General features: G+C 32.9%; 2 protein-coding genes across 16 annotated transcripts; both read right to left on the bottom strand.

Moving 5' to 3' along the window:
* Positions 1 to 33,228: 33,228 nt before the first annotated feature.
* LOC143243916 (beta-1,3-glucosyltransferase) lies at positions 33,229 to 120,372 on the bottom strand. 7 transcript variants are annotated; one of them, XM_076487700.1, is made up of 13 exons: positions 120,073 to 120,372; positions 113,316 to 113,402; positions 98,229 to 98,341; positions 94,545 to 94,624; positions 92,084 to 92,195; positions 91,103 to 91,239; positions 83,935 to 83,995; positions 71,360 to 71,473; positions 67,762 to 67,834; positions 51,279 to 51,495; positions 45,284 to 45,406; positions 38,324 to 38,471; positions 33,229 to 33,571 (listed from the first exon to the last, which is right to left on the bottom strand). In XM_076487700.1, exons 2-13 carry the CDS (start codon positions 113,389 to 113,391, stop codon positions 33,425 to 33,427), a joined length of 1,401 nt encoding a protein of 466 aa, XP_076343815.1. In that variant the 5' UTR covers positions 113,392 to 113,402; positions 120,073 to 120,372; the 3' UTR covers positions 33,229 to 33,424. The 7 variants fall into 7 exon arrangements, with proteins under 7 accessions (XP_076343815.1, XP_076343819.1, XP_076343816.1 ...); XM_076487704.1 differs by having other exon boundaries at positions 120,040 to 120,229; XM_076487701.1 differs by lacking the exon at positions 120,073 to 120,372 and adding an exon at positions 119,767 to 119,829.
* Positions 120,373 to 144,684: 24,312 nt separating this feature from the next.
* On the bottom strand, positions 144,685 to 288,008 carry LOC143243914 (sodium-dependent serotonin transporter-like). Of its 9 annotated transcripts, none has more exons than XM_076487692.1 (16): positions 287,932 to 287,983; positions 285,270 to 285,359; positions 281,213 to 281,370; positions 265,101 to 265,235; positions 247,930 to 248,073; positions 239,309 to 239,426; positions 222,632 to 222,752; positions 221,125 to 221,268; positions 213,887 to 213,993; positions 208,460 to 208,578; positions 187,876 to 187,991; positions 184,610 to 184,747; positions 178,782 to 178,881; positions 171,745 to 171,827; positions 160,819 to 160,998; positions 144,685 to 153,218 (listed from the first exon to the last, which is right to left on the bottom strand). In XM_076487692.1, the coding sequence occupies exons 3-16, from the start codon at positions 281,322 to 281,324 to the stop codon at positions 153,051 to 153,053; spliced, it is 1,785 nt and encodes a 594-aa protein (XP_076343807.1). In that variant the 5' UTR covers positions 281,325 to 281,370; positions 285,270 to 285,359; positions 287,932 to 287,983; the 3' UTR covers positions 144,685 to 153,050. The 9 variants fall into 9 exon arrangements, 8 of the variants coding, with proteins under 8 accessions (XP_076343807.1, XP_076343808.1, XP_076343809.1 ...); XM_076487693.1 differs by lacking the exon at positions 287,932 to 287,983 and adding an exon at positions 287,714 to 287,925; XR_013024812.1 differs by lacking the exon at positions 144,685 to 153,218 and adding an exon at positions 165,947 to 166,018 and having other exon boundaries at positions 160,881 to 160,998.
* Positions 288,009 to 288,358: the final 350 nt, after the last annotated feature.

Below are 288,358 nucleotides of genomic sequence, written 5' to 3'. Positions count from 1 at the left end.
TGCCTTCGGATATTGTAAAGGTAGTACATTTAAGAGGTTCAATAGAAGCAGAGATGCCAACCATTACGATTTGAGCGTAATAATTAAGATTTTGGTGTATATATTATGACTATACGCTTATACAGACAAATATTACGACTTGTTACAACTCCCAAATTATTATATATTATATAGGCCTATACAATAAAGTGATAATTTGTTACCCCAGGGCTTGAAATGGGTGAAAAGAAAATTTCTAGCGAGATACAAATAAATTTTGATAATCATGTTTGTGCTTGAAATAATAAAAGTATTTGTATCTCCAACGTCTACCAATAGTTTGAGTGCGTGCTTTTCCATACTGGGTACGTGGAGGAATCCACAGTTACGTCATCAATGCTTGTCAGCTAATCAGCGCTCGCGTAGATGGGAATTTCTCGTTTTCTAAGCGGCAAAGAAACACCAATGCGATCGTTCACAAGTTGGAAAAAAAAGCCTCGTTCACCAGATTGTCTTGTTTCTGGCAAATCTAAAAGGACTAAAACTGTGAATCAAAAATATCTGGTCATTGCATCAAAAGTGAGTGATAGTCATGCGTTTTGTACAGTTTCTCATATCGATTTTTCCGTGGCGCATGGCGGGATAAACGATTGTTCCAGACCCACAAAATCGCCATCTCACCAACAAAAGGCTGAGACGAAGACGAAAACGATGCAGATAACGACATTTATGAGTAAGAATTCAAAATATGAGAAAGAATTTCAAAATATATTTTTTAATTTATTTATTAAATACACAAAACACAGTCATAAATGAGCAATCTATAGCAGTAATAAATAATTATAGTTATAATATTAATATAATAAACAGCTTAGAGACATTGGTCAGGCCTAGTAGCCGCAAATGATAAAGGGCTCTGCCTACATTCATTACGCTCAGTCACTTGAAATAGTTGGCATCTCTGGAGAAGGCTTAATAAGTATATGAATGATAAGGGCTGGCTTTAAGGTTATGTTTTGTTTTTTAAGTTAGTGTATTTTAATGTGAATCACCCAAGACAGATCAAGAGGTCCCAAATTGCCCCAAAACGTTATGATTGTGAAATTCAGTAAGTAGGTCAAATGACGAATCTGAAATTAATAATGACAGGGCGTCTGATAACAAGTTAAAACAATAAAATATCCAATACTAGTAATACAATACATATTAAAGTATATAAAAATAGTGCCTAGCTTCTTAATAATAAATTATTAGCATATATTTACTAGTCACTTCAACGTTCCGTTTCAAAATATTCACATACAACTTATTTTAGCGTTTTACTCGCGCAAACTCACATAGAGCATTAGGCTATTTATTTCTCCCTAAGTTTTCAATATACCTCACGCTGTTTCCGTGAATTATGCTAATAAAACTAAATGTTTAGTAGTTTCCATAGATTTTTAAGAGTCAGATATTTGACACTTATTATTTTGGACTTATTTAAGCTTAACACATTGTTCACCATCAATGTCATTATTGTATTTAAATTGTAAAAATAACTCTATTGCCATAAACAGTAAATTACCAGACCGAACTATGATGTATAAATTGTATTTTTGACTAATTTAAGAAGTAATATTTATAGGTGTGTGTGTGTTTTCTTATAACAAAGCCACATCAGGCTAACTGCTGAGCCTACCGAGGGGAATCGAACCCTTATTTTAGCATTCTCAATCCGTAGACTTACTGCTGTACTAGCGTGAAGCGTTACTTATAGGCTTACCATAATTTCCAATCCTCAAACCGGGACAAATTTCAATTTTTATTATAGGTACTGGCATTGGTATAATTGTTTGTTTGTTTTTGAATTTCGCGCAAAACTACACGAGGGCTATTTGCGCTGACCGTCCTAAATTTAACAGTTTAAGACTAGAGGGAAGGCAGCTAGTCATCACCACCCACCACCAACTCTTGGGCTACTCTTTTACTAACGAATAATGGGATTGACAGTCACACTATAATGCCCCCACTGCTGAAAGGACGAGCGAGCATGCTTGGTACGATGGGAATTCGCACTGGCATAATAAAGAAGTGCTTTTATAACATAATTCACCTTAAGCTTTAATGCTGCCACAAAAAAAGGAATACTGGTAGTTTATATCTCTAACATTTATTTAAATTCAACTATACAAGGAACATTAACATTTCATTACTTTTACACTGAACGCTTTTTTATGACCTTTCATATTTTTCCCTTGAATGAACTTTTTTCAAAAACCTTTATTAGTTTTTTATATTTTCAAAGAACTCACTGCACCTCAAGTCAATATTGAGTTTACAATGCAACAGTCCTTTTACTGTTGATTCATTCATTAGACCTCTTTCTTGAGACTAAATGCTATTCATCACTGAAAGTACTCTTTCAACAGAGGCAGAAGTACCTGGTAAAGAAAAAATGTACTCCATCACTTGCCTGAGATTAGGTACAGAAATACTTTGATCTTTGAAGTGGTTGAAAAGTTATACCCATTTTTCTTCACAACCTATTTCTTTTGCTTTCCACATTTTGATAACCAGAAGAATTTAGCAAGAGCAACTTCATCAAACTGCTCATCAACATTTATTGCAGCATTTCCAAGCGTTTTGTTAATTTTTTCAGCAGCTGCTTCCATGTCAGGCCACACGAAAACACTGTTTTATCTAAACAAAATATTACCCACCATCAAAACTGTTTTCTCATAGCTCAATATAAGACAGGCATCAATCATAAAAACTGGTAATTTCCTTCCTAATCAAGTCTGTCTGGCATCCTCCCTCTTCCTCTAGCATACTGAACAATTTTTTGCACCAAGGGGAATAAAGTTATTATCTCGTCTTTCTTTCAGGTTCGTTTTCAACTTATTAAGTTCTGCAACAATATCACTTGCAGTTGCTTTTGCTTTCTCCATGGCTAAAATCACTTTGTTGAAAAAGCCTAGTTGTCCACGAACAAACCATAGATACATTTCTCCACGTTTACTCTCAAAAGTCTTTTAATTAACAATGGACATTGTTCCTGTGAACAAAAATATGACTTCAGTCCTTCATAAGTCTGGAGAATTCTCTCAACAACTGGTAACAAAGACAGAAATCGCGTATTTCTATATTGGAGAACCTTCTTGTACTCAATTTCTACAAACTCACAGAATTCTTTTAGGTGTGTAACACATACAGTGTAAATATAAAAATATTTGTAAATTTTGATCACAAGGCTTTCCACTTCAATAGGAAGGACATCAACTGCAGTTTGGAGACAGATATGTACAATATGAGCACCACGACCAACACCTATAATATTTGTGCCAAGTTCCTTCTTCAATCGACTATATACATTGTTTTTTACCTTTCTCTTTACACCTCCAAAATTTGTATTGCAGTTGTCACCACAATAAGCAACTTTTTTTTGGTAAATCATACTTTTTTAAAGTTGACACCAAGTAATTCGTCAAAATTTCTGAGGTCACTTCAGGAATCGACTTAAAGTCTAAAAGTTTTACTTTCACTTCTTCTTCTGGCCAAAAATATCGCACCATGACAAGTATAATTTTGGCATATTTTCGGTTTGAAGAATCTGTTATAAGTGAAATGAATTGAATCTCCATTACGTCTCTCTTCAATTAGTCTGCTGCTAAAGGAACAGTTGTATTCAAAATAATAGCCTCTTTCTTCGTTCTGGCAGAACTGAACTTTGGTTCAAATAACTTTGCTATCAGTTTGGAAGCGCAATCAGCTGTTTTAAAGCTTACGTTATGAGTTTTATATTTCTTTACACCTTTTTTTTCTGCCACTCTTTCACTCACGTAATTTCTTTACAACAATTGGTTCACCAGTATTTTGACGTCACTCTTCGAACCATGCCTCATGCTTTCTCCTGTTGTTATATTTTACTGATATTCGAATGTGTTGTGAATATTCAACAGAATTATCTTGAAGATGGGGTTTATGCTCGAAATATTGTCTGAAAATAAAGGTTTCTAGATTTTGTTATCATTATATCTAACGGTATTTTTTGTATCTCAAAACTAATTTGCAATGCAGTAGAAACAATTATTACCTAATTTTAAACAACGTTGATTTGAAGCAATAACCAATAGAAACGATACTGATACGTAATAATGTAAAAGTATCGTAATGTAAATAATGTAAGCAACAAGTTTTTTTTTTAAAAAAAAAAGAATCATAACAGGGAATTTCTGCAGTTTCGAAAGTAAAGCTTTTGGGTCGGTATGGCCAGGTGGGTTAAGGCGTTCGACTCGTAATCCGAAGGTCGCGGGTTTAAATCCCCGTGATCAATCCCACTATTCGTTGTTAAAAGAGTAGCTCAAGAGTTGGCAGTGGGTAGTGATGACTATCTGCCTTCCCTCTAGTCTTACACTGCTAATTTAGGGACGGCTAGCGAAGAATGCCCTCGTGTAGCTTTGTGCGAAATTCGAAACAAAACAAACAAATCTAATAGTGTTAGTTCCCAGACACACTGCTGTGCCTCTTGGGGGCAAATTGTTTGCATACTAATCATACATTAAAAACAACAACAAGAAAAATACTTTTGCATTTCATGAAACTGGCAAAACTCACGTTTAAATCGGTATTGTGATTAATTAGCCCTCATTTGGTGGCTTTACTAAACTGCTGAGATCTGACAAATGTCCAGCTTCAACACAATGGTTCACAATGTTTATCTCACACAAGATCAACACCAGCAACTCCACATTTTGGTTGTTAACGCGACTAATATTTTGTTTGTTTTGAATTTCACGCAAAGTTACACGAGTGCTATCTGCGCTATTCGTTCCTAATTTAGCAGTGTAAGACTAAAGGAAAGGCAGTTATTCATCTCCACCTACCGCCAACTCTTAGGTTACTCTTTTATCAAGGAATAATGGGATTGACCGTCACATTATAATGGGGATTTGAACCCGCGACTTTCGGATGATGAGTCGAGTGCCTTAATCACCTGGCTATGTCGGGCCTGAGAGGAAAGTGTCATTTACAATTCGCATAATATTTATTATAAATGTTAGGTACTAATTTTATTTCAACATTACAACAAAGCTATGATAGTATTTTACCTGGCAACCAAGAACAGCGTAATGAACATATTACCGTTATTAGTACGAAAGATCTATTGAAATCTTAATAGTTTTGAAAAACAAACTGTTTGATACAGCTAATTGTAGTCATTAATCTCTATATGACACCATAGAATGCAGTATTTGTCACGTAAGTTACATATTTGAATAACCTTTAACTCATGCGCCCCCCCAGTGGTTTAGCGGTATGTCTGCGGATTTACAACACTAGAAACCGGGTTTCGATACCTGTGGTGAGCAGAGTACAGTTAGCCCAATGTGTAGCTTTATGCATAATTCAAAACAATAACTTTAACTGATATTTTAATTTAAATATTGTTACAATGTTTATACATTTATAACGACTCAATTATAATTTATATGTATCATGAAACATCTGTTAGCGGTCTTATTATGGTTGATATCATAGAACTTACTAAGACTTGTGTTGTCAAAAGAAATTGCAAAACTTCGTATAAATTTTATTTGCTTTTACCTAAATTTTAAGTTGAAATCTCAGGAAAGTGTTTTTTTCGCTTATTAAATCTAAATTACTTGAGTTGGTACTGCATAACATAAACATGATTATACTTTCTCAGTTCAGGCGTCTTTCGCATTACAGAAAACAATAAACTTCGTAATCATTATCGTTAGTAAAACTTTTTCTACCTAAAAATGTGACTTCAGTTTATTACGTCATTTAAACAAGAATACTTTGTGCGCATAGTAACACTGATATTTCACTTAGAAACAATACAGAAAGTAACTTACAAAGAGTACAGTGCAGAGAGATTTCAATGGATAATTACACTCAATTATTTTATATTTTAGGTAGTTTCCTGCTTGTTTCAGGTTTTAAATTACTCTACGAAACTGAATGTGGTTCTACTCTTACATTGATATGTTCAAAGCAAGGTTATAAAAGAGAAGAACCAGTTATTTGGTACTCAAATCTCAATGAACCAGTTATTAATAGTGAGAGAACGCAAATAAAATACGGTGGCGAATTAGTGCTAACTTACGTGCAATTTGAAGACGCGGGAATTTACACATGCAAAAATCGTGAAGGTGATTACAAACATGATGTCAGAGGTGAATTCAAAGTATTTTTTTAGACCATATTTTCATTTATTAAACGATACTAATTTAACAGAAATAACATTTAAATGGAAATCGCCCATCTTGCTTTTAAATTTCTTTCGGCCATAACCTTTTCGTTTGATATTTCACTCACAATGTGTATTGATTAGAAAAATAATTGCTTGTATACGAAAGATTCCACTATGTAACAAAATGTTTACCTTTTCTTGTTCCTGGGCACAAGATGTTATTTCTTAATTGCTTATGCTTAAAGTAAATGGGAAAAGCCTATTTTTCTCTTGAAACTTTGCTTTTGTGACCTGTGAGCGTATAACGAAAACATGAGAGACTGTATTTGGGAACTGATACGTGAAAGTGATTTACATTACAGTCGCAACTCTCGAAAAAGTACTCATTTCTAAACATTTTTGCATAACTTTAGAATGTAAATCTTGATTCATGTGTTGTTTTATTCAGACGTTATGTAAGTGAAAATGTGCAAATTTGCCCGTTTCTACATGTGTATCGACTACAAAATTATTTATATTGCCCATGTATACGTAAGATTATGATAACAATAGTATCACTTTTTACTTAATTATTTCACAATAAAAACTTTATATCAATGTGTTATGTTTTAGTAAACAAACAAGCCGGATGTTCATACAAAGAAAAAAGAAAATTAATTCTGTCATTAATTATCGTTTGTTAAACATTTGAAATATAGTTTAACTGCCACTAAATATTCGATAACCAATATTTTATCAATGTTTGTGATATTTATTTGTTTTCATTGGTTAGAGCTATGGAATTCCTCATTTTTCTCTTACAGAGCTTAGTAGTTAACGAGGCTAAAAGTAAACAAGATACTCTCTGACAAATCAGCCTTAGGAATTTAAAGATTTGGTTAAAAATTTGAAACTCTAAAGATATCTTACTGATACACTACACTTTCAATCTATTTAAAGTTTCTATATAGTAGTTTTAAACTGTTAATACCACTGCCGTTCGACTCTCTTTTTTTTTCCTAGCTTAGCTCCCCCCCCGCTAATACAGAGGTAAGTCTACGGATTTACAACGTTAAAATCAGAGGTTCGAATCCTCTCGGAGAGCTTAGTAGATAGGCAGGCTGGCTTTGCTAAAAGAAAACACACAAACATAAACAACTTAGTTCTACATTTATTTTTACATATACAAATTAGATATTTTTATTCTAAACTTCGTTCTTACCATAAACGGATGCTTCTTTAATAGTATAAAGTTTTGATGGAGAGTACAGATACTAGTGAAGCCTAATAATTATGTTTAACGTCACATTTGCTCGCAAATATTTCTGCCTTATTTTTCTCAGTTTGCTCATTACAGATTTTAAGTCAGTGTTGTGCGAAAATCTCGTTTTAGGAGATTTCTTTAATGTTAGAATACGTTAGTCGGTCTCATCTATAGCGATCAAAAATATTTTTTTTCTTTATTCGTTGTAAAATATGTATAGGATGGGTACAAAATGTTTAAATTGGCGAAGCAATGATATTACACGATGATTTAATGTTTAAACTGGAATAAATGTGACTGAATAATTTATTTGGTTAAAAGGAATTTTAATTAAAACTTCATTTATTAAAACTGGTGTTTTCTTTGTAACTGATTCTCTTATTCTTATAGTTCAGTATTTTCAAATGACTTGCAAATGCGTTGTTTTTTCACATTCTTTATGAATAGGTTTAAATCCAAGTCGTATAAGTATGTGTTTAGTTTAAGTATAGTGCATATTTACAAAGAAAAATAGAAACAAAAACTCACAGCTTAAAAACGTGTAGTATAATCTACTGTACCATTTAATCATTCGTTAAAATACGTTACGATTATAGTCTTATAATCGAACTGATAAGCAACCAGTTTCAGACTGACAACAGATAAAGTCAGTTAACACTTAACATTAAATAACTATGTTCATGGAGTTATTGTTTTAATGAAATAGTCTGCCCATGGGACAGCGGTAAGTCTATGGATTTACAACGCTGAGATCAGGAGTTCGATTGCTCTCGATGGACACAGGAAATAGCCCCATGTGGTTTTGTTATAAGAAAAACTATGTGTGCTTGATCATTGAAAAAGCTTTTCATTCTCTACAGTTAATTAGAAAGTTAAGTTCTTGCTTTCTACCCTAAGTAAGTTATCAAATCTATTAGACAAAAGTGAAGGAAGATTACCTCATACTTACAGTTTGTGGCCCCTACATATAGTTGTCAGATTTTCATGTATTACACTATGTGTATGGACCACAAACTGTAAGTGTGAGGTAATCTTTTGCTTTTGTTTAATAGATTTGATAGCTTACTTAGAGTAAAAAGCAAGAACTTAACTTTCTATTTGCGGTCACATACAGCGCTTGTACTAACTTAGCTAACTCCGATCTACTGTTCTCCACTGTAAAAGCTAACTACTGTCAATCATTCTGAATTTTGTCATTGAAAACTAACATCTCAGCTCTTGTTTTATATATTTTATTTTGTTTTTCTGTGATATGTATTGATATATTAGTGATACTTACCAATGATCTGTATGCTTTTCTAATCATGGTTTTCAGTTGGTTGAGTCAAGTAATTCATATTATTCGTTTGTTCACCTACAAAGTAAATAATTTATTGTGGAATTGTCTCTGCTGATCAAACTGTTGTTACTGCACCAGATAAGAATTTTAAAAAACTCCCATCTACGTTAATTAAACTGTGTTTTAATCGATTTCGTTCATAAAACGATACGTTACCTTTTATATCATTTAATTGTAATGAAAATTGAACTGTCTTATTTTCATATAGTAGTTTTTAACAACCTTCGTGCAATTTCCTATTAATACTAGCTGCGTTACTCTTAGTACTCTCAGAATATTTTATAAATTATAAAATCTTATAAACTATAAGTATCATCTTCAAATTATAATACATCAAACAAGATTTATTGAAGTTTATTAATATAGATATAAAAGTGTTTTTTATATTGGTTTAACGTGTGTTTGCTCTTGTATTACAAGGAATTATTTAGTTTATCGTCTAATGATGTTGGATTCTGTTTGGAATTTAAATGTTACCTGGAGTATATTTATTTGAGTTATAGTGTTAAATTTAAAAACGTGAGATTCTATTGTTTGTGTTACATGAATGTTGTTTTGAATTTTGGGCTTGTTTTTCCGACGTAAAATACGTGGAAGTTGCCATAAAGTATTTCATAAATGACATTAGTATTGTATTTGCTTTATTTTTAAAAGAATTTAGGTATTTTGTTTATTGTATTTGGGGATATTGACTGGGTGAGTATCGCGTTATTGACTGAGGTTTCTCTATATCACCGTTATTTCAAACCTCCTTCCTCATTGCTTTATAACCTAAAAACGTTGAATTGTATATAAATTTTGTAATAAAAAGTTTTAAATTGCCCATTGTAGAATGTCTGCAAAATTTATTAGCTTCAAGTGGGTTCCTCAGAAATATAAATGCATAAACGAGATTATTATAATAATGTTAAAAGTACTTACAATGAATTATTACTTTAGAGATAACATGACATCAGTTTCTCTTAATCTTCATGAGAGGAAATGTCGATGTTGAAGTGTGGTATGAATAAGTATTGGTAAACATATCGACATATAATTACTGTAAATGTTACACTTTCTAAAGATAAACCCTACGACCCTTAGTTCGTCCATATATTGGTCCAACTAATCAAGACTCCAGTAATGGGTGATATTGCCCAACTCCAAGATGAAGATGCTAATATTGACAGCTATAATACACTCTTGAAAGATGCATCACATTCCATCAGTTGATACTAAAGATGCCCTGAAAAGAGCTATTTCAGGGCAGTGATGAAGACGAACTCGTAGTCTTATCGGTACTCGTGTAATAAACATACAGTATTAGTCAGAGGCTGCCACTGATGTTCATAGCGATAATAGTTTACAGTTTATAGGGATTAGTAAACCATACCAAAACAGTTTTGAATAAGCAACCTGGCAAATAATGTGAATCAATATAATATAAAGTTACGGTAGAACATAATTTATCAGAACTACTTTATGACATAGCTTAACATTTCGTAAATGGTGTAATGTAACCGAAAATTGGTTGCTTTTGGGAAAGGTATGTAACAGACCTTTTCAATGTAAATTTTTATGCCCACATAATGAAAATATATTCAAATGAGAATTTTAATTTTTTAATTTAACTTGAAAACTATGTCGATCACAGATATAAAACATTAAATGTGTAATCGTAACATCTTTTTTTTTTAAAGATTCAATGGTTCTGAAAAATATCTTTAATTGTAACTTAGTAACTAGGAAAAATTATTATAACCTTGTACAGATCCTGTTGAACCTGTAAAACAGAAAAATAACATTTTATATTTGAACGCTTTCAACCCACAAGTCCCATATAACTTTTAAAAGATGCTGTCATACAGTAATCATAGGGTAGAGTGTTATAGACTTGAAGGATGTAACGTTTGATGTAAATTAGACAACAGATACAGTTTTATTCTCAAATGATTATCAAGAGTGTCTTATAGTTTCAATATATTCTATTTAACCCTTAGACAGCGGGAATGTTCTAGGAAGCAGCATCACTTGATGATGGCTACTGTTTAACAGGTAAATTTGTAACTATTATAGATTGTTGTTCAATGTTAAACATATTCAAAACCATATACTTTACTAATTTAAGTTTCTCGATTTAATACATTGATATGCGTAGTTTTCCAGTCTACCATCGACCCACGATGAGATTCGATCTCCATCAAGTTCATCCGTAAAATCTACGAGAAACTATCCTAGAGATGGATCGTTAGTTCCAACTGATAGATAAACGATATTATACCACAATACTGGTAGACCTAACTTTCAAATGTTTTGTGCAATTTTAGTCAAGAGTGAGAAGTAGTGAGTCAACTGTAAAGATGTTCGTTTAGTCACTCTGAGGAAAATATTCATGTTTGCGCTTCCAGTGGGGAGAAATAACTCCATCATTGATAAGGGTAACATCTGTAATAATCTTGGCTGGAACACGCACTAATGTACAATATTCTTTAACAAATGCTACATACATCAACTGGGTGGCATCCATGATATTAACACTCACTAAACTTATAGACAAGGTTTCGTTCCGTACAGAATACGTCTACCCTTTAATTAAGAATTTGTTTTTCTGAACCATTCACGGTATATCTATTGTTAATCCCTTTTGATTCCCCAATAAAATCTATCCACCGTATACTAACTGATCTGTATGTGTTATATCCATGGTTGAGGATAAGAGTGGTGTACAATGAAGAGCCAGAGTTACTCATTTATTTATATAACCGTACACGTGAAAACAACGTTGGTGTATATAAGGGAGAATTATCATACGTTGAAAAACCTTGAATTAGATAAAGTACTATCGGAATATGTTGTTATCAGAACGGATATGTGAATAAAAACTTTAGATAAAGTACTATCGGAATATGTTGTTATCAGAACGGATATGTGAATAAAAACTTTAGATAAAGTACTATCAGAATATGTTGATATCAGAACGGATATGTGAATAAAAACTTTAGATAAAGTACTATCAGAATATGTTGATATCAGAACGGATATGTGAATAAAAACTTTAGATAAAGTACTATCGGAATATGTTGATATCAGAACGGATATGTGAATAAAAACTTTAGATAAAGTACTATCAGAATATGTTGATATCAGAACGGATATGTGAATAAAAACTTTAGATAAAGTACTATCAGAATATGTTGATATCAGAACGGATATGTGAATAAAAACTTTAGATAAAGTACTATCAGAATATGTTGATATCAGAACGGATATGTGAATAAAAACTTTAGATAAAGTACTATCAGAATATGTTGATATCAGAACGGATATGTGAATAAAAACTTTAGATAAAGTACTATCAGAATATGTTGATATCAGAACGGATATGTGAATAAAAACTTTAGATAAAGTACTATCGGAATATATTGTTATCAGAACGGATATGTGAATAAAAACTTTAGATAAAGTACTATCGGAATATGTTGTTATCAGAACGGATATGTGAATAAAAACTTTAGATAAAGTACTATCGGAATATGTTGTTATCAGAACGGATATGTGAATAAAAACTTTAGATAAAGTACTATCGGAATATGTTGTTATCAGAACGGATATGTGAATAAAACTTTAGATAAAGTACTATCGGAATATGTTGTTATCAGAACGGATATGTGAATAAAAACTTTCAGTTATCGGTTGGTTATGTACATATGTTTTAAAAATGTATAAACATTCAGTGACAAAATATCTTAATATTTGATGTTAGATATCACCTGTACATCTGTTTCTGTAAAACAAAGATGTAACTTTCCTCCCGTTACTATCGATGCCATTCCAGGAATTTCGAAGTACTGTTGGCAATGTGTCTTATGAATAAAGTCTGATGTTTGGTATGAGTCCCTGGCAATTGTCTTTGGTTCTTCTGTGTAACAAATATAGAAAATATTCCTTTTATAATTTTAGTAGGTCAGAACACAGCTAAAGTTACAGGAATAAAACTGAGACTGTTAATGATTCTGATCTTGAGGTATTTTATCTACATCAACAATGATACTTGGCTTAGTGTAGTTTTGTGCTTAACGTCAAATAAACAAGCTTTACACCCTTCATGTTTTTTCCTTACCGTCAACTTCATGGACCACTTAGTAATAAGTTTCATATCTTCCTTTATATGTATCAAAATAATATTTTTGTGAAATATCTGTAACATCTCTGAACTGAAGAAAATACAAATGATTTGGTTCTATGAACGTAAATTTTACAGCCTTCATACTTAATTTTTCCTCACAAATAATTCTCTGAAAAACATTGTTTTATTGTTTTTTTTTCAAAATTTTGAAATAATATCTGTATTGGTAAAACCTGAGATGATAGCGTTTGAGTTTTATCTATAATTTGTACCTGTTATAACAGCCTACCGATTTGAAAAATCAGCTGGAATCTGCAGATATTGACCTTTTGTAGAAATGTTAGAGTAATATACAATACAATAGATACAGTAATGATGATCATTTATTTATGCAAATCCTTTATCACAATTTGAACAATACAAACTTAGACCAAATGAACCCTTCAACGTACTTTTGATCGCACCTATAAGAAGAACAAATAACAGAAAAACGGCCAGACTGATCTTCATTAGAACGAGAACACTTGACCCCTGATATATACCTCAAAAATGTCTATTATAAACTAATCAGCAAACATGTAAAAAGAATTTAATTACATGAAAAGACTTTCCTTTTCTTCACCCTACATAATCAAATAACTAGTTATTGTCTCTTTTCTTAACTTGTAAGTTTTCTTATATGTTAATAGCTGATGGTGAATGTAGTGAAATCTAAACTATAAACAAGCTTGTCTCTCTGGCTCCTACATTTCACTAGAACTAGTGGATAGTGAGTTTAATTCCAACACAAAAATAACAAATATACATATTAATTCAAGCTTCATAAAACATAAAAATATTAATAAAGGGTAAATATGCTTACAAACACAAAATCACTTTTTGTATCCCATTGCAGAAGTAGATAATGTTTGTTACATAACCTTCCTAAACATTGTAAAATTAACTGACCAATATGTGCAACATGCTGACTTTATATAAATAAACTTGACCTTCAATCTCTAGTTATATATTTATACCATATAAATCTGAGAACATTAAATGTATGAAGAGGTACTTTAATATACGGTCGTCTAGAAACAGGTAAATACAACTGTACTACATTACTTGGCTCAGCGATAAGACAAAGGGCTAATAACGCTATAAATCGGGTTTCATTACTTTCAGTGAGAAGAGTGTAGATATCTGTTTAGGTAGTTTTCACCAACAACAACACAACACTTTAATACATTACAATTAGTGACACATTTGCTGAGTTTGGACATTTTATGTTTAGGGCGACACGATACATTCCTTTCAGGAAGACGTAGATAACACTTTATAGAACTATACGTTATCTATCCTCTGGTGCTACTTTATAGAACTATACGTTATCTATCCTCTGGTGCCGCTTTATAGAACTATATTATCTACCCTATGGTATCACTTTATAGAACTATACGTTATCTATCCTCTGGTGCCGCTTTATAGAACTATATTATCTATCCTCTGGTGCCACTTTATAGAACTATACGTTTCCTACCAAATCCTTCTTCTTTATCTGGATTTAGTCCATGTTTCGGACCAGAAAGGGACAGGTTTACTGTATACCTATTCCTCCCTCTCTGGAACTGTTATTTTATCTGCACTGCTACTAAATCCTGGGTAATTAATTAGCATTGTTACTTTGTTGCTGTATTACTTACAGTATATTAAATTTTGCCAATTGTCTGCAGTTTTAATTAACATAACCTTTTCATGGGGTAATATTAATTCATATATTTTTATATCTTCTCTTTTTTTATTTTTGCACTATTAGTCTGTGTTCACAATACAGTTTCACTTAGCAGTCATATACGCACAAACGCATAATCCTACTTTTACATACAAAACTTTTAAAATAGAGCTACGTTTGTATCTATGTCTCAGTTTGGACTTTTTTATTTATGACGTTTAGAATGAATAGGTACTTACGTCTTGGCTCATCATGTATTATGTAGCTGTCTAGTTTGCTCACCAGTTCATTTGTATTAATATTTTTCTTAGAATATTAAAAAGAGTTATCCAGAAGTTTGTTTAATAGAAATGGCATGTTTGAATAGTTGTATAGAAATATTGAGTTTGTTGATCGTGGAACTGTATATGCTTTCGTTAAAATACAATGTTGTATTTTCTGTAGTTCGTTGATGTGCGCTTTTGATACATTTATCCATGTTATACAAACATATTCTCTGACAGGTCTTATGTATGTTCTGTAAAGTTTTAATATGTTTTCTGTTTAAAATTCTTGTTTTTATCATCCAAATTCCTAAGGTAACTCGCTATTTTCCAAATTCTGGTTTTGATGCTATTAATGTGTGGTATCCAGTTTAATTTTGAGTCAAAGTAATCCTTAAGAATTTTGCTGATATTATTACCTGTAAGAATCACGTCTAGATATAACTGTAATATTAATTTGATTTCCTTTCTTACGATTTTGTAAATAATATGGCTTGTATTTTGTACGTATTTATTGTAATTTTCCACTACTGAAGTGAAAATTCTATATTGTTTAGTAGTGGTTGTTTGTTGCTGTTATTGGTTTGTCGGCACTCTTCTAGATTGCAACATCACTTGTCAACTGTGAGAGAAAAGTGTGGTGTGGGTCTTTCAGAGGCTTATCGCTGACGCGCCTTCTATCAAAACGCTCCTTGTCATACAACTCCTACTGAAACTGTATCTTTGTTAACCTGAAGATAACCAAAGAAGGTCGAAACGTTGTTCTTTGCTTTATTAGTAAAAGTGTTAATACCCACACCAGCGGTCCTGAGACACATTTTTACTTCAAGTGGGTTTCTCGTTATCAGAATTACTCCCACTGATACTGCCTTCCGATAACAGTTTGTGAAACTATGACTCACGTGACCTGCCAGACTCCCTGATGTGTGAGTTTCGACAAGTTAACGACTTAGGTGGTTTGAGAAAAGTTTTTTTACTTCTTTACGTAATAAACAAGGATATGTTTGACTTGATATGGACGTCAGGCAGATTGGTATAAAAGGATAAAATGAAAAGTTACTTCATAAGAGCAAAACACTAGTAAACAGAATTTCATACCAGTCTATGTTTATAAATACATATATTTGAACATTACATGAAGTTTGACACAGGAAGTTTATATCTACTTCTTAACTTTCAAAATTTATGGAGAGTAAATGTAAAACTAAATTTCAATATTAATAAATCTGTAGCAGACGAAGACAGAAATAAATTGATTTTTTACATCCGTAAATAAACTGAATGTTAATGAAGTTCAGAATTGGGATTATTTTGGTGAAATTAAAATATAATATTAATTAAACTTTAACCATTGAGATGACCTCATGAGTATTAATGGAGTTGTTTATTGGTTTGTAGTTAAACACAAAGCTATAGAGTAGGATATCTGTATTGTGTCCATCTACCTGATATTAAGTTTTATAAGTCCGAAAATATGCTGTGAGTTACTGGGTGGCTTATTGGAGTTGAAGATACAGTTAAAGGAAATCAATAAGAAATCAAATAAAAAATAGAAAACGAGGCAGAAAATTAAAATATTATAAAAAAGTAAAATAGAAATAGTAAATTATATTAATGAGCAAGAAAAGTCAAATATCAGGAAGAAAAGAGCGTCTTAAAATGTAACAGGTTTAATACCAATATTGTATTACAAGTGTAATTGTAATCATTCTTTGACAGCTTCTGGGAGGCGAACACGACACAAAAATATTAATTCACTATCTTATTGTTTATAATAATTGATGACGTATTGACTACCGACAATAAGTTGTTAAACACAGATATATATAAAATACTCTATTCTGCAGATACAACATTTCAGACAACATAACTGCCATAGAAAATACTTCATTGCTTCTAATTTGTAAAATGTTCATCACGTATGTATACATAAATGCCAGGCAATATAGATCTTACATAAAACAATAATAAAATAACAAGTTAAAGATCGTGAAGCCTGACTGTTTCAGCTCTGTCAAATAAAATTATAGTTACTGCTAGAACTAAATAGATAGCGGGTCTGTTGAAGAAATAGGAATGTGAAAAAATATTAGAAACCTCGGTTTTGGTTATCCGTTGGTTTCGTATTTGAGACACTGGGTAACTGAAAAGCGACACATGCACCGGATTTAGAGCGAATATGCCAGGTAGGTCTTGTTATCTAACGTCTAATGACCTGTAAATAATATAATCCAAATTAATTTTGTGCTACTTTAATAAAGACTTAAAATCGTTGCATAGAGAGTGTTAGCTCTACTATCACCCTCCAACTTCCCAACAATTGATTCACCAATATTGTCAAACCACACTAGTGATATTTGAATGTGTTCTGTATATACGTCTTAGAAGTACATCACCAAGAGAAGATTTAGGCCCGAGACGCTGTGTTAGATTAAAGTATTTCCTATATTTTAGTACCTTGTATTTCATGTTTTGTTGTTTTCTTAAATTTTATCTTGTATCTTATGTGCGGTATGTATGGACATATTTTTGGGTCTGGTTCAATTGGAACAATTATTCTGCAACCATATTTAATAGTAACGAAGCTTTAGTATAGCTATAACTACAGAACATTAAAACATTAATTCTAGCAATAAAAATCTGAGGACCGTCATATCTACTATATATATAGTATATAGTATAACTACTATATCTACTAGTAAAATAAGATAAAAAAAAGGAGAATACTTTAAGAGAAACGTTCAGAAATGGTTCCAGTATTTCATTCCATCTTGGTATGTATTGATTATCTTTCAGTTATTTTACCTTTTATATGACTTAAACTAAAAGACTTTTACTGATACTAACTGCACTTATAGATGCTTTCAAGTATGGACAAGGCTGATATTTATTATTGCAACAAAAATATATAACTAAGAAATAAACAATTGAAATAAACAAATACGACACGAGAAAATGAAAACTGAGGCACAAGTTAACTAGTTGAAAAAGGTTTAAATCCAGTGAAGACTGTGTGTTATTCAGTTACAGAAGAGGAGTTTTTTATGTATAACATTTACGTTGTTAGAAGTTCAGTATCTTGTTCGGTTATTGAAAAAATTTTAAAGTGAGAAATCGGATGTCCAGCTTCTATATTGTGTTGATAGATGGGGGAGTTGGGAGGGTTTGTTATCTTTCTTACAGTTTATCTAGATATATTCGTAAACAATATAAATACCCCAATGAGTATACGCTTGTTCATCAGAGACGCTCAGTTACTGCTCTTGTGAGGAAGGCATATCATCTATACTTCAACTGTACAATTGGTGATCAAGACCAGGAATGGGCGCCTCACATTTGTTGTGCGACATGTGCTGTCTGTCTGAGAGCTTGGCACGGAGACACTCGAAAGACAACGCCGTTTGCTGTCCCGATGATATGGCGAGAACAGAAAGACCATGTGATAGACTGTTACTTCTTGTTTTTGGCAGATAAACCAGACACGTTAGTAAAACAGAAGTAACAGTCTATCACATGGACCTTAAACAAACCAGATGAAGAAAGTGCAATGCAGATAACTGGCAGTGACATTGATCTGGATTTTGAACCGTGCTCCTCAGGCGATCCACATCTCATAACACAGTCAGAATTAAACGATTTGGTCAGAGATTTAGGTATGTCAAAAGCAAAAGCCGAATTACTGGGTTCGAGACTGCAGGAATGGTGTTTGCTGTCACCAGGTACGAAAATTTCTGTTTTTCGAAGCCGCCAAGATGATATAACCAAATTCTTTGCACAAGTTGACAGTCTCTGCTTGAGACTCGTAACTGAACTGAGAATCATAGTGAGGGGCTGTCAAATATAATACTTGTCTTCTCTTTCTTTTCCTTCTTATATCTCCTTCCAGTTTAGTTTTTCTCTAACTTCTGGATACAGCTGTCTCCTTCAGGTCTTTAATTTCTTATTTCGCCAGTTTTTTCTTGTATTATTTTAGTTCCTAGTCTTACTTGTATTTTCCTGACATCGAAGGATTGTTCTCTGCTTTGAGTTGTGACCATGACCCGCAAGAGTGGCTTCTCTTTATTGATTCATCAATGTTAAGCCTCAAAGCTGTTCTGTTACACAATGACAACGTTCACTCTTCAATACCTGTTGGCTATGCAGCACACATGAAAGAAACCTACGAGAACATGAAATGTTGCTGAAGCACATCCAGTACAACAAGTACAACTGGAATGTCTGTGAAGATCTGAAAGTCGTTGCTCTGTTACTGGGACTGCAGCTCGACTATACAAAGTACTGTTGTTTCATCTGTGAATGGGACCGTCGCGCTAAAGAGTTACATTATTCTAGACAGAGCTGGCCACTCCGTAAAAAGTTAGTTCCAGGACAGAAAAATGTGACACATGAACCGCTTTTCGACCCGGCAAAGATTTTTTTGCCTTCTCTTCACATAAAATTGAGACTTATGAAGAATTTCGTGAAAACAATGAACAAAGAAGGCGAAGGTTTTCGTTATTTAAGACAGATGTTCCCAAGAATAATTGAGGCCAAGATCAAAGAGGGCATTTTTGTTGGCCCTCGGATCAGACATGTTATGAGTGACAAGCGATTCGAAGATCTGTTAATTGGGCCGGAAAAGATTGCCTGGAAAGCCTTCAAAGACGTTTTTAACAATTTTCTTGGCAATTACAGAGCTCCACATTGCATTCAGCTGGTAGACAAGCTTCTCAAAGCATACAAAACAATGAAGTGCAACATGTCACTCACGATTCATTTCCTCCACTCCCACTTGGACTTCTTCCCCGCAAATATCGGTGCTGTCAGTGGCGAACACGGTGAAAGGTTTTACCAGGACATTTCTACAATGGAAAAACGATACCAGGGCAACTGGAATCCGTCAATGCTTGCTGACTGCTGTTGGACACTGCAACGTGATGCACTGGACATTGAATACAAACGAAAATCAGGAGCAAAACACTTTTAATTATGTTGAACTTAATAGCATATTAGAAACATAAACGCAATTAAATACGTTATTGCCGGTAAACAGTTAACTGTCTATTTCTCAGAGTTCCTACGTGATGAAGCAAAATCAAAACTATATTTGTGCATAATTTAAAATTATTGAAAAATGTGAAAAGCATAATTGGAACTGTTTGTGTAGTGTGGACTTCAAAACAATAAAATAAATTGAAAGTATATTTAACACAACAATATTAACACAATTACCTACATGGAGATGACCCTGAAATGGCTCAGAGTAAAAGTGTGTACTGGCTAAACTCTGTCCTGCTAGTAGTAAATAAATATTGAAGAGATATTAGTGCAGGACGCAGGGCGAAAGAGGGCCTTCGAGACTAATCATCCCAGGTCTACAAAACTTAAATACTGATACCTTAAACACAAGAACCTGACATTCCATGGTCTTTTTAATGACAGAATGAGCTGAACGATTTTGGTTTTGTTTTTTTATCTATAATAGTTGTTAGTTGACTGACCTGTCTATGTTTGGTTTGAACATATTTTTATAGAAAGATTTTCTGAGAATATAAATATAGCAAGGAAAAAAAAAGATTAGCGAGTTTAAGTTGTTTAGTTTAGTTTTAGCGGTCCTTTGAAAGAGAGACTGAAATAGTTTGTGAACCTACGTAGTAGTCTTAGATTTTTTTTGTTATAAGCTGTCATTGGCTTTTTTTTCAACACTGAAAAATTTATAAACTTACGAGTCAGTGTTAAGTGTTTATAACATTTGTAAGCCTTGTTGCTATTTAAAATTTTGTAACCGTTTGAAATATTGACAGGTTTTGGTGTAGACGAATTTTGAACAGTGGACTTCTGTAACCACACATCTAACGTGAAATGGAAGGTCTTAATTTACAACCTGCAGCTGATTATACGTACGATTATACGGAATCTTATACTGTAGTACAACATTTATCATTTATATACTGGTACAAATATTTATGTAGGTATTCTGTTCTGCTTTTATTAAAACCATTTGTGTGTTTGCTGACGAGTCCTAAGATTTTTAATTTGTTGTGACTGATTTAATCTATATTTAAGTTGTTCTTATCACCGTTGGTTTACTCAAAGCTACAGAATGGGCTTTATACTTTCTGACTATGGAATCAAAACCCACATTTTATGGTTATAACTATGTCAACTTACTGTTGATCCACTTGACGAACCTATATCAACAACAAGTTATCGAATATGTTTACTTCAAATTTACCTGACTGCAGTAAACTTCCATATTATGGGTAAATACGTTATATAAAAACAAATTTCATATGCAAGTCAGAATTTGACAATAACAGCTGAAATAAAATCACCATGAAAGTTGATCTATCAAGAATAGATTTTGACATTTATTGGGGATTCCTAGGTAATTTTATGTTACCAAAAGGTTGTTACTTGTTGGAAGGATATTTGGCATCCTTGTTTGACGACAACTATTCGTACACTCAAAACATAAAGATATATACAGATAGCAAATTGTGAATTTCCCTTGTATTTAGTGGTATTGGAAAACAAAGGAACGCGGATCAACTTTAGCAATCAGAGATATCCAGAAAGAGATCTGAAATATATCATACCTCAGTGATGGAAAATGAAGTGCATTGTCTTATAACAAGATATCCATGTATACCAGTTCAATATTCACTCCAGAACGATAACAACTTAGCATGGCGTCGCTAAGACACATCTTTCAATCATACCTCTCGTTCAACCGTCGAATACGTCAAGCAACCGACAAGAGAAAATTTTCAAACGAGATGCCCATAGATTTCTGTACAATCAGACTATTAAAATGAAAGCTGAGAAACCATCATCGTCGTATATTACATAGGTTATGGAAAGTATGCAAGTAGAGTGAGGTGAATTAAAAATGTCTTACGATAGCTGTCTGAAGTGGAAACCAGGTCTACTATCAAAAATCAAGTTTTTTAGATAGATCATAAACAGACATGGTGAGAGTCCGAAATAGATTTTTAACATGAAGTAGCACTGCACAACAATGTGTTTGAAAAGTTTTGCTTCCTGAAAAGTTTTTGCTGACTGTGACAGGTACCTGGTGGGTTACCAGTTACTTTGTCGTTGCATTATTCGTAGTATGTTAAATTTTGTTCATTGTCCTTATTTTTTTAGTTGGCATACCTTTTTCGTGCCATATCCAATTTAATTTGTTTTGTTCGCTGTTTCTTATTATCAGTATTTTGATATATTTTATATATATCAGTATATATTATAATTTAAAAGACTCACAACACTTTCCTTCTACTACGTTCTTTATCAAAAGCATAATTTATTCTAGATTTATTACTAAATTGTAATCGAAGTGGTAATTATGGCCCACATATTTCAATACCATTTTATTAAATTACGAAAGTTTATTATGGAAATTCTTTCATTATACCTACAGGTATATAAATTCATTAATATATATTTTCAATTTTATATTTTTTCATAAATCGGTACTTTTAACCTCCATCCCCTCTGGGCAGCGGTAAGCCTACAGATTTACAACTTTAAAATCAGGGATTCGATTTCCCATGATGAACATATAGCATGTGGTTTTGCTATAAAACAGTTGTCAAAAAATTTGTGGAAAATTAGTGATATTGAACAATGTCTTCTCAGTATAAATGTGTATTTAAAGTACATCCTTGGACTTTCTTTTATTAACAAGTCAGATCATTTTGGAAACCGAACTTCACTAACGTACGAGTGAACCATGAACAACTAAAATATAGAAAGCTTATGTCTCAAGTGATCTGTATACGTTTAACGGGAATTTTTCTAAGTTTTTGTGGTAGAGGAAACGTCTGATGCTTCCCGGTATAACTTAAAGGACATTTTGAATGTTTTATCTACGACAGTGTGGGGAATGATGCACCTCGTTAAAGAAAGGTTGAAAGGTCAAATATATTGAATTTAAGAATATTTGTAATTCAATTTTCTTCACAAACTAAACAGATAGATGTATCGTGAAGTCTTGCATCTGTTTCATAAAATTCGGATTCTTTTATTGTATTATTACTTTTAGAATATGTAGGTTGGTTTTATTTGTTGACACATATTTATCAAAGGATAAGTTTCACTATATAAATTTGAATGTTAAGATAGAGAAGGTTTTCACTTTAACGGCGACTAATAGAAAATAATTAATAAGGTCTACACAATGAAGAAACCTAAAACCCTAAAGATAAAGATAAATTAAAATTAAACTACAGATAAAAGGAAAGGTTGAACGTGTTTAAAGCTCAACTGCTGATGTAATTTAAAGGTAAATCTACGTCACTCGAATACAAGACATGTCAACACAACGATGTCTCCAGACTGTGCAGATATAAGACTTAGAGACAATATTGAGAGTAACGAGTGTATTCCATCTGGCCACAGTTTTCAACGAACCAGTTAAGGTTGTATGTGACACAGAAGGTGGTGGGCGGACGTTAGGAGTGCATGCTATGTTTGTAAACTTCTTGTTACATTTTGAAGAGGTTTGTAGTATTAATAACGTATGAACTTAATTTAACACTTTTGTGATTTCTACGTTTATTTGAACCACTATTAAGAAAATTATTAAATAAGATAAGTCATCAACATGTCTTTAGACAATTTATGTTTGGGTTATTATCTTTATCTCAAATTATATTCACGGTTGATTAAAAAGCAAAATTTTGATAAATTTTCTTTTCTGAACATAATCCAACATCGTGAATATTACAACGATGAACCTCAGTTAATCTTGATATCAGTACAGTGTAGAACTTGAAACACTGAAAGAAGATTTTTGGTTTGGTTTGTATTTCTTACAAAAACAATGTTTACACGTGGAGACAGCATGCACGTCATGGCTTCTAACAACAGAGTTCTTATGTTTGTTTTTTTCTTATAGCAAAGCCACAAAGGGTTATCTGCTCAGCCCACCGAGATTATTTTTACATTTTAAGGTATGGGTTCGTTATTATAGTTACAGTCAACCCTTTAACGTGTTTGGTGAGTTGTAAAACTGCATTTGAATGGCATATTCCCCTCTGGTAAAAATTTAAGAAAGACGATGGTAGATTGGCTTTACTATTGAGTACAAACACAACTATTGTGTTGTTCAGTTAACATAATTTTATGAATGATTACCTTCTGAAACAACATATTTTTTTTACATTACAGTGCTTTGATATATTCTATGTAAAAAAAAAAGTCTTATTTCAGTTTCTAAGTTCTTGATCTACTCTTTTTCCAATGACTAGTGGGCCCGACATGGCCAGATGGTTAAGGCACTCGACTCGTAATCTGAGTGTCGCGGGCTCGAATCCCCGTCACACCAAACATGCTCGTCCTTTTAGCCGTGGGGGCGTTATAATGTTACGGTCAATCCCACTATTTGTTGGTAAAAGAGTAGCCCAATGGTTGGGGTTGGTTGTTAAGACTAGCTGCCTTCCCTCTAGTCTTACACTGCTAAATTGGGGACGGCTAGCGCAGATAACACTCGTGTAGCTTTGTACGAAATTCAAAACAAACCAAGCCAATGACTAGTGGGATTGACCATAACATTTTAATGCCTCCTACAGCTGAAAGGATGAGAATGTTAGGTGGGATGGTGATTTGAACTTGAAACCGTCAGATTGCAAGTCGTGCACCGTAATCACCTGTCCATGCCAGGCCTTGTCAAATGGATTCTAAGGTTACTGAACTAGCGCGTGTGAATGTTTTAGAAGAAAAAAGAATTATTTGAAGCCTTATAAACAATTGTGATACCCAATGTTGTACAAGTTTTTGTCATTTGTCTGTGTTTACATTCATTTGACTTGTTTGGAATATGTTATTCTTAAAACGACTGGATTTGGTGATGCTCATTTATTGTTCCAATTCATCACCAACTGCAGAGTATTTAATTCCACAAACCTGACAACCCATAATAGTACAGAAAAGCGAGGAAGGATGATTAATCATTTAAGAAAACAGGTTACTATTTACAAAATAAAAAAAAAACAAAAAAACTAGGAAAATATCTTTTGAAGTTTGTATTCAAGCCCAATAATAATCACATACTGTGTAACCAATAAATATAAAAACAGATAACTAAATCAGTTATTACTAATATATGAAGAAAGATGACAACTGAATTAATTAATACTTTGACTACTTTTAATACTCAAATTGTGAGGCTATGCTTCTTCAGGAAGTACATGAGAATGTTTTTGCAATACGTGATGAGCTATTTGTTCTCTTATTCTAATATACATTTTAACAACATTAAATACACACTAAAATACAGCATACAAAATGTACATTAATAATTCAAGGTTGTTTGTTTAGAATTGAGCACAAAGCTACACTATGGCCACCACGGGTATCTAAAACATTGAAAACGCAGTTTCTATAGAAGTGAATCCAGAGACATACCACTGTGCTACTGGTGGCAATTCAAGAAAGAGAAATTGCAGTTTTATATTAGAAACCTAATCTCAAAAAAGACCTAAGTAATTTGTTCGAGAGTATGTAAGTGTGTTGTCAAATGTTATCCTCCACACCAACTAATTCTGAATAAACCGAGAAAGTTCTCTCTTTATATATCAAATAATATGCTAACTAAATAGTAAAGGAAGAATTTTTAGAGAAAAACGATGTTAAAAATTGTGCAGTAAATTTCTGATCTGTTGTGATTTTTTATGTAGAAACAAGCATTGAGCTTCGAAAGAGTATGAGACTTGGCCAATTGAGGGGTTTTACCACTATGTTATTCCTCACACCAACTATTTCTGAATAAACCGTGAGAGTTCTCTATATATATAAAATAATGTAATAACTAAATGATAGTCAAACATAGTTACTATTGAAAACGTTTCTGTTGTAATTCAGCTATGTAAAGAATACACCACTATTGCTTTCCTTAATCAATGTAAGTGTACGAGGATGATGATTCTCCAGCCTGATTTGACTGGTATGTCTTTCTTTGAAAAAGCATGATACCCGTTTCTTTCTCCAGATGTTTTAGTAATGCAATGGTTGATTGTATGTATTGTGTAAATAGCATATGTACATGTGACTTTTGTCGATTTTCACATGGACATACTTTGATTACTTTACCTACTGTTGTCTGAGACACCAAGATAAGATGATTTTACTACTGACACTGATGTTTCCTCACCTGTTGCAAGATGCTGCACTTTTTATACAATGGGTGAGAGGTGTGACATGTTTCAGGTCTCGTTTTGGATTATTTTGATGTTCCACACATGTATTCTTTTGTTTTCCAATGTCAACATTTTGTGTAGAAAAGGGTTGTTAAATAACCTTTATCAAAGTGGTCATTTTTCGTTAGCATTGTACTACCTATGAGACCAAACAGCTTATAAAAGTCTTTCAAATACATGCCTTTCAATGACTACTTGTATCAGCTATGGTTTTGACAACATTTCTTGAATTATTCAAAATTATCTTGGTAGAATGCACTCAACCCTCTTTATACTCTAAAACCTGGTTTATAATGTACTCAATTCTCAGTTTACTCAAATGTTTGGCTTATAATGTACTCAACTCTTTGTAAGTAATAGATTTGATGACCCTCATTGGTAACTCTTAGATTAACTGTATAATCTCTGCATTTTAATTTTATGCAAACAGTTTTTTTTCTCGGTTTGGTTGCATGCAGAAATGACCAAACAATTAATTTCACCTGAAATGATGTTCAGAGAAATTTTAAAACAAAAATAACACTTGTCTTAATTCAAGGCTTTTTTCTCATGTAGATAAGTTTGTTTCTAAATGCATCTGAAAATGTTACAATAAAAAAATAATTACCATAGCTTGGTGACAATGAGAAAAGTAAATGCCCTGAATAAAAACAAAGGTGCTTTTCTGCTATAACATTACACACACAAAAGCTGATCTTCACACACATGCAGTTATATCGAATATTTTATTTTTCACCCACAATATTAAGATTATAATAAGGTTCATAATTTGTGGAATCAACTGGTGTATCACAATAGTTAAGAAAAATAGCAGTATACTTTGCTAAACTTTTGCAATTTAATTTTTATAACTTGGATTGACTTTGTGTGTTAACTCACTGAGATCGTATAAATTATTTTTATTAATGTGACTTGGTCACTAAATTTCATATAAACATATATGAATGATTAAGTTGCAAAATGCATTATATCACAACAGCAATGAATCAATTAGTGGAGAATAAGTTATTTTAAATTACATTATCCTGTATATATTTTCATTGTTGCAGAAATGCATATATGCCTAAAACTTGGGAATTACTTAATAAACCACATACATACAAACAGAAGTTATATGAAAACAAACAAACCTATTATTTTAGTGGTGCATAAATGCACTAGTTGTACTATGATTAGCACTATACTGCAGAAACAAATGAATAATGGGGTTTTTCAATTTCATATTTATTAGTAGAGATACTATTACATCCCAGGTAACTGCACTATAAGAAGTAAAAGCTTACAGTGATAATTGTTCATTCTGTTTAGGTACACTGGATACAGTGTATCACAGTCACCATAACTGATTTTTATGAGCTTGTTCACAAATTATTTGAAAAATCTTCAAAACATTTTTATGTGTTTTTAATTGATCTACAAGAGCTGATGTTATCTTTCTTTGTCAGTTTGTATAAAGATAATAAAAACTACTATATATGTCATTGACAGTTTATTACTAGTTTCATTTATAACATACACAAACGAAAAAATTATTTAGAAAAAACTGTATGATGCTCTCACAACTCTGTAAATAACATTTTTCCACAAGTAAAATAAGGATTTAATAATAAAAAGAACACTGATCAGGGGATACGTGTATACGATGTTAAGGTAACAGGAATAGCAAAGTGATATACAAGGAAGCTAATAATCACTTAAAAAAAAATATTTATTATTTCTGTGGTGCAAGAATTTAGTTAAATATAAGTTTATGTTCTTGGATTTTGCAATCATACTTTTTGTGGGGTGATGGTCATATCATAATACCAGTACACTCATGTCGCCAATTCCATCATGGTTCAGGAATTGTGATGTGATATGAATAATGAACAAAATTAAAGAACAAAACTATGAAACAGAGTCAGTTTAACATTTTAACTAACACTTTATATTTGTGAGAACTGTAATCAGAGGTTTTCAGATGAGCAGGATTTATTCTCTATAGGTATTAAAGAAAGACAAATTTATATGTCTGTTAATCAAACACTTAGTGTAAAATAAACTGATTAGGTCATAAATAATTTTAAAAAATAACTTTATTAAACAATACATTTTAGATTTACCAATTCAACACACTTATTACTTATTTTTAGCTAACACTGATTAGATAGTTTTATGTAGAAGAAAAGTTGAAAGAAATGGATAGCACCAGTTAGTATAGTGAAATTAGAACATAATATTATCATAAATCACTGTGACTGCCTCAGAGACAAATATATCACAGCCATACTGTTTAGTCATGTTCACGTGTTAGGTTAGTTGGTTCAGTATCTTATTGAGAATAATGTAAAACAAGGTTAATCATACAAAACACAATAATGTAATAGCAGAAATAAACTGAATACATCATAAACTATATTTAAAAAATAACTATTAAATTCATTCAACAATACATTTTGAATTTGTCAGTTAAGCACACTTGTTACTTATTTTTAGCTGACACTACTTATATAAATTTGTATACAGGAAAAGTTATAAAAGAAAAGATAGTACCAATACTTTATTAGCAGGATCCACAAAATAACCTAATGAATAAAATAACAATATGCAAGTGTTACGTAGCTGCAGTAGTAATACTTCTTTGAAGTTTTCTTTCACAAAAGGCTGATTGTTGGATCTAGTTGTGTTAATTCTTTGTTCAGGTGATACACACACAATTCATTAAAATAAAGAAATAGATTCTTACAGTCCTATATCTGGTTATTATCATTTATTTGTTGAATCTAGGTGTGGTAATTCTTTGTTCAAATGATATGAACAAATGTCACCAAAGAGATGTTTACAGTTCTACTTATTACTGTGGTCATCTGATGGTTGAGTCAAGGAGTGTTAATTCTTTGTTCAGATAATATACACACAGTTAATTAAAGAGAAACAACTGATACTTAGTTCTACATATTAATGTGGTTTTAAGATAAATGTGGATAGACTATAACAATTTTAGCAGAATACTGAACAACAATTAAAACCATTATTACAGAACTTTGAGTCATAAAAACACACACTCAAGAAGTCTTGATAAAAAATGATACTAATTTTGATTGCCAATTTGCTCCTGAAGAAGGAAGTTCCATATTTTGAAAGTGCTTGGGTTATAGGGTTTTTATCACTTTATAAAGCTTTGAGTTTATTATTTAAATTACTGTTCTGTATATTGAGAATCATCAGTTAAGAGTATCACAGTTATAAACTTTTATAATAAATAATACCTCTTAAACTTAAAAATCCTTGTGACCAATTCCACATTCATAAATATTCTTTCACGATAGTTCATAAAGTCTCAAGAAAAATAACTATTTCTATGGATATGACTTGTGTATTTGACATTGAATCAGTCTGTACAGTTGCAGCCTTCACCTTATATCAAGACAGCTATCATGGGTATTAAAACTTTTATAAAATAAATTATAAAGAACAGTTTTTGCCTTTTTAAGTCATCTTCAGGTTAACAACAATTTAACTTTACATAGATACATGCTACTAAAGATATTTGAATAAAATACATGTGAAAATCCTCTTGTAGGCAGTTATTTGTTGTATTTGAAATCAGTTTTTAAAATTGCAATAAATGTGCCTTGGGCTGATACTGCAATAAATACTAAATACTTCATACTCGTAGACCTAAAATAGTTAATTAATTTAAATATGAATATTAAAAGAAATTTCTAAATACTGGTTTTTCTGTGTCATGTGATATATTGTATGCTTCTTTGGTTTAAATTGTTTGTTTTTATTTCTGTCACTTTAACAATTCTTTATCCATGTTCTCAGCTATGAATGGTGACTTGAGTGATTACACAAGATTATACAATTATATAAGACTCAACCAATCAGAAGGAAGTAACAGTAGTTATCAGGTTGCACGGTAGGTTTTGTAAACAACAACAAAAACGTAGCTGTTGGTTATGATAATATCAAACATTAGTGCAGATAAAAACGTGTACTAAATCACTCTGAAAACAACTTAATAGTGGGATACCAACTTATATCCCAACCAAGTGGGATAGAAATTTATCTTTTCTCTCATTGTTTTTGTGACAAACAACGTTTTGTACAATTATGTAACATTTATGTATATGAAATTATATACCACTTCTGCATTACTGTCAGTTTGGTTAGAAAAAATGTGCTAAAATTATTTCATATTCATGAAAGAGTGGAAGCACTGAGCCCTTGGCTGCAAGATGTTTGTGGTGAACAAGAAAGTCATGTAGATAATGTAGCAAGCTCACTGAAACTTTTAATGACTTGTTGTCTGTTTCAAAATCAATTTTTAAAGGAAGAAAACTATAATACTTTGATGGCACAATTTAGCAAATATTTCACTATTTGTACATGATTCATGCATAAAGCATTAAGAAAAATTAATGTGCAAAGAATACTGCCCAAAAAATTCAATATTTTAAAGTAATGCACATAAATCTACACCAACACCATTTTAGTACCTTCTTTGGGACAATTCATCCAATGGAATTAATATGTTTTGCAATATTGAATTGCTGTTTGGAGAGAGAGTTTTGTTTTGTGGTTTAAAGTACTTTAACAGCTTAATTAAATGTATACTTCTTTGTTATGTTTGAAATTTGCAAAAATGAAAACTGCTAAATTTGGATAACTAGTAGATATACAATACCTTATAATGCTGATTATTCATTTAATAAAGAAGAATTTTTGTCTTAAAAATTTATGTAAAGCTATGCTGTTTCTACTGTAGAACAATCTTTGGTATTTTCATTGTTGTTTCTCTCTGTTTACAAAAACAACAACTATTTTTCTTTTATTTTCTGTCTTTACTAACCTGTATTTCATGCAACCTTGTTGTTTCGAATTTTGAACCAATAGACTAGTGAGAAGGCTAATTACTATATTTTCAGCTACTCTTCAAATGATACCCATGGCCCCATAGGGTGGAGTGTAATTTCATGGCAACTGAATGCAAAACATGAACCTTAAATTCACAGGCATGAATGCTAACTTGAGATATGCTTCACATAGAATTTTTGAGATCTTGTATGACACTGAATATTTGTATCAGGTTACTTTTAGTTGCTACTTTAGACACTCTTATTTTATGTCAGAGCTGATACAGAATCTTTGTGAGTACCCTATAAAGGAGTAACTACTCTAACCAATACATAGTTTTTGAACTACAATAACAAGCCATTTTCTCAGATAGTTAGAACCACTTAAACATGTTATTTAATAAAGAACACACAACATTTTGGATTATTACCATCAACTGATTACATTTCATTAGCTATTTACTACTTTCACAAACCTACTATTTTGTTAAGTCATTTATCTCATTTACACAAAAGCTTATAAACATCTCAGTGTTACAATAAATGACATAGGCTTACTCAATGCAAAAACGTGAACATCAAGTCATTCCCAAAAAAAAGTACACTCTCAGTGTAATGTACATGATTGTGGGCAATCAATTACTTCAAATAGCTAATAATACAGATTTAATAGCTAATAATACAGATTTAATAGCTAATAATACAGATTTATTGCAAAATTGATTACTAAACAATAAATAATTTCATGTAGACATAAAGTGTCTTTCTAACTTATAAGAGACATTATCATGTAACAACAAATAGTTAACATGCAACATGAAGTTATATGTTACAATGTTTTGGATCACTTTTATATTTGTTGGTCATGTGACTGGGGCATGGTATAGTATATTAACTGCAATATTACAATGCTACACTGACATGGAAAATATAAGTGATATAAAATACTGTTAAACTTAAATTACCAGACTAGTTGTCTATGTAACTTCAGACATTTTTAGTAAATTCTACTTGTCAATAATGTCATGAAACAACAGTTACCTAATGCAAGAATCAATAATGTATTACAAAAGACTATCAGTTCATTTATATAAATATATCGAATCAAAGGGATATTATCACTACATGCACAATATTATGTATCAGTGTATTACAACAAATAGAAGACAACAACTTCATATCAACAAGTACAGTCAGTTGTTCTTATTAAAAATAAAAAATAATAGGTTTATAAGAAACTGTTCAAGTAAAGAATGTTTTCCAGGAATGAGCAATGTGTTTCTAAGTACAAAGTAACATTAATAATAAGAGTAATGTGATAAGTGTATTCATTTCGTTTGGTCTCTATTCTTGAAACAGTTTTTTTAATGAACAAGTAATGCAGTTTAACACCTTAAAAAGAGGTATATAGATGAACATTGTAGGCAGAAGTGGCATTAATAGTTTTAGGAATTACTTTTATTTAATTTCTAGTAACAGCAGTTTGAACTTGCACATCCTGTTTAACTGAATGATATCCATCTGTGTGTTTATATAAAAGTTCACTGAATTTTATTGCAATTACTTTCAAAGTTCTGACTGATTTCAGCAACATGACCATACTTCAAAATATTCTGTTCCATTTTTTGCTTAGAGAAGGTACTGTTACAAAAGAGAAAATGATTTTCTATGGGTCATTACAGGCTATTGACTTCAGTGTTTCATCAAGTGTCATCCTTTTTGGTTAATTCTAGAAGACTGGTCCAAAAATTAAGTTACCCTAGTTTAAATAGCAATATTTCATCTGTCAACAGTATGGTTTATAACATGTAATTCATAAGCTCTCAATAAAGTACCCTTTATTTGTTGAAAATTAAGGCAGACAAGAAACAAAAGTATAATTAATTGTTTAACTAAATACTGAAAACTATTATATAATAATTACAGCAGTTCATAGTTGTGATTTATAATCCTCGTACACTCTTTGATTTTGAGAATTTGTTTATTTGCATACAAAATAGGTGCACAGTGCTAACTAACCTGAATATAAAATTAAAATTAAATCAAAATGAGCTAAACATTTCATTATCAATTAACATATTCATAAATGGCACAAATGATTCACTGTTTTAAGGTTTAGCTCAATTTTTATTGATTTATTATCCAATGTGCTTAAAATTAAAACTGAAAGTGATGTTTGCCAGAATTTTTGGATTTTATGCAAGTATAAAATGAAACTTTTGAATCTGAAATATAAAAAAAACCACTAGAAATGAATCAGTTATAAAATGAAAAAGAACATTTCAAATACAGTGGTATAAAAACTGTTATACAAAAATATTACTGTTTATACTTTAAACTTAGCAGAACAAAACAAAACTGTACATGTCATAAGAAAGTTTATTGGTGAGAAAACAATTTTTAAAAGTGAATAATTAAAACAAAAAGTAATAGAAAAGTATAATTATGGAAAAACAAAAGACAAATGAGAAATAAAATTTTTCTTTTAAAGAATAACCTAACAACAAATATCAAATAATGAAGTACACAAATATTAATTCATGATTTTTCCCTGGTTTTAATTAAAGCTCATCATGTGACTTTGAATGTTGGTTCTCATCATGAAGCCACTGATAATAAACAGCCCTGGGGTCTATCATCCAGTGTTTGTGAAAAGATACTGGAGGAAGAAAGCTAAGGTATTCAACAGAATAATCACTTGGTCGAGCCTAGTAAAATTGAACATTAAAAATTAATTTCAGCATAAAATTTAATAACTATTGATGAAAGATTCAAAATTTAACCTGTTTTGAAATAACTTCAATTACTTGGTCTTTAAAAGGTGAGAAAATTAAAAACAAGTAGTACTTGATATTATACTCAAATGATAAGTAATAATTAATCTCTGAACTCATTTCAAACTTTTCTTTTATCATAAATATCTTTATGATTAAATATGTTTCTTTTATACACTTATATCTATGAATTACTAAATGAAAAATCATTTTCATCATTTAACAAAATTATTTCAAAAGTTACTAATTACGATCAACCCACTTTACGTTCAAGAAGCAATTACAAAATTATGACAGGTTTTTAGTAAGTTTCTTTATCTTCACAAACTGCATCCAACTAGACCACATATCTTAATGTAAACACTCCACAAGCCTTGAAACTCCCATCAGTCTCAAATAGTTTACTTCCAGTGCATCTTTGCATGCAAATCATCATGCAATAACCCTCAAGCATTAAGAGTGCAACATACTCTCTTCACATGTGACTGCCTCTATTCAATTCTAGAATTCTACATTGAATAGGTGATGGAACTGGTACAAGAGAAAGATGCATTCTTCAAATGTGTCTGAAGGACACTCCCTAAGATCATACATGGGAAACAGCACCACTTTGCTCATTGTGGAAAGACGTTGCACATATGAAAGAAAGATGGAGGAGCACATCCAAGTCAAAGAGAACCATGGCAGGAGATAGATCCAAAAAAATATCTATTAAACTCATTACTAGAAAGCATAAAAGTGGGTAAGATTAAAAGGACATTCCCTAAGGCCTAAGTGTAGAGTGGTTAGGGTGCAATGGACCATACACAACAAGTCAACTACATCCAAAACCCATGCTGATGGAAACTAGCATCCATGAGTAGGAAAGAGGATCATGCTATCTTTATCTCTAGTTCATGAGACTGGAGGGAATCTCATAGCCTCCAACCCATGAATGGGGCACATGACAACAATATGATTGATCTGGGAACCTGACATCTGGTATTGAAAAAAATGTCTGTGTAAAGTAAACCATCTCACTCAACTTTAAAATGGATGTGCTCCAAGTGAAATAATATCCTGGAATAAAAAAGAACATTGAGGGACAGCAGATAGGGCAGAACCATAGTTATCTGCAAGTACCTCAATCATTACCCAGACTGCAGATGGCTTAACAAAAGTATGTTAGGGAATGGAGATATCTATAATATATGTGTGAGGACTGATGTTGATTGGTTCAGCTCTAAATCCAAAATCCAGCCACTAGGAACTGACAGGCTAAGAGGAGAAGAAAATAAGTCTTATGGAAGAGATGAAACAATGAGCACATAGACAGTGGTAAAAACAGAGGCAGTGAAGGACTACATTAATATTCCAATCCTGAAGGAAAGCATCAATATGGAAGTAGTAGAAGATGTAAACACAGCCTAATAACTTGAAATCAAGGGGACAAAAGACATCCGATCTAAAAGCCAAGTGGAGAAATTCATAATATGAGGAACAGCAAGTGGAGTGGGTAAAAACTCCTGACTGAATGATTAGCAACAGAAAACGTCCAATTTATATAGATAAACTTCCCTTAAGAAAGGGAAATGGAACTACCTAGAAAAGAAGCTTCTCATCAGGACAAACTGTATCTCCTCACCAAGGGCCAGAAAAAACCAGGCATGAAGACAGGATGAAAAACCAAAGACCAAGGAAAAAGTAAGAGGAAGAGGTAATGAAGGGGCACTCTGGGGGTGAAGTAGCCATTGGAAAAACAGTTGAGCCAGCCAGTAAGTAACTATCAGAAAGACCTGACATGGAGTGCCATGGATGATCAAAATCACCCTGTGAAGAAAGCAGATGGAGGATGGATATACAAGTATTTGTTGGTCCAATCATGACTGTAGGTATCTATAGCTAGAGGAAGAGGATGAGGAACCAGATACTAAAACAGAATCAAATTGGTGTTGAGGGATGTAGCAAACACATCTGGGAAGGGCAACACAAGTACTAAGAGGGGGAGGTATCAAGTAACAAAGAAGGATAAGGATCATATGAAAGCATGAAAATAGATAAAATATAATACAGAAATTGTCTAAAATACCATATCAGGCTGAGCAGATTGCACAAGAGGGGCATTGGTCGATACGTAAAAATCCAGTGGTGAAAAGAAGCTATCAAAATATATTTTGCTTGTTCATGAAGATGAAACTGACCCATATGATGATCTGATGGTGGATGATGTAAATAAATTCACAGCCTGTTTGATAATGCTAGTAGGAGGTATGATACTTGAAGTGGTAATGTGAACCTCAGAATTCATAGTTGAAATATAAAATAAAATGCATTTGAAGGAAAAAAATAAAACTGGGAAATTAATTTAACTGAAACATTCATCAACTATGTAAAGGTAAACAAAATGAAGATATTCCAGTTTGGAAAGGTGAACTGTTCACATTCATGAATTCATACAATAAAAAGAGCAGACACACAAAGAAAACCACATGGTTTAACATGAGTACTGCCAAATAAGAAGTGATAGTTATAAAAAAGGAAGTGTCAAAGGAGTATGTCACAAACTTAGGGGTGGAGGTTAAGTCAGGTGTGTCAAAGGAGTATGTCACAAACTTTGGGGTGGAGGTTAAGTCAGGTGTGTCAAAGGAGTATGTCACAAACTTAGGGGTGGAGGTTAAGTCAGGTGTGTCAAAGGAGTATGTCACAAACTTAGGGGTAGAGGTTAAGTCAGGTGTGTCAAAGGAGTACGTCACAAACTTAGGGGTGGAGGTTAAGTCAGGTGTGTCAAAGGAGTATGTCACAAACTTAGGGGTGGAGGTTAAGTCAGGTGTGTCAAAGGAGTACGTCACAAACTTAGGGGTGGAGGTTAAGTCAGGTGTGTCAAAGGAGTATGTCACAAACTTAGGGGTGGAGGTTAAGTCAGGTGTGTCAAAGGAGTATGTCACAAACTTAGGGGTGGAGGTTAAGTCAGGTGTGTCAAAGGAGTATGTCACAAACTTAGGGGTGGAGGTTAAGTCAGGTGTGTCAAAGGAGTGCGTCACAAACTTAGGGGTGGAGGTTAAGTCAGGTGTGTCAAAGGAGTCACGTCACAAACTTAGGGGTGGAGGTTAAGTCAGGTGTGTCAAGGAGAGCGTCACAAACTTAGGGGTGGAGGTTAAGTCAGGTGTGTCAAAGGAGTATGTCACAAACTTAGGGGTAGAGGTTAAGTCAGGTGTGTCAAAGGAGTATGTCACAAACTTAGGGGTGGAGGTTAAGTCAGGTGTGTCAAAGGAGTATGTCACAAACTTAGGGGTGGAGGTTAAGTCAGGTGTGTCAAAGGAGTATGTCACAAACTTAGGGGTGGAGGTTGTCAGGTGTGTCAAAGGAGTACGTCACAAACTTAGGGGTGGAGGTTAAGTCAGGTGTGTCAAAGGAGTATGTCACAAACTTAGGGGTGGAGGTTAAGTCAGGTGTGTCAAAGGAGTATGTCACAAACTTAGGGGTGGAGGTTAAGTCAGGTGTGTCAAAGGAGTATGTCACAAACTTAGGGGTGGAGGTTAAGTCAGGTGTGTCAAAGGAGTATGTCACAAACTTAGGGGTGGAGGTTAAGTCAGGTGTGTCAAAGGAGTATGTCACAAACTTAGGGGTAGAGGTTGTCAGGTGTGTCAAAGGAGTATGTCACAAACTTAGGGGTGGAGGTTAAGTCAGGTGTGTCAAAGGAGTATGTCACAAACTTAGGGGTGGAGGTTAAGTCAGGTGTGTCAAAGGAGTATGTCACAAACTTAGGGGTGGAGGTTAAGTCAGGTGTGTCAAAGGAGTATGTCACAAACTTAGGGGTGGAGGTTAAGTCAGGTGTGTCAAAGGAGTATGTCACAAACTTAGGGGTGGAGGTTAAGTCAGGTGTGTCAAAGGAGTATGTCACAAACTTAGGGGTGGAGGTTAAGTCAGGTGTGTCAAAGGAGTATGTCACAAACTTAGGGGTGGAGGTTTGTTGCATAATAATGTACCTGCAAGATACTATGGAATTCGTCAATTCCAGATAGATGGAAGCTTCAAGGCTTGCAGTATGTGAAAAAATGTTTTTGCATATATGGAGCATCACTGAACAAGCATAGCTATTTTATTTGAATGGAAAATGTGATTTACTGCCACTTTTATAATACTCTCACAGCTGAAAGGGCAAAATGCATTCAGTAATGTCACATCTTGAACCTCAGAACTTCAATTTCAATCCACAGCCCAATAAGTAACCACTGTATTACACCCAGCCCTTCACCTGTTGATAATTAATAAACACAGCACACAAAATTAATCCTTCTGTCACACAAAAACATTAATGTGCTAGCACACATTTTAAAGAAGTAAATGTGCATTCAGTATTAAAAATTTTGCCTTTGTTTAAAAATGATTAGAAATGTTACAAGCATCCCTCACATTGTATAAAATTTTAGAATTCAGAGGAAGACAATTAAAAAATTATTTGCAAATCCATATAATGACAATATATATATACACACACATATACTACCATATATACTGATTAACTACAATGATATACAGTGATTAATCTTTTCATTACAACCTCTACCTCTATCAGTTAAATTTTTTCTTCCAGTTGGAGTCAAACATAAATCAATGTGATTGTTTTGTCAACTGGATTCTTTAGATGACTTTCAATAAAATCATCTTTAGGATATTCAAAATAAAATCAAACAATACAAAACTGACCTGATGAAATTGTGAAGTGTGTGTTACAGGAATATTTAGGAACTGTAAACATTGACCAAGAATCATATCATCTGGAGCATCATCTGTTGGACAGTCACACACTGGACTATTTACAATCTTCTTTACTGCAGGCAAGCTGAATACCATTCTATACAATGAGGAAAGAGAAAGTTGTAACAAACTTGTGTGGCTTGCGTTAACTGTGTATCCATCAATAGTGTTGCTGTTATTCGCTAACAGAGCATCCCAAGCAAGAAACAATTGTGACTTTCACTATTTAACAGAGCATGCTCAGCAACAAATGTGGCTTTCACTATTTAACAGAGTATGTCAAGCAATAAATGTGACCATCACTAAATAAAGAAGCATGCCCAACAATAAGTGTTTTTCATATATTAAGAATATCACAATGAAGTGTTTTTCTACCAATATTCTACTTTCTACTTTTGGTCAACTTGTTTTAGGTAGTTTTTGTTGGTTGTTTTTTCTATTAAGCAAAATTAATACTTTATGAAAATTTATTTCATTCATAAATTTCAGTTGAATAAAGTAATTACTTTCTTGTTTCAATGCTCTCATACAGACAGGCATTAGGGGAAAACAATTATTGTACTTATAACAAACATGGATATGCACAAATAGGAAATATTACTGCAAAACACAGTATTTAGTTACATCTATTGAAATAATGTAAATATGTTCAACTGCAGTAGTTTGTATTTCCAAACATGCTTCTGAATAACAATGTACAGACTTCTACAATTACATACTCACCATGGTATTTTGAATTATGTTTTTCAACAAAAACTTTATAGATCTTGAACTAATTTACTATTTGTAAATGACAAACAATATATATATGACCAAAGCATGCTCATCAATTCATAGACCTTAGAAAAAAATCAATAACTTTTGATCAATATTTAACCCTTTTGTGATGGGCTCTATATAAAATATGAGTTAAGTCTTTATACTATAACTTTTGATGCAGTACCTGTACCTTCAAAAATTTGGTAGACTTTTAGTAAAGGTTGAACATTTTTTTGTGCACAAAAGATCAGAATTTTTAACGAGATATTTTCACAAAAAAACCTGTTTGTGAAAAACTCAAGTCTGTTTCATTACTAGTCCAAGAGTAAAGTGATTTTCATGTTATGATTAAAAAACTATCCATCATTAAAATCTTAAGTACTATTTGTGTAATCTCTAAAACCTCCTAAATATATTTTGAACATTAGGTTTCATTAAGACTTTATATTTTGTTTATTTTCTCTAAACCAGTGGTTCCCAACCTTTTTTATGCTCCACACCTCTAAAAATTTTTAATATGTTCTCGCACCCCTCACAGTAATTATTTATTTAAGAATAAAGGTGAAGGTGGCCAAAACACATTTTTATAATTACTTTTTAATGATATATAAACAAAAACAAGACATTTGGAAAAGAAAAAATATTACAACAGACTAAAATCTGCATAAACTGAAATGTTATCTCGCACCCCTGAAAAGCTATCTCACACCCCTAAGGGATGCAAGCACACCTGGTTGGGAACCACTGCTCTAAACTAACTATATAATGTCTTTTAATTTGATTCACCTTGTGGCCATCATAAAAATTAGAAATTTAATATGAATTATGCTTCTTTTTAAGTGCCTACAATTTATAACACAAATATACAAATGTTCAGTCTAAATAGCTTAAATCTTATAACATGATATACGAGGGCTGTTCAAAAAAATACGCGGACTGTTTGAATTGCGCGGCTCCAGTTGGTTCCAGGGAAATCCGCTTGGTGTCGCTAGGTTCGCACATATCAGCTGATTACGACGCCATTTCCCGATTGCAGATATCTTCAATTGTGTATTAGCTACGCGGTTTTAAGTGAAGTGTGATTTTTTCGTTTGGCGGATTTCAGAATGAATGACCTGAAGGAGCAACGACTTGCTGTGAAATTTTGTGTTAAACTTGGAAAATCTGCGACTGAAACTTTTGCTATGCTTAACACGGCTTACGGTGATGTTGCTATGAATTGTACGGCATGTTTCAAGTAACATGAACATTTTAAGGATGGTCGACAGTCCATTGAAGATGATGAGCGTCCTGGACGTCCTTCCACGTCAACTGACGACCCACACGTCGACAAAATCAACACCCTGGTGTGGGCAAATCGACGTCTGACTGTCAGGGAGCTTGCTGAAGAGTGTGGGATATCAGTTGGATCTTGTTACGAGATTTTGACCGAAAAATTGAAGATGCACTGCGTTGCTGCGAAATTCAGCCCTCAGAACTCATGAGTTTTTGGCCAAACACTCGATCACTGTTCTTCCCCACCCCCCCTACTCACCTGACCTTGCTCCTTACGATTTTTTCTTGTTCCCCAAACTCAAAAGACCCTTGAAAGGAAGAAGATTTGAGACGATTCCCGAGATTAAGGCAAATGCGACGAAGGAGCTGGAGGACATTACAAAAGAAGCGTACCAGGACTGTTTCAACAAGTGGAAACACCGTTGCGATAAGTGTGTGCGTTGGGGAGGAGAGTACTTTGAAGGAGTCCCAGACTTGTAACTTCTAAATAAAGTACATTTTGTTTTATGACGTCAGTCCGCGTATTTTTTGAACAGCCCTCGTATTTATATGTATTTATTATTTTTATTATACTGACATTCCAGTTGTGCCTGGCTAACTTTACAGAAGTATTCAACAATATAAAACTGACCTTTAATCTTTGCAAAGTGACCTGTCTTGGCTGAGCTTTAGTGGACTAGTATTTGGTAAAATACAGTCATACATCAGTTATTATACACACATACATAGATTATTCCTATTTACATATTAGTTCTTAAACTTATTTTTCTTAAAACATAAAACAGTAAATAAATAAGTGTTTGTTTTTTTTTACAACCCTACGTGTTGTAAACTGCTTGCATTTTTAGATTTTGCATGTGGATAACGTGAAATAAACTTTTTCTCTTTTTTAAGGTTTTTTTATACATTTGAACTAACCAAAAAAATCATAAATAACTATTTTGGCACACAGAATTCCACTAATTTATTAACCTTAATAATAAAGCTATACTTTTTTTAAATAAAATATGCAATTTTGAGCAGACTAAAGGCACAACTTGAAATACTGATCTGAAAGAAAAAAATGGCTTCTAAGCACTCTTAAATGGCTGAGACATATTGAGCTTTTGATTGGTTATTCACGTCATATATTAAAGCAAGTGTATATAAGGGACTTCTTAAAATAGAAAAAGGTGAGCAAGTCTACTGTGTTTGATTCAGCACATAAGCAATATCTCAGCATACAGGAAAAATGTTGACACACTGTAGATGGATCAAGAGTTTACTTGCGCTTTGTACTGAGAATCTTTGTGTGACATTTATTAAAAGGAGTCAGACACTTTTCTTTAGTTCATAACTTAACTACATTTTTTTTATTAGAAACTTACAGAGCATGAACATAAAGACACCTAGTAAATTTTCAAAGTGTAGTATCTTGTAAAACATTTTCCTATATGTAGTGGAACCACACAAAACTTGCATATGTATTACATCTCATTTCATTTGGGTAGTACAAACTCTGCAGGTTCTGGTAGAAAATTTATCTTTTGCATGTAGATGAAACGAACACAGAAATACACTACTTCATGCCACCAGACAGTCTTTCTGAGGGACCCTTGGGTGGGGTTGTCCTTGTACCTTCAGATGATGGAGTGGGTTTGTACCTCTAGTTCCAGTGAACCTTTTTTTCTCTTTGTCAGTAATCTGTTATCTTGCTACAGAGAGGAGGAACTGTTTATATATATATATTTTCTTTTTCTGTTGATAAAGGGGATTTTGGATTACACAAGAATTATAAATATAAATTATGTAAAATACTACATTTTTATTCATTTAATTGTTTTTCTGAAAATGGTGTAGAATGCATGATCAACACCCTTCATGTGGGCACTGTATTCGAGAGCACACACAGGTTTTATTATTTCTTATCCAGTTATTCTAATTTACTTCCCTGTGGTAGAAATAGATGAATTATGGATAGTTGAAACCATTCTCACTTGTCTCTTGTCTTTCCATATGAAAACAAGGACATCACCTAACAAAGCTGTTTTCCCTTTCTTTCACTGTTGAAACTTCAACCTTCAGGCTTGACAGCAACTCTCTATTCACTCAGTTTGTTTCAAAGACTCTTGTTTTATGTTATAGGAACAGGTTTACACTAGAAGTACTTTCTAATAACTGTCTTGGTATACATGATGCCACAATCCAAGATCAGGAGCAAGAACTAAAAGAATAGTTGCCTCCAATCTTTTTCCCTCACCAGTATAAATCTCCGTGTTGTAAATATGACGTGTATCACTCTCATACACCATTCACACCATCAGGCCATGTTTCTTAATTTTTGCAGGGCTATTTGTTTTCGAAACCTTAAAACATCCTCTCCATGGAATCATACCTCATCCAATGACAACTGCTGCTTTGGTTTGTATAGTATCCTTAATTTATTGAAGAAACAATCCAGTACTAGTTGAATTTTGAAGAGCATGTCTAAAGACTCATCCATTTTTTGATTATCACTAAAATGCCAAAACATCCAATTTGTTTTGGCTCATTTTCTGCAAAAATATTGGGCTAATTAAAAGAGAGTCTACTGACCAATAATCTTTCCAGTTAAATTTCTTGTCTGTCCCATGAGTAGAATAAAGTCTAAAAATTTCCTCATGTCTGTTGAAGTCCCTTAGATGACATTTTCTACTTCTCTGAAGTTTGATTGTAGCAGGTATCCATTTCTTGACAAAACGTTTCAAAAAAGCACCAAACATTAGAACTGTCATAGCAGCAATACTTAAGGGTTCAGATAGAGTTATAATGACCCCTGAATTTCCTTGGGATATCTATTTCTCACCAGGAACATCTGTAGAATCATCATCCTCTTCTGATTCAGAATCAGTTGTGAGTGCAACAACTTTACATATCTTGTAGGTCTAATAACATCATTGTAGCTACAATCACTATCAGAACAATCCACAAACACATTCACATCAGAGTATTCATCTTCACAGGAAAGTTATGACAAATTATTATTAAATAGTTCAGTAGTTACCTCATCTTTACTCAGCACTTTATATTTTCTACAAAAAGCCACTTATAAAATTATGGGTATTGTAAGCAAAATTCAGAAAAATAATAACCATGAAGAAAAATTAAATGCATCCAATTCCTCTCAAATTCAACCTTTTAACATTATGCATGAAACATGAATAAACTCATGACCTATCCAAAGAGTATTAAGTTTTTATTTTATATTTTAACCTGTCACTATCAGTAAATTTGAGTTCCTAATTTGTACTAAACTGTAATTGTGTTTTGAAATGATAGACATCTAATTTGAACTTATGCTGCATTCAACACACCACAACTCACAAAAACTGACATTTAGGTGTGTTATTTTAATATTTACTTTTAAATTAAGAAATTAGCTAATATATAATACTGATATCTGAATTATAATCTACAATTTGATACCAAACTTATTGATATAAATTCATAAATTAGTATTTCAATAAAATTTTGAATGCAAGTCAACAAATGTAATGATATGGCATTTGACTCGTGACCCATCACAATAGTGTTAAAAACACTGATGTGCAAATTTGAAACTTGATTTTTAGTGGCTGAAAGAAAAGCATTATTGTAAATTTGTCAGAATAATATAGTATTACTGTCTGGTTCATTTCAAGCCCACTTTATTCTTCTTGTTTCAGAAACTAAATTATATTTATATCAATTTTTGTCACCATGGATAAAATTGATATTTGTGTAATTTTCTTGCATGAGTTCAAGCTTGGTCACAATGAGGCAACAGCAACTCGTAACATCAAACCATGCATTTGGTGATGGCACAGCAAACGAGGACACAATGCAGTGTTTCTTTAGGAGATTTCATTTTGGTAACACAAGCCTTGAAAATGTAGCTTGGGGCTACCCTCAAAAAGGAAGAACTTCTTCAGAAACTTAATATTTATTATTCAACAATTTCCCAACATCTTGAAGCAACTGATAAGGTGAAAAGCTCAATAAATGGGTACCTCATAACCTGATTGAAAATCATCAAACAAGAACAGTTGAAATTTGTTCTTCATGACCTATTTCTCCATAGAATTGTCACCTGTGATGTAAAATAGATTCTTTACAACAATCAATAACAATGTGGGCAGTAGCTTAATTATAAATAAGCACCAAAACTAGCTTTTCACCCTAAGAAGCTTATGGTCAGTGTTTGGTGGTTGTCAGCAAGTGTGATCAATTATTCATTCTTAAACTCAAGAGAAATGATCACAACAGAGAAATACTGTTGTGAGCTTGAAACTATGCATCAAAGTTGTCAAGAAACCATCCAGCAATAGTCAATCACAGTGGATCTGTACTGTTTTATGACAATGCTTGACCTCACATCTCACATGTTACTGTCCAAAAACTAAATTAACTCTGTATCAAATTTTACCTCATCCACCATATTCATCATATCTTTCCCAGACAGATTATCACTTTCTTAAACATTTGGGCATTTTTTAAAGAAACAAAAACGTTTGCAAACCAAAGGTAAATTAAAAGTGTCTTCAAAGATATGAAAGGAAGTCCAATTCTTTAAAAATGGCATTTATAAACTTACAACTCATTGGCAGAAGTGTATTGTGTCTAAAGAAGCTTATTTTGATTAAAAAAATCAAATAACAAAAAGATGTTATTGTTTCACATTTTTCTTTAAAAATACAACATTTCATACAGTAAAATGAAAAAGTTTGATTTTACTGAATTAAAAAAATTAACAAAGACTGAAAACCTTTTGAAAATGTATACAACTAGAAAAATGTATTATTACATGATAGTACCAAATACAATTTAATTTTAATTTAGTGAGTTGAAGTAATGACTAAAATTTAAAAACATTCTTACCCTCCTCCTCCTGTAATGTAATCATAGCCATCACCAGATGCTACATTGTAGCCATATCTTTCTCCGACAGCTACTGGTTCTGTATGATCATAGCATCTCAGGAGTTGAAGTAATCTTGACACACTGAAATGTACATATATCTTCTAATAAACATTGTCTTGTAAAAATATGCTATTGGCACAATTTTTGTTAAACTGTTAATCAAAACAAATGATATTTATAAAATGATAACAACAAAACATTGATAACAATTGCTGCAACTTGTGTTAATGTGATATAAAAGTATAAAGTTAAACATTTTAAACCCTAACTAATTTTAAGTAAATTTCAAAGCATAATTTATCCTTGCAGTTTACCTAACTTTAACATGCCACTTACTTGGTTAATGGACTATGACCCAAAGGAAACATATAAAAATCAATGATGTATCACAATCAATTCCTTAGAAAACCATAAATGCACTATTTATTATAAGATATGGGTATTGTTTGTTTATAGCTAAGCACATAAGAATTGGAAACTGGGTGTGGTAAGGACTCCCTAGTTCTCCTAGTAGAATCTAATGGAGAGGTCACTTGTACTGGGGAGTCCTAAAAAAACAGTAAAATGGGTGAACCAAGTATCCTAAATTTTTGAAAGCAAACAAACCCTAATTTATTCAATTTGATAAGTAGCAGGGATGGGCAGATCCTCTTTCACTTCATACATGATAATCCATGAGTGGTGATCCATGAAAGTACCATCTGGCAGGTGCCTTGATTGTCTTATGAAACACCTCACTTCTACAGAACCTGATGTAACTTGTATTAGTTACATTGAAAGTGGTTGCTGGTGAAGAATTGAAATGATAAAGCATACCTGCCTGGACAACACTCACCACATAAATAAGATCAGATAATTATGAATGTAGTAGGACATGACTTGCAAAAGATTGTAATGATAATTCATTATAGGCAGCATGAATCAATTTGTGGAGTACTTCATTAATATAATTGGGGATAAATCACAGTAAATCAAAGGACCCAGTGAATAAACAATCAATTCCTAGTATCCATAAATGAGTTAGTATGAGCCACATAATATCTGAGAGCCCCACATAACAAATGATCAAGGTCTGCGTAATCATAAAGGAGAGAAATGGCTAAAAAATGGATATTAGAGAGAAGGATTTTTTTCCATTCTCTGGCTGATAGTGTCTTTGGAATAAAAGACATATTAGGGTAAAGTAGGACAAAGGTTGAATGATAAAGAGTCCTATGCACATGAATTGCAAACAAGTCTAATGACAACAACACCCACATGTCAACAACAATAAAAAATATAATTTATGTGAAAGGCTCGAAGGGCTGACAAGGTAATACAGATAAAACAACCTTAAAATCCCAAATCAATAACTGTAAAGGCCATTTAAGCCAAAGAAAATGAAATGATTTTTTGGGAGTAGGGAGTAAAAACTTTCTTATATTTGAAATGCCAAATATAACACCACAGTACATTTGAAACTAGACCTCTTTCAAAGCTCCAAGTCAAAAAACGGGATAGGATAGATAATTTAGGATAAAAAGGCTTCCTTTTGGTATACCACTGATGATAATTAAGCCATTTCCACTGATAAATGGCCATAGGTGGTCTACAAAGAAATTTAGTTAAATACAGAGAAACCTTAGAAGTTAAACACTTATTTCAGACAAAGGAGTGCATAATTTTCAATCATGAAAATTGAGTTTCTTAGCATCTAAATGTAGAATGTCTGATCAAGGTTGTCTCAGCAATGATGGGTAAAAAGGGAGTGGTAGAGATGGACATTCCTGTAGATAACAAAGAGGAGGAAACCACATTTGAGCTGGCAAATATGGTGGTACCATGAGAATTCAACAGGGAGTGTAATGAATAACAAACTCTGGGAAAAGCATACAGATGTAAATCTGCACTGCCTCTGACTAAATGCATCTACTGCCAATGTTTGAGGATGAGATATGGAGAACCAACACAACTGCAACTGAGAATTCCAAAGCATTACAAACCATAGATCACTGAAACCAGAAATGAGAGATACTCCAATGAAAAACCTTGTGATGTAGCATCCATTCTATTGGAAGAATCCTGTTGGGCTTAGACAAATGATCTGCAATTAAATTCATCACTCTTGGAACTGGGCATGCTAATGGGTGTGATCTCAGTAGAGAAGATCTAAAGTGCAAAATCAAAAGTCTTGAGAATGTATGACCCCTTGATGAAAAATGGGAAATACAACTGTGGAATTATTGGAATGAATCATGATAATGTTTCCCTCCAAGAGAGAGACCTCCAACCATTACTCAGTGTAGAGCAAAGAGTTTATAAATGACAAGGAAGGTAGACTGATCTTCTGTCATGATACCCTAAGACTTCTGACTTTGAAGATGTACCCTCCATTCCCAAAGAGATGAATCTGTGAACAGATGGATTTCATGACAAGGTAGTGGAACTGGTAACCCAATAGTAGTGTTGTTCCAATCCAACCACCACTTCCAATGTACACTGTTTCTCCTGAACAAGGAGACTGGGTGATCCAAAGGATCAAAGTGATTGATCCATTTGTTTTGTAGTGACTACTGAAGGGACTTCATATGTGCTCATTCTAAAGGAATGAGAGATTCAGTGAATACCCACTTTCCCTAAAAAGAGAGAATCATCTGTGTAGTAAAAGGAGACAAGTAAAAGTCTGAGTGCTCTTTCCACAACTTGAAAATTGATAGGAATCAGTCGAATGCAGTTTAAGATATATGTTTAAAAACACAACCAGATGGACAAGTTACTGAGTTGGTGATAAAATGGATTCTCCACTCTGACATGGAAGCCTGTCTCTGTGGCTTCAGTAAGAAGAACTGGATGTGCTGTTCTGCCAACTGGTGAGATGGTGTCAAAAGAAGCCAGTTGACCATATAATAATGTGTGCACAGACCCAAGGAATGTAGGTGATAAAGAAAAGATCAAACAACTCTGCAGAATACATAAAGCGATGATGCAAGGCCAAAAGGTAAAACCCAAAACTGTGTCCTGCACCTGGTCCTCACGCACAAATCATAGAAATCTCCAGGATAATTCTGCTATGGCAATATATAGATAAGCATCAGTAATATGGAACATGGTCCTCCAAAGCCCTGGTGCAGAGTATCATCACTGATTGAAAAAAAGTTCTATTCTAAAATGAGAAGGATCTAAAAATTTATTGAGCTGAGAAAGATCAATGACAAGATGCCAATCACCTATATTCTTGGGTACAACAAATAAATAGGAATAAAATCCCAAAAGAACAGGATCAACCATTTCTTCTGCCCTTTTGGTTAACATCTCTCTTAAGGCCTAAGAAAGAATCTCTACTCACTGTGGATCTGTTGGAGGTGAAAAAGTAATATATTGTGAAGATAATGGAGGAGATGTACTCCAGAACATGGAGTACCCATGGATCCATGCTGAATGATGTCCAGAAAATGATTTGTGTTCACACTTCACAGCTTCTTCAGGAGAACTCTACTAGAAAACACATTGTAACAGATAGTACAAAGCTTCAAATGGTTTAAATAATAAATTCTAATTGAATCAATAGCATGAATTTCTACAATGTGCATTTGACATATTAAACAAAGTGCTTATTGTGAAACAATTAACTGTCACTTGTGATAAACAAAATATATATCAAAGTTACACATTGAAATAACAAAAATATACAACAAAAAAGTAAAATAATTAGAATTATAGGTGTCATCCTTTGTCCCTAATCATCTGTAGTCACAGTTGTTTGAGTCTGAATTTGATGTGAATTTCATGCAAAGAAGTATCTGCACTAGCTGTCCCTAATCTAGCAGTGAAAGGCTAGAAGGAAGACAAGTAATCATTACTATTTGTTGCTAACACTTGGGCTACTCTTTTACCAGTGAATAGTGGGTTTGATCGTTACTTTATAATGACTTCATTGCTCAAAGGTTGAACATGGTTGGTAAGAAAGGAATTCAAACCTACAATCCTTAAATTACAAGTCCAGACTCCTAACGACTTGGCCATGCCAGGCCTATAGTTGTTTGATAAGAAGAGCTACTTCAAATTTTCTGTCAGCATACTTGGTGGTTTTAAAACATCTATAATTCTTCAATCTTATGTTATTGGTTCATTTTACACCTATGTATAGCATAACAGTTGTCTATACAATAACATTTAAAACAATTAGATATACTTACATTTCTGGCAAAAATAAGTAATAATTTTGATAATTAAAATACATGTTATATATAAGCATATTATAATGCTTATGATCTAATTATAATTGTTTGTTTTTTTGAATTTCGCACAAAGCTACTCGAGGGCTATCTGTGCTTCTAATTATAATAACTAATCTGATATGCTCATTAAACCTATTGTTATACTGTGTGTCTTATATTCGAAATTTTATAAAACAATTTTTAGTTTATGTTATACAAATTAGTATAGCATAAAATCTTAGCTAATAATTTATATTTTAATGGAAAATAAGCTTTAAGTTCTTAACTCTTAAAAGCAATATTTAAAAAAATCCTGAATTTCTCATAGTGTGACATATTTTCTCCAGGTATCTTCTCTATTTTATCCATTACCACTCCAGTAACTACAAAATTAAATGTAAATTTCTCATAATAAAATCATTATTACTCAGACAAACTATAAATTATAGCCTTCAATTCTGTTGGTTACAGAACTATCAAACAGAAAATTAGACCCCTTCTGCCACCTCATCAATTTCAGGATTTGTTAGTAGTTCTCTCTCACATTTAATTACATATTACCTATAACCATAGAGAGCCAAGGTTTCATTTATCAAATGACATTTTCTATTATGTATTCTGAACACAGGCTAGTCAGTTTCATTTGTAATACAACTTTGGTTCTCACAGTTATTACAAATGTTAGCTTGGATGAATTTGTAACAGCTCTTGTTGCATAGTTAAAATTGTGAAAAATAGTGATTGTTAGAGAAAATTCTCTGCTTTTTGCATGTGCATGTTACTAGTATATGTTTTTTTGGTTCATTATTTAATTAAATAAAAATTATTTAATACACTACTACTATTACTACTACTAGTACACAAAGTAGGATTAAATATCATCGAAAAAGAATACTTTATTTCTTGTTTATCATGTTTATTCTTTAACTATTATTATAAAAGCAACTAAAATATAAAAATTGTGATATCTTAGGTTAGATAAGGTGAGACTAGGTAAACAACAGTAATAATATAATAAAAATATTTCATAAGGAATGCATGTGAGCAGCTGATAGTAGCTAATGGGTAATGCATTTTGATAGCATAATGTGAGCTGCATGTTCCCCAAATGATTCACAACTTATGATAGAGCAAATAGTAGTTAGAAAGTACAAAGGGCAATTGAAGGGGACAATATGTAATTATAAATAGATGTATAATGTTAAAAGTTTTACACTACATTCTAGAAAGAAAAGGTAATTTAGATTTTTTTTTTGTGGAGACAAGGTCACTTAATTTAACTAACCTTGTATAAAGATAGAGAAAATTATAGATAAAATACAAAGTTTTACTGAAAACAAACATGAAATGTATTTAAAAGGTTTTAGAGATTAGAGAAATAAAATTTGAGATGAGTAGAAGAATTCTTAAACTTAACACGAAAATCACTTTATACACAGACTATTCAAAACAAATAATATATTCTAGGACAAATCTATTTTAGTTTATAAAAATACTTCATTAAAAAATATGATTTATGCATGTGAAAGTTTTATAACATTAACTGAAAGACTGACAAATTTTGTAAAGATGCACAATATATTAAAAGTCAGTAATATCAAATCTAAAAAGACTTCTAACAAGTACAAAGCTGTCACATTTTTAGTCAAACTGACCGAGCCAGAATCAAGAGAGTTAACAGTTTATGGCACATACTAGACTGTGTTTTAATAATTTAATGTTACTAAAATACCTGTGTGTCTCATGTATGACAGTACCTTAATAGAGTATCATCATCAGCTATGACAATCCACTTGTAGTTGCTAGTCAAACCATCATTGAACAAGTAGGATAATATTGCCATGGTCTTAGCACAGTGCCCATGTGGTGTGTTAGGAACTCCTAAGTCATAGGTGGGAATTGCAGGGTCATTTTTATTGCTGAAAAACTTCATGTGAACAACACCCTTGGCCCAAGTGTCTCGTACTACTTGTACTAGTAAAGAAATGATATATGTTAGTAAACAAATTTAAGTTGAATATTTAGTAAAGAACCATATTTAACAAGTATATTTCATATGCCTTTCATTTTTGAAGCACAGTGTAATATTTAATTTATTAATAGCATTGTGAAAATGAGTATTCACAAAACTGCAAAACATTAAGAACAGAAGATTACAATTAATCTTCCAAAAAACTGGATTTTAATTTGTCACAGTAAGAAGTAATACCTTTTCCATACACAAGGTGAGATAAAGAAAAATAAATATTCGTTTTAGAAATTAACAATCCCTTACCCTATTGCTAATCAGAATAATAACTTATTTCAGTCAAGTGACATATAGTGAAGGATCTGGTGTAATACTATGTTTATAACATGTTTTTTTCTCCCATAGACACTTGAATTTCCACACAATTTTCTACTTCTGTAATATATGTAAAACACCACTAATCACTGAAGGTTGAAATTGATATTCACCAAAACCAAGTTTCCGTTTAGGCTGTTTTTACATTAGAAACTGCTACACTTTACCAAACTTAATACATTTATAACTATGTTGACAGAAAAGCATTTGTACTTATTATGTATTTGCTGAAAGAAAGTACTGATATTGTAAAAGCTCAAAGATAAATGGAATTGCCATTATAACTCACTCAATGATAATAAGGTTAATTTAAAAAAACAAGATAACCTTTGGTAAACTAATAATTTTAAGTAGTACAGTACCAACCATGCATTTTATCAAACCTAAAATTACGTATTGTAAATTAACAAAATAAGTTTTGATTTTCTTTGATAGATTGTTTAGACAGCATATTCGTGATGAAACTTTGTAGAATGGACAACAACTGAAGACGAAAGGTGGAAGACTTTCAAAACATCGTCCTTTACACTTGTGTCTCCACAACAGGCAGTTGCCATCCATTCTACAAAGTTTCATCAAGTTTGATTTTAAATTTAAGAGTAACCAAACATGTCTAAAAAAATAATAAAAAGTATAATGAATCTCCTTGTGGATAAACCATTAAACCCTTGTATGTAATTACAAAGCAGTCCCTCCAAGATAACATGCTTACACAACACTATTAAAAACTTCAAAACACATTTCATAATTTCTTACATAATATGCTGCCCTGTACATCTTTTTCAAAAATGAGGCAAATCCTAAGTTTTATTTATAAGGTAAGGCTGATGCATTCACAAAATGTTCATTCTACAGAACTTTGATTCTTATAGGCATCAGTAAATCCAAAGTTTAATTTACATAATAATTTTGGTTCATTCAAAAAATGCACAAACTAAAATACTGTGATCTTTCACAGTTAAATTGTTTGAGACTCAAAACAAAAGTTAAACCACATCTAGAAGACAAATCACCATGTTAAAAACAAATTGCTTTTTATTGCAAGTCTTCAGCCCTTTAACCATTTACCACCAGCATAAACAATATCCAATTTGAATATTAAAGAAATGTAGATCCTTCTCATGCCTACCAGACACCATTGGCTAGATGAGACTGGGATATTCCTGGTTTAGAAGAAATCCTGAAATTGGGATATCACTGGCTGAGAGAAACAGATTACAATGAAGCATTCCCACTCTAACACTTTTGCAACAGTCTTAGTTTAATATATTTGTGTTCGTATACACATCTGTACATGTTAAGTATTTATACTATAACTTTTGATGCAGTTTGTGTATCATTGCAAAATTTGGTGAACTTTTAATAAAGATTATAAGTTTTTTGTAAACAAAAACCAGATTTTTTTAATCAAATATTTTAAATGAAGATTTGTTTGTGAAAATATCAAGCCTGTTTCATTACTAGTCTGAGTGTAAGGTGATTTCATGCTACAATTAAAAACAACTATTCTAGTCTCAGAAATCTCAAATATTATTTGTGTAATCTCTGAAACCACCTAAGTACAATTCAAAAATTTGTTTTCAGTAATACTTTATTATTTTCCTTTCTCTAGCCATTTGAAACCTGCTAATTTGACACACCTCATATCTATTTAACAAAAATTAAGAAATAAATGTTATATTCTTTTTACATGCCAAAATGGCTTCAAATTATAACAAGAAGATACAAATGTTTAGTCTAAGTAGCTTAGTCTCATAACATATATTTATTATTTTTTATTAAACATTCCAGTCGTGCTTGTCTAACATTATATAACTTGTATTGATGTTACTGTATCCAATACTGTATTTTAGTGAACTCAATTTGTAATATATTGTCACATTTCAATTATTATGCATTATACATGTATACAGAATACTACTATTTGGAAATAAGTTATTAAATGTTTTTTAAATGTAGAACAATAAATAAATATACGAAGCAAACAATTACCTCTTTTTAGCTACAACCTTTGAACTTGGTTGTTGGACACAGGTTATTAAGCCTTTCCAAATTTTGTACATGAAGAATACGAAACAAAATATGTTTCTTATGTTTTATATATCCAGTTGAATAACTGAGAATTTCCAATATTTGGCTGGATAAAAGTTTAACATGAGAAAACAATATGGAAAAAATGAAAGAAAAGTTTCATAAACACAAGAAAATGCTCTTTACCTTGCATTCCTCAACTGTTTTCTGTGTTGATAAATGGGAAAAGCAAAGTCAAATAAAATAAATTAAAACTGAAAGTAAAACATGGTAATTCATGGTAAGCAAACACAATAAACAGTCAACACAGAAACACTGCACTTCACAGCAGGTCTTTGCCTTTTAAAAACAGAAGCCAACTTTTCTGATGACATTAAAACTGCTTTCAAAATCCACAATTTCAGTGCTGAAAATTTACTAACAGCAGAATTTAAAATAAAAAAAAAAATTTATATCAATGCCCAAGGGCATCAGAAGACAATGTAAAATGACAAGATAGATATACACACCACCTTAAATGCCAAAATGTCTACAAAATTATACACATAATCTTAAGTTTCATATATCTATAAAATGACACAAAAATATGCAAATAATCCTGAATACCAAAATATCTTAAAAATGGCAGAAAACTATACATATAATCTTCAATGCCATATATCTATAAATTGACAGAAAATTATGCAAGTCATCTTGAACAACAAAACATCTTTAAAATGATAAAGCTATACAAACAACCTTGAAAGCCAAAATGTCAACCAAATGACAGAAATTAGATACATAATCTTAAATGTCACATACCTACAAAATGACACAAAATCATGCATATCATTTTGAAAACCAAAACATTCACAAAACGACAGAAAACTATACACATCATTTTGAATATCAAACGATTTCAAAATGAAAGAATACTATACACATCATTTTGAATATCAAACGATTTCAAAACAAAAGAATACTATACACATCATTTTGAATACCACACGATTTCAAAATCATCATTTTGAATAACAAACGATTTCAAAACGACAGAATACTATACACATCAGTTTGAATATCAAACGATTACATAATCATCATTTTGAATATGAAACGATTTCAAACCATCCATAGAATAAAAGAATGATTTGAGAGATGTTTGGTAAAGAGAAGATGACACTTCAGATAACTTGAGAAGAGGTCATATCTGGAGATGATAACAAGCCATAGTACAGGCTAATCACTAGGGGTAGTAATGTCCTCCAATGCCAGACACAATTCATCCAGTTGTGCCTGGATTTGAAGGTTAAAAAAAGGAACTGCAGACTGTCTACTCTGAAAAAAGTATAGCCCACTGAGGAAGGAAGACACAACACACAATCCCAGGTAGGATGTTGTGATAAGGATCGAATTTTAATGGCATACTACAAAGAAAGTTGCAAATAGAAGAACTAAAGAGGAGGTTTGTGGGACACAGCATACAAACTCTGGCCTGGAGAAGTGAGGAAAGCCTCACATGGTGAATGATGTTCAGAACTGCAGACCAATAGTCCAGTTTGTAGCAAACAAGGGCTCAAAAGATCCTAAGCATAGAACATCGATCAGCTCCCTAAGAAGTAGAGACTGAGAATGTTCCACTTGTGCTCTTGTACACTCGTCATGTACCTGCTTGATGTAAGGAATGAAAGTCAGCTAATGTCAAAGACAAGCACCCAGAACTTTACATCAAGGAGCACAGGCTGAACATTGAGAAGATGGGGGTCGAAATCAGGGTGTAACCTCAGCAGATGGCAAAAATGCAAGCAAGCAGTTTTGGAGAAAGAAAAGGTTTACTTCACCAAGCAATTGAAGGCAGTCTGAAGCTGCCTTTAAACAAACCTCATGAATGACATGAGATGCAGAAGTCATTGACATAGAGCCATTTGCAATAGCAGAAGAAAGTTCTGTGGTGATAACATTATTCTTGATTCTGATAAGTTTGACACTCAAGAAACAGCCCTGAGGGACTTCAAGGTAATATGGAAAAAAAATGGGAAAGCATTGGACCCACACGGACTTGGAATCTCCTGTCCAGTAAAAAGTTTCAAACAAAATGAGTATTAACTCTAAGACCTGACAGAGACAGCTAACGAAATCAACTGGAGGATAATTAGAAAAAATCTTGGGATACTTCCTACATTTTAGGCAATAGCCTGGTGTCAGGCATCAGACAAAATATTATCTTGCCAGATACAGTTAAAACAACCAGAAGAACAGCAAGAGTGGTAGGAGAGAGATGGCACAGCATCTCATAGTGAACATAATCAAGTCTGACCAATGTACTTGAAGTTTGTTGGAAAATGGGAAGAACAGAGGTGGGTGTAGAAGTCGATTCATCAACATTTTTAACCATGGAGGTCAAAAGACTTTTCATTTGTTTTGAAAACAATTCTCTTGGAGGCACAGAGAGACCTGTCTGCACTGTCACTGTAGTTGTGGAACGAAGTGCAGCAGCATATGTCTGAGATGGAGTGGTGGACAGCAATTTCCAAGCCTCAGGATAACTAATGTTATGAGTCATTTTCAAACACTGTACCTCTTTTTCCTCCAACCATTTTGGGCAAGAACGAAAGTAGGAAGGGTGAGAACCATTGCAGTTGACACAATGTGGGTCCGTGTCACACTCATAGGCATCATGGTCCTTGCCACCACAACATGATGTCTTTGAGTGGCCGAACCTCTGACATTGGAAACATCGGAGAGCGTTTGGAATTTACAGCCATACCCTGCAAATTAGATAACCTGCCTTGATGGCGGCAGGTGGACGTGGTGATGTAAATGTCAAAACAAGGTTATTTGTCAGCAGTGTAACTCCATCTTTGCAAGTGGAGATGCACCTCACTGCAGAAACTCCTTGAGTGGAGAGACCAGTGAGAATCTCCGACTCATGGATGTTCTTCAAATCCCTCTCAACAATAACTCCTTGTGATGAATTCAAGGTAGCATGAGGAGTAACCTCAATAGGTATATCCCCAATTGCCTTTGAATTCAAGAGGAGTTCAATGTGTTGGGATGTGGATGTTTCAACCAATATATCTCCATTTCGAAGCTTCTGTACTGACTTTGGAGAGGCAGTAAGACCCTCTAGTCCATTCTGAATAAAAAAGGGGGACATTTGCACTAAAGGTTTTTCTGAAAGAAAATGTAATATAAGAAAATTAGCTACGTGTGTTACAGATGTTGAAGATTGCTGCTCAGAGTCTTCAAGACGTGGTCGTTTACCTATTGACTGTTTTTTCACTATTTTATTTAATTTTTTTGAAGGAGGATCCATAGGAAAAAAGGAAAATTTTGGTACCCACTGACCCCACCCACCATGGAGCCCTATGAGTGGCTGTACTACAATGTCATGCAAGGACATTGCAGCAATGCCAGGGTTTCGTGAGCACTATACCCAAACATCAGCATCAGACATAATATCCAAAACACCTGTTGAGAACTTCCAACACTGGTACTTGGTTGACTCTAATCCAAGTGGACCAGCCAACTGACCCAAGGGGTGACCAAAGGCTGCCCGTCTACAGGAATTCAAGGCCAAAGTAGTGTGTTAGGGTTGGACCCCTCAACCACCAGGATCATCTCCTCCCCTTCACGGGTCATCATGCACGGCAAACACGTGGGTGAATGTTTAGATCCCAGAGGAGGTGAACTGAAAGAACAGAACCTTCCCTGGGAGGTCCCCTCATCACGTACAGGAATCCACACTGAGGGGTTTGAGGAAAGAAATGTTCAGGGTTTTTTTAAGTGCTGCACTTCTTTCTCTTTTGCCCACCTAGAGCAAGAATGAAGGTAAGAGGGGTGGAAACCACTACAATTAACAGTGTACATCTGGTGGGTGGTAGGATAGTAAGGGTAATCTGCCCTACATATGTGATAAGTAAGGTGTGTCATCCACCTACAACCAAAACCAGATCCACTACAAACCAATATCCAAAAGACAGTAAAAAGAGGGACCATAAATTTGGGAGTGCATCACCAGTCAAAAACCTAGTAGCAATTGAAATTTATTGTCCAGTCTGCATTAATAGGAGGGTAGCCATCCAAACAAATTTTAGGATATATGTGGATTGTCTAGCTCCAACCAACATTTGATCCCTGGGATCTGATATCTGGCAAAAGGTAGGAATGGGGGTGGCTCAGCAGGTGTGGCAAACTACAATATGTAGTGAAGTGCTACAGGTAGCACCAGGAATAGTACATCAAGTTCACTGGAGGAAGTGCATCATGCTACTGAAACTGGCAATATGCCACCACCCTACTCTTAACTAAAGGGTATTGTGATAGGTCTCCAAGGTCCACCATCAGAGAGGCTAGAAACTGGTAAGTGAAAAGAACTCCTATACACCACTAGGAGGAGGAGGAAAAAGTGCATTATAGAGTCAAAATGAATGCAGCACAGGAGACAGCAAAATGAGTGACTGTGATACTCTATTTAGAAAAGCAGAGCAATCTTGTTGACAAAGTCAATCAATCTACTTCTGGCAGCATCTAGAATTGTACATCAGGTCTGCAGTAGCAATAGCCTCAAATGCCACAAATCCTTAGTGATGAGCAGTAAACTCAGTTTGCTTTACTTACAGGGAGTGGACAAAAAAGTGGCATCCCTTGAAAATGTTATCTAATAAAAGACATAACAAATTAAAAACAAAAAAATATGTTTTTAGAATGGACTAAATAAGATATGAAATCCTAATTTTAACACTGGCCTTCTTAAAAAACTGAACTTTTTATATTTGTAGCCATATTTTCTCATGAAAAGTGTTGTGCACTTACTGTAGTTTCCTAGATCTTAGTCCAATTAGCCTACAAAATAATCAAAGTTTCTCTGCAATAATCAAATGTAAAAATTAAACTAAAACTAACACAAGCCTATTTCATAAGTGAATATATAGTCCATATTCCCTTGGATTTCAGTACTGCTTCACATTTATGTGACATGCTTTCAACGAATTTATGCAGATATTGGGTGATTGGCTTCCATCCTTCTTTGACTACTTCAAAAAATTCATTTTCTATGTTTTGCTTGCAATTTGTCATTAATTGGTTTAACTCAGTTCAAATTTTCTATCAGACTGATATCAGGTGATTGATTTGGCTTTTCCGTAACATCACTTCTCTTATTTCTAAGACATCTTTTAACAACTCAACAATTGCAGAGAAACTTGTTTGATCACTTTGTAAATTAACTGGAACAAGAAATTCTATGAAGCTACAGCAGATGCAAAACACTTTTCATGAGAAAGTGTGACTAAATTCACAAAATGTTCAGATATTTTAAAAAAAGCCAGGATTTGATATCACATTTAAACAAATCTTGTCCAGTAAATTTTAAAATGCATACAGTTCTACATATTTTTCTGTTATTTAATGAAAAATATAACAAATTAACAATATTTTCAAAGCATTCACTTTTTTTTGTCCACACCCTGTATGTTACGAGCCTATGAGTCTGGAAAACATATTTATGAATCAAAAGACTGTGAAGTATACCTACAAGCATTCCTGCTGAATACCCCATGCCAATAAAATTGATCAACTGACACCTAAGTTGTACATCAGGTTTGAGGTAGGAACAGTCTCAATATTTCAGTTATCCAGAATGCCAGGTTGATTGATTGATTTAGTGTTTTATGGCACAAAGCAGCTGGGCTATCTGCATCAAACATCTGGTAAAAAGGTAAAAATAAATTAAATGTAGTAAAATACATAAAAGGAAATGAAGGTAAAAACAAAACATCATTGAAAAGCATAAAACTAATGTTGACACCTAGTCTAGAGAGAGAGAAAGCAGAATAAGAGAAGTTGTAAAGGACTTTCTCTAGCAAAATGGTAATGATCATAAACTGCCAGGGAGACTAACAGGTAAGTGCAAGAACCACCATCAGTCACCTGAAGTTGGTCTTTCCAGTCCTGGTTCCGGGTTGTGTGTCATAACAGCCATTATCAAACGGTAAAATAATAAAAGTTTTAAAAGACATATAGCAAAAATGTAATAATAATTAGCCGAATGTCCAGTAAAAAGTAAAGTAAATGTAGTAAAATTCGTAAAAGGAAACAAAGGTAAAAACAAAACTGCAATTAAAAACAGAAATTAGCATAAAACTAATGTTGACATCCAGTCTACAAAGTTGTAAAGGACTTCCTGTAGCAGAATGGTAATGATCATAACCCGCCAGGAAGACTAACAGGTAAGTACAAGAACCACCGTCAGTCACCTGAAGTTGGTCTTTCCAGTCCTGGTTCTGGGTTGTGTGTCATTATGACCAAAAGGTAAAGTAATATAAGTGTTAAAAGACATGCAGCAAAATTGCAATAACAACTCGCCAGGACAACTAACGGGTAGTTCAAACAGCAGCGTTAGTCACCTGAAGTTGGCCTTTCCAGTCCTGGTGTCGAGTTATTTAATGTTCTGGCCATTTTCCAGTTTCAAATTGAACAAGAGAGATTGAGACTCTGAAAAGGGAACCACAATTAAAAAGATGTAATGAATAAATATCCAACACTTAAATGAGATTAAAAAGATTAATGGCCATTAAAAAACTAAAAACTTTATCAAGGTGGACAGTGTCACCATCACCAATAACACTGTCCAATGTTAAGGACAAACCCTGGAACAGAACATGTTTAAAATAGTGCCGTCGTTGAGAGTCGTAACAATGGCAAGAAAGTAAAATGTGGCTTACAGTGATTTAAGTGTTACACAAACTACACACTGGTGCAACAGTTCCAGATAAAAGAAAACGATGAGTTAAAAAACTGTGACCAATGCATAGTCTAGTTAGAACAACTTCCTCCTTCCAAACCTTACAGAAGCTAGACGGCCAAAGCCCAATATAGGGTTTTATTTGAAAAAGCTTGTTGTCTTGTTGCTCACTCCAAGTGGACTGCCAGCTGGCACGGAGCCGAGCCTTGAATACAGGACCATAGTCCATGTACAGAATAGGCACAGTGGTGATAGTACCAGAGTAGATACATTTATCTGCCGTATCTGCAAGCTCATTCCCGCAAATACCAACGTGGCCTGGTATCCAAAAAAACTGGATAGAAGTAGATGTTAATGAGAAATGGGCCAATCAGTTTTGAATATCAGCGAGAACAGGGTGTGAGCCAACGTGTAGCAATTCCAGGGCCAGTAGAGAACTAAGCGAGTCAGTATAAATAGTGCAGTTGGAGTACTGCTCAGCTTCAATATGATCCAGGGCAAAAGATATGGTGTACAGTTCAGCAGTGAACACAGAAGCTGTAAAGGGGATTCTGCACCCAACCACTGAACTGCAACAATCTATGGCAGAGCCCACAAAATTACTTAATTTGGAACCATTCGTATAAGTTGGAATGGAATGATTGTTCAAAATATGTTCAGTAAATAAAAGACAGTACTTCAAATCGGGAGTATCTGCCTTTTTCAGATGACTGAAAGAAAGGTCACATTTGGTGGCTGTAATAAGTCATGGTGGGATAGGCTGACCAGTGGATACTGCAATGTTATCCAATGACAGACCCAATTTATCCAATTGTGCCTGGATGCGAAGGCCAAAAGGAGTAATGGCAGAGTGTCTGTTCTTAAAAAGTATGGCCCACTGAGGAAGGAAAAACATCCCCAGGTGGGATGCTTTGGTAAGGAACAAAGTTTTGAAGAATATAATAAAGACAGTTGCAAACAGCAAAGGTGCAGAGAAGGTTCATAAGATTCTACGTATAAGCTTTAAACTGAGGAGGTGCGGAAAGCCCCAGTACAAAGTCAAAGTCCTTGATGATGAATGGGGTCCAGCATCTTTAAGGCCGAGGGTCTGGCAGAGCCAGAGACCATTTATCCATAGTCGAGTTTTGATCAAATAAAAGCATGATATATCTTTAACATAGAACATCGATCCACTCCCCAACTGGCGGTAGAGAGGACATGGAGGATGTTCAGTGCTCTTGTGCATTTGACCCGTAGCTGCTTTAAGTGTGGTATAAAGGTCAGCTTATGGTCAAAGATAAGCCCCAAGAACTTGGTCTCAGTGACCACTGGCAGTGAAACTTAACCGAGATGGAGTTCAGAATCAGGGTGAAAAGCCCGTTGGCAGCAAAAGTGCATGCAAACAGTTTTAGAGAGAGAAAAATTAAAGCCGTTTGCTGTAGTCCATTTTAGTACATGATTGAGGACAGTTTGTAGTTGCCGCTCAATATATTTCATTTTGACGATTGACATGAGATGTGAAAGTCGTGGACATAGAGCCCATTCGCAACAGTGAGAAGGAGTTGTTCCGTGATGGCATTTATCTTTATACTGAAAAGTGTGACACTCAAAACATAGGAGATTCTATGTATAAGCTTTGAACTGTGGAGGTTCAGAAAGGAATCCACACCAAGGGACCAGAGTGCCAGGTCTTACTGCATAGAGTTAAAACTAAGTATACCTAGTCAAGCACTACCTTCCACATAGCAGGATCTAAACATGTGAGAAAAGCACCTGAAAAAAAGAGAATGGAGTACTTACTAATCACAGAGAAACAGAGGAATGTCAAATGGTGACAAGAGGTAAAATGAGACCCAAAGAGCAGAAAACGGTAACATGATGGAAGTAGTAAAATGTAAAGGCATACGGAGTAGTCCATATACCAACATTTATGATGTCCTCCAAGCAAAGGTGAAAATGTGGAGCTAGAGACATGGTCAAATAGGAAGAAACATGAGAAAGGCAACAGTCATCTAGACAAAGGGAAGAATATACCATCTGAATTAAATGGCAAATTCAACCCATAAAAGTAATGGAAGAAAAGTCACAGAAACAGGATTGCATGAAATAAACAGATACAGGAACCACAAAAAGGGAGCAGTGTGTGCCACAAACCATCAAAGAGCCCTAACCTGGCAAAGGGGGTGGTTGGGATCCAAAGTTACAAAGGTTGTATAAGGAGAGAAAGGAAATTGGTGTGAAGGTAGAACTACCCTCTTGAGCAGCTGAAGTCTTGATAGAAAGGAACAACCAGGAAAGAGGAGAACCAAGAAATTATGAAACAAAATACAGCATATAACAACCACATATACATCTGAACGACAATAGCTGTATGCCAACATTAGCAGGAACAGGGAATTCAAGAAAAGGTGATATAATAAACATGAAAGACAGATGCTCAAATGAAGGACAAGTAAGTGTATGGAAGAGAGAAAAGTAGAGAGAATAAAATAACGTGGACAGGACAGATGACTGGAAAAAAGAAGTACGTTCAAAAAACTGAAAGGTGACAGATAATGCCACACAATAGCCCACAACAGAGGGAAGTGATAGACCTTCTTACAAATATCATTATGAAGGACAGAATAATCTCTTTGAACAAACCAACAATAGTATATATACAATTTATATTGGTACATAGCCCAGAATGAAGAACAAACTAGATGGGAAGCACAGGAAACTGTATGCTGGGGGATTATTGGAATGGACCATTATCAACTGGCCCCAAGGAACCTGTAGGAAGTGAAGCTCTACAAACAGCAAGAAGTTCCAAGTTACTCATAGGTAGAGAAGACTCGTAGGGGTTCCATTGCCCTGAAACCTCTCGAGTATTGAGATATGCACCACAACAAGAAAGAGACATATCTGTAAGAGGAGGAACAACCACAGTAGGCTTGTTCCAATTCAACCACCAGTTGAAGATGTTTTTTAAGGGAGAAGGGAAGATGAAAAGTGCACCTTTTGTCAAACAAAACCCACTGAAGATGATGCATGTAGGTACAACCAAGAGGAATGAGGGATTTGAGAGAAGTCCACTTCCCCAAAACAGAAAGAACCTTTTGCATAGTGGGATGACAAGATGCATTCAAGACATTCTATAATTCTCAACCAAAGTTTAGTGGATTGGTCCTGAATGAGGTGGGAATTGAAAAACACTTCAAGATGAACCAAATATTGTGTAAGTGTGAAGAAATACTTCTCAACCTCAACAAGCCAATTTAGCCTGATAGCCTTCTTGAGAATAAATTGGGATTTATGAGGCACAAAGCAGCAAATCATCCATATAATGGTGGAAAAGAAGGCCCCAGAAATGAAGCAGGTGGGCAAAAAATCCACTATTTAACTTGGTTGTAGTTCCTGCTTATGAATGAAAACTAATCCTAAAACACTTCCAGTTCCATCAACAAGAAGAATGTCTGTCCCTAAGAATTATGAGAATTTTCAGCACAAAGTTTCCATGTAAGTAGTTATTGCTACCTCTCTTAATCAAATAATAAAGATGAATAACAACAATTATTCATATGGTATGTTTGAGCACATTTCATGTAATGTTTTACTTGATAATTTGTTTGATATAGTAAGTAATTTAATGAATATTGTAGAAGGTTTAATTAGTGAAACAATAAGTTCTCAGAACAAAATATTTGATTCCTTTGGTGTGAATGCTTATCAAGATACTTTTGTTGATGTTAATGTTGATGAATATTTGAACATTTTGTACTGAAGATTTGATGCAATTTTTAATACCAACTTCAAAGTCAATTCTCTATTCCAACTGGAAATCTCAAGTTAGTGGCTCGTGTACTCCACTCACAACTGTACATCTTGATTTTAAATAAATCTATTTGTAACTAGATTTAAAATCGAACTACAAATGGCTAGCCTACATGGCATTCCACTACAAATTCCTGTTCTGTTTGTCTGGAAATGGTCTGATGTGAGATAGTATGTTGTTTGGTTTACATTATGATTAAATCTTCTACAAAATTACAAAGATTATAAATTACTGATGTGGAGAAAGCAACAGAACTTACAACCCAATTTTGAAGGCCAGAAAAAAATACTAAAAGTTTTTGCCTTCCTCTTTTATAGTCACAGGGTGTCCTGTAGCATTCTAGATGACAAAACTGAAGATGACTCTCATGATGATAATTATTACAACTCAACATAATATGAAACAGTTTTTCATATGGATCACAACATTCTTAATTCCAATGAAAAGCCTTATCTGTACTTTACTTGATACTGAGCAATTAAAGTTGCACACACTTTTTTTTTATTGAAAAAAGGTTGCAGTAGTGGATTTAGCAGTTTGCTACTTTTGCAACAATTAGTTTTCTACCCTTATCCAAGTATAATGTCCATTTAGAATTTTCTATTACACTAATAATATTATTTGCTTAAATACTGTAGATGCAATTATATTTTAATAATTACTTGTATTACAAATATAAGATAAACTCTCCCCTTTTTCAGGACTTCCAATAATTCAAAACTTCATGATTCACTTTGTGCATTACATTTAAAACAAATGGCAAAACATGTAGCATATCTGTAAACTTTTAAAATGATTCTGACTTGGTTCCACCCTCATTTTAAGTTGCAATAAACAGAATGAAAGTATAAACTATCAACTTGTGTTTTTTAATATTTTTCAACTCTTGAGCATGTCATCAAAGGTAATGCTTTTTTTTTTAATGTGTACAGTCAGTACACAGACATTTTTTAACTTTAAATCTGAACAGCACTATATGTAACACATGGAATAAATGGTCAAATAAAAGATTCCAGAGTTTAGCCATACCTGTTGACCAGAGGAAAACTACAGCACCTGATACCTACAAGGCTACTCTTATTAAATAAATATTGATAGCCATTTTTCTGATGCACCCACAGTTGAAATTTAAAGCACATTCAGTGGCTTTAAGCTATGGATTTTCTGAATAGTAGCTCTACATGCCAATCACCAAGCCATGCCAGGCCCAGTGAAATAGGACCTGATGCAGGTAAAAGCCTATGTGATCACTTTTGTGTGCAAGAAATATTATTGTTCAGCACATGAATTCAAAGCTGATCATTTTTTCAGAAATGTTCATTAGTTGTTCTATGTATTTGGCTGTTCAAACTGGTACAATAAGCAAACAGTTGAGTGTCATGCTTCATAATGAAATAAACACAATAACAGTACTCATTACATCACAATAATGATATACTCATTACAAAAATAAATCATAGGTAAGTAAAAAAATAATGTTTTATACAGCAACTTATTACCACCATTATATCAATTATTAAAATAAAAGTTATATTCAGTATTTGGAGTATTAGTATGACCAAACGGAAGCCAAGATAATGACAAATATGTATAATACTGTTTATTACATACACTATAATTAAATTTGTTAAGAAACTTGGGTCATCAATAAGATATATATGCAAAGAGAAGTTGACAAATAAGCATAACAAACACACCTGTCATCAGGCTACCTTAGTGCAAGAAATTTAATCTCTGTTTAAATAGAGAGTTACAATATTTTGTATTCATAACTTACCTGGTTATAAAAGTCAATAAGGCAAGGAGAAAGATAAATATCTATGCTATGCATATGAAAAATGGTGATAAAAATAAGAAATATGGGTTCTTAAATGAAGGACTTGATTGCTTTATCATAAAGAAAGTTTCAATCAGTCTTAAATTTAAAAAAAATTGTTAGAAAATGCAAATAAATTAAATCACACACAAAAGTCTATTATTTTTAAAGAAGGTGGTAGTTTGTAAATATTTTGAATAACACTGCATTACTTTGAATTTAAGATGCACCTTTTTCAAATTTTTCCAAACTGAAATTAGGGTGCATCTTAAATGCAAGGTATTATTTTTCACTCTTTGAAAGTCTGAAAACATAATTTTCCTCAAACAACAAAGATTTTCGAAAAATCCTACATTGAGAAACAGATTGAATTATATTTTTAAAAAGAACTTAGCTTAGAAAGAGTAAAATTACATACAAAACATCAAATTTGCTCATGTCAGTGCCTGTAGCAATGTAATTTTTGATTACAAGAAACCCACTTGAAATAAAAATGTATCTTGGAACGGCTGGTATGGGTATTAACACTTTCATTGATATGCAGAGAAACACATTTTGACCTTCCTAGGTCATCTTGAGGTTAACAAGGAAAATGTTGAAACACTGTTCTCTGCTTATCGATAAAAGTGTTAATACCCATACCAGCCATTCTGAGATACATCTGTAGCATTGCAGTTGGATATCACAATTTTTAGTCTTTGTCTGACTTTAATGTTGTTCAAATGTTATTTTATTGCTGTTGTCTTTTATTACACTTTTTATCCATGGAAAAGTATTTTGTGTATGATGCCAAATTTAAAGAAAAGTTATTTTGTGCACTGAACAGATTAGGAATCGTGCAGCTGGTAAAAAAATATACAGTGAGTGAGGCAAATGTAACATCATTGGTGTAATGTGAAAACCAAGTTGTTTTTTGTAAGAAAAGTACAAAGTCACTTTCTGGCCCAAAAATAGGAAGACATCCTGAAACTGACGTAGCCATTTTAACATATTTCAGAGAGTTATGTAATTCAGGACTACCTGTATTGAGAGAGGTCTTAATGTTAAAAGCAAATGAATGTGCAGGAAACAGGAAATAATGGTATTTATTTCAAGGCTAGTCATGGCTGGTGTGAGAAATTTATGAAAAGAGAAGGTTTATCATTGTGACGAAGGACAACAACTGATACAAAATTGCTGTCAGATTTTGAAGACACACAAAATGGAACACAAGATGACATTCTTTGGAACAACAGTGAACCAAATGATGAAGATGTTTCAGTGTCAGAACAGTGAGTCAGAAGAAACATCAGAGTAACATTCTGATTTAATAAAGTAGGAAGAAACATTATTGTAATGAAAATTTAAAATTTCCTGTATATTTTATATTTTGTTTATTATATTTTAAATACATTATTAACATCTTTGATCCATTAATAAACTCTTTTAAAACATATTTACTCCTTTCTAATTATCATCCAACTTTTTTCCTGAAAATCCCTTTTTAAAAGTTTCTATTTAATGCTATTCTAAGATAAACATGTTTTATTCACCTCTGTCATCATGAAATTTCTCACATGTTTTCACAGCAAAGAACACATCTGTTACTGACAATGAAGATCTGTTCTGTAAATAAACATGAAAATATTAATTACATCAGAGAAACATAACATACAGTAAAATTATTGTGCATCAATATCTCACACAATTTTAAAATTAGGAATAATATATAACATCCCTTTTCAATGCAAAGTATTGAAACACTCTAATCATAAAGATATTATTAGATACTTATTGTAATAAATGACAATGGAAAACAAAGAATTCCAGTAGCATCCAGAAAGAGAACTGCAACAAGTTGTACCCCAGCTATGGTAAGCAAAATGTAACATTTTGAAATAGGTGAGAATCCATGAGCACAGAGATTATTGAAATTCATAAAAACCATCCATGTTTTCTAGGAACCAGTGTACTTGCAAGTGAAACTATTTTTCAGATCTATTGTCAAGATGAATGCTTCTTTTGTATTTAAGTTACTCTTTCCACTATTTCAACTAAATTTCCGTTTTACTTTAAGCATGTATTATTATTTTATAGTTGAATATTGAAATTATTATTATCAAAATAACCAAAATTTTATAATAGCTACTACTGGTGATTAGGCCATTTCAGTCTATTTGTAAAAATATAATGCAAATTAACAGGGACAAACCTTGAACAAAAAACTAAGTACAGAATTGAGACTGATAAAAAACAGAAGGATGAGAAGGACAGAAGCCATGGTGAAAAGACCAACATATAAAGGTAGATCTGAGTCTTTAATACACAACTGTGGGGTATGAGTAATGAAAATACTGCTTGATGAGTAAATTGCTGAGCTGAGTTGAGTGACCAGACAAATTCCACACACAAAAATGGAGTTTGATATTTGGATGAGATATGTCCGATCACAGATGTCAGAAGAGTGGCCTAGACACAACTAAGGGTAGGTGCTGCTGCTCCAGTAAGTATCAGAACAGAGGGAAGCATGTCTGAACTGGTCAATATGGATCAACTAGTGAAACATGACAAGGATTAGTCTCAATAATGGAAATGACCATGGAGATTAGTCTGAAAGAAGAGTAGACATACGGATGAAGGCTCTCCAATCTTGACTGAGGGGCATGAAACAGAAAACAAACGGTATTACAATGAGTGTAAATGGATCTATATGTGATCTTCCTTGGTAAGAACACATCCACTTAAATACTTGAGAAGGAAGGGAGCAAGCACTCTGTAGGTACAACCTGGTTTGAACGAGACAAAAAGTTGACCACTAGATTTATAACTCTAGGAATATGACATGCTGAGATGATTAAATTGTAATTTTTGACCCAGTACAGGAAGTTGGGTGTCTGAAAACACAAAGACCAACACCTGACTCTCCCTTGTTTGGTGACATAGCTGACAACAGCAGAATTGTCAAAAAAAAACTGGCAATATCTGCTCCTGCAGGAGTGTAAGGAAATGAGACATAGTCCAACAAACAGCCAAAAGTTTGAAGAGATTAGTATGAAATGTGGTTTCCATGACTAAGCACTGTCCTAAAATCTAAGAACATTTTAAGGGAAGCTCCCCAACCAACTAAGGAAACACCTATGAACTGGTAAGCATCAGAACTAGGCTGAAGAATGGGAGCCCCACTGTAGTTATGTCTCTGTTGGGCCATCATGCAAGGTTGGCTCTGATAATAGAAGGAAGAGTGACAGATGATTCAAGAAATTGTGAGAGACATTACATCAGTTAATAATTATCCACTGAAGGGAATGTATGTGTGCCTGACCCAAGAGAGTGAGATCTTCCTAGGAAGCTTAGGTCCCCAAAAGAGATAAAACCTCTTACACATGAAAGAAGGTAAATATGCTGCCTTCATGATGTTTTCTCAATGTCCCCAAGACAAAGTTAAGAAGGCTGGGTGTGACTGAAATAGAAATTAAAGAAAACCCCTAAATGAATAAAAAGGATACTGTGTAGAGGTTAAAGGGACTTCTCAAACTTCATAAAAAACTCAAACAGAGCATATTTTCAAAGAGATAATCAGGATCTAAAAAGAGGTAAGAAGAAGCCAAGTCCTTCATGTAATTATGAATCCAAAGACCTAACGAGGGATGATAATGAGCAAATGAGTGAACCAATCAACAAAACACTAGGAGAAGAAGCCAGACCAAACATAATTCAAGATAGCAGCAGGAAGCCAAAATAAGGGTTTATAGTTTGAGTAGATAATGTCTACAATACCTCCATCCTTCTTTGCTAACTTTTTTTGTTTACAACCCCTATTTGCAGGTTTTGAAACTCTCAACTTTTATTTACCTTGTTTGCTTTCGTTTTTTATACTCAACTATGGGCAAAGGATTACTTGATATGGTATCCATCTGACACAGTTCATGATGATTTACTGTACTTATTGACTGTTTGATCACATTAGTTCGAGATGTAAAATGATAAGCTGCAGTTGGAGATTGTCATGGGGATTTCTCTGAGAATATAGCAAGTATTTACAGTTTCTATGTAATTATCCATACGTAATGCACAGTAACAGGAAAATATATGCCTAGACTAAGATAGAAACCCCATTAAGAGTGAATAAAATTTTACAAGTAGAAAGGCACCCTCTTCAACTAAAACATATACATCTAAAATATCACTTTAAAAAAAATTTTCATATTTTTAAAGAAATTACTCTAAGAATCTGTACAATAAAACTGAATATTATGTGTATTAATTTTTTTTACACCTCGACTTCATATATGATATAGGTGTTGGCTCCTTGAAGACACTGATTGTATATCGTGCACAAAGCATTGGGTACCCACATATTACAGTCAGATAATGTTCAACTATTATTGACTAATAATTTCTGTTTCACTCTGCACTTAAAATTTTAAAAAAACAACATATATTTATGCAAAAGCTAACTTCAAGGGTTAGTGATAGAATTATGATGTTTTTAGCTCATGCAAAATATAGAAAAAATAAATCGACTTTTTAACACCCCTATGACTTTTGTAATACTTTATTTAGTATTCTACAAAAGATTTGGACACAACATACCAAGCTATTTTTGTTATAGGTTGGCAAAAGAATAATAACAAAAAAGAATTACAAATGAGAACTTTTCATCAGATTTTCTTTTACTTGCAAGTCTAACATTTGTGTTTTGTGCATTTTTATTCATGTACAATACTAGAGGTTTTAAAGTGTTGTTTAACTGAATCTTTGCTGTTTAATGTGCTTTTTGCCTGAACATTATATCTGAGTTTTGTGCAGTTCCTTCAGTCCCTATCATGAATCACAGTAGTGGTTCAAGGTATATATATACTTAGTGGCACATTCATGAATTTGAAAAGAGGGTTAAGTTTCAACATTCATATTTGAATATAATTTCTATTTATGATTGTAATACTTAAATTATTATTTCCTGGTAAAAAATAAGAATACAAGTGAAAGGGTGACATGCCCCCTCAGCTATGCCAGTGTATATATACTGCATTTAAGATTTAAGTTATAAAGATAGTGACATGAAGTTACCCTTGCAAATTTAAAGGAAATCTGTTCACACTGTTATTGACATTAGTAATGATAAAAAAGATAAGATTATAAACCACTTACACATGAGGAAGCTGAAATCCATGTAACACAATCCTTGGTAGTCTTTAATAAGCAAAATTCAGGAAGACTTTTTAATCTGTAACCTTTTCCTTCATTCCAAATGAACTTAGCCAACTAAATAAAAAATAAAGAGCCATTAAAAAACTGTCCAATAAAAAAATTAACATCCATTCATTCAAAGTTATTCTTTTCCAATGGGTACTTATCCTTCTCATGTAACAGTTACTCTCATTCAGTGCTGCTCTCTATCAGCAATTTTTGGACATGCCACAAGCCTGAAAACACCCACCTATCTCATTGTTAATATGGTACACTATTCCATTCTACCTAACTACCACTTCAACATTAGAAAGAAATTAAGCACTGGTTTTATGAGGAAAAGAAAAGGTAGAAAGTGTGTGAAGAGGTAACTATTGGAAATATACCATCTCTCACACAATAGCTAGAATCTCACACTAAAAAGGTGGGGGAACTGGTATGATAGATATAGATAAGCATCTTTCAAAAGTGTCTGAAAATGGTCATGGATGGGAGAAGAACACACCACTTCTGTACAAGGTATATTCTTTGTCCAGTAACATGATGCAGAAACTTGGAGAAGCATGGCCAATGAATGAGAAAAAATTTGGGTATTCTGACTCTACAGTAAGTTGAAATCACTGTAATTATAAACCAGGATAAGGATAAGAATGAAAGTAAGGTCCCCAGCAAGAGATTAGAAAGAAGGGAAAGCTAAATTTGTTGTGGCCCTCAGTGTAGAGTGGCTAGGGTGTGACTAATCATACTCAACCAGATCAACTGCAGTCAACAACCAGGCAGCATCAGTCATATATAATCCAATATGTGGTAGGAGGTGCATCCAATCTGTTTTTACCTCAAGTTAAGTAAAAAAGAAGAAAATTTCCATACCATTCTGCTAAACAGAGCATATGCATACAAATCCATGATCAACAGCTGTAATCAGGAAACCCAGCATCCAAAACTACATGGACCCATTCCAATGTATGCAACATCCACCTCAGGTAGTAAACCTCCCTGAGAATGCTCACCAGTGAGATATTATTTGCCCCACACATCATCATCTTCTGAACAGTACTGCACAGAACTTGGAGCTCATGAATGATTGACCAACATCTCAAGCAACCACACAGCTGAGGCAAACACAACCAGAACTATGTGACTAAACCTCTGGGACCCAGTGCAGATGTGCAGTGGAGCACATATGGCAAAAACATGTGACCAAGGAAGGTTGAGGAATCACAACAAACATGTGTAGTGATTTGATGATGATTGGGAAAGGAGGTAATTTGAAGTTGAAAAAGAAGAGGAAATCAAGGTTATGCCAGCCAGAAAGGAACAATCACAAGGATCTGCAAAATGTGAAATAAATGACAGAAAAGCCTAAGGAAGACTGGCTAACAGGCTTGATAATGAGATATAAGAGAAGAGTCAGAATAGCCTTAGATAGATGGTAATTGGAAGGATATTGGGATGAGAAACAAAATATGAGGGGAGAGAAAATGAAGGAAAAATTCAATGACAAAACTCTAATCACCCACAGATCAAGAATAAACTCCCACCACAGGTGAACAAAATTGGACATATGCATCCTTACTGCACTAGGAACCACTTAGTAGTCATTGGAACTGTTGGTGACAATGAGCATGACAGTGAGTCAAACAACAAACCCAATGTACTCCTGAAGGAAGGAACAGATGACTGGTGGAAGAGTGCAGGATGGGAAAGAGGTATAGAATTAGGTACGGGGGTCAACTGAGACTAATGGGCATCCAAAGAAGAAAAGGTTAGTGTTGCCTCACAGATTATATATGTAACTTCAGATATTCAAGAATATCTCCAAAAACAGACCTATGTAGAAAAAGAACCATCTTTAGGTCACAAAGATTAATGGAATGTAGATAAACCTCAGACAAAACAGTATATCTACCAAGGACATCTCAACAATAAAAAAGCCACATGTGAAGAGATAGGGCAATAATAGGGAATAGTTACCTTTCAAAACCCCTGAACAAATTAATGGAAATTCACAAAAAGGTACAAGAAGGAAACGTACCTTAGAGAACATGCAAGGCTAATACAAAGTCAAAATCAGGAAAACTAGATGTGGGATAAATGGATATGATTATTAGGATCTGTCCCACACACACAAACAAAAGTGAGTTCAGTTATTGGGAGTCAAGAAAAGGATGATCAGCCTAATTATAATCTCATACATAATAATAAGAATCAAATAGTAGACAAGGCTTGCTGGCACCAATCTGCAATTGAGAAACGAAATGCTCACCTTGATATTAGGAGAAACAAGGAAGGCAAGGTAATTGAACAACATGGTGTCATGTAACAAGTAAAAAAAAAAAAGCACATCAAACTGGGGTAATAGGTAAAATGTAACAACTCTGAGAAATGATGTCTAAAAATGGTTGATGAAGGCCTGGCTGATTCCTCAGGAGAACCACAGGAGTGCATCTCATAGATAAAAGGTGGGAAAAGACTGTCAAAATCTTCATCACCATGGATAAGTTTTTCAGATGCAAAATAAGTCTGAACATTGTTGGGAGAAGAAAGCCAAGCAACATAAAGATCAACCTTCTGATGACTGATGGTCAAAAAATCTCCAGTAGAGACCACCTGAACAGAAGTCTGTGTAACAATATTTGAAGTAGTAGGGATAAAAGCTGAAGTTATAACATGAAATTCTGAAATCATGATTGAGAGCAAACAAGTCAAAAAATAGGAAGACAAATTAATAAATCCAGGTAAATTGATTTGGCTAAATGTTACAGTGAAGAAACTATATAAAACTTAACAGAAATGGTAAAGCACTACTTCATATACATAAAACAAAACTCTGTGAAATCAGCATGATTTCAAAACATTTGCACTAAACAACTGCCTAAAGAGGAGTAATGGTTAGGTAAAATTGAACAGAAGGAGCCCATGTCCATTATGAAGGTGTGTGGCATTCTTACCAGGGGATGGTTATCATACGATGATTTAGGTTTGAAGATGCAGTGAACCACATTAATCTTTGTACTAAAACAGTATCATAGTAACTTTTATAAACCACCACATGCTGAGATAAACAATGAACAAGTAAATAAAATTTGATAAAATGAATACACTAGCTGGAATTTTTATAAGTACTTTAACCATGAGAATGTTTTTGTAAATACTTATTCCACACCTACTAAGCTATATGAATGTACACATATAGTTATCTATTAAACGTACACACCTTCTAATGTACAACAAAATCAAAAATCATACATAGTTAATACTTAGGTCATAATCAAACATTATACACTGAATTTAATATGTACAACCATTATAAGCAATATTATTCTAACTAGAGCTATAACTATTTAATAATGACTATTATTAATTATGTCTTTGCCATAAGGTGGAAAACATTATATTTCCAACATTTCTAAATGTACTCATAACTAATGATTAATTGAAAATTGCATGTGGCCATCACTAACAGCTGACTGAAAACTAGATGCACTCATAACAAAATTAGCTGTTGGCACTCAGCACATGTACTTTCAAGTTAGATATCAATGACAGGCACATCTAGTTGTAGGTGACTACATTTAGTTTTAAATTTAATGTTTATTTCTTAACCAATCATCTTGGAACTTAGTAGGTCTATGCATTTGTTCAATACATCTTCTAAACTTCTGATTTATATCCCTCACCCTCTATTCTGTTACTATGGGATCAAATATAAAAAACAATAACCAGAAATTAGGGTTTCTGGCCTGCTACTTCTTTGAGACTTTGCCCACAGATACCTTAGGACAGACTTAAAACAGATATTCATGAAATCCTTAAAATTTTATTGGGATCAACAGTAAAAAGATTTTGAAAAATTAGGGCTTTGGCTTGCTATATCTCTACATTTTAATCTATATGGTTGATGGCACAAAGATTTACTGTGACAACCTCCACAGACTAAAGCACACTTATCTGAGACTTACCCTTTTCTTTCAATATTATAGGGGTCAATAATAAAACAATTTGTAATATGCATAATGTACAAAGCAATGAATCTAAAGAGTTTGTCTGTATGTATATATAAATTTTACAAGGTGTTGTATTTAATGTTGTTTTGATTCACACAATTATGAAATTGCATTCAGGATGTCAGAGAACTGGTCTTAGTTTCTCAAAAATTATCTGTAGTTTCTTTCATTTATATATTTATGCAGAAATGGACTCTCCTATATATTATAAGGTCTTTTCTACTACATCTTTCTCTCAAAGCAGTCTCAAGTTGATACCATGTTAAGTATTTATTGTTATTAAACATATGTGTGTTGCAGTACATATATATCCCTTCTCATGCTTTGGTAACCAATCTCTCTTAGATTCCACTATATTCACATGATCTTATCAAATAGGGTGGATGGGAAAGACAAACTGTATTCACATGTGAATGTTGTCCTTTCTAGTTTTGAACACTTTTAAAGGTTTAAAAATGGTCTAAAACAGCTTCTTTAAGTGAAATTTCATCTCAATATTTTCAATGTTCTACATTAACTACAATATTTAAAATTACAGTTTTTTTCCCTCTGAAATACATTAACAAAAGAACAAAAAAAAACAGAAATACTGGTGCCAAAATAAAATAGGCAAAACTAATTCAAAAACAACCTCATTATGCTAATAGGAGTTTAAGAATAAAAGTCCATAAGAAACCCATCCCTAATAACAAATATCTTACAAAGCACTATATTATTTTCAGGAGCAGGTTGAAGCTACACTTCTCGTAACAAGTAGCTTACTTAGTACTACACTGTTCCTAAGAAAATACTGAAGCTAAATCTCTTGGTAATAATTAGCCTATTTAGTTGTTTAGCTGTGTCCAAAGGTTCATTTAATAGCCAGTTTATATAGTTCTAAACATTCTGTAGTTTATCGGGTGTCATTCAAACAATGTCAATTTTGTTTTTCTCTTATTAACATAAATCATTTAAAAATGTTTAAAGAGTAATAATAACACCTTAAGTGCCATTCACATGAAAAACTTGATATTCTGATTTGTATAATACCCACTAGTTGGACTAGAGTTCTGTGTTAAAATACATAGCAACTTATTCCATGCATTGAAACAGACCATTATGGTAGAGTTTATTATTTTATTAATGCTTAGAGAAAGTCATGCTGTCATCAGGTACATTCAAAAAATTGACTTGATAGAATAAAATACAAATTTTTCTGAGAAAGTGGGAATCAAGATCAGATACAATTTGAATCAAATTCTGGTTGCCAGGAAGATTCAACCAAATGTGATATCACATCTCTAATAAAATAAATCTGACTTTTTTACATAAATTTAACTGTCTTACCTTATATCAATAGAAATCTTATCCAAATTGTTCAAAATATGAGAATTACTATAGTGCATTCTACAGACAAATAATGAGAACATGTAACAATTTTTCTACTAACTATTATTAACTGCAGCTCACTGAAATTCCCAAAACTTTATTACTTTGAACTCTAGAAAGCAGCCCTAAAACATTTTTATGAAAACAATATGGATAGACAACACAGGTTGCTGTCCAAAGTGTCAAATACTTAGAAGCTCCTGTGATAATATAGATAGAGCTTTAAATTTTACATAAGATGCCAGTTAACCCTATCTACGAGTATTTTGTACTGAACATAAAACAAAGTTTTAGTCTTATGTTGAAAATTTTATTAAACTACTTTTTTTACATTATTCCAATTAGAATAGCATAAAATCTTAGTTGATAATCCATATTTTAATAGTATACAAGTTTTAAGATCTTAATTCTACAATATTTTAAAAAATCCTGAATTTCCCCTAGTGTGACATTTGCTCTTAGCATGTCATCATCCTTATTTTATCTACCACCCCTCGAAAAAGTGTGGAATTAAATATATATTATTCTCTATAAAGTGACATTGCTCAGGTACACCACATTTATTATAGTCTTTAACTTTGTTTGATTACAGAACTATCAAATAGAAAATCAAGCCCCTCCCTGCTACACCCATCTGTCACGTCCTCTGTTTCATAATTCATTAATAGTTTACTCTCACATTTAATTATACATTACCTATAACCAATAGAAACTCAAGGTTTATATTTGTCAAATCACATGTTGTATAGTGTCATATTCTGAATGGTTAAATGTCAATTTCACTTAGAGTATGAACAGCACTTCCTTCAGAAAGTTAATGAATAGGTTGGATGAATTTGTAATGACTACTGTTGCAGAGATAAAAAAGCTAGAAAAAATTTTGAAAGGTACAGGAATTTATCTGATTTGTGCATGTTATTTGTTTATATTGTTAGGAGCATTATTTACTTAAATAAAAAATTATTACTTGCAATACTATAAGTAGTATAAAAAATTAGAGTTAGTTCTCTTTGACAACCAAAAGCAAGAAAAAATACTATTTGATAAGTATTTTATTTTTTGTGTTTATTTTTATGTATAATTATAAAAAGCAATTAAAATGTAAAACTTTTGTTTGTTTGTTTGTTTGGAATTTCGCACAAAGCTACTCGAGGGCTATCTGTGGTAGCCGTACCTAATTTAGTAGTGTAAGACTAGAGGGAAGGCAGCTAGTCATCACCACCCACTGCCAACTCTTGGGCTACTCTTTTACCAACAAATAGTGGGATTGACCGTCACATTATAACGCCCCCACGGCTGGGAGGGCGAGCATGTTTTGGCGTGACTCGGGCGCGAACCTGCAACCCTCAGATTACGAAGCGCATGCCTTAACGCGCGCTAGGCTATGCCAGCCTAATAATATTTATTACTATTATTAAAATAAATAATAATAACAATAATAAAATAAAATTGTTTCATGATGCACTCATGCAAACTGCTTGTCCCAGCTGTAAGAGCAAGCTTGCAAATAATGTAATTCAGTAATGTAATGTGAGCTGCATGTTCTCTGAGAGATTTACAACTTTATAAGCACATAGACAGTAGTTAATCACTGTTCAAAGGGTAATAAAACAATAATATTTATAAACAGATATATACCTAACTAGAGATAATTAGAATAAACAAATGTGGTGGTTTCGTATTACAATATGAAGTCATTATAGAAAGAAAAAAGGGTAATTTAGATTTAGTTCAGCTTTTTCTTGGTGGTTACAAAAGCAGTCAGATTTACCATTCCCATTTTGAGTTAGGTTAAAGAAAATAATATAATCTATCAAGTTTTACTGAAAAAAAAATGTTTGAAATCTATTTAAGAGATCTTAAGAATTACACAAAGGAAGTTTTAGATTTCTGAGATGAGGAAAAGTATTTTTAATTTTAACATGCAAATTACTTTACTGACTATTCAAAACAAATATTCAATATATTTATGGTCAAATCTTTATTTTATTAGAAATACTTCACTGAAAAATAAGATTTTTTTTTATGTGATAGACAGTGAAATACTGCCAAATTTTGTGAAGACGTACACACTATATTGAAAGTTAGAAGTATTAAATCTAAAAATACTTTAAACAAGTATAAAAAGTTCATATGATTAGTCATGTAGACCAACTCCACATTGAAAGAGTTAAGATCTCAGTATGAGATGAATAAGCAAACAAACTGATGGTAGCAAAGTTTAGACTTTTGTCTAAAAAAGTCTCAAGACTTTTATGACATTTTAAAGTTAATAACTTCATAAGTTCAATACAGTTTCTGGTTGCAAGTTTTCTTACAATATAGGTTTAAAACAACAAAGCTGTAATCAGTAATTTTTTTAGAATTAAGATTTAAACTGCTTTTAGTATAAATTATGTGCTACTTTGACATACTCTACAATCTTTCACACACACACACACACACACACACACAGACATAGCTAATAAATGAGAACTTCTTCCTAAAATTAATTTTACCATAAAGGATTAAAAGTCCAACTTAAATTGAAATTATCTGCATTAAGCCTTGATTTATATGGGTCAGGTAATGGATTCTGTCAACACCAAATATTTAAAAAAAAATTAACAGTGCCAAAGGAAATGAATAAATAACAACATCAGATGCAAAACTGATGAACTATAACACACATTTGAGATCATGTGTTACAAAAATGTAATGCATGAAAGATAACAATGCAATCACTGAATACCCCAAAATCAGTACCCATTTGAATCTTTATAGTTGCATTTACACCAAAATGTGCATCTAAGGATCTTTGTTTTACAGAATTACATACACAATTTATTAAATAACTTACATTATTATCAATGTAAGACAAAAAAACTTGGAATCAACAAAACTGTTTATAATCATAATTGTAACATGAGTTTTAATTTCTTAACTTGAAAACAATTTTTAAAATAAATTATCGCAAACCTTCACTTCTCTGTATCATGTGACACTTTTTGATTCAAACTGCCCATTTAATATTTTCTTTCTACCCCTGTATGATCATAACAGTTGGGAACAAATTACAAACTTTGCTAAATAAAGGGCCCTTTTCAAATACTTTCAAGCCTGTGAATTCCATTCTCAATTTCAACGATTTCCACAGATGTGTATGCACCCTATCAAGCACATGTGCCTGCCTTTCTGTCATATATTTCTTTTAAAAACTTTTAATAGTTTTCCCTGACATTTGCTAATTGTTTAGGTATAATAAATAGAAAGATATTTCAACTTGCTGTATATCCTACTATTCTAGCTTCTTCTCACAACAGGTTTTGAACTATTTAGCCTCAGTTTCATTGCCTGCTATCATGTGGATCATTTCAACTGGCTATTGGAATTTATTTAACCCATTCATAGAGAAAGCCAGTTAAACAACAGTAGTTTTAGGACATCAGTTTTGTACATGTTAATATTCTAAGTTCAAACCTGTACATCTAAAATATATAAAATTATTTTATGTACTATCAACATCCACGTCAGAATGTTGAGTTACATTTTGTTGGAATTTTAAGATCAAACACTACAAAAGCCCATACATAAGTACTAAGTTTTTTGTTATGAGAGTTACTAAGTGTAAATGGGTTTCACTGTACCCTAAGTACAGCTATAAAGCAATAATTTTAAATGACCCAAAATTAGAAAAGTCTATTACTTTTGTCTGTAAGAATAACTAGTGTAATTGTTTGTTATAATTATGCAGCCATTCTAGAAAGAAAGGAAAAAATGGGCACTTCAGGTTTATTTCATCTTTTTATTTTATAATACAATGTTGATTTCTCTACAATATTAGTGCAAGGACAGAAAAAAATAATAGATGAAATATAAAGTTTCACTGAAAAAAGAACTCTGATATTAATTTAGGAGCTTCTAGGAATTATGAAAATGAAATATGAAAATAGGAAGATAAAAAGTATTTTTATTTTAATGTGAAGATCCCCTTGTACTCACTTAGTAAAAGTTTAGTAAATTCATAGACACATTTTTAGTAAAAAATGTACAACAACTTTTTACTCAAAGCTTGTCAGATTCATGAAGATACATTCAAAGTAACAGTATGTATAATTTCATGATCACATGGTGGTTACAAATATGTTCAAAATGACCAAGCCCTTAAATGGAGAATTAATAGATGTAAAAATACATTAACATTAGAAAGTACGCCACTGAGTGCACTAAATGATACCTCTATGCACTCAGACCAAAAAAGGATTCTGATGTTTCTATTACAGTCGCTGTAGCACAGTTTTCAAGGAATAAACTTATTTTCTATTACTAATTCTTACAGTAATACAGAAAAACATAGCTGGCACAATGAAAAACCAAAAGAAAAGATTTATTCAAAAAGTGGCCTCTCTCCCAAGTACATTTTTTTCAGTTTCCAAATGAAAACTGGTCAAGAGAGTTTCTAAAAACTTTACTGTTATGTATTATTAAGTGTATTACAGTAAAAAGATGAATAATTCTGATTTCAGAAATTATGTCCATGGTTAGGGTAATACTGTTTTCTCTAGGCTAATAATTATTATAAAAACATCTTATTTTTTGCAATGCAAGTTTATAACTCAAATCACAAGAATTCTGCATAAGAAAATATTGTATCTCCTTTATTTTTTTATATAAGAAACAATGTACTAACAAACAATTACCATAAAGTTGGCATACAAAGTATTCATGCACTTAGCTATCATTATGAAAATATTATAATAGATTCTAGTAGGGGCAGTTATTAATATTTTGAAGGCTTATCTCAATAACTACATTCAAAAATAAATACAATGATCTCTCATTTATTGATATCCACAACAACAAAATGCACATGCTACCTTGCAGGGCTCAATGATCTTGTGATTCACAGAGGCCCCAATATACCAATAAAGCTCCTCTACCATCCCAGTGGAGGCCCATACATGAATTTGAGAATTATGAGGAGGATCACAAACACAAAACCCAATGTTAGATTGTAATTCATCAATCCTGTAAACCTATTCCAAGATTCTCACACAATATACAATATACAGAACATTATACAACTAATATTAACTCTATTCATAACAAACACTAGAATTAACAGGAGGTAGAATTAATGGTAGTTAATACATTAAAGTGATTCATTACTTTAAACGATTTCCAAAGAAATTAAAGTTTAAATTTAAAAGTTTTTACATTCTGTAAAAGTCATCAACCCATAAGTACCAGCAAAAACATTGTCACGTTTCTCATATAATATTCAGTTTTATGTTTAACATGCAAGATAAAAGCTGCAAGTGAGTTTATGATCTCTGTTCACCAAGTATAGTAATACAGAACAAATTTTGTTGAATTTAATACACTTAGTAGAAAATAATGTATTATATAGTATGGAAATGAAAAGTTGAATGTGTTCATTTCATTGAAAACTTTGAAACTGAATGTATGATTAACAAAGTCTGCTTTATTTTCAGTTAAAGAGCTTTCTTCATAGTTTAAGTTATGGTGATAAAGTTGTTCAGCTGTCAAGAAAATCTTGATAAATCAGTTTAAAAAGTCATAAATATATCTCCAAATGCAAATGCTTTGCAAATATAGTGTAGTTGTTTTTACTAAGATTTGTTATGTACAAAATTTCTGGTCCAAAAAAACAGAAATCTATAACTTGTGGGCTGAAGATACCTCCCATTGGAATTCATCAAAGTTGTTAGAAGACACGTTTGTTAATTTGTACCTCTGTGTTGTCAAGTACAAAATATATGGATTGCAAGAATTTATTTAATGTGAAGCAGCAGTGAAGCAAGAAAAGTAGCAATAATCACAAATATGGTAAATAATGTAAATAGCAAAAATTAAAGCATTTTAACCAAGCATTTTACTGTTCAGTTTGTGACAGCATGCATTTATTTATAATTATATTTTATTGTTTTATTGCCCTTTGAACCATTACACTATCGAGTTACATTTCCCATGAGCCACTACAACTAGTACAAGCAGGTTGTGTGTGTGCCTCATGAAATATGTTTATTATTTACTTTACTTAATATAATCTCAACTGACCTAAATATTTCCTTACATTTACATTTTAGTTGCTTTTATAATTATACATAAAGAATAAACATGAAAAACAAAAAAATAAAACATTTGCTATTTTCTTGAGATCAATATCTTGCTGGAAGATTGGGTTTCATCAAATGAGTCATCTTTTTGATGGAATGGCATGATAGATTCAATCTTTCTGTAACTGTTAGCAGTTATGTTAACATCAATTTAATGTAAATAAGTGACATCACAGGCTGAATTGCAGCACTACACTGATACCTTATAATGTTTCACTGTAGTTATTATGCATTAACATTCACCATTTAACACTGTACCAAGTTGCTTAACAATTTGAGCTTAGATTCATCTGTAGAGAACACAGACCTCCAGCTATTTCTTCTCACAAACATTTACCCCTCCACTAAAACCACTGTGTGAATGTGTATATTACTGTTCTCCATGTAACATTTACACCTGTTTACATCGAGGTTATAAACAAGATCTGTACTTCACCAGCACCTCTCCTGAGATTCTTAACATCACTTTTAGAAAGTTTCAGTTGTCTACTTCAACCAAGTCTATTATTAACAGTACCAATTTCACTTACCCTGTTCACAGTCTTGTATACAACTACTCCTGAACATACAGTCTTGCCACAATTATATGTTTGAAGTACACGAACAAGCCAAACTTTAACTTCTACATGCTTGTCATCCAGTATTTCAGTCCTGAAAGTTATGCCTGAATACATGCTACTGTTATTTAACAAATAATAATTACCATACTTTTAAAGGCTTCTCATAGGTATGTCACTTTCTGATTAATGGACTGAATGGCATGCAATCACATTTTAAGTTATGAACATTGACTATACTTTGGTGCAATTAATTTTCACATGATAAAGGGCTGAAATTCGCATTGTGTTTGCTCTGTATACACTCTTTCTGTACCACTTCTCTAATCATTTCCAGTGCTTTATATTTTGGCTAAGGTTTATATCTTTATGAACTATCATACTTTCATATCCAAAGAGTTAAAATATATCAATATTTTGCACCAGACCATATAAGAACAGATGATTAAAGTGCCACATTAGAAGGTTACTAAAAACACACCCACCTCATGTTTGGCATCTATTGAAAAATCATGGTGTGGAGCTTTCCTCCATCGAACAGCAATTCTGGTAAAAAAAAGTGTCACATTAAAAAAAACTTTAACAGACATTAGACTAATACTTCAATTCTATTCATAATTTTCATTTTTATTGTCACATATTAGGAACAGAAAATTCATCAAACATTAAGTTTCACACCAATTTAGAAGTGCAAATAAACTTAGAACTTGTATGTAAAAATATTTCAGGTTAGATTTAACATTTATTTCTTTACAATATTCATACATTCTGTTGCAAATATTAAACTTACAATTTAGTAGCAAAAAATCTTAAAGTATTATATCTAGATAAAATCAGAAATAATTGTTTTATTTTTTCTTTGTTTTATATTTTAATAGATATTATTTTAGTTAATGTAATAAACCACATCAGTAAATTCCATTTAAATCTATTACCTAACATGATGTGTATGAAAGATTTTATTCTACCATTTACAATCAAAATGCTAATGATACTGACTTACCACATATGCTGAATATATTAACAAAATCTTTCATTATGCAGATCAGTAAGCCATGTGACAACCACTGTCAACAACAGGTCACAATGGAATGGGGTGGGGTGTATTAAAACTACATTTTACTACTGTAAAATTTATTGTTTTGGAAAGGGTAGGTAACATATCTTTTGTACACAAAATATTCATATAATCAGATAAATTACAATAACAATTATTTAAAATAATGTGTACAGAAGATTTTAAGTTCAGATAGGGAACTTACAATTTTGAAAACACGGGATATCCTTCGTACTTAACATCATAGAGAAACAAAGGAATATGGATCAGTTTGAAGCACCATAGCAATACAGGCAGTTTGGTTTGGTTTTCATATTTCACATAAAGCTATTCAAGGGCTAATTGCACTAACTGTCCCTACTTTAACAGTTACAGACTAGAGGAAAGGCAGCTAGTCAATACCATCCACTATCAACTCGTGGGCTACTCTTTTACCAAAGAATAATGGAATTGTCTGTCACATTATTATGCTCCCATGGTTTTGGATTTGATTCCTCTTGCTACTAAATTTATTCACTTTTGTTATTGTAAACTACCAAGGTTACATACCACAGACACTAATTTTGAATTGCTGATTAGAAAAAGGATAACTGGCTGTTAGCATCCATCACCAACTCTTTAGCTACTTATGTATTAAATAAAGTGTAAGTGTTAACATTGTGCTGAAATAAAAATGTATTTTCCATAAATACTTAACTTCATTAACACAAAGTTTTCTTGACTTTTATTGCCCTCTACTGCTGCATATTTTTGCTTGCCAATGACCTTGTTACTCACACTTATTACTGCCAACTAATATGAAAATAATCATATAACAACCCTCCATGTAATTAATGTCCTCTCTAAGTACACACATGTTCATCACTTTAAGGTTGGTCATAACTAATCAAACCCAAAATGGGGAGAATGGGTGAGAAATGAGAGTGGATGCAAGTATCTATTAGAAATACTTATTCAGTTCAGGAACATTTTAACTTCTAATATAATATCCCAAAATAAGCTAGAATCCTACATTAAATTGGTGAAGGGCTCATGAGAAGATGATCTCACTTTAGAAAGTGCCCAAAAAAAGACCATAAGGTGTGATAAGGAATTAAAACAACACATCAATAGAAGACTGCAAAAGTTTTGAGCCAGATACACTCTTTGTCTTTTAGTAATGTGTCCCCAAACCATAAAGGGAGAGAAATGGGAGGTGTCCCCCCCAAAATACAGAAATAATGGGACCCCTGGTGTAGAGTGGCTGGGACATGACAGAGCATAAATGGGAGTTCAACTTCAATCAACATCTGGAAGTGTACATCAGGTCTACAGTAGGAAGAAGATCATCTACCTTTCATCTCAAAAACAGATACCAGCAGGGAAAATAAGCTCTTATATCAAGAACCCATCGCTGCATCCATGGTCCTCCAACACTAGACCTACAGGTACCCAACATCTGACAGACAGTAGGAAGGAAAAAATGTGGGTGTTCATCACCAGTCCTAAACCTGGTGGCATTGGGAATTTATCATTCAGTCAGTTGTAGGTGGAGGGTACCAACCAAACATGTGAGGACTTATGTGACTGGACTGTTTCGAACCAACAACTTATCTTCAGGAACTGACATCCTTATGATGTCTCAGCCAAAGGGACAAACTGTAATATGTTTGTATGACAGAGTGACACATATAACACTTGGCAGCACCTGAAAATCTACATCAGGTTCATGGGAGAAAAGGTGTTGGTGTCATGTAACTGAAACCCACAGAATGTCATCACCATATTCTCAACTAAGTTGTATTGTGCACATTCAGAAGGACGTCCATGGTCTACCACCCAAGTGGCTAGGACTCTCATATTCCACTAGATGAAGAAAGAGAAATAATGTGTTGTTGACTTAGGTTTGCAGCACCCAAAACAGTGCAATAGGTGAACCAAGTTCTCTAAATGTTTAAAAGCAAACTGATTCTGATTTATTAAATCCAATTATTGACAGGGATGGGCAAGATTCCATTATGCTTTACTCATAATCAATGAGTGATAGTCCAGAACAGTATAGTAATACCACCAGGACAGCCTCTAGGTGGTCTTACAGAACAGCTCATTTCTACAGTCTGTTGCAACCTAGATAAAAAGATACTGATTTGGTGGTTGTTAGTGCAGAATTGGTTTGGCACACCTGCCTTGGTAACACTCACTACAGAGTAGGATCCTATAAAAAAAAAAAAAAAAGTAAGGGGGCCTTGTAAAATAGAGACAAGTGGAGCAATAAAAATATTCACCTTGCCTTATAATCTAGCTGTTATGGTCATGATTGCTACAGGGGATAGTTAAAAAATTCCCAGAGAAAGATACTATCAGGTCATGTAAATGATACAAGATAAAAATATTGGAAGAGGGTCACATACTAGCCTGTACATACAGTGTCCACTCCAGTAATTAGTTCAACTGGGCTGCTAAGGGTATAAAAATGTGACAAATTTGATGAGACCTGACATACAGAAGTTCCTTAGCCTTCACAGACAACCCAGAATAAGCAATATGGATCAATTTTCAAACTTACGTTGTCAAGGTAACTGGGAATAACTCACAGGAAACTGAAGGATCCCAATCAATAAAAAGTAATTGTCTATTGGATCTAAAGCATGAACGAGATAATATTTCAGGGCCCTAACTGGACATAACAAGCAATTGGGATCTGGATGGTTACATAGTTGAGAAACAACAGTCAGATGAATCTGCAAGAATTTATTCCTTTCTCTGGCTGACAACATCTCGGGTAGGAAGAGCCAGTTTGAATGTAAAAGGGCATAGGTAGAATGATAAACCCTAGACAGAAAAAAAAACAAAAAGACTACCTGATCTTCATCTGGTCATGACTAGTGAAAGTGGGTTTTCTCAGAACACTCCCATTCTTTGTGGGAATATGTAGAGACTGCAAAAGATACATGGTAGCCTTAGAAGTTAAAGACGAATGCTATGTGAAGGACTGCATAACTTTCATGCATAATGCCTGAGCTTCAGGATATGTGGGTGTATAATATTGGATACTGGCTGTCTTAACAGAGACAACCAAAGAGGAAGTAGCAGAAGTGAGCACTCTTGAAGGTACCGAGGAAACAGAAACCATGTTTAAGTCAGCCAATCTGGTGCAACCAACAGCATACAGCAAGGGGTTGACCAAATCACAGCCAGAACTATGGGTTACAAAGGAATCAGTGGGAAGGCATAGAGGTTCAATCCCACCCAGTCCTGACAGAATGCATTTACTGTTAATACCCAAGGGTGATGTACCATGGATCAAAGTGCCTGTACTTACAGATCAGAATATTCCAACAAGTGGCAAATGCATCGATGTAGCATCCATTCAGTTGAAAGAATCTGGGTGGATCAAGACAATTGATCTGCTATTAAATTCATCATCCTTGAAACATGGAAAGCTTGTAGACTGATGTGATGGATGGATGTAAGCTGAATAAAGAAGATGCAATGTTCAAAAACAAAGATCTTGTGACTAAGTGCCACTTATCAAAAAACATAAGACACCATTGTGGAGTTGTCAAAATGAAGCATGAATAGTTTTCCTTTCAATAATTCTAGAATTTGAGACATTGCCCTTTAAACAGCAAGAAATTCTGAAACAATGATGTGGAAAGAAGTTTCATTATCCATCCATAGTCACTGAGGTGAGGCATCTCTAAAGAGATGGATCTCAGGACAAGGTAGCACTAAAGGAACACCTATCATAGTATTGTTCTGATCTAACCACCACTTAAGATCTAAGGTTAATGCAGACAAGAAACATCATTCCATGATTCCAAAGACTTTAGAACACCCACAAAAGGTAGATAACAACAATAATCCCAACTTGTTATCAAATTAGCGTGATCATTTAGAGACTCCCAATGAAACTTGGAGAGATGATAAATATCTCAAAACTATTGTTAAGGGCAGACAAATCCTAGAAAATTGTGATTTGTTCAAGTTGATCACAGACTCCATTCTAGAACCCCACATTTTCAAAAACAGGTTTAGTCTTTGAGAGTCTAAATATACATCCCCCTGGTGGTAATAAACCAATGCATGTTGTTATGACAAATATGGCAGAAAAGGCATAGCTATCCCTTTATATAAATGAATGGTAAACTTTTCAACATGAACCACAATATCAGGTGATGAAGGAAGAACTACATATTTCATTCAGACCTTTCTGCCATCAAGGAAGGCACAGACTCAAATGCAACTGGAGGAATACACAAAACATCACACACCTAACTGACCTAGTGAAGAAAAGGAACCATAGGTGGCTGATCCAAATGGGCTTCATGAGAAGTTAACCTAGCAAAGAAAGGTGTCAAATATGTGAATATAAAATCTCTCCTCAATGTCCAAGACTATCCACAAATGCAGCCTCTAAGGCCCCTGAAAAAAAAACAACACTGATCTGAATATATGTCTCAGATCACTGAAAACCTCAACAGAAAGTAACCCCTCCTCAACTGTTGAGCAACTCAAGATGTCAGAGTTGGTATAGGGTAGATCTGATTAGCCTAAGCACCTGAAACAGTAATGTGGGAATTCATGCCATATATTAACGAGGTGATGCAAAAAGTGCTCAAAATTTTTGTAACAGTCTCAGTACAAATAAATCCATTCCTGAACATTTTGTAAAGAAAAAAAAATTATAACATTATCTGAATGAGGTGTTTATACACATTAACAGGATAGAGGGTACACTGATGTAGGTGGAGTGTTTCATGAGATAAATATTGCCAAGGGCAATTAAGTGAGAAGTAAAGTGAGTGAAGCAAGTGAGAAAAAATCAGACCAATGCTTAAATGGGCAAAAGAAGAAATCCTAGCAGTCAAGCAATAGCTATAGTGAGAGTAGAGGTAGGTGTGTTTTGAAATAACTTTAATAACATGGTGATATCTCTAGTCTACTCATAGAACACTCCACCTCAACGGTTGGTACTGGTAGAGCACTTTTAATTAGCCCTTGCCCAATGGTAATTTTGGAAATAAATATACTATAGAAGGCAACAACAGACCGATAGAGTACTCTCAGATAAAATGAGCAATAACCCTGACATCAGGAAGTAGAAGAAAGCCAAGAAGTTGAAATTGGAAATGGAGATATGAGTTCAGCAAGCCTTGGAGCAGGAATAGAATAATAAGGTTTAAAAAGATGAAAAATGAGAAACAATGTGAACTGGTGCAAGGCCCCCAGTATTTTAGGAGCAGCCTCAAAGACATTTGGGCAAATAAATGGAGCTTGACAAAGAATACTAAGTTAACCATAAGAAACATGTACATTAGTTAGGAAAGCATCCAGTTCCAACAAGTCTCTACAACAGAGGAATCAAGTAAGGAGGGATAGATTAGAAGTACCAGCAAATGTGGTGAAAATAGAAGAACAAACCTCTTCAGAAAACTCCTTTGGAGCACAATGAATTGACAAGAGATCGTGTAAGAAAGTACTAAAAATGATAAGTATTCAAAAGATGGACATTAGAAAGAGAAATAAAATGTTAATGATCATGGAATAGAAATGAAAAATTACTTTAAGCTGAGGCACTTTTGAACATTTGTTTGAGAAACAAGTCTGTCAAGACCCTAATGTCAGGTGAAGGAAGACAGACAAAGTAACCCTGAGTATGTTCACATGAAAGAATAAAAACAAAGGGAAAAAAAACAACATTATTAAACAGCTGAACCCACAACATATTAAACAGCTGCTGTCATGACCTACACAGACACTTGAGGAGGGGAGGCATCATCTTGGTACTATGCTGCAGTGGCTAGTGTCAAGATGCTTATGCATAGCTGTCAGATACAGCACGATTAAACACGATGAAATGGACTATAAAGATGTTGTAATGGTTCAAAATTATTTTAATATGATGTACTCAACTCCCTGAATATACTCACACAGTAAAGATATTTAATGTTATTTCCCAATTTATTTTGGTCACAACAATAAAATATATATAAATCTTAAATACACAGTTCAACATATAAAAAAACTATTACATAAACAAATTTTTTATTCACACCAGATAATTTTTAGTTGCATACAACAACTAACTTGGACTGTACAAACCATTGCATGATGTTTCACGCATATTTCTTTGCACTCAAAAAAAAAAAAGTGTGGGGGCTTTCATAAAGAAAATCATTTATTAACAAATTCAAAATGCAGTTTTCTATTTATTTCTTGCAAAGATATTACAAACATGTTCTTTGTTCAAAATAAAAACCATTCTTCATACCAAAATAAATAAATTGCTTAGCCAATAAGAATAAGATTAGTTCATCTTAGTTTGTTATTTTTAAATCAGCGAGAAAATCATTATCAAATAATAGTGCTGTATTCAAGTTTTAAATGGATTTTCTAAATAAAATTATTCTTGTGTAATTTTGGATTTAAATTTCAGAACAGGTGTTTACATGTTTATATTCTAACACTTAATTTGTTACTTAATAAGAAAATTAACTCATTCACTTAAAGGTAAATTTTCTAAACATGATTAAAAACAAAAATGTTTAATCATTATAAAAACTACAAAGTAACAATTACTTACTCACATGAATCTCATAAGTTAAACACTTAACTTTTTCAATAATGATGTTGATATAACAAATCCAGTATTAAAAGCCGGATAAAGGAAAGGAGAATTTCTTTCAACTGTATCAAAATGGTGAATAATGGTAGGCTCATTGTCCATCAAACCATGACCTATAAAGTAAGGCTAGAATGAAAAGAAAATCATTCATTTTACTTTTGTTTAATTAGTCAAAGCAATTATATTCAAACAAATCACTAAGCTATTAATCTTTGATGTAAAATATCCTATTCACCTCTACACATAAATTAGAAGTTTCTCAAAAATTTAAAACTTTTTTCTATATTTGAAACTACACAAATTCAGCTTGAACATTTTTCTTCTTCATTTTGATACAAATAATTATAGACAAAAACATTAACTGTTTCCAACCAGAAACACCTTAATATTATTTTACAAGTTGGACATTTATGAAAATTACATTATCAAAACAAAGTATAGTTACTTGTGTATATTATTCAATCTCTAAAAATATAAAAGATACTCAAAAAATAATGTAAATTCAATACATCTTACACGTTATCTCATTTAGTGCTACAGTTTTCCTTGGAGTTTTAGATTTGATGTTCATGTGGTTAACACAGCTGTTTTCATTAAATTGCATTAACACCTATGTATATTTTTCTTCATTTAACAAAGCATTTGTTCACAATTTTTTTTATTTTCCAGATTTTAAAATTTAAAAGAATTCTATCTAACTATTTGAGCCTCACTTTTTAGTTTCTAAAGCACATGTATAAATGAAGCATCACTACTATACATAGATTTACATCTAACATTCTAACTGGTAGCATAAATTAACATTTTTAATGCTTGCATACAAAACATTTCTCAATAACATTAAACAGTAAGGATGTATAATGTTTGGTTAAACTTTAAATTCTTCAAAAGTTTTGTTTCCATGAGCAATCAAAATTTGAAAGTAACTTTGAATTCACACAGTTTAACTTACATAATAATACTAAAATACCTTTGAAGAATTATACTTCTCCAAAAGAGCAACAAGTTTCTCCAAGTCCACTGATGTAATATCTTCACAGAACAATATCCATGAGCTGTTGTGCTTATGTATATTACTAAGTCTTCCAGAATGATATATGAATAACACATAAACCATCAAAATTACAAGCAGCTGGTCATAATTGACAAAAATTACAGCCAACAACAATAAAGATACAAAAAATAATCTTCTGAAAGAACTTAATCAGCAATAACTATCAGGTTGTTCTGTAAATAATAGCAGATATTTAACTTTTAACTTTAATAAGAAATAAAAAAATTCAAAAGCAACTTTATTAATCTAAATAGGAAACTAGTGAATCTATACAATTTTGCCAATGAGAAACAAACTTATTTTTGCCATGATGATAAAACTCTGAAATCTTAAAACTCAAACATTTTTAAAGCCATTCTCTGCTGCTGCTCTGTTGTTGAATCTTTTGTCCTATAAAAAGTTGTCCAAATACTTGAAAAAGTCTAGGGAGTAAGAAGGATGAGGCAATGTTTCATCATCCAATTCAATGGGCTTCTGGAGTATCATTTAAGCAATATGTGGCCAAATATCTTCATGAAGCAAGATTGGTGCTCTTCAACTGACTAGCAATGGCATTTATTCACACAACTTTCTATGCATTTCTTCCAATTCTTGACAGTAAACCTCTGTAGTGAAATTCTGACCATGTTTGAGCAAACCATAATGGATAATACTGGCTGCAGACCACTATACAGTGACCATAATCTAATTTTGGTGCAACTTTGGCTTTCAAAAGTGTTTTCAAGCCTTGTTACGGTCGAGTCGCTGTGCAGATCACTTTCTGTTGTTGTAAAGGATCCACTTTTCATCACAGGTGAAAATTCAATCAAGAAATGTGTCATTTCCATTGCACAAAATCATCAGTTCACAGTTCAAAACAGCAATTTTTTATATTTACACTGAGTTCATGTGGAACCCATTTGTCAAGCTTTTTCACTTTTCCAATTTGCTTGAGATAGTTTGAAATTGCAAAAAATGTCAACACCCAATTCCATGTTATTTCTCAAACAGTTTGACACAGGTTTCTTTCTATTAATGTTATCGGTTGGTTGATTTCAACAGCAGAAGGACATCCTATGCCCTCCTTATCTTCAAGACTCACATCTCCAATATGAAACTTTTGGAACCAACACTGTGCTATACGTTCAGAAGTGGTTCCTTCACCTCATGTGTGGTTGATATTGCAAACTGTTTGCGATGCTTTATGACTAAGTTTGAATTAATGCAAAAATATGATGCTAAACTTTTTTCTCATCATTAATTATAAGGGTCTGAAATATTGGAAATAAAGTTTTAGAAAAGAATAAAAGCACCAATGAACAGAAGAAAACTGGTAAACATAAAGTCATAAAAAAGGCAGGTTTCTTATCCCAATAAATGACTTAAAATTTTAATATAAAAATCTTCCATTACTTTTCAAACAACCTAATATAAAAGCTCCAACATACTTTAAAGTCTAACCCCAATCAATTAAGTTTTCAGTGTATTACAATTATACATTTATATATATATATACCACCAATCACAATTACATCAAGATATTTTTAAACTATCTAATTACAGTTGCTTACTATATCTAGTTTAAAAATAAAGTGCTCTTGCTAACACAAAGAAATAGAACTACAGTGTCATAACAAAAAACATGAATAAGTGCTTAAAACTGCTTAAAGGTTGTTTGTTAATTCTCCCACAAAGTTACTTAAGCATCATCTGTGCTAACCATCCTGAATTTAAAGTGTTAGCTAGACAGAAAGCTGTTAGTTAATACCATTCACAAACAATTCATTGGCTACTTTAATTGAATACCGAGATTTGACCATCTCTTTTATAATAATCCATGGATCCATGGTCAGACATTCCAACCACTAAACCACACACTGACTCTGCTGTAAACAAATAGAATTACATGGTTACCAACAAGTTGCCAATGAAATCTTCAGTCCTGATCATAGCTTCCAATCCAAAATTTACACAAAAAATTCCAACCAGAGTAAAAGCTTTTCTTTTATTTTTGAAACTGAATATACAAGATTACTAAAATACTTCAGTAACAGTGAAGACATTTTCAAAAAAAAAATCAGTTCTTTCCTTTCAAAATGGACACTTTATAATGATCAGTTTAAAGCTTCAAAACAGCTCTTAAGATACATAAAACACATATTTAAAGTAATAGTGTAGAAACACTAAAGGTCAACTTGCAATTAGAAATGTGGCTGAACTAATTGAGCTTGTAGTGAGAGAGTTAACAAGAAACGTTTTTTTTTTTTATTGGCATGTGAACATAATTTTCAATGATTAAATCAAAACCTTTTAACTGTCTGGTTAGACTTAAAACTATACAAGTGACTACAACTGCTAAATGGCTTTTTACTTCATCTTGAGTCACATGTGGGCATACCTTGACAAAAGGGGAAAAACTGTCCAAGAACCCATCACTTCTGGCCAATCGTGAGCAGTCATATGGATTACAGGTGGATGCTATATAATTTAAAAACAAAAGAATAGTATTCAACAAACTTTTTATACAACAACATATTGGGCAGATACTACAGAGTTTTTGTAAATGTTCAACACACACCTCCTAAAAATAATTAGACAACCAAAATTATGATTCAGTCTGGTCACAAGTAATTTTTACATTTAACTAAGTTAAACTTCTTATTTTTATCAATTTGTGCAACTAGCTGTTTCTCAAAAACAAAGGAATTTCCTGGATTATTGCAATTATTCATTTAGCTTATTTAAATATCAAAACCTACTCAAGCTCCAAACAGTTTTAAATATACTTTGTTTTTAACTGCATGTTCAATCATAATTCTTTTGAAACAAATGAAAAATAGGGCTTGGGTACAGAATTTATTTTAAAATGATATTTTCAGTCTCTTTATATTAATTTTAAATATCTGACTACATCAAACCCAGATTAGTGATAAACCTAGAATATGTAACATTCTGAAAATTTTCAAATTTACTAAAAACATACTAGAATGACAGATGTGGATTAGTATTTTCACTCTATGAAGATAAAATGTCATTAACATTTTTCACTGATAAGATCTAGAGCATTTTTGCCCTTCCTTCGACCAATAATGTCCATTTCAAAAAACAAAGGGGCAAAAGTCTACAGATCAAGACAAAATGAGGCACAAATGTGAGGAAGAAGAGGGCATCTAGGCATGAGGAAAAAGCCATTTGATAGAATCTAACAGACAAAATAAAAACATGAATTATGGGTTTGATAGCAAGCAAAGAGAAAAATTATAATGAACACAGGAAAGAAAGAAAGAAAATAACAAATCTGATAAAGAAATCCAGAAAGATTAAAATGTTAAGGTTTTTTCACTAATGGTAAAGTATAAAAAAAGAAAATCAGTTGAAGGTCATAGTCTAATAGGTATGTGAAGAAAGAAATTTGGCTAGCAAGATAAGAGAAGGAGACCTATTTAGCACATGGTAAACCACAGCACATTGAACAATGGTTGCAATGACTCTCACAGTTAAGAGCTGCTAAAGGTCACAAATCAATAAGAAGAAGAAGAAGAAATAAAACCTAAATTAGAACAATGTAGCATTCTCAAGTATAAATATAAATCACTGTTATTTAAAAATTCAACATAACAAAATTATTTGAAACAAAAGCTAAAGAAACAATAACCAAAGTTTTGTTAATGATGAAAGTTTCAATAAATTGAACAATTGAACACAAGTGAAAAATTTAAACAAGTCTGTACAGTAAAATACTGAAAAGACAACTAACAAGTGCAAATGCATAAGGGGAGTTAGTGCACATGGGGGCGTGTCATCTTCCAATGGTAGATGGCTTTGTTGCATAATGACATCATCATACAATGGTGCAGTTCAATTAAAAACATAAAATTAAGAGGGATTGCCTCAGTGTTAGTATCATATAAATCTCTTTTGCAGATGCATAGAGAAAGATTGTTAATCTTAGTGAAGAGGTGGGTTATCATCTCAGAATTCTAAAGAAATTGGAGCTCAGACACATCATGTGACACCAAAAATAAAGACTGAATATTTACTAAATATTTATTTTCTAAAATTAGGACTGATATAATATGCATATACAAAGATAGCTTTGTATATACAAAGAAGTTTTGTAGTAACTCAGACTGACTGACAGCTTTCATCTTTGTTGGTCAACTAGTTTTATAAACAGTATCTGACTGATATTTACCAATCAAAGGAAATGCTGAATTGACTACTTTATTCCATACTATATTTCTGTCAAAATGTATAAATGGAATGCAAAACAGTAAGAAAAATCAGGAGATAACTTTATATTTCCTATTTCTTGCAACTGTAACATGAAAAGGTGATATAAATGTAATAATTATAGTATGTGTCAATTCAAGTTTGACAAGATATCCAATGAAAGAATGTTGTCAAAGAAAAAGAGGGCAAATAGTTTACACAAAAGAATTTAGAAAAAACTAAAAAAGGAAAAACAAAGCTTTTTCAAAAGCAAAAGATGTTGCTGTCTTGGATATTTTATATGATGAAGGTTTAGAAGTTGTATAAATATGAATTTCAAATTGTGTGCTGCTTTATTTTGAACAATAATTGAAAATAACACATTATTACTGCTTCCCTCATCTAGAATTATAGATCAGATCAACTGAAGTTAAAATATACCTCTCACGATACAAAAATTACTTTAATAAAGTCGAGTTAATTTAGAGGGACTAAAAGAGAAATTATTTTCTCTATATTCCTTGGAAGAATTATTTCAAGATATTTTCAGTAATTTTAACCCTCTCACTATGGGTAAGTTAGAGTACAAATATCAATGCTTTAGAGTTACATTTAAAATTAAATTAAATTACTATCTTTGTACATGAATAAAAGAGTCATCAAAACATAGTTAATGATTCACATTTCAGTAGAAGTTTTAAGTTCTTAGTTTTATAAAACAATATTTACAAAAACTTTGAATCTCCCCTAATTTATTTATTAGCCTTCTGAAAAGTATGGAATTTCATGTAAATTACTCATTATAATACAGACAAATTATTAAGGCTAAATTTAAATTTTATCACCTTCAATCTTATTCATTTACAGTCAAAAACTAAAAAAATCAAGCCTAAATGTTACGCCCACTTGTCATCCTCTTTTTCATAAATTGCCAATAATTTTATATTATTTATAACCAACAGAAAGCCAAAGCTTATTCTATCAAACTTCATATTACATTGTTTTTAGTATAAATAACTCTCTATTTTGTATTTATTTTTATAAAAGTAGCTAAAATTAAAAAAATTAGAAAGTTATTTGGTTAAATAAGATTAGATTAGGTAATATAAAGAAACATAATTATAATATACCATTTTCAGAAGGTACACATGCAAGATACTCAGAAATAACTCAAGTGTAAAGTATTTTGATATGGTAATATGAGCTACATGTTTACCAAGTGGTTTGCTGGATTATTAGTTAGACATGGGTCAAAAGGCAATAAAACAATAAAATTAAATATAAACAGATGTTGTTGTTTTGTTTGCTGTTTTTAATTAAGCACAAAGCTACATAATGGGCTATCTGTGCTCTACCCACCACGGGTATCGAAACCCGGATTTTTGCATTGTAAGTCCACAGACATACCACTGAGCCACTGGGGGGCATAAACAGATGTATAACAATATCTTCTAGATTTATAAAGCAAAAGTAAGCTGTCCATTACTGAAAAAATTACTTATAATATTTTATATTTTGTATAACAGTTTGATCAGTTGAAGAATAACCAGTGCAGTTGAAGTTCTTGCACAGCATTATGTTAAAAACTCAGTTAATGTAAAAATATGTGAAGTTTAATTGAAACCTCATTATTCTATACTTAATTGTCAAAATTTTATAGTGTGGTGGGAAACTGAAAAAAAAAAAATTTAAAGTATGTCAATTATGATTTAAAATGCATTTTATTTAATATGAATTACTTTTTACCTGTACATTCTTGTACTGTAATACAGCAAAGAAATTTATAATCCATTAAGTTTTATATTTGAAAAAAAATCATATCTTTTATGACACTCCACACATAAGCAAACAACAGAATGAAAATACCCACCATATTGTTGTCCTTAGCCTGTTTCAGCAGATCTTCATTTCTTTGCTCTGCTAACCTGGCATGGTATTTGTTTGGTTGACTTAGTATGACAAATACAATATGCCCTGAGCTTGCTGGTGATGGAAAAAATTATGATAAAAAATGTTCACCTATACTAACAATTGAACAATAATTTATATAAATAGTACAAAACTAATCTTCAATGCCTTCACAAGAATACAGTTTATATTGAAACAGAAGGGCTTAACTGGAAAAACCTGAGAAGAACAAGAATGACATATTAACTGTATTTAAAAGTTTTAAAAATAATGCAATGTCATTACATGTTCAGTCTAAGTTAAAACTTAGACTGCATGGAGAAAAAAACAAGAGCCTTTAACTAACATTATTGTTTGAACCTATGTTGTTTTTAAAATAAAATATCTTCAACTGTGATAGGCAAAATAATGAATGACTTCTTTAATGGATTATATAAAAATGTATAAATTATACAAGTTTTAAAACTATCACACAATTAGAGACAACCTATTTCCAAAGTATATCTACATGCATCATCCTGAGAAAAGATGTTGAGGAGAATAAGAGATACCTGCTTTTCATTTCCCTGATATTCAACTGCCACCACAGATAGCTTGTTCTATGATTGATGGTGGGAAACAATCTACATGCAGAGGAGATCGTTTACACTTTTTTTTTAAATGATAAAGTTTGACTGGCAAGTATTGAACATTTTAAGTAATAAAATATGTTTCCAAATGACCTGTTATGCCTTCAGATTTCAACCTGGCAAAGAAAATCATCTAGTAATGTCCTACATGTCCATAAAAGTTAAACAGAAATTATGATAAAAGTCACACACCAAAATCCAAGTACAATTCCACGTTGACACAGGCACAGTAGCATAGTGTATGCACAATATTAAATTTATGGGATTTTTAGTCCTATAGTAATCTAAATTAATTAGGTGTGAAAATAATATTGTAGCATTGTCACTAATTTTTTATTCAATACTGTATAGTGGGTGAACTGTTTAATGATCCTAATGTATGTTACAGACTTATTTTCTTTTCATTTTTACCTTTCTGGTGGTTGATTGAAGTAACAACTGTACATTTATCAAAGTGGATCATTACAAGATGAGCAGACAACCACAAACAAAAGAAGAATGGCAAGCTGATGAGCTGCAGGCATATCAAGGAAGTTGATATGCAAGGAACACCCCTTTGAAGACCAGATCCTGAGAAAAGTGGTGGTGTCAAGAACTGTCCCAAACCAAAAGGAGAGGCATCAGTATAAGTATGTCACAGTCAGGCTGGGAAGAGTGGTATACCACAAGTCATGCTGGAACAATCAAGCCACCACAACAAAGAGATGTAGCAAGAAAGATAGAGACATAAGGTGGATAATGGATCACAGTATATCCTCCAATGATTCCCAGAACCAATTCCATGAACGATTGGAATCAGTGGTCAAAGAGAAGCAACAGTAGTCAAATTTGAAATAGAGAGGTCTTGGACATTAAATTCTTCATAAAGGACAAGAAATTGAGTGGGTGACAAAATGGATTGAAAAAATTATAACAACCTGTACAGGTGAGAGGCCCTCCAAAGAAAATAGAGATAGTAATTATCAATTCCCATTGAAATGGGGCAAGAAGAAGCCAGACAACCATATAATAACTAAAATAAAGGCCCAGTAGATGCATTTGCTTAGCCAAAGAATGTATGATTTGGCTCAAAATAGAAGGGGCAGTAGTTACACCACAGGACAGGGCACAAGATTGAAAGACAGCCACTGAAGGCAAACTGGATGAATGACAGGATAGAGGATCAAATGGGAATGTCAAGGAAGGCATATGACATGTCTGCATTGTTTAAACGTAACCTAGGCTTCCACTAGCCATTAGCCACATTGCCATTGGCAAAAAAAACAGCCTGTGCCTAAAAATCTAATGTTGATTTTATGGTTTTTATCACCATCCACGCCATTAATGATGACAAATTGCCAGAGACGCCCCCCCCCCAGCGAGTTGAAGAAACAAGAAATGTCTTTAAAAACTACCACTGACTGTAATCTATATTTTATTTATATATTTTTATGATTTCAAGGATATGATAACTAACAAATTAAATTAAAAAAAAATTACTCAGCTGTGCTAATAATTTCTTTTATTTTCATTTCTTATGCTACATGTTTGATTCTGCCTACAGTACACAAACAGTAATCAGAAAAAGCCTGACTTGTCAAACCAACATATGGTTTGTATCAAAGTGAAAATCCCAAGTTTCATTTTTTTTGTTTGTTTCTGTGTTATTTTGAGAAATGTATCTCTATTTTCCTCTTTATCATGTTTATTTTGTTATTTTGTTTGTTTTGTTTTTTTTGGCAGGGAAGATTGCTGGGGAATAAAAAATAGTACAAAGCTTAATGTCTTGTAGATTTTCACATAATTACAACTATTTCTTACTGGATGGAATTGATGCATATTAAAAGTCATGCACCACACAAATTTTAATGACCTAAACAACTGTCACTGTGACTAAAAGAAAAATACTTTGTTTAGCCACAGTGGCTAAGAGAGTTATTTTTTTAGTGGAAGCCCAGATAACCTTTGTGAAAGGACTCAATACAGACTGAAAAGGTTGTCTATCTGAAATCAAGAAACAACTTGAAAGTGATACAGAAATGACAAGTCAATGACATAGCATCAAACCCCAGACTTAACTGAGATAACAAAACGACTACTATAAAGCCCCAAGTGGGGTGAAGACATTACATACTAAAAATGACAAACATGTGGAAGACTGATGAGAAAAGGAATTAAGAGGTAGAAAAGAGAAATAAGAAATAAGGTGCAGAACCAAATCCCAGGGTCTGTGGAAGAACACAGAAGGGTAAAGTGACAGGAAGAGGCACCAACAGGTAGAATGAAAGATGAGCACCCAAACAGAAAGAAAAGACAAAAGAGAATGGAAATCAAGAAATATAAAAGTTCCACTACATGAGGTCATAGCAAAGAAGTCACAAAGAAATTCCACAACAGTTGTGCATGGAATTATAGCTCTTAGTAGTGCAAAGAGTTGAGCACAATTCCTAAAATTAATACTCCTTTCTTTGAAATGCTTCCTTTGGCTATACATAATTTAAATATCTCTTTAAAAATAGCAATTAAAATCATGAGGCAAAAACCTTTATATATATATTTTGAAACCAAAATGTAGACAGTCTTGATGTTTACACAAAGAATTATCTGAAATACCTATATTAATTCAAGTACATGCCAATTTTAAATAACCATATATATTATGTAAAAAAATAAACAGGCTGTAACTTTCATCAGCAATAGTCATAAAACAAAGATACCAAATTTTCTGGCTACACAAAAAAAAATAAAAGCCACACACATAAAGTGTAATTATTCAAGAAAGGGAATAACAGAAAACCTGTTGATTTGACCAGAAGTAATTCTAAAAGCATGGCATTCTTAGGATAGATTAAACACAGTTATTTGAGATTCAACATAATGAAAAGTTTGCAAAAACACAAGATATAGTGATTTGTTGTAGATAGAATGAAAGAAATGAAAGTTTGAAGATGAACAAACAGTTTATTACTTTAAGGAAGTGAAAATGTCACAAAAACTGGCTTAGTAGGTTAATTAAAAGATGTGAACAGGATCTCCTTAGTAATAAGTGGTAACTGTTTTATATACGAATGAATTTAGCTTAAAAACACCATTACAGCTCTAACATTCCACATTCTTTTTATAGATAATCAATCATAGAACAAAAAATCCACAGCACCACTTCTGAATCAGATATCTTCTCACCATGAACAGGTGGAATGAACATGGCAGAAAATGAAGAGAGCAGATCTGATTGGGAAAGGATAAGTCAAGAAAGTGATCCCAATCAAATAAATAAGTCAGTCAGTCCCACAGAAGGACACTGAGTAAAAGAGAATGTGTTTCATAGTGTAGAACAGCTAGGATGCAACAGACTTTCCTCATTAAGTCTACTTAATGGGTAGAACAAATGTAATACTGTCTTCATCTAAAGTCCTAAAATAATAGATACAAGGAAATGACTGACCTATGAGTACCATAGGAATCTAGAAATGTATCATCCAGTATACACTGGACATCCACTATGTGTATTCAACACCACTGACCACAAGATTTGTCCAAAATATTGCAAGAGAAAATGCCCAATACACAGGTCGAAACAACCCACATGCAGTCTCTGTGACTCATGACAAAAAGGGAAGAAAAAGGGAGAAGGATAGACAAACCCAAACCTGAGTGAGGGCTTATGTTGATTGATTCACTCAATATCCAAAACAGCCTGTGGGTTACCAGCATCCATGATAGGGTAGGATAACAGCACACAATCAAAGGGGTGATCTGCACTGAGACATTTTACTCTGTTCATTAAATCAGGAGGATGATTTTCCTTTGACACTGGCAAAATACCTCTGTTTTACTCTGAACTGAATGGTTATAGCAATCTCTATGGAATACATCCAGCATACCCCAAGATCAACCACCCTAGCAGCATGAAACTGCTAAGTGGTAAGAACTCTAATTCTCTACTAGTAAAACAAGGGAAAAGGAGCATTAGAGTCTGCAAGGACAGCTATACCCAAGATAGAGCAATTGGGGGATCATGAAACCCTACTTTGAAAAGCAAACTATACTGATTAATTCAGTTAAGAAATGATAGGGATGAGCAGTTATCCATTTCTACTTTATCCATGCCATGTATGGGTGGGTATGATTCATGGTCAGGTCAGGCCTATTTATGAAGAATAAATCACAAGGTTATTAACCCTCCAGTGATCTTGTGTTACACCCCACCTCAAAGCCATGAAAAGAGCATGGAATCAATATGACATAAGAGTGCAGATTTGTGTAGAAGAAAAAATATCTAGTCAGGCACTACTTGCCAGAGTGGGATCCAAGAGACAAACTTAGAAGCAAGGGTCCTGAAAGCATTAACAGACTTACCTAGTGCAATAGCCACACCAAAGTCTGAAGTACAGCCACAGGTGATAGGCAATACCCCAAGAATGCAGAAATTGCAACATGATGACTACAATGGAAGATGAACATCATGGAGAGGGAAAGGGCTGCATGTTCGACTGCAAAATCTCCTAAAAAGGCCAACCAAAACAAGAAGCAAGGTAAAGTGTGAGGTGGCAGATCTGATGGGAGGTAACATGAAATACTTTGTGAAAGAGACAAAGAGAAATAAGCCAACTGGACAAAACAACGAACCCAACTGGGTAAGGGTAAATGAAGAAAGAAGGTATCCAGTGAATTACAGATGGGAAGGAAATTATCTAAACCACAATGAACAGCAAAAAATTTTGGGATACTGACATGAAGAGAATGGTTCTCCACAAAAATGGCCTGAAACTACATGGAGGTCAACCCATGCACCACAGCTATGAAGAGATGCATTCATGAAATGATGTAAATCTGGCCTCAGAGGATGATGCAGCATGCCTGCTGAGATATGAACCTTGTCCACTCACCATCAGAAATCATGTATACATAATGTTGGAAGGAAGGATGACAGGAGAATCCAAAGGTTCCATTTATCATGGATGATCAGTTGAAGGGACAACATACGAACCCAACCAAGATGTATCAGAGGAGTCATTGAAGACCATAATCCCAAAAGTAACAGAAACTCATGAGCAGAAATTGAAGGAACAGAGAGTATGTTCCAAATAGCCAAATCCATAGAACAAAGCTGGAGAGGAGAAGGTTGAGCCCAACTGAGATAGTGTTGAAGAAAACAACCAAATGAACAAGATACTGAATAGAATGAAGGAAAGACTTCTCCAAGTTAATCAACCAGTCCACCCATGCTACTTTAAGAAGGTGCTGACAAGTATGACAGGCTGACTCCCATGTGGAATTAATGAAGAGAAATGGATATCTATGTAGAAGTGAAAGAGCAACATCAGAGCATGAAGATTTAGACCAAAGGTTTGCACCACCTAACAAAAGATGTATAGTGCCATACTCAACATGAAGGATTGGGTGCAAAATTAGTTAACGACCCCACGATGGCCAAACCAAAGATGAGGATGAGAACACCCCCAGATAAGCAGTGGAGACATCTATCTTGATCAGCCAAAGACCTAAATAAAAAACCCATCAAAGAGTGAGGTAGAATTCCATGGTGAATCATGGGGCATAAATGTATTGATTGAGACAGGACTTGTTGATGACTGGCATCCAATTCTCACTATTTTGGGGAAAACACAAACAGACAGAATACACTCACAAACAGAGTAGGTTTGACAGCTTGTTGTGTGAGGAAGTGTTGTACTACTTCAGAAAGATGCTGGTGCAGCAAGGAATCCTGAGAAGAAGAAATGGAAAGAGGTATACTAGATAAGGGAGGAGGTAGATAAGAAATTGGATGATGAAACCTTCTGATAACACTCTGTAAACCCATAGATCAGATATGAAAGAGCTCCACTAATGAACAAAGACCATCAGATGAGCTCCCATCTGACCCAAACTTACTGATTAGTCACCAAAACCACTGTTATCATATCATGCATTGTCAAGGAAATGGAAGGACATACTGTGACACCATTAGAAGAAGAAACAAGCATGGGTTGGAAAGGGGAGGTGCCATGCTCAGCTTTGACTGGGAAAAATGGTCCAGCAAATGAGAAAGGGTGGATTGCTGTTGAACAGAAGTGATCCTCCATTCCAATGATTCTGGAATTGTGTCAAATGAGTAATGTAACAAAAACAGAGCTCAGCATGCACCTGAATATCAGGGAAATGAGGAAAAACTAAATAAAGTTGGAAGGCAGAATCATGTAAAAGGGAAGGACTTGAGTCATAACAACTAGAAGCAATAAACAAAACATCACATACCTGAGAACTAAAATCCAAATAAGCCAACAAAGGCTGAACAGAATCCTCAGTCAGGTTGTGGAAAGGCAGAGCAAACTTTGGGGGAAATGACAAATTATCAAAATCCTAATCAGCATGGCCAGGATCAAAAGGCTCATGAAGAAGAAGGACAACAGGAAGAAACAAAAGCTGTCTCATATAATGTTAAATCTTCCAACAAATAAATTAAAACTAATTCCCCAATGGGATACCTGTACCTGTTGAACAACATATGACTTCAGATGAATTAAATGAACCCAAAGTGGTAATGTAAACTTTGGGATGGTTGCTTGGCATCAAACAAACAAGCAGAAGATCTGGCTGCAGAATATGGGTAAATAAATGCTTTCAAAATAAAAGTGAAAATAAACAAAATAAAGCACAAGTTAAACTTGGGACAGAAATGGAACAAAAGAAAGATGTCTGAACTCAAGTTCTGCTCAATCAAGGAGTGATGATTTGATAGTGGCACACAGAGGGAGTCAGCTGTGTTACATGATGGTGGTGTTCCTATATTGGTGGAGAGATGGTCCATGATTATTTGCATAAGAGACACATTGAAATCATTGATTCCAATGGGAGGTTGCAAAAGGCTTATGGTATGCATTGTAAAACAACAATTCACATAAAGAGGGCAGTGCAAAATGGAAAAGCTAATCTGTGAGAGGAGGGAAGTACTGTATGAGAAATACCATTATTCAATGCCATGAGATCACAAATGACAGAATATGAAATCTTTTAACATCTCAATCTTTTCAAAATGGATCTATAACATACATGTCAAGAAAATTTCAATTTACACATTAAATATATCCCAATGCACAGAGAAAATCTATTCAAGAACAATAAGAAAAAGTAAGCTCATGACTAGAACTGAAATTAAACTTAAAAAAACAAAGCTCAGATTTACATACTGAAGTGAGGAATGAAGTAATGACAAATCACCTGTTAGTCAGAAACAAATTTTTAATTAAAGAAAATATTATACATGTAATATTATACTCCTAAAAAGTATACATGAATAAACTTAGAAAGATAAACTTATCCACTTATGAATAACTCATGTTCATAAAAGTTGAAACATGATAAGCATCAAAATACAATAAAGTAAACCTATAAAATTAAGCATTCTGATTACCAAGTCCAATATGAAAACATAAGCAGAATAAAAGCCAACTATAATATTCTCATTATAATGACCTTCCAGTCATGCCTGGCTAATTTTACTGTATCCAATCATATAAAACTGACTTTAATCTTTACAAAATGAACCTGTTTTGGTTGTGATTTAGTGTAGTATTTTGTAACATACAGTCACAGTTCAGTTATTATACATAAGTATACAGATTATTACTATTTAGAAATAAGTTATTAACCTTATTTTTCTTAAAATATAGAAGAGTAAATAAAAAAGTAAAGCAAGTATTTATCTCTTCTAGCTAGGACCTCTGAAATCTGTTGATGCTGGACATAGATTGCTAAGCCTTTTAAAATTTCACCTATGGAGGATATGAAATAAATTTTAAATTACTATATTAATACCACAGCATCTCACAATAATATATCAAACTCAGTAACTAAGCTGTATTTAGGTCTAAAAAAAATATGAAATCTTGATCAAACTAAATACACAACCGACCACCTTGAAATCTTGGTTTGAAAGAATGTGGTGGCCTTTTAACAGGTTAAAATAGCTGAAAACCAGTAGTGGGACATTCTAATAGGTCTGTTGATTATTCATGTCATGTATTGAAATAAGTGTATATAAGGGACCATTTCAAAAATGGAAAGAGGTGACAGAAGCCACTATCTTTAATTCAGATGCATAAACAATATCTGAGAAAAATGAAATCAAGTTCTTATTCTATATTCTTGCTTTTCAATATTGGTAACTTGTACAAAACCACACACTTAGTATTTTGTTATCAGAAGCATCTAATGTGAACCAGTGCTACATTCAACACAACAACATGACTCACAAACATCGATACTTACATGTGTTCTTTTAATATTTACTTTTAAATTAAGAAATTAGCTAATTTATAATATTAAAAATTTGAATTATAATCTACAGTTGTTATTAAACTTATTGAATAATTTCATAAAATAATAGTTCAAAAACATTTTAAATACAAGTCAACAAATTTAATGACACAGAATTTGATCCATGACCCACTGTGATATGGTTAATGAACAGTGGGATTGACTATGGCATTTTAATGCTCCCAAAGGATGTTAACACACATAATGAATCATCTTTATAGTGTGATTACCATTATTATATATAGACTTAAACACACATACACTTTAGTATCCCTCCCAAAAAAAACTAAAAACATATAATATATATGAAGAAAAAGTATGTTAAACCTATATCACTGGCATATATAACTATGAAAACGATGTGAAATAAACACGTCAGTTAATCCAGATGTAAAATTGTGGACAGAACTAGCAAGTAGTGGATGCACAATATTACATGAAACCAATTCTTGAATATATAAAAGTATACAACTTTGAAAATAGAGAAAATAAAAAACTGACAAAAAGAGTTTGATATAAAATAGATATGGTTTATAAAATGCATTACACTGATCAAGTACATGTAATAGATAACATCCTTTCAAATGCATGGGTGTAAAACATAAACTTTCTACAAGAAGCACATTAATCAGTAAAATAGTTCTGTGTGTGTTGCCTTTGCATGATCCTTACAATTGGTGATGGGACAAAATACAGGATTCTGAGATCCTAGAGCAGGCCATAATGTACAGGATTGAAGTCAAGCTCGTCAAAACACACTTAGACATTTACAACAGTTTAAGAAAGGGAATAATACATGGCCAGCTAAAGAGTAGAAATATCAAGAGGTGGCCAACTTAAGTGATTTGAAACAATTTCACACTCACCCTCACTCTTAAGAAGTTCAAGCACAAAACCAGCAGAAATATGGAAATATGATTTGGAATTAAACACTTTGAAGATGAGAAATCTTTAGCAGCAGAGGTGAAGATGAAGGAAGCTACTAATCAACCACTAGACATGTCCAACACATTTCCCTTATTTCTTAGCAACATAATCAGAGGATTAGTGTTAAGTTTACTTTGTTGTAAGTGTGTTCACACTAAAAAAAAAACAAGTGATCCCCATTGATTTTATGGAAAAATAAGTCTATTATCATGCATATTTGAAAGTTTGAAAGACACCATCTCAGTCAACTTTTTATGTTTATTTAGTAATATAAACTTGTAAGAGAAAACTCTTATGTAGAAGTTCCATTATGCTACAAAATGGAAAATTATACACTTACTACTAAGGTTTATTGTATAGCTTCAAAAAAGGCTGAAGCCTAAAATTACAACAGTTCCATAAATGTACTTGTCATAATAGTTTCATAAAAAGTATGTAAATCCCATTGCATGGGATGCAAAGTTTTAAAGTTGGTATTCATTATCTATACAAGATCATTATGCTTTTCCTAGCATATAACCAAATACATAAAATTAAGGGAATAAAATACCCAAACAAAACATTTTACACATAGATATTTTTTTCATGGCATTTTTATACAATGTTAAAGGCTCTGACAGCATTAGATGTAAATATCTACTAAAATTAAATTTTGTGTTGAAAAGAATGTTAACTTCCAATAAAATACCTTACCTTCTTTCATACAATAGCAAGAATCTCATGTTGTAAAGGAGAAGAAAATGGTGCAAAATGTATCTGGATGAGCTCCCTCAGAAGGCAACTGTGGAGCAACATACCCTAAACCATAAATAGACAGTCAAACCCATGAGAGACTGTACCTCACCTGTACCAGAGTATATCCTTTACCTGAAGTGCAAATAAGTGTCTCATAGATGGGTGGAAAAGACATAAGTCCAATAGATGGAAATGGATGTGCCAGATAGTGGGTCAACTTCAGTCCAAAACTAGGCAGATGGCATCAGGTATGTGTCTTCCAATCCATGGTTGGGGTATGATCCCAATAATCCTCACCTTAAGACCAACAAGCAGAAGGACAAATTAACTTTTGCTCTGGCAACCTAGGCAGGACACATATACAACAAATACTTGGTCACACAGGAACTCAACATCTGGGCAACAGTAGTAAGGGGGAATGCAAATATCATGAGTCAACTCCATATCAAAACTTGGCAACATCTGGATTTTTTTTATCTATTTAACAATAAGCCAAGTGTCCTTAACAACCACATATGTGAAAACTTGTGTTAAATAGTTCTGTGTCACTTCAACCCCAGACTACATGGGAACTGACATCCATGTGGCAGTAGCTAGAGAGGTGAACTGCATGTGGCAGATTTATCCAGTCCATAACCAAGCAGAATCAATAATGTATCTTCTAGTCCATCAACACACAAACAGAACACCACCATCATACTCCTCTCAACTGAGTGAAGGTAATCACACTTAAGAGGAATTCTTAATGGTTAACCACAGCAGTTAGAACCTGATATGTGACAAGAATACATGTACACGACTAGAAAATGGGGGAAGCAAAGAAATGCAACACTTAATACTGTACAAAGGTTGAACATGAAAACAGTATCTGGAGAAGCAGGACAGTCCTAGTTTATTGAACTACAACCAGAGATGGGCAACAATCCCAACACTATTTTACTCATGATAGATCATGAGTTAGTATAATTTGGAATGAACCTTCGTTAAGAAGTAATAAACTGCAAGAAACCCTTGAGCAGTCTTGTGAAACACCTCATCTCATCAGTGAGAATCATAGGCCTTTAAGATCACATGGTGTAGATTTAAAGTTATGTACACCTGGATAGACACCACTAGTGACCAAGCAGGATCCAGAGATGTAGAAAAAAGCCACTGTAAAGGTAAGAGACTGAAAAAAAAAAGAGATCTTACCTAATCAGAGCCAGTATGGAGTATGGAAAATGGGAACTGGCAGCAAATGATATCCAGGCAAGAAAAATATGGCCAGATTACATTGGTAATGCGCAAGGATAATGTAAAGCATAAGCCTACATGCCAACCTAGACAATCTCCTCCAATGGATGATAGAAAATTCAGCCATAGAAAGGGAAAGATATCAACTTTAGTAAGAGGAAATGTGGAATACACACTGAGAATCCTCATGCAACTAAGATGGATGGGCTGATGGAAACACCCTTTAAGGGTAACACAGGAGATAAATCTCTGGTAGGGAAGGAGTTCCACATGATAAAGAGCTAGGAATGGGAGCCACAAAAAGGAGCAGTGTGGGCCACATAAAAATAAAGAGCTTACAGAAAAAAAAGACAATGATCAGGATCAAACCTACAATAAAGATGAGCAATGGATAGAAGGAATATAGTTGTTAACATACAGTTTTCCTTATATACCACAGATGTTTTCAGAAAAACACAATCAGAATAAAGGAAAATATATAAAGTGTTAAAAAAATCAGGAAACATCTATAGCATACAAAAAGAAATACAAAGTAGGTCTTAAGGAATAGATAGTACAACAAACAAGAAGCTAAATGTTCAAAGTGAAGTAGGTTAAGGGCATGATGGTATGATAAGGGTTTTAGCTCAAGTGATCAACAACAGGATGCCAAACTGAGGATTATAAAGAGATCGAAATAAAATCCTGGAGAAGAAAGAGACACCAATTCAACAGCACCTTCTGCAAGAAATTTAAAACTTCTTCTGAAAGAATCTGGTACTAAGATGGATCTCAAGGAGGAGGAAAGTAAGTAGGAACTGGATACAATGGAAGAGAAGAGGAAAAATGAAGATTCATACCCTCAGCCAATGTCTGAATAACCCAACAGTCTGCTTTGAAATACTGCTATAGATAAGTACATTGGAACAACAGTGACTCCACTTTGCCTGAACTTAAATGGTAGTCATTGACAATACTAACATTTTAAAAGGCACCTATAGAAAATCTGAAGACTAAGAGCAGAAACACAAGTAGGAGAAGGGGAGAAAAGGAAGCTGGAAGACAAGAAACAGGTATAAGAGCAGAAGAGGCTGGAAAAGCTGGGAAACGAGAAAGAGGAAATAGTGGAATGTTATCATGTTGTCTCCTCATGAGAGGAACAATCAGGAACATCACTAAAAATTGAATGATGAAGAAAAGAGGTCAGACAAAGGTCATGCAGATAAGAAACAGAGAAATGCATATAATTTGAAAGCATTCTGCCTAGGAGGTCCAAACAACAAAATAACCATACTGAATAACAAGGTTGAAGAAGATTAATATGGAGAAAAGAAGGGAATATATATCCATCAAAAAAAAAAACATTTATGAGAATCAAGGACATCTTCAGAAAGATGATAAATAGATGAAAATAGTGTAGAAAAGTATGAAGGATGAGGCAAAGACAAGAAATAAAATAGGGCAAGAAAAAAAAATTAAAAGAGAGGATGAATCAGCAAACCATACCTGAATAAGGGATCCCAGAGCCTAAGAGTCTATAAAAGAAGATTTGGAATTATGGAATGGTAAAGCAAGTGTGTGTACCAAATGTGGAGGACAAGGTGCTGATGCCTTCACAAATGTGAGCAATAAATTGGACAGCATGAGCTTGCATATCTGGAGAAGAGGTAAAAAAAAAAATCAGAAGATGGGACATAATGCTAAAATGAAGGGGAAGAATCATAGGAAAGAGGGAAAAGACACAAAAGATAACAAACCTTAGATATCATGTTGAGGAAGGATAAAGATCCATGAGAGTAGACTGCCAAGAGACAACAAGAGCAAGAGGAGGAAATATCTGTGAAAGTTGACATTCTAAGGAACAGATTCCTCTGAAAAAGAAAGATCTAGTCTTGGTACATTGGGAGTGCCTGTGTCATTTCCTGAACCAGTAATGTTAAGTCTGGTTGGATTAGTATTTTGAAAATCCATACCAGATGCAGTAGGAGGACATTGAATTACAAATCAATCGTGTAGGAAAAATATATCAAAAAATTTACTACAAAATAATTATAACAGAAAAATAAATCAAAACATAAAACAACAAAATTTCCAAAGGAATGAGATGTATACACCTAAATCAATGTCAAGTACTGTTCAGTTCTTTGTAAATAACAACCAAATCCACTAAAATAGTGGGAAAAACAAGGCTGATAATAACAGAGCTGTATCTAGGCTAACACTAGCACAAGAGTACAGTAGCTCATTCAAAGTAGGTTTATGAATCAGCTGTGACAACACAAGTATAATAGATACACACTTAACTGGATTTATTCATCACATCATTTATCATGAATACAGGCCTGTGAATTTAAACTTTATAAAAATTATTTTGGTTTTAATGACAGATTTTCCATAATTCAGCTTTGCTTAATTTGAAGGGTTTTGAACAAATTGGGAAGAAAAAACTATTACTGAAATCAAATTTGCTGTAGATATAACAGAATGTGTTTGGATCATTTACACAACCTTTCATTGCCATAGTGATGAATAAATAATATTGAAAAGGAAGAAATAATGCCACAGTGCATACACAAACAAATACTCTTCAGAAATGACACATCATGTAGCCTGTTAACCATCTGCATACTAGTGATGTATTTCTCATTGGTTCTAGAATGATTTATAAGGCTCTCACATTGCAATTAGTCTGGAGGAATCTATAGCCAGTAGTTTTCAGCACTTTGAGCATAATAAAATGTGATCCAATTTCAATGAAAATGATTCAATTACGTAAAAGTACATATGACATTTTGTGAAAAACTTCTATGTGACGATGAAAAATGAACAACATTTTCAGATTTAATGTACAGGAATTACTATAGAACATTTAAAAATTTATAGACAATAAAACCATCACAGGCCTGTACAATCATATATAAAAATTATCAGGTAGTTTCTGATAGTCCTAAAAAAATGTTAATGTTGTACTAGAAAGAGATGAGCATATGTTACAAAGCAAAATAAAGTCATATTCAATAAAAAATAAAAAGGGGACAAAAAATTAGTTTTTTGATAACAATGTGTAACCAGGCCAATAAGAATTTTTTTTCATGAAAAACAAGTATCCTTATATTTTGAATGCATATCTAGCCAGCATTAATTTTTATAAAATGTACTGGATAAAAAACTAAACATCTTATTAAGAGTGTATTATTGAATTTTATAATTATGTTGCCACAGATTAAATATGAATAAAACTGACTGACCTTTATCACTTTGTGCTTTACTTATTCCCATCAAGAAGCATCTTCCTAACAGAAGTAATATCAACAATACATGCATGTCCACTTAATCTGTAAGAGCAAAAGTGTAACAAATTGTTAATATTTACTAAAACATAGATACAATGATCAACTATAAATGCCTTTACAGTTACTTTAATCATTATGAAAGCTTATTTACTTGTTTTTATAATCAAAACTAAAATTCAAGTCTCTGAGAGAAAGAAGTCTAATGTTTTGAAATAGATTCAATGATTTAATAATTTCACATGGATGTCAGTTCCCAGTGGCTGGGTTTTGGATGCAGTTGAGTTGCTGTGTAAAGACCATCGTGCCCTTGCCACTCTACACCTAAGGGCACATTCTTTTAACTTTCACTCACGTTCCAGTACTTTACATGTTTGATATTTGCTTATTTACTTGTTTTTATAATCAAAACTAAAATTCAAGTCTCTGAGAGAAAGAAGTCTAATGTTTTGAAATAGATTCAATGATTTAATAATTTCACATGGATGTCAGTTCCCAGTGGCTGGGTTTTGGATGCAGTTGAGTTGCTGTGTAAAGACCATCGTGCCCTTGCCACTCTACACCTAAGGGCACATTCTTTTAACTTTCACTCACGTTCCAGTACTTTACATGTTTGATATTTGCTATATGATGATTCAGATGCCAATCACACATTTTCTCTCTCCCATGGAGATGTTCTCTCTCCTTTTTTTTTTTTTCTGTCCTTGTCTGCAACACCTCATTCAACACTGGTTGAAGATTACATCAGTACCTCAGATTGGAAGGAATATAATACACCCCAATCTGTGAATGGAATGCATTATAGCAATGTAATAAATTGCTTGACAGATCTGGGAACTCAACATCTGGGAGACTGGTAAACTATACATGAAAACTATCTCACTTAAAACCAATCCAACAGGAACCACCCTTGGCACAATAACATATTTGGTGTAAGAAAATTGATAGTGAGCATAAGAAGAAGATCCATATTGATCAGAAAGTACCACCACTGTGACCCACAACAAAGGTGATGTAACCAGACCGAATGAGGACTTCTATGTATTGGTTCAGACCAGAATCCAAAACCTAACACTGGGAACTAACATCCATGTGGGGGTACAATGATGGAACCCAATCAAAGGGATGAACTTCAATTTTTACAACTCACTCCAAAATTACCACAACCCTTTGTATAAAATGTATATAAAGATGAAACACCACACTGGAGGGCATCTTGTCATCTATACCAGGAGAACACCATCATCCGACTGTAAACAGAATGGTTTTATCATTACATATATCATCTATCATTATCATGTTTAGGAAAATGCCTCCACCAACCACTTCAGCAGCTTGGAACTGGAAAGTGGTAAGGACTCCCACATTCCACTGGAAGAAGAAAAGTTGCAAAAATTGGTGGATAGTTGGAAGGATGACAACAATGGGGACAGTGACCATGAAAATCCTATTTTGAAAAACACACCACACTTTATTTAATTAACCAAAAATATGAGAGGAATGGGCAGCTATCCCCTTCTGTTTCACCCATAAATTCTGTAAGTGAATATATAATATGGAACAGACATATTAATGAAGCAAAATATATCCTAATGTCAAACCTACATGTGAAATACTGGAACATTCCATCACAACAGTGTGTATTCAGTAGCCATGGAAATTATAATTAAGTCACCCTGAGCTGATAGCACAAAAAAGAAAAAAGGAAAAGCCACAGTAAAGAAAAGATATACTTATAAAAAACAAAAAATAACCTACCCAGTCACAGTCTCACCAAAGTCAGAAGAATAGCTGCAAGTGGAAGATAATTACCCAAAGCTAAAGAGACAGTGATCTGATGCAGGTAATAAGTTATGAATTTATGTAGGGTAGTTCATGAGCCCAACTGAATAATTTCCTCTGAGGGGCAATGAAGATGGGAAACCAGAAAAAAGATAAAATGCCTGATCTGGTGAGAAGACACCTGGAACAAATTACAGGAAGAAGATATGGTAGAATACACCAATCAAATTAAAAGCAGAGCCCAGTTGCTCAGGGTGGTTTTTTAGAAAAGTCACAAACAGTAGATGACTACCAAAAAATAAACAGACAAGAACAGGCACTATGGAAGAAAGTTGTGTTGGCAACATAACAACAAAGAGTATGAAAAGGAAATAATAGTCTATCTACATCAGGATAAAGGTGGAAAATGTAAGGAAGGGAAATCAGCAAGAAGGAGGAATTACCCTTCCAAGTTGCTGAAGTGTTGGGAAGGAAAGATTAATCTGGATAAAGTATATACATGGAATGATAGAGTATGGGAAATGTTGATAGCAAACAAATCCTATAGATGATGTCCATAGGCAAATAGGAGAAGGAATTAATTCTTAAGGGATAAGTGAAAACTTAAGCAGGAGGACAGAGGTTCAAACACAGGCAGAATAAGGCAGTGAAGAACCACATTAACAACCCAATCTGGAAGAACTACACACCAAGGTGGACAGCACATCTAGAGGGAAAGGGTACGAGAGGTAAAAACCCCTTTCAGTACTTGCAAAAATGAAAAGTGTGGGATAAGGCATTCTGAAAATGTACCAGAGAGGGAGGTTGGAGCTGGAGTAGTTATGGGAACCTCATCTGTGCTAGCCATTATGGAGCAATCAGATCTTCATACAGATTTGGTAAATACATTTCTGAATGTACCACACTGAAGGCTTAGCCTCTGGAAAACAATAGGATTGAGAGACCACTCCCTTAGACAAACTTTGTCCAATAAAAAAGATCCAACCACAAAAGAAATGAAAATGTGTGCTTCCTCGGTGACTGAGCTAAGCCCCTGCTATAGAATTACTGGAATAGATCATGACCAGTAAACTAGAGACCACCAACCTGAAGCTTCCTGCTGATCAACCCATGCTCCCCAGTCATGAAGGGATGTATCTGTAAGGATATATAAATACAAATAAGCGGGAGAAATAGAAACATCCACCAACATATAAGCCTTGTCCAAACACCAATGCAGATTGCTCATGAGCAAAGGAGGATTCAAATGAATATTGAAAAAGTCACCTAAATAGACAAGTTATTAAGTAGGAATAAGAAATGACTTCACCAATTTAATTAACCAATCCACACAAGGTACTTCCAGAAGTAGCAGATGAATGTGGTGGTGGTGGGACACTCTTTTTGAATGAGCTAACAGAAACCAGTTGTCTATACAATGATGGAAATGCAACCCCCACACATGGAAATGACAGGCAAAAACCCTGATCATCTGGCAAAAATCATATGGGACCAAAGCAAGCCCAAGTGGCAGGGTGAAAAACTGATAAGCTATACCATGATGAGCAAATGCAAGACAACATCTTGTGGATACCACAAACAGCCTGGAATAAAACCCTGAAAAAGGATGACTGACAGATTTTATAGCCTGCTGGAAAAGAAGATCTTGTACTACCTTGGACAGATGTTGACTGGTGGCAGGATTCCAAAGGAATAGAATGAAAACAGGAATCTAAGATAAGGAAGGAGGAGAGGAAAAAATATTGAGGATTAGTCCCTCAGATAACACCAGAAAACCCATTGGTGACTTTTTGCAAAAGACCTAAGGGGAACAAAGTTGGTCAAGTACTATTAGTAACATGTTTACCAACATCATAAATAAAATGACAATAAGAAAAACCCATGAAGACAGGAACAAAAAAGGGTTGGGAAAGAGCTAAATGGGAAACAGTAGTAGGCACATGTCTAGGCCTAGGATGAAACAACTGATCCACTAAAGAAAATGTACATTGTTGTTGCACTGATTCTACACCAGATTCATATGTTTCAGGAATACTGCTAAAAACATACCATTGTAGAAAAGGGGCTATATGGTACCAGAGATAAGCAAGTGATTAACAAAATTTGGGCAAGGTTGCATACCTCTCTAGAATAACCCAACAATAGAAAATTCATATGTATAAGGCTGGAGCCAAAGAAAGCAAATGTGCCAACATATGGGTATTCCGAAGAGGCAATCCTTCAGGATCTCTGTGGATTATCTAGCAAGAGAGGTGAGTGGAAGACAAGTACAGTAAGAGAGTCATTAAGGTAAAAATGAAGACATCAAAACTGGGTGTGTAATAAACAAACAAGATGATCAGGGTCCAACCTCCACATGGGCAAAATTTTTGTGAGGATCAAAGAAAGATATTCAACATGATGGTAGGCCAAGGCAAATTAAGACAAAGCCTGTAAAGGATGAGGCATGCTTGCACCCTCAGCCATCTGAGGAGCAAAATGGCAGCATGGACCCTAATTTTAAGGAAAGATGGGGGAACCAAATACTAAAAGGAGAATAAGTTTGACTGACCTCAAAACAGCCATAAAAAATTAGGAAATATAAATTATGCTTTTTTTATCCAAGATTATAACATGAAAATACAAATGTTTTGTCTAAAGAGCTGAAATCTCATAACTTTATATAAGTATATATATATTTATTATTTTTTATTATAATGACCTTCCAGTCATACCTGGAATATTATGGTAGCACTGATACACGACATGTGCATTCATGTTACCATATCCAATAATATAAAACTGACCTTTAATCTTTACAAAGTGACCCATCTTGACTATGCTTTAGTGAACTAGTATCTGGTAAAATACAGTCACAATTCAATAATTATTATTATTATTATTTACAAATAAGTTCTTATATTTATTTTCATTAAAACCTAGAAAAGTAAATAGCTAAGTATAGCAGGCAATTATATTTTACACTTATGTCAATCTTTGTACTTGTTAACTGCTGCTTGCCATAGATTGCTAAGGCTTTTCAAATTTCTTACATAGAAGATATGAAACAAATTTTTTTTTCTAGGTTTTACATATAGACATTTGAAACAACCAAAATAGTCATAAATAACTATACTGAAACCATAGAATTCCTCTGTAATTTATCAAGCATAGTAACTAAGCTGTATTTTGTGGGAAAAAAAAAATGCAACTTCTACCAAACTAAAGACATAGCCTACCTGCTTGAAATCTTGGTTTGAAAAAACAATGGCTAAGAAAGCAACTCGAGGTCATTCTGAGATTCCAATTGGCGTAAAGTATATATAAGAGAACATTTCCAAAAATGGAAAGAGAAGGGCAGGGCCACTGTGTTTGTTTCAGTACATAAGCCATATAAAGATGTAAGACGCTTATATTGTATTTTATTATGACAATTTTGGCAAATTCAGTTCCTTATTCATATAAGACTATAGGTTCAATATCACTAACAATATTTTTACTTTTTCTTGTTCTTGGGCAAAAAGTGTTATTTCCCACTTGCTTATGCCTAAAGTAAATGGAAAAGACCTATTTTTCTCTTCAAACTTTGCTTTCGTGACCTGAAAGCATGTAACAAAAACATGATGGGAGACTATATTTGGGGGCTGATGTGGGAAAGTGATTAACATTACAGTGACAAATCTCAAAAAAACTACTCATTTATAAACATTTTTGTATAACTTTAGTATAAATGCATGTAAATTTGGATTCATATGTTGTTTTATTCAGACCTTATGTAAATGAAAATGTGCAAATTTGCCTGGTTTTACATAGAAAATAGGTTAATTTCCAAATTTCATTATCCAGGTCACAAAAGCAAAGTTTGAAGGGAATAATGGCCATTTTCTGTACTTTAACAACATAAGCGATTAAAAACCAACACATACTATCCAGGAACAAAAGTTTTGTTATATAGTGTATTCTGACACCACAAACATCTAATTTGAACCAGTACTGAATTCAACATACCATGTAAAACACAAAAATTGATATTTAGATGTGTTCTTTTAATATTTACTTTTAAATTAAAAAATTAATAAGCATATAATACTAAAATATGAATTATAATCTACAATTTAATACCAAACTCACTGACATTAATTCATAAAATAGTAGTTTAATAAAATTTTGAATGCAAGTTAGCAAATGAGATGACATGATCTTTGACCCATGACCAACAGTAACATGGTTAACACATTTCCAATTTTAAAAAGTCAAACATAAAATGGTGATATTCAAAAATAATAAATCACACATAAGTTGAATGAAAGATTAAGCAGTAACTGAGGTATGTGAAAAACTTCTGTTTGTTGCTAATGAAGAAAGGTCCACCTTTCAAAAGTGCTCAGATTATAGGTTTTACCATTTTATTTCAATGTTTCCTAATTTAAGAAAAATAAACTAAAACTATGAGGATTATTCATTTATATGTCTAACTGTTGAAAAAAACGGTTATAAATGACATATAATAAACATAATTTCTAAGCTATTTACTGCATTCACAGTTTACAAACATTATGCACTTATATTTTAAAACATGTCTATGATGATAAAATATTGACTTGCACCTCAACAACTAATTAATTAAAAAAATTTGCTTATTTCAGACCTTTTGCACAAAACTACACACAGGGAGCTATCTACTAGTACACTGTAACTGTATATCAAAATATAACTGTAACTTGTAAATATAGTACTATTAGTATCACTTGGTATCACTATTACAATTATTAGTATTTATGTTAATTATTTACAGTTTATTTACATTACTGGCATTCTGGTTATTTTAAAATATGACAGTGTTTGAACAAGAAGATGATTTTGGTGCGCGAAACCTCATTTTGAGCATAAAATATACATCTTTTTCAAATATTTCCACTACCATTATTTTCCTAAACTTCGTATTTCAACTCACGTTATCTGATACCACACGGTTGTTAAAATATATCACAAACTTCCGTTAATCTTCCTATGGATAAAATTGTTGAAACGCTTGACGCTAGTAATATTAGAGCGTCTGTTAATAATAAGATACTAGGAAAAATCAGAAGACGTTTTTCATATTTCATCATAATAAATTATTATGTGAAATATGATTTTAAATGGTAATGTCGTATTTTAAATTTTGAATAATTAATTTTGTTTAAAAATGGTTTTGTCTAACCTCGGATATTATTTATGAACAACTTCAATATAAATATTAGTCACGATGTTTCACAAATTTTAATTGTTAATTTTTATTTAAAAAATAAATAAGGAAAATTACGGTCATATTGTTCGTTAAATACAAGTTGAAGTTAAATTGATTAAAAAAATTTAAATTTTTATTTTGGTAAACTATTTTTTACTAAAAAATGTTAAAAAGTAAAATTAATAAATACCTTGAAAATTCACATTTTGCGCTAAACTTTTTTTCCGTTCCCTGCTGGTACTGCTGTAAGTCTACGGATTTACAACACTAAAATCAGGGTTCGATTCCCCTCGGTGGGATCAGCAGATAGCCCGCTGTGACTTTGTTATAAAAAATCACACACACACACTTATTTTCCACTTTCCATAATGAATTTAATTTACTTTTCTATCTTAAATTTTCGAATGCATAAATGTTAGCCTATACCACTACTTAATATATGTATCCATATGAACAATCTCATAGCAATAATAGAGTTATTTTTACGGTTCTTTTAGGTTTTCATGCTTGTTTCTGACCTCTTCTCTCTTTCATTGTTTTAATCTTTGTCAGCAATAGTAGAGGTATTTCCCAAATACTAACCGAATTTCACTCCTTGTTTTGGTATATTTTCTTCTTCAGTGTGGGAATCCATCGCAAATAAAAGCAAAAGTACTTGTCAAACACTGGCAGACCTTCTTGGTTCTTTTTGTTCTTTCCTTTTTTTCAGTATGTGGATTGGGTATCTGTCATATAGTCAACGTAAAAGTAATTTTCATGTACTGAAAGGTCTTTATATGTACTTTTCGTTTGAAATCTTCTTCACAGTTGGTTTTTCTACTGTACTAACATCTATTCATGCTTTATTTTTCCCTCGCCCTATCTGCAGTGTGGGATTCCATCACACAGTACCAGAAAAATAATACATGAGTGCTGATAGATCTTCATGCATTCTTTTGGTGTTGCATCTCATGTTCTTTGGAGTAATAATGTATTTCATAGTTAAGGTATTTCTTTAGGTCTGACAGGTCTTCACGATTCTCTTTGTTCTCGGCTCTCCTTTAGTGTAGGGAGCTAAGAAATAGTAAGAGTAGAGGTATTCCTCAAACACTGACTTATTTTCATGCATTCTCTAAAATTTTGCCTCTAATTTAGTGTTGGTAATCTATGATACAATAATAGTAGAGGTACTTATACAGTACATAAAAGTCATCATGTTTTCTTGTCTTTTCTCTACTGTAGTGTGGGCCCGGCATGGCCAAGCGTGTTAAGGCGTGCGACTCGTAATCTGAGGGTCGCGGGTTCGCATCCCTGTCGCGCCAAACATGCTCGCCCTTCCAGCCGTGGGGGCGTTATAATGTGACAGTCAATCCCACTATTCGTTGGTAAAAGAGTAGTCCAAGAGTTGGCGGTGGATGGTGATGACTAGCTGCCTTCCCTCTAGTCTTACACTGCTAAATTAGGGACGACTAGCACAGATAGCCCTCGAGTAGCTTTGTGCAAAATTCAAAAACAAACAAACAAACTCTTCTGTAGTATGAGAGTCAATGACATACTAACATTAAAGGTATTTCTTACGTATTCAGAGATATTCACGTTTCTCTATGGTTTACCTTGTCCTTCAGTCCAAAGATAGGCCATAAACTGATACTAAAGGTATTTCTAAGGTGCTGAAAAGTCTTTATGCTTTTTTGTGGTCTTATCTCTACTTTAATATAAGGATTCTATCTCTTAGTAACAGTAAAGGCATTTTCTTCAGTACTAACAATTCTTCATTCTTCTCTTTGATTTCACATGTATGTCAGGATCTGTGACACAGAAATATCAGAAGAATTTATCAAGTACTGATCGTTTTCATGCTTTTTATTAGTCTCCCGGCCCGGCATGGCCAAGCGCGTAAGGCGTGCGACTCGTAATCCGAGGGTCCCGGGTTCGCGCCCGCGTCGCGCTAAACATGCTCGCCCTCCCAGCCGTGGGGGCGTATAATGTGACGGTCAATCCCACTATTCGTTGGTAAAAGAGTAGCCCAAGAGTTGGCGGTGGGTGGTGATGACTAGCTGCCTTCCCTCTAGTCTTACACTGCAAAATTAGGGACGGCTAGCACAGATAGCCCTCGAGTAGCTTTGTGCGAAATTCCAAAACAAACAAACAAACAATATTAGTCTCCCATATATTTCATTATAGTAGTGTATCACATAATAATAGTAAACGTATTTTCTCAAAAAATGCTATAAACAGGGAAAGGCTTGGAGGACTTCAAACCCTCCCCCAGATTTTCAATCTTAATATAAAATAAATTTCACCCATTCACTTGTTGATAAAAGTTTTCAAAAAAAAATTAACGTAATTAAGGTATTGATATTAAAAATAATTAAAATATAAAGTGTTATTAAGTTCCCAAATATATGCAATATACCTTTTTCTGCTGACAAACTTATTGGCCACACTTTGCATTAGCACATCATCAGCATTTGTTGCTACCATCACTAAGTTTAATTTAAATACTTTTCCCACCTCAGTAGAATAACCTCTCTCTCTGAGGGTGACAGAGATTTGAGATGCTTATCTATAGACTTTGAATCCTTCAGTTATTGTTCATTTTCAATGTGTAGAAAGGTTAACTATGTTTTAAGATGGTCCAGATATTTGAAGTCAGTACCATGAAATATAATCACTGCTTGAACATTTTTGAATGTTGGTTTTCTTGAAAGTTGGTTGAGACTGTCTCCAATTTTTGAAGCATTTAAAACCCTTTTACTTATATCTAGCCTTAAACATTTCTGTGAAAAGATTAATCCCCTCTATATAAATTCTTCTGTAATAATTCTTTATGAAAACCTTCTTCCTTCCTTGCATTCTCATAACAAGTCAAAGTATCCCCTAATCAGATTGATTTCAATGGTGCAAGGTTTACTTTTACATGCTTTTGCCCCTCATACACTGATAAAGATTGTGCTTATACTAAGCACGATTGATTGACAACCATATTAACAAGTTTTCTTCCAAGTTCTACAACAGAAAGAAAAGAATACTTTTCCATCTGAGATCCAACTCTTTCAGTCCATGCTTTCACTTTTTAATCTCTAATAGCTTCCTTTACAATATTCCAAGTTAATTAAAGTGATAAATAATACTCTGCAATTGATGACAATGCGTCAGCCAGGACAGTCATTCAAGTTGGACATAGATTACAGATTTTAGGACATCCAGTGGTGGCATAATCTTTAACAGTTCTAAAGATGACATCTCGCTTTGGTGATTCTTTGGTAAGTTTTGTGATTTCATGCACTATGTCATGAGCATTCTAATTGCCAGATTCAAAGCATGGCCGTAGCAATATGTATATAATTTCCCGAGTTCTAGAGTAGATGGTTTATTTGCAACACTTGATTATGAACCTGGGGCGTTTTTGCAGCATCATGGCATTGATAATGAGGGTTGTTAATTCTCAAATCTTTACACAACAAGACATGCTCAATAGTTGTCATTTTCATTTTTGCAAAAGTATATTTTAGGGCATACAAATCTATCACTTCTTCATGGGCTTTCAAATCATCAACCAGATAGTATAAGATTATCTGTTCAGTGTCGGACAGATTTAATTTTTTATTGATCGTGATCCTAAACTGTTTTCCTAATATTTAATTGGTAACGTCTCTTAGGATTAGCAATTTCAGGATATTTAGCATTTCTTTCTGAATATCTCGGTTGGTTGTCTTCAAACTGTCTCCTAAACAATTGTAGGACGTTTAAATCGAATTCGCCTCTTTTTTTCTTTATTTTTTTGAGTAATATTCAGTCATTTATCGAATGTGTCTACCTAGGTAGCGAATGCTACTAAAAATAGCTTGCAGCATATTTTCATTTTCTGCCTTTTGATTTGCAAAACCCATTTGTTCCTCACATCCTTTGTAGTACTTAAGATATTCTTACCTAAGTCAATAGCTTCGTGATGTGAGGTTATATTTTAATGTATTCCAAAGTTCTAAAGTGTCTTCTTCAAATTTGTGAAACTAATCTTAGAGAACTTGTCCTAATTCAACATTACTAATAAATTGCACTTCTTCGTGATGACGAGAAACCCACTTGAAGTAAAAATGTATCTCAAGACGACTGGTATGGGTATTACAGCTTTTATTAAAATAGAGAACAACGTTTTGACCTTCTTAGGTTAACCTGAAGATGACCTAGTAAGATCGAAACCTTGTTATCTATTTTATTTTAACAAAAGTTTTAATACCCGTATCAGCCGTCTTAAGGTTGCACTTCTCTGCCACAAGACAGTAGAAACAAAAAACACTGCCATTTCCTTCTTGATAGAGAAGCTATCGATACTGACTCTACCACAATGAGCAAAATGCATGCTGTTGATTGCTAAAAGTTAACAGGGGAAAGAGTAGGAATGGATGATTGGGACTCTCTGTAATCAAAGTTTATGGACACAAAAACTACATTTGTATTGTAGTTTTTATGCAACGCCACTAACTGGGCCACTAGTGATTTCAGATTGGTCTGTTCAGTTTGCTATACTGGCAACAACCAAACAGTCACTCCCACTTGTAGATGTATTTGCCTTTTCAAGTCAGTAGAGTAATGACATCTTTGACATGTTATTAGTTAGCTGTGTTATTAAAGGCTGGCTAAGTAGGTTTTTAAGACAGCTAGCAGTCAATCCAGTAAACCTTAATAGAAATATTTTGAGACAAAGTAAAATTATTAGTTCCTAAAGCAATTTCACAGAAACATCCAAATGACGTTTCCCATAAGCAAGCAGAATGAGAAAATAGATGGATAAAACATTGAAGATAATATCAAAAGCTCAAATGTAGAGCATAAAGCAGAACACAGGTTTCAGTTAAGAAGAGGAACCAATTAAGGGGGACAACTAATAGTAAATGCCCTGAAGAGGTTAATGATAACTGGAAAAAGGGAGATTACGCTTGGTTAAAAAAAAAAGATTGTGTATACAGCCATTCAATAATCTGCAAGTTTCTACATGAATAAACCTTTCTGAAAAAGACAATAGAAGAAACACAAAACAACTAAATGGGACACAGCAAGATATGAACAGTAGGAAATGGTGAATGGACCAGTAGAAGTAAATTTTAAATTTGTGTTGATAAATAGCCAGTGTGAAAGACCAAGAAGAATGAGATAGAAAACAGGCTACTCTGCATGAAAAGCCTGATTTTTACTTAAAAATCCAGAGTATAAAGTCAGATATACAACAAACCAGTGTGAAAGATCTGATGAAATACGAGGATGATGTACAAAGGACATTCAAAGAAAAAAATGAAACAGTTCTTACATGCATGAATACATTTATTTTATAAACCATTGTACCTTATACACGAATTTTCTACCTCATCTCTTAATACTCGTCGAAGATTTGTATAGCTGGAAGAGTAAAAAAGTAATGATTATTTTGAAATCTCAGGGCCATTGTGATAGCTTAGATTTTTTTATTTGCACATTTGTTAAATAATTTAAAATATCTTTATATTTATTACAATTGTCCATTTTAATTTGTGTTTCAAAATACTCTACATACTGACGTACTTCTAGATTATATCCATCAAATGACTGTCAAGTAATGAGACAACTCATTTGGTGTTAGTGACAGACAAAGGTTCTATTATATCAATCTCGAGCATATTCCACATTGCATTAAGGATACAGAACCTGTACTACATTGTGGATGCAGGCATACCATGTTCTCCACCATCTATACTATAGTAATATAATTTTCCAAATATTGATTACGTAGATTTATGCCCTGTCATGACGGTAACACATGTTCAGTATTACTTCATTCTAACCACCTCAGCTCTTTGTTCTTTAGCTAGATGAAGTCTTCTGACAATAGGAATATTTAAGTATTTAGATAATTTATCATGAAAGAATACTTTAAGATTCAATATTGCATAAGTTCGAGTCATAACGGTCTTTGCTGTACATGGGTACATATTTTGTGTTTCTTTTAGCGCGAATAAAAATTTTCATCTTTTTCCAAACTTTTACCTATTTTATTAATTTTACATAAAATGATAACTCAATTAAAATAACTTTAAGTATAAGAAGACTCGTAATGTTTCCTGTTAGAATTTATTATGTTGCTATTGTGGATAGTACTTTTTTTTTTTTGTGAGGACACAAATCAGAAAACATTTGGCATTGATAGTCAAGTTGATTTGCGCCAAACAACCAGAAACTTTATTGCATGTTATTATAGGAAGATGCTCTATGGACCAATATGTAGCTTTTTTTTTTTTGTTTATGAATACAAAATATTAAACGTTTTCTTGCTATAAATTGATAGTTTAGCTCAATGTTATCAATTCTTTGAGTACGTAATTTCATGAAAGCGCTCTACAATGTGTAGGGAGAGCAAAAAAAAATTCTGAACACGAAAATTTGGACTGATATGATACATTAAGCAAATTTTAACATTTTTTTAAATTATTTGATATAATGTACATATATTTAATAATAAAATCTAACTTCTAAAACATTGACAACTGAGCTAAAAAGTATGATTTATTACGAAATATATTAATTGTCAAGAAATGTAATGTTTAGTAGGATATATTAATTATTTGTTTGTTCAGAATTAAGCATAAACCTACATGATGGACTATTTGTGCTCTGCCCACCACGGGTATCAAAACCTGGATTTTAGTGATGTGTGTCCTCAGACATGCCGTTGTGCCATTGGGGGCTGGATATAGTAAGCAAATAAATATATGGATGTGTTGGGCTAAGAATTCTTCTACAGTAGGAGTCTGTGGTTTGCTGATGATAAATTCAAAAATAAAACAAACAGCAATACTCCATTTGTTTTCAAAATAATGTATATATTTGGGACAAGTCAAATATATGTACAAATTTCCTTATACTATGAAGTTCATAGTTACATCTTAAACTCTACAAAGTTCTCTTCTTCTTGTCAAAAGTCTACTCAGGTCTATATTCAATTATCTTAGCATTCAGTCGACAAGTCGAACTACTTTTCTCTATTTGCGTTGTCTGCCAGACTATTTGTGTATTTTTCACTTATGTTGTAATTAAATTACAATGGTTCTATAATGATTTTTAAATATCATCTGCTCCTTTTTCACATTTTCAAAAATCATCTCCCTTTTGTCAAAAGTTCTCGCAATGTGCTTCATTTACTTTAGAACAGCCTTTGACCATATATTGTATTCTCCTTATTCCTTTCGAAATTGTTGATCTCACTCTAATATATCAACTATTAGGCCTTTCACTTCCACAATTGACTTTGCGTTTAACTTATCTCTGACCGAACTCTCCTTTCCGTGATTGACTTACTCTTTTATTGTCTTCTTTTCGGCTTCTTGCTGCTATTTATACGTCTGTCACTTAGTCTACATCTTCGACATCAAATGATTTCACGCGACACTCTATAGCCTTTACATCAATGAATTATAAACACACCACACAATTCTTACCGAGTTACGTTACCAGACTTGTCATAACTATCGCCTTTAAAACAAGTGCTTTTAACCATTTTGTTATGAAAATCTAAACAATCGTGTGAAATATTCACTCGCAAAATATATTATTTAATAATACCTACAATAAACAGTTTTACAGCTGACATTGATAATAAAGTAGTTTCATATTATTTTGAATATATCATTGTAAATCCTTGTGACATGCTGCTTCTGATTTGCCCATAGCAAAAAAAATTAAAGAATGTTAGTGTTCAATTACGTGACATACCTTCAATATAAAACGTAAATCTGGAAGAAACAACAGCAACGATAACATCAACAAACAAAAATCGCTGGCGCTCATACAGACGATACACAGCGCGCAAAAATATTGTGTTAAAATACTGTTACAAAATTATTTGCTGTAGTAGAAGCAAAACGGGCTATCTTGTAATTATTATAAATATAATACCCTCGGTATTATTTTTTTCTCAGTATTTTTCTGTTGTTGTTGTTATGTTTAACGTATTGGGTTCTAACATATAAAATTTTTTTTTAAATATTTTCTGATATGTTTATGTCGTCGTGAGTAATGAAAAAAGCAATACATGGAACGCATTTTGGGACGCGTGCTTCTGAGCACCGAAAGGCATGACGTCACTGGTGATACTAGTTGGGAAATTAGATTTAACTGAAAATTTCAGAGAAGTATCCAAACCATTAGAATTTATCACATGCATTTAATCTACATAATAAAGAATTTTTAGTATAGTGTTTAAATATGACAGGATGATGAAAACCAAGGAAGTAAATGTATTTATATTTTCATAAACTACTAACGCAAAATATAGAAATTATACATGAAAATTATTGATTAAACACTTTTATATGGAGTTATGAAAAGCGGTATTTGAACAATAACACTTTTTATGAAATATAATTAGCACAATATTAAATGTGTAAACATATATAAGAGCAATCGAAAGTAACATAGAAAAAATAACTTCAGTAACTTAAAAAACAGTGAAAACTATGCCTTAGAAAGAAAAATAATAATAATAATGCTCATTGTGCAAGTATACTGGAAGAATTCGAGGGGAATCGGCTGAACCTCATACTTTTGTGACGTAAAACAGTATTATTAGATAGTTACCGTGTATCTGCTTATGGCAGTTAACGTTTTGGATGTTTGTTGATTTTATATGAATAACAATGTCATTGCTCAAGCTATGTTTCATGTAAAATTACTTCCACATTTAATATCATAGTACCTATTCAAAACCAATTCTGAGACGCAATCTCCCAGATCCCTCGTCGTAACATTAGCATGCTTTGCATGCAGATTGTTCTCCGCACAATATATGCCAGCCCTTAGTTTCACAAATTAGAAACCTGGCCCCTACGTATGGGTCTGCTCGTGAAAGACAATTTACTAGTCTCGTCATGATTCCGATCAGAGCTGCTAAGTAGAAAGCTAAATAAGAAAACAAGTGTATACAAAATATAAGACACATGTACAATGATCCATATCCAGTGATTCAAACTATGAAATAATAAAGTATGTTTGTTTACTTGTTTGTTTTTGAATTTTGCACAAAGCTACTCGAGGGCTATCTGCGCTAGCCGTCCCTAATTTAGCAGTGTAAGACTAGAGGGAAGGCAGCTAGTCATCACCACCCACCGCCAACTCTTGGGCTACTCTTTTACCAACGAATAGTGGGATTGATCGTCACATTACAACGCCCCAACGGCTAAAAGGTCGAGCCTGTTCGGTGCGAACGGGATTCAAACCCGCGACCCTCGGATTAGGAGTCAAACGCCTTAACCCACCTGGCCATGCCGAGCCCGACGTCACATTACTCGAAAGTTCTGTATTTTTCTCTCTGAGTATTGTTACATCATACAGTCTCTTAGTTCGTAGAAGGTTTTAGGCATCGGTTGGACAATACATGTCTAATAAACAAAACAAGCTTCATGTTGAATATCAGAGATAATCACTGGGAAAAATATGCGAAAAAAATGAAATTCATACAAACTTGTAGTAAGCCTACACGTAATACAATACAACGCAATTAATTTTGAACAGCGTGTGTTATTATAATTGCAGATTGACGTACGGATAATACGGCGGTTGGTAACGTAAGGAAAAATAATACAATTTAAAAGATGTTTTTCTCGTAAAGTATATTTGATGTTAAACCGCGCTTCATACGTAGGTAGGTCAAAATAGCATTCAAACTTTTAAGATTAGTGATCTTGTTTTTCAAGACTTGTGAAACATCAAAATATAAATGGGCCAAGACTGAGACCTTCCCAAGTGGTGTCTCGAGACCTACAACACTACCATAGTTCTATCCAGAGCTTTAAATATTTGTCGCTGTTGTTTTTTGTTTTGTCAAAGTCCACACAGACTGCTTCAGTTACTTTAGAACACAACTTACAATACCAATTATTCTTCTCTATTCTGTTATTACAATGCAGTCTGTGGTAAGTTCATTTTATGTATGTACTCTTTATTAGTAAACTCGCGATCACGCAATCTAGAAATGGAACGAAGTAATGATTTTTCGACTCATAGTTATACCCCAACAGAAGTCTAGAACATTTCACGCAATACTAGATATTCTGATCCAATAATACTCAAATGATCCAGCGAGAAACTCGAAAATTGTAGCAACATGATGCAATAGTCTCATTATCGTAAATAACTGATAATTCATAAAAATTGAATAATATATGATTTATGAACAGTTACGTAAACAAACTTACCTTAATATATTACTTCTACAAATAACTGAATATAACACTTGCGCTTTTTAAACTATATAAATCATAATTCTCACATTAAACTTAAACAGTCGTGTATGTTAAAAGTAAGCCTCTCTTCAATAAAATAAACATATTTTTACTATATACAAATACTATTTTAGTTCATTCTCACAATATACTAATACAATATGTACCAACATTTATCGTCCCTGTGATAGCCTCAGTGTTGAACTTGTAATTTTGGAGGTACAATACCCACCTCATAATCCTTACACTGTCAATCTTTCATCTCTAAATGTATGCAGGACCAGGAGTTCATCTGGATGATGAACTATTTTCTGTGGAGATAGTTCTAGAATTTTCAAATGATGATCAGACACTTTCCTCCAATCACGCAGTAGTTCTTCTCAGTATTCAATATTTTTACTGACATACACAACATGAAGAAGACTGTCTTTATGTTCTTGCAGTGCTGCTCCAGTTCCAACATCTGATATATAAGCCTGAACAAAGGGTGTTCTAAAGTAATTAAACCCATCTGTGTGGACATGTTACTATTCCCAAAGACTTGCATAATATCCCAACTTGTTCTTCAACTTATAAAATGGCATTTACTTTGGTTGATACCAGTTCACCCTCTTGGGTTAGCCTTTATTACCCAGGTCAGTAAATGATGCAGTAACTGCAAATTAGTTTGTAAGGAGCTTCCTATAGTACCACTAACTCCAGGAAGGATACGACTTGCTGCTTGGTTCTAAGAGCTGGTGCATTTTGCATGCAGGTTAGCTTCTCCTCTTTCATGGCAATCTGTCAGTCACCCACCATATGTCCAATAAAGTATAGCACAGAATAACTGGTATAGCATTCAGATTGCCTGATAGTCAAATATATTGCCTTCACTCACCCAAACTCTCCATGTTTCTTCAGGTGGTCTACCCAACTGAATATGTTGGTGATTTTATGAATCGCCTTTCTCATCATACAGTTGAATGTTACTATTGAGTTGACTAGCTCAAATCGCATCCTGATGAACAGATAGTATCTTTCTGATGTCACTAAAGCTTTCTCCTTAAATTCTGGTTTCATCAGGATCTGCCAATAATGTTTAATGTAGTAAATCTTGGTAAATAAAACTTAGCCACATTTAGTTTGACCACGATAATCTCTATGTTGCTCACAGCTACAAAGTTCAACTTCATTACTAGGTCAGACTTCCAAATATTTATGAAAAAGCAGCTTGAGCTATTCTTCTCCGCAATTACCACTTGAGAACAATCTGATTAATTCAAACACTTAATGATTGTGGCTTCAAATATTGTACTGACTTCTTGCTTGATCGTGTATCTCATCACATAAAGTATCTGATAGGGCTTTGTCTTGACTGGACTCCTAGTCAAGGTCACAAAGGCTGTCTTGCCTGGTCTATCCGAAAAGACAGTAGGTGTTGTAACTCTTTATTCAGATCAGAGAAATTAAACCTGATAATGGAGGAACTATTTGTCTGTGGTACATCTATGGCAATACTTCACAAAATAGAATGTCATAGTGACGTGTGAAGATAGTTCGAAAGCACTGGCAAAGCTATGCTTAGTTCATAATCACATGCTCCAAAGACATGTTACTATTCCCAAAGGAAAGACCAATAAAAGTCAAGATGATTAAGCTGTTGAAACATTACGTGATAGCACATGGAGGGAGTATGTTGGATATACAGGAGTGTTTATGGTATTATTATTTAGTTTATTTTGACTATATATTTAGTGATTGCTTAGTTTTCGCAAAAAGTGTTGTAGATTAATTGTTTTAAAAGTACTGATTGTAACAACTTACATTACTCTGTGCGAGTCATGCTTCTTGTTTGCAATTACATTGTTGTGTTAGGCTTTACTAATATTATTGGCGTCACGTAACTCGAATCTCAGGTGTTTTCTTGTTACTGTAGCAAAGTGTTGTTAAATCATTACGTCACGTAGCTTATAGAAAGTTCCAGACCACAATGGAGAACACATAAATATAGGTAATGAAACGAGCACAAGTCAAGTAAAATTCAGTCAGAAAAACGTTAGAAAACCAAATGAACCAGCGTGTGAGTGGTTTAGCCATAAAAAGTGATATTTTAAAGTAAGTGTCAAAGTTTAATAAAGATATAAATAATTTGCCTTTTCAAAAGATGTTCTAAAGTAATTAAACCTATCTGTGTGGACTTTGATGAAAAAGACACAAGTATTTGAAGTTCAGGATACAACTACGATATCCTACAGTGTAAATAATTTTTATATATACATTAAACTTCTGTTGAATATATATATATTATTTTAAAACAAGTGGATTGTGTGCTGTCCATTTATTGCCAACAAGCCACACACATCTACTGTAGAAGAATCTCAACATACATATACGTATAAAAGTATAACTGGCAAATCCAAGAATAACAATAGTCGAAACCAGCAGTACCCGACCAGAAGTATGATGCCACTGGAGGTAACAAGAAGTCAACAGACAAAAGGGAGAAAAGATACTATGCTTGTTATAAACTTGGGTACATTTAGATGAGCGAAAGACCGTCATAAACAAGCAACAAGAGAAATCTCAACATGAGGTAACTAGAACTACCTATAAAGATGGTGTTGGCAAATAAGAAAAGAGAGAAAGTCAACATGGGTGATGCTGCTAGAAGAAACAGAATAAAGACAAATTGTCATTGTTGTTGTTTCGCGTTTTGTGGTGCAAAGCAACTAGCCTATCTACGCCAAACGATCCTTAAAAAATAACATTAAAATGTTATAAAGTGAAAAATGAAATTAAGTTAAAACAAAAATAGTGGCCCAAGGTCGTATAAATATTTATATAGAATTAAATAGGCCAATGGTCTTTAAAAAATTAAACACATTTATAAAGTGGATAGTGTCATTATCGATAATGACACTATTCAATGTCAGGGGTGAACACATGGTAAAAACATGTCTAATATGGTGTCGTCACTCACGGTCGTAACGATGACATTAGAGTAAAATGGGGCTATTGTGACTTCAGTGTCACACAGACCACACATTGATGCATCAGTTCAGATACAAAAAAACAAAGATTTAATAAACTGTGATCAATGGATAACCTAGTTAGGACAACTTCCTTATTTCGATCCTTGCATAAACGAGACGGCAAAAATCCAGTAGGTTTTATTATCTGGAAAATCTTATTATCACGTTGCTCACTCTAAGTCGACTGGCCAACTTGCTCGGAGTCAAGCCTTGAATACAGGTATGGCTGTGATAACACCAGAGCAGAGAGATTTAGCTGCGACATCAGCGATCTCGTTCCCGCGAATACCGACGTCATCTGGTATCCAAAAAAACTGGATAGAAGTAGATGACAGAGAGAAATGGGCCAGTCGGTTTTGAATAAACACGAGAACAGTGTAATAACTAACGTGAAGCAATTCCAGGATCAGTAGAGCTAAGCAAGTCGTGTACTGCATAGATTCTATATGATCCAGGGCAAGAGAAATGGCGTACAAATCAAACGTGAACACAAAAAATGTAGAATTAATTTTGTGTGAAACCACCAAACCATTGCAGCGTCCACAGAGCCACTTTATTTTGATCCATCTGTATAAAATGGAATGGAAGGATGGTTCAAAAGATGTTTGACAAATAGAACGATTTGTGTGCAATTTGTTGCATTGGTTTGCAACTGTAGAAGGGAGTTGTCCAGTAATGACATTAATCTTTATCATGAAAAGTGTGACACTCAAGACACAGCCCTGAGGGATTCCAGGTTCCTGTGGGAAACAAACGGGAAAGTGTAGAACCTACACGGACTTGGAATTGCTTGTGTATTGAAAATATTTAACAAAAATGGGCAAATAGCCAAACAACCTGTATGTATGGAGCGCTCGCAGGATGCCATACTTCCATGAAGTATTAAAATCTTTCTCAGGGTAACAAAAATAAAGAAACAAAGTGTTTTTGATGAAGAAAGGCTTCCCTAAATGACCTTTCAAGTCGAATCAGGTGGTCCACGGTGGAGCACTGTCGTCGGAACTTACACTGGGTGGGAGAGAGTAAGTTGATTGTTTCGAGGAACGAAAAAAGATGAGCATTAACCATTCTCCCTAAAATCTTACAGAGATAGCTAGTCAAAGTAATTGGATGGTAGTTTGAAGGAACCTTGGAATCGTTCCAAGGCTTAGGAATAACATGATATAAGTATCAGTAAAACATTCTCCTGTCAGATCTGGTTAAAAATAACCAGAATAGCAAGAGAAGCAAGAATCAGATGACGCAACATATCATATCATCAGGTCCAACTGATGTACTGTCAGACTGATGAAGACCAAGCTTCAGTTCCACCAGTGTAAGGGGGCGATTATAGTCATAGAGATTATCAGCCCGAAAGGAAAAAGGAGATTACCCTTCCCGTGTCTTGATAGCTAAAAAGCTGGGGGATGAAGCAGAAGTGCTAGATCCACGAGAAGAGCTTTCACCATGCAGTCGTCCATCATATAACTTGTCATTTCTGTACAAAGAAATCTGCTAAAGGGTGACTGCATTGGCAGGTTTCAGAAAAAGTTTCTTATAAGAAGACGCACATAGGATGGTAAAAATCAAAGAAATCCTTAATGTCATCTATATTTGAACGAAAACCCCGTAGCAAAGTGACCATTTTTATTTATGTGGAGGAGAATGGGGAAAACCCCTCTGGTCTCGATAACATCGTTTTTCTCTATTACATGGGTCCTGCCCTGGATCGAGCAGAAAGGTCTCTGTCTGTGGACCAAGATTCCAGCGATTGAGGACATGAACAAATAATTGTTTACATCTAGGGGCTGGAGAAGAGGATGGAGCTGAGGAAATACCCAAACCAGAAGCCAAAAAAAGTGTACCTGGGCAATCACTGGAAGGAGTGGCAGAAACATGGATAGAAGTAAACATAGATTCATCAGTTTGTTTAATCATGAAGAGCAAAAGACTCTTTAGATGTTTTCCAAATGACTACACTAACACTGGAAACATCTGAGAGGGTTGAAAATGTATGGTCACACCTTACAGTTCAGGCAACCTGCTTTGACTGTAGTATGAGGATGTGGTGCTGTAAATGTCAATATTAGAACACTAGTAGGCATCATTATTCTATCTTTGTGAATAGAGAATCAACACACTGCAGAAACGTCTTGGCTGGAGAAAGCAGCGAGGATCTCTGACTCGGAAACGTTCTTTAAATCCTTCTCAACTATAACTCTTCTTGAAGAATTTAAAGTTGCATGGGGAGTAACCTCGATGGGTATGTTCCCAAAGGCCTTTGATTTCAAGAGGATATTCGTAGGTCATGGTGAAATGTTTCCACCAAAATTTCTCCAGAGCATAACGTCTTTATTGACTTGGGGCAGTCAGCAAGCCTATCTAGGCCTTTTTGAATGAAAAAGGGAGACATTTGCCATAAGAATCTCTTGGATAAGCTGGGTATAATTAAAAACTGAAGTACAGAACCTGACTGTGATAATGACTATACAACAGAATCGTCCATGCATGATCCTTTTCTGATAATTTGTTTTTTCATTTTTATTTATTTTTCATCAATGGGGAATCTATAATAAAGGCAATACATTTCAATGCCCACTGACTCCACCCACCATGAATCCTATGGGAGGATGCACTAGGATCTCAAACAAGAACATGCAGCAATGCTAGGATTGGTTGGATGGTTGATTTAGTGTTTTATTACACAAAGCAGCTAAGCTATCTGCGCCAAACATCCGGTAAAAAGTTAAAATTAAAGTAAATTTAGTAACATTCATAAAAGGATATTATGGTAAAACAAAACAAAGTTTTATAAAACAACATCAATAGCATAAAACCAATGTTTACATCTAGTCTACAATGTTAAGAGAAAAACTACAGTAATACAAGTTGTAAAATACTTTATGTAGCATAACTGTAATTATCATAACTCACCAGGAAGACTGACAGGTAAGTACAAAAACCACCGTCAGTCACTTGAAGTTGGCCTTTCCAGTCCTGGTTTCGAGTTATTCGAAGTTATGGCCATTTTTGAAAAGTAAAGTAATAAGAGTTTTAAAAGACGTGTAGTAAAATTTTAATAATAAAATTTAATAAAATAATAAATTAGTCATCCTCGCCATGACTAATGGGTAGTTCAAACAGCAGCATTAGTCACCTGAAGTTGGCCGTTCTGCTCCTGGTTTTGAGTTACTTAACGTTATGGCCATTTTCTAATTTCAAATTGAACTAAATGGACTTTGATTCTCAAAAGGATATCACATTAACAAAGGTCTAATGTATAAATTAAAAAAACCTAAATAGCGTTAAAAGAGTAATGGCCTTTAAAAACTAAAAACTTTACCAGAGTGGACAATGTCACTATCACCAATAACACTGTCTAACGTTATGGACAAAACTTAGGACAGAACATGTTTAAATTGTGCCGACGTTGAGAGTCGTAATGATGGCAAGAAAGTAAAATGTTGCGTATTGTAATCTGAGTGTTACACGAAATACACACTGGTGCATCAGTTCCAGAGAAAAGAAAACGATGAGTTAAAAACTGTGACCAATGTGTAGTGTAGTTAGAACAACTTCCTCTTTTAGATCCTTATGGAAGTAAGACAGCCAAAATCCAATATAGGGTTTTAGTTGGAAAAGCTTGTTTCTTCATTGCTCACTCCAAGTTAACTGGCAGCGGGCATGGAGCCGTGTCTTGAATACAGGTCCATGTATGGAACAGGAACAGTGATGATAGTGCCAGAGCAAATAGATTTAGCTGCAGTATCGGCGAGCTCGTTCCCACGAATACCGTGGCCCAGTATCCAGAAAAACTAATTAGAAGTAGATGTTAAAGAGAAATGGGCCAGTTGGTTTTGAACATCGGCGAGAACAGGGTGAGAACCAATGTGCAGCGATTCCAGGGCCAGTAGAAAACTAAGTGAGTTAATATAAAAAGTGCAGTTTGAGTATTGCTTAACTTTTATGTGATCCTGGGCAAGAGAAATGGCGTAAAGTTCAGCAGTTAACGCAGAAGCTGTAGAAAGGATTCTGTGTGCAACCACCAAACCACAACAAACCATGACAGAGCCCCCAGAGTCCCCAATTTTGAACTCTCCGTATAAATAGAAATGAAATGATGTTCAAAAGATGTTCAGCAAATAAAAGACAATACCTCCAGTTGGAAGTATCTGCTTTTCTCAGATAACTTAAAGAAAGGCCACATTTGGAGATTGTAATAAGCGGGATGGGTTGACCAGTGGATACAGCAATGTTATCCAAGAACAGACCCAATTCATCCAACAGCACCTGGATACAAAGGCCTAAAGGAGCAATGACAGATCATCTGTTCTGGAAAAGTACGGCTCAACAAAGAAGGAAAATACAAACCCAGGTGGGATGTTTTGGTAAGAAACAAAGTTTCAAAGCATATAGTAACAACAGTTGCAAATGAGAGAGGTGCAAAGAAGGTTCATGAGACTATGTATAAGCTCTGAACTAGGAAAGTGTAGAAAGCTCCAGTGGCGAGCTGAAGTCCATGATGATGAATGGGCCATAAACCAGTGATCCATAGTCGAGTTTCAATTGAATAAGAGCACGATATATCTTTAGCATAGAACATTGATTCATTCCCCAAGTGATGGGAGAGAGGACACAAAGGATGTTCAGTGCTCTTGTACATTTGACCCAAAGCTGTTTGATATGTGGTATAAAGGTCAGCTTATGGTCAGAAAAGCCCCAAGAACTGTGACTCAGGGACCACAGACAGCACAACTTCACCGATACGGAGATCAGGATCAGGAAGAGTATCTTGTTGATGGCAAAAGTGCATGAAAACGGTTTTAGAGAGAGATAGATTAAAGCCATTTGTTATGGTCCACTTCAGTAAACGACTGAGGGAAGTCTGGAGCTGCCCCTTAATATACCTTATGTTCAACGATTGACATGAGATGTGAAAATCGTCACCCGTTTGCAACAGTGAGAGGGAGTTATTCAGTAATGGTATTAATTTTCATACTGAAAAGTGTGACACTCAAGCCCTGAGGGACTCCACGTTCCTGTAGAAAAGAACGGGAAACTGTTGAACCCAAACGAACTTGGAATCTCCTATCTATTAAAAGAAATCAATAAAAATAAGCAAATGGCCACGTAACCCATATATATGGAAGTCTCGCAAAATGCTATACCTCCAGACTGTATCATAAGCCTTCTCAATGTCAAAGAATATTGATACAAGATGTTGTCGTTTGAGAAAAGCTTTTCTGATCGACGTTTCAAATCGAATCAGATGGTCCATGGTGGAGCACTGTCTTTGAAACTCACACTGATTTGGTGAGAGGAGGTTGTTTCTTCGAGGAACCAAATAAGACGAGCATTAACCACCTTCTCTAAGGTCTTACAGAGACAGTTCGTCAAAGCAATTGGACGGTAGTTTGAAGGAATCTTGGGATCTTTCTCAGGCTTAGAGAAAGGTAAGATAACAGCCTGGCACCAGGCATCAGGAAAAACATTCTCCTGCCAGATCTGGTTAAAAACAATAAGAAGAATATCAAGAGAAGCAGGGTAGAGATAGCACAGCATATCATAGTGTACATCATCAGGTCTGACAGATGTACTGCCAGACCAATAAAGGGCCATTTTCAGTTCCACCAGTGTAAATGGACAATTATAGTCAAAGAGACAGTCAGTTCGAAAGAAAAGAGGTGAACACTCTGTCCGAGTCTTGATGGCCAAAAAGGTGGAGGAACAAGCAGAAGTGCTAGATATCTGGCAAAAGCTTTCACCTAGAGTATCAGCGATGCTCCAGACATCAGCTACCTCTTGGCCATCAGAGAGTAAAATCGAAAATTGTAGCACCCACTGACCTTGGAACTGGTGGTAGAATATATGTTAGTTGTGAACTTAATCCAAGATTCTTTCTAGCTGTGATGTCTTACCCACCTAGTATGTGCACGGGCCCATTGGAAAGCGATGCAGTTTGAAAGTGGGATATCTACGGAAAGTATCCCAGGCCTATTTTTGAGTTTTCAATGTCATGTGGCAGGCAGGATTCCACCACGGACGAGGATATCATGGAAAACATGTCGAGGTTTTAAGACTACACTGAGCAGCTGCTCGTATAATACAGTTACCACTGCCACACAGTCGTCTACTGATGGCTGACTGATGATGGCAGGATGAAGTTCTGCAAGAGCAGTGAAAGTGGACCAGGCTGCCTGATCCAGCTTCCACCAGGGTACACGGGTAGGGTGGCATCGACCACGGTCAGTCTCTCTCAAAAGTATAGGAAAATGATCACTGCCTAGTGGATTTTTGTTAATCCTCCATGAAAAATGGGAGAATAATGAAGGGGAGCAACCGAGAGATCAATAGAAGTAAAGGACTGACTACGTGCGTGAAAATAAGCAGAAGAACCAGTACTGAAAAGAAATTTTGTGATCAGAGAGCATACGCTCTACAAAGCGACACCTCCTATTAATAACAGCACTTCCCCATAGGGGATGATGTCCATTAAAGTCCCCCAGGATTAGAAAGAAAGATGACAACTGTTCAACGAGAGCATCAAGGTCTGATTGATCATATGTTTCTCGAGATGACAGGTAGAGACAACAAACAGTGATGGTATGATCCTGCCCTGGGTCGATTGGGCAGGTCTTTGTTGTTCTAAGGGGATTCCAGGGAGTGAGGACGCGAACGAATGATTGTTTTGCATCGTAAGGTAGGAGAAAAAGATGTATTTGAAGAAATATTTGAAACCAAAGGATGTGGATCTTGGGGTTTGTTGGAATGTATGGGAGGAAAAGAGATGGGTGTAGAAGTTGATTCATCAAATTTTTTAACCATGAAGGTTAAAAGGCTTTTCATTTGTTTTGAAAACGATTCTCTTGGAGACACAGAGAGATCTGCACTCCCACTGTGGTTGTGGAATGAAGTGCAGCAGCACATGTCCGAGATGATGTGACGGACATCAATTTCCGAGCCTCAGGATAACTAATGTTATGAGTCGTTTTCAAATGCTACACCTGTTTTTCCTCCAACCATTTAGGGCAAGAATGAAAGTAGGAAGAGTGAGAACCATTGCAATTGACACAATGTGGGTCCGTGGCATACTCTTAGGCATTGTGGTCCTTGCCACTACAACGAGCAATGTCAGGGAACCACGACATGACGTCTTTGAGTGGCTGAACCTCTGGCATTGGAAACATCAGAGGGGTTTGGAATGTACGGCCGTACCCTGCAATTTAGATAACCTACCTTGATGGTGTCAGGTGCACGTGGTGATGTAAATGTCAAAACGAGGATATTTGTCGGCAGTGTAAATCCATCTTTATGAGTGGAGATGTGCCTCACTTCAGAAACTCCTTGAATGGAGAAACCAGCAAGATTCTCTGACTTGGGGACGTTCTTCAAATCCCTCTCAGCAATAACTCCTCGTCATGAATTCAAGGTAGCATGAGGGGTAACCTCAATAGGTACATCCCAAATTACCTTTGAATTCAAGAGTTCACTGTGTTGAGATGTGGATGTATTCTGAAAGAGAATGTAATATAAAAAATTTAGGTACGTGTGCAATGGATCCTCCTACGAAAATTTAAATAAAATTTCGATACCCACTGCCCCACCCACCACGGAGCTCTATGAGGGGGCGTACTACAATGTCATGCAAGGACACTGCAGAAACGCAAAGGTTTGTGAGCACTATACACAAACACAAGCATCAGACAAAATGTCCACAATACCCGTTGAGAACTTCAACACTGGTACTTGATTGACTATAGCTCAAGTAGACCAGCCAATTGACCCAAGGGGCCACCCAAAGGCCGCCCGTCTACAGGAATTCAAGGTCAAAGTGGTGTGTTAGGGTTGGACCTCTTAACCATCAGGATCATCTCCTCCTCTTCACGGGTCGCCACGCACGGCAAACACGTGGGTGGATGTTTTAATCCCAGAGGAGGTAACCAGAAAGAACAGAACCTTCCCTGGGAGGTCCCCTCACCACGTACAGGAATCCACACTGAGGGGGCTTCTTGGTAACCAAATAACGGTGCCTGCAGGTACCTGCCTCAGTCACATTTTTTCTCTTGGTACATATTATTCAGTACACATTTTAAGACTCCACTTACTCTCTCACAAAGTCTATTACATTTGTGGATTATAAAAGAGTTGCCTAGTGTTGATGAGTCTGCACATCTGTTGCATCAGTTTTGAGGTAAATTGGGTCCGTCACTCAAGACTTCTTTAGGAACACCTACTTTGCACAAGAGTTGGAGGAATGATTTTGCTACTCTCTCTGTCTATACTTGGCAATGCTATAGCTCTTTGTAATGAGTCATCTAGTTTACTATACTGTCAGCACATACTGGCTGTTGTTGTCAAATAGGGAGACTATTAGTCTGGCAAAATACACAGCCACTCTTTATGAGAAGCATCTCACCCACTGACATCTTGATTACTTTCCGTCTATGCATTGTATTTTGGCAAATGTCATGTGACCTGTAGAGTCTGGTTACCTCTCCAATGGAAGTTGCTGGTGATTCTGCCATCTTCTTCACTCCTAGGTGTCCTTGTGAGCCAGATTCGTTACTTGAGTCCAGTATATCTGTTGATACTATGATCTGTTTAACGTCCCCAGTAAAACAGTCTTGAGAGACCCAGTATGGCACTTCCTTTTAATCCTTTATTTTGTAGGTTCTCTTTCATTTGGGCCCCACTTTCTCCCTGGCATTGTCCCAAAGTTTCTGCAGTGAAGGATCTTTCTTCTGTACTTTTGAAATTTTTGAAGAACTACTTTTGGGATGTCACTTTTTGAGACTTGAAGGGGCTTGATATTTTGCTTGCTTTTTTTTTTTCTCTCTTTTGTGACCACAAATACCTCATCAATTATCTTTTTGGTCTGGTTACTCCAAACGTCTACTGACTAGTATACTGCCATTCTTCAAGTCGTAGATGAGTGCCTTCATACACATAGCATGGAGTACCTATCTTTATTCTTGCTATGTAGATCTTTCTCACTGTTCCAATACAAACATACACAGATGAAACTTGCCTGTCATCTAGTCATCAGATATTAGTGTGGTTCTCACTGTTGCACTACTGCACCCCCATGTCTTGTAGGGCCTTCACTTTCTTGTCACTCACATAGCCTTCACATACTAGCATGCCAAGGTCTGTTTGCACCTCTCAATGCTTTTCACATGCTCCAATCATTACAGGCACTGCTTATCCATCTGCTAACTTGAATTGACCATCAATATTGCACCGCTTCTTCATGATGATTAAAATATTTAATAGTATAATCCTTTATAGACTGTTGACTGATTTACCAATTTAAAGTAACCTTTGATGGAATCCTACTTGTGGTCAACCACCTCTAGTTTTGACTTTAACTGGTTATTCTTGGACTCACTAGTTATATTCTTTCCCTGGACTTTCATACATTGTTCTGCAAACTTAAGCATGAACTGTTCTTGTATAATTAGATTGGCAAGTCTATCTTGAGAAATACGGCCATAGATGTAACACAAACTAAACTTAAATATTGTTTCTCCTCCAGTGTCAGGTTTGATTTCTCTGAATTTGTCACAGTTCATGGCATTTTCTGACATCATGCCTGCATACATGTGTAGGTTTTTTTTCTTGTGAAGATTGGGAAGAAACAGACTGCTCAGTCACCTTTGTTCGAGTTTTATCTTTGAATTAACCTTTCATATATCTATAGGAAAACATGCATGATGTCTTTCTGCCCATAAATTTTGTTTTTGTTTGTAATTAAGCACAAAGCTACACAATGGGCTATCTGTGCTTTGCCCACCACAGGTATCAATACCTAGTTTCTAGCACTGTAAGTCCACAAGTATACCAGTGTGCCATTGGTGGTGGAGGGCTGTCCATCAAACTTGGGAAGCTTGGATTAACTGGATCTAACCTCATTACCATTTCATACCCTTCTCTCTTCTCTTGCTAATCTCAATTTATGCTCTTATTTTCTCTTTCCTTATTTCCTTCTCTTATTTCAGTCTTTAATCTCTCCTCCTCTGCTGATGCTCTTTTCCTAGTTTTTTTGTTTGACAAATTATAGTAGATCACCATGTTAGAGCCCAAGTCTCTCAACTCTATTTATTTACCAAAGGCAGTTGACATGATTTTAATCTCTGCAATATTTTTGCCACCACTACAGCTGTGCTTGTATAGGCCTATTTTCTTGCTGTTTACATCTATTTATTTTTTACCTCTGTTTACAACTGTACATTTCTGGTTGACTTACAAATGTCAGTTTTTTATGTATATTTGTGAACAGGATTCTTTACAGTAGATGCCTGTGACTTGTTGGTGATTAATTTCGATAATGAACAAACAGCACACAGTTCACTTGTTTAAAGTATATTAATTAAACCAAGTTAAACGAATTTACAAATTACCTTTGCACAGTTAATCACCACAGTTGAATCCAGAGCCTTATATAATTTTCTTCTTCAGAAATCCATACAGAATGGTTCAGTTAGTTTACAATCCAATTGACAAGATGAATTAATCTTCTCTACAATGTTATTACAAAACATGGGTATTACACTAATTTTTTTATTTTCCCTTATTTCCTGTCACATTTTATGCGTGTATTAATAAATAGTCCAAATGAGCCCTAGAAGTTCTACACACTATTAGATATATGATACAACAATACTTACTTAAAGCATTAAAAAAATTCAAATTTTAAGAGTAACATGACGCCAATTCACAACAACTGATTTATAAAACGTTTTGTGAGCAAACCTGCCTATGGCTTATAAAAATAACTAACACTATATAAGTTAAAAACACTCTTGTATTAAACTTAAAATTCATGACTGTATATGTGACAGTTATATTTGGTAATTAAAGTTGTTAATTCAGTTTGAAAATAATTCCCCATTACTGATTAAACACTTTTAAGATTTGTAAATATGAGCAGATTTATTTCAGATTGGATGCACTAGTTAGTAATTTTGACCATAGTCAGTGACCACAAGGATATACATATAAGAAATGCATTGTGAAAAAGGCACTTCAGTTTTTGTGTGTATTGTAAGTAATCATTTAAGATTCAAGTCACATTTCTTTTTCAGTCAGTGTAAATCTCATCACATATTACATTATAAAAGTTACAACCACAATCTAAGTGGGATTTTTATTCTAATCTTTCTTTATATTAGTACAACATTCATTTTGTATTAAAATATAACTACATATTTTATATCCATTAAAAAAGAAAAAAAAAGTTAGGTGTTGACATACTGTATTTCTGATATTCATTTGGTTAAATTAATACATCAAACTTTGGTAAACTCACTTGATATTCGTATAAAAATAAAAATGTTACAAAAAATATCTTAGAAATTACTTCACTCTCAAACAGTGACCGGTATTAATGAAATATAAAAATAAAAAAGACAAAACAAAAACAAACTCCAAATACCTTTTTCTAACCAAGAAAGACTATATCAGTTGGAAACCATTTTGATATATCAATATTCACCTCACCATAATTTGATATTAAAAAGTTATTTTGAACAATTTATTGTTTCAACCTAAGAATGACTCCATCAACCACAATTTGATTTGCAGAATACTTCATTCCAAAAGCAACTGTCTGACAGTTTCTACAAAATGAAATATTTATACAAACCCTAATATTTTAATAATATAAAAATTACTCTTTCATTCTGCTTTATATTTAAATTTATAGAAATAATTCAATAATCCTTATTACTTATATTAATCTTATTCAAAGAAGCTCAATGATGTCTATTTCTAAAAGGTATTTGTGTCTAGGCTCATTTCTCGGATGACATAAAATAAAATCTTTGTTACAATATCTGCTGTCAAAAAGGCCAAACTATCATTATTATACATGCATGTATTGTGTAACTCTTATAGAATGGGCCAAATAAAGTAATATCAACACAGTGACCCAATAAAAAGATATCTAACAGTGCTGGAAGAATTAGCAATAATGAGAAAATAGTCAAATGGAGCATATAATACCATAATACTGCTTTATATGATGAACCTCTGGCATTCGTATTTATATGCCATTACTGTTTGTATGAGATCATTTTACTTTCCATCTTTTATATTATTTCATAACTGCAGTTTTAATTTGGCTTTTAGCCACAAATATTGCACTATAAATCTGTGGTTTATTGATATTCCAAATTTGATAGACATGACACTCTTACAAATAATTTTTTGAATACTAGGTCATTAAAATTACATTTATAAGCATGTTATGGAAGTAAGGGTCATAATTATAAATATACAATGGTAACATGGACAAGACTGTTATTGGGGAATTCATCCTTACAACCTTCTAAAACCTCTTTCTTATGTAATACAAACTACTAGAAATGGCTATAATTCTAAATACATAAACACTGAAGACAAAACAATCAGTCTGGTTTAATTATTATACTGATAATATATAGAAGACGACAACGTTTTAGGTTACTACTCCCTACCCTTTTTCTACCAGTAAGGAATGTTTTTTTGAAGTGCTAAATTTAGAAATAGAAAAATTTTCATATCTACATTTTTATCTTACTGTTGAATGCCAGTTCCTTTAAATAAACTAAAAACATTAAAACTGTTGAATTTGCACTGTTTTTAAATAGTACACATACAAAAGAAAGGACTTAATTCCATATCTTTTTCTTGTTATTAAGATTCGCTATACAAGTGTCAACTGTTGCTTTTCTGAATCTAAGTAGTAATTATATATTTCTATAACTATTCAATTTTCTTAAAAAATAAAAAAACAAAGTTGTAATTTTTTTATTATGGAAATTGATCTTTAGGAATGGATATCTAAACATACTTATAGCTTAGAAATTGTGAATAATCATAGATCATCCATCTTAATCCATTGCTACACAGACTTCTATATGGGAAATTAATAATGCATTTTTATAAATGCAGTTTATTGTTACATTATGTGTATTTCTAGCTGTGTCATGAAATATGTAATAGAGGTAATTTCAAAATACAAATCGTTGAGTACATAATACATCATGTTATTTCTTTAACCAAATTTTAGACACTAATTATTACTTTCCTGGTTCATGTTCACTGCACTTGATTACTACCTTAGTTACAACACAGTTATACAGTTAAAAATACCTTGAATGGTTTTATGAGCATTTAAAAAGCTACTGCGAGTGGCTCAATAAAGGAGTTTAAAATATACATATAAAGTAATGCAAAATTTGTGCACCACCATATTTCAAAGTCATGTTTCTTTCATTATGTTTTATATTTCAGTACCTGTTTTTCTTTCTTTTATTACATTAATTAGTAGGGATGTCATTAATCCTGCAATAATATGTGGATATAATCTATTCATCACATAGTGTCATGATATCAATAGTGTATATTTTGAATACATATATAATGGCAAGAAGTAGAAAAATTATGGTAGAGTATGACTGCCATCACTCTCTCTCACACTTCATTTGTATTTCACTATTGATTAAAAACTGCTCTTTATTTATGTTTCAAATAATGATCTCCTCAAAGAACATCCTTAGAACATCTCAATTCTGTAGACAAAATAATCCACTTCACTATGGAAACAGAGGAACAAAACAGGCTATCATTTCTTGACATACTCATCAGCAAAAAGGCAAGACAAATAACCACAACTGTATACAGAAAACACCCACATGAACAGATATCTACACTACCAGTCCTATCATCCAACCTCAATAAAACATGATATAATCCAATGCCTAAACAAGAGAGCAGAAGACATTTGTAATAAGACATCCATCAAAGCATAATGCTAAAAGATCGTAGAGAGTTTTAAACAGAATGGTTACACCTCCTCCTTCATCAAAAACTCCTTGAAGAAGACCACAACAGAAAGAAAAGATCAGAAAGTTACCACCACTATCACCATTTACCTACCATACCTACAACATTTCAGTGAAAAACTCAAATGCATAGCCAAAAAATTCAACATAGAAGTCCAGTGGAAATTCTACAACACCTCAAGGTCCATTCTTGTAAAAACCAAACAGCAACTTACAAAAGAGAATCTCAAAAATGTCATCTACGAAATTCTGTGTTCCTGCAACAATACATACATTAGAAAAACGGGAAGAAAACTCACAACATGAATAAAAGAACATAAAGATAGTACAAGACTCATTAAAGCACAAAATTCAGCCACTGTAGAGCATGTCACACCAACTGGACACAAAATAAACTGGGAGAAAACTAAAATCACCATCACAGACAAACTCTAGAAGAGAAGAAAAATCAAAGAATCATTTTATATTAACACTATTAAACCTTCACTAAAAAGAGATTAAAGATTCTAGATTAAAGGTGAGTAACCTGTGGTTGCCATTGGTTGAATGTAAAGGAAATCTCTCCTCCAAACAGAAACAATGATAATCCAACCGATCATAACACACTCTCCACAACCCACCAGGACACTAAAAGACTGACAACACCTACACACACACTGACTTGAAGACAAAAGGCAGAAGACTTTCAAAACGTTGTCCTCTACATTTGTGTCTCCATAATAGGCAGTTACCATCCATTCTACAAAGTTTCATCAATATTCTCTTCAGTTTATGAATGGTTTGCTAAAACAGAAGCATCACAATAGTCTACAAAAATATTTAAGTTTTCATATGGCATATCTAATGTGTGAGCTCTTCCTAACTGTCACACTATTTTATGTATAGGTGTAAAAATTGTAAAATATATTGATAAAGATACTCACATATGCAAACACAGATTATATATATATATATAAAATTATAATACATACATTGTGTAATGAAGAATTTAAGTTTTTAGTAATGAAGTAAAATGTGTAAGCAAACACTTTCCAGCTTATTTCTCAAAAAATGTAATGTATTTCTTATTACACTTTGTAGATATTTACTCACATCTGCTGTGAGCTTTACAAGATAAATAACAATGTAATTTATTTCAACATCAAAATTAAATCTTTTAACAATGAAAAGTAAAATTTAAACTTTTTTGCAATAAATCACATGGATAATGTTTATATCAAATAATTAATGATTTATTTACTTAAGTGTAGATTCATCACTTTAAACAGGGCACACTCATTCTTCTATTCAATTTTGTTTGTGGATAAATAATCAACTTATATCCACCAGTTGAGATGGTACATCAAACCTTCAAATTGCAAACTCATTTTATCACCTTACTGTGACCAAATTTCATTAGATAGCTCCTCATGTTTCCAATCTGTTAAACATAAGAAATACTTAATGTCATGTGCAATAAATTGTGTTTGCTTTTCTCTTCAAAATCATGGAAGTCAGAGAAGTACCAACATAATAGAAGAATATGTATATGTTTAATTTATGAAAATATAAACATTAAAATGAACTACATGATAAATATTAACAATGTTTATAAAAAACTGATTTGGCTCAAAAATTATTAAATAAAAACTATGTACAGCACTGACAATAATCATGGAAAAAGAAAATCAAATGGACATAAAATGCAAATATTGTGGGGTTGCAAAATGTATTTTGTTTGAAAATAACTTCATGACATTACACTCAAGAGCTGATATTTTAGAATCTGACTGGCTGTCTTTCAACCAATTTGATGGTACCATGTCATTATAATACCTCTAAAAGTGAATGAAGCCATACTATTCCCTACCAGTGCTATCATGTGCAGAATGTGTATAGAACTAAATTTTGGCTGGTGAAGATTACTTTGTGTGTCACGATGAGGCATAAATATGTTTCATTCATGATATTCTCTATATGTGAAACACAACAAAGCAGTCAAGGTTTTTAGCTGTAATTACATTAAGTAGCCCAAATGGATGTGTAGATACTCAAAAACACAGCTTTAGAAAGATAACTACATTAAATGAACATAAAACTTCAAACAATTTGATAAGCAAAACTGGAAGAGAGTGCACTTTATGAATGAATCCAAATTCAAGTGTTTGATAATAATCAATTAGCAGTAATGAAGGTCTAGACAAAACCAATGTCACTTTCACTGCTGGCAGGTACACAAATTGTACATCATTCCCTCAGAGAAAACAAAAGCAAAAATGACTTGTTGGAAAAGGATTTATCTTCATTCAGCACAGAGAGAAAGAAACAATACTTAAAAGTTAAAAAACAAATATGAGAAACTGATGGAACATTTCCAACCATAGTTTGGCCTGCACAAAGTCCAGATATGAATCTCATTAAGGCTACATGGACACTTAGAACTTCAAATGGTAAACAACTTGGCTGAACTGTGAAAAAACTGTTTCACAATCATAGACTGATAAAAGTATGGTTGCAAAAAAACTAAAGTGTGTTGCTCTGTTTATAGCAAATATAAAATATTAGTGTGTTATACAACTAATTCATTTTTTGTGTGTATTTACAGTAATAATGTGCTATTTTAAAAATAACTTACCATTTAGTTTCAGGTACTAATTGTTTATGACTCCTGTGCATTTCTGTAATAATTTCCAATACTGGAATATATCGTAAGGTTAATACTCAGTCGCTGTAGTTGAAGAATAAATTTAAATTTAAAATATATACTACTTATCAGGGAGACAAACCAGTTCCAAGTATTATTGACCAATTAACATTGTGTCTCTTTATATTAAATATGATCATTTTTCAAATTCTAAATTGTTTTCTAGTTTACATTTTGACATTTCTATCTATTGATAAATATTTTCTAACCAGAAATATTTTTAAGAAGTAGGAAAAGAAAGTTTAGAGACAGTTTTAATGGGTAATGAAGAAACTTTATTAAAACCATATTGTTATTGTGATATTAAACTCATTTACAAGTTTTCTTCCTTACCTAATAAAGCCATCTCCTGACTTTATTAATCTCAAGCAATTAAACTGTTTTGCTTAGTCTTATGCATTCAATAAAACCCTTCACTTGGTTTTATTAGAACAGATTGTCGGAATGCATAACACAAAATAAGGAATTTTTTTGTTAAAAATTAAGCCTATTTTTATAGGATAATTACTGGAATATAAGATTTAAATTATTTAGTGTTTTAAGTAGAATGTTACTTCCTTTTTTATTGTCACAACATTTCAAAGGTATAATAGACAAGCACTGAACTTAAATTCTATTTAAGTAATATCTTAAGATGTCAACACAATTTTTACAAGTTTAAAATGGAATAAGAAAAAGCATTAAAACTCAGTATTTGAAGCATGAGTATCTTCTACACATCTAATCATTCTGAAAACAGTTTTATTTTCACAAGAATTCTTTTTGGCAGGTAATGTATGATCCTGTAATGTTTACACAGTAATTTATTTCTTATAAATAACATAACTAAACTATATTCTTGCAAACAATGAGCAAGACTACAAAGAAAAATTCAGAGAACTCAACTCTGCTGGGTTTCTGCAAATTATTTTCTTTACCATCAGTTTATCTGATACATTCTGCAAAACTATCATGCCTACATCTAAAATAGTAAGTTAGTAATAAAGAAGGGATGACTTCTTTGAATGGTTAGTATTTATTTTACTTTTAATAATCACTGAAAACTCACTTTCAGTAATGATAAAGGTTAATGCACAAACATGTTTTCAAGATTAACGTTATATCACATTACAAAAAAAAAGATTTACTTGGAACGCAATCACCAAAAATGCTAAGTGGAAATGTTTTCACAAATCTGGTTCCTGTGAGGTTATTGACATGCAGTTTAATGTATGTGGACACATTATAATGATGTATGTGTTTTTGATGCAGAATGTTTCTTACTGTCAGAAATATATTAGTTTCAACCAATTGTAATGGGTTTACTGCCTGCATTTATAATGAATACTGCCAAAGCTGTTGAAAGCTATATGCAATGTTCTGGTCAAGTGAAAATGTTTATTGTTTGCCAAATAGAGCCTACAGGTTACGTAACATTTAGTGTTTTTAAAAATTATTACACATTCAACTAACACATTTAAGTAATATTTTTTTTATGCCAGTGCTATTCTCATATGTATTCTTATACAATGAATCTGTGTTGAACAAATTCCATTCCTTATAAATAAGATTTTTTGTTAAGTCATAGTGGTGATTAACAATTTTATTTGGAAAACAGTGCTTTACTATTTAGTTTATGATTCCTGTCAGTAGACTACAGTCAGTATCAACTTCTATTTTGGGTTAAAGTTACTGTCTTATACAGTGTTCCAATCATTTAGTGCAAGTAAAGAGCCACAATTTAAATTAATATTATATAATATTTAAACATAAATATTAATTCTCCCACATTAATTGCTGTAATATCATATATTTTCTTCATTTATATTTGTTACTATTGATTTTAGATACAGTACATATTTTCAATTAGTAGTTGGCATTTTTAAAAATAACTACCAAAATTTTAACTAAAACTGTTTAACATAAAAGCATAATATAATAAAAAAAACATTAGAAACATGTACACCATGAAATAACCTTGGATCATAACTCAAAGGTTTTCAAAAATAAATGATTACAATTCACTTTGAAACTGCTTCAACCACCAAACATTAAAACAATCCATACAGTTCTGAGAGAAAAGATATTTTTCTTTAATATTAAATGTATGATGTTGGAAAAACTTTGGGTAATCCTTAAAATAAAATCATGCACAGAAACTGGAAATATATTTCTTTAAAGCGATCTGAAAAAAAAAAAATCCTCAGATGCTCAATAATAAGCTTCAGAATTTTGGGTTTGATTATTGTGGCAGACACAGCACTTAGTCCAGTTTGTGATGCTTTATACTAAGTTTAATAATAAAAAAAAAAGTCAGAAACATTAAAAAAAAAATTGTAAATTATTTTTTGAGCAACCAAATAATAAAATTATTTACAAAAAAAGAGATTTGTTATGAGAATCCTAAAAGAAAACAATGAAAAAAGCAATAAATTTATCACAAAATTTTAAATTCTTAGTTAAAAAGAGTTTCAGGTTTCAAGCTATACAAGAAACAATTTATCTTTACATATTATAAAAAAAATCTCAAATGAGAAACAACATCAGCACCATTTTTAATACAATTAATCTAGTACCCCTTTCAGATCAACATCTTTCCATAAACGATATGTTACATTTACACAAAAAGTGCATTAAGTTACAATTGTATCAGTTATATGTGACCTGAAAAACAAACAAAATTAGAAATAAAAATAACTTTCAGTTTAGTCAAATAGAATTCATTACACAGCATTTCAGTGTTTGGAAAGCTATTTTATAATGTTGCAACTACTACTTTGGAATAATAATGACTTAGAGTTTTATACACTTTATGCTTTGTTTGAAGCATATATTTTAAGATTATCAAACTAAAGTGATACTGGAATACTTTAATATTATTCTTTCCTCCAATTCAATGAAACAAGGATGTGTTAGGTACATCAGATATAAAGAAGATATTTTAAAAATCACCTTGCAGTGGAAATAGCAATAACTACATAGTGTGAGACATTATTCATAGTCTGCTGACAAGTAATTCTGGTTCTTCATTATTGGTATGTTCAACACGATAGCTTGGATCCTGCAGAATGTATCCATCAAGGTATTTCTCCTGACCAAATGGTGTATTGTTCAAAACACTGCTATACCACAGATCAGTGGGACGAAATAGCTGAATGAATCGCTACAAAGAAAGCAAGGAAATATATCACAAAAATGAATAAATAAAAACTAAATAAATTTTGATTTGAATACACAATTCAAAAAGAAATTATTGAAGACAAAAACTTCAGGCACAAATAATCGTGAATTATGTATTAAGCAAAATTCATCATACAATCCTTAAACTGGAAAAATTTCTAAATAAAACAGCAAAAAAACTAATAGTTTCTCATAGCGATATTGCATTTTCTCCACTGAATGGCCATTTCAAATACTGTAAAATTATGATAAGCAGCTAAAATACAGTGTGAACTAAATAATTGTTTAAAAGCATCCATTAAAAAAGATTTTGATATTTCACTATTATTAATACAGACAAAAATGACATACATACAACAGTAAAATGTCAGTCAACTTTTCAGGAACACATGTTAGAACAATGTTACTTCTCATCCCAATACAACTGTTTATACTCAATTTTAAGAATTTACAATTAGAATGCCTCCAGCCACCTAGTGTCAATTTTGATCACTTTCTGCAATAATAACAGCATGGATTTTGCACTGTATAGATTTCTGAAGATGTCAGAGGGCATTTTATCGTATTCATTTGTTGAGAAACACGATTTAAAATCTGTTTACAGACATCAGCCGATCACCACACTAGTTAGAGATGAATTAACCTACTGAGGTACCCCTGGGCACAAAAAAATGTTTGGCATAGGGTCCCATAAGTATTTTGTTTGAAATCAGGGATATTTATCCTATCTTTCTATTGAGTGACTTTACTGATAATTAATAATGCAAGTTATCTACAATAAAATAACTGATAAAATACTGAGATTTCACATACAGCAGGTATATATAAAGTATTATTTTTAATAAAAGTTAACTGTTTTTAAATTTTTATTCCTAACACATTAGCAGAATTTTTGCAGTAATCTAATTTTTATTTGCACATTTCTATATAAATTCATAACATTATATTCTATTACCTTTTATTTATTTTACATTTTTTGTTATATTTAAAGATATTGTACAAATTAAAAAAGTACCATATATTATGTTTATTCACCCAATGGTTTTCCAATATTTTAACTTTTAATTGCTATAGAAAACAATTTTATAGGCACAGTGCTATATGGTAAAATTTATAATGTTCATGTGCTAAAACTGTGAACTTAATTTGATCTCCTAATGAATGATCATACATTTTATCATGATTTTAAAAAATAGTTCATTTTTTATCAATTTAATTGTTTTCAATGGTTCAAAATTTAACTCATTTTAATAGATTAATATAATAATATATAGTCATCAAAGCATGGCTTTGATAGTCATAAAAGTACAGGGCTCTAGGTCATGGCCTTGTCTGCCTTATTTATTAATCTGACCTAAAAATGATTAATGTAATATTTAAACCCATCCTAATGATGTTTAGTTAGATTGAAATTGAGAGATTATACTAGCCAAGGAATATAATACAAGTGTCATGGTCTCTAAATCAGTTTCAAGTAATATGGATGCAATGAAATTTTGTACTATCATCTTTGAAGAGGTCTTGTACAAAAGAATGAAAAGGACAATACTGTAAATGGAAATAAGTGATAAAGGTGTTTTGGTACACTCTGAGTGTTATCTGCCTTCTAAAAGAATCAAAGGATAAAAAATCCTGTAAATTACTACACAACATTAAACAGATGAAAGTTTAAACCCACACAAGTAGAATGACATGTTTTTTGTGGTTTACTTGATATTTTTACTTTACCCACATTGCAGTAAAGGGGTGAATTCTGAAATCTATGAATCAAATCTCATGCTTTCAGTCATTCATTGTCAACAGTACTACCGAAACAATGCCTTCTTTAAAAGAGAGATTTATCATTATATGCTATATGACAATCTTTTATTTTATTTCTCACTGTATAATATAAATGATTTATTGAAGGTCTATTGCACTTTACACTATCATATCTTATGCTTTACTGACAAATTCTCTAGGCTAATCATGTTATATTACACATAATTGTTTTTGTCCTTATGGATTCTTTACACAGCTTTATATGTTGTTGTTGTTGCTTTTTTTTTCTTACAAAACTTACCAACATGGAGTGAAAGGTGCAAATAGTTATAAAAGTAATGTATATTGTTTGTGACAAGAAAGAGAAAACCTTTCCTTATCTGTCATCCTTGCATCCTTCCTCAATCATTTTATTACATGATTAATCACATACCTTTTATCTTAGGTATAGAATCTCTAAGCTAATCATGTTCTACCTTTGGGTCCCTTATACAATTTCATGCTGTCAACTTCATCCACAAAACCAGTTAGTGTGGGGTGAGAATAGTTATAGCAGAGACAAATGTTTTTTTAAGTGCTATACTCACAGCAGGTTTCAAAACCCAAGTCTTTAATTTTCTAAACTCTCTGATGTATAACTGAACCATGCCATTAAAATCTTACTTTTAAAAATTATACTGCACCTATATCATAAACCTTGAGCTAAAATTCCCCACAATAAAACGTATGTGTGGCTAGAGAATTCAGAGTGGCATTTGTCAATCCTGTTTTGGTGCTTTGATCCTTTTGCTACAGGTCACAGGTCAAAGAACACATCGTGTTTTGATTTGCATTCAAAATTTTATTTAACAACTATTTTATAAATTTATATCAGTAAGTTTGGAATTAAATTGTAGATTATAACTTAAATATTAATGTTATATATGAGTTAATTTCTTAATTTAAAAGTGAATACTAAAAGATCACACCAAAACATATTTTAGTGAGTTGCATATGTTGAATGCAACACTTTAAAATTTTAAAATTAGATGTTTGTGATTTAAAAATAAAGTCTATAGTTTTATACAAATTAGGAACTCAAATTACTAATATTGAAAAGCTAAAATATAAAATAAGAATCTCATATATTTTTATTTTGCTGAGATATGGCTTATACACTGAATAAAACACAGTGTCCCAGTTCAACTCCTTCAATTTTTTGAAACAGTCCCTTATATACTATTAATACAGTATATGGCATGTGGATAACCAACTGATAGCTTAACATGTCCCCTTTGTGGCTTTCTCAGCCATTTTATTCTGTGCAAAGACTACCACATTTTTTTAAAAATGAAACTTCATGAAAAATATATGTAAAATTGGCTGTTTGGGTTGAGAAAATGTTTATGTAAAGAAGCCAACAAAGTTCCGACCTTCTTCGATTTTTTGTGAACATGACAATAATTTTTAAAAATCTAAATATTAGGTTGTCCACAAATAAATGTCGGAATTTTCACAATGGCATTTAGAAGCTGAATACTAAGTTACTTATCATTGGTTGGTTGGTTTAATCTGACGTTTGTTGCTTACAAGGTGTCTTAGTTGTGTGCTGTTTAAGCTCCACTCAGAGTGAGTTTTGCAATCCCCAAGGCAGCACAAACAAGAAAGACTTTCATCTGATTTTCCTCTATGACTTCAAACTTAGACAAAAAGCTACTAAAACTACACAGAACACCAACCAGGCATTCAGCCATGGATCTGTTATTGAACATACAGGTTTCGACATGGAGATGAAAGTCTTAAAGACCACAAAGGTCGTGGAAGGAAGCCATCCTTAAATAAAAATACATTAGGGGAAGCAGTTGAGACAAACCCTCATACAACAGTACGTGAGCTTGCAGAAAAGCTAGACCCAAACAAATCAAGCATTCCCAGCCACCCAAGTACAATTGGAAAAACAAAAAAGTTGGATAAGTAGGTTCCTCATGAGCTGACCAAAAATCAATAAAAATCTGCATTATGAGACTTGTCAAGCATGATGCTCCAAAAATTGAAAGAATTAGGAATTGAGGTTCTTCCTCGTCCACCTTATTCCCTAGACCTTTCCCCTTCAGATTTCATTTTTCAAGCACTAAGACAACATTCTGAACAACAAATGCTTTCAAAACCAGGCAGCTGCAGAAGCTTTCAGTGGGTTCATTGATCATCATAGAAACCTGATTTCTGCAGCAGAGGCATAAGCAGTATCATTACATGTTGGTAAAAGTGTGTTGAAGCAAATGGTGCTATGTCCAGCAGCAACCAAGTTCAAAGGTCATAGCAAAAAAGGTAACTGTTTTCTTAACTTCTAGATTTATTGTTCTATATTTTAATTGTCCATAATAATATGTTCTAAGTAACTCTAATGAAGTTGTAAAGGTGAAAACACAGGTTCAATGAATAAATTATACCTGAAGTATGTGTGTTTTTCTTATAGCAAAGCCACATGGGGCTATCTGCTGAGCTCACCAAGGGGAATTGAACCCCTGATTTTAGCAGTGTAAATCCGTGGACATACCACTGTACTAGCAGAAGGCGTATACCTGAAGTATCATCAACATTTAATAAAACCTACTTAATGGCCTAATATGTTATTTAATGTATCTGTTCAATACTTCCCTATGCAAGGACTAAATCTATCATTAAATGAGCTTCACATTTTGCAGAATATACAAATATCAGACAGATCTCACTCATAAAAGTAGAGATTCCTTTATCAGTTTTTACGCTGTTCTCTTTCAAAATTACAGACTTGTTCATTAAGCAGATATCTATATGCTTGCTATTCGAGTATGCTAAACACTTTTTAAGGTTCTTCCTAGGTCACCATTGTTCTCTGATTTATTAATAAAAGTGTTAATACCCACACCCACCATTCTAAGATACAAGGCTATTCATTTTGTACCAAATATTTTTTTTGTTGAAATTCTGATGGGCTTACTGGTTCCATAAAAATCTGCAAAATCAGTGATAGCTCCATCTGCCAAACCTTCATCAAAAATAGAAAGTTCAACTATCAATCTCAAATTATAGATGTTTCTAACTTGCTGTGTTAAGCCTATTGGTGATATTCTGATGAAAACTGTCTAGGTATTTACTCATTAGCTATATTACTTTTGAAGGAGTCTCTTCTGAAATAGAAAGCTTTACATCTTTAATGCAACCATCATTCTGTTCCAGAGTAATCACAATCTCCTTGTAATATTCACCACCTTTCCTTATCTCATCCAATCCAGCTAAAGTAGACTCAACTAGTGGTCTCACTTGATTGAATAAAACTTGTTCTGTTGAAATCCACAACTTATCACCTGAATTGCACATGGGCATCTAACATGAGGCTTACAGTTAAAGCCATTTTAATGTTGTTAAAGTATGTATGCAGTGATTTAGCTGTTTTGTCTATTGTACCTGGTTCAAAAAGCAATGCTACAACAGAAAGAATTATGATACACAGCACCAATTTTACTTGTTATGCTTAAACATCTTACAGTGTGTGGTTCTTTGATTTTCAATTCTTGGTTATTGAAAATGCTCTTAATGTTATGCATTTTTGCAGAGATGTTGAAAAAATAATACAAACTGTTGAATGTTAATTTAAAGGTCTCAAGTGGTTTAATGTTTTTGATAGTATCAACATACCCAGTCCAAATTTGTGAGTCATGCAATGTGCCTTTGTGACAAGCAGGGAGAACTTTGACTTTATGTGCACACATCTATACAAGCTCAATGACACACCATAGCAGTAGTTGCATCTGTATATAAGCTTATCATTTTTATTATGTTCTCGTCTGATTTATCGAAGGCATGATTCAAATGTTGCACATCTCTTACACAAACTAGCTTTTTTCAAGTCCAAGATCATATAACTCATCTATCATGGCACCATAAACTGCATCTTCTGAGATATTTAAATCACTATGTCAATAAGTAAACGTTTGATATGATCTTTTACATTTCATTAAATGTGGTCGAACTAAATTTTTCAACTGAGCCTTCACACCATTCAGGAGGTCGAAATCTAGTACTTTATTTTAGCTTTCACTTAGAAGTTCTGTTTGCACAGAAATAAATTGTTTAAACCACTAATTTATCAAATTCACTCTCTTTATATAGTCTTCATCAACAGGTTAATCATTATCACTGTACTCCATACTTTCAGTTTCACTTTATACACTCATTCTTAGAGCATCACAGTTGCAGAAATCTGAATGTTAACCATCTGACTACAGTATGTTGTCATTTGGAGTACCTAATGTTATTGTCATTATATTTCTTTCTATAAATAAAACTAGTGGATGAAACTGTTTTGAAATTTTAAAAGAATCTTCCCAGAAGTATGTAGTTTCAAAAAAATATTTACTTTTGATTTTACTAATATTTCTATATTTTTATAAACAAAGAGGACATTGTTCAATTACCATTTAATTCAAGACGTATCTTGTGTATCACTATATGTTCTTTAGTGTGTTTGATTAATTTAGGATGTATCTTGTGTATCCACAAATTTTTCTCATCACTGTTTAGAGGACTGTGACCAAATATCATTACAAAACTTTAAACGGAGTGTGGATAACAAAGAAATGCTCTACACTAAAGAAAGTGTCTGGATACACAAAACACATATTGAATTAAATACTATTTCCAAAAAAAGTGTGATATTTAATGTAGTTATTTACATTCAGACTGAACAGTTCACTTGCAGTATGAATTTCATTTTCAGTGTAAAAAAACTACTTATCATCTTACAGTTTTTACAGTTAATTTGCATAATATATAGAACCTCCTAAATTAATAAAGTTTTTAAAAAAATATTTATATTTTAATTTCCATTTTCTCTACCATATCATTAATTCTAGTTGTAATTATCAACACACCATGAATTAATATGTTTAAAACTAAGAAACTGAAATATATACATATCTTTTATCTATTTACTGAATAGTCTTAAAATATTTTCTTCAGGTCATTTGCATACCTTTCATGTTTTTTTGCTTTTTTACTTAGTTTATTTTAAATATTTTATTTTCCTTTGCAATTCTTTATCTTTCGATATTTGTCAAAATATCAACTGATGTTCCTGGGCCACTATAACAGTAATATTGGCAGAAAAATGTTAACAGCTGACAAAATGTTTTCCACATGCCAACATAGGAAAAATGTTTTTATTGAGATAGAGCATAGAATAATATCAGTAACTCATTCAATCTTTCAAATATGATTTTTGAAACATAAATAATACATACTTAATTAACATATAAAAATGAGACCTAAATACAACTGTTTATTTAAATTGTAACATATTTAGGTAAGAAACAACTAAGTGATATAGTTGTTTCTTATCTAAATGATATAGTGGATCAAGCAGACAACATTATTACAGGCAGTTACATATATCACTGGCAAAAACTGGATATCAATTTCAAATTAACCCTTGGCAAATTATATTCTAAACTGAGTTATTTCTAACAGCTATATACACTTGTGTCAAATAACTACATGCATCTTGTAAATCTTAAGAAAATAAGTACAAGATGAGCATGACACTCATAATCAGTTTTAAAAAATGATTACTCTTTCCTAGTGACTGCAACTGATAGAATTTGCATGTGCCAATATTTTATATAAACATATATTACTGTCTAGACACTCATGTACATGTCTAAATTTGAGTGTTTCAAGATAGCCACTGTAAAAGTTGAGACCTTTCCTAATACAAAAATATTCTACTTGCTAAATAAAAGTAGCAGAATGAAAAATAGTTAAATTAATTTCTGTTTTAACAAGGGAGGTTACTAACAGCTCACCTTGGTAACAGGAAGATGTCTGTACTTGAAAACAACTTGAAAGATGGCAATCAGAGGAATAAGAGACAGAAGAGTAATAAGTAAGACTTGTCCAACAATCCATAGCCATGGATTCACATAAGATTCTTGAACAGAGAGAAATTCTATCATACGATGAGTGTCCACTGCAGATGCTATGTTCTTTAAAAAAAATTTTTTAAAATCTTTAAAGGAACCATACATAAGATATTATAAAACAAAAGACTTGATATGAAAAACACTATCATGATGCAGTGTAACACTAACAATATGGCTTGCAAATAACTGCTTCTGTTATCTTTTACATACATTTAACAGCATAATGACAAAACAGAAACCCGTTACATTTATTCTAAAATAGGAAGAAATATCATGATGTAGTGTAACAACGACCAATATGGCTCATAAATATCTTCTTAATGTGAGAGTCAATTTTTCATACTACTTACGCTCTTCAACTCAGTAAAAAATGATTAGATTTTGAGGAAACTTGAGGGGCACATTTTCAAATTTTTCAAGAACATAATAGAAGAATGTGCTTTACTGAGCACTTTCTAGTTTTTCCTGCACAAATACAACATACCCAATAACCATATGAAAAAGATGGCCAGTATATACATAACAGACAAGTTACATACTAAATAATCTTTATGAATAAATGAAAGTAAATTTTAAGCTATAATTGAAATTATTAATGCTACAAAGTTCATTAATTATACAAAAATGAGGTGAGTGCTTAAGCTTTACAGTTTCTTCATCATCACTGTCGTTCTGTGTGATAGCTTTATTTTCAATTCACACCACAGGTAGCTTTTGTACAATACACTGTCCCTTCACACATTTTTTAAACTCCATCAACTGTTTATAGAAAAGATACTGACATTTGTAAATGGTAAAGCATGAATTCCCTTTTGCACTAGCATCTTATACAGGAGCTTGTATGTTGATGTGTGTCAGCACATCATCTTTATTGATTTTAAAGTTCCCCTTGTCATTTTCATCAACTCTCTAACTAACTTATCACTACAGCTGTAATCTTGCAGCTACCACAAATCTCTTAGATACTCTGCACCACATTTGAAATCTTGTATCATTAGCAATATGATAATATATTGCTCAGGGTTTGTTGCACATATCTGAGTATTCAGATGTTTTGTTACATACTGATACATCTTGAATAGCTTTTGACATTAGGTTTCTATTTGGCTAGATGCTTTATGAGAAGCTTGTGAGCACAGCTCATATCACTTTTAAAAACCTACATTATTGTGAACTATCTTATTTACAGTTCCTACCTTAGCTGTTGTGTACCACTGTGTTCTTAAATAACTTCCAATGACAAGCTGTTTAACCTTCACTACCTCCAGTATGTGACTAGTAGCAAGTGATAAAGTAGCCTCTTTATATCAAGGAATATTTGTTTGAAAAGTTCATGCCTTACATTTTGTTTATTGTTACGTAAAAAGAGAACTTAACATTTGAGTTCTGTAATGTAACTATCCATTGTTAGGTGTAATGCTTGTAATTATCACACTAACTTCATTGCAAGATGATCAGGAAGGAGTATTGACATTCACAGTCACAGACCACAGTGACTGATATTACAAGGTGTTACCAGAGATATGTATTCATGTATTCAATAGTTGCAGGATGATTTTTTTTGCAGTTAGGAAACTTGATTTAAAGATTGCATTCAAATACTATTGCAGGTTACTGTTTGTTTCTTAAAGATAAATTTGAGGCTGACTAATTCATAATTAAATTTGATTTTTTGAAAGAGCCACAATTCTTGAAAATACAACATTCTAGTCTTATGCGTAATAAATGCTGGAAGTTAGCTCTTCTAACTACACCTTCATATTTTTTCAATGTCAAAGATGATACACCTACATTCTGATTGCATATTTACACTGTTGTATACTGATGCCCTCATTTAATGATATGACACATAATGATGATGACCACACTGTATCTGCAGAAAAGGTTTGACATAACTCTAGCTCCAACTCTCAAGCATATCTATAAAATGCTATTACATTGAGATCTTTCAGTTTTTTGTTGCATCATTTCAAACTCTATTGTTAAAACTCATGCATGAAAACAATAGCAGAACAATGAATAAAATTTGTCTTTCTTTCAAACATCCTTAAGCTGTTATTATAATTGTAAGTCTAATCTAAAGTAATTAAGGACATAGTAGTAGAAACATGGTAATGTTCTACGTTCTACCAGTTCCCGATACAAATTGCACAAGAACACTTACAACTTTCCAAGAGAATAAAGTACACTAATACAACACTAGAGTGAATAAAACATTCTTCACTGATAAAAGGTTTATGCAAATCTAGTAAATATATGTAAAATTAGCTTACTAGTATCCAAGACTATACATATACATATAAATCTTTTATAAGGAAATCAAATGTCAAAATTATATGGCAGACAAGCATGTTGTTTCATAGTAAATAATGATACAATAGAATTAAGGTTTACAACTTCAAAGAATAGGAAATTTCTATGTAAAAGAGAGAGATGAATGGTTTCTTCAAAATATTCCTGAAACGTTAAGCAAAGTTATCCCTAATTTCAAGTGAAATTGTGCATGTGATTTCTTATAGCAAAGCCACATCAGGTTATCTGCTGAGTCAAATGAGGGTAATTGAACCCTTGATTTTAGTATTGTAAATCCGTACACTTACTGCTGTATCAGCAGGGAACTCAAATAAAAGATAAGGTGTTAACACTGCATACCAACAACTGATTTAAAAGTAGGGTTTGACATACATTGTAATAATGCACTCATTAGATCCACAGTTTAGCAAGCTGTGTATTGAATGCAAACCACCTGCTGGCAGTGGATATGATGCATTTATTGTGGGTGGAATACTGTTGTTTTTTTTAACTTCTAATTCTTGAACATCCTTTAGGGACTATATAAAGTATATAATTTTGAAAAATATAACAGACCTAATACTAATGTCTTGCAACAAGTATAATTAGTTCTAATTATGCCTTATCATCTTCTAAGAGGCATTCACACCATAACAACTTTTGTGGAACAAATGGCAAATATAAACTTTGTTACAATCACTATTATGTTTGGCTGAAGAGTTCTGAATTGAGGAGAATGCATCACTGGCACTTGATAGGGAAAATGTTGCATGGCTGAAATATTTTTGTTGTACACTTTTCTAATTTTTTAAAATCCTTAATCAACTAGGTAAAGATTGTAAAATATGATACTAATGTCTTCAGAGATAAGAAGTGTAATTATTTGAGTGAAATGACTACAAACAACTAATCTTTTTTTCAATGAGAAACACAGGTTAATTAACTTTGCTCAAAATATTCCACATGGGACATATGTTTCATATTACCTACAACAACTGAAAATTAGGACATCCATCACACAAACAGCCTCTATCTCAAGGTCACACTAGAGCTTGGAATTCATCTGAAAAAAAATGACTTCTCTGAAAATATCAGAAGAAGGTACAAAACCAAAGGCAATGACAAGTTACACTTAATAATTCAAAAGTGTATAATAAAAATATTCCAGCCATGCTACATTTTCCCTATCAAGTGCCAGTGATGCATTCTTCTCAATCCAGAACTCTTCAGCCAGACATAATAGTGATTGTAACAATGTTTATATTTGTCATTTGTTCCACCAACAGTTGTTATGGTGTAAATGCCTCTTAGAAGATAATAAAGCATAATTATAGCTAATTATACTTGTTGCAAGACATTAGTATTAGGTCTGTTATATTTTTCAAAATTATATACTTTATATAGTCCCTAAAGGATGTTCAAGAATTAGAAGTTTAAAAAAAAACAGCATTGCACTCAGTCCACAGCTTGCCAAACTGTGGATCTGATGGGTGCATTATAACAATGCTTGTCAAACCCTACTTTTTAAATCACTTGTTGGTATGCAGTGTTAACATCTCATCTTTTATTTTAGTTCCCTGCTGATACAGCAGTAAGTCTATGAATTTACAATACAAAAATACAAAACCAAAGATAATGACAAGTTACACTTGATACTTCAAATTGGATTAATTACAGAGATAGAATACATAGAAAAATAACAGAATTGTAGGCTATAGATAAGAAAGAGTTTCAAAAACTCTATACACAATTTACCTAATTATTAAATATGATGATATCAAAAGTTACTGAGAACTATATATGCTCTTAAAGTGGACTAGTTTTTCTGCTTAAGGTTTTCTTTTTGACATGCTGATGATGTGAAATATGTACCATTGTGATTTATGAATCATAGCCCTAGATCTAGTCAATGTAGCACTACTAAGCACAGACGTTCCTATACTGGTCCCAAGCAACTGATATATATAAATTGAGATAAACTATACTGAAAGATTTCAGGTGAACAATAAAGAGCAACAATGAATGATGACAGCAAAGCATCCAGACGATGATTATGCAGCTCATCACTTTACAATGATAAAAGCAATGGCTGTGGATTTTTGAGGATTTGTCCTACTTCAAAATGTAGGTGACAAATGCACCCAGCAGGTGCACCAGGTAGCCCTGTTTACACTGGTATCCACTCTAAACATAAAGGCCTCATAAATTAGAACAAAACAATTGCATGTTTAGATTACAACATTCACATCTGTGGACGGACATCATCAATTTCTTTCATAATCAGTATTCCACAGAACTAAAGTAATTCCTTTTATGCTGGAGAGCCTCAAGTAACAGTAAAGGAAAAGATATAACAGTTAGAAACATCAGCATTATGTTGATGAGACATAGCTTCACCAGATGGTTTGAACTTAGATCAATTGATTCTCTTGCTGTGTTTAGATGGTGGGCTGGTTTACCATTCAACTCACCATTAAGTAAAATTTTCAGCTCTTTGTAAGTTCATCTCAGTGGATCTAGACAGGTATATCACAGTCAAAACTGCCCCCAATCAATCTAGCAGAGAGAATTCTGTTGCACTGTGTACAGATGCCTCAAACTCTGATTTTGAAAGACACAAAATCTATGCCATCTGTAAGTGGTTTTCAAATTACTTCAGAAAAACACAAATCATGAAAGAAAAACAGATGAAATCAATGTTTCTGGAAAGTTTGATCACCTGAAGAGCATGGAGTCTGTCCAACTTAAAGCTGCAATGGATGATGACATGGTGGCTTCATTACACCAGATCCTACAGATAACAGACAAGACATACAATTTTTGAGACCAAACTTGGAGGAACGTTATCCAGCATTGCATCAGTTAATCTAGAAGCACTGCTGAGAATGTTACCATTAATTTAAAATAAATATATTACCAATATTCAGAGCTGACAAAACTATTTCCCTTGCTCATGTAGCATAGGTATAAATATGTATGAATAGTATTGGGTGAATATATATTGTAGACATTTGTCAAACAATGTTTTGATGTTTTTGATCATGCAAATTATGAAGTGTAGAGAGGACAGTTGTACTTACTGTGTCCTAAACTCATCATGTGTCCCACAAAATATCTTTGAGAAACTACACTGGTTGCTGGACCCCACTCCCAGAGAGTCCGACAGATTTACAGAACTATTTCGAAAGGAGAGAAGAAACAAGGATTGAACAGTTAAAACAGTTAAAGCCAATTGCATGAAAATGGCAAAGTTAACAGATCTATTCCGGTTGCTGGTTTATATTTCTGCTACATTTTCCTCCTTCGTTACATTTTCTGAAACTTTTATTCTAAAATTATATACCTTTATACTTATTAAGAAGTAGTGCAAAGACAGCCATAAAATGTTTCATAAAGAATTTGGTTGCATATGTGTATTTTAATGTATTTTATTCCTGAATAATTGTTGTTAAAACTGCAGAAATTAGATTTTTAAACTTCTGCAATATCTTTAAAACACTAATAAATACTAATTTTAGATAAAGTTCAGACATTCATCATCTCTTACAAATGTAGGAAGTGGAGGGGCATATATGTTGTGTATATCAAAACATTCCATACTTGTCTTATGAATCCACAAAGAGCTGTTGTACACTTGTTCTTCTACCTTTTTTACTATGGATAAAGCCTTATTTATGTGGGAAGACATTAATAGAAGCAACTTATTATGCGAGTAGATATAACTTTGTCTTCCTAGGGTTTTATATGCTCTCCACTTATTTGCTTGAAATTAATATATGATTTATATTTTTTGGTGTTTGTCAATAATCCACAAATTAATTTTAAATGTTTCATTTACTGTACTTGCATGTGTTATAGAGGAATTTGATTATGTAAATTATTAGTGTTGTGACAACCAAGTAATACTAAATAACATTTTGCAGCTTCAAGAAAAGTGAACACAGTCCAACTCATTTGCCAGTCCTGCTTTTCATCAAGGTACACGTAATCCACAAGGAATACAGTAAACTTGTGGGGAAAAAAAGTGAATCATGACCACTGTATGTAATTACAGAAATCATGTGATATAAGTTAATCATGTTAAGACCAACAGATTTACCTGAATTGTTCATTTCTGATGAGCATCTACAACTGGCAAAGATATCTTTTATCTGATACTATCTTGAAATTATTTGAATTTGCTAATTATTAACCTTTTGTAATTCTTGTTATAGACTTACTTTTGTTTGTTTGCTTCTTTGTCTGTAACCACCAGGAGTGATTTCTGTTGACTTTTTTCTTTGGTTAGATCTATTCTAATATTGAACAGCATTGTTTTGTTGAAAGAAACTCAACATTTACCATTTTGTTTTTGTTTTCTATTTGCTTTCCAATTAGGACAAATATGTGATGGGATATTCTCTGAATCAGTCTCTTTTTTTTCTTACCCCATACAGATAAAAGTAGTTAATGTTTCTTTCCTCCTCCTGACCAAATTTTTCTTCTTCTAAGCTTAACAATTAAAATTATGGCCTTAAAATAGAGGAAACAACAGATAAATATAAAACTGAAATAAAATTATAGAAAGGAAATTTTTTTTTTTTATGAGTTTCTTGATCTTAAACAAATACAAAATGACAACTTTAAGATAGAATAAAAACCTTTTATTTTTAACCATATACTCAAATTAATAACAGTCTAAGCCACAATGATTCAGTAAAGACTTTGGACATTCACAGACAAACCTTTAGTAGAAATACTTTATCAAAATCATGGCTTTTTTGTGCAACAAGACTTTTTAATGTTTAGTAAAAGCTTGCCAAATTTTATGAAAATACACAATAAATTCAGGTTAAAAGGGGTAATAAGAAAATGTATGTCAATTTTATTTCTGTAGTATAAAATTTCTAGTCTGATAGTAAGACATTGTAGAGTCTTTAGTAGAATATAATATAATAAAAGAAAGACTTATGAACCATGTCTAACTAATAATACAGCTAAACAATGTTGTAAATCACTTAGTGAAATGTGTTGCTGGTGTTATCCTATTGAATTACATAATACACAGGTTACTCATGAATGCACCTCCTGAAACATTTTTCATTATTATTTCTTTAACTTACCTGATCTAATCTAAACAAGTTTCTATTTTTCTACTTTAGTTATCTTTATAATGATGAAAAAATATACAAATGAAAAACAAAACGTGCAATATCTACTTTATTATTATTTTTTTGCTGTTGAATGTCAATGAAACTTAATCCTAATTTTTATACTTATGGTACTATTGAAAAAAACTTCAGTTAATTCACCACAGAACACTGAATAACAACATATAAAAAGCAGACAATCCTATAACTACTATCATTTTTCTGGCTTTTCAACTATGCAATAAGAGATGTTTAAAATTCAGCCAAGACTGTCAATGTATTTTCTCTGGAAGTAAAGTTTGAACTGGAAGCAAAACAAACAATTCTCAGTGTAGAAAACAATGTAACATAATATGTCACTTAACAGATTAAAACTCTGGCTTCTATGAGTTATAAATAGTATAGTGTTAAAAAAAAGGGAGAAATTCTGACAATTTGTGAAAGAGAGGATGTGGCAGGATGGGTTTTATTTTCTAGTCTGAAACCAAACGAGATGGAAGACAATAAAATTATGATTTGTCCGAGTAATATCTACATTATAATCTGAATTTCTCAGGGGAGAGGTAAATAAATTAGAGAAGATCTATCAAGTAAATGTTTTCATACTTGGAGAGATTGACAATTTTAAAATAATTTCTTATAAAATCAAGAACTTAAAACTTAAATAATATTAAAATTGTATTTATTAACTACATTTTGATGCCAAGTTATTGATATACATTGATAATAAAGCAGTTTAATTAAATTTTGGATGTAACTCTGTAAAAAGTTTTGACACTCACAATGTAAATTGGATTGTAGGGTGGCTAGATGAAAAAAACTAGTCTAGTCAGATTGAAACCTTAATAATTATGGATTGTGTTAAAGGTGAGTGTTTCAACCACTGCTTGATTATTTACACTTACAATATTTACAAAGGCATAATTAATAAATTAATAAAGCTTACTGATGACAATTTCTCATTTATTTCTAGTATTATTGGAGATGTTGAAGTAACACAATAATGTGAATCAGTTGGCTAGCTGGAAATTGGTATATATAACTCAGTAATTTCATCAGTTAATTGACATATATATTAGCTATGATTAGAAATTACATTGATTAACGTTTTACAACACTCAATGCAATTTGTTACTTTTTATCTTCATGTGTATTTCAAATGCAGAAATAAAAGTTTATTCAGAAAATTTATTTAAACAATATAATTGCGTTGTTCTTAAAGAAAATAATTCTTGATGTACTCTCCACGAATGCTCTATATAATACTATTAATGACAAACATACATTTAAAAAAACTAAAAATTAAAAAACAAAAAAACTTTTGTGGTGCAGTTTAAGTGAGATTGAAACATGGATGGCTTTCTTTTTTAATAATAAAAAAGGAGGGGGAAAATTGTTTGTAAAGAAGTTTGAATAAATAAAGTTTATGAAATTAGGCTTTAGTTCTAACTATACTAAATATGTTATCCAATCATCATAAAATACATTGTAACTAGTTCATACTGTAGAGGATTTTACACTGAATAAGTGTGATAGGTATCAAGAAATAAATGAAGAGTGACATCATAAGTTACACTCACTATTGTTATTTCACTTCCATTTTCTAGATATGAAAGAAGTTGGTAAAAGATGTCTTCAACAAATACTATTTCTTTTTCACTTCCTTAACCCTAAAGATGGACTAAAGATACATTGTGCATTTTTTATATTAATTTGACTTTCCAGTTTATGCAATTAGGCTTTAGGTCTAACTATAGTAAATACACTACCCAATCATAAAAAAATATAATATGAACTAGTTACGATGTAACCATGTTTTCACATACTATAAGTCTGAAAGGTTTGTTTGTTTTGTTTTTCTTATAGCAAAGCCACATCAAGTTATCTGCTGAGTCCATCGAGGGGAATTGAACTCCTGTTTTTAGCATTGTAAATCCATAGCCTTACCACTGTACCAGCAGAGGATGTTTGATATCAATCAAGACACAAACTAGTACTACTATATGTTACACTCACTACTGTTATTTCACATCTAATTTCTAGGAACAAAACAAGTTTTTAAAAGGTGTTTTCAAAAAATATTTCTAAACATTACAGCTTGTATTGTAATAAAAAGAGAGAGAAAAATAGTTCATTTTTTGAATTAAGTTCTAAAATAATTAAACCAGCCTGTGTGGACCTTTATATAAAATATAATTATTTAAAGTTCTGAATACAACTGTGATAACCAATAGTATAACAAACATTTACATATTAACATTTGACTTGTTTTGAATACATTACTTTAATATGTTAACTGCCATAGACAAAACCTGGTCTCCCCCACCATAATGACACAGTTTCCAAATGCTGTTTGCAACCGTTGTTTGCCAGACATATTTGAGAGAGGTCGGTAATGACTTGTATAGCTTTGTTTTAGTGACTAATAACATAAAATGTACGATACAGATGTGGCATTATTATTATTATTATTATTAGCTTATAATTGATTATAGTTACATTTTTTGCAGGATACTCATATTTTATACAATACTCATTTCATATTGTGTATTGTTTTCATCAAACCAAAGTAATGATAAAAGAAAAAGATAATTCATCTGAAAGTTTGGAGAAAGTCTGAAGAATTAGAGAAAGACAATTCTATTTCACGTTGCTATGAAAACATATGAATAAATGTGAACACAACAATTGTGAAAGTGTGTATGTGTTTTGATTTAGCAAAGCCACCTCGAGCTATCTGCTAAGTCCACTGAGGGGAATCGAACCCCTGATTTTAGCGTTGTAAATCCATAGACTTACCGTTGTACTAGCGGAGGACTTCAGTTGTGAAAGATAAAAGGATAAAAACATACTGGGTACAATATAAAGTTAAACCTTTCTTGTTTAGAACAGAAGCATAATCCATAAAAATGTAATGTTCTGAAATAAAGCAAGGAATATATCTTGCAGTTTTACTCCCTTATCTCTCAGATATATTACACAAACCATTATTTATCTCATGACATTTCTTCATTCAAAGGGATGAAATTAATTTTTGTGTTAGTGAACTGCATGCAAGTATTCCATGATTTAGTTCAATTATAAAAATGGATTAAATACCACAAACTGAAATAATAAGTATTTAAATTTCATATGCAAGCAAAAAAATAACAAAAAATTAAGACTACTACAATTTATGAGGTTAAAAAAAATGTTTGTGATACACCAGTGGCTCAAGTGGTGGATAAAATTTTAAAACAATGAGTTATGTGCTTCTTTTTTTTTTTTATGGTTGAAATTTATTGCCAGCAAGTAAAAGACAACTACCAAACTGACAATCATACTGTAATTCACTATCATTACATCTAAAAAAGATGTAACAAGCATGTCAAAATCATATGTAACTTACCAGAATAAATGGAGGGAAAACAAAGAAGACAACAACCAAAATGCCTTTCCACTGAGGGACATCAGCTCGAAACTGCTTCATTACTTGGAAAAAATAATTTTAAGCAATATAATTATTTAAAAACTTGTGAAAAAACTGTATTACTTAATAATAAAACAACATTCACATCATTTGGTTTGTATGTTGGAATAAATAAACATCACATAAAATAATTGGATGTTTAGTTACAACAGTGTATTTCTAAAACTTTTGAATTGTGAAATAATCATGGAAGTTATCCCAAATCTAAATCATTTAAAAATTATTTGTTAAAGGGAAACAAAGCACATTTCGAGGCCTAAGTATAATAAAGTTGACGTTAACAGTATAGCTTATTCTATAATATATATGAAGAGTAGTTTAACATATCCACACCATACAAGGATGTTAGTGGTTATTTCCTGAATTTTTCCTTTTCACTACAGCTGCACACTAAATTTAATTAATAAATTACTTACGAGCATCAATTATGTAGAATAATGTTATGAAAGTAACTTTTGTTTCATTATTTTCAATTAACTCCTGGTGGTCCAGCTTAAGGTATGAGTGCAATTACCCAAAAAATAATCAACTAACCAAAAGTTATAATATTACAATACTGAAAATGTATTTATGATAGGAGCTTGCCTCACCTCACAAGATTAGCTATTACTGTTAGGTGCTGTCTCCTAACTGTGAAATGTTTTAAGAGCACATGCCACAAGCCTTACACCAATACCTCATACCTTTTTATTTTGCTGAGATATGACTTGGGTACTCAATCAAACAAAATGGCTCTGTTCAACTCTTTCCATTTTTTGAAATGACCCCTTATATACACTTACTTCAATATATGACATATGAATAACCCAATCAACAGCTTAAAATGTCCCCAGAGTGGTTTTCCATGCCATTTTAATTTTTAAAAAGCTTCCACATTCTTTTGATCCAAGATTTCAATGAAGTAGATTGGGTCTTTAATCTGCTCAAAGTTTCATATTTTATAAAATCTAAATAAATCTTAGTACACTTAAATAAATTATGGTGGAATTCTATGGTACAAGTGTAGTTTTTTATGTTTTTTGGTTATTCAACTGTATATATGAGACCTAAAATTTTAAAAGGCTTAGCAACCTATGTTCAGCAACAACCAAGTACAACGTTCGAAATGAAAAGAGATAATTGTTTACTTCTTGATTTGTTTTATATTCTAAGACAAATAAATTTAATTATTTCTAAATAATAATCTATATATATGTGACTATAAATTACACAATATTAGTCCACTAAAACACAGCCAAGATGGGGAAGACGAATGAGCAGTTTTATATTACCAGACAGGTGACCTAGTATGCAGGTGCATCACATCAATTCAAGTTATGTAAGTATAGATAATAAAGTATAAAGTCTTACTGTAAACAAACATTTGAAATGTATTTAGAAGATTTCAGAGATTATGCAAATAATATTTGAAATTTTGGGACAAAGAATATTGTTTTTGTAAATCATAATGTAAAATCACTTTGCACTCACAGACAGTGAAAACACACACTGTTTTGTCAAAAATTTTTAGTAAAAATATTTCATCAAAAAATTTGATTTTTTTGTGTACAAAAAGCTTGTAATCTTTACCAAAAGACTACCAAATTTTGTGAAGATACATATGTTGTATCAAAATTTGTAATGCAAATACTTAGTGTGCAAGTATATAGACATTTATATATATTATACCAAACCTGTTGAGAAAGGATTAATTTAATTTTTCTATTATTTTTCAGGTTAAAATTTATAAACATTTTATTTTGAAGAAGTCTTGAAAAAAACATGAAAAAGCAGTTGATGCCTGTTTTCATGTACTCATCATAAACACTCTGCCTAAACAATTTATCAAGAAATTCAGTGTTTTTGTAATAACAAAATCTTGAAATATGAAAGAAATACAAGTTAAAATTTGTTGAAACCAAGTTAAAATTGTTATTATTGTTACTTAAATTCTGAAATCTGATACAGGTGATGTGCACTCAACATTTGAAAGGTGCTCACTAGTCATAATAGGGTTTACAAATTACAATCAATATGTGACAATGTTCATTTCACACTTCCTATTGAAGCTTAACCTTACACTTCCTAATCAAGCTGGAAATAAGCTGTGCCTAGTAATTTTAACTTTGTAACATACGAACAAACACTTTCAACAATCATATGAAAACACTATTACCCATCAAACTCTCTTCTGAGATTTGTGATGCAAGATTCTTTTTTATTATAAGCAACTTAGGATTTGAAAGTTTAGTCTCGAAAAGTATGAAGCAGCATTTTAAATTAAATATATGAAACTGATCAGTCATATTTTTATCTTTTATTCAAAAATAAATTAATATTAGACACAATTTCTTTATTTTAGTAACAGACATTTATTCATAATAAAGTAATTACAGATACTAGTGTAAAGAAGCAACATATTGTTCAAGGAAGAAAATATATTCAATAAACTAAATAAAAAAATCATTTTTCTTAAGAGTATCTTTCATCTCAATACTCCCGAAAAAATATGTAATGTATAAATTTCAATAACAAGATTATTTATCCTTGAAAAGAAAAAATCAGACTTTAGTACTAAATGTTATATCTTATACATAAATTAATAAATAAAACATAAAGAAGACAACCTTTTCACATCACTAAAAATAAATGATAAAGTAAAAGTAATACAATGACGCAAACATATTTCTAAAAGTTTTACAAACTGCAAACTTATCTTTGTACCTCAAAATCAACCTACTAAAGTGATTACAAAACCTTTGGCAAGGATGAAAAATCTCATGAACAAACTGTCTGAGAACATTTGAGCTTCTCCAGTAGGATGGTGATTGAATAATACAAAGGGTTTTAAAATACTTAGCATAGAAGTTCCACAAAAATGGAGTCCAAACTTGATGACAGAAACAACAGTTTACACACAAACCCTACATTAGAGTTCAATATATGACATTACATGGTATTCAATTATTAAGTCTGTCCTAGATACAATGATGTGCAAAGTAGAATACAAAGAGCATCCAACTACTTGCAAAAATAAAACTATCAGCAGAAAAGCCTCAACATTACAAGCATTTAATAAAAAAAAAATGTTAAGTTGTCATACACATGAAAATGTGGAATAAAGTATAATTCTAAGCTAGCAGATGAATGTCCATGCCTAGTTCTAAAAACCAGTCTAGGCCTTGTGCAAAGTAGAGCAAATACACTTATTTAAATAATGACAAGATAGACAATGCTAAAAATGATAATTCCATAACTAAACCAATTAAGATAGAATAAGTGTACAAATCAGAACATAAAAATTAAAAATATTGATGAGTTAAGAAGCTCCATTTTTAATAAACAATGATTTTTGTACAAAATTCTCAAAATAAGACTGTTCCCAGTCTCAAAATTACAATAAAATAATAAATAGCTTATTGTTAAGAGTGAAAGAAAAAAAAACCTTATTGAGATTGGAAACAGTGTGCTGATGTGTTTTTCTTTGCCATCTTCAGGATGGCAATGTTTTGCAAGAATTACATTTATACCCTCATGAAAGAAAATCACCATAATACAATTTAAATAAAGAATTTTACACCATCTGCTGACAATAGTTCCATCATGTCCATTGTATTTATTCAATATTTTAAATTAACTTTTTAATATTAAATTATCTCAATAGATTCATGTATGTTTGTGTTAAGAACATTTTAAGCTTGTGCTGAATTAACAGTTTTTTCCCCATTTAATTATATATTTAGTTTCATTAATATATTCTGCTAACAGTAAAATAGTAAGGTGAACATTTTTATCATTTTTTAGTATTCCTTCTTTCTGTATTTTAAATTTCTTTAGTTTAACCAATACAAACCTTTTCACATTCATTTGCCATTTTATGTATACCAAATTCTTCCATTAAGCCAACTTTAGTTATATTAAGAATTTGGTTAATAAATCACATTTCCTATTGCAAAAATCAAGGTTACAGAGGTCAGCAAGCAATATATTTTCCAGCAGCAAATGTGAGCACATATAACAGAACAATGAAACAGAAATTTTGGACACTGGATTTGCAGATAACACTTAGCAGTGTATTCAATTGTTGTAACTTTGACTGGCTAATTCTTTGCAGTTGAACCTCAAAAGATTAATGTACACATGCAATGCACACAGGTCTACAGAAATAGAGAAGAAATATTTGCCCAGAGTGTCACTTGCTTATGATACAACATATGGATAGTAATTTCTCTTTGAGAAAAATGGTTTTCATATTTCTGAAGCTTTTAGTGTAAAACAAACAACTTATAAAGTAACAATGGGAGGGCTTGACAAATATAACTAACTGATAATATTGGTACATTAGAATACCTTGTAGTACTATTGAACTTAGAAATTCATTGTTCTGTGAAAATGCCACATAATTGGGGGTAATATAAAATTTTATTGATAAAAGAAATAAACAAAGTGATAAGTCTTTAAACTGCAAAATTGTATATGGTGTTTATTAAACTATAAAGTTATTTTCAGCTATGTGCCCATTTTCACCTCTTTACAAGCAACTGTCAATAAACTTGCTTAAATCTGTGATCTTGCCTATAAATATTTTACACTTTCTTCACTAAAAGTCCCAAGAATTACTTCTCAATGGATTTAATGAAGTTAAACTACACTTTGGGCATAAGATGAAAGGTTGATGAATCTGTGGCAACAAAAGGCTAAAGCACTTGAAATTGTATATGAGCATAGAAGAGAGGGAAAGAAGACATTTAGAAAGGCTGGAGGTAAATATATTCATAGGTTGATGCAGCTAGCAACATGATGCGTTACAAAATATGTTGATAAATATCTTAAATATCCGAACCAAAGGAAAATGTGTTTGTTGGTACTTCAAAGTTCAAATTTCAGATATGTTATTACTTCAAATCATTGAATGTAAAGAAAAATATAATTAAATAAAATTCTTAAAAACTTAGAAATCCTGCTCTTCTGAAGCTGATTTAAATTGGTCTAAATAGTAAATCTAGACATCCAATCTTCAGGTGATATGACAAATTTTGACTCCATATGTGAACAGACATTTAATACAGAGAAAGATGGTATTAAAAACTATATGGAAATATTTGATCTTCCCATTTTTATTACCAAATTAAAACATTTTGCACTGCACGAAAATACTTTTGATGCTCAAAAGAGATTTTTCCATGATGAAATAATTAAACCTGACTATAAGTATAGCTTTACAGCTGACGTTGTGAATAACATGACAACCGTAATAAAAGAAGAAAAACGTTGATTCTGTAACATGGTAAATGTGAAGGGAGGTCTACAGAAATGCTGTTAAGTACTGCCTAATTTGACAAACAAAGTAACATGTTTTATTCTCTGTTCAATTTCAATTATTTTTTACTATCTTTTTTCATACAATTTTCTTCTTATAACTTCCTTTTATGTTGACTTAATGTCAAAAAATCCATATAGATACACTAATATTTAATTCACAGAAAGTTTGCATGAATATCAAGTTCCAAAATAACCTTATTATAGTCTTTCTGTGAAGAATGGTATTTATACTTTCCTATCACATTAAACAAAAATTTAACAGGTTAAGTCAACATATGAACATTTAACCACAATTTATATACACAGAAGTACATATACATATATTAAAATTTAGAAATCTATGAAAATCCAGGATAAATTTCATTAAGTCCATTAATTCTTCTAATGTCTTCTAGACCATTAATACTGTCCCAATGAACAGCTATTGTTCATATTCCCAGAATATACATAGATAATAAAAGTGAAAAACATTTAGTACATACCTAATAAGATTGATGAAGATTCATGTTAATGTTATTGTCACTTTCCTAAATTTAAAGACCACACATTCTACAGAAGAAAAAAAAAAGTAACACCACTTCATTGCTGATAATAGTTTAACTATTCAGGCTTATACTAAACTGTACCAGTTGCCTAAAAACAACTCCACATCCTGCTAACAACCTGTTGTGTTTGATTAGCTTTTAAGCCAACCAAATGTCTTTGTTTTGGGGTCCTCACTTTTTTTCTATCACCTCTTTACACACACCAATATTGTTTAAACTGCTGAGAACACACAGTTTTTTCCCTTTTCTACATAATCACAGCATGTCAGAGTATGTAAAAAGCTACCATATTTATTTTATATAAAAATGAGTCATTGACCTCTTTTAATAACAGTAGTTGTGCAAATGATGGTAGCTCTGACAACGAATTCAAAATGAGGTTAAAACTGTGGTGAAACATGAATGTTTAAACTGCAACTCAAATGCAAAGGAAATACCATCACCATGAAAACAAAAATGATAATAGTTAGAACCATCATGCTCTTCATTCTCTTTTGTATCAAACATGAAAACTGAATAGGACTTAAACATTTGAAACAAGTGATTTTCCAAGTACCTTATCCACCACAACCAACAGAGATTTCTGACCACACAAAACTAATGGAAAATATACACATACCCCTTCTCACCATAATACTAAAAACTAACATAGTTTGAACACATGGTTCTCATACTTGAAACTTCAGAGATAATCACATTGGTAGCAGAAAGAATGCAGAGACAACAAAAGAAGATACGACTCAACATTTTATTAAGATATTAACAAAGATACTCCATCCAGACCTATCAACAGAAGCTAGGGAATAAATATTGAATATTATGGAACATCAAGTTATTCCAATGATGCTTCCATGATCATTTCAATGGCTATGGGATAGATGAGTTGTGCTCTGTATCATACCCACAGTATAAACAAACTTGAAAAACACAAATTACTGCTTAATTATTTTAAGTAGTATAGTAATCAATAGTACTACTATGAAATATTATATTGCAAAAAATAATTTATATTAACAAACCCAGTCAGATAAAGATTTGAATATAATCAAACTACTGATAATGTCGTTTTATAATTTTCTATTTAAAAAATAAAACAAATTATTAACTTACAAAAAAAGTATGCCAGCAGTGCAAGTTCTAATCCAAGAAGAATATGTTGAAGCCACATGAGAGGGAACATGGAGAATACATTTATAATATGGAATCCTTTCTATAACAAACAAACAAAAAATAAGTTAAACATTTAACTTAGATAATGGATTAATTGTTCACACTTATTGCATTACTTTCTGACTAACATATAGGTAGCATACATTCTACAGGTAGATCTCAAAAAATAATGTTATCTCTATCTTAATTAGTAAAAGGATGACAAAGAATCTTAAAATGAAATAAAATTGGTATGTTCAAACTACATGTAGTTACTAAGCGCTAGTATTCTGACATTTTAGTAACTTAAAACTTGATCATGAGGCTACACAAAAATGTCTTCAAACAAGACACTAATGAACTAAAACAACCATTAATACGACAGTATTAAAAGGTTAATCAGCTTTAATTCCACTAAAATTTCTATTATTTTTAACATACTTGTAATAACTTCAGAGAAGTGGAAATTGGTGCACTCGATGCAATATACAAGGCCATGTGTATGACATTGGTGTACTGCACCAGCACTCACTTCTGTGACTATTACTTATTACAAGTATATTGAAAAAAAGAAAGAAATTTTAATAGTTATTTTTACTTTTAAATAAAGTACTTCTTATGAATAACTTCATAAAATCAACCTAAATTAATATCAAGTTTTTTGATGAAAATCTTATATTTTATCTTTTATTTTTCCTGCCCTAAGAGTAACAATGGCAAAAGTTGAAAAATATCAAATAAAACCAAAAATAATTTTTCAGCCTCAGCACAGTGGTTCATAGAATGAGCTCTGAGATTTTTTCTTAAAGTACAAACTTTTAGCTCACAGGTCTATCTCTTGACTGATTTGACATCTAATTACAGCTGGGGTTATTGAGAAATCTGTCTTATTTTGCTAGAATGTTAGAGATTTTAACAGATATAATTAAAATTATTTTAAGTACCCTCAGGCTCTTAATTTAAATTCAATTATTTTATTGCTCTTTAAATTGTATTTAATTAGTGTAACAAATCAATAAATCACTTTGGGAGAGTTTACTGCAAGTTAAGAAAAATAAGATATTGAATTACATCATGAGAGAAAGCAGTTTGCATGCATTCCTGACAGAAAAAAAAAAATTAATTTAAATTTTTTTTCTAACCTAACAGTTTCTAATTTGTATATTATTTATTTTTATAGTACAAAAAAAAAAAAAACAAATTTAAAGGTGAATTTTCAACAAATTTAATAATTGCCTTAGAAACTGTACTTTGGTTAGGTATAATTCCTGTGTGGTTGCCATATTTTAAAACACTTTAGTTTTTGAGTAAAAAATGAAACAAAATATGCGGGTCCTCAAACTCAAGTTCCTCTCGGTCGTTCGGCTGTTTCCTTGACATTTTACAACTATGATGTAATAGTTGCCAAACACGCTTTGTTGCATGCCAGCCATTGTGTTCCTTTCAGTACTGGTGTTTTATGTAAATCTATTGGTGCTTTTTTTGGATTACATACTTTATGAGACTATTTTTTGTCTTGATATTGCTACTTTATGTTTGTTTTATGATAACATGGTTTACTGCATTGCTTATGGTTGTAAAAACTGTTCGGCATCAGGCAAAAGCTTCTTTTCATTTCTGTGAAAGGAGAAGGAACCAACAAGGTGACGACAGTGGGTGTGGATGGTCAATAGGAAAAACTGGACACCTTAACACCATGCAAAGCTTTGTCAAGATCACTTTGAATGCTCATGTTTTGTGTCAGATCCCACTGTTTTGGATTCCATGGGTTTCAAGCCAGGCAGGTTGAGACTGAAAAAACCATCAGCAGTACACAGGATCGTCCCCACCATCTTTCCTCGTGTAGAGCTGAGGACTGATCTCAGCCTGCAGCATACAGGTTCCACCCCTCTTAAGCTATCCCTTGCCATCACGAAAAGAACAAACTTAAAGGTATGTGTGCAGTATAAAGCGATAAACAATAACTAGTATAATATAATTTAAAAAGTACAAGTTTTTGAAGAATGTAACTAGACTTACACATTTCACATTCATGAGCGTGTTTTGCATTTGTGGCACCTGAAAGTCAGTGAAACCTTGATTTCCTAGTCTAGACAGTGGACAAACCTATCCCTAATAGAGTATATTCCAAGTTTAAAAGCTCGAAGATCATTCTGCAGATGTTTTTGTATCATTTTTAAATATGGAAAAGTTTGAAGAATTCTATTTTTCAAATTTAACATTTCAAGATAAATTAACTATTCAGACTGCTACATCTAGTTTAATTTTATACACAGAATTATGATGTATAATTGAAATTCATTTTGCTATGAGTCATAAATACCCGGTACAATGATTGTGGAAAGACCGAGTATTAGTTACCATAGTCAGCAAAGTATAAACAAATAAAACCCAGTCTATGATACCAATAATTTATAAACACCAGACAGGTTTAGAGATGTTTAAAATTGCACGTGAAATAATATAGACCATATTTGTTGTCATGACTTAGGCTTACCATTCTTCCACTGAAGGTATGACCGACTCACAACCGGACTGGGCATTGTCAGTATCACTCACAGTACCGCTACTCTCATTCATGGAACTGTCCTCATCACTAGAACTTGTCAGATCTATGTCAAAAGTAACTGTTCTAGGTTCGTTCAGAGTAGGTTCGAATTGGTATGGCACTACTCAACATTGCTCAGAACACATAGTCAAAACAGACTCCGCCTCTGTTTCTCTGTATACACTGGCCATGTTTATTTGCATTCAAACGTGCTAGCGTTGGCAGTTTGTTTGGCAACTATTATGTCACAGCATTTTTCCTAGCAGCAAATGTAAAAGCTAAAATGTTCAGATTGCCGCTCAGAAAGGGCTCTTTCTGCACCAAGTTCTATGTTTCATTTATTAGCACATATATTTTACAAAAAATGTGAACCTGCAAAATTAATCAGTATGAGTAGTTCTTTTGACTGCAAAGTTTTCTTTTTCTATAAAATTCACCTTTAATACTCAGTCTTTCATTTCAAGTTTACTGACACAAATTGATAATATAGTTGTTTAATTAAATTTTGAATTTAACTCTGTAGGAAAACAGACATGCACATTAACCCCCACACTATACATGTCGGGTTGAGACTTGAGCATTTCAAATGGATGAACTGTCAAAAACTTCAACATATTAAATTACTGTATCAGTTTTCAAAACTTTTATTTATTGCAAGAGGTAAATCTAACAGTATGTATTTTGCAAGAACAGGTAAAGTACAATTAATATATTCTTAATGAAAGAGAAATTTGTTAACTTCTTAACACAAAATTATAACAGGAAGTCAGTTCTTCAACAACCTCCAAAAGGGTTCACTCAATAATATTAAGATTAAAATTCTGTCTTCCTTAGAAATAAGCATCCACCTCAAGCAAACAACACACCTCTACCTTCTCACTATGTTTGATACAAGGATCTGAATATGGTTTATAAAGTATTTCTTCATCTCCTTATCAAGGCAATTCCCTTTAGTACCAGGTATGTTAGGTATGTGTGACAAATGTAAAACCTATTTATTAAATTAGTGTACATGTTATTAGAGTTTGAGGTCCAAAAAAATAATAATTTGTTTATTCTTACAATAGTTTCTTGTTGAGACAATAGACAGCAATGATACATGTATACTGGGAAAACTCTTTATCACCCACAAAGCTGGACAATTACTGGTATGTACTAATCAATTGCATTCAATTACTGTATTAGTACATGCTCACAAGCACCTACTTGTGTGTGTGTGTGTGTGTGTGTGTGTGTGTGCTGCCTTTAGTTATTTTTCACCACTGTTACTACATTTCCCGTTTTTATTCACATTTTATTTTACTTTTCAAGTAATTTCCATTTTCCAATCAACCCAGGGTTTCATATCATACATCTCTTCTGAAGGTTGTTTTTTTGTGCATTTGCAAATATATATAATGCCACCAATAGGGCCAATAATGTTTTAATTCAAAAACCTCAACTACAATTATAAACACTAAATTTAACTAACTTTATTAAAATTGATGTTAGTTTTATTTGGTGAAAACATAATATAAAAAACAAGTTATGTTTACAAACAATGACAATTCATTAAAACTATAGATACCAAAAAATTAAAAATATTATATCTGTAATTTATTTTAACTCAAAAACAAACCAAAACAAAAACATTTAAACAAAAAATGCTGTATCAACTGAAAATATCATACACTACATTTTATAATCCCACATTATAGCTTGTACCCTGGGATCTTTTCAGTTGATGCAGCATTTTTTTTTAATTGTTTTTGTTTTAGCATGTGTTGGAGTTAAAATAATAAATTATATAATTAATACGAGGTTTGGATTTGCTGTTTTTAATGCAGTCCTTCCTTATAATTTATTTATTTTACTATTTAATGTCATTAAAAGGAAATTTTTACACTAAAATACATTTATATGTAGACAGATTCCTGTATCTAATGGAAACTACTTGTACCCAATGATGAAAAAAATTTCTCCAAACATTGTACTATGTCAATGTGTTAAACTTCTAATAAAGTTTTTTTTGTTGCCCAATTAAATTGTTTCTAAATTGTATAAGCTTACCTTACCTTAAGGTATCTAAAGACTTGTTATAGAAGAAAATTTCTGTAGCTTTTGTTTGTTTTTTTGAATTTCACGTAAAGCTACTTGAGGGCTATCTGTGCTAGCCGTCCCTCATTTAGCAGTGTAAGACTAGAGAAAAGGCAGCTAGTCATCACCATCCACTGCCAACTCTTGGGCTACTCTTTTATCAACAAATAGTGGGACTGACCATCACATTATAATGCCCTCACAGTTGAAAGGACGAGCATGTTCGGTGCAACTGGGATTCGGACCCACGACCCTCAGATTACGAGTCAAACGCTTTCAAACTAATAGATATGAAAGTAGTGTCTACAGAAACTATAAAACATGCAAACTGTACTTTTGAAATAGGTGAGTAAAAGTGATTAAAACTTTTATTACAAATAAATAAAATAAACATAAACTAGAGATTCTTTCAAGTTATTTTCTCTGCTGAACCTTTCAGGTTTGATGCACTCACCAGGAACATACAGTTTCATTATAAGTAATTATAACTATTTAATTTCAACTAAAGATTTTGAACTAAAGGCACAAAATTACAATACAAAATCACTTTAAAAATTTAAGCTACTTGAAGAATTTAAAAAAATAAATACTAGGTTTTTATTTTAGCAAAGTTTTTGGTTGCCTAATAAAATAGTTGGAAGTTAGAATTCTCTTGAGAAAATGTTTTAATGCATTGTTGATGTTTAAGTATAAGTAACAACTTTTTATAAACATTTTGAAAACAGATATTCTGTTTACCAATTCTATACATACGTTTTAATATCATTATAGATAGCTATTTATCAATGGACTATCTGCACTTTTCCACTGTAGGGAATTAAACCTTAAATTTTATTGTATCAATTCTCTAACTTACCAATCACAGGGGAATGGCACAATTACTAACGATTTACATACAGTTCAATACGTTCTATGCAGTGGTTGCCTATCCACATCAATGTATGCCAAAAACGTTTTTGAAGTGTGCAGTATATAATAAGTATACAAAATTAATGTAAAACTCCCAAGTTACTATTACACTCCTATATCAGAAGTTTAACATTTCAGATATTGTTCCCCCCTTCTTTTTATAAGGCAGATATATGAAGTTTACATAAAAATTATTAAAATGATTTTTTACACAATTATATATTTGCAGAGTACTTAAAAAAACAAACAAACTTACTTCTCTTGTTCCAACTAGAGAGCATGCCATCACCAGTACAGTAAGGCCAAATGCTACTAGTGCACCTTGATAGCCTTTTCTTTGCAAAACAGAAGTAGCATCTACTATGGCTGTCACTAATCCAAGAAGAGCTATGCTCTGTTGATGGAAAAATTTCCAGATTTAACCATATTTAGTCAAAAAAAAAAAGGAAAAAAATATAATTTTAAAATATACAGTCAATTTATAATGCTTTTTGAGTTAGAAATTTGTTTTTACAACTTCTATTTTCAGGGACTAGGAATGCTCATACATTTTTACTACAAATTTGTGACAAGTTTAGAAAATCATTCCATTTTAAAATTACAATTTATATGTTTAACTATCAGACTTAACATACAGAAAAATAAGAACAATTACTTTATTATATTAACAATTTCATATTACAGAATAACAGTAATTGATGTTTTCTAATCATTTTTGAAAAAGTTTCATGTGTTGGGATAAAAGTGTGGTGACGTTTTTTTTCAAGTGCATATTCAATTAAGCTTCTAAAATACACAAAACTATGATTTAAAGTAATCCTGAAACTTTTATATGTAATATTTAGTTAAATGTTTCAAATACGAAGACAATATAAACAATTACTCTCATGGAACATCCTATCAACTGGCAAAACAATCAAACTGTGTCTGGGGATATCATTTCAAATATTTTCAAACCACTGTTACTTTTAAGAAACAAAACTTAATGCCTAATCTCAAATTAAAGGACTACTTCATCAGTTATAATTTCATTACACAAAGTATTTATCATTAAATAACTGATATATCAACATTCCCTACAAAAATGTGTATGTCTGTATGTGTGCACATTTGATTTCCTTCAGCTTGATTGGCAGAACCTCAGTTTTCTAGTAAAATATATCCTGCTTCCAAGGTGAAAAAGTATGTACATATATAAATTACACTTCAGGCCAACCATCCATATCATATATACAATTTGTATGAAGATCTGATGGATAGGAGTTGCAAGATTTCAAATTTTAAATATTCTTGGCTCAAAGTGCTAAGTGCATTACTTTCTTTTAAATTTTAATTTCTCAAAATTATTATATAGGAGTTAAGAAATTAACAGTATGTAGTATATACTGATGACAAATGCAGACTGTGGAATGTGTTAAACCTTCAAACATTTTACTACTGTCTCAGTGGATTACACCAACCACATGACTATAGTTTCCATACTATAACTTTTAACATGTTTTACATATGTTCACAAAATTTTAAGGTTTTAGTAAATATTGCAAGTCTTTCATAAACAACAAAATCAAAAAGTTTAATTAAACAAACCTTGTCCATGTATATACAGAGTCAGAGCATTGCCTTCTCTGCTTTTAAAGTGGTTTTTAATTTAAGATAAAAAATACTCTTCTTCATCTGATAATTACACAATGTAACACATTTTCTTTCTGGATAGTATGTATTATTTCTTATTTGCTGATGTTGTAAAAGTACAGAAAATGGCCATTATTCCCTTCAAACTTTGATTCTGTGACATGGATAATGAAATTTAGAAATTAACCTATTTTTAAGTAAAAATGGGCAAAATTGCACATTTTCATTTACATAAGGTCTGAATAAAACATATGAAACAAGATTTACATGTATTTATACAAAAATGAATAAAAACATTTAAAAGTGAGCAGTTCTTCGAGATCTGTGACTGTAATGTAAATCACTTTCACGTATCAGCCCCCAAATATAGTCTCCCATGTTTTTGTTATACACTCCTTGGTAGTGGCATTCAAAGTTCAGTACATCTTAATGGAAGCACGTGCCTTGCTCCTCTGAGTATACTCCCACATTCTCCTTGAATTTATCAAGATGAGCTTCAAGAATATGGACTTTCAGAGGACATCCTGCAGCCCATTTTTCCGTAGTTCTTCACCAAAGCCTCAACCAGTTCCACATAATTTTCGACCTTGTGATTGCCCAAGAAGCCCTGAACCACTGCAACAGAGCTGACACTTCCTGTGACTTGCAACTTGCACACTTTCATCTAATAAATCCCACTCTTTAAGCCTAGATGTCAAAAGCTCGGCATTCAACTTTGTTAGACCAAGATCTCTAATCTTCTTGATTTAGATTTTATAAGTGCATCTTTAGAGAACCAAACAATTACTGTTCTGGTACACAGAAAATCACTGTAATGCATCTGGTTTTCTAACTGAACTATATATGGGTTAAAAAAAATCTCATTTGTGTTCTGAGAAATGAATTAGTCAAGAGACTTCAACATTTCCAGTAAAACTCCAACTTCCCCTTGTCAGATTTATGTAGTTTGGAACATGGTCATATTATTTGTTAATATATATGTACTTAACAAAAGTAGGTATGAGTAGACAACCGGTTTCAAAAAGATGGAGCACTTGAAGGAATTACTACAGTAAGTTTGTTAAATATTGCAGCAAATTTAAAAAGGGGAAGGTTCATTTTTATATTCTAGCTTGTTAGTATCTGATTCATTAACTACCATAAATGTTGTGTGGTAGGCAATGTACAACATAAACTGACTAATAACACAAGAGAACATATCATGTGATCCCCCCACAAGAATATTTTGCATTTTGTTTTTAATGTTTTCTTTTGAAGTGACAAATTAAGACATATATAGTATTAAAATTTGAATTATAAACTTTGTTTATAGCCAATTTTATTTACATCTTTTCATAAAAAAGTTGTTCAATTAAATTTTGAAAACTACTCTCTAAAACACTGTGACATACACATTTTGACCTGTTCATAGCAAGAGGGTTAAAAAGTACAAACTAAATTCAATGTTAAATTTCAAATCACAATTATATCCACCTATTATACAATGTCACATTTGTATAGCTTCTGACACAATTTTATGATAACACACAAAACAGAAAATAAATAACTAAAATATTTTACTTTGTACATTAAAATTATCAATACTGAAACTTATTTGTACCTGCATTCACAACAATTTGTTTGTTTAGGCATTATACATAAAGGGCTATCTCTGCTCTGCCCACCACGGGTATCAAAACCCAGTTTCTAGCAGTACAAGTTTGCACACATACCACTGTGCAACTGGGAGGCCCAATCTCAACAAAGAAATCTTAAAAACCAAGTTATATCAACAATTCTCTTGTAGCTTTTCAAGACTGTGAAGTCAAGCAATATATCTTAAGCTACATAATATTTTGTACTAATATTAGCATGATGTCTACATATTATAAAAAAATAATTATATCATACCTGAACACATATGATAGTCAACCAATAAATAGAAGCAGCTAAAGGAACTAAATGATTGAGAGGTGTAGGTAAAGCTGCTACTAATCCATAATATGAAAAGTAATGCATGATTATATCTGAAAAAAAGGAAGAATAATTAGATGTCTGAATAGATAATAACAAACTTGCAATCACTCTTTGTGCAGAATTGTGGTTAACTTTTACCCTCTACTCTTGACAAATACCAGGTATTAGGATTTTAACTGGTGTCGACATCAAAGTAAACTTGCTAATTAGAATAACTATACAATTTTTTTAAAGCAAACCATTCATTTGTTTATTTGTCTAGTTGCTTGCCTCCATCTATTTTGTATAAAATGTTTTACTGTACATAAATTACATACACACCACTGCAATTAATTTCGCTTTGTAAACAGTTTTGAGAAAATTAATTCCAAAAGAAAACATCTTAGCATTATTTCTAACAATTATATATCAGTAATTAATTAAACATATATATATACTTCTTGTGAAGCTGAGCCTTTAAATATGGTAAAAAACTAAATTCAAAAATATTTTGAAAATACTTTAAATATCAGATGAACTAATTTTGTTACAGTACTAAACTCTTTTTACCTTGGACATGGAAAAAAAAAACTTTACCAGTAATGTTTTCAGTTAAAAGAAGCTGTTCAACCCTGTATGATTAAAATACACATGAAGAAAGTTAAAATAACACTACGGCAACTATCAATATTAGTTTAAGCCATGTACTACTCATTATAACAATCTGAAAGCAACAAATATTGGAATTAGAAACCAAAGCTCTCTTTCTGTGCATTCCAACGCTGTATGTTCTGTCAAGTACCTTTCCATGTTCACTTTTTTTCTTTTGACATGAATGTGCTTTAGTTTGCACAATCAATATGGTGTATTTATATTTTCACAAGAATTTCAAATATATCCTGGACTGAAAAGTAAACAAGAACTCAGCTTAGTTGCAAAAAAAAAAGAAAGCTGGTTGTTCAAGCAGTAGATCCTGCTACCCAAATATAAGCACTTGAAATTTCAGCTGAAGTAAGATGTGCTTTTATGTAGAAATGATAAAAAAACACATTTCCTAAATATTCATTGATGTTATTTAGCTTACGATGAATATTTAAACAAGATTCTTTCCTTAAAATTAGTTTTCAGTATATTTTGTGATTTTATATTTAGGTCCATACATATACACAAAAATATAGTATGATAGCCAGCAATAAAGTATGATATAACACAGGAAACAGTTTTATGTATAAATTGAAAACACTGTTTCTATGTACTAATTTTACTTGGCACTGAGACAAAATATTAACTTACTGTGTTTATAAAGTCTTCTAGACAGTAATAAATATAATATTTTACTCTACAAAAAAAAATGAAAGTTTATGTAGTTTTACTGAGCAGAGTTTTCTAATACTTAAAATTAAATATTTTCTAGTTGTGCTGTATTTTGTAATGACCTAATTGTTTTTGCTACACAGAGTAAAAATCCAAACATTGTGGATATTTATGGTTTAAATATTATTTACTGCAATTTATATTTTAAACAGTATGTATACTAGGCATGCTGCTTTTCTAACAGGCTATGCATTATTGGAGTGTAACAATTGAAAAGTATTGTGTTCCCTAAGCACTTTAACAAATACAGTAAATTGTAGTTATTTGACTTTGTCAAGAGCACGTTGTCAGAAACTTATTTTGCAATAGTATATATAGTAATGTAAATATGTATGTGTTTTGAGCTAAGAATTCTTCTGCAGTAGCTGTCTGTGGCTTGTTGGCAATAAATTCAACAATAAATGAACAGCATGCACTATACTTGTTTTTAAAATACTATATATATATTTGAAACAAACATATAAACAAAAACTTTTCATTATGGAGATCATAATTGTATCTTAAACATTATACAGTTGTTTCTTGTCAAAGTCCACTTGAGCCAATTCATTTGACAAGCCAAGCCATTTCTTCTCTCATTTTCATCATAATAGTATCTGTGTATTATTCAAGTGCTGTGCAAGTTACAGCAGTTGAATCCTGAACTTCCAATAATTGTCTGCTTTTCATCAAAGCCCACACAGGCAAGTTTAATTTGTTCATAGCACCCTTTGATGAGACAAATTATTCTTCACATCTCTTTTAAACTATTAATCTCACTCTAAGACATTAACCATTAGGCAATTTACTCCTACGACAGTTGACTTTACGTTTTCTAAATTTTCTGACCGAAATTCTCCTTCAATTTACTCTTCCTCTTTTTTCACTCATCTGGTCACAGCTATTTACACTGTCACTTAAGCCTTCAAGAAATCTCCATAGCCTCAACATCAATGAATTGCAAATACAACATTTGATGGCTTCAAAATCTATGAATTACAAACACAAAATTAATTATTTAATAGTACTACCTACACTAAACAGTCTTTCATATCTTACAATAAGCCTCTCTTCAAGAGGAATATTAACAATAGTTTTTCACTATATACAAAGACTGTTTTCAGCTCATCCACAATGTCTACTCATACAGTCTGCATCAACAAATGCAGTTTCTTTGTTAGTTTCTTGTAACGTAGGATCTTCAATAAGGTTTCACCTTGACAGGATTCCTTGCCTTCATATTGTTCTTGTGCTTCCTGAAACCTACCTTTCCTGATCTATCTGTATATTGGTATAATAGATATTGTTTTCTTTTTCTTCTTCTTACCAGTTAATTCTTCACGTGTTGATGTCTTTGTACACCTCATCTCCATCCAATATTCTTAGTCCTCTTATGTCTTTATTTTCTCTAATAAAGTCACTGTCTCTGGATTATACTTCTATGACAGCCACATTTGTCATGCCATCAGTACATCAATAACTACACCTGTAAGGTCTTCTTACAATTATGGTCAACCACACCAATCTCTTGAAAATACTTTAACACATTGGTGTGTTTGACCATGGTTGTTCCATCAACTTTCACTTTATGGTACATTCTATTGACTACTTCCTGTACTGGGAAAGGTCATTTCCACTGTTGGGTAAGTTTGTTGTTGGTTGTGTATAGTAGAACTGAAACCTTCTGTCTAGCCTTGAAATGCCAACCTTGGCCTTCTTGTTACAGAAGCATTTCCGACTGTCTTCAGGTTTGGTTTCCTCAGGAAAACTGTTTTGATAAGACCAGTTCAATACTTCTTTCTAGTCCTCTATTCCATAAGCTGCTTCCCTCTTGGGTACTGTTCTCTATATTTCTGCACTTCCTTCTGCTCCTGTGAAACTACATTTGGGATGTCGCATTTCAAGACTTCAAGAGAGTTGATAATTTGCTTGCTTCTTTTCTTTTGAGCTCTTATTATAACTGCAGTAGCTTTAACACTCTTCCTCTGTTTAGTTTCTCCACATTTCTATAACCTGGTATATTTCCAATTACAAAATCTTATAATGGCGTCTTCATCCACATGGCTCAAGGCCTCCTTCATAAAATGGAGTATCCACCTTTATTTTTGCTATGGGAAACTTTCTCATTGTCCCATCAATTAGTACACATAGATGTACTTTGCCTGCTCTCTGATCATCAGATACTAGAATGGTTCTTGTTACTGTACTACTGCACCCAGTATCTCATAGAAACTTCACTTTCTTGTCCTCAGCATATCCTTCACACTTACAAACATGTTGTGATTTGGTATCACCTCTCGATGTATGTCACACGCTCCAATCACAACTGGTACTGTTGATCCATTTGTTAACTTCAGTCAACTATTAGTTACAGTGCTGATCACTTATGGAAATGGCACTTCTGCATTGTTGTGAATCTGATGTGTTTTCTTGATTATGTTTTTCATAGAAGTAGCATCAATGGTGACAGTCTCTTTTTTCTTACTAGCACTATTTTTGTTAATAGCTCCAGGTGCTTTATTTTGAGATTTCTTGTGTTTCTTGCTAGTGTTGGACTTGCACTCCTTTGCAATATGTCCGATTTTATAACATATACAGCATCACTTCTCCCTTTTATCTACTAATCTCCTGTCACTTTTGGTAGATTCTTGATTCTGGTCAGCCATCACTGATTTAATTTAATTGGATATTCTTAGACTAGCCAGCTATACTTCCTCCATGGAATTCCATTTACTATTCTGTCAACTTAATCATCTCCTTCACATATTTTGGTGCTCTCTCCTTTAGCAACAGTAATATGTCATATGAACCTGTGATCATGAACTGTTTATGCACTAATAAGTCTGCCAGTCTCTCAAAACTACTGTCACATGTGGCCATGTTAATCCATTATGTGAAGTATTGTCACAGATGTGTCACAAACTGAAATAAAGTTTCTCCAGTGTCAGATGGACATTGAACCTTCTGGCAAAAACCTTCTTCATTCATTAAGTTCATATTCTTTCACTAAAGTCACATTTGTCATAGTCAACAGCATCTTTTGACATCATGTCTACATATAATTGTAGATCTCTTTCTGTGAGAAATCACCTTTGTCCCAGTTCTGACTTTGAGTGAATTTTTCACATCTCTTCAGGAAAGCATCCATGTCATCTTTCTATTCATCAAATATGGAAAGTACAGACAGCTGGCACTGACTATGTTATCAGTCCTTTTCTTTTTGTTATGTGAGCTTTGCCATATCAATTTGTGGTTTTATTCTCTCTATTTCTAGTCTTATCCCCGTCTTTTTATTTTCTTCTTTCTCAATTTGTTCTCTTATTCTCTCCATTTCCAGTCTTTCCTTTGTCTCATTTTATTCTCTGGTTTCCTCCTTTCAGTTTGTTTTTCCTCTCTCTCTCTCTCTCTCTCTTGTTGCCACTCTTCTCTCTAACTCTTGTTATTCTTTAAGTAATGTAAATATATGTGTGTGTTGGGCTAATTCTTCTTCTACAATAGATGTCTGCAACTTGTTGGAAATAAATTCAACAATAAACATACAACATGCATTGCACTTGTTTCTAAAATAATATGTATGTATTCAAAGCAAGTTAAACATATGGAAAAAAAAATTCTTTACATATGGATACCATAGCTCTATCTTAGACACTATACAATTCTCTTCTTCAAAAGTTCACTTAGGCCAGTTTGACTACTTTAGAACTCAGCTGGCATATCAAACTATTTTTTTCTATTTTTATCACAATAGTATCCACATATTATTCACCTATATACTCCCTGAACTTCCTATAATTCTTTTATCTCATACTTCTTATAATTAGTCTTTTGTCAAAGTCCTCACAGAAAGATTCAAATAGTTTAGGCTTGATGAGGCAAATTATTCTCTCTATTTTTATCAAACTATTTTAAATATCAGCCAATCACTCCCACTATGGTTCCCAACTTTTCTCAAACTGAGCTTCTCTTTCATGTGACTTTACTTTGACTCTCTTTCTGTGTGTCTGGATGAAACTATTTATATATCTGTCACTAAAGCTTTCTCAAAATCTCCACAGCCTTGACATCAATAAATTAAAAACACAAATAAAATAAATTAATAATACTGTCTACACTAAAGTTTAAGTACATACTTCATATGCATATTTTGCTTTATAAATTACATGACCACAATATCAATAACATACGTTTAAACTTTCCTAGATGTTCTCTAAAAAATCTCATGAATTCACTCATGGAAAAAAGTGAGCACCCTGTGGATGAAGCAGTACTCTTCTTTTTGCTTCTTTTCTCAGAGTTATCAGATCAAATCAAGTAGATCGAAATAAACCAGATTTCAAGAATTCACTGCTGTTTGAAGAGTATGGCCTTCTTTCATGGAAAGAAAACTGTCCTCTTGACCTAAACAATTTGGGAATACTGTTTCCAGTACCCCACAACCAGCATCACATACACTTCCAAAACAATCAGAAACAAGACAACAACAAAAGCCTATGGTCTGTAGTTTAGAGAGAAAATAGGAGCCCCCTTAAAAATGAAGAACCAAAACTGTTAAGAAATTTCATCCAAGAAAAGACTATGTCCCATCAAGCTTTCAGGTGTCATTTCTTCAACTCTTTATTCTCAATTCTTATCAAAATTGCTGAAGAAACAAATAGATTTGCACATTAACAAGGAGAATGCCTAAACATCAATACTAGAAAGAAAAGAAAAATGCTAAAATACAGTGATGTTACTCCTAAAGAAATTGTGACTTTTCTTGCTGTTACTACTGATATGGGTATAGCTTGTTTCCCATCTCTTTTAGAGTAGTTGTCTACCATTACTTCACTTCATTTAACCTGGATTTCTTTTATATCTTCCAGAGTAGAATTCCTAACTATCATTGGACTTCTGTATTTCAATGACAATACTAATAATCTACCTAAAACTAATGTTTAACATGATACACTCTTCAAAGTAAAGTCTGTGTTTGATTATCAACTAATAGTTTCCAGCTCAATGTAACCCTTCTAGGAAATTATCCATTGATGAAAATTTCTAACAACAAATTGTAGAATTTCATTACAGCAATGTCTACCTAACAAGCCAACTAAGTGAGGGATCAAATTATGGGTTCTGGAGTTAATAATGTCTGGATACTGTCTAAATTTTAGAGTATAATTTGGTAAAGAGGGGTTTGTCCCTTCTAAAAGTTTAGATGACACTATTGTAACTATTCTGATCAAAGAGTATCTTAGAAGGGGACAATCTCTCTTTACTTCATTTAAAAATATAATAGCTGCTATCCAGTTGTCTGCTCCTTTTTCTTTTTTGTTAAATGATTATCACAGTGACCAATCACAGAATTAACTGGAAACATCAACTTCAATTAACTGATTGAAACATGTTAACAATGACAACAGAAAATATGTAGTAAATCAAAGAGACATATGACAAGGCAAAATAAGGTTATTAGAATTTAAAATTCTCATGTGTTTACAGTAGTTTAAAAAAAAAGAAGTGGTGATGGAAGTGAAGCCAAAATGTAAACAGTGATACTAGAGTAGGAAACACTTGTGTTATACTAGAAACATGCAAAGGAATAGTAATACATGTTTACAAGTTATGAAAAACATAACATTGACTTCAATTAACTGATCAGTTTGCCCAGCTGTACAGTTATTCATAGTTATTAATTCATAGCACACAAAAGTCATTCTACAAGATGATCAAGGACATTAGACTTTGCCTGCTCTATAATTTAGTTTTATTTTTTTAATTTGTGTTGAAATATATATCTACATAACAAATATTCAAAATGCTTAAAATTATATTGGTAAGTATACCATTGTGTGAAATATGTAGTGTGCTAGCAACAGTTAAGTTTGAAAAAAAACTGATGGATTATGCAGCTTTGAAAGACAAGTGTAAGGAAAAGTGATGAAAATATTACTCAGAAGAAACTGAGGTAGTTGAATTATCATGACAGACAAAATTAGTTGTATGATAAGTAGTAGTATTTTTAACTTAAAAGAAAGCAAATACACACACAACTGACAAATTTAGCTTATTATAATTTTAGTCAGCAAGTTATGTATATAAGTCATAAGATGGGGAACAATCCAGTTGATATACCAATTAGATTACTTCTTATCACTTACACCAGGAGATAGAAACATGTTAACAATGACAACAGAAAATATGTAGCAAAGCAGAGAGAGATATGACAAGGCAAAATAAGGCTATTAGAATTTAAAATTCTCATGTGTTTAGAGTAGTTTAAAACAATAAGTGGTAATGGAAGTGAAACCTAATGTAAACAGTGATACTAGAGTAGGAAACACTTGTGTTATGCTACAAACCTATAAAGGAATAGTAATACATGTTTACAAGTTATGAAAAATATGTACTCTACGTAACCAAATGATGCAACTGTTGCTATTTACACAGAGGTGCCTGCATTGTTTCATGAAACTTGATAGGAGTTTTAGTTTTTAAGGTGTTTACCACTGGAAGATCAATTTATCATAATAAAGCTGGTATACAAAGACATTGTAACCACATGGCGGGAAGTGCATATTTTCACCTCACTCTGTTTGGAATGCACGCTAAGATACAAGGAAAGGCACATTCACAACACAACCAACTACTACAGGGATTTACATAAAGAATATAGTTTATGAGTAATTAAGACAAGTGAGTGTAAACCCTAAAAGAAACTGATAAAGCAAAAATGTTAAGAGCTAATTGGCATACAATGGAGAGATGTAGATACTGTGGGAGAGCCAAAATTAGATATAATAGAATAACAAGAATACTCAAGCAAATAAATACTATCAGGATGGCAGGAGACAATGTAGTTATAGATAAATTAACTTTATCAGTGGGTAAGAATTATCATTTTCTGGGTATAATAAATGTTTTTTAAGTTGTATGACCCATGTGCCAAGAAGAGATCTGTATTTTGTATAATACTGAACTTCAAAGGAAGTTTTTTTGTTTTTTTTAAATAATATAAGCAATTAATTAATTGAGTATATTAAGGTCATCAGGTTTTATTTGTTCCTAGTATTGCAGTTTTATGACAAAAGTATATCATGGTGCAGTACTGGAGTATATATAATAAAGTTGGCTGTATTGGACTAACTTTTATTAACAATTATTTACTTCTGAATTTGTGATTTGAAGACATGGTTTTATGAGAAAGGAAGTTGCAACTTGTGGAAAATTTCCTTGAATCCATGCAGGATTTTGTTTAAAGGATGAAAAAGTCAACCTTATATACATAGCCTTTGTCTATTGGATCTAGACTATTCTGGAGAATTAATGATTAGTATCATTCACTAGAATAAGACATCAAAAAATTAATTATTGTAATTTACTTGGCTTCTTAACTGAGGTATAAATAAGTGGAAAAATCATTTCTGTTTAAAAAAGATATTTTAGTAAACACACTTCAAATTTGAAAATAAATTTCTACTGTTCTCCATATAAAATTAATAAATAGCTAGCAAAATATTCCTTCCTATTGCTTTTAAACACAGAATTGAGATAGAGAAGTATAAAGAAATTAGTGCTTTAAAACAACAAAGATGGGAAAGGCTTCTCTGATAGGTTTGTTAATCAGCCAATCAAGAAGGTGGGAAGTTCTTATGTTATATTCAAACTTTTCAATATGTGAAATGAGTTTTAAACACTATGAACATTGTATAGTAGAAGTAATAAAATGTAAATTGAACAACTTGTAATGTGAGCATGTCATATGAAATACAAGAGTACCGAGTACTTTTTTCTTTAAAATTTTTTGTTTTAAATTAAGAAATATATATTAAAATCCAGTTTATTAACTATGTTTAAGTAATAAAGTAGGTTAATTAGATTTTGAATGTAACTCTGTAAAAAGTTATGGTGTGTATTTTGTCCCCATCTACGCTCAAATGGTTAACAATAAAGATTTTTAGTTAAAATATCAGTAATGTTTTGAAATAATCTATGAGATAACCTTAAACAATTTTAACTTAGTAATTTACAAAAATGATTAAAATAATTGCAATAAGTATGTGTTAAGAGTTAAGAAATTAGTAAACAATGAAAGAGAAATAATTAGCCCATACCAACTAAATAATATAATGACGTAAGGAAATGTACAATTATTAGCAAATAACAAATAAAGGCAAAGTGTAAAGTTATCAAGGTTCCATGCAACTTAAACATGGTAAAAATATTTATCATAAGTAAACTTTGTCAAAACTATACCAGAAAGTTGTACAAAACCTTTCACAAAATAAAATAAATGAGTTTGTTTTAGGTAAGTTGGATAGCATTCCACTTCACTTCATTAACTGGAACTGCAGAATATCATGTGACCCTTTCAAACAACAAAACATTAACATCAGGTTAGCTATGACACATACCAATGAAGTTGTACTACTGAAAGAAAGAGGTTGCAGATTGGTTGGTTTAGTGTTTATTGGTGTAGAACTGGGCTATCTGCACCAAACAACTGGTAAAAATGTAAAAAAGTAAAATCAAAAATAGTAAAAAAGGAATCATGCTAAAACAAAACATAGTCCAATTTTCAAATTAAAATCTTAAATATAGATAAAAAGACCAGCTGTTATTAAAAATATAACTGAGGTGGACAGTATCACCATCGCCAATGGCACTGTCCAATGTCAGGGTGAAAAATATATTGTAACAATGACACAACAGTAAAATGTGAGCTATTGTGTCACACAGACCACACACTGGTACATCAGTACCAGATAAAAGAAACTGATGAGTTCAAAAACTGTGATCAATGCATAACCTACTTAAAACAACTTCCTCCTTTCACTCATTGCAGAAATAAGATGTCCAAAATTAAATAGAAGGTTTTATTATCTGGAAGAGCTTGTTATCACATTGTTAACTCTAAGTTGACTCTTAACTGGTGCAGAACTGAACCTTGAATACACGACTGTAGTACATGTATGGAACAGGTATAGCTGTGATAACACCAGAGCAGAGAAACGTAGCTGCAATGTCAGTGAGCTCATTCCCATGAATACTGACATTGCCTGGAAGAGAAATGGCATACAGTTCAGCAGTGAACACAAAAGTTGTAGAAGGGATTCTGCACACAACTACTGAACCACAACAAACCATGGCAGACCCCACACAGTCACCTGATTTTGAACCATCTGTACAAATAGGAATGGAAGGATGGTTTGAAAGATGTTCAGCAAATAACAAGTATTTCCAATAGGGAGTGTCTGCTATTCTCAGATGATTTAAAGATAGGTCACATTTGGGGACTGTAATAACCATGGTGGAATGAACTGACCAGTGAATAAAGAAATGTTACCCAAGGACAGACCCAATTCATCCAACTGAATTTGGATATGAAGGCCAAAAGGAGCAATGGCAGATCATCTGTCCTGAAAAGGTATGGCCCACCAAGGAAGGAAAACACAACCTCAAATGGGATGCTTTGGTAAAGAATGAAGTTTTGAGGCATATTGTAAAGACAGTTGCAAACAGTGAAGGTGCAAAGAGGGGAAGTGCAGAAAACCCCAGTGCAGAGATGAAGTTCTTGATGATGAATGGGGTCCAGCATCTGTAAGGCTGAGGTCCTGGCAGAGCCACAGACCAGTGATCTATGGTCTAGTTTCAATCGAATGAGAGCACAATATATCATTGTTGTTTGAAAAATGCTTCTCTGATTGATGTTTCAAGTTGACTCAATTGGTCCATGGTGGAGTGCCGTCATCGTAACTCACACTAGGTGGGCAAGAAGTGGTTTGTTTGATTTGAGAAACCAATCAAGACGAGCATTAATCATCCTCTCTACAATCTTAGAGAAAGCTCGACAAAGCAATTGGACAGCAGTTAAAGGAAAAAACATCCTCCTGCCAGATCGAGTTAAAAGTAACCAAAAGAATAGCAAGAGAGAAGACAGATGATGTAGCATCTCGTAATGAATATCATCGGGTCCAACTGATGTACTGCCAGACCAATGAAGAACAAGCTTGAGTTCCACCAGTGTGAAGGGGCGATTATAGTCATACAGATGATCAGCCCAAAAGGAAACAGGCGATCGCTCTGCCCATGTCTTGATGGCTAAGAAGGTGATGGATGAAACAAAAATGCTAGATGCACAAGAAACACTTTTGCAGAGAATACTGGCAATGCTCTGGTCATCAGCAACTTCCTAGCCATCAAAGAGCAAGACTGAAAGGGGGCAGAAGTACACTGTCCACTGACATTTTGAATCTTGTCCCACATGACCTTTGAACTGGTAGAAGAGATGCTAGAGGTGTATTTCATCCAAGATTCATCTGCCTAACTTGCCAAGCATGTGCACAGGCCTGCTGAAATGCAATGCAGTTTAAAAGTGTGGGATACATATTAAAGGTTATCACAAGCCTGTTTTTGAGCTTTACTTGCCATGTGGCAGGCAGAATTCCACTGAGGAGGAGGATATTGTGGGAAATGTGTTGTGGTTTTAGGAATACACTGAGCAGCTGCCTGGAGAATACAGTTAGTCACTGCTGCCAAGCAGTTGTCTACCAATGGTTTACAGACAATGGAAAAATCAAGTTCTGACAGGGTAGTGAAAGAGAGCCAGATGGCCTGGTCCAACTGCCATTGAGGCACTCGGGTCGGGTGGCATTGACCATGGCCAGTCTCTCTGAGAGGAAAATTATCACTTCCCCATGGGTTACTGTCAACCCTCCAAGAAAAGTAAGAGAAACGTGAAGGTGAGCAGATGAAAGATCAATACCAGTAAAAGACTGACTAGGTTCATGAAAATAAGTATAAGAACCAGCATTGAAAAGAGACAGGTTGTGATCTCAGAACATATGCTTTATGGAACAATCCCCCCCCATCAATATCAGCACCATCCCAGAGGGGATTATGCCCATTAAAATCCCCAGGATTAAAAAGGGATGTGATAACTGCTTAATGAGGGTATCAAGGTCTAACTGATCACATGTCTCTTCAGGAACCAGATAGAGAGAGCATGTTGTGATGATGCAACCAGAGGAAGCACAGATAGCTACAGCCTCCAAGGGTGTATCAAGTGGCAAAGACAGAGTGGGCATATGCTGATCAATCGGCAGTGCTACCCCACATGCACTTGTCCATTACACAACCTCTCATACCTGTACAAAGAAAGATGCCAAAGGGTGACTGTAATTGGCAGGTCTCAGATACCTTTCCTGTCATGTGAGACACACAGGATGGAAAAAAAAAAAATCGATCAAATCCTTAATGTCATCTATATTTGAATGAAAACCCTGACAGATCAGAATGGCTATTTTTATGTATATGGAGGAGAACATGGCAAGGAGACCTTCTGTTTTCTCAACCTTCTGCCCTGGGTTGAGTAGGCAGGTCTCTGTCTGCAGACAAAGTTTCCAGTGACTGAGGGCATGAACAAGTGGTTGTTTTACTTCTTGGAGATGAGAAAAGGATGGACTCCTGAACCCAAAGCCAAAGGAACAGGAACCAGGCAGTCAAGAGGGGGAAAAACACTCTTCAGATATTTTGCAAATGACTCTGCTAGAGACATGGAGAGATCTATCTGTACTCCCACTGGAGTAGAGAAATGAAGTGCAGCAGCATATGTTTTAAATGGAGTGGGGGACTCTAGGTAGGAGATACAGCTTGTCTTCAAGCAGTGTACCTCTTTCTCCTCCACCAACTTGGGGCAAGAAATAGAGTAAGAGGAGTGTGAACAACTACAGTTAACACAGTGTGATTCCAGTTGATACTTGTAGGTGTCTTAGTCTTAGCCACCACAATGAGCACATGTTAAAGAGCTATGACATGATGTTTTTGAGTGACTGAAACATCTGAGAGGGTTGAGAATGTATGATCATACCTTACAGTTCAGATAACCTGCTTTGACAGTGGCAGGAGAATGTGGTGATGCAATCATCAATGTCAAAATATTAGTAGGCACCATAATTCCATCTTTGCAAGTGAAGGCTCAGCGCACTGCAGAAATGCCTTGACTGAAGAAACCAGCTAGGATTTCTGATTCACGAATGTTCTTTAAATTTCTTTCAACTATAACTCCTCTTGAAGAATTTAGAGTTGCATGGGAAGTAACCATGATAGATATATTCCCAATGGTCTTTAATTTCAAGAGGAGTTTGGTATGTTGTGCTGTAGATGTTTCTACCAAAATGTTTCCACAGCGTAACTTCTTTACAGATTTGGGAAAGCCAGCAAGTCCCTTTAATCCTTTTTCTACAAAAATCAGGAACATCTGCCCTAAGGATTTCTGAGATAAGAAATGGATAATTAGAAATCAAGGTATAGAATCTGACTGTGATGTTAAATGTACAACAGAGTCATCTATTTGTGGTTATTTTCTGATAATCTGTTTTTGTTTTCATTTTTTTTTCATTTGATTTATTTTTTCATAAATGGGGGTATCCATAATAAAGATGCTACAATTCAGTGCCCAATGACCTCACCCACCATGGAGCCCTATGAGAGGGCATACTACAATGCCAAATAAGGACACTGCAGCAAAGCCAGGGTTTCGTGAACTCTATACCCAAATACACACAACATCAGACACAATACCTATTGAGAATGTTCAACACTGGTACTCAGTTGACCGTAGCCCAAGTGGAACAGTCAACTGACCATGGGGGAGGCCACCCATCTACAAGAATTCAAAGCCAAATTGGTGTGTTGGAGTTGGACCTCTCAACCACCAGAATCCTCTCCTCCTCCCTTCATGGATCACCACACACAGCAAACACGTGGGTTGATGTTTAAATCCCAGAAGAGGTGAACTGAAAGTACAGAACCTCCTCTGGGAGGTCCCCCCTCACCATGTACAGGAATCCACCTCAAAGGGAAACAGGATCTAAGGGTCTCAAATATACTATGTGGCTGGAGATTGATACAGAGTATTATTACATACAACAAAGTACCATTTATCAATGTTAAGAAACATTACCACTAGCAAATCAGTTCTATTCCATTCATGATCATTTACTGCATAGTAATTAAAATGTATAAAATCTTGATTAAAAATATAGTAAAATCAAATTTAACCTTTGTGAGAAAAAGCCCAGCAAATGAATTAAGATACAAACTTGTCATCTCATAAAATACTGACAATATGTACGAGTGAAAAGTCCTGACCAATTATTTATAAAATCAATTTTTAAGTAACAAATATTCATTCATTTTTACTCAAAAAATGTAGGCAAAATTATATAAGAGTTGACTGATCTTTTGTGTGTTTGTAATTCCTGTTTGTTATCATAACACAATACTAAACTGAAAATAATTTCAGAATCTATTATTTAATATAGTTGTAAGATGCTTTCACTTAGTTTCATGCATAAAAATAACACTGGATGAAAGAAATATTTCTATTCTATGTAATTCCCGAACAATAAGGCAATAAGTGCACACCATTAATTAAAGCATATGGTTTAAGATTCAATGCCAGATTTTATATTAATCCTTTGTGATCATCTGGCACTTCACTTAAAAAAATCTTTGCATTTCATAATGTTTGGATACCTTCATCTTCAAAAGATACTTGGTAATTGATTGCTGCCCACCAATCATCCACTTAAAAGTACTCTCACAATTTCAAATTGATGCAAACATAAAATCAGACAGGACTAATCTCAAATTGAGCTTAATAGTACCAGCAATCTCACTTTTTTTCACCAGATTTGAACAAACGAGGTGGATGGACAACTGGACAATAAAAATGGTGTAAATATGCCATTATGTCAGAGTAGCCATGTTTCTTGAGTACAAAAAACTTTAAACTTTCAAACTTTAGCCTAAAATCTCCAATATATTATATGGTTTCATGCTAGAACACAGCTCAGTTTTATCTAATAAACAAACAAAGATGAATATATCATTTTGTACCTTACCTGGTCTCTACTGTAAACTGGAGCTTTGTCAGCATGAAAAGCAAAATAATTCATTTTTGATGTAATAAGGAATGAATCAAAATAAAAACTTTATCAATGGTACATTTCAAATACAATATTGCTGTAGCTATTGTACCAAAATTTTGAAATGTGTGTGATTTTGCTTATGATGTATACATGTAATAAGAAAATGTATCAGGGTCAAAAGAAAATTTTCCAATATTCAGAAAACATACGTTAAATAAGTTTCCCATAATAATGTTCATACAGATATTCTTGTAGAAGAACCAAATGTTGTTCTTTAAAAACTATTCAAGTTAGCTGTTATTTCACAATATTTAAAGATATGCCAATATATTTCCACTAAGACCCATGGTAAATACATCCGGTTACGTCACCTTCGGGATAGGACCACCACTGCGACGTCTACTGCCTCAACCATACCAGGGCTGTGTAGGATTTCCGATCAGACCATACGCAACCGTCGACGAGATTCTTAGGCCCCATGTGCAACCCATCATTGGTGAACGTCAATGACGCTTTTCAACATGACAACGCCCGTCGTCACACAGCCCGACTCACTACTGTCTTCTTGAGACACCACAACATCAACGTTCTTCCCTGGCCCTCCAGATCACCAGATTTAAACCCCTTCGAACATCTTTGGGACGAGTTGGACCGATGTCTGCGACAGCGACAACCTCAACCACAGACTCTACTTCAGCTTGCAGCAGCTTTGCAGGCTGAGTGGACAGCCATTCCACAGGATGTGATTCGTCATCTCATTGCTTCCATGGGCAGGAGATGCCAAGCAGTTATTGATGCTCATGGGGGGCATACTCGTTATTGACGCTGAGTGACGTTAAACGTCAACTAGTGAGCGTGGACTTTGCCTTTGCAGACTTTGGATGTTCAGCAGTGAATGTGCAAAGTTTCACACATGTCATACAAAACTACCCGGAATAAACTTGTTAACAATATGTCTCAAATTTTGCCTTTTGCGTTTCTTTCTTTGAAGAGTATATATTTGATTCAAATTCACCTTGTACAGCACTGGAAAAACTTAAATCAGGTAAAAAGGAATTGTCAATGTTATATTTTTGGAAAAATAAATTAGGTAAGAATTATATATACATACTGTAAGATTCATTTTAAATTGTTCAATTTATCTGAAATGCTGCCATGACCATTATCTACAGAAAGTGACAAAGTATGACTTGTGATACAGCAAGTCTAAGAATAAACAGGTTAGTATATTTAAGTTTGTTCCACTTAAATAAGTTCATTTGTATCTAACAAACTTAAATTCATCAATGCAAACAATATAAGTATGAAAAAATCACAACATACACCCCTTATCTACATACAAAAAATTCACTTTACTGAGTTTCAATACCACTAAATCTATTTCAGTAACACGTACCTTTTAACAAAAGCTACTTCACTGCACTTCTTTAGACTTACTTACATTTACCAAAATTTAAAACCTTTCTACATGTGTAATTTATTGCATCTACATATAAAGAAAGGTTTTGTAGATAATTTCACCATGAAACTGATAGCAAATATAGTATCTGATAATTCTACTTAGCAAAACAAACTCAATTTAGTAATCTAAAATTATTAAACATTATATAACACAAACACAGTGAATATCATGACTTTATGGTCTAAATATTTGTCAAAAGTTTCATGTATGTATGATATATAAATGAAAGCTGTGAAACACTTTTTTAGATTTCTGTTGAATAAGAAATTATTGGCTTCAGAAACCCATTGAAAACTTAATAGTTTCCAGAATGGTGTTTCAAAATTAGTAAACCATGTACTGAGACAAATGCAAACAAGAATTTAAAAAATTACCTACCTAATATTTTTAATAAAGATAACAACTAGTGTATTTCCATTTTCGTAAAAATAAATGAAATTATGTTAACCGAACTTTAAATAACTCGTAGTTTCTATATCATTACAATCTTTTCACTAAAATGCCCATAGGTAAATTGCCCGTGTTTTTGAGAATATAAAAGTTTAGTATAGAAATAACAGCATTACTTACATGTTACACAAAAAATTAATAAAACTTTAGAAACTGATTTATCTAGAGGAAAACAAAGCTTTATAATTAATATTAAAAACATTTTTAATAGGAACATTTTGAAAAATCCTTAATTTCCATTCACCAGCATTAATATCTTAAAAAGTTCGCTCATAATGTTTGAACTACAAAAAAAAAAAAAAAAACCAGCACAGTGCAAGTTGTTTTTACTCAATCATAAGTTTAGATAGAACAGATTTAAATGTTAACAACAGAATTTAAGATAAAATATGTGGCATACATATGTTTAATAAATAACACTGTTAAGAGAAACTATTATAGAAAAATGCTTCAATATATGTATAAAAACTGTATCATTGAAATAATAAATATTGAATAAACTGATTACATTAATGACAACTAGGATTTATTATCTGGTGTTGGATGATTACTGAAAATGAAGAGGCTTTCTCTAGTAAAGAGTTTGTAATCTGTGGTTGAAGAAGTCACAATTTTTAAAGTTTTCTAAAAGTATTGGGAAGCTGTTATTCTCACTGCACACTTAGATACAAGACTTAGGTGGATTACTTAACTTACATCTGCTTGTGGCAGAAATTCCTATGTGCTTGTGTGCATGCAGTTTTAAGTGATTTTACAAATAACAGGGAATTTCAGTAAGAAGTGCAACTTCCCTGATGAAGACAAAGCCTCCCCCCCCCAAGTCAATAGCTTTATGGGTTTGTTTTTTTTCCATGTGATTTATTAACATTTTTCATTCCATATATTTTTAATATTTATGATAATTATATATTGTAATACTTGCACACATTTGATAATATAAAATTTGAAACTGTCAAGATAGCTACAAGTAAAACAACTGTTTTTACTAGATTAGTACTGAGAAGAAAGCAATATTTATAACAGATTTCATAAGTTATGATGGCTTTCCTATTACATTTTTATTAATATTAAGTTTGTTATTTACAAACATCCATAATTGGTTTAATAATAATAATAATAATAAATTTATTAAGCAATAAATTAGACACAAAAAATCAAATATCAATATAAAACCATCAACAAAGAGTTAACTCGTCCTGTGATGGTTAAACACATAATAAAGTAAAATCAAAACTTACAAAATCAATATAAAGTTCCCAGAATATTATCATCAGTATTTAAGATCCATTGCTTTAAGTATTTCTTTTGATTAACACGATTAATAGAAGATCTTATACTATAAGGAATAAAATTATGAATACGAGGTGCCAAATAAAGATATTGATGAAGTGTAACTGTTTTATGTGGTGTGGGTACATTAATTGGAAAAAAAGATTGAAGTCATGTAAAATATGAAGTGACTTTAAAAGGCCTATTAAAAGAAACATGCAATGTAGATAAAGCTAAAAAATATAAATAAAGTTTATCATATGAAAGAGGGGAGTTAAATTTACTGAAATCGGTATCAAGCCTATGAGTAAAAATAAGAGAGAAAACACTTTTTTGCAACTTGTGAATAGGAATTTAAAAAAGTCTTATATGTGCCACCCCAAATTGAAATACAATATTGTAAGAAAGATTGAAAGAGAGCATAATATACACTTAACAAAATATGATAAGGAGCACAATGACTAAGTTCAAAAATTAGCATAGAACTATATTTTAATTTATTAACTAAAGAATTAATATGAAATTGCCAATTTAATTTTCGATCTAAAATAATTCCTAAATATTTAACAGAGGAAACTTGAGTCAATTTGGGACACTTACAATTAGGGTAAGTATAACAATCACTAGAATGATAAAAATAGAAGGAAAAGCTGGAATGACACCATAAAGGTTAAACTGAAGAAGAAAAGATTTAGATATATTTAAGGATAAGTCATTACAGAAAAGCCAATTTTAATTTTATTAAGATCACAAGAAATAATGGCTTCATTAATTAGATTTGGCTTACTATAAACAACAGCAATATCATCGGCATAGGCTTGGATATCTCCAAAAACTGTTGGTAAAGAATATCATTTATATAAATGAGAAATAATAAAGGGCCCAGAACAGAACCTTGTGGTACTCCAACATTAATTGTAAGCCAATCACTATAATTATTATGGATACAAACCGATTGCTTTCTATTGTGAAAGTAAGAAAAAAACCAATCAAAAACAATGCCTCTAAAACCATAATAAGATAATTTATTTAACAATATTTTATGATTAACAGAATCAAAAGCTTTGGCTAAGTCAAGAAAAACAGCAATTGGATGAAGATCAGAATCCAAAGCTTCTGTAATACTTCCCACAAGTTTAGCAACAGCAACCTCCGTTCCAAGCCCAGGCCGAAAGCCAAATTGAGAAGGAGACAAAACTGAATGTCTATCAAGAAATGATAAAATTCTAATCTTCATAGATTTTTCAAATAGTTTAGAGAAATGTATTAATAAGGAAATAGGTCTATAATTCGTAAAATCAGAAATATTACCAGATTTATAAATAGGAATGACCAATGATAACTTTAAAGCATTAGGAAACTTCCCTTGAGTAAAAGATAAATTAATTAAAAAGTCAAAATTGGTGCAAAAGATTAGCATTAGCTTTCAAAATCTTAACGAAACACCATCTACACCATTAGAAGCTGAATTTGATAAGGAGAAAATATTATTCATAGTTTCAGATACAGTAACAGGATATAGGTAACAAGAAGAAGAAGGAGCAGGAGGCATGCCCTGAGAACAAAATTTAGGATTGGAGCAAGTAGATTTAGCAACATTAACAAAAAAATAATTCAAATCAGATAAATCAGTAGTACCAAAATTACAAAATTTCTTTTTTTTTTTTAACATCAATAATAGAGTTAACAATATTCCAATTCTGTTTAATAGTTTTAGCATTCTTAAACAGGTTATGATAATAAGTCCATTTAGTCTTACGGGTCAAGCTAACAACATAATTCCTTAAACACTTAAATCTAATCTTTAGATAAATATCATCAGGAAATTTATGTACTTTCTTTTTTAACTTATCTCTTTTAATCATTAACAAAACCAATTCACTGGTAATCCATGGCTTAATTTTTCTAAACTTTCGTGACACAGAAACAGTAGTAGTACAACTTTGAATACAATCAGTTAACATTTCAGCAAAATTATCATAAGCAACATTAACATCAGAACAATTCATAACACAGGACCAATCTGAAAAATTCAAACAAGAATTCAATTCATTAAACTTAATCTTTTAAACACTTGTTTTTTTATACTCACCATTAATTTTAACATTCAACTTCCATGACATGTGGCCTGCCATACTGTACAAAACTACAGATGACAGTAAGAAGAAGAAAGCTTGAAATCCACAAAATAAGAACGTTTCTCCAAGGTTCCTATAATAACAATAAAAACAAACAATTTTGCAACAGGAAAAGTCAACATTTTCTGACATTGAACACGCATCTCATATAGCTACTTACTTCCACTCACACAAAGGTACATCAGTTTTCTTTCTGCCCCCTAAGCATTGCTAAAAACGTTTAACATGCTGTGTACCAGTCTATATACCTTGCAAATTTCTCACCACTTCTGAACATGTATATAGCATGTGATTACCTGTCACATGAGTTGTGGTGAGCGCAACTAGCTCCCTCTGATGTGTTCTTTCAGTCTTAACTTTAGAGAACTGGCAAGATATAAAATAAAAACACTGACAGTTGGGAGAAATGGTGGAAAATGTGCAAGAAGAGGTGAAGTACCTATAAGAAATACATTATCAGTTTAAGAAAATGTTAACTTACAATCAGTATTACCTTCTCTCACACAAAGTTAGAACCCATAATAAAAAGGTGTAGTGGTCATGACATATGCCTAACGTTAAAACCAAATGGAACACAACTGTATAAAAATAACTGGTGTGCTCAGTGATGAAACAGAATTACATATGTGGAGCATTGCATGACATCTGGAACAGCTATGCTCTTCATTCCATAAGAAGAAAGTTAACTTGATACAGGGAGTAAAAGAAAAAAGGATCAGTACAAGCTTAATTCTTTTTGAAAAAAGCAATATGCAGTAAAAATGGTGTAAGTTCAAATCAATCTTCACCTGCACAAACAAGACCAGAAAACAGCCATCATAAATGAAGAGCAGCTCTATGAAATGAATACATGAAGAGAACTTGATACCAACATGAGAAGAAACAGCAAGACAAGGAACAAGTTCACTGAAATATAACAATGGAGAAAAATAACTAGCCTTCACCTTGGCGAGGTATCTACCTAACCTCAACCAAACAGACAAGGATCCACAACATGTTCTGAACAATAGGAGGCTAAGGATCATTCAGATAAAAATACTTAAACACAAACACTGTGGCTAAGGCAAGTGGAATATGTAATAGATATACATCAACTCCAAATATAGATATACAAAGCATCAGATATTAAGCAACCAGAATTATAAACAGGAGGATAAATGAACCTTAAAAACAACAGAATTATGACCTAGAATAACCCAAACTCAGGGCAGCCACATCTGTAAAGCAATGTCCAAAGAGAAAACTCATGCCATAGTATCAAAAAAAGAAGAGTACTGTAATAAACACAAAACAAATTATGAAATTGTAAAATCACCCCAACCACAAAGTGAAGGAAGGATAATGAACCAATAATAATGGATAAAGAAAAAAGGAAAGTTCTAAAGTTGGGAAGAAAAAAAATACTAGGGTTTGACCCTACATCGAAAGAAAAAAAAATCTAAAAGGTGGGAGTTGAATTATGGCAGAAGGAGTGAGAAAATAATAAATATAATAGGCCAATATACTTGGAGTACAGAGAATACTACTCCCCACAACAATGAATATGAACTCTAATATCCAGCTAAAGAGGAAAAAATCAAAGAATGACCTACAAAGATTAATTCCCTTTGAGAGCACGGGTAAAATCTAAAGAAACAGGAAAAGGACAAAAAAGCAGTTTTTGAAAACATCACATGATGGAAAAAACACTCAGGAAATGTGAAATAAACTGCCTTTATTCACATCCACATGTTCAGAAACATTCAGATACTGGTATGGCAAGCTAATTATCCAGTCATACAGAATGTTGCCAGAAATAGTACAGTTCTCTGCAGATCAGAGCCAACATGCCACAGCTAACAACAGCATTATTGACCCTATAAACATGGTCAAGAAATCCACTATAGTAGCAACAGCAGTGGTAGTTTTGACCACCCAAAACTGAGTGTAAAACTCAAAAAGCCAAAAACATAATTAAAAATTAGAAAAGGGAGTGTAAATAATGAACTTTAAAACATGGCTCTCCACGAAAAGAAAAAAACTGCATTAATTAAATTAGAAAATATTTAAAGTAAAAACACACGGATATAACTGAATCACATGCAAAAACAAACAAGTTTGCAAAGCAAAACTGCAAATTAAGAAGTAATTAACGTGTGTATTATTTGAGAAAGCACTATTTATGACAGGAGTAGTGTTGCACTCCTATTGATGTAAGGCTGCTACATGGTTTTATGTAGGTATGCAGAATGGAGTAAGTTACAAGGCTAGTGGTGAGCAAAAAAATTTGCATTGACAGAGGACATTACTAATTAAGAAAACTTTGTGAGAATAGGTAAGATATTGTATTGGAATTTAAGCAATAATTATATTATTTTAATCTTAAGAGTACTGACATAATTATAGTTAATTCTTTTGAAGAAATGGAAGTTTGTATGGGATAATTTACAGATTCAGTTCTTAAATGTATTAGAAATTTTTATTTTGTAAATAATTTGTTAACCAACATACTGATATTTTCAACTTCCAAATCCCATTAGACGTTTTCTATCCATATGATACTCATATTTTCAACACTCATAAATACAATTCAAAATTAATGTATGAATAAATTTTGAACTTTTTTTTCAGAAAAATTGATTTATTCTGTTGACATAATATAAACAAAAAGTTTTTAAATAAACAAGACTATCTGTATCATTGACATAAAGTACTCTATCAGAGCAACAATTCCTAACATCTTACAGTTGCTGTCATTATTTAACTCATTTTAAAATGTAATTTCTTTTGACTGTGAAAAATAAACAAAAAGAGCTTTATATGGGTTTATGTACATAGTTTTTATCACACTATTGCCAGACTAGTTTGATAAGCAGAAAATTCAGATTTAAGCTTTTCTAAAATAATATTAATAAAAAGAGCATATGAAGTGTGTCAAAAATAGATAAAAGTTAACCCTCACACTATGCATAGATTAACAGTTAGTTATATTAAACATTTAATTGAGCTACTTTACTGTCAATTTATACAAATAAACTTGGCATCAAGGCATAGTTAATAAATCAAGTTCTGATACAAGTTTTAGGTTTTTAATGTTATTAAAAATAAAGTTCTCAAAAAAAATTAAAGTAACAAGTACATTTTTTATATAATTTACCTCAGTGTTCCAAGTGATAATTTTTAAAATTTTTTTATGTAATTTGCCTCATTTCAGTTCCATCTGTATCCATTTTTTAATGTGTGATGAAGAGTAAAACATGGAGAAATAATTTTTTTAAAAAAGACCACTCTCACCAAAACTGATATCCCCTATGAAACAATACTTTAAACAGTTTAGGTGCATTTATTCAAGAAATGTTTGAAACATTCAATATCTTGTGTGACCTCCTCGGGCTGTGACACACTCCTGACACCGATTTGGCACACTCTGAATCAGTCTATCAATGTTATCTTGGGGTATGGAAGCCCACTCATCTACCAGGGCTTGTCGGAGTTCCTGTACATTCTGAGGAGGGTGCTGGCGTTCACTAACATGCTTCGGCAACATATCACCACAATGTTCAATCAGATTTAAATCTGGAGATCTTGCAAGCCACTCAAAAGTTTCTTTTCCTTCCTTGTCAAGGAAGTCCATACACAGTCTGGCGACTTGGCTTGTATGTTATCCTGGATGAGAATGGACCCATCGCTGACAGCACTGACAAAGGGCCTCACAATGGGTTCCACAATTTTGTCTCTATATTGTCTTGTGTGCAGAGCACCCCTGTCGATTATGAGTAAGTCCATGTGGCTACCCAAGCATATGCCTATTCAGACCATTACAGGACTTCCTCCATAAGACGAAGGTACACACTGACAAAAGGAGCCACAAAAAATCCATGTTGGTGTTTGTTTCTAAAATTAATAAGGAATGAACAGTTTCATGTAACAGCCTTATACAGGGTACCTTGAGTTGTATTCTCCTTGAATGAGGCGAGTTCTGTTTGAGTTGCTTCAAACTTCACTTGCAAGCTTAAAAAATACACTTGTAGACGAACAAATATGTTTTTCACACATAAATTTAGTTACGACAACAATATACTGAAATATGTATTAGTTCCTTTACTTTTTTTTTCAGCAGTTTATTTATATAAATCCTAAATCTCCTCTATTATGGGAACTGTGAAATTTGTTCTCTAAGCCTTTCCCATTCTCTTATTCACCATCCTTCTGAAGTGTGGCATTAAGTGAAACTCACTCACTATAATATAGGTGTTACTTAAGCAAAGTCTAATTTTTATAGCTTTCAGTCTTATTTGTTTCTAGAGTCAAACTATAACGTCAGACCCACTTGCCATGTCCACTCATCACAAATTGTGGATACTTCTCTTTGTTTTTTTATATCATTTATAACCAAAAAAACAACTTTAATCTATTGAATAATGAATAATTACACAATGTTCATACTACACTGTTAATTTTGTCTTCAGTTTTACAGTTTCTCTCACAGTTTGTGGGTTGAGCAGCTACATGAATTATTGTAAGCCCCTCTTGTCTTAGTTAAATTATAATAGTTATAAAACATTTGTTTGCTTTGTGCATGTTATTATTCAATGTCCTTTGGTGCATTTATTTAAATAAATAAAAAATAGTAAAAATCATTACCATAAAATATGGGCTTAAATTTCATTGACAGCTGACAGCAAAAAAACAAGAGATCAAAGACAAGTATTATACTTCTTAGTTTTGTGTATATTTTTATTTATTGTCACAGAAGTAACTAGAATGTAAAAAACTTAATTTCGTAGTAAGAGCTACATGTTCACAAAGTGATTTACAACTTGTATTAGGGGATTAGTTATCAGACAAGGCAATTAAAAGGACAATAAAACAATAAAATTAAACAGAAACAGCTGTAGATTGTTAGGATAAACAGTTGTGGGTTTCTGTTACAATCTACAACCATTCTATATAAAAAAGGGCAATTTAGATTTAATTCATATTAGGATAACTAAAATAACACAAAATATAGTTATACTGTAATGTTTGGTATTTAATTAAGAGATGTTAGAGGTTATGCAAATGAAATATGAAGATTTTCAAATTAAGAAAGTATTTTCAATATTTACATAAAAATTACTTTGCACTCACAGCAGTCAATATAATGACTTCATATATTCATGACCAAATTTTTTGTTAAAGTACATATTTAAAATATTTGATATTTTTTTACGTACCAAATGCTTGTTGTGTTTACTGAAAGTTTCCCAAATTCTGTGACGATATAAAAACAGTAAAAATCATTGTATAAAGACATTAATAGTTACTCTGTGGTTACAAGGTTGGTCACATTGATCTACCTCATGTAGAAAAGATTTAAAACAATGGGATAAACATGTACTTAAAAAACTGTTTTTACTTACACAAGAATATTGTGCTTAAACTGGCAGCGATAACTTGACAATACTATTACTATACCAAGGCCACCTCCAACATTTCCCAAGACAGCCCGGAAAGTTTTCAACCATACCTGTCAAAAATACAATTTGACAATGTATTACAATTTTTGCTGCAAGCTAATGTAATTTCACCACCACATTATTTGAAGCTTCTGTTGTAACTGTAGTAATGGAAAATTAAACGTAACTATAAAGCAGTACATCTATACTGAAGTTTGCTTACATATTAGATGTGAAAATTTTTATTCAGAAGCACTTGTGTGGTTACTGTTTAAATCCTTTCCTCATGACTTGTCATTTACAACTACTTGCTGTATGAGCAGTATAAAACAGGAGTTCCCAAAGTTAGGGCCATGTAGTGAAGTGTCAGGGGGCCATAAAAAATATACAATAATATTTAGCATGATACATGGACTTTTCTATACATTAAAATACTTTTGACAGCTTCCAGACCTCTTACTGGAGCCTTGATTGGGCAACATTATACTGAAAGATAAAAATTTGTTAAATGTGGAATACTGCTTTAAAATTGATATCTAAGCAATAATCATAACAATATATGACAACTGGTAATATATGTTATTAAACATATGGAATTATGATAAATATAAAATATAAATTAATTGCCTCAATAGAACAAAGTTAAGGAAAATAATTATAAGCATTATACCGAGAAATAAGAATAACAGAATTTTCATACTTCAACTAATGCATTGTAACATGGTTTAATTTTACATCAAAGCCTCAACAAGTAACATGTTTTACTGCTTTGATAACTGGTGTCCAGGCATTCCTTTCACAAAGGATGTGGTTTATAGCATTTGATGAAGTGTGATAATCAATACAGTGGAAACACTATGTCCCTTATAGGTAAGGTCCTAAGAACACCAAATAGACAGTAAGAACTGTGCTGTTAACATATTAGCTATAATTTTCACATTGAAGATAATCCATATAATAGATTTAAAAAAATACAAATGTAACAAATAGATGACAAAACACCAACCACAGAAAAATCATGGAAGCTACTGCCATTCAAGCACAAGAATATGAACCATCAGTTACTCAATACTGCATGTACATCATTTATCAAAGACATAAAACATACTATTTGCTGTGGTTTGAATGTAAAATTAAACTTTTACTTTTAGAGTGTAATATTCAAAATATAAGAAATATTCTGTACCCTTAGTTCACTACACAATATTTATAATCGCATATTTTTTCTTATGTTTATCATATTGAAGTAATTGATTTAACTTTCATCTACATCATATTTCTGTGTTTAATAGTTTTAACACCAAATGTTAGATGTTATATTTGTTGCCTAAATATCTATTTTATCTCACAGTACATTGTTGCCTGATGGACTCTACAGTATCAGGGCTGAAAGCTCACAAATAAAAGTATTTTATTATAGAGAAAAGTTTGTGAAATTTTACATGTTATTTTATGTACATCATGAGTCTTGAAAAATAATTGCACATAGCATTGAGGTACTCAGTACCTGTAGGCTCCCCAAATGGGAAAAATCATTCTGGATGCAGAAAATGTCCTTGGGGGCCTTTTATTGAGAATGTTTGGGAGCTTCTGGTCTAAAGCATATTCTGGTAACTATCAAATTACTTAAGCATATACAAAAGATGAATGGTACACAAACATTTATTATTTTATAATAGTTTCTTAACTTTCAAGTGTTAACTATGTGCACAGTTGATAGACAAAGTGCAAATCTCATGATCTTTTACAGAGTTATCAAACATTAATTTCACCCTCATTACTGATGCTTCAACAGTTCATAGTAGAGGAGATTAAATACCAGGTACAATATTACTAAAGGAAAACTGCAGGTTCTAAATGTCATGCACATGTAAACTGAACAACAAAAGTATTTTTATTCATCATGTAGATATAACCTTGCACTCCCATTTTTTCAGAGTGATATCGGTTCACATACATCCTGAATTTATATACTTTAATACATCAGACTTTCTGTGTACAACAGATTTGATCATTTTACTAAAAGCTTGCCAGAGTTAACCAATTTTTGTAGGGCTTTTTTTATGTTCACCAGAGAAATCATTATCAAATCAGTGAGTACAGTAGATGGCTACAAAATATTCTGAAGATTCACATCCTTTCTGAATGTTATATTCATATTTATTCTATTGAAATAACATACACAATTGTTTTTCACTGGCTCGTTAATTATCTGTATAAATTTTGAAAATAGTTTTATTTTCAAAAATGAAATGTGTATTCAACTAATGGACAACTAATATAGGTCTATGGCTAAAACTAGTTGCATTTTTTAAAAATCTTTTGTTTGTGAGGTTTACATGGTAACAGAGCTATTATATTTTATATGAAAAAACTTTCATTAAGTAATATGTTTATTTTCATCAAGAAAAATTCAATAATTTTGGCATTATTGAAAAAATAATGGAATGGTATTAATTATATTATTAGCTTGTTACAGAGTTTCTACTTGACATTTATGATATACATTTATTTACAACAGCATGGAATAAATAAACACAAAAAAAATGTTAAAAATAATAATAAATAAATCTCACTTTTAATTGAACATACTTATGAAGCTAAGCATGATTCAAAGAGAAAAAAGGTACTTTAGCACAACCTCCAAACATCAATGATAATATCAATAAATCTATTCAGATAAGAAAATGTAACAAAAATTACTTTAATGTATTAGATAAAGATCAAGGAGCAGAGGTATATGAAGTTAATAGGTGGCATGAAATTCGTTAGGCTAAACTGTATGTAAATTTGAGGATGTGATTTTAGAAATTGTTTACAGGGCTTCTCCCATTTGCAAAGTATAGCACTCCTGAAAATAACGTAATAAGGCATCAAAACATAAGTGTATGAGATTGTTCCCAATCTCACAACATTTTATCTTCATACAGTAAAATTTTTTTTTTATTATATCTTGAAACTGGTTATTGTCTAAATTTAAATTCAATATGTCCTATTAAATGTTGACTATTTCTTTAATACATCCTTGTCAAAATTTACATAAGTATTATCCTAACCTTAATATGGAAAATGCTATGTTAAGAAATGCTATTCACTTTTCCATACAATAAGTAGCTAGAATTGCAAAATGAATAGATGATGAATGGACCAAAGTAGAGACAGAAACTAAGAACATGAGTATAGCATTAGAGAGAAAGAAAACTAATGGAAAGCTCATGTTAGACCACGACGATTTCAAGCAGGGAATATCTTTCATCCATACAATTGTGAATGAGAAAAAGTACTGTAACAAAAAATGCCTTTCTTGGTGTATAATGATCAAAAAGGTGGGCAGAACACAGAAGTTGCTCAAACAGCCTGTATATCTCAGCTGTACAGTATGATAGATAATCCTTAATTGACACACCTACCAAAATAAGCAGATGCGAGGATGAATAATTCCAAATTTATGTTTTGAAATTAATACAAGACCCATCCAGCTACAGGGTTCATACTTCCAATGATAAAAGGAATTTCAGGACTTACCTAGTACCTCAAATACAAATTTCCAAATGTGTGTTCTAATATATAAGAAATCTAATACACATTTTCAGTAATATTTTAATGATAAACTGGCACATTTTAATGATCATGTAAGATACCATACAATCAAGAGAATATATGTATACAACAAAAAATTTTACTTTTATTATAACATTGTGAATAAAAATCATAACATCAATAAGCACTCTCTAGCTTTCAGTTATTAATGATAAATACATAACTCATAATTTTGTGCACAAGTATTTGATTTTTAAATGTATTCTCAAGGCAGCTGGTATGGGTATTAGCACTTTAATTAAAATAAAATACAGAACAATGTTTTGACCTTCTTAGGTCATCTTCAGGAATGGTATGTATAAGTCAGTATGATGAAATATTATGCAGGAATTAGCTAATGCCCTGGAATACACTGATAATGCTTGTTTATGAAAGAGAAGTATGTCAAGAACACACCTGAAAACAGATGTTTGAACCAACACAACACAGTAAAAGTTCTCTGACTGTTTATGTGAACTTCATTAGAGACTGGACACAATAATTATATAGTGCAATGAAAGCTAGGAGAGATGTTTACGTTAATCAGGAAAAATATTCCAAATAAGGGGTTAGAACCTTTGAAGTAGGATTGACATCCAGAAGACAAGTATAAATACATATAAACATGACAGTGAGTTACAGTTTTCTTAATGTAACCAGTCATGGAGTATTTTTGTTTTTAATTCAGAGAAATGGGATGAGTTGCAAAGAATCAATCAAGTGACTGGTCATCTACTTGCTGGTGGACATGTGGACTATTTGGGAGATTGCAAAGATACCTGAAAGAAATAATAAGAACCCCCTATTTTTGGCCAGAAAGTTAGTTGTTGAGCTAGAAAGAACCTGCTACTGAAATTAGAGCCAGTTAGTTCTTGAATTTTTTGCTGCTAGTCTCCTGAGAGAAGTTTTTAACCTAAGCTGTGATGTACAAAATAATCATGCCAGTGTCTCCCTTGCAAGGTCCAAAGAATATGCCTCTCTCAAGCTTCACGTATGTAATCAATGTTACCTATCTCTTGAACTGAAGAACATAATTTGAATTTGATGTAAAAAATATAGTACTCTTGCTTAAGTATAGATTAGTAACATTTGAATATAGAGGTACTTAAGTGAATAAAAGAGATTAAAAGTATTGTATGTTTACTCAAGAATTGTTGTATTAAACACTGAAGTGTATTCTGAATCTCAGTCTCAAAATCAATTCTTTATTCTAACCATAAACTTCCTCATGTTGGAGACTTGTCTTTCACTCACAACTGGATACCTCAAACTTAATGTTAAGTAATTGTCACTGGTGATAAAACTGAAATTCCAATAACTAGCCCACATGGTCTGCCTGTTACAGAATGAATTGGGAATTAGTGTACTATTTTTGTGTGTTGGGGTTGGAACCCTCAACCACCAGGATCTTCTTTTCCCCTTGACAGGTTGTCACACACGGCAAACCTGTGAAACGACATTCAGATTCCAAAGGAGGTAAACTGAAAAGACAGAACCTTCTCTGGAAGGTCCACTCACCACATAGAGGCATCCACACCAAGAGGAACAAGCATTTGGACAAATATCATCTGGCATCTGAGAGTCCATCTGTCAATTGACAGTTGGCTTTGCAATATAGGTGCATTTATTTTGTGGATTGCATTAAAGAACTGTTTTTGTAGGAATAAATTATTTTTGTTGTATTACTAAAATCAAAATAAAGGGAAACATGGTAAAACTAATGAAACTTTTGTTTCCATACTTAGCCATTCTATAAGGGAAGTAAAATGTTGTAACAACTTCTTTTGACAAAGATATTTCTGGATTGAAACTTGGTTTCAGGACATTCCAAATTTAGCCATTCTTTCAGAGAAGTTTAGTGTTATGATAGCTTCTTTTGCCAAAGATATCACTTGACTGATACTAGGATTTTATAATTTCATGGTATATTTTGATGTTTAACTTCAGTGTATTTGCATACTTGTCTTCAATATTCAAAACAGATATTGATCAGAAGATTCTTCTACATCCAGACTGGAAACTCCTAAACCTAATTCAGTTCAGTTGCTAATTCTATACTGGATAAAATAATTTAAAATTTTACAATGAAAACAAAAACAACAGGTAAAAACTGCCAAATTTAAGATCATTGCATGACAACTAGGCTTTCAAAATATTCTTATTTCTCTCCCTTATCAATAAATTTAAAACAGGTAGATAAATCCTGGCTTTATTAGCCTTTGCAAAGATGAATAAAGCACTGGATGAATCTGGTGTATACTATACACCACAGTTTTATATTCTTTTAAAGCATCCATAGCACAACTTGTGAAGACTGATAACGTTTGAGGACTAAGTCAATGTGTGTGGGGTACAAATTTACTCAGTATATCTACTCAAAAGTTGACAAGCTTTAAAATGTACAAGTCTGTTATACACAAAATCAGACATGTTACAAATGTATTTGTACTCAAAAGATGTTTGTGAGTTGTTGATGTTAGTCTGACAAGTTGGACAGCAATATGATGTTCATGTGAAGAAATACTTGCCTGTCATACAACTTGCATGATCTTTAGAACCTCTGAAATGCACATTTATAGCTTTGTCAGTATCCCTATACATTATATCTTACTATTATCTTACATGAAATATCAAGAAATCACCAATATTGAATAAAATAAACAGTTGATAACTTAGACATCAAATATATTATTCCACACTGAATGGCACTCTGTTAAGGATTATGGCATTCTCACTTTAATTCCATCCATGCACACAGGATTAATCTACAATAATGCCTACACATTGATATTCACAATATTTATGGAAATTAAAAATCAATAAACCTTCACCAATTATGTTTTGAAGTTGAGAAACTTAACAGTGATTAATTTTAACTTTCTTTTCTATTTAAATGAGAAAAAATATTTTCTATATTATATACTATGCTTAATTAGCCATAACAAAATTAACGTTAATGTCTTCTAACTAAATTATATATATGCCCATATTATTTTCACAAGATTCTAATAATCGACAAGCTTAATAACTAGTAGGAAAGGTAATAATAAGTAAAAACAGTTTTCTACAAAATCATAGAATTATTTAACACAATGAAATTGTAGCCTTTTTTAATAAGGTCTTAATATGCGATATTTTAAAAAAAATTGCAGAAATTCATTTTAATACAGCAAAAAAGTGAGGGATGTTTTCATAAACAAAAATATCTAATTAAGCAGCCAAAATATTTTTTTTCATTTTCAGTAATCTTAAATATCTTTGAGCATATTCTACAAATTACTTAATTTTATATAAACTTTTAAATAAGTCACTTCAGTAATTATTTTTCAAGTTCATAATTGTATGAGTTGATTTTATGTAACTATTACAATGCACAAGTTGAATGATGCTATCTGTTTAACAAAAGCTAACGTATAAATAACATTTTGATGTTTAGAAATGTAGTTTTCTGTTTTATTTATAAATCAGAGTTGAAACTTTTTATTCATATATTTGAAAACATGTAAATATTTAGAGCTTCATTGCATTAGAAATGACATACTATAAAATATTCCAATCAAAACTTCAAAGGTAGTTTATTTTATTAGTTTAAACAGTATTGTTAAGTTGCAGCATAAACTTACATCTTGACTTCCAAGAACATGCCAAGATGGCAGAAACAAATTTTCTATGCCAGTATGTGCCCCCTGAAGGTCAAGACCGTGTCTCAAAAGAATAGCACTCACCACCAAAGCAACAACTGGCACACCTACCAACAAATACAGGACCTATTAAGAAAATTAGATATTAATACTGTACGATAACACTGATCACATATTTCAGGTAGCAACAAAATACATCCAGAACCTGTAATCTCATTTTATGGTTGCAATACCAAAAACATATTGATGCATTTCCAAAGAGAAAAGTTGAAAAATGACACAAAAATTATGAATCACATGCAAATGTTTCATCACTTCAAAGTAATAGTCTATCAACAAAACTGACATTAACAAAGGTAAAAGCAAAGTAATTGTAGGAGATATCTTGTGATCATCTAGAGTATCATCAAGATTTAGCTGAGCTCCAATAATAGCACTAATCATTGACAAAAAAAAATGTATTTTATAATGTGCCTTTAACAAAAATGTATAACCAAGTTTGTACACAATATTCACTGAATAGGGCCTTCTACAGTCTTATTCTATCAATACTTTGAGGATTTGGGATATTAGTCATAAATATAATTCTTAAAGCCACACTATTTACAAAACACAAGTTTGTGCATATAATTCACAGAGTATGCCCTTCTCTGATTTTATTATATGAATATGTTCAGGATGTAGGTCATTAATCACAACTGTAAGAAATGTTACCTAAACCTTTGATGGAAAAAAAACTACAGTAGAGACACATTATTAAAGTGTCTGAAAAAAGCCAAGGCACAAACATGTACCATGGAAATATTTAATTGCATTCATATTATTGAATTAGCTTAGAAACAATCAATTAATGGTTGAGACCTATTAGACTGTTGTACAATCAAGCTGTGTTGATTTCAGGAAATGGAAAATAATTTTTACAGTAATTATCTAAATAAAATAAAAACAGCATATGCTTATTTTTGATACTACAGAGTATTGCAAGAAAGTTTTTTTTTCTCAATTTCTGACAAAAAAATCCAAAAATATAAGGAACATTGAAACCCATTCTAGGGTTTGCATTTGTTTATACAACATTATAAATTACTGTTATGCAATTATAAATTATCCCATGTAAAAACATTGAAATTTACACTTTATTTAACACTTACATAGCTACAGAGATTACAATGGGTACTTCCAGCTAGTTGTCTTTCCCCTAGTCAGCAGTTAAAAATTAGTGACAACCTTACCAGCATTCCAATAACAAAGACAGGGTGAACAAGTTTTGTGGCAATAAAATTAAAGCCCCAGACCCACAAATCACACAAAATAAGGTACACAGAAACAAAGAAACCATTTAGATGAGCAGCTGTAAGTAGGCAGATGATTTACCCAGCACCTTATGAATGCATTTTGCCTCTTGGTGTGCAATTTTACTGTGTTTTGAACAGTTTAATTAAAGATCCTATATATATGCAACACTAAAGTTCACCAACAAAGAACTAACCTTTCCAAGTGACCAAGCGCCTCGAATTAGACAGAGAGCAGGAATTATCATAGTAATGGCTGAAATCTTGATCAATAACATGAAGAAATTTCCTCCAATGTACCCCTCATACACTTCGTTTCTTTAAAAAATCAAAATATTAATAGTATTATTCTTAAATGAAAAATTATACACACACACACAAGTATAAAATCAGCTGAAACCATTTAAAAATGAATGTTTAGTGATACAGTAATGCAACTCACCACCTGTGGAATTGATAAAATTACTGAAATTATATTTTGTTTGTATTTGGGGCTTAGCCCAAGTTTTAAATGGAAATTTACCTTTTTTTCTATTCAGAAACTGTTGTGTACAAACTAATATAATTTACAAAATAAGCTCATTTTCAACAATAAAAAAGTATATACACAACAACATTCACCAGGTTATTTTTGGAGACATAGTAAATGTATGTTAATTCCATTACCAAAGTGTACTAAAATTAGCAACAGTTTTATTCTTCAGTCTTACCAACACTATTTTTACTTATTTCTGATACAAATTGAAATATTTCATTCAAAATTATTGATAGTATTAATAATAAAAGTTGGTTGGTTGGCATTTTATGGTACAAAGAAACTGGTAAAAAAAATTAAATATAAAGTAAAATTGTAAAACTTCATAAAAAAAAATCAGGATAAAACAAAACAAATTCCATTATTTGAATTAAAAATTTAGAGTTGAAAAGGCCAATGACTCTTAAAAAAACTAAAAACATTTGTAGAATGGATAGTGTCACCATTGCCAATGACACTGTACAGCATCATGGGTAAAATCTGTGAACAAATCATGTCTAGAATGATGCCGTCATTCTGAGTCGTAATGACAACGAAGCAGTAAAATGTGGACTATTGTGACTTGAGTGTCACACAGACCCTACATTGGTGCATCAATCCTACATTAAAGAAAAAGGCGAGTTAAAAACTTGTGACCAATGCATAATCTAGTTAAGACAACTTCCTCCTTCTGATCCTTACAGAAACAAGATGTCCAAAGTCCAATAGAAGGTTTTATCTGAAAAAGATTGTTTTCATGTTGCTCAATCCAAGTCTACTGCTAACTGGCACAGAGCCAAGCCTTGAACACAGTCCATGTATGGAACAGGCACAGTGGTGATAGTGCCAGAGCAAACAAATTTAGCTGCAGTGTCAGCGAGTTTGTTCCCACAAATACCAACTTGGCCTGGTATCCAGAAGAGCTGGATAGAAGTAGATGTTAAAGCAAAATGAGCTAGTCAGTTTTCAATATCAACAAGAATAGGGTGAGAACTAATGTGAAGTGATTCCAGGGTCAATACAGAGCAAAGCAAGTCTGTATAAATGGTAGAGTTTGAGTACTGTTCAGCTTATATGAATCCACGGCAAGAAAAATGGTGTACAGTTTGACAGTAAACACAGAAACTGTGGAAGGGATTCTTTGTTCAACTACTGAACCACAACAAACCATGGCAGAGCCCACAGAGTCACCTTATTTCAAACCATCTGTATAAATAGGAATGGAAGGATGGTTCGAAAGATGTTCAGCAAATAAAATATGGTACTTCCAATTGGGAGTATCCACCTTTCTCTGATGACTCAAAGTAAGGTCACATTTGGGGATGGCAATAAGCCACTGTGTGATGGGCTGACAAGTGAATACAGCAATGTCATCCAAGAACATACCCAATTCATCCAGCTGCATGCGAAGACCAAAAAAAAAAAAGGCACATCATCTATACTGAAAATTCATAGCCCACTGAGGAAGGAAAATACAACCCTATGTGGAATGCTGTGGTAAGGATTGAATTAAAGAGAGTTGGCAAATGGCAGAAGTATAGAGGAGGTTCATGCAACTGTGTACAAATTCTGGACTGGGTAAGTGCTGAAAGCATCCATGCAGAGCCAAAGCTCCTGATGATGAACGAGGTCCAGCATCTTGAAGGTCAAGATCCTGACAGAGCCATAAACTAGAGATGCGTAGTCCAGTTTCAATCAAGTATCTTCACCATAAAATAACGATCTGCTCCCCAAGTGGAAGAAAGAACACGGAGGATGCTCTGTGCTCTCGTAAACTTGACTCATAGCTGCTTGATGTGTGGTAAAAAGGTCAGCTTATGGTCAAAGATGAGCTATAAGAACTTGGTTTCAGGGACAATGGGAAGTGCAACTTCACCAACACAGAGTTCAGGATTGGGGTATGTACCCCATTGGCAGCAAAAGTGCATGCAAACAGTTTTAGAGAGAGAAAAGTTAAAACCATTTGCTGTAGTCCATTTCAGTAAATGATTCAGGGCAGTCTGTAGCTTCTGCTTAATAAACCTCATGTTCAACAACTAGCACGAGATGTGGAAGTCGTCGACATAGAGCCTGTTTGCAACAGTAAGAGGGAGTTGTCCAGTGATGGCATTAATCCTTATACTTAAAGGTGTGACACTCAAGATACAGCCCTGAGGGACTCCAAGTTCCTGTAGGAAAAAATAGGAAAGTGTCGAACCCACATAAACATAGATTCACCTGCCCATTAAAAATGTTTTAATAAAAGTAGGCAAATTACCAGACAACCCACATATGAGTGGAGGTCTCGTAATATGCCATACCTCCACGTAGTATCATAAGCCTTCTCAAGGTCAAAGAATACTGTTGTTGCTTGAAAAAGGCTTCTCTGATCAATGTTTCAAGTCAAATCAGGTGGTCCATGGTGGAGCACTGACACTGGAACCCATACTGGGTGGGCAAGAGGTTGTTTGATTCAAGGAAATAAACAATATGAGCATTAACTATCTTCTCTAAGGTCTTAAAGAGACAGCTTGTCAAAGCACTTGGACAGTAGTTTGAAGAAATCTTGGGATTCATCCCAGGCTTAGAGAAAGTTAGGACAATTGTCTGGTGCCATGCATCAGGAAAAACATTCTCCTGCCAGATTCAGTTAAAAACAACCAGAAGAATAGCAAGAGAACCAGAAGTGAGATGGGGCAGCATCTTGTAGTGTATATCATTAGGTCCATCTGGTAAAAAGCCAGCTTGAGTTTCACCAGTGTTAAGGGGCAATTATAGTCATAGAGACCATCAGCCAAAAATGAAAGAGGCAATTGCTCTGCCCGAGTCTTGATAGCTAAGAAGGTGGAGGATGAAGCAGAAGTGCTAGATACCCACGCAGAAGCTTTGCCAAAAGTATCAGCAATGCTCTGGGCATCAGCAACTTTCTGGCCATCAGAGAGCAAGATCGAAAGGAGGAGAGAATTATACTGCCTTCTGACCTTCCAAATCTTGTCTCATATGACTTTGAAACTGGTGGTAGAAGAGATGCTGGTTCTGAATATAATCTAAGATTCCTTCTGACTTTGACATCTTACCTGCAGACCATTTGAATGAAACTGCTGAAAAGGGATGAGGTTCAAAAGTGTGGGATACCTACTAAAGGTATCCCAGGCCAATTTTTGACTCTTGCATGCCATTTGGCAGGCAGGATTCCACCACAGACAAAGATATCATGGAAAATGTGTCAAGGCTTCAGAAATATATTGAGCAGTTCCCAGGATAATACAGTCAGTGACTGCTGCCATGCAGTCATCTATCGATAACTTACAGATGACAGCAGGATCAAATTCTGCAAGAGTAGTGAAAGAGGGCCAGTTGACTTAGTCTAGCTTCCACTGTGGCATGCAAGTCGGGTGGCATTAACCATAGCCAGACTCTTTCAAAATGATAGGAAAATGGGTTACTGTTGGCCCTTCATGAAAAGTGGGAGAATAGTGAAGAGGAGCAGACTGAGAGATCAATAACAGTAAAAGACTGACTAGGAGCATGAAAATAAGTACAAGAACCAATATTGATGAGAGAAAGGTTGTGAACTAAGAGCATACTCTCTATGGAGCAACCCCTTCCATCAATATTTGCAACTTCCCAGAGGGGATTATGTCCATTTAAGTCCCCCTGTAAAAAGAAGGGAGACAATACCTGTTCAATGAGAGCATCATTGTCTGATTGATTATAGGACTTTCCAGGAGACAGGTAGAGAGAACAAACAGAATGATACAACCCAAGGAAACATGGATGGCTACAACCTCCAAGGGTGTGTTGAATGGCAAAGACAGGCACTTGTGTATCACACGACCTGTCATTTCTGTACAAAAATAACTGCAAAAAGGTGAGTGTATTGGCAGATTACAGAAATGTTTTCAAATGAAAAAACACACAGAATAGTAAGAATCAATCAGTGTTTTAATGTCATACAGATTAGAATGTAAACCTCGACAGTTCCACTGTATCGAAGTGGCAATTTTTTCTTTTGGATAAGCGAGTTGGATGGAGAGCCCTTCTGTTTTTGACCACATCTTTTTTCTTTATCAGAAGGAGGTTTATTGACTTCCACAGATACTACACCCTGGATCAACTGGGCAGGTCTCTGTCATTGGAAGAAGATTCCAGTGACTGAGGGCACAAACAAATGATCATTCTGCATCTCGGAACTGGAGAATAAGATGGACCCAAGGAAAGGCCTGAACATGTAAGCAAGGGTAATGGATCTGGGGATCTGCTGGAAGAAATGGTAGAGACAGAGATGGGTGTTGACATTGAATCAACTTTCTTAACCATGGAGGGCAAAAGACTTTTCATATGGTGTGAGAATGATTCTTTCGGAGGTACTAAAATATCAATCTGCACTCCCACTGTAGCAGTGGAAAAAGGTGCAGTAGCATACATCTGAGATGGAGTGGTGGACAGTAACTTTTGAGCCTTGGGGTAAGAAATGTTTTCAGCCATTTTCAAATGCTGTACCAACTTTTCTTCCACCCATCTACAGCATGAATGAAAGATGGGTGAAAGCCACAACAGTTAATACTATGTGGATCTATTTCACACTCATATGTATCATGATCCTTCCCACCACAATAAGCACACATCAAGGGACCACTACTGATGTCTTTGAGTGACCAAACCACTGACACTGGAAATATCTGAGAGGGTTTGGAATATATGTTTGTATCTTGCAATTTAGATATCCTGCCTTGAGGGTGGCAGGTGGACGTGGTGATATAAATGTCATAATTAGGACATTGGTTGGCATCATAATTTCATCTTTGCAAGTGGAGATATGCTTTGCTCCAGAAATAACTTGAATGGAGAAACCAGCGAGAATCTCTGACTTGGAGATGTTCTTCAAATCCCTCTCAACAATAACTCCTTGTGATAAATTAAATGTAGCATGTGGAGTAACCTCAATGGGTATATTCCCAATGGCCTTTGAATGCATGAAGAGTTTAGTGTGGATGTTTCCACCAATATGTCACCAGAGCAGAGCTTTCTGACTGACTTAGGAGAGCCAGCAAGCTACTCTAGTCCATTCTGAAGAAAAAATTGAGACATTTGCCCCAAAAAATCTGTCTATAAAAGAATGTAATATCAGAAAATGAGGTACAGGTGTTAAAGAGACTGAATATTGCTGTTCAGAATCTTCAAGACATTGTTGTTTATCTATGGTCTGCTTTTCCACTATTTTATTTTTATTTTGGGGATCCATAATAAAGAATATTTCAATACCCACTGATCCCACCACCATGGAGCCCTATGAGGGGATGCACTACAATGCTAAACAAGAACACTACAGCAATGCCAGGGTTTTGTGAGCACAAAACCCAAACACCAGCATTAGACACAATGCCCAAAACACCTCTTAAGAAAATCCAGCACTGGTACTTCATTGACCTTACCCCAACTGACCATGGGGGGCTACCCCACAGCTGCCTTTCTACAAGAATTCATGGCCAAAGTGGTGTGTTAGGGCTGCACCCCTCAACCACCAGGATCCTCTCCTCCCCTTCACAGGTTGCCACACACAGCAAACATGTGAGTGGATGTTTAGATCCTAGAGGAGGTACACTCAAAGAAAAGAACCTTCTCTGGGAGGTCCCCTCACCACATACAGGAATCCACACCAAGGAGAATACTAACAGTTGAATGCAAGGTGAAATTTTGGAAAAGTATTCATTAAGAATTAAACTATAAAAATAAACTGAAACACATGGCACTTTACACTTGCTTATAGGTTATTGCAGAATTGTGTTCATACCTATACATACAAGGATAATTCAGCATTGTGATACTAAAAATATAAGTAATCAAGGTATTGGGTATATATATTTTGCTCCTCCACTCTCTCTGCTGTTACTGGTACAAAAATTGTCTTAACTAGTGTGTCAAAAAGGCAGAAATCCAGATACAGAAAAGTGTTCCATGATATTTTCTTATTTAAATGAATTCTATAATGGGACAAATTCTTATTTAACTCGTGAAAAGAAAGAGCTTTTGCTACAAAATGCACTTTCAGGTCTCATAATTTCAATGATAATATTACATTTTAAAATATTACCACAAAAATGAAAGCATTTATTTTAGAATTACTAAGTAAGTCATGCATATCTAAAGTAGATATAAGAATTGTTTAGCGGGACTGAATTTGAAAAGCAACTGCAGAAACTTCACCTTGCTCCTAAGTCTTGTGGTAAAAACTGAAATAAGAGTATGTGCTTTGTAACAAATAATTACACTAAAACAAACAAGTTCAGTTTTCTTTGGCAAAGTCAATTTCATTTCATAAATATTTATGAGAAAGCAGAGAAACATTGTCTGGCTGTCTATTCTTTAAAATCAGGGAATAAAAGTAGTGTTTGTAAGTTTTTTAAACCAACCTGGGGCAAATTAATGTACAATAATCTAGCAGTACACAAGTTAATATTTAATAATAAATTTATATTTTAGAAGTTTTAAAAAACTAAGAATTAGAACTCTTTTCATTAATTATAGTAAGATCTAGTACCATTTGAAAGCTTACTTCTCTTCTGTGTTCATGCAGGATAAAAAAAAAAGAAAAACAAACTGTAGAATTTTAGAGGCTCACATCCAAGAAAGAGACATTCAGAACTGCCTGTCTGCATCAACACATTCTATTACCCCATGTATCTGTACACTATGATCATGCATTCTTATCAGGTAACAAATGTTCAGTGGTTTGCAAATGTATTATATAATTTTTATCAAACAAATCTTCAATACTGAATTTTAAATTTGAAAAAAGACAAAATGTCGTTGAAATAATGCACAATAAAGGTATGTAAATTACTTTCAAATCAGCTTTATGTGTCATATATTCAATTACTCATTTTATTTATTAATTATAATTGCGAGGTATGTTCAAAAAATATGCGGACTGACGTCATAAAACAAAATGTACTTTATTTAGAAGTTACAGGTCTAAAACCCCTTCATAGTACTCTCCTCCCCAACGCACACACTTATCCCAACGGTGTTTCCACTTGTTGAAACAGTCCTGGTATGCTTCTTTTGTAATGTCCTCCAGCTCCTTTGTCTTAATCTCGGGAATCGTCTTAAATCTTCTTTTCAAGGGTCTTTTGAGTTTGGGGAACAAGAAAAAATTGCAAGGAGCAAGGTCAGGTGAGTAGGGGGTGGGGAAGAACAGTGATCGAGTGTTTGGCCAAAAACTCACGAGTTCTGAGGGCTGAATTTCACAGCAACGCAGTGCATCTTCAATTTTTAAATCAAAATCTCATAACAACATCCAACTGATATCCCACACTCTTCAACAAGCTCCCTGACAGTCAGATGTCGATTTGCCCGCACCAGGGTGTTGATTTTGTCGACGTGTGGGTTGTCAGTTGACGTGGAAGGACGTTCAGGACGCTCATCATCTTCAATGGACTGTCGACCATCCTTAAAACGTTCATGCCACTTGAAACATGCCGTACGCTTCATAGCAACATCACCGTAAGCCGTGTTAAGCATAGCAAAAGTTTCAGTCGCAGATTTTCCAAGTTTAACACAAAATTTCACAGTAAGTCATTGCTCATTCAGGTCATTCATTCTGAAATCCGCCAAACGAAAAAATCGCACTTCACTTAAAACCGCATAGCTAATACACAAATGAAGATATCTGCAATCAGGAAATGGCGTTGTAATCAGCTGATCTGTGCAAACCTAGCTACACCAAGCGGATTCCCCTGGAACCAACTGGAGCCGTGCAATTCAAACAGTCCGCGTATTTTTTTAACAGCCCTCGTATTATGTTTATATTGTTTTCTGCCAACATATATATACGTGAATAACATATTCAATCTCCATATGAAAACAGGACAAAACTAAGGGTAGAGTTCTTTCACACCTCTTTCTCAAACTCAAAAAGAACTCAAGTTTCATATCATTCTTGGCTTTATCTGTGTCAACCACATCTACCTTATTTATATCAAATGTGAATACAACATCAACTTATGGAACAACAGCTGAGAATTTTACACCAAACTTAATCAACTAAAGGTGAAGGGAATGGAAATATATGTGATTAACAGTTTGTTTCTTTTTACTATAAAAATGCAATTTTTTTTCAGGTTTCATTGCCTGTAGTCTTATTATGTTTCAAACTACTCAAGAAATTCTACACAGCTGTTAGCACATTAACCATATTCAACACCATGATAAAAAACCTAAAGCAGCAGCTATTCCTTCTAATATAGATAACAACCAGCAAAAACAGTGTGGAAGATGCTTGTAAGGACATCCTTTCCAAGTTTATGGACTCGGTGAAAGGCACAGAGGTGACAAAAGACATGCTGTCAGACAGCAGTTACAAAAACAAGACAGTTTTATAAATTTTAGGAATCTGATTCCTCAGAAACATTTTAAGTATTGTGGAAGTTGTATTACAGTGTTATCTGTCCATACATATAATATTTTATGTAAATTACAAGGCAGACACAATTTCTGGAAACAAGACATTCACACAGTTTCTAACTGAATTTTAGAATAATCTTACCTAATATTTTCTAACTTCATGTGTATTAACACCCAAGTTTAAATAAACATCACAATTAAAAAATGTTCTGTAAAATTGTGAAATAATGATTAGAGTTAAAATACAAGATATTCTCATAATTTCATCAAAAAATTAAGTATTTTCTTTAGGATGTTCTACAAAATTATTTGAGCATGTGGAAAAATACAAGGAAATTGCTTCAGAAAGTAGAGTAAGCTGGGTAAATCATGTTAATTGAAATGCTATAAACATATATCAGACAAATTTGTCAGTAATTCAGAAGTAACATATGAAGTTGTAAATGAAAAACAAATGGAAGATAACTAAGGTACTTATTTAAAACATATCTCACATGGTTAGTGAAAGTTAACAATTTCCTTATCTGAAGACATTTATGATAGATGCTCACCTCTTCACATAGAATAACCTGATCCTTCTTGCATCTGCCTATGATATTTTCATGCCATTAATCATGAACTACCTCTCACCTAAAAAAAAACATGTTTTATGTGAATCATGATGTCATGATTATGCAACAACAGTCCTCTGTCAACAGGAAAGCAACATGAGCTTCTTGTGCAACAGCACCCCCTGAACATTTGTTTGAATTCACTTCATTCTCAGATAAGGCAAGAAGAAAGTGCACAAAAAGTGTGAAGAATGGATGGAAAGGCATGAAGAGCTGAGCATCTATTGGAAATAAATTTTCAGGTGAGAAAATTGCTAGACTCCAAGATAATACCTCCCTCTCATGCACAGAACAGATATAATCCCACACTGAAACATTGGAAAGGTCACTGCAAATAGTAACCTTGATGAGAACCTGAAGAGAAAATTCATGGAGTGTGACACTCAATGTCAGAGATTGGATCTCATAAGAATCTGGCTGGAAAGGCAAAATAGCCTCAACTGTCACAGGAATGGACAAAACTTTTGTATGACCAGCCAAGCACTAACATACAAGTCATTAACTGCTAAAAAAGTTTAGTGTGATTAAAGCAAAATCAAACAGTATAAATGTGTCTCAATCAACTCAACTGTATAGACCAAAACAGGGATGATAAGCCTATCCTGAATGCAAGAAGGCAGCACACTGGCTGTTTGAGGGGTAACCCACACTACATAGACAGTGCATTCACTACCCTACTTTCAACTATTTCATACTGTACACAATCAATAAAGAATGTTTTAAGGTTCACCACCTCAGAGGCTAGGTAAGGGTCTTCCAAGCCCTAATAGAATCAAGGAGAGAAAATTTGAATTTGGGAGACAGAGAAAAGTACCTGAAACCCCATTGGACACCTGCCAAAAAATGTCTTTGACAAGAGACAGTGTAATGGGTGATCACAAATCCCTATTTTTAAAAACTGACAAATATGAGCCAAAGTGAGCAGTCACTTCCTTTATGCTGTTTGTTCCATGATAGTCAACTGAAGGTATCATCTGGATTGGGCAACTGAGTAGTTTAAATATCATGGGAATAGCTCTAGTGGATTTGCAGAACATCCCATCTCAACAGTGGGTACTGGCAGAGCCAGAGCACATGGGAGTTGAGTTTTTTCTGTTAACCCTAGCCTGTTGCAGGTTTTGGAAAATAAGCATACCCTAGGAAGCAACACCAGCCATCTAGTAAGATCCTATAAAAGGAAAGAATGTTATACATAGTTAAGGAAAAATAAAATGTAGTTACTATCCTCAAAGATGATGTGTAGCTTGAATAGTGACTCAGAAGAACCAAAATCCTGCAGGAAATGAAACAGCCAAATGATGAAAATAATAGGAGACAAATGTGTATAGTCATCCACATGCCAGCCTAAAGGATCTTATCCAATTATCCACACAAAGTGAGCCCCAAAAGAATGAGACAGTTAATAAACCTGATATGATGAAATGTATGTATTAAGTTACACTGAACAGCCCAAACAAGACATAAATGAGCTCAGAAGTGAGAAACTGAAGGGTGAGAAAAAAGGACCACTTTTTAGAGCAGCCAAATTCTCAGGAAGAACGACCTGGTTGGAACAGAGAAGTAATTAGAGAGAAAGAGTACAAAAAGCATTGATGGGAAATACACCCAAACAATAACCACAGGTTAGAAAGAAAAAGAAATGTGTCTTTTGAGAATGATGGTATAAGTAATGCAAAGCCAATAAATCAAATGAAGTACATATATGAAGGTCCCAGGCTTGGCATGGGAATAGGATAAATTGATCAGTGGAGAAGCAAGGATATGAAAAACAAGATGAGAAAAAGGCAGGAAAAAACTGGTGGTAACAGAAAATGCAAAATGTAGTTGAAAAGTCAATTGATAACTAGCAATGATGTAATCCAACAATTCATGGTCAAAAAGTGGGTCACAGTAGGATGGCTTTGATTAAGGAAGAGAACAACAGATCAATGTTAAAAAACATACCACTTCCTTTGTCAGACAAATTAAGTTGAAGGATGAGGGACATCAAAAACGATTGATGGTTGGTCGACTGAGAAACATAATCCGACATCAAGTTCAGAGTCTTTGGCACATGACATGCTTTAAGGCAAACCAATTGGAAATAAATAATAAACAACAGGTTCAGTCTGTGAAAGGAAAGAACTCTGAAATTAGTGCCTCTTGAAAGTTGACGTAAGTAAAGACCAGGGAACTGATGAAACTTCGTAGAATGAACAGCAACTGCCTGTTGTGAAGACAAGTGTAGAGGACAGCATTTCAAAAGTCTTCCACCTTTCGTCTTTCGTGGAACTGTTAAGAGTGAATCATGATCAACTGATCCATGATTAGAGAATGGAAATAGTAATATGCTTAATGGACAGTGAGAAGTTGAAGTACAATGATGACAAATCAGTGCTTCTCCAGAGCCCCAGCTCAACATAAGCCCTCTAGAAGAGGAAAAGGGAAATGCACAACTGAAAAGAATGAATCCTGAGAAAGGTTCCACTGATCTTGCATTGTTCACTGAAAGAGGTAGATGTGTGAATGGTCTAAAGAAATCAGGGGGTTCAAGAAAAGCTAAAGTCCTGCAATGCAAATCAACCTTGTGCACAGGGTGTAAATGAAAAGCACAAATATCAGTGACCTGACATTCCATTGTCTGTAGGATTGGTGGTGAAGACTGAGTCTAACTGTAGTAGGAGTTGAATCACACGCCCACATGTAACAAATATTGAATGAAAATGAGAAAACACTTGGAACGCTTGACAAGCCAGTCCAACTGAGCAGCCTTCTGATGAAGAATGTAGGTTTAAGAGAAGGCAAAACCAATCATTCATGAAATATGTGAACATGGTGGATAAATGTATTCCCAAGACAGCTGATATGGGTATTAGCACTTCAATTAAAGTACAGAACAACATTTTGACCTTCTTAAGTCAACTTCAGGTTAACAGAAACAATTTGCAACAGACTGTTGCCAAGTGCATTTTCTTAGAGACAAGAGTGTAAATGGGTACGATTGTGGGGGTTTGCAATTAGATATTAGGTTATTAATTAGTACAGGTATAAAGGTGTTCTCTTATATTGGTTTAATTTTGGTTTTTGTTGTTGTATAAGTAGGGCTTCTTTGATTTTGTATTTGTTTATATTTGTTTCCCTGCTTAGTATCTGGTTATTTTCTATGGTTATGTTGTGTTTATTTAATTTGCAGTGTTCAAAGACATGTGAAGGTGTTTTTGAATGTTCTTTGAATCTAGTTTCCATTTTTCTGCTTGTTTCTCCAAAACAGAAGTCGTGGCAATTGTTGCATTGTATTTTATAAATAAAGTTGATGTTGTGTTTGTAAGTGTAGTTTAAATAGTATTGACTTTAGTTTTGTACCTAGTTTTTGAATAAATTTGGTGTTTACTGGAATGTTGTGTTTTGGTTTTAGTTTTTTCCAAATGTTATTTTATGTTGGGGTGTATGGAGTTAACATGTTTGAAAAAACTAGGTGTGTGTTCTGTGGATGTGAATCCAGCAACATGTCTAAACCAGTAAGGCATTACACCCACCACTATACTGTTATAAATATGTTGCTGGATTCACATCCACCGAACACACACCTAGTTTTTTCAACCACGTTAACTCCATACACCCCAACATTTAGTTCAACTGTGAACAAGAAAAAACTAACCAAATAGCATTTCTCAACCTCAAGATCACAAGATATACAATTCAAAAGATATGCACAGAAAAAGCACCCACACTGGACTATACATTCCCTGGGACTCAGCACATGAAACAAAACAAAAAATAAACATAGTAAGAATCGAAATAAACACAGTCACAAAACTATTCTCACCTGATAATCAACAAAATAAAACAACATTTCATCAACATCAACAAATTTCCTCAAAAACCATGGAAAAAAATTATATGTACACACCCAGACCAGCAACAATAAATCCCACGATACAACAAACTACAAAACTTTACACTGCTGCACATCATATGTTCCTAACATCAGTGAGAAAATAACCAACATTTGGAAAAAAACTTAACAATATACAACATTCCAGTAAACACCAAATTTATTCATAAACCACATACAAAACTAAAGTCCTTGCTATGTGAAAACTACACTGACAAATATAACACTAACATTATTTATAAAATACAATGCAACAATTGTCACTACTTCTATATTGGAGAAACAAGCAAAAAATGGAAACCAGATTCAAAGAACACACTAAAACACCTTCAGACGTTTTTTCAACACTGCAAATCAAATAAGCACAACATAACCATAGAAAACACCCTGATACTAAGTAGGGAAACAAATATAAACAAAAGCAAAATGAAAGAAGCCCTACTTACACAACAACTAAAACCAAAATTAAACAAATATAAAGGTGTTCCTAATTAGTAACCTAACATCTAACTGCAATGCCCTCTACAATCTCATAACTGTTTACACTCTTGTACCTAAGAAGTGTGCCTGGCAATGGTCAGTTGCAACTCTTTATTAATTAGATGACCTAAGAAGGTCAAAACATTGTTCTGTACTTTAATTTAATTAAGTTGCTAACACCCATACCAGCTGTCTTGAGAATACATTTTTACTTCAAGTGAGTTTCTCATCATCATGGATGGTGGGTAAATGCTCTCATAACTTAGTTGAAGACAAGGAGCAGACACAATACCAAAAAGAAGAACAAAGAAATGAAAGACATAATTCCAATGAACTAAAAAAAGAAAACATCTGGAAAACATAGTTACTGGAATGTAAAATGTTAATTCTAGTTACCCACATTCCAGATGTAAAAAAAACAACAACATCCATATGAAAACAAAGGATAACAAGAATATGAGTGAAATATAACAGGTCTATAACTAAATAACAATCCCCAGTCTTCTTTGGGACCACAGAAAGATGAGAATAACAATGTAGGGTAAATACTCTCTCTACATGGAGTTCTTGGTCAAGAGATCTGAGACTGCATCTTCAGGACATTGTATATTTAGGGAATCAGGTGGAGGAGGAAGAGAAAAGGGTGAGAACTTGAAAAGCCATCTGTTGAACAAAATGAAAGAAAGTAAGGGAAAAAAAAGACAGAAGAGTTTTAACAGAGTCAAACCTGACAGGGTTATCATCAATGAGATGAACAACGATTTTGAAGTTTGGAAGTGGGAGAAGAAGGAGAAGAAGGCCAAAAAGTTGGAATGGGAAGTGGAGGCATGGACTTAGTAGACCTAAAAAGAGAAAGAGAATGATGAGGTGAAAAAAACAAAGTTGAAAACAAAAACTGGTGCTAGGCCTTTATGGTCCAAGTATCCATTGAGCCAAGAACAACCTTTAAAACCTACAGGCAAAGAAATTGAGCCCAACAAAAATCACTGAGAAAAGTATGAGAAAGGCATACATTAGCTAGGAGAGCATCCTGTCCCAACATCACAAGAACTGAGTAAAGAGGACATAGCACAAGAAGTACAGGCCAATGTAGTGAATGAATCTCTCCAGAAAAACCCCTCTTGAGCATAATGAAATGCCCCAGACAAAAAGTGAAGTGAAAGCAAGTAGTACAAGAAGGTGGTAAGAAAAAGATGAAGACACAAGAAGCAGGTACTAGAAAAAGATGAAGACACAAGAAGCAGGTACTAGAAAAAGAAATAGAAATTAAGTGGTTCTGTCCTCTCTAAACAGGTAAAAAGATATTCCAAAGACAAGAATTAAATAAACAAATCAAGAAGCTATGTAAGCAAGAAAAAAAAAAAGTCAAGTCGAAAAGGATGATGAAACATCTAAATATGGGTGCACAGTTGTTCAAGAAATGAGTCTGTATGGGCCCTGATAAAAGGTGGAGAAGACAGAGTAATCTTGTGTACAAAATTCATAGAAGGAATAAAAAAATACAGGTGAAAGAAAAGAATAAACATTCAAAATAATGTAAAAGGCTAGATTAGAAAGGTGAGGATACAGCTGTGTCTATAGTAGGCCATGTTAGGGAAAATAATGTTAAAATTCATTATCATGCTGGTCATTTCCAAATTGGGTTAAAAGAATGCTGGTCAATTAGACAAAAAGAGGAGGCCCAGTGTGCATTAAGCAACACATTAAATAATAGCCATCGACATCCTCCACAGAAAATGAGCCTTCGGTAGCCACTGTGAACACTGTTACTTGAGAATTTATAGAAATGGGTAAATAACCCTTTTCCTTTTTCAATGACTTTATTCTTCTAAGTTAAAATGAAAATCATTTTGGTGATTTGAATAACAAAAACTAAATCAAATAAACTGAAAGAATATTTAGCTTAGTAACAAACCATCACCAATTTAAAATACTGAAATGTCCCTTGTAAATAATGCAAAGTAAAAAAATGAAGTTGTTTCAAGCATAAGTACTTAGAAAGAGCTACTGTGCAAGGAGGTTCTGCTGAGCTCCTATTAATGACATCTTACATCAGCACAGCTAATGGAAGATAATTCAAGACCAGTGGATGCAAATCTCCTAGGCAGATGGACAACAGAATCGAGCATTTCTGTGTAAAGAGGTGAAGTGTCACTTTGGAAATAACCATTGTTAATACCAGTGAGATATATATTTATGCAGAACCTCCTTATTTTCCACTGCTAACATTTTCGTCATATGCATTGTTGTCAAACACCCAGAAATGTCTTGGAAAGTCACCAAAACAATAAGTCTCACTAAATCAATGTTGCAAATTCATTGTAAGTATCAATTTAATTCACTAAGATAATTCAGCTGCTGAAAAAAATATGCATAGGATGAAAAAACACATTAAAACAAAGATAAATGATAGTTATTGTTCTAGTTGTCAAATCAACTCAAAAATGGGAAAGACGAGGAACTGAAAATTATTGAACGATAACTATCATGACAGAGTGACAACATCATAAATTATATACGATTTTTACCCAAAGAAAATTTTTGCAGATCAACAAAAAATAAGTCTATACCTTAACTACAAGCATGAAGAATAGCTAAAACATTACGATAAAGGCAACTACTACACAGTAATATTCATATTTTATAGTTCACATTTTCACCATTGTATACAGAGTGATGACAAAAATTCCTGAGTGACAAAATATGACAGTGGTATCGAAAAACACTGTGAACAGCATCAGTCTATAGCAACTAACCAATAAACAAAAACTTAATGATACAAGTAAATATTATCTAGCACCTACATATGATACAAGTAAATATTATCTAGCATCTACATATGATACATTGGCAGTAACAGAACTGAATGGAGTTGTGTAATAATTAATTAATGAGACTTTAAAAATGATTCCTTCTTTCACAACAAATTTAGGAATATTAAATTATCGGTTCATCATACATAGTTATTAACAAGTTATAGTATTATGCAATAATATTAAATGTAATTTACCTAAAAAATTCCTCAGAAGATGGAACACGTGGCACTGATTGAAAAAGCTCATTTTCCACATGACTGCTATTTCCCAGTGATGATATATTGATTGGTACATGGTTAAGTGCAACACAACCTGAACAAAATAAAACTTTAAAACTTAATTTTAAAAGTTGTTTCTTCTATTTGTGTTAAAGTAAATAAATGAGAACTTTATGAACAGTGTTCTAATTTCAAAGGAAGTATTTATGTATGTTCTACGTGAAAGTACAATTTATACAGATTTCTAAACATTTAAATACACTTGCTAGGTTTTCCTTTTCTCCAATAAAAAGTTTCACTAGGATGCTAGTTTTCTAAATCATAGCTCAAAATTATTATTATGGCATAAGAAAATTTGAGACTCACGTGGAAATGTTATTTTATAACAAAAAAGCATAATATCTAATCCACAAAAGAATTATATGCACAAATGAGTGTCCACTGCTGTAGCCTTCCAACATGTACAGTACTACCAATATACTATTAGATTACATTTTAATGTTGATTTTATTGCAAGGTGATGTTTTAAAATGTATGTTATTGCATGTAGATTCTAAATACTGGTAGCATTGTGCCTGTATTGTGTCCAGCAACAACAACAAAAATCCATTTATATCACAATAAAATAATGATTAATAATAAATGGTTAAAATAAGTTGTGGTCAAAGAATCCTTACCCTAATTTTATGTTGTAACACAAGTAAAATTTATGAAAGAACTACAATTCCACTAACTTAATCCACTTTTACTCTACTTCCCATAGAGATAGTTCTGGAACTTCTGAATGGCAAATTTAATGCCCAGACACTCTTATTCAATCACAGAGTACTTATTATTATTAACTGTTTTTTTTACTTATACAAGTTACTGAAAATAATCCATCTTCATGTTCTTGTCAGAGTACTGCCTCAATTCCAATGTCTGAAGCATCAGTTTGAACAATGAATGGTTTGTTGAAGTCTGGAATTCTAAGAATTATTTAGCAACCCAACATGTTTTCTAAATTCTGAAATGCTATCTGGTATGGTTTGTCCCACTTCAGCTTGTTTGGCAAGCCTCTGTTGGTGAGATAAGTCAATGGTGCAGTAATTTCCTGTAGTACCCTACAAACCTCAGAAAAGATCTGACTTGTTCTTTGGTCATCCAAAGTAGCATATCTTTTTTGCAGATCGTATTTTACTTTTTCATGGCTAACTGTCAGTCTCCCACTTTATGTCCAACAAATTCCAAGACAGAATAACCAAATGTAGCACTAGCATGGTGAGATGGTAAAGCCTGCTGCCCTCACTTGCTGGAACAGCTGTTTAAGTATCTTCAAGTCATCTACTCATCTTGTAGTGTGTATCAAACTGATATCTACATACTGGTTGGTGTTGGAGGTGTTGCCAAACATCTTCATCATAATGTCATTGAATGTTGCTGCTGAACTGACAAACATAAATGATATCTGCTTAAATTGGCAACATCCATCTGGTGTCACAAATGTTGTCTTCTCTTTAGATCCCATCTCCATTGGCAGTTGCCAATAATCTTTAATGAGGTTGATCTTTGAAAAGAACCTGGCCCCATCTGGTTTAGCCAGGATGGCCTCTGGATTCGAAGTCAAACCTCATCATGAAGTTCAGCTTCCAGAAGTCTATGCAGATACAGTTTGATCCATCCCTCTTCTTAACAATAACAACTGGTAAACAGTTGGCTGAATTTGATGGCTCAATGATTTGAGCTTCCAACATTGCCTGCTTTATCAGTCTCAACACCAATGAATTATAAAAATATCATCACACAATTATCTACCTTAAAACTCTTATAACAAAAAAATAAACAATATAAAATGCTTGCTCACAGAATAAATTAATCAGTTATATCTAAACAGTATTTAATATCATGACACACCAAATGCCTGAAGTGAGGCATTTGTGAAGAGATGGAACTCTTGTATGACATGGCAGCAGAGGAATCCATATCTTACTAGCATCTTGATTTAACCTCTAGACATGAAAGAATGAACTTGACTAAGAAAACTGGGAATTCAATAAATGAATAACCTATGATGTTCTCGTTCCAAAGGCATTAGGAATATGACTGATTCCCATACTCCTGAAACAGATAGAATGAGCTGTGTAGTAGGAAAAAGAAGGTAAAAGTCAGGCTTCCTGTTCAATAGCATGGAGCTGGATGGGAGTTAACTGAGCCTGACTGAGAGACATGATGTAAAACAAAATACCCAGACTGATGACATACTGAATTGAAGCAAAAACAGATGCCTCAGCTCTAAAAATGAAGCCTATCTGGTTTGTTTTTTGGTTTTTTTCTGAAATTAAAATCAAGGTATAATGTTCTGACAATTGAGGAGATGGTGCCAGCAGTAACAAATTGTCTACAGAATGGTGTGTGACCAGTAGTATAAATAAGAGGTGTCAAGACAAACTCATACAATTCAACAGAATCTATGTGACACCAATGTAATTCTGAACATAAAAACATAAAAAGACCCACAGTGCACATAAAATGCCAGTAGTGGTGGAACACCATCACTGTGGCAGTGTGAAGATAAGAATTTACTACAACAAACTTGGACATCCAAGAAATGAGCCACTTGTAATCCTTGGAAAAATCTAGTCATTGATATAGACAAGAAATATCGACCATTGGACACAACAACTAAGGCCCAATAACTGACTAGAACATGTGCCAGAAGAACTAGAATAGCACTCTCACTACCTCCAGACCAACCAAACTATGATAGCACTAGAACCATGTTCCAGAGACCAAGGATCTGCAGAAGACAGAAACCCTGCAAGTGGATAATGGTAGGAAATGTGAATAATTAAACCTGACTCAAGGACATGTAACCTTTGGATCTGTGGCTAAGATTACCCCACATCAAGAAATTCTCAAAGCTGAGCCTCCACAGATCTAAAAGGTGTCAAATTCTCACCAATGCTGCTGGCTGAGCAATAAAACCTTCATATATGGACAGAATATATTCTGGGTACCAGTGTAACAAGGCCTAATGTTGGGGCTGGGACCCTCAATTAGGGGCTGAACTATGACCTCCTGTAATAACCAATGATATTCAAAACACTAACAAGGTTGAAAGTAAAAGCCAACAAATGAACTAATGTGCATGCTAACAACGAGAGTCATCAACTAAGTTGGGTGTAAGGAAAACAAAATATTAGATTTTAAAGTTACAAGTTCATCTGTTCCACCAGAGGATATTGATCTATAAACTTCACTTTAGAACTCTGAACTCTCAGAAGCAGATGTATTATTTGAGAGTCAGAATATGCCTCTAACTAGCAAGAGTAGGCTACATCATGAAGTTTCGACAACCACACTGAATAAGGTATAAATGTCCTTTCAATGTAAGTGAGAAGTAAACGTCCCTGCATGAGCCACAATGTCTGTGGATAGAGAGAAAAGCAAATATTCACTCTTAGACATTTTAGTCATCATATAAAGTGCAATCTTAACAGCAACTTGGGAAAGGCCAAAATATCACACACTTGATAAACCAACAGAAGAAAACAAATCAGAGACAGCTTATCCCAAAGTGGTGTCATTTTTGTTTTTTCATTTAAAGTGTGTTTTGTTAGAGAACAGCAGCACTGAGCTATCTGCTGTGTTCACTGTAGGGAATTGAGCCCCAGGTTCCTACATTGTAAATCCATAAACTTACCATTGCCCTGAGAAGCCAAAAGACCAAAAGAAGGTTCAGGGAAAAGCAAATCTAAATTATCTTCAGAATGTCTAGAATTGCCCTCAACTCTGCATCACTGATCCCTGGAGAAGCTCTATGGAACTGAATATACATCTTCATTTCATTACAAATAAGATTATTACTCATCTCTGGATTAAATTTAAGTTTGGATAAGATATGTAGATGACTCAATCTTAGTGTGGACACATAGCAACAGTAAACTACAAGAATTTTCTAGTTATTTAAATAATAAAACATCAATTCAATTCTCATGTGAAATTGAAAAAATAATTACTTTAAGATGTACCAGTCAGAGAAGAAACAGAAGGTAACTTGGAAGCATCAGTTATAGAAAACTATTTGCTGTTGTGATGCAGCCACACAAAGAATCATGTCATATAAAAACTCTGAAATATCTCTGCATTTTATATGCATTTATAGTTTCAAACGTATTTTCAAAAGAATAATGTTTAAGTAACAAACCATTATTAATTATGCAGATATTAAAAAAGATTTGGATAAAATATAGTAGAGAAAGCACTTACAGTTAAAAATACTACATTAAGAACTATTTATTAAAAAACAAAAATAAACTTCAAGTTTACCTCATGTTCTAGGTTTAACAAGTCAATTACATAAAGTACTTATGAATCATCAGAATTTTTCCTTACCTGCAAACAAATAAGATAAAAGACATGATAAAGAAAACTAAAGAGAAATAGAATTGATGTATAAAACAAGTATTTTCAAAATTTAGTAGTATTTATACTACATAAACTAAAATAAATTTAGAATACAGATTGCAAGAACATAAAAGTTTTGTAACAAATAATAAAACAGAAACCTCAGATATAGTGAAACATGTGAAAACTGACCAACATACAATATTATGGGTAAAACTTTAAATTTTATCTCAGATTTGTATTTTTTTTAACATTAAATATTTGAGAAACATTAGTAATAATCAAATAGAGAAAAAAATATATTAGTAGTAAACAGAGACAAATAAGTGAGTCAATATGTTCATATATATAGAGATATATTTTCAGGAAAGTTGACCAAGAAAATATACAAATAATAGTGAAGCAATGTGACAAGGGGTAAAAGTATAAAGTACATCCTCTAAGTAACTTTTGAAAATGACATAGATAATGTTTAAACTTTTACATGTAGGATCATTTTAACTATTTCAGCATGGGTTCAGTCCCTGGGATTGACCTTGTAACAATTTTGTGCTTGTTAAGGTTTTCATGCTATAATTTTTAAAATAGTAAGTATAAGTTCACAAAATTCACAACACTATCCGTACACATTACAGTGCTTTCAAATTTTCACAATATCAATTTTTTTTTATTAAGTCTTAAGGTCTGTTAACCCTACTGTGATGAGTCAAAGGCCATGTCATCACTTTTGTTCATTCAAAATTTTATTCAATACCATTTTATGAATTTATATCTACAAGTGTGATACCAAACTGTAGATTATAATTTACGTTTTTATACAGTACATTATTTACTTTCTTATTTTAAAAGTATGCATTTAAAAACACATCTAAACATAAATTTCTGTGTATCAAATGGTATGCTGAATGCAACACTGTTTAAAATTAGATCGTCGTGATATCAAAATACTAAGTCAATAATTTTATACAAATTAGGAACTTAAATTACTAATATTAACAAGCTAGAATATAAAATAAAAACTTCATGTCTTTTTATTTTTCTGAGCTATGGTTTATATACTAAATGGCACACAGTGGCCTCTTTACATTTTTGAAAATGGTCCTTTATATACACACTTCAATGTATGACATGTCAAAATACAAAGTCTATAGTTTTGTACAAATTAGAAACTCAAATTACCAATATTTAAAAAATAGGATGTATAACAAAAACTTATCTTTTCTATATGATGAGATATCAATAATGTACTGAAGCAAATACAATGGCCCTGCTCATCTCTTTCTACTTTTGGAAACAGTCCCTTATATACACTTCATTCGATATATGACATGTGAATAACCAATCAAATGCTCAGAATGTCCTAAAATTTGTTTTCCCAATCATTTTCAAATATAACAATGACAATGTTGTTTCCTTCTCTCAAGACAAACCATCGAGTTTGAACCTGATTTGACTCACAGCTTCATTACTAAAACATTGATAAATTATAATAAATTTCTATGGTATCAGTATAGTAATTTATAATTTTTTGGTTATTCAAATGTAAATATATAAAAAAATATTTTGTTCCTCATCCTCCACAGTAGCCAACTGTTCATATAAAAGTATGTGGAGGTGATGAAAAATGTACAATTTAGCAGGATGCATATGGTGCCAATCCTAATATGAAAGGCAGAGCCCTGAAGTGTAAACAAATTACAGAAAATGGCAGAAAACTCCATTATGTGAACATGCAGGTAAATATCGGCAACATTGAACTTGGTCACCCATAATCCTGGTGAAAAATTCCAACATAATGTGAGGACCTAGAAATTAATTTACTCTAAAAATTGATGGCAGGACACCAATCTCCCATTTTTTGAGAAGAAACAAATGGGAATACAACTCTGAAAGAACTGATAGCCATAAAACAAAGTTCCAAAATCTGAGGATATGCAGAAGACGGAAACACTACAGGCTGGGGGTAACTATGGTGGTGATATGATGCAAGAACCATAAAGGCTCATTGATCCATGATAAAGGTTTTCCACATGTTCAGAAATTCTCAGAGCTGACCTTGCACACACCCTAAAGGCATGTGGGTAGTCAGCATTGTCACAGATGGAATTCCAACTCAGTGAAGGAATCTTTGAGATTTGGACAGAATATATTCTAGATGCCAATGGACCAAGGAGCTGATGTTGTGGTTGAAACACTTGAATAGGGATAGAACTATAACCCCCTGAAGGAGCTGAGGAAAGTTAAGAAGCAAATGAAGACAGGGATGAAAGTAGATGGGTGACATTAACCCTTGAATCCAAAAGACTCTAGAATGCCTGTAGAAATCAAGGATCAGAGAATGGAATTCTCATGTAACTTCCAGAGGGTGGTTGCAAGTAGATGAATGCTCTTCAACAATGCATCTCTACCCAATAAATCCCAACTTACCAGCTAAGAGATTAGGAACAATGCAGAAGCTGACATCTGAACCAAGGTAGACACTAACTATGGTCCAAACTTGTCATCAAATTGATGTAGCAATTGCTGAGAGGCTACAGAAAACAAGCTGGGATGACAAGTATCATAGCACCATAGTTATGTTCAGATGAATCCTAGAAAACTGATCTACTCAGGTTGACCACATACTCCATTCTAGAACTCGAAATATCCAAGAGAAGTCTATTCTTTGAGAGTCTGAATATTTTTTCACCTTGCAGTCATAGGTTAAAGGCATATTGTTTTGACAAATGTGGTGGACAGAACATAGCTGTCTCTTCACATAACTGAGTAGTAAACCTCCCTGAATGAACTGAAATATCAGGAGTAGGAGGAAGAACTAAGTACTCACCCTTAGACCTTTCTGCCATCAAGGAAAGTACAGACTAAAAAGCAACCAGGAAATGACTCAAAACATAATAGACAGAATTTACCAACTAAAGAAAAGAAGCCACAAGCAGCATAGCCAAATTGGCCTTATGAGAAGCTGACTGTATAGAGAAAGGTGTTGGGAAAAACAAATCTAAATTCTCTCCAGAATGAATGTCCATGATCACCTGCAAGAACAGCCCCAATGAACTGAATATACATCTCAGAACAGATAAGATCATGGACAGCCTTAAGCAATGCTAGATATTAGAGGTGAGATACAAAAGCAGAGACTTGAGTTCTTCTGTGCCAGATACATTAATCCAGGAATTTCTGCTGTATATTGGCTTGCCAAATGAAATTTTTTTTTATAAAAATCAAATACAAAAAAAACAAGGGGTGACTAGAACAAGACTGCAAACAAAGAAGGGTCAAAGTATTTCCAATTATTATATAACAGTGAACACTTTATCCAGAAAAAGTGACAATATTATCATGTACTAGGACAGAAGACACACTGAGGTATGTGAAGAGTGTCACAAGCCAGATATTGTCAAGTGGAATTAAGTGTGGAATAAAAGACTCAAACAAGATAAAAATTGGAACAATGCTTAGATGGGCAAAGAAAGAAATCCTGAGAGTCAAGGAATAGCTGTAGTGTGAGGAGGAGATAAGTATATTTTGTAATTTATATATTTAGTATTTACACATTGTTAAAAAAGTTCGATATAATGCTATTTTATGATTGTCATCTATATATAATGTCATAAGATTACACAGTAAAAATTCATTTGAAAATTACTTTTAAATAAACCTAATTTCATATCAATTGTACTCAGTAGTTGCATATCATACTGAACATTGATGTTGAAGCAAGATGGATATTTTTTTCCGAAGTTTTATCAAGCAATTAAAAACTCCAAACAGTTCTTAATATAGTCCAGCATTATAAGTTAATTTTTGATACTTTGTTACTGCTTATATATTTCAGCTTGTCTTAGAGTTTAATTTTATTGCTTTCAAGTAACTGTAAATTTGCCATGAATATGAGTAATAAAAATGGACTGAAATTAAGATTAGTTGTGGATAGACATAATAAGTGATAGTATATTCAAAACCAACCTTTCCTTTTTATAGCACTTATCTTGCTCGTTTGTAATTTATTTACTACTCTTCTACTTATTATATGATTTTAGTATTAATGCATTTGTTATCAATGTAAAATTTTGATTAGCCTAATGTCAAAGTGGCAATGGCACACTGCTAAATGCGAGATAATTCATGGTTTAACTGGTGGAAAAAGCACAATATTTAACTTGGCAACCAATGGGAATGCAAAATATTTACACAAATAAGAAACTATTTACCCTGTGTATTCCACTGGTTGTCACATTTCATCCATGGGGTATCAGGGTAGAAAGACAGGTAGAGGAAATATACATTCCATGCAGCAAACAAATTTTTTAGAACACAGAACATAAATACTGTTATCTGCATTACCACTCCTGCGCCTAAGTTGAAAAAATCATGAATCAAAAGTTTAGAAACATATATAAATATTGAAATATTTAAATTTTAGAATTGGCTACTGTATACATGCTGAAAATGCAGTACCTAATTATCTTTGACAATTTTAAAGTAATATGATATTTAAGAAAAGAGGCTCAAAAATAAATATTTCACTAATAAAAATGAACTCCTAAAATCCTTCTTTAAATGTTTAAGGTAACAAATTACATAAAATAAACAAATTATAACAATCACACAGAAAGCAAAATTGTGTAGCTGAGGCCAACCTTTAACTGTGTTCTCCTATTTTTTGCCAATATAAGAAATAATGGTGCTAACAAAGTTTTTATTTGCCCTACCTTTGACATACTGTATGATTACAGCCAGCAAACTAAAAATAGGCTCAAATAAATCATATTTTTTAATGTATTTTCTCATGAAATTTAACAATGTCAGTTTTACATTAGCAGGCCATATATATCTATATGTAGTCTTGAACAGCCCACATACAGTTTTCAAATAATGTGTTAAAAGAGATTAAGAAAACTGATATATCTGTAATCCTGAATGAATAGTAAACTTAAGTTTCAGTCCTCCCATTCACTGCTACTTTCTGTATTTATTATTTTTGAAACATTGTTTATTTGTTGTTGAAGTATTCTAAATAAAAACATATTGCCTCAGAGATACTAGTAGCAATTACAGTAGCTGGATCTACCAAAAATTTAGATCTCTTTCAAGTTATAACTTTACCACACACACACTTTTCATCTTCTGATGAAGTGAACCATAATGCTTGCAGGAAGGGGCATTTGCTCCCATTTCACAAAAGGTTGCATGTATTGCAATTGTAAATTTAACATCCTAGTTAAACTAAATATTTTCAGTTATTTTTAGAAAAACTGTAAATTTGTTTGCATTTAAGCACACAACACTTTACAGGTCATATATTACTTCATATAATATAAGACTACTAAACTACTTTGCTCACTCTCTGTTCAAATTTCTATATTTAACATTCACACAACAGAACTTAACCTATCACAACACTCAAAATATTTCTGTGGATACTCAAAGGGAAATTGTACTTTTAAAACGTGTTAAGTAAATATACTTATGCTTTCCTGTATCTTTATTTAATTTGTAAATTTCACATAGTTGTAAAGTGGTTTCATTCATAAAATAAAAAAGTATTCAAATAATTATTTGTTTTACAAATGATATATTCAAATGAAGTAGAAACAGTGTTTCTTTCTCAATAGTATTAAAGAGATACCTTTAGTAATGGAAAACCTGACCACCATTCTACTGAATGAAAGAGCAAACCACTATTTAGAAATCAGCAGATCAATTCTCTCAGAACACATGCTATACCCATGCCACCATACGTCAATCCAAAAAATTGTGAAGGACATATCTGTGAATCATCATATCACTAGCAAATGGTCAAGATCGTTGCATAAACCTCCACAGTGCATTCTAATGTGCATTCCTACAATAATCTTTCCCATGATAAAGTAACACACCAAAGTAAAACAACCTAGAGCAAAAGCAATTTAGCAAAGCTTCAGAATCAACTCTACTGCCTTAACTAGATACACTCAAATAACGTGCAGTGTGAAAAATTCAGAAACTTCTCAGGGAATATAAAAAATTCACTGAACTAAATTACAATGAAAAAAAAATATCTAGTATTTTGTTAGAGACCTGGAGTTATCTGCCTTTCCAATGAATTTTTTCTATATTAAATAAAAATTGCTCCAAGTTTACAAATGATGACGTATAGTTACAGTGAATTTTTCTTGTATGATGTTTTAGATTAATATTATAAAGATGGATAGGTTTTTCTTTTGGATGTTTAAACTGTTCAACAACTACTGTTAAAATGAATGAGCTTTCTCTAATATGGTAAGTAGGAATAGTGACAAATAGTGACACATGAAATAGTTCTAGAATATGATATCAAATTGTGTTCAAAAAGTGATTGCTAAAATGAAGTGATTTGTACTGTAGATGCAATGTCCAAATAGTTGTGGGAAACATCTTCATAAATTGTTTTAAATTCATGTTGTCAGAAATTGATAAGAAAATATTATAATACTTTAATTCGTTTATTACAATCATATTTAGTTTTTATGAACAAGTTGTCAACTACTGTTTTATATAACATTTTTGCTGCTACTAGTACTACTGCTAGAACAAGCTGTGTTGTAACAATAATATCTAGGCCTGCAATGTTTTATTTTAAAACCTAAGCTAAGGCACAAACATATATTGGAATATATATATTATACACATATACTGGTAGTGTTAAGTTGTTTTTGAAACATGGAAAAGTGAATCATTGTCTTATTGAAATGAGAAAAAATAACTGGAAAAGCAAATACCAACATCATAGCTTATTACCTTTAATTTTAGTTATTCGTAGCAGTACTGTTGATGTGTGCCATTATAGCATATAATTTAACATGAAATTTTGAAATTGCACTTTTATGTAAGTCTGTTGCTTAAATGATAGCCTAAAAACTGATAATGAAGAATAGAATGGAAGGAATATTTTGAGGATTTGATTATTATTCTAGTATTTTGCAGTTATTAGTAAACATAAGTTACAACATAAGGCTTCATAAATAGATTATATTAAGAGTAAAGTGGATAAAACTAGAAATTTTATCATTCCTAACCTGCATTATTGAAATATGCAGCTGGAGTTCTCAATAAACAGTATGTAAGATTTCGTAGTGGATAAATTATGAGGGAAAGTGTTTTTGATACTGGGTGAATTAAAAATAACTGTATTCTGAAATGATCCTTCATTTAAAAAAAGCAGCAACAGTGTTAGCTTTTGATAGAATATATATTAGGATATAATTTTCCATAAAGAATGAAAAAATCATTCTTTCACATTACATTTATTTTTGATTCACTAACTTTTTTATAAATGCAAAAATATGGATGAAATGACTTAAAATTTATCTATGTACAGTTTTGACACCATTCAAGATACATGGGGTAAGAACAACAAGGAGTAGCTGTTTAAGGTCATAAGCAATTCCCTCAGAAGTGAAAAACCTTTTAAATATATACAGTCACAAAAATGAGGCATCACAAAATAATATGAGCTAAAACTGAGATTGGGTATGTTACAAAAGTTTTATAGCCTCACTACATTATTACAGTCCATGTCACCACATTTAGCCATGCTCTACCTGACAAATACCCAAATGAGAACAGCCTTGTGGAAACATTCCACTGAAATATGATACTATATTCATATTTTGCTTACAATGATGAAGTACAACAAATCACAGCACGTTACTGGATGTTCCTGATGCTCCAGTTTGATCCACATTTCTTTAATTTCCAATGCTATTAAGCACAAAGAATATTCCCATCTTGAAATTCTAAATGCCTGTTCTAAATAGATATTTATGCATGCAAATATCTTGTGTCAGAAACACTGTTACATACCCTTCCCAGAAGCTTTGAGGTTTAAGTAAAGCTATGCATAATAAGATACCAAATAATGCCAAAATGCAGTTTTGGTATATGGCAAACCACCATGACTTTATTTTTGTTAAGATTTGCTTGCTAAAGCACACACTCAAAATCATTTTAACACACCTTACTCAACCCTCTGTATCAGTAAGTTGCCACAACATTCTGTGAAAAAGTATCTGTGAAATCAAACAATTAATTCCAAAGTGGCCTGGCATGACCAGGTGGGTTAAGGTGTTCAACTAGTAATCTTAGGTCTGCGGGTTCGAATCCCTGTCACACCAAACATGCTTGCCCTTTCAGCCTTGGAGGCGATATAAGGTGATGGTCAATCCCACTATTCGTTGGTAAAAGAGTAGCCCAAGAGCTGGCAGTGGGTGGTGATGACTAGCTGCCTTCCCTCTAGTCTTACACTGTTAAATTAGGGACAGATAGCCCTTGAGTAGCTTTGCATGAAATTAAAAAACAAAATTCCAAAGTTTAAAAGGTGGAAAATGTTATTTATTTGTTATTGTTTTTTTAAATCACATGAAGTATAGTAACTGTTTATTTTCCATACAGTAAATTTTCACATTAACTAAAATTGTCACAATTTGTCACACAAATCCATCTCAGTTTTTCCACAGTATGTAGTTTTACTATATGCCAGTACCTTTCTCACTGTTCTTATTACCCATTGTCTGAGGTCATTCCCATTTGGCATCACAATGTTTTGTTGAAAGGATATCATGGTTTAGCTAGACAGTTTAACATATGTAGTTTCTACAGGTAGTTTAGGCTTTTGTGACACATAGAGGCTATTTCTGTTCTTATTTTCTATTGAGAGAATTATCAGACCTAATATAGTTAGTGAAAGATAACTCTATTGCTTTACATACATAATGGTTTACTCTCTTAGTCTTGAAATGATTTTCCTACAAACTTGAATAAATAATAAGATTTCTTTAGATAACAGAATAAAACTGTCTGTTGTCTTTTGACAGAAATCCTTGTGTTGTCTTGTAATTAGTAATTTTCTTTACTGTAAAAGCCATAATTTGTAATAAAACACTTTTTCAGTAAGTAAACTCAAAATGAAATTATCTTGGTGTGTGGTCTTTCATCACAGGTATGAATAGTAGCCTTAGATAACGGAGTAATCACAGAAAAGCTTGTATCACATTAAAGCAGAATTTCTTACCTTAGTTTGTGACGCAAGCTTTTCTGTGATTACTCCCGTTAACTAAGGCTACTATTCTTACCTGTAATAAAAGTCAGCACATCAGAAAAGACCACACACCAAGATAATTTCATTTTGAGTTCACTTACTGAGAAAGTGTGTTTTATAACAAATTATGGCTTTTACAGTAAGGAAGATTTGTCTTTAGAACATGCACAATGTCTCAATTACTGGTACGATGATCTCTAGTGCCAGAGAATGATCGTACTGCTGATCAAAACATTATACCTGTTCTAAATACAAATCTTACTTAATATAAGAGCTGTAACTTGTAATAAAGAAAATGTACATAATAAATTGGTTTAAGCAAATATTTGGTACTATCGACAAGAAAGTGGTTTTTCTATTTTTCTCAGTTGGTTTAATTTTTGTGCACATTTAACATAACATATGTTTGAAGCCTTTATGAAAGACAAAGACATTTGCCAAATGTTAAAGGAAAATAAAAGTACAAAGAATTGTTTGTACAGAAAATGACAAAAAAAAGACTATCTGAGAGAAAACACTAAAAGCTTGGGAGAAGCCTTCTCCCAAACACAACACCTCTTTCTCTGGTGCTGAAATGGTTCACAACAACAATAGCATTACAACTGCAAACTTAGCAAAATAAATCATTGCCTGAAACATTGAGAACTATTATTAAACATATTCTACCTCTGAATGCCCACTGGCTTTGAAACTAGTGGTCATCAATCAGGGCATCCCAATCTCAACACTGACTGAAGACTGGTGATGACAATGGAGAAAGAAATTCTCATACCAGAAGAGACAGCATGGACAAACTGATACAGATGTTAAACACATGGTGTAGAAAAAGACTTTTCAAGAAGAGATGTTATATATAAATATACACACATGCACACAATTTAAGGAGAAATATGCTTTTATTCTATAATCACAATGGCTTTTGAAGAACACTGGAAGTTGTATAGGAGAAGGGACCGAAGTATTCAACTGACCAAAGTGGTCCCAGAAAACCAGCACTATTTCACCATCCTAACAACATGAGTGGCTCAGCAATGATTTGGCTTAGATATGAGAAAAGAGTTTGTTTTTTAACCACAAATTCTTCTTAGCAAGGTAAATTCAGTGGTTACTCAAAGGTTTCACTGCACACCCAAGAAAGATCTAAAGCACTTCCTTAAAAATAGCAAGTACAGTAATGGGCAAAAGTGTTAGGACAAAGTCAAAAAGTAGATTTCAGGCTACATTCAAAGAACAATAGATGGTACATCACAGGTGAAACATCAAAATTTTATTAATCTTCATATGTATTACAAAAGAAACTTAATAAAAGTACTTGAGTTCAGCAAAAAGTTAATATTTTTTGTGTTTCTATTTTGCTTTAATAACTGCAGAAAGTCTTTAAGGCATTGTTGAACCATATTTGATCAATGTGTGCTTTGGAATTTTACTCCAAATATTACTAACACACTCCTATAACATTTAATTTGTGATATTTTTGATCTATCAAATCCCAAATCTGCTCAACTGGATTGAGATTAGGGTTCAGTGGGAACTATTGCATCACTTGAACAACTCCAGTTGTTCTTTCTTAGCTAAGTAATTCCTGCATAGATTGAATAAATTCTTGGGGTCATTATATTCTTACCAGTAGAATCCTTTATCAATAATACACAAACCACTGGATATACTATGACAGATCAGTATCTGCAAATGTATCTGTTACTTCAGCAGGAAAACACCCCCAAATCATCATGCTGTCTCCTCCAGGCTTCATGTTAGGTGCTATGCAATAAGATAAGTATCTTTCATTTTCCTTCCACCAGACAGACATACAGCCTATACTTCGAATCAAATATCTCAAACTTGGACTCATCCATCCATAACACCCTTTCACAATCACCAACAGTCCAGTTTTTGTACTTTTTAGCAAATCTGTCTCATGAGAGTATATGAGATTGAAGTAAATGTTTTTTAACTACTACACAACCAAATATTTGATTTTTTTAAACTTCTAGATAGTGTAGAACTGGACATTTTTCTGTCATTTGATACATGGTCACTTATCTCATGGCTGAGATCACTGGCAGTCTTCCTTCTGTGTCGAAGGCTGCATAAACAATGATACTTAATATCAGTATCACTGAGTTTAAGCATTCTCCCTGTTCCTGTCCTTTTTTCAAACTTACCTGTCTTGGTCTCACAATTTAGGGTGTACTTGACAGTGTTTTAGGTTTGCAGAAATTTGATGGAGTCCAACTAGTATCATGTATAGCTTTTATGGAAACACTGCTCTACTAACAGTTCTCTTGAACCACCATGACCAGGTAGTTAGGGTGCTCAAATCATAATCTGAAATTTGCAGATTCAAATCCTGATTACACCAAACATACTCACCCTTTCAGCCATGGAGGTGGTTTATACTGTAACAGTCAATCCCACTATTCATTGGTAAAACAGTAGCCCAAGAGTTGGTGGTGGGTGATGATGACTAGTTGTCTTCCCTCTAGTCTTACACTGCTAAATTAGGAACAGCTAGTTCACACAGCCCTCGTGTAGCTTTGCTCAACATCAAAACAAACAAACAAACAATTCTCTAACTTTTGTGCCATGGCATGACAACAAAACTTAATACATAGTGTTAAGCACTGTCTTTATTTGTGGAGAATTATCAAACTGATTTCTTCTAGCATCTAGCATATGGTACCTCCTTGCTAGCTTTTTTCTGTATAGTTAAGACACTACATGGGGTTAATAAGAGATTTATTTCTGACCCTAAATTTGATCAGTATGTTCATTCAAGCAAAATACTTATGACACACCCTCAGTACAAGTATATAGGAATTCTAAGAATAAGTATTCTCACCCTCACTCATCTGATTGTCAACAGAGATTAGTGAAGAATTAACAGTGTTGAATTGTGTATGCTGTAATGGCTTAGAAAAATTAGCCCCATAAAAATAGAAATAATGAATATTCTCTTGATCTAACACTTTTAAACAGTACTGTACATCACTGTTTGAAATGGTTAAATCTAATGATAGGCAGTCTAATTCATGAAGAGCTTGAATCAACCACGTACTTGTATAAAGAGCAATATAGTGATTGAGATGCTGTTTTAGCTGAGTTGCACTAATGTTTTGATCAACTGGAGAAATAAACACTCCACTAGACCAAGCTCAAGATTTACAAAAGATGTCTTGCAGAGAACTCAGAATATGATCTATACAGAAAGGCACATCCTACTCATGTATACAGACCATAATATCTTTATAATGATATTTACCAAGTGAAATGATACAACAGCACCTAAGTAGTAATAATTTATTCTTTCTAATGCAAAAATTATCTATAAGAACCAGATTTTGAGGTAGTTACTTAAAATACATTATCAATGAAGAGAAAGCATGAAAAAAACATGGAAATGGCTGACTCTCGACCAGACAATATCATGGAAAGCTCATGTTCTGAGAAAGACTACTCAATCATAGACACACAACAACAAATTGACAAAGCTGCAGTGGATACCAATAAGTGGATATGGCTTCCCATACATGTTGTGATGTAGCAAATATTGTTCCTGTCTCAACCCAAAAGGTTCTGTGGATGTGAAAACAAAGGCATTTGCCTTGTTTGTGAGCTGGTATGTCAATAAGTGATTTCTCCATACTTTGTTTCACAACAGTATGACAAAACTTTCACTTCCACCTAATTGCCTGGCAGATGAAGGACTGTACTGCAACTTATGACTGCTGCAATTCTAATTCCAGAGTACTAACAAAACTGAAGTTTGGCCAGAGAACTGGAGATGCATTATTCATCTTAGATCAAAAGGTTTATCAGCCATCTATCTCATACAGAAATGGATGGTGCTTGGCAAGTGCTGATAAAGGTATGCATATGTTGTTCCACATTGATACAAGAGCTTGAAAAGCATTGGATGACCTTTGCAGCATGTCAATAATTCCAAGTATAGCTACTACTCCAATTAATTGATAAAAACATTTTTCTGGCAAATGACAACCAACTAGATAAGAATGGAGAGATACATTTCTATGTCTAGATAATGCCACTTAAAGAGAGAAATGTGCTTGTCTTTAAACTTGATGCTGGTATTGGGATCAACTGAGAATAAATCTTCTACAGTCATTTAGTTTCACATTATAAATAAAACTGAATTTGGAGGGAAAAGTGGGGGATCCATCCAAAACAGAAACATCAAGTCAAGGAACAATGTATGTTAAGAAACAAGTCATTTTCACTTAATATAACATTAACTTTTTCAACATGGGATCAGTCCCAAGGACCATCCTTGTACCCATTTTTACTGGTATAAAGTTTTAATATTATAACTTTTAATACAGTACACACTTTTAATAAAGTGTTTTGCTTACAAATTGTCTGTGAATGAATTGGATATGTTTTTACTACTTCGAGAACAAGATGATTCTTATGCAAAGATTAAAATACTCCTTATTATCTCACAAATCTCAACATTCATTTTCACATTCACTAAAACCTTAGAATATATAAAACTTCTTTTTATAATAAAACTTATTTATTTCATCTGTTATTATCTCTACCCTAATAGTACCATTTATTCTCAGCCAGTAGACAAAGCATAACAAAAATAATGTAAAATCAGAACTAAAATTAATAACTTTGCCCTGTTTTCTTGATTACTGTTCACAAGATTTTAAAATACTTCTTTTGAGAGTTTCAACTGCTAAGCATTTCACATTTATGTTCTATGTGTATTTTACTGTATGTGATTGATGTAGAAATTATCTAAAAATGAAGCAATAAATAACAGACAGTGTCAGTGAACTGTTTGCATGGCACTGTAATACAATACCTTCAAAAGCAACAAAGCTTGCATAAAGGGATAGCTAACTTGACCCCTACTCTTAAAACAGAATGTGTAATAGATCATATATCTTACAGTGATGATTAAAATTTAACTTTATTAATCACACTGCACTTAGAATCTGAAAAAAATATTTATTCCAACAACAAAATGTGGAATTTATCAGCTTGTGCATGTATCCTAACGTGTTTTACGACAACTATTCTCCAGAGCAATAAGACTCATTTGAATTTGTCAAAATGTTTAATATATGATTCAGTGTCAAAACTATCAACATTGCAATTCTTAGAATACTGGCAATCCCTTCTGGGATGTTAGAAATTTAGCAGTACACTGTATGGGTGGAAAAAAATCTTATTGGTGCATGTGGTTGTGAAATCCTACTTCTCTTTCAGCAAACTTATTCATCAACCAGTAAACATTCATGTTTCAAATCTAGTTATTGTTTTGCAAGCATTCAAATCAGTCAGTCACTGTCACTTTGACTATTTCTCTACACTTTGTTGGAAGATGTGGACAAATTTGTATCAAGCAAATCCATTCTACTTGAAGCATATTTCTTGCTACTCTCTTTTAACCCAGAAGTAATTATTATTTATAACACACTTGGAATTTTTGTTCAATAATTTTAGTATATAGTTGTTGACCAAAATACATAGTAGCCATTTCTGTATTTTGACATAACATGTACTGCTTCTAAAATCTCTGATACACATAACAGAACATATATATGCATGTAAAGAACTAATACATGTCATAAAATATATATAATAATGTTACACGACAGAGAAAACATGATGCAAAATACAATATACATGTAATGTGTTTTTTTCGAGAAATGGAAACTAAAAGAAAACTTAAAATGAATCTCTATGAACTGAAAAAGATTCTTAGTGAGGAGGAGATGCAATTTTTACTGCGTGCATCTTTCTGTTTAGACAGAAGCAACAGTTTGTCAGGGGAAACAGCAGTTGAGGAAGCTCATTCTGACAATCAGTATGCAAAACAAGATGGCCTCAGACAGAACCACCTCTTCTTCATTCTGTCTTACAAACAGATCAAGAAGGAGCTTAAAGATCTTCATCAGATGCAGATGTACAGGAACCACCCAGGTCAAGTACATCTAGACAAGCTACACCACTTCCACCATAAAAAAAGAGGCAAGAATAGCAAAGGTAGGGGAAAGGATAGAACAACAGAGTATAATAAAACTGCCCCTCCCTTGCACTGATACCTGGATTTGGAAGAAGATCACCGAGGAGAAGCAAATAAACATTCAACAGGGGTGAACTTGTGTCCAGAGAGTTCCCCTCTTTTAACACCATAATTGATTTATTTAACTTTTATTCAATTGTGAAAGAAATAAACCTGGTTACAAATCAAAGATGCCAGCAAGAATGTGGACCAGCAGGAAAAAAAATCACATGGACTGATGTTACACATTATGAAATTTTAGCATATTTAGGTTTAACTTTAACAATGGGATTAAAGCCTTATCCTTTTCTTTCTCACCATTTATCAACCTATCTTTCTTTCCATAATGCTTGATTTAGTAACATCTTCCATAGACAGGATTTTTAGCTATCCATACTTACTTACATTTCAATGACAATACTAATGCTCTTCTTAGAACTGATCCTAACTAAGATTAACGTTTTAAAGTTGGACCTATCTCCTAGACCATCTAATAAACTGTTTTGTTTCCCACTATTCTCCTAACTACAGATGTACAGATGCTGAGAAAAAATATAGAATTGGTTTCCTTCAATATTTACCAAACAAACTTGTCAAGTGGAGAAACAAGTTGTAGGTCATTTCAGAGGTAGAAGAGAAGTATCTGTGAAGAATTAAACTCAGGACAGAGGGTTGGTAATGTTTACACACACACACACACATGCTTTAATGGGAGGGCTTACCAAAACCATTCACCACTCAAAACCTAAGATGTTGCTCCTGATGAAAGAGACTGGAAGATCCAGTGGACTGAAGTTCCAGATCCATTAGCTACTCTGGGACTAACGATGGGATAGCATGTCTTCAATCCAAAAAATTAGATTTGAGGGAAGCTCACAAATGCAAAGAGACAGAACCACATCTGCTAGCACAAACCTGACTGTCAATTCCATAGCCTGAAACTTAATGGGAGTTGGGTTAGCCAGGATTCAAAGATGGTGAAAACCTGTACAAATCAGCAAAAGATATGTGGAGCAGATGCTAGACCAAAAGCTAGATCCTTCAACTGGTGAACCTGATCCTTGTACACAAAATGTCACTAAAGGCAAAATGAATTCACTATGAGAATATGGAGAAATGTCAAAGCAACTTCAACCTTGTATATCCACAAACCTCGTGAAGAATGCCAATGGGAGTTGAGAATGAAGACAACCAAGTACTTGGGAGGATCAAACAATTGGTTAAGACAAGAAAAATTATGACTGTCTGCCAATTTCCCTTGCCCCAAGTACAAGAAGAAAATAGGAATAATGGAATCAACTGTCACCACAAACTCCATAACTATTAACTCTGATAGTCATGAAATGAAACCCCACTTTCCACTGTTGAAATTGAAGTTGGAATACAACAGGATAATGAAAGTGGAGAATTGAATGAAAGATTACCAAATTCCAAAACCTGAAGTACCTAGGTATTTTCAAGTGAAGAAATACCAGGTATCCATCAATAGTTGTAGCTCACTTGTCACTGACCCCCTTCACTCCCACAAACTGAACAACAACACACACATTCAAAGACATTCTTCTCTTTATGTATTTCTACCTTCATGCTACTATCTTATAAATATTTCTTTCAATCAGTCACTGGAAGAAGTCCCCCCCCCTTTTTTTCCCCTCAAATGCTTTTTCTCAGCTGGACCATTCAGCACATATGAAGAACGACTGATTAGTATTGGTATACAATTTTAGAAACTGAAAAAAATGAATAATTTTACTGTAATGCACTCTTAAAAAGCAGCATTTTCATATATGTAAATTTTCTATGAATGACAGTTGAGGACATATAAACATGACAGACAGATATTCAGCCATTATAACAGATCAGTGCTCTAAGGTCACCCAACTGATTTCTTACACTTCTGGCATTTCAATAACAACAGTTTACCTTGTTTTCACAACAAACCTCTTTCTACATCTTATTTTTCCTTCATTATTCTGGCACTCTCTACTGTCTCATCCAAATTTAAAGTTGCCCCTACAGTTTAAATTAATGGTCCTTTCAAAAAAGCCAGCCCCTGCTCTGTTTAAATGTAAACTTAAAGTGCTTTAACACTGTATATGGGGTCAGTCATTTTAACAGACCTTGTAAAAATCATTTAAACATCAAGTAACTATGCAAGTATGCATACTATAACTTTTAATGTAGTAATTATGTATATTACATTTGTTCATGAAGTATTTTCACAAAAGATTTTTCTATAAATTTATGAAGTCAGAATCTGACTCAGACACGCCTACAAATTGTTTTTCATATTAAGATTAAAAACGTTTTCATTTTATAGATTTTATACTTAATTTTATTAATTTATAATTAAATTAACAATTTTTTCAGTAAAACTTAATATTTCCATTTCTTTCTATACCCTAACATTATAGATGCTCAATGTATTTGACAAACCTTGTAATCACTACAGAAAAATAATAATAAATCTAAATTACCTTCTTTTAACAAAATTATTGCAGATTCAAACAGAAAATTACCCTTTTCTTTTATCCTGAACAGCCTTAGGCTCATAACAGTTTACATGTTTTTATTTAATTTTGTTTTACTGATTTTTGAAATATGCGAGTACCACAGTGAAAGCATAGCTGAAGTTAATGTATTGAATAATTAAATATACACATGTATACTTTATCAAGAAATTTGCATTTATGTTTTCTTATATCAGTACTAAGTTTCTATGTTTTACTTTTTAGTTAATTTCATAAAAATGGATAAAAAATATACATAAGAAACAAGAAGTTTAGTATTTACATCTGGCTTTTTTTCTCCCAACAAAACCTAACCCTTCTTTTTCTAATATTACTGTAGCTCACAAAATAATTATTTCAAATATGCAACTAAAATTACAAAATAATAATATACACAAAGTGTATGATTTACCATAACTATTATACTTCAACTAGTTCTCTTAATGCCTTAATATAATTTACTTACTTGGTTGATGTGAACTTGGAGATAACATAAACGAATTGGTTTATATTTCCCTAAATCGTAATGACTGATAGACTATGAAATTATTTTATGCCTTTGTAATATTTGTACTTTTAAAGTGTAATTATGTTATACTCAGTACATTGTATAAGGGTGATGACAAAAAGAAAAATGAGCAGATAGCAGCAAAAAGTGTTACACACTAGAGTCAAGTTAAGATTACAAATTAATTAAATATGGCTTTTCCAGATTGAGAAATAATGACTTGTATAATATTAAAATTTGACTTGTTAACTATGTTTTGATGCCAAGTTTATTGACATAAGTTAATAACAGCACAGACTAATTAAATTTTAACTGCAACTATGTAAAAAAATCATGACATGCTCACTTTGAACTACCTGTATTCAGAGGGATAATAATTTAAATCGACTATTGTTTTACCTGAATGAAGCCCTAAAATAATAAGATATCAGGGCTAATGGATACTTAATGTAAAAAGCTAGTGACAGTTGTACAATGGCTAGCTTGATTTTAATTTTTTTGTGTAGAAACCAGTAACTACATATATTGGTCATCTATAGGTCCCAAACAGTTTGAAAGACATTTTCTTTGAATGAGTACACATACACCTGTGAGAATGGCACTTGGCCATCATGACAATATTGCAACTGTGATCAGATCATAACAACATTCAAGCTTTACACTTCTAATTACACTTTTGAACAACTATATCCATACCAACCATATATTTTTCTATAATACAGGTCAAATTATTTAATCTTCTGGCTATCTAATTTTTAACTGGGCCAATCAAACGTTTTACACTTCTATTCATTCTGTTGCTTAACTCAGCCATACTCTCTTGGAAGATTTAATTTTTTTCAGTGACACTGAGAAGTACCACGAATTTAAAAGGTGTTCTTGTACTTGATGGTCATGTCTTGAAGCCTATAGAAACAGTGACTAGTAAAATCACATTCATGTTGTCAGGCCTTCACCTGTCAGGAATAGCAGAGAAATATTTCCTAGCAAACTTATGAGGGCCAAGTCTTCCTATTGACACAATGATGAAATAAGAACAAATTCTGATAAAGCACCACAAAGATTTTCTGATTTTTCCTTTCTTCTTTTATTCCAGCTTTATGTTCTCCAAAAGATGATTTAAAAAAAATGTTATTTTTTGTCTTCAGAAATTAAAATTTGTTACTTCAAACTGTACTTCTATAATTTGAATAATTATGGTCTTTGAATCCTGTTCACGTACAGTTGGTATGTATAAATGACATTATCCTTCACATTTAGTAACTTAAGTCATCTCATATTTGATATAAAGTTTGTGTATGAGTACGTTATGTTGCTTCTTTGAATAACTTGATTACTTATCAATGTTTATTCATAAGTGATAAATGAGTGAATTAACACAGAAATTACTTTTCCCTGATAAATTCAATAACTAATGTACATGTACGAGTAAAAAATTTATAACAAGCCACTCTCCTTGTCCTTTAATAATTTATTTGTTAACATTTTTATTCAGTATCTAATTTTATGCACAAATGGTATTTATACAGTTTACATTTAGCATCCAGCTTTGGTGCACAAGTTAACCACTTTTATGTTTTCATCAGTTATGAATTAATGTGAAATGAAAAAATGTTGTAACTTGTGTTACTATTGAGGTGCACCTATGTTAAAATTGTGTTGTATTATCACATTGTAACTACAGTTGTTTCTGAATTGTGCCAAAAGCATACCTTACAACCACACAAATATAAAGCCTCTTACAGGCACAAACAATTTTCTGAAAACTAAAATCTTTACTAGAAGCCTTACAAAATACTCAACCTAAGATATCACAATCTAAAAGCATGTAAACTGGTAATAAAGTGTCCTTATCACTACCCCTCTCCTAACTTACTCAATTATTAGCATATAAAAGATGACAAACACTTCAGAATGAAGTATAAATCATTCAACAAGTCAAAGGTAATTCTGTGAGGGATGGTAAAAAGGCTTTTATATGTACATAATTGAATACCAAGATAACACGAAGAAAATCATGTCAATCCAGGCAGGAATACAGGATAGTGACCAGCTTAACCAGGACCATAAATTTATCAAGATGGTCTAAGAATTATTGAGGATGAAGAGAATGACAGCAAGAAAGGATCCTTGATGACAAACATACATGTGAGCTCATCACAGAACAATAGACTTGAAAAAATATAAAAAGAGTCCCTAATAAAACAATGTCCCAAATAATATTTGTCAACTGAAAATGTATATAAAATGGCAATTAGATCAATCACATACTTAACCTAAAAAAATAAACATCTGTACTGTGTTTTTAAAATTAAGCTGGATATAAAAAAATTAACAATTATAATATATGCTCTGCTAATTACTTTGTCTGATGAAATGGTATCAGTCATCTAGTTTGATTAACCCTGTGTGAAAGATCTTAGACAAGCATGTGGCATAACCTTTTACAGAATAACATACAATATTTTATTACATATTTAATGTCAAAGTTAGAAACTATTTATTTTACCCTATATTGCTATTTACAGACAGTTTTTAGTAAAGGAGAATAAATACCAGGTATAATAGATAGGGATCCTAATATTATTTAAAAAAACTTTAGATAAGCACTTTCGAGGTTTTAGGAATTATGCAAGTACAAATTGTATGGATAAAAGATTTTTTTTTAAATGAATATCACCTTGTTCTCTGACTTGTCATAATCTGAATCAGACTGATACTGTCAATTCACAAACATATATTGTGCACAAATACCTCTGTAACACATCTGATATTTTTGTACAACAGACTTGTATACATAAACAAAGTAAATATAGAATTACAGTCAACATTCCTTTTCCAATATATAAGGTCATTACACTAACTTAAATGATTTGTTACAGAATTTCAATCTTGCCTTCTACTCTTATATTAGTTTTTATACTTGTTTCTAAGTTTCAATTAAACAATACCTTTATTGTTTAATAAAACAAAATTTAGACAATAACCTGTCTTGTTACAACCAAGTGCTTCCTTAAAATTATAGCTTTGTTGGTCACAAACTTTTAAAATGCAAAAAATAAGGTAATGTAATAAAGTGAATATAATAATGTAAAGCAACTTCTTTTTTCATTAGTAAGCTATACAAGTAAGCTTAAACAAAATAACAAGTTGACTTCTTACATTCAATTACTGTAACCGCTTGTATGAAAAATGTTTGGAAAAGTGCATTTCTTAACTGACTAGTATATCAGTGGAATATATTACAATTCAAAACACATTACACAAACCTGCTGCTATTGGACAGAGCTGACTGAAAAGGAATGCTGATCCTCGGGACACATACTGCCCTACAGTTAGTTCAAGAAAGAGAAGTGGGCAACCAAGAAAGAATAAAGCAACCATATATGGACCAAGAAAGACACCTGTAATAAATAAAAATAAATGTTTTTACCAGTCTTCTTATGGAAACAAATATATGTAAAAACACAGCTTTAATGAATAAAAATGTACTATAAAAACCATTTCATTCAATAATCATCTAGTAATCACATTTACCTTATTGTACAACAGCAGTCTTCAAGACAGACATGTAAAATACAAGGTGCACATCAATATTATAGATTAATTTTTCAATTTCCTAATCTATCAAACAATTAACTTTGCAACTTTGCCAGCCTACTATATTAAAGGAATGCTGCATAATACAAGGTCTAAATATCAAAACAGGTTCATCATTTTATGTTTTATCACCTTAATACTGTTAAAATATTTTTCTTTTAATTTTTATTAACAGGTTCTTTTAACATATCTGGTGAAAATAACTCAAGTAATTTAATATCCATTCCACATAATAAATTATTTTATGTCCTCCCTTAATGTTTCTACAAACCTGATACAAATTGCATAAACTGATGTAAAACAAATCAACAATGAAATAATTGTGATATCCAACACCAACTGGTTCACACACTATCTTGAAATCACTCTCTCCACCCAGCTATCTATTGTACACAATACAGTTTTGAATATGCTTAAAATTTTCTAGGCATTCTACACCCTCTAGCCAACAAATGACATTAAAAATATAGTTCACAATACTGTACATTTTCTTAACTGAACAATCCTAATACAAAAATTAAAACACTACACTGAGCTGTCTATTCACCAAGACATCTTGCAGGTTTACTCTACCAAATCTCACGGTATATACAGATGGAATTTTGTCTTTTGGTGTCATTGACTGTCCTATCTCTGGAAGGTGGTCTTCCTGGATTGCTGGTTGGATGAATCCACAGTTAGCTCCAACCTGATGATCCTCTAGAAGCAGTTTCATGAGGAACTCTGGGCTCATTTGCATATTGAGGCTCCACTGACATCTTCTTCAGAGTTACCTAATTGGCCATTCTCTCAATGACATACTTTTAAAGACAATTGTATCATAACACATGACCTTTGACTTGGACTACCTCTTCTACAAATACCTACTCTGATGTTTATCTTCTCCCATCTGACAAGAACTGTTCAGCCATACAATGTCACATTGATGGAATCAAGTTTTATCAGCACCGACTGAGTAGCCATCTTTCACTTTATCACAAGCCAATTTAAGTCTATCCTTGGTAAAATTGCATATAACATTTATTTTTCACATTTAGGAGAGCTTTTCCAATCATCAATCCTTCATGACATGCTGAAGTATCTGGTTCTGATATGTGTCAGTTGCTAAACAAAGAATTATTGCTATTAACTGTATTGGCCAGGTTTACCTCATCTATAACAGCTCTCCCTTTCTGGTTTCATTCATGACAGTCCTTATTTCACACACACTGGTTTGCACTTTTTGTTGATATTTCTTTTCAAATTACAATTGAAACATATTTTCTTGTGATTTCTGTGTCATTAGTAGTCCTTTTAGCTTTCTTAAATTGTTATCAACACTATCCAATTTGAAGATCCCATAATTCTGAGATGACATCTTTAACTGCTTATTGGCAATTTCAAAGGATTTTAGTTTCAGTACCAACTGCAGAGCTTCCTTTAAGGGCATATATATCAGCTTGATCCTGATATCATAACCTGTTAACAAATTCAACATTATTTATTTTGGAAAAGCTACAAGTTTTGTTTGTTAGTTAGTGAGAGAGTTAACTACAATTTTGAAACATCATGATTCAAGTTGAAATAGTGGGCTGTGTGTTTAATAGTACGTTCAGATTAACAGACGCTTGAGATAAATTATATGAAACAATTAAAGCTGATCACTCATGCAGTGATTATACAATTAGTGATGTTTACTACTCAACAGTTTTGTGTTTATTATCAACACTTTGTGTCTAGCGAAATATGCAGTTTACTATTCCTGACCATAAAGTACATTTTAGTGAAAGCACCAGCATATTCTTAAGTGACTGAGTTCTTGCTTACTGAAGCAAGCAACAGTGGAATAACAGGGACAATGTTGCATTATCATAATTGCAGGATGGAGTGGAATGTGTAATTGTGTATGCTAGCCATAGGCTAAGAGCTTTTGAAATGTGAAGAAAAACTGCTGGCAGTCAAGGTCTTCATCAAATATTACTAACTACTGATATACTCAATTTGTATAGTTTTCTCAGCATAGTCTACACTATTCATTAGATTCTAGTTGACCATGACAGTAGTATATTTCCTTTTTTTCATTTTATGTTACCCAGTTTTAATTAATAGTCTACACTATTCATTAGATTCTAATTGATAATGGCAATAGTGTATTTCCTGTTTTTTATTTTACGTTACCCAATTTTAATTAACCCCTTGACAACTGCACACTTTAAACCCTTTACGTGCATGCCATAAGATTTTACTGAGTTAGAAAGTTTAAGTCTCCATCAAAAATAACAATGTATGGTAGAGTTTACTCTTACTAAAAATGTTTATAAACTTTGCAATTCCATAAAAGATAGTTGCACATTACATGACAAAACTGCAGAAGTATGACTGCAAGGCAGAAATACTAACAGGTTGTCTTGTCACATATCTGTCTTTAGCAGTTCTGCAGTTATCCCCTCTCTATCACTTGCTGTTAAATATTTGTTCTGTTTATTGCTCTTATCACTTCTCATGCAATTATCTTTCCTCTGTCTCTAGGTTCTATTATTTTATCTTTAGGTTCATGAAAGTTAACACTTTTTTACACTGACAATGTATTTCCCAAAGATGCTTGACTGCTCACATAACACATTTTCTCAACTTGTGCTGTTCTTATGGACAATTTTTAACTGATACTCCCACCTATCCTCATATGATTATATGTGGTACACTGTCATAACTATTTCCTTTGAAATAATTTTTAAACTCTTTATGAAAACTAAATGGCTAACTATCTCATCAATAAATAGACTAAATAATAACTCTTACACAAAGCAGTGTTTTACATCCAACAACAGTAAGCAGTATTTGTATTTAAAAACAGTACACCATTTTGATCACTGGTGCAATCATTCTCACCTTATATCAAGTTCACTCTCAAATGAGAAGAATCTCAATCCAAGGCCAGGCTGCACACATGGAATAACCGATATTCATGTCATGAGATTTTACTGAGTTAAATCCAAAATTTAATTAAACCACTTTATTATCACTGTATTTTAAAGAAATTATTATTCTCATGTATACTACAAAGTTTTATATTGTCTAAATTTTAATTTCTTTATATCAAACCAAACTTTTAAAAAATACGTAAGCTTGATTTTTGTTGTCACATGGTGCATGAGCATTCACAGATCTTAACTTTTTGTCTCTATTAATATAAAGCTCATGTACAGCATACATGTACATCTAGAGTCAATACTACTTGTACAGTACTATTTACCAATTATTATTTCAAATTCTGTCTGATCTATTTAGAGATCACAAAAAATATTCTCATATCCTAACAGTAGCAATGTCTACCTTTTAATTTAAACAATGTTACAGACAAAGTATGTATTTAATGGACATGTTTATGACCTACAGAAAAAACTAATTTTAAACTACAATCTTCAAATGATCATTTTAAAACTAGTATGTATTATTTGTTACTAGGTACATCAAACAGCTGAAGCAATATTTGCTGATTTTGTCCTCACTAGCACTAGACATTGTTTCTCACCTAGATACATAGCAGTTGGATTGACAGTTAAAATATATTTAGGATTTACTTTTATATTTTAGTGAATAATACATTTTTTAGGTTTTCAAATTAATACCTGAAAGGTTTAACACTTTTATAAATATAACTTAAACTTTGCCTCATTCCACAAGGCTTACATTACTAAGTAACAGCTAAAAACATACCAATGAAGGCTAAAGTAACTCTGCTGATAATAGCTTATCACCTGTGGATACTCATTGAGATGTGTTGAGATGAATAATAAATAGTAAAGGACAGAAAATAAAATAAAATATTAAAATAAATTACAAGTGAAAATTTAAATATGAGAAATTATGCACATAACTGAAAGAAGATATTTTAAAATTATTCAATGTGGAGTTAAAAGATATGTACATGTTTTAATTTCTTAATTAAAAACTTTATTGCACTCCAATTATCTGTACAGTTAGTGATATGGCAGATCTCAATGAGTCACCTGATTTTGAACTACCTGTATAAATGAGAATGGAAGAATGGTTTGAAAAATGTTTAGTAAACAGAGGATGGTACTTCCAATGGAGAGTATCCATCTTCTTCAGATGACTCAAAAAAAAGGTCAAGGTGGATTGGGTTGATCAGTGGATACAGCTATGTTATCCAAGGACAGACCAAATTCATCCAACTGTGCCTGGATATGAAGGCCAAAAGGAACAACAGCAGACCATCAATTCTGAAAAAGCATGGCCCACTGAGGAAGGAAAACACAACCCCAGGTGGGATGCTGTGGTAAGGATCAAAGTTTTGAAGCACACAGTTGCAAATGGTGGAGGTGTAGAGGAGGTTTACAAGATACAAACTCTACTGGAGAAATGTGGAAGGCCCCTGTGCAGAGCCAAAGCTTCTGATGATGAACAGGGTCAAATATCTCCAAGGCTGAGGTCCTTTGGTGATATAGACCAGACCCATAATCCAGTATTCATCGCATGAGGGAATGATAGATTTTTAGCACTGAACATCAATCCACTCCCAAAGTGATGGAAGAGAGGACACAGAGGATATTCAGTGCCCTTGTACACTTGACAGATAGCTGCTTGATGCATGAAATAAAGGTCAGCTTAGGGTCAAAGATAAGTCCCAAGAACTTTGCCTCAGGGACCACAAGAAGTTTAACTTCACCGACACGGGAATTCAGTATCAGGGTGAATACTACATTAGCAGTAAAAGTGCATGCAAATGGTTTTAGAGGGAGAAGAATTAAAACCTTTAGCTGTAGTCCACTTCTGTAAACAACTGATTGCAGACTGCAGCTGCAATTCAATAAACCTTGTGCTCAATGATTGACGCTGGATGTGGAAGTCGTCAACATAGACCATTTGCAGCTATTGAGGGAGATGTCCACTGATGGCATTAATCTTTATAATGAAAAGTGTGACACTCAAAACATGACCCTGAAGGATTTCAAGTTCCTTTGGAAAAGAATGGGAAAGTGTTGAATGCACAGATTTGGAATCACCAGACCATTAAAATATGTTTAATAACAATGAGCAAATAGCTTTGCAACCCATATGAGTGGAGGTCTTGCAGGAAGCCAAACCACCATGTAGCATCACAAGCTTTCTCAAGGTCAAAAAGTACAGAAATAAGATGTTGTCACTTGGGAAAGGCTTCTCTGATGTTTCAAGTAGAATCAGGTGATCCATGGTGGAGCTCTGATGTTAGAACCCACACTGGGTGAGATGAGAGGAGGTGGTTTGATTTGAGAAACCAAACAAGACAAGCATTGATTATCTTTTCTAAAATCTTACAGATACAGCTCATCAAAGCAAGTGGATGATAGTTTGAAGGAATCCTGGGATCCTGCCCAGGCTTAAGAAAAGGGAAGACAGCATGGTGCCAAGCATCAGTAAAAATATTCTCCTGTCAGATCTGGTTAAACACAACCAGAAGAATGGCAAGAGAGAGATGGTGCAGTATCTCACAGTGAACATCATCAGGTCCGACTTGCATAGACCATTTGATGGGGAGTAACCTTGATGGGTATATCTCTAATAGCCTTTGATTTCAAGAGGAGTTTGGTATGTTATGCTGTAGATGTTTCCACCAAAATGTCTCCAGAGTGCAACTTCTTTACTGACTTAGGGAAGCCACCAAATGCCTCTAATCCCTTTTGAATAAAAAAGGGAAACATCTGTCCTAAGGATTTTTCAGATAAGGAACGCATAATTAGAATGTGGTTTTCTGATAATCTGTTGTTTTTCTTCTCAATTTTTTCATTTTTATTTATTTTTTCTTCAATGGGGATATCCACAATAAAGGCAATACATTTCAGTGCCCACTAACCCCACTCACTATGGAGTCCTACAAGGGTAGGAAGCCAAACAAGGACACTGCAGCAACACCAGGGTGGACCAGCCAAGTGATACTGGGGAGGCTACCCCAGGGATGCTGGCCTACAGGAATTCAAGGCCAAAATGGTGTGTTAGGGTTGGACCTCTTAACCACCAGGATCCTCTCCTTCCCTTCATGGGTCCGTGTACATGGCAAATACACGGGTGGATGTTTAGATCCCACAGAAGGTAAACTGAATGCAGAGAACCTGGTCTGGGAGGTTCCATCACCACGTACTGGAGTCCACCTCAAAGGGGTTACAGTTTTGTTATATTTACATAATCTCTAGAATCTCCAAAATTAATACCAAAATTTGTTGAAGATAAACATTTATATTTTCTTTTCCATTTTCTCTACTATATTATTAACTTCCAATTATAATCAATGTGAAGTTCAATGAGATGTTTAAAATTAAGAAAGAAATATGTTCCATCCTTCATACAATAGTCTTAAAATGTCTTCTTTGGGTCATTTGCATAATTTCATATCTACCTTTCCACTAATAATTTAATCTCAATGTTTTATTTTCCTTTCCTATTCTTTACAATTGATTAATTATGTCAACACACATCAACAGGTACATGTAGGTGATAGGACAGTATGAATAACAGAGTACTGTAGCCCCTGCAGAATTTTTTTTTACTTGCTCGGTATTGTTAGCCCTGTGAAATGAGGTGAAGCTTTGATTAGTTCATAAAAATTATCAAACATTTTCAAATATGAATTTTAAAACACAAGTAATGCACAATTAACTACGATATGAAAGTAAAACCTAAATGCAATTTTACTGTCTCTCTAACAATAACATTTTCAGGCAAGAAACAACCAAAGTGTTATTGTGAGCAAGGCAGCCACAAGTTACATCTACCTGATGATGACAATTCTATGCCAATTTCAAAATAACTGTTGGATTATAGCCTAAAATGAACTCTATCTAAAGACTATAAACGTGTATTGAGTAAGTACATTTCTTGTAAAACTCAAGAATAAGTATAGAAGTTAGGCATGGCACCCAACAGAGGATGACAAAACTTATTACTTGTTTCTACTGCATTCAGCCAAATAAGACTGAAACAATGTCAATATGGTAAGTACACATACTACTACTGTCCAAACATACATGTACAGCACTGCAGTAATCTGACTATTTATACATTGCAACAACTTTAAATTGTTTATAGCTCATCAATGACATGAAAAAAAAATGAGAAGCTTTTATTATTGCTTTTAATGTTTCTTTTGAAATAAAGGAACAAAACTGAGATAATATACAACATTAAACTGTACTTTATTTTATGATATTTTCATTAAAATAAATTGACAGTAAAGTAGTTTTATTAAATTTTGAATGTAACTCTGTAACACTCTGTGACAGAATTTAAAGTGTGAACTGGTAGTTATGGGATTAAAGTAACCACTGAGATGAAGAGGGGAAATGGGGAAGAGACAAAATTCAAAAATAGTGAAAAGATGATGGTAACATCACCTACATACAAAGAGTTTCCAACAGTAAAAACTGTGAGTTTCAGACATTATAGGTTTTCTTGAGTTTTGCATATAACCAATAGTAGAAGATATTAACTAGTCTCATTCCAGATTAAATTTCAAATCCATGAACAAAGGTAGACCCTTTGAAGGATGAATCTAGAGAAACATGAGCTGTCAGGGTTGAAAAACACTTTGAATGGTAACCCTATGACAACTTGTTGTGGACCACTGTTCAATAATGAACATGAGTATGAAATGGAATTATAAATTTCATTAACATAAAAAGTACAAACAGGCATTCACTGAAAGAATAAGTGGTTAGTAAAACAGTAACTATGATATTAAACATTGCTAAGTCAAACCAATCATAATTGTCTCACAAAATCTTCCAAAAATGAAAAACAAAAATTATAGATGTCTTTATAAATTAACACATCATGCCCAAAATAAAATTAATTTTGAGTGCAAGCACCCAAGGAAATATAAGGTGCATAGAGGATGTGTTTCCTCATAATGATTAAGGGCTATTGATGAATGATGATTGCATCATATACTATTACAGTCCATGTCAAAACATGCAAGTTAGGTGGAAGATAGTTCAAGGCTAGTGCAATGTATGTGAGAAGTGGCTTCAGTGCACAGAGGTAGATGAACCATTTAAATGAATGTAAACTTGCTGCATAAAACAAACATTGCTCTTTATCATGTATAGTAGAAAATGTCAATTATAATCATTGTATCCTGTTTTTATAATAATAATAATAAGTGTTATCTAAAAGGGAAATGACATATTAATTATCTGTATTGTATTCTGTTGCTATACAATTTCAGCTCTAACTTGAACTTTACTATGTAGTCACATCCTACATTTGTTCTTCTGTATGGTATAAAAAACCATGCTTTTAAACTGCCCATTCACACTTGTGTTCCATTTCATTCCTTTATCCTACATGTGAGCTTCGTCATTCTGTTCACATCATTCTTGTAGTTAAGTCATACATTCTACAAAAAATTCATACATATTTCTCAATTTTTTTAAGTATATCTATTCTTTGCTTTCTTATAGCTGTCTCATTATTGCTTTGACTATTTCACACTTTAGAATTTATATCACAATTATTATTAATAGGCCATAGTTAGGCAACCACCATTTGCATTTGTTCATGGAACTCTTCTTCAGTGGCTTTAACTGTTTCCACAAGTACTTGTATTATTATTGTCTTTATTAATTTTTAATAAACTCCCTTTGCAATTCTCTTTTCATTAACTGGTTCCCAAATCACTAAGGATTTTGTTGCACCTTTTAACACTATGGTGGATGAAAATGAGTGTATCATCTGTATACATATGGCATCTTTAAGGAATAGAACAAATTATTTCATTCATAAAGTAACTTAAACAGTATCCTTATATTGAATTTATGGTGAATGAAGTAAATAACTCAAATTTGTCTTTCTAAATCAAATAATTATGGAGTTTATCTAAATTTGTGGAGGTTCTACTGCATCTTTGCAAGCAAATAAGCGTGCAGTAACCATTCATCAACTGGAGTGCAAAATACTATCTTGGCATGAATTACTCTCTCTATACTATTCAGCCTAACCTGCATTTTGAGATTAGACACAAAAGAAGAACGAGAAGTTTGAAGGAATGGTGAGTGAAAGTAAGTACCTATTAAAAATATATCTTCAATGTGGGAAAATACTTCTGATACACTATCTTACATCCACTCACATAACTAGAATCCCACACTAACAAGGTGGAGGTATCAGTGCAAAAGCTAACTGGATAAGCATCCTACAGAAAGCATCTGAACAACTGCAGAGAAATGGTCATGTGGTGGTTCAATCAAATCCAAAAACAACTGGACTTCTGTTTCTTGGTCCAGCTCCATATGCTGCCAGAACTAATGAGTTGCAACCCACAAGGGGTATCCCAGCCAACCAGAGTACCTGTCAGACAATCCAGCTCCTTACAATACCAAATATCCAAACCTCAGCTTAATGAGAGTTATGTTAAGGGTACCCCACAAACCAGTACAATGTGTCTATGATAGGACAAGTGCTACCAACCAACACATGAATTATTTTGGCTAGTCCATATCTAATACAAAAGCTATCATCCATAAACTGAAATCCAAGCAATAGTAGGATGAAAGTCCCAAATGGAAGGATGAACTCCATTTGAAAAGGATTATGAGCTGGAAAGTCCAAAAGAATGCTGGCACGAGAGATTGTGCAATGGGTTGTCATAGGAACTGTATCTAGAAAAGCAGACTACCTCCACTTTATTCAACTGAAGGGTCAGCAGGGATTGACAACTAATTCCCTTAGATTGGTGGATCCAGCCCCTAGTTTTCTCTGGTGGGGTGTCCCAGCCAACATATCACCTGGTCCAGTTTCTTGCTACACCATCCTGAAGATCTTGACCCATTAAAGAGATTGCACTGTGTATGCTCCATACAGAGGAGATTTTGCAGATAGCAACCAAATGTATACCTGGACAGGAATCACAAACCACCAAGCAGAATCCACTACCTAGAACAGGGAGAAAAATAAACTTGCTTATCCACATTTGGACCATTGTGTTAAAATATAAACACATGGAATACAGTATCCAGATGAGGAAGAAACAGCCATATAATGTAGATAATGTGAAATGAAAGTATTATGTGTAGTCCATATGCCAGACTGGATTATGCTCTCTAAAGAACAACAAAGATGAAATGTTAGGGAAAAAGTAAGATGTTGAAACTGGTAAGATAATACCAGGAAAATGTGTCAAGACTTGGGAGGGAAGGAAATATAAACATCAGCCAAACAAGTTGAAAAATACAATCAGTGAGTGCAGAAGGTGAAAGGTCATGCAGAAAGGATGAATTTCAGGAAATGAATAATCTTGTACAAAAACCCCAGAAGGAAGTTATGTGGGTGATATAATAATATAGAGAATGAACATGACATAAATGTCTTTCTGGACCTGGATAGGTGTACAGACAGAATGGAACTTAGCATAAAAGAGTTGTCCTCACAAGTCAGCAAATAAAAATGGGAGAACTGAACCATAAAATCAGGATTGACCCCACACTTGCAATGGAAAAGGAAAACGTACTTGTTGATAAGCCAATGCAAAAATATCTAAGGGTCTAGAAGGACAAGACATGCTGAATCCTGCACATGGACTGATACCTGAAAAACAGGGTAAGACAAGGCATTCTGATCGAACCATTTGTAAACAGATAGGCACAAAGTGCAGATTTTGCAGCTAATAGCCAAAAGTATACCTGGATAAGCACCACATGCCATCAAGTAAAATCCACTATCTATAAAGGGATTAACCATGTAGGAGAAAGAGGGCTCAGATAACATGTAGCACACCTGTAAAATCATATCCAAAAGATATGAGAGTAGCCTAGCAACATCCACAGATAACACAAGACAGGAGGAGGAAAAACAGACTAAATCATCACCAAAAACTAGACTCCCCTAGAAAAGAAGGCTCATGTCCTAGTTGGTGAGAATCTGACTTTCTCATCTAGTGTTCAAGCTCCTATCAAACATCTAGACATCCTCAGCTAAAAGTGCAGAATATGAACCATGAGCAACAAGAGGTGAAGTAGATGTATTCATGACAATAGTATGCATGACCTGAAATTCAGAATTCACAGATCAATTGAGGTAATTCATAAAAATTTGCTTTCACTCAATACCTGTAAATTAATCTACTACTTTGAGAAAAAAATCAAGTGCAAAGTTGAAAATGTGAGCAAAATGCTAAACCATCCAATCACAACCATACATAAAGGAGAAATGAAGGTTAGGCTGAATGCTTCTATTGTTATGTGTCATGCTCCTATTGGTGAAAGATTGCCACATGCTTATTTGAAAGCAAAGATGCAGTAGAACCACAATGAATATGGGATAGATGAGAGTTTCAAGGCTAGCAGTGAACAAAATTTTAGTAGATAGCTTTAAAATAGGTTTTGAGAACTGAGAACTTTTTAAGATAGTCAGAATTAATGCTCCAACACTGTGTATTGATAAGTTCTTTCTTTTAACGTGGCAGAAACTGTTTGAAATTGACCGTGCAATGTTTAGAAGAGAAAAATAACAAAAAACACTTGAATTACAATGCTGACACTTCTTCAAATATCTAGAACACAAATATAATGGAACTTCTGATGAAAGTTAACATTTTCCTAAACTGAAAATCTATTTCCTATATTACTAACATCTACTGACACTTACAACTATTACTCAACTGCCAGAGTTTCTTTCTTACCCATCTAAGCATTAGTCTGACCTTTTCTTGCTTGCTTCATCCTTTTATTCCCCACTAAACTGACCTTGGTGACATTTGTATTATAATACTCTCTACCTACATCAATACACCTTCTATATTAATACTGTATATAAGGCACTTCATTTAGATAATTTATCACTCTTTCAAGATTGACACCATCCCAATCTCTAACACCAACTGTTTGTAGGGTGGAAAGGTAGGAGAGTGTCAGCAGAAGCATAATTAGAAATACATTTTCAATTTAAAAAAATGTTAACTTCCAACACATACTTACTTTTGCTGATACTTATAGCTAAACTCCTACAATGAAAAGGTGGAGGGGTCAATGAGGGTATTAACCATACAAAAAATGCATGCACAGATCATGGGTTTGTCAAAAGAAGATTGATACCCTGGTGGGAAAACTGCACTATATCCAAAATGGGTATACTCTTCACCCTGAACTTCGTTCTTGTATCAAGAGTGGTACTGCATGTGAATGATCATAACTGTAGCCCAACCACCAACCAGATAGCTGAAGTTCCACTACTCAGCATTAGAATTAATTGGTTGTGGCCCTTGTATTCCATGTTGTGGATAAGGTAATTCAACTCCAACTTTAGATATACAAAAATACTATTGCTAGAATCCCAATGTATAGCCATAGAGTGATGCATTCAAAGCCAACAAAATCACGACAAGAAAGTAAACAGCCCCAAAGCAGACAAGCTTTTACTCCATCTGAAGAAGCACGAAAGGCAACAACCCAGGCTTGGAATGACAGGATCGTGCATGCCATACTCAACCAAAGGAAAAAAGCTCATTCAGTCTGGAATTATGAACAATCATCCTCATTCCCCAAACATATAGGCAAGGTAAATTCCACTTATCTCCAGAATTATGGAGAGAATGTGGTAAAACTGTGTTCAACCAAGGATCCAAGATGGGACCACTCTGCATTCAGAATTGCAATGAGATAATGGACCTACTTCCATCAACAACGTACAAAACCAACACTGATTTAAAAAAATATAGGCCATGCACACCTCAGCCAGATGGCCAAGTGATGATTCTGAACCAGTAGGCTCTTGCTCAGGCTGGCACTGCTCCTATCAACCTTTGGGAAAAGCATCTAGAAATCCAGATAAAAGTGCTCACAACTTTGTGCTCTCCTCAGAGAGTAGAGGTATTCACTCTAACACTCTGGAAGAAAAGCCTCTATCTGAAACCCCAGTGATCTGAAGCCAGGTGTGGTAAGGACTTCCTGTATCCACTAATAACTGTGGGTTAATGTATGATGGGGAGTCCTGAGGAATAATGCTCTGAAAACAGTGTAATAGGTGAACCAAGTTCCTTAAATTTTTATCGCAAACCAATCCCAGTTTATTCAATCCAATGATCAAAGCATTTTAGCCATGATAGTCCATGAGTAGCAGCCCAACATAGTATGATAATATCACCTGGTGAGCTCATAGGTAATCTTATGGAACACCTCATTTCTACAGAGCCTGATACAACTGGTAGTAATGATAGTGAAACAGTGGTTGCTAGTGCAGAATTAGTTTGATAGGAGCTAATGGAATGTAAGAATGGAGAAGCCAAAAACAAATCTGACTGACATGCATGCTAACAAGGAATCCAACTTCTCACCAAAGAAGCCAGTGATCCTGAGTCTTCTAAAACAAATGAAGTGACAGGAAAAAAATACTGAATTTAAGTTATAAGTCCATAGACTTAGTGTCCCATCATGGGACATAGAATTATATAGGTTAACTAGAAACTCTGAAATTCAAAGAGCAGCTTCATTATTTGCAAGTTGTAACAATGCCTCTCCCTGGAAGGGGGGCTAAATCACAAAGTTTTGATAACGTGTTTGACAAGACCTACTGTCTTTTTACACGACAGAAAAGTAAATCTTCCAACATAAACAACAATATCGCTGTATAGAGAAAACAACAACAAATTTACTACCAAATCCTTCAGCTATCAAGTAAGATGCAGGCTGAAAAGAAACCAGGAAAAAAAATCCAAAACCTCACATTTTCAAAGAACTAAGAGAAGAAAAACAAATCAAGCAGGCTTATTCCAAAGTGTCCTTATTGTTTTTCATAGGTCAAATAAAAAATGTGTTGATTACCACTGAGTGGAACAGCATTTTTTTGAGATAAAGGAAGTTGTTTTGTTAGAGCAAAGCAACTTCAAGCCACCCTAAAGAATCAAACCCAAAATCCTAATGCTGTGAGTCCATAAATGTACCACTGTCCCACAGAAGGCTGAAAATCAAATAGACAAAAAGGTGGCTCAGGAAAAAACAAATCTAATGTCTCTTCAAAATGTTAAAGAAAATCCTCAACTGCAGCCTTAGAGCTGCCCAGAAGAATACTACAGATGTGAATGTGTCTCCATCTCACACAAATAAGATCACAGACAGTATCATCTAAGAGTAACCCCCTTCATTGGTGTGAGATGTTAGATATCAGAGGTGGGAAAGAGGTGACCCAATTTATCTCTTGTGCCAGAAAGAATAATCCAAGAACTCATACCATCACCAGTTTGCCAATTGGAAGCAAAAAAAAAAACTTTTAAATTTATTATTATTAACACAAAAATCAGCTAGATAACACAATAGTGTTCAAAGTATCTCCAAATTATTGTAAAACTAAGATTAGTGATGCTTTGTTGAGAAAAAAAGTGAAAGATATGAGTAAGATGTTTATATACAGTACCAGGATAGAGGACACAATGACACTGGTGAGATTATCACAATACAAATATCACCACGGGCAACAGAAGAGTAAGAAAGACTAAAGCAAGAAAGAAAAAAATCAAATTAATGCTTAGATAGGCAAAAAAACCCTGGCAGTTGAGTTATAGCTGTGTGTCAGTGGAGGTAAGTATGTTTTGAAGAGAAATTTCATATACTATGTACTTCCAACACAACCAAGATGCAAGAATCAAAGAGACTGGCTATAATAAAATTAAAGCCAATATCAAACTCTAAATTATCAGAAATGTTTGATTTTTGCTTATAAAATTTTACAAAAACTGAAAATTTAATTTCATTGCACAAAGGACAATAATTTATCTAGGTAATATGAGTCATATAAAAAAGCTCTCTCATACCAAAAACAAATTATTTCATCACCAGATATTAAACACGATGGTACGTAATTAAAGGGGCATAATAATGCAATGGTGGATTATGTATTAGATCAGTAACATTAACAATGTGGTGACAGTTTTTTCTATTTATTTTATTAAATTTGCTTGCTTAACAAAACTTCTAATTGCATTCAAGTACAAATTAAACAATATGTTTAGATTTTTCCACAGTAAAGGTTTTTAATTGCTCCACCAACTTTTACTAGATTATGTTCTATCTCTATAACTCAAGCTCCTTCTAAATTACTCACCAAAGAAAAATACTTTCCAATGTAATCAACATGTTTAATGCATGCAACTGTAAACAAATGGACAAAAAATGTAAATCATTAAAGTAGATGGCAAAAGATTTAAAGCATACATCTACACAGATTAATTTTTATAGTCCACCACTTCATTTTAAGAAGTTCATGTATTTCAGAAACTGTTGGCCTCGAAAAATGTTTTAGTTAGACTTTTCATCAATCAACAAGTTAAACAAAGCATCACATGATAATTTCAGTTCAACATAAAAACAAAGCTGAAAGCAGTATTTGATCAAGCTTACTGGTACTCATGTTTTGTCTCTAACCCAAACACATCTTCCACAAACATTTTTAAGCAGAATTAAATTAACTGGGTGAATGGATAGCTTGACAAGAAATGGTGCAAATCTACCAAATAGTAGGTAATTTTCATTCCTGAAAAAAATACATTTGTAACTCAATGAGTGTATGTTACCTACAAATAACTTCATCTAATTAACATTACACTGGTTACTTCTTCCAAAAGGTTCACAACATTAAAGTATGTTTTGCGTCTCTCTCTCCAAGTTATTTTGATACAACTCATTATTTATACAATATTGTTATGTGCATCTTAATTAGGATGTATTCACACAAAAAATTTGGATGTAAAAACAGTCCAATTTCAACAAAAAAACAAAATTAAGAAGTTTGATTTCATTATGACAAGAGATGTAGCACTTACTTCCACCATTTTCCAACATGTAAGTATGTACAATTCCATGTGGTCCTAGAGCATTCCATCCAATCATAGCTAGGATAAATTCAACTTCTGAGCTCCAACGTTCACGACCCATAATTCTTGAAATAAAATCAGCTAATTCCCGAAATAAAATTTTAAATCTGTACGAGAAATAATTAACACAGATTACACACATAGTCTAATCACAACTGGATATTACAACCTATGTGTATTTTTCATTTTTATCGGGAATGTTATTACAAGTCTTTCACAAATATATCATAACTTTCACACAAATAAATATTTACCAGAAAGTAAAAAAGTTTACTCCTGTTTTCATTTGTGGCACCTTTAGTATTTAATTGCAGTAGTAGCCTGGTTTTTTACAATTACATCAGCAAATGACCATACTGTGGCATTTTACAAAACTTTTAACTTCAATGCCCTTTTCACCTGTGTATTATTTTAATGTTTTATGTTAAATATCTTAATTCTTCCTACTATATTTCACATTCCTCCACAGTGCTGATTCAAGCATATAATTTTAATCATAAAAATCATCAAGTATTTCTATAATACACATTTGTTTCTTTCTGAGCTCCTCACAACAAGAAGTCATTCTTCATTTAAAACCTATCTGAAGTATGAAAAAATGACAGATATTTATCTGAATGTTTTGCATCTTAAAGAATGACTGATTGATAAAAGTATAATGTCAAAAGAACCAATATTTCTGGATATACTGTAACCAGAATTTCACTCTGGAGAACAGTAGCTTGGAAGACAACAGAAGATAGATAAAACTTTCTGTATATTAAGATATGTAGATATACGAATCACAAGACCTGTACAGAGATGTGAAGAAAATTGGAACACATCCAATATCAATCTCATAATAAACCAGTCAGGCAGTTGAAGGACTTAGTAGAAGGAAAGCTTTAAAATCCAATTACATTTAAAAAGGCATGGCTGTCAAGAGCACTTAAAAAATGCTACACTGTAACTCACTCACTAAGAGCCAAAGTGTCCATAATCCAAAAAAATATTGTAAAAGGTTACCATTATAATTACAGGAATAAAATACTATAAAAACAAAAATAAAACTTCTGGCAAATACCTCTGCAACTAAATACAGGAGGTATACTTGTACATCATACTTAAGTGTTGTGTGAGAAACTTTTATTCCACATAAATCACATAACTGTACATATCCTCACTGGTCTATAAAATGAAGAATGCTCAATATGAAGCAGTACACATTCTACTATGCTTGACAAACCATCAAAAATTATTTTTTGATAAACAAAACAAAATCATTAGTTCCCACTTAAAAAAAAAATTAGACAGTTCAAGATATATATATATAGCAGTTTGTAATTATTTCCACCACATCCACTGATTAATCCATGAGAATGTGTACAAATCTGTATCACTACTCATCTATTATTGACTATTTCTTATAATTGCATATTTTATCAAGTTGCATAAACTATTAGGAAGAGAATTATTTATATCTGATACCAATAAATAGCAAAAAATATAAATATTATTCCAAAGTATCAGTAGCTGTACAGTTCACCACCAGGGAAGGTCATATTAATTATAGCTAACACTGTAGATAGGAATAGATATCAAAATGTTTGAACAATTAAGCAACAATAAAACAGACTACTTTCCACAAACTTACAGTAATTAAACCTACAACTTTTAATATGCAGTTTTATTGAGATGATTTGGTTTGGTAAATGAATGATATATAAAGCAAGTAATAAATAAAAATTAGATACATATAAATACACACACTTAAAAGAAGTCATGTATGAACAGCAGGTAATGAAACAAAAAACACTGATTGTATACTCTCCTTTACCCTGTCTTCCTTTAAATCACAAAAGACCTATAGTTTTACTGGCTTCCCAAATTATGGCAAATGTCAACACACTTCTGATATCTGTTAGAGAAATGTAAACGAAACACATTTGTCGTTTAACATGGCTTTTATAATGATTATTTAGTTTCCAATGTTTTGCCAGCTTATTGTTTTAAAACCTTTTAACTCCACAGTTTAAAAGCTGATAGTAAAATAGATATAGCATGCATAGATAATATACATATTGCACAACAGCAAATTCAAGAGAACTAAGTCCAAAAATTATGACAAATACATTTAACTGTGACAGTATTATGAAATCTGACCAAGTTCCTGATGTTTGTTAAAACAGAACCATAAAATAACAATTAAAATAAAACAAGCTGAGAAAAATTCATGAAACTACCAAAATTGTGTTCTATCAAAAATATAATGAAAATGTAATAACATGCATAACAAGCTAAGTAATAAATGTTAATAATTTAACTATACAGAATGTTGCTAAACAACTACATCACTAAATTTATGAAAAACAAATTGTGATGTTATGATTATGTGAGTGTTTCAACAATTTGAAATTTTTTACTTGTATTTTACATTAAATAAAATTGTCATCTCATGTAAACTTCAAGATATATGTATATGCAGAACTCTGTTACCTATCACTTAGAATTTGATACTGTTAATTACTGATAAGGATCACCAGGTGAAGCTAGTGTGACATCATGACTTTCCTTTATAGTTTGCAATAAATGGATTCAATTAATTCTACTGAATGTTAGGTAACATAAACAGACACAGTTTAGAATGCACAGGTCAAGATGTCCAACTACAGACCCCTGTCAGATACTGAAATTAGTAATTCTCTGCCACTTAGAAAGTGTATATTCAACTTAGCAATTACACATACAACCGAGTAAACAAAAATGATGTTATGCTTTTTCAAATGATAGTGGTCAGTACTATTCAGTGAAAATCATATCTTATTTGTTACCAAATCCTTTGCTGCTGATTTAGTTAAGGTATCTCACAGGATGTTTTTCATTAATAATACCCATTACAATAAAAATGTTAATAATGACAGAATGTTTCATTTCACTTATGTATCAAACATTTAAGAACCATTCCTAGCTTCAATAATATTTGTAACATAAATCTCAAATATATTTTGTGCATGTAAAAAGTAAACCATTGTACATGTGCAAGTACATTTTATGGAATATGTTTATTTCCAAATTTCTTTTTACTCAACATGAGTATTAGTAAACTAATGTGCAATAAATAGTTCATATTAACTGCATACTTTAATAAGAAAAAAGTACTCAGATGATGACCTAAGAATGTCAAAATGTTGTGTGCTTTATTTCAATTAGAGTTTCAATACCCATACCAGCCATCTTTAGAATACATTTTTTATTTCAAGTGGGTTTATTGTCATCATGAATATGTAATTTTCTTTATGCATAATAATATAATGGAATATGTAATTTATGTAATAATATTTATCATTAAATAAACAAGGTGGTTACTTTTTCTGTGATGTGCATATTATTTTAGTAATTATACATACTGTACTTTCCCAAACTTTTGGCAGCCACTAGCATATCTCAAACACACAACTCTCTGATCATGTACTAAATGCTTGCAACACAATATTATTGATTATTGCCTTACTCCAGTCTTTTAACCATGTAATAAAGTGAAAATGTGAATGCAATAATCAGTTAAATAAAATCAATAAATTAACATACCATTAAAAATTTCAATTATCAATAATTTTATTAAAAGGAATAAAATACCAAACTAATTTTTATCAGATCACTCGGAGAAGGTTCGTGGACAAATATATTTGTTTTATTTTGTGTTTTACTACTTTATAATTCATGCCACAAATTAATGTCATGAATCTTCTTTTTTTTAAAACCTGAGACAATAAATAAAGAAGTAAAGCAGACAATTATCTCTTCTAGCTACAACCTTTGAACTTGGCTGCTGCTAGACAGGTTGCTAAGCTTTTTAAAATCTTTCTTCTTGAGGATATCAAACAATTTTTTAAGATTTTATAACAAAAAAAATTATAATTATATTGATATCCTAGAATTCCACTATAATTTATTAAGCTTAGTAACTAAGCTGTATTTAAGTCTAAAAAATGTATGAAACTTTAAGCAGACTAAAGTTACAACCTACCTCCTTGAAATCTAGGATCAAAAGAACATGTTAGCCTTTTCACAGATTGAAATGGCAGAGAAAACCATTAGAGGGCCATTCTGAGCTGTCCTATGTTGTAGTAAGATAATATAAAGGATCATTTTTAATAATGGAAAGACGTGAATGGGCCACTACATTTGATTCAGTACGTATGCCATAACTCAGCAAAATAAAAATATATCATGTTCTTATTTTATATTTCAGTTTATAAATAGTTAATTTGAGTTCCTAATTTGTACGAGACCACAGACTTACTATTTTGATATCACAAACATCTAACTTGAACCAGTGCTCTATTCAACATACCACATGACTCACTAAAATATATATTCAGGTGGGTTCTTTTGATATTTATTTTTAAATTAAGAAATTAACTCATAAAATATGAAAGTTTGGATTGTACTCTACAATTTGATTCTAAACTTATTGACATAAATTTATAAAATGGCAGTTCAATAAAATTTTGAATACAAGTCAACAAAGGCAATGACAAGGCATTTGACCCATGGCCCATCATAAAAGGGTTAAATGGAAATGCTTATTAGATATTGGAGGTTTTGAAATATGCAGTAAAATATTTAAATATCTTCTTACAGACAGACTTAAAAGTGGTTCACCACAAATATTAGGAAGAACATTAAAAATATTACCAATTTAAAACATTTAATTTATAACAAGATGGAAGATTTGGAAAAACAAGAAAATCATGAGAGCTTATTAAAAAGGACATTAAAAATTTGAAAAAGTTTAGGAGAAAAAAAAGGATAGTTAAAATGAAAACAGTAATGATTTATTTAAATGTTAAAATAAGTTTTGAAACCAAGGGATATTCAAGAAAGAGTTGCTGCAGATTATGAGATAGTTAACTTAATTTTTCTTTAGTTTTCTTTAATAAACGTGTGAACAGTATTCCAAATCCTTAAAACATGCTAATGGGAAATATAAAAAATGTACTTTGTACATATTTATACTTTACATTAGTCAACAAACTCTCAAAAATTTTTTTGAAAATTGAAAGGCCTTTCAGCCAGATAATATTGTTACAAGAAAGAAAAAGAAATGAATAAGGGCCATATGAAAATGTTTTGTGTCTTTGAGAACACAGCTTTATGGAGAAAGACTGGATGCCAGCTAATATTATACTTATTGACAGGTGAAGTGAAAGGCACCCTTTAATCTTACTTCTATAATGGTAAAAGTTTTACTGATTAAAGATGTTTTGCAAAGCCATTTGACAAACCTTAAAGTTTTCTTTAATAACTAGCATGGTTACAGATTGGAAATATTTTATTTCACAAACCTGTTGACTTTTTTTATCATCAAGTTTTAAGTTATTGCTTACGTTCTCGATGGTGAAGGTATACATTTAATCATTATTACTTTATTACCAAAGCATATCATTAAATTTGGCATTCAAACAATCTATGGTTCAAATTTCAATATATATTTTAATTTCTAATTTTTAAATTAATACTAAACTTCACTTTCTGTATCACATAACACATTTTCAGTCCAAACTACAGCAGGAGTTGTTAAAAATAACATCCAAGTATGTCCAGTTGTTTCAGTACAAAGATGTTTACTTTCTTTGTTACAAATGTCAAATATTTTCATAGTATTCATTACCTATGTCAAAAAATAAAGTTCAAGACCAAATGTTTATTCATTTTTATCAGTTTAATAATCAACTGAATCACTTATTACTTTTTAATTGTATTTGTAGCCAACAATTTGTATTCATACAAATATTTTCACATTATCTTTGGAAGTTCTTATAAATTTGTTACTCATCATCCTATCATTAACTTTTAAAGTTATACTGTGTTAAACTACAGACCCAAAAAAACAACCTTCCTACATCATACAGTAGGACTAGGGGCAAACATCTCTGTGAAGCTAGATGCTGCTGGTAAATTGGAGAAAATGTTTAAACTTTGTGCAAGCTTTCATTTCAATTTGCAGAGATGGACATAGACAATTTAGGTAACAAATGTCAGTAATCAACTTGGAAAATGTATTCTGACAATTTAAAATGCAGCGATAATATTTAAAGGGTTTAGAAGAACATACTAGGAATGATAGAGAAATGACAGTAATCTCAGATATGTAACAGAAATTAAAAATATACATATTAACATACACTGATAAAGCTCAAAAGTCTCACTTCAATAAATAAGGTAATTCTAAAATGATCCAAAAGCAAAACTAAAATAAAGAGAGACTAATAACAACGATTTGGGTAAATGATAGCTCCTCATGGAAAGGCAGTTGCACGAAAGCTGCTAGAACTTAATTCAATAAATGAATCACTCGAAGTAAATTGGAATTATTCACATCACGGTTCGAGAATAAACTATTAACCGATAACAACACTGCAAATCAATACGAAAATCATATGCTGTAACTCTATTACTATTACATACGTCACTTTTTCGAGTTCCGAAATGTTCAGTCCAGGCCCATGCTACTGCTTGTGACAGTTTTGCTAATGCTTAATATTACTAATATGAATTTTCTTATTTTTAAAATTAATAAGTTGAATTGGTGATATTATGGCAAATTCCAACATGATCTTATAAGACTAATAGAATAGTTACTATAATAAGTTTAATTTCTATAACGTTTTCTAACTGTTACATACCTCCCTTACATTTCCTATACAACTCAAACGAAATAAACATGACGAACACGTTAACATAGTTTACCACTCCCTTTGCAGCGTCCTCTAAGGGACTGATTTTTAATTATTGAAGGAAGCTGCCTTGAAATCATTCGAAAAGGTTGTACGCAAAAAGAAAAGTTATTGTTGTTTTCAATAACAACTTAAAAACATCAATGACGAAATTTTCGTTATTCAAGGTTATAGACAGCTAAACTTTTAGTATCTTTCTTTCTTCTTCATGTTTAGGTGATATTACTACTATCCCTGCCCTTGAGAATTCTATGAAAATATGGTCATTGACCTGAACCGTACTTTTATTAATCCCTTGTTGATCAGTAGAGAAACCAAGAAATTGAAAACAAAGTAAGCAACAAAGCTAGACCAAGTTTCCACGGGATTTTGAAGG

Source organism: Tachypleus tridentatus, chromosome 2 (genome assembly GCF_004210375.1).
Source record: "Tachypleus tridentatus isolate NWPU-2018 chromosome 2, ASM421037v1, whole genome shotgun sequence".
NCBI classification, from domain to species: Eukaryota; Metazoa; Arthropoda; class Merostomata; order Xiphosura; family Limulidae; genus Tachypleus; species Tachypleus tridentatus.
The sequence above is the reverse complement of the archived record's forward strand: the minus strand, read 5'-3'. Positions and strand labels throughout refer to the sequence as shown.

Excerpts from the sequence above, each read along its gene's own strand:
- LOC143243916 (XM_076487700.1), bottom strand. The coding sequence starts at position 113,391 with ATGCATGTATTGTTGATATTACTTCTGTTAGGAAGATGCTTCTTGATG. Across the intron at positions 71,474-83,934 it reads CAATAGATGCCAAACATGAG|TTGGCTAAGTTCATTTGGAA; the intron begins GTGGGTGTGTTT and ends TTTTTTATTTAG. Across the intron at positions 51,496-67,761 it reads GAAATTTCATGATGACAGAG|TACAAGTAGTACGAGACACT; the intron begins GTGAATAAAACA and ends TTTCTTTACTAG.
- LOC143243914 (XM_076487694.1), bottom strand. The coding sequence starts at position 281,324 with ATGGGTCGTGAACGTTGGAGCTCAGAAGTTGAATTTATCCTAGCTATG. Across the intron at positions 239,427-247,929 it reads CAACCAGTGGAATACACAGG|GTTGTGTTGCACTTAACCAT; the intron begins GTAAATAGTTTC and ends TATTTTGTTCAG. Across the intron at positions 221,269-222,631 it reads GCGCTTGGTCACTTGGAAAG|GTCCTGTATTTGTTGGTAGG; the intron begins GTTAGTTCTTTG and ends TTTTCTTAATAG.